Source organism: Myotis myotis, unplaced genomic scaffold, assembly GCF_014108235.1.
Source record: "Myotis myotis isolate mMyoMyo1 unplaced genomic scaffold, mMyoMyo1.p scaffold_m19_p_4, whole genome shotgun sequence".
In the NCBI taxonomy this organism is placed as follows: Eukaryota; Metazoa; Chordata; class Mammalia; order Chiroptera; family Vespertilionidae; genus Myotis; species Myotis myotis.
The window spans coordinates 41,284,164-41,572,521 of record NW_023416346.1 but is presented as its reverse complement, the minus strand read 5'-3'; the positions used below and the strand labels follow the sequence as shown (position 1 = coordinate 41,572,521).

General features: G+C 43.5%; 10 protein-coding genes, 1 long non-coding RNA gene, 4 other non-coding genes and 3 pseudogenes across 26 annotated transcripts; 8 read left to right on the top strand and 10 right to left on the bottom strand.

The window, feature by feature from the left end:
• Positions 1–22,382: 22,382 nt before the first annotated feature.
• Positions 22,383–22,878, bottom strand: LOC118654068 (mitochondrial import receptor subunit TOM5 homolog). Its single transcript, XM_036305231.1, has one exon. The coding sequence runs from the start codon at positions 22,838–22,840 to the stop codon at positions 22,688–22,690; it is 153 nt and encodes a 50-aa protein (XP_036161124.1). The 5' UTR covers positions 22,841–22,878; the 3' UTR covers positions 22,383–22,687.
• Positions 22,879–42,747: 19,869 nt separating this feature from the next.
• On the top strand, positions 42,748–44,690 carry SOWAHD (sosondowah ankyrin repeat domain family member D). Its single transcript, XM_036306060.1, has one exon. The coding sequence runs from the start codon at positions 43,147–43,149 to the stop codon at positions 44,113–44,115; it is 969 nt and encodes a 322-aa protein (XP_036161953.1). The 5' UTR covers positions 42,748–43,146; the 3' UTR covers positions 44,116–44,690.
• A 6,119-nt stretch (positions 44,691–50,809) lies between these two features.
• On the top strand, positions 50,810–51,326 carry LOC118654699 (annotated as a pseudogene).
• Positions 51,327–56,349: 5,023 nt separating this feature from the next.
• On the top strand, positions 56,350–56,457 carry LOC118654841. Its single transcript, XR_004967100.1, has one exon. It is a non-coding gene; the product is annotated as a U6 spliceosomal RNA (small nuclear RNA).
• A 16,106-nt stretch (positions 56,458–72,563) lies between these two features.
• RPL39 (ribosomal protein L39) lies at positions 72,564–76,355 on the bottom strand. The gene is made up of 3 exons (XM_036304550.1): positions 76,216–76,355; positions 74,629–74,732; positions 72,564–72,815 (listed from the first exon to the last, which is right to left on the bottom strand). Exons 1-3 carry the CDS (start codon positions 76,216–76,218, stop codon positions 72,767–72,769), a joined length of 156 nt encoding a protein of 51 aa, XP_036160443.1. The 5' UTR covers positions 76,219–76,355; the 3' UTR covers positions 72,564–72,766.
• Positions 73,310–73,441, bottom strand: LOC118654852. Its single transcript, XR_004967110.1, has one exon. It is a non-coding gene; the product is annotated as a small nucleolar RNA SNORA69 (small nucleolar RNA).
• Position 76,356: 1 nt separating the features above from the next.
• LOC118653782 lies at positions 76,357–114,419 on the top strand. The gene is made up of 3 exons (XR_004966884.1): positions 76,357–76,438; positions 112,128–112,182; positions 114,130–114,419. It is a non-coding gene; the product is annotated as an uncharacterized LOC118653782 (long non-coding RNA).
• On the bottom strand, positions 104,849–121,292 carry UPF3B (UPF3B regulator of nonsense mediated mRNA decay). 4 transcript variants are annotated; one of them, XM_036304546.1, is made up of 11 exons: positions 121,014–121,288; positions 120,019–120,125; positions 119,740–119,846; positions 113,847–113,945; positions 112,447–112,557; positions 111,539–111,582; positions 110,916–111,098; positions 110,473–110,511; positions 108,525–108,685; positions 107,634–107,928; positions 104,849–105,856 (listed from the first exon to the last, which is right to left on the bottom strand). In XM_036304546.1, the coding sequence occupies exons 1-11, from the start codon at positions 121,167–121,169 to the stop codon at positions 105,707–105,709; spliced, it is 1,452 nt and encodes a 483-aa protein (XP_036160439.1). In that variant the 5' UTR covers positions 121,170–121,288; the 3' UTR covers positions 104,849–105,706. The 4 variants fall into 4 exon arrangements, with proteins under 4 accessions (XP_036160439.1, XP_036160441.1, XP_036160440.1 ...); XM_036304548.1 differs by lacking the exon at positions 113,847–113,945 and having other exon boundaries at positions 121,014–121,292; XM_036304547.1 differs by lacking the exon at positions 110,473–110,511 and having other exon boundaries at positions 121,014–121,274.
• A 1,718-nt stretch (positions 121,293–123,010) lies between these two features.
• Positions 123,011–123,223, top strand: LOC118654940. The gene has a single exon (XR_004967162.1). It is a non-coding gene; the product is annotated as a small nucleolar RNA U3 (small nucleolar RNA).
• Positions 123,224–130,008: 6,785 nt separating this feature from the next.
• Positions 130,009–154,235, bottom strand: RNF113A (ring finger protein 113A). 7 transcript variants are annotated; one of them, XR_004966901.1, is made up of 4 exons: positions 153,104–154,235; positions 152,915–152,983; positions 135,616–135,685; positions 130,009–130,327 (listed from the first exon to the last, which is right to left on the bottom strand). XR_004966901.1 is itself a non-coding variant. In XM_036304668.1 (3 exons), the coding sequence occupies exons 1-2, from the start codon at positions 154,095–154,097 to the stop codon at positions 152,925–152,927; spliced, it is 1,053 nt and encodes a 350-aa protein (XP_036160561.1). In that variant the 5' UTR covers positions 154,098–154,235; the 3' UTR covers positions 130,009–130,327; positions 152,915–152,924. The 7 variants fall into 7 exon arrangements, 3 of the variants coding, with proteins under 3 accessions (XP_036160561.1, XP_036160562.1, XP_036160564.1); XR_004966900.1 differs by lacking the exon at positions 135,616–135,685 and adding an exon at positions 132,531–132,575; XR_004966902.1 differs by lacking the exon at positions 135,616–135,685 and adding an exon at positions 132,531–132,575 and having other exon boundaries at positions 130,009–130,300.
• On the bottom strand, positions 139,981–141,044 carry LOC118653842 (transcription elongation factor A protein-like 8). The gene has a single exon (XM_036304674.1). It carries the CDS (start codon positions 140,765–140,767, stop codon positions 140,555–140,557), a length of 213 nt encoding a protein of 70 aa, XP_036160567.1. The 5' UTR covers positions 140,768–141,044; the 3' UTR covers positions 139,981–140,554.
• On the bottom strand, positions 144,405–147,072 carry LOC118653839 (annotated as a pseudogene).
• LOC118653840 (thioredoxin reductase-like selenoprotein T) lies at positions 150,884–151,897 on the bottom strand. Its single transcript, XM_036304672.1, has one exon. The coding sequence runs from the start codon at positions 151,856–151,858 to the stop codon at positions 151,271–151,273; it is 588 nt and encodes a 195-aa protein (XP_036160565.1). The 5' UTR covers positions 151,859–151,897; the 3' UTR covers positions 150,884–151,270.
• Positions 154,236–154,250: 15 nt separating the features above from the next.
• NDUFA1 (NADH:ubiquinone oxidoreductase subunit A1) lies at positions 154,251–159,383 on the top strand. Its single transcript, XM_036304673.1, has 3 exons — positions 154,251–154,450; positions 155,585–155,674; positions 159,256–159,383. Exons 1-3 carry the CDS (start codon positions 154,349–154,351, stop codon positions 159,274–159,276), a joined length of 213 nt encoding a protein of 70 aa, XP_036160566.1. The 5' UTR covers positions 154,251–154,348; the 3' UTR covers positions 159,277–159,383.
• Positions 159,384–178,361: 18,978 nt separating this feature from the next.
• Positions 178,362–195,825, top strand: AKAP14 (A-kinase anchoring protein 14). Of its 2 annotated transcripts, XM_036305089.1 has the most exons (5): positions 178,362–179,125; positions 179,223–179,317; positions 189,487–189,666; positions 195,029–195,081; positions 195,622–195,825. In XM_036305089.1, exons 1-5 carry the CDS (start codon positions 178,378–178,380, stop codon positions 195,704–195,706), a joined length of 1,161 nt encoding a protein of 386 aa, XP_036160982.1. In that variant the 5' UTR covers positions 178,362–178,377; the 3' UTR covers positions 195,707–195,825. The 2 variants fall into 2 exon arrangements, with proteins under 2 accessions (XP_036160982.1, XP_036160981.1); XM_036305088.1 differs by lacking the exons at positions 195,029–195,081; positions 195,622–195,825 and adding an exon at positions 190,206–190,652.
• Positions 195,826–198,073: 2,248 nt separating this feature from the next.
• LOC118654006 (NFKB activating protein) lies at positions 198,074–226,605 on the bottom strand. 2 transcript variants are annotated; one of them, XM_036305085.1, is made up of 9 exons: positions 226,071–226,604; positions 222,977–223,057; positions 209,371–209,441; positions 209,046–209,186; positions 206,824–206,887; positions 205,563–205,672; positions 205,389–205,464; positions 204,317–204,466; positions 198,074–199,287 (listed from the first exon to the last, which is right to left on the bottom strand). In XM_036305085.1, the coding sequence occupies exons 1-9, from the start codon at positions 226,454–226,456 to the stop codon at positions 199,113–199,115; spliced, it is 1,254 nt and encodes a 417-aa protein (XP_036160978.1). In that variant the 5' UTR covers positions 226,457–226,604; the 3' UTR covers positions 198,074–199,112. The 2 variants fall into 2 exon arrangements, with proteins under 2 accessions (XP_036160978.1, XP_036160980.1); XM_036305087.1 differs by lacking the exon at positions 222,977–223,057 and having other exon boundaries at positions 226,071–226,605.
• LOC118654910 lies at positions 201,941–202,069 on the bottom strand. Its single transcript, XR_004967153.1, has one exon. It is a non-coding gene; the product is annotated as a small nucleolar RNA SNORA11 (small nucleolar RNA).
• A 53,333-nt stretch (positions 226,606–279,938) lies between the features above and the next one.
• LOC118653653 lies at positions 279,939–280,467 on the top strand (annotated as a pseudogene).
• Positions 280,468–288,358: the final 7,891 nt, after the last annotated feature.

The following is a 288,358-nucleotide window of genomic DNA, read 5'->3' as shown; positions in this document are numbered from 1 at the left end:
AGTTTATTTTTCATGGACATCTGTGCTTATGGCTATGATTTTGTATTGCACACACACATAATACGGACATATTTTCTGCTCGCAGAAGTGTTCTTTTGAAAAGCATTTCATTTCATGTGGTGCCATTTAATAGATCAATTATTTCATGACATCCCGATGCTATATCACCTGAACCAGTTGGAGAAAGGAACTGTCCCTTAGAGGGTGAGGAGCCACTGGAGGGTTTTGAGCAGGGGTGTGACAGGAACACATCTGCAATTTTGAAAGGTCACTCTGGCTCCAGCTTGGGGAGAAGGTTGGCACCAAGAGCGATTAAAGTAGTTAGAACTTGGGAGTCAAAGCACTGTTGTAGCAGATCAGGCTAGAAAATGATGTGACGGTGACATGGGAGTGGAGTGGCATAGAGGGAACAGAGTTAGCATTAAAAGGTGCCACTATTACCGAAACCGGTTTGGCTCAGTGGATAGAGCGTCGGCCTGCAGACTGAAAGGTCCCAGGTTCGATTCCGGTCAAGGGCATGTACCTGGGTTGCGGGCACATCCCTAGTAGGAGATGTGCAGGAGGCAGCTGATTGATGTTTCTAACTATCTCTCTCCCTTCCTCTCTGTAAAAAATCAATAAAATATATTTTAAAAAAATAAAAGGTGCCACTATTAAGGACCTTGTGTGCCATGCTAAGGATGCTGAAGATTCAACCTTTAAGGAATAAAGAGCCTTTGAAGCCCTGTTTCTTAATGGATGATACCTGAACCAACTGCAATGGACTCGCCTGTAGTACTTCTTATAGATGCAGAGGCCTACACCCCACCTCGGACCTGCTGAATCAGGTTCTTCCATATGGGAGAAGTATGGGTTTGTACAAAGCTTTCCAGGTGGTTCTGAGATACATCACAGCTGGAGAACCCCTGCATGAATGGTTTTTGAGCAGTGGCATGACGCAGCGAGATCTATGTTTATAGAAATTACTTTGAGTCATCACATGAACAACTTACTGAATGAAGGCAAACTAGAGACACAGAGACCAGTTAGGAAGCTACTGCAATAATCCTCCACTGGCTTTATACATTAGGCAAGAGCCAGAAGTCAAAAGGTGGCTGGGCTTACTGCCCACATCATGATATAATAGTCTCATCCCCCGATTCACTCACACTGATGTAGATAAATGATACAATTTTGTGTTTCCTCAAACAATTCTTGTTTGCCAAAATTAGTCTTCAGAGGTCTTCCCAGAGTCATAGAGTTCATCTAAAATGTATAATCATGTAAAATGCACTGCATACTTACTATACGTAGGGCACTGCCCTAGGCACTATGGGAGGCTTCCATTCTCAAGGTACTTACTGTTTAAGTGGGATGACTAGATATATATGCACCAAAAGTTAAGTAATTAATGCCAGATGTGTCACAAGGCAGTATCCAACATACAGTATAAATATTAATGTTCTATTTCTTTACCTGGTGGTGGTCACATGGGTGTTTGCTTTGTAAATATTGGTTCTTGCTATATCTTTATGCTTTAGGAGATCTTCTGGATGTGTTACATTTCACAAGATAAAGTAAGGTTACAGAAAACAATAAGTCCTGTGAGTTGAAGGACATTAATCAATAGGCCTTAGGCATGGTACAGAATCTAGAGAAACAAGGTCTCGATCTTGCAGTCCTCTACAGATGAACCACAAGTCCAGTGAAAAGATTGAAATAAGACACAGGTGGATAAAATATACTAGACACCTTGGTGAGATACTGGCTTCGCCATCACCACCATTAGTAGTTTCTTAAAATAAGGTCTTCTTTTGTATCCATCTCTGATCATTTTGCATCTATACATATGTGCATATGAGCATGAGGGTTTGCATGCATACACACACATAAACACACACAGCATCTTATTCCAAAACAGATTTTATGCATCAATAAACTAGGAATAGAATATCAGGATCAAAAGAGAATTCAAATATGCTATTTCTAGTGGATTAATATGATTGTCAAGATTAAGCTTTAAATATGATTCTTAGCTTCCTGGAAGCCATAACAAAAGGAGAAATACTATCTGGCGTACTTTTATATATTTCCTATACACAAGGATCACTGTGTGATTTGTTAATCCCACAAATATTAATTGAGTACCTATTGTATGCCAAGTCTTAGACTAGGTACTGAAGACCAATGGTGAGCCTTCATGGAGTTTATGCTCTAGTAGGAAAGACAAACAATAATCAAATAATCACACATAAATGCAAAAATACATCTGTGATCAGAGCAATTATGGAGATATTTATTATGCCCTGAGAACCTATAATGGCAGGGGGTGGTGGTGAAGATTTGACTCAGTCTAGCATATCAGTATAAGAGACTTCATGGTGAAAGTGATGTTCGAATTGAGATATGAAGATTAAATAGGAGTCAGCAAAGTGAAGAGAGGGTGGAATGGAAAGAGCATTTCAGACAAAAGGAGAGCATGTATAAAGGCTCTGTTTAAGAAACAGTAAGAAAGCTGATGTGCCTGGACTACAGAGGGACTGAAATGGTATAAAATGAAGTTGAAGACATGGGCATAGAGATAGTTTAGGGCCCTAGGCCATCCTTAGGTTTTTTTTCTCCCTAAGCAATGGAAATCCACAGAGGGATTTAAAACAGGAGTGTGACGTGATCAGACTCATGTTTTCAAAAGTTCCCTTGGCTTAAGTATAGAGAGTGTGTTGAAGGGGGAAAGGGAGGCAAGAAGACCAGTTAGGAGGCTATTGCAGTAGTCCAGCTGAAAGATATACAGGCTATTATACTACAGAGTTATGAAGAGAACAATGGGATGCTCTGAGACCCTAGGAGGGGATAGGTATCTAATTCAGACTCGGGTAATTAAGTAAGGCTTTCCAGAGGTGGTAATAACTAAATTGAGACCTGAATGGCAGTAGGAGTCGGATGGATGAATTAGACAAAAGAAATTATCTTACCCAGCTTGTGTGACTCAGTAGTTGAGCGTCAACCTATGAACCAGGGGGTGATAGTTCAATTCCCAGTCAGGGCACATGCTCTGGTTTCAGGCTCAATCCCCAGTAGGGGGTGTGCAAGAGGCAGCCGATCAATGATTCTCTCTCATATTGATATCACTCTCTCTCTCTCCCTTCCTCTCTCTGAAATCAATAAAAATATATTTTTTAAAAAGAAATTATCTTATCAGGATGAGACCTGAAAATAAAACCCTAGTAACAAGAAATGATTGAGAAATGCCAGATGGTCAATAAAGGCTCGGGGTTGGATTCCAATAGCGTGAGTCCATTATGTTGAACAGGGGGCATGCAAGAGGCAGCCAATCAATGATTCTCTCTCATCATTGATGTTTCTATCTCTCTCTCCCTCTCCCTTCCTCTCTGAAATCAATAAAATATATTTTAAACTGTTATATTATTTTTTAAAAAATCAACCTGACTACCCCATCATTTTACCTTAAATTCAGTTGGGCCCCCTGCACCTTACCACGACTGTTACACCAAATACCAGACAATAAACAATGTCTGGCAGGCCTGGAAGCTGGATCTGACCGTGCTGTTATAACTCTGGTCATTTTTGCATACAGATTCCTGGCTCTGCATGTTTAGCCTAAGACTCCCTCCTCCAGTCCTGGGCTCTTGGGATCCTAAACTCTCCTCTGCACCCCTCACACAACTGTAACTTATTTTCCACCAAACATAGTGCAGCATTCTTCAAAATCCATGAATGCATCGAAGTCAAGACAGCTTAGCAATGGAAAATTAGTGGTTTCCAGTCAAATCTACCCAATCTACATGTCCAGTTAGAGTCGCATTTCCTTGAACAAATCAACAGAGCTTTTGTTTGTTCCCTATAGTTTCAAGTTCAATGTGTTCAGATTTCTCATCACATCCCTAAGAAAATATAATCCTATGAATCACTGGAGGTCTAACAAATTGGATTTGGGGACATTTTTATTCCAAAAAGTCCTGATTGGAGATGGAAGCTCAGTAAATCTCCATACTTGGGATCAATCTTTTCTAAATAGCTCATAAACTGCTCATGATTAAAGACATGAGCACAGAGAAAATTCTTTATTGCTTTCTCCATCACATGTGGTGAACTTGACTTGCAAAATTCATGGCATGAGGCATGAGGCAATGACAGCTGGGCTCACCAAATTTCTCTTGGCTTGAATACATTATTTAAATCTTGTTTGCCTTTCAAAGAAGATGCTCCATATATAGCAAGTGAACTTTTCCATATGTAGATCCTTTTAAAGTCCCTACTTTGAGCTGGTCAGAAGCTCCTAATTCATGTGGGTTGGCATAAAAAAAAGTGCAGACTCTGGAGCCATACCTCTTAGGTTTAAATCTCAGTATGCCTCTTGCTAGCTATGTGATCTTAGGCCAAACACTTAACCTTTTGTGCCTCAGACTCTTCTTTACATGTAAGATTCAGATAATGATAATAAAAGTAGCTGTGTTATGGTGTTGTTATGAGGATAAAATATGTTTAAATTTATAAAATCCTTAGAACAGTACTGGCATATAGTGAATGCTGTATTAGTTGTTAGGTGAATTAGGTTATTTTTGCCAAAAATCTCAGGCAGGCACAAACAGCTCCTGCCCCTTTCCCAGGCCATGTTTGGATCTGTGGGCTTCGTGATAGACACCCTGGGTAAAGGATATACAGTTCATACCCTCTCCTAGGTACTCTGAGTTCTATTCTTCAGTCAAATTAGACCACTTAAAACCTGTATATTTGGTAGCCTTTGCAGGATCACCTTCCTTGAGTTTTACTTCAAATGCTATGCCTTAACTTTTTTCAAAGATCACTACAATAGAGTCATGTGAAATGCTTTTCTGATGACTATTTAAAAATGTTGTAAAAATTCAACATTTTTACATAGCACATATTTGCACCTCCTGGCCACAGTCCTTCTCTGAGCTCCAACCTCATGTATCCAACTGCCCATCTGATATCTCTATTTGGATATTTCAAAAGAAACAAGCTCAACAAATCTAAAAAAAGATTCATTTCCTCCTCACTCTTGACCTTCAATCTGATTTTCATCCAGTGTTCCTCTTCTCAGAGAATAGCACTACCACTTATCCTATCCATATGTCAGAATCAGAGAAGTCATCCTTGACCCACTCATAAATATATACCCAAGAGGAATGAAAACATATGTCCACCCAAAGATTTGTACATGAATGCTCATAGCAGCATTAATCATAATGGCCCCAAAGTGGAAACAACCCAAATGTTCAATAGATGAATGTATAAAATGTGGTATGTCTATATGATGAAATATTATTCTGCAATAAAAAGGAATGAAGTTCTGATACATGCTACAATATTGATGAACCTGGAAAACATGATGCTAAGTGAAAAAAGCTAGTCACAAGAGATCAGATATTGTATGATTCTAATTTTATGAAGTGCCCAGAATAGGGAAATCTACAGAGAAAGAGAGTAGATTAATATTTGCCTAGAGCTGGGATGGTTGGAACGGAATGGGGAGTGACTACCAAAGGCTACAGGGTTATTGGTTTTTGAGGTGATGAAAATGTTCCAAAATTAAATAGTGATGATGGTTGCACATATCCATGAAATACTAAAAGCTATTGAATTGTACCTTTTAAAAAAGTAAATTGGCCCTGGCTGGTTTTGCTAAGTGGTTAGAACTGTGATCTAAGCACCGAAGGGTCATGGGTTCAATTCCAAGTCAAGGCACATACCTAGGTTGCAGGTGTACAGGAAGCAACCAATGGGTGTGTCTCACATCCATTTCTCTCTCTCTCTCTCTCTCTCTCTCTCTCTCTCTCTCTCTCTCTCTCCCTCTCTCTCTCTCTCTCTCTCTCCCCTTACCTCTCTCCCTCTCTCCCTCCCTTCCTCCTCCCCTCCCTCCCTCCTTTCCACTCTCTCTAAAAATCAATGGAAAAATATCCTCTGGTAAGGATTAATTAACAAAACAAAAAAAACTAAAAAGGTAAATTGTAGGGTATTGAAATATATCTCAATAAAGCTGTTATTAAGAAAACTCTCTGTGGTAATAGGTGCAGAAAAGAAATTGGGGGTGGTGGCACTGGAGACTGCAGAAATGACTGGTACATGGTCCTGGCAGGAGAGGACGAAGCCTGAGTTGGAACAGGGTTTATGAAATAAATTCAAATGAGATACTAGATGGAGATAGGCCAAGACTTGGTGATGATTCATTTTTGTGTGATTCTTGGTTCCATAGTATCTGTTCTGATACTACCAGAGTTTGTATCTGTGCATGGCTCTCCATCTAAAAGACTATCACACTGCTTCAAGCCACCATCGCTATACTCATCTCAACTACTGCTCTCTTGGATGGTCTACCTGCATTTATTCATGTTCCCTGTCATTCTGTTCTTTGCACTGGAGCCACAGTGATCTTTTCATACTGCAAATCCGATCATGTCATCCTCCTGCTTTAAACTCCCCAATGATTTCCCTTTGTACTTAGGATAAAGACCAAAGTCCTTAACCTACTTGACCAGCATGAATCTCCAGGCCCCTTTCCATCTTGCTGACCTGTCACTCACTTTTTGTGCTCTGAGTCCACTGGATTGCTTTCAAGTGCCTCTTCACACTCCCTCCTACCACTGGGTCTCTGCACATGCTGTTCGCTCTATGAATGCTTCCTTCCCTGCTTTACCTTATGATTCCAACTCTCCCTTCAGTTACCAGCTTAATCATCACTTCTTCAGGAAAGCCTTCCCTGGAGGCCCAAGTTCCCTATTTCATGCTCTCAGAGCTCTTTGTACTTCTTCTTCATGAACTTTATCACAATTGCCCTCTTATCCTTATTTATGGTATCATTTGATTCATGTCTGTCTCTTTCATTAGATTGTAAGCTCCATAAGATCAGCAGCCATTTTTGTTCACCATTATATCTCCGACGCCTAATACAGTGTTTGCTACATAGTAGGTCTTGAATTATATTTGTTAAGTAAATGAATAAACCTCAAGAACAACTTTAAATGCTAATTAAAGCAACAATGATCTCCCCTATTGTGCACACAGGTTGGCAAAGGCTAAAAAGATTAAAAATATTCAGCGTGAGCAAGGGTTGAGAAAATGAGCACGCCCATACTCTGGGTACTGGGTGTATAGATTGCTATGTCCTTCATGGAGGGCAATTGGGCCTTCAAATGTTCACACTGTTGGACCCCACAATTCTACCCTTGAAAATTTATTCTAAGAAAATGATCACTCATGTGCATAATGGCATACACGGGAGGATGTCTATTGAAACTCTGTTTACTAGTATAATAGAAGGTTGAAAACTAGCTAAATGTTTGCCAGTAAGATATTAGTTAAATAAATCATGGTGCGTTCATCCAAATGATCATGTAAATTGTATTTATTGACATGATTAAGATGTTCATAATCGAACCTTTAGTAAAAATAAGAAGTTACTAAAAAATGTTATGGAAAGATCTTAAATTTTCTATTTTAATAGTATATAATACAGATATCTAAATTCATGGAAAAAGAGCTGCAAAGATAAATAAAAGTTATTTACTATGAGTTGCTTCTGGGGTCTTTTACCCTATTATATAGTTCTATATTGTGTTAAAATCATTTATGAAATGTGCTCATGTATTACTTGCATAACTGAAGGTTTCAAATAAAAAAATAAAAAAGATAGAACATCAAAGGTAAATATATATATATAACCATTTGTATTGTATAAAGAATCTAAATTAATAGTCATGAAAGTATTACCAGTAGTTCTGGGTTGTGGGATTATGGGTGACCTTAATGATCTCTTTTTGCTTGCTTATATTTTCCATAATTAGCATCTATTATTTTTGTAATAAGAGGACATCATAAAATACATTTATTTTAGAAAGAAACATTACAATGATAGAGGCCAAGAGAGAAGGCTATTTATGCTGGCTAGTCAGTCCATTATCTCCCAGGAGGCAGATCTATGCTGGGAGCCACATCTTCATCAGAAGGTTGCTTAGTGACCATAGAACCAGAGCAAAGGGTTTAGCTAGATGGCTTTAATGTCCAAAAACAGCAAGCGATGACAGCCTGATACATTCATCTCTACTGCAGTGATAAACTGCCTGCTCCAAATAAATTGCCTTTAGAACAGCCTGACACACCTAGTGTGCCAAGAATCCACCCTAAGATTGTCTGATCCCATTGCACTGGACCCTCCTGCTTGTGTACAACTTAGCTTCACCTGACCGTGTCTCTGACTGACAGTAAATTCTCAGCTCCGCAACCCAGCCTTGCATCCATTGAAAGCCTGGTGTCTGACCCTCTGTTTTAGCATTAGCCCTTTTAGCATTAACACTTTCCATCACACCAGACCTCCAATGGACAGAAGAGTAAAGACAGAAGGATCCTGAGAGAAGAAAAGACACTCGGGACCAAGGCATGAGGAACATCTACATTTAATGGTCAGGGAGAGAAGACTGAGACTGCAAAGGAGACAGAGAAGTGGGAGGAACCCCAAAGAAGAGTGATTTATAGGAGCCAAGGATTCCGGCAGTGTCAAAATCTGACAATTCAGAAGAGGGCTGAAAAATGACCTTTGGGCTCAGTGATATGGAGACCATTTGTGACCTTGCTGATTACTATTTCTGTGGAATGATGGTGGCAGGAGCTAGATTGGCATGGGTGGAGGCAGAAGTGAGAGGGGAAGAAATGGAGGTAGTGCCTGGCTCTACCCATCATAAATTGAAGTTATCACAGAAAAAAGAAAATAATGTTAAGTCAAAATGCATTTAATACACCTACTCTACCAAACATCATGGCTTAGCCTAGTCTACCTTAAATTTTCTCAGAACAATTATACTAGCCTACTACAGTTTGGCAAAATCATCTAACACAGATATCGCACGTAATTTATTATGTGTATTGCTTTCACACCATCGTAAATTCAAAAAATCATAGGTCAAACCATCGTAAGTCGGGGACCGTTTGTATAGACAACCTAGACAACCTAAGAAGTGCAGTTATGATGGGGAAGAGGGAAAATGGCAGTGGCTGGAAAAAGATGGAGTGGAGTCAAAGTGGGGATTGTTGTTTTTTTTTGTTTTTTTAATATATTTTATTGATTTTTTTACAGAGAGGAAGGGAGAGAGATAGAGAGTTAGAAACATCGATGAGAGAGAAACTTCGATCAGCTGCCTCCTGCACACTCCCTACTGGGGATATGCCCGCAACCCAGGTACATGCCCTTGACCGGAATCGAACCTGGGACCTTTCAGTCCGCAGGCCGACGCTCTATCCACTGAGCCAAACCGGTTTCGGCAGGATTGTTTGTTTTTTACGAGAATTTTGAGCAGACTGTGATGCAGCTAGCTTGGAAGCAGCACAGGATAGTGCAAAGAGCTTGGGCTGGACCTCAGTTTAAATCTCATCTGTACCAGATAGAATGAAAGTTAAAGCTCAGGTTCAGAAGCTAGACTGCCTCAGCTATAACCCCAGCTCCGCACTTACACTTCACTTTGGGACTTTGGGCAGGTGCTGTTGTGCCTCAGTTTCCCTTTCTGTCAAATGGGCATAATAATAGTACCCACTCAGTAAGACTGCTGTAAGAAGTGAGTTAAGGCATATAAAGCGCTTATAACAGTGAGTGCCTGGTACATAGTTAGTGCTTGCTACACGTTCGATGCTATTTTCTTTGCTAGCTATTTGGCCTTGGATATGTCATTTAACCTCTCCTCTGTCATTCAACCTTCCATTTAACTTCTCATCATTCCTCATTTTATTGCTCTAAGGCAGGGGTCCTCAAACTTTTTAAACAGGGGGCCAGTTCACTGTCCCTCAGACTGTTGGAGGGCCGGACTATAGTTAAAAAAAATAAAACAACTATGAACAAATTCCTATGCACACTGCACATATCTTATTTTGAAGTAAAAAAACAAAACGGGAACAAATACGATATTTGTATTTGCATGTGGCTCGTGGGTCATAGTTTGAGGACCCCTGCTCTAAGGGTTCAAAGTGCCTGGCACATAATAGGTATTTAGTAACAGTCTGTTTCCATGGTTGTTTTTATACTAACACTAATACTTAACATATGAACATTTACTACATACTGAACATTTTACCTATTATTTTAATTATCTCACTTATCAAGACAACCATATGAGAAATGTGTGATAATGGGAAGCAAGTATCCTTAGTTTACGGATGAGGAACTTAAGGGTCAAATACATTGCAACTGGCCCAAGGGCATATACTAGGTGGCTAAGCTGGGATTTAAACTCCTGTTTCTTTTTCAAATATTGACGCTGGAGTGGGTGGTGGCCTGTTGTTCGTGAATTCAGTAGCTGATCCTTTATTGCTATATGGTTTAAGACTGATTCTACTTACTGGATGGTGATGAAAGGCTTTCTTGCCTTCCTCTAGAAGTAGGAGCACTTTGCTGCCCCCTGGTGACCCATCAAGTTCCTACTTCCAGGTTCCACTTAATGGAGGAAAAAACTTTTCTATTACAAAAATTTCACTCTAGGAAAGGGGTTGCCTTCAGAGAGGCAAGGAAAACAGATGATTGGGGTTGACTTTTGTCATTTATTTTGCCCTTTTAATACAGAGAAGAAAACACTAGTGCTCTCAACACCAACCAAGATGATGTCCCAGGGGTATCTTTCCCCCAGGAAAAAAGCAGCACAGCAGCTGACCTTGCTGGAGGGGAGCATTCTGATGGTTAGTTCAGGTCGGATTTCTCCAGGCAGGACTCCTAGTTTCCATCCCTGTGGAAATGTCTTCTCCCTCTATCCCCATGTCTCAGCTCCCCAGAAAGCTGATACTGGTGCCCCATCTACTCCCAACCCTCACAGGAAGGATCTGGGGGATAGGTAGGAGGGCTTCCCCAGCTCCTGGTTCTGCCTACTGTTGCTTTATTTACCTATGGGAGACCCTGGCCCACCAGGCACATCTGCACTCTGAGGTCCTGCTTGTGGATGGGGGCAACATGGGAGTGCTAGGCAGAGCCAAGCTTTCTAGGGTGTCTGATGTGGATACCCAACTCTCAGCCATTAATGGAATTAAGACATTGCAAAGATGCCACTGCTATGAAATGGAAGGAACAGCATGATTTCATTCATGTATTTTACGTATGCACAGCTATATATTATATTTCATATATACATGTGAATGTATATTGATGACTGTATATGCCAGAGGAAATTATGTCAAAATATTAACAATGTTTAGCATCTCTAGGATGTAGGATTGTGGATGGGTTTTCTCTGCACTCGCCTGTACAGTAGCTTCTAACTATCCTCTAGTCAATATGTATTAGATCCGTAAGCTCTGATTCTTGGTCACATTCACCCTAACAGAAACCTGAGCAGCCACAGGCCTACATGTGATAGATTTCAAAAATTCATTCTTGTTATTTCTAAAAACACAGGATACATCTAGTCAGATCATGGTTGCTGATTTTGAAGTTTGGGAGCTAAGGTCATTGTGGCCAAGAGGGTAGCACCTGTTTCTAGAAAGTGTGGATGAAGGGGCGAGGGGTTGAGGTCAGTCTAGAGGACAGGGAGCTTCCCTAGTGAGGGGGACCCTGAGGACATCTACAGGCAAAGAGATGGTCCCTCTTTCCCTCCTTTCTACTTCCTTCCCTCATCTGTCGGTTCATTTACTCAGTCAGTCAGCAATCCTTTACCAAATACTAAGGCTGTGCAGGCACCGGACTAGACCCTATGGAAACAGGATGAGAAGATGTGGTGTCTGTCCTCAGGAAGATCACACAGTTCACTGGAGAAGACAGACAGGAAAACCATATGAGAGCCCAGCGTTAATAGAGGCAGGTACAGGACTGCAGGGTCACGGAGGGACCGTTGGCTAACTCTACCTGGCAGCAGGGGCTTCACAAAGGTGGCGACAGTCGGGTCAGGTCTTGAAGGATGAGTAAGAGTTTTCCAGGCAGGCTAGGGGGAGGAAGGGCCTTCCAAGCAGAGGGAATAGCATGGGCAAAGGCACGGAGATGTGAGGCAGCACTGTAAGATTCTTAGCTGGGAGAGCAACACGATTAAACTGATTCACTCTTTGACTCAACACATGTGTGCTATGCACTCGGCTAGGCGGTGAGGATGACGGCAGTAAAAAAACAAATCCCTTAACTCGTGGAGCTTACGTTCTAGTTGGAGAGATCCACGCACAAAGGGATAAAAATAAAGCAGGGGATGATAACAGAGAGGGAGCACAGGGTGGTGTTAGACAAGGGTGGCCAGGCAAGGCATTCTTGACCCACCAACTTTGAGCAGGACTGAATGAAGGGAGGGAGCAGGCCTTGGTAATGAATGGGAAAAGGTAACAACACCAGGCAGAGGGAACTGCAGGTGCAAAGGCCCTGGGGTGGAGAACATGTTTGGTGTGACCAAGGAACAAGCAGGTGGGACTGGGGAGTAGTGGAGCAGCATGAGGGGGGATGGTGGGGGATGAAGTTGGTAGGAGATGGGGTTGGTGAGATAGAGAAGGGCCCAATCATGTAGGGTCATGTGGGCCACAGCAAAGGATGGAGATCTCATTGTAAAGGAGATGGGAAAAGAGAGAACTTGTGGACATGGGCAACAGTGTGGTGATTGGGGAATATAGGGGGTCGGTGGTGGATGGAGGTGGAAGAGGGCATAGAAGGGATAAATGGTGATAGAAAAATAAAATAAATAAATGGGATGGGAAGTGTTTGCTAAGACTGCATGTTATGGCATGAGAGGAATGTGAGGTGTTAGGACAATGCAAGGATTTTCACCCAAGCAACTGTAAGGATGGAGATTTCATTAAGTGAGGCAAAGGACACTGGAGGGAAACTCAGAAGGACTTCAATTTGGATGTGCTATGTTTGAGAGGCTCATTGGATCTCTCAAAGTGGGGCTGTTGAGAAGGCATCTGGATGTGTCCATATAGAACCCAAAAGAGAGGTCAAGGCAGCAGGTGTCCATACTGAGGGGAGTTTAAAGACTTGAAATGAGATCCTCAAGAGAGTGAGTACACAGACAGAATTGGTCCAAGGCCCAAGCCCTGTGGTTCTCCAACATCCACACTCTAGAAGATGCAGAGAAGGAGCCAGTAGAAGGCACTGAAGACTGATTGACTAGCCAGTGAGATCAAAGGAAACCCAGTGGAGCTTAGTGTCCCAGAAGCCAAGGGAAGGAAGAGTTGCATAGAGTGATCAACTATATCAAATGCTGGTGAGAGACCCAGTAAGGTAAGGACTCAGAACTCACCACAGCAGGAAAGGAGGGCATGGATGACCTTGGCATATTGCCATTTTATGGGAATGCAACCTGTGCAGTCAAACAGGGCCCTGGTTTCAGCAGGGTCCTGTGCTAATCTAATGCTCTTCTATGACCATCTTGAAATTCTTAAATAACTTCTTGTAGTGGTTTGAATGATGACCCTTCTCCCAAATATATAGCCACTTGAAATGTGACCTTAGTTGTAAAAGGGGTATTTGAAGATGTAATTAAGGTATAGATCTTGAGATGAGTTCATATTGGATTAGGGCAGGCCCAAAATTCCAAGGTGTTATAATGAGAGAAGAGTGCAAAAAGACACAAAGAGAAGGTGATGTGAAGATGGAGGCAGAGATAGGAGTGATGTGAGGGGAGCAGAGTTTTGTGACCCCAAAATATGCTTTTTGGGGGCATTGATTATTTTCAGCTGATTATTTTTAAGGAACAAAAGACTCAGAAAAGAACCTTTGACTTTCCCCTAACTGCATAAAAGAATTTAAATAGAGAGCCTGCTCCAGGAAGAAAACTATCTTCATAAATAACTACAGTTTAATATGAACCTGTGTGTGATAGACAGGGAGGAACCTAGCAAAGCTGGTTTTATCAAAGTCCTCTCTGTCATTGTTAAAGATGGCCCAACAAACATTTATTTATCAAACATTTGCTTTTTCATCTCTACATGAATTGCCTTTCTGCTTTTTGAAGTTTTGACGTACCAAACCATCACACACACACACACACACACACACACACACACACACACACACACAATGGAGGGAAGGAGGGAGGAAGGGAGGAAGGGTGTGAGGGAGAGAGATTTGTTGCTCCACTCATCCGTGCATTCACTGGTTGTTTCCTGTATATACCCCAACTGAGGATCAAACACAACCCTGGCATATTGGAATGATGTTCCAACCAACTAACCCACCCAGCTAGGGCCAGGGTCTCATATTCTTATGGAGCCCTGTATATACATATGGAATAAATTTGGTCATTTCCCCCTGTTAATCTATCTCATGTCAATTTGATTATTAGACCAGCCAAAACTTAGAAAGGTAGAAGGAAATTTGTTTTTCCTCCCCTACAGATGCATCTACAAGGCAAGGAATGCCAAGAATTGCCTGTAGTCATCAGAAGTTAGTAGAGAGTCATGGAACAGATTCTCTTTCAAAGCCTCCAGAAGTAACCCACCCTGATGACACCATGACTTGAGACTTCTGGCCTTCAGACCTGTGAGAGAATCAATTTCTATTGTTTTTAAGCTACTCAGTTTGTGGTAATTTGTTAAGATAACTCTAGGAAACAAATACACTTTTGAACAAGGGGCCCCATATTCTCACTTTGCACTGGGCCTTGAAAATTATATAGTCAGTCCTGCCTTGGCAAGTGTGGATTCTGAGGCTTGGTAGGTTGTGAACTTTGGAATGTGTTCAAGAGATAATGAGAGGTGAGGAAGTAGACTGCCAGAAAAGACAACTTGAATTTCAGGGAGTCTTGCTATAAAGGATATCACACAGAAATGGGGTGATGGATAGTTGGGGATATATGATCAAGAAGGTTGTGGTCCCTCTGGTCGGTGTGACTCAGTTGGTTGAGCATCATCCCATGCACCCAGATGTCGTTGGTTAGATTCCCAGTCAGCACACATGCCCGGGTTTCAGGTTCGATCTCCAGTAGGGGACGTGCTGATCAATTGTTCTCTCTCTCATTGATGTTTCTCTCTCTCCCTCTCTTATCCTCTCTCCCTCTAAAAATCAATAAAAACATATTTTTTAAAAGAAAGTTATGGTCTTTTTAAAGAGAGGAAACATTACATGCTTGAATACAGATGGCAATGCTCCATTGGCAGGGAGAAGGATTAGTGATGCAGGAATAGTAGGGGAAATTGCTGCCTCCCACAACAACTTCAAAAATACAACAAAAAGACAAAACGGACATCATCCAGAACTACAGGAAGGCTGGCTGAGTGGAAATTCTACAACGAGAAGGAAAAAGAAAAGCATACGTAGACTCAGAGGAGGTGCGGAAGTAAAGTGCAGAGGTACGGAGGCTCGAGCTCACGCGGAAAGGGGCGGGCACCTGAGGACGCGGCTGTCTTTTTGAATCAGGAGGGAGTCACAAGCTCCCGACTGCTCTGAACTCCAGTTCCTGGAAGTCTCTGGGGACCCAGGACTCATACGGGGAGAAACTAGACTGTCTGGCAGCAGGCAGAACTCGGAACTTGAGGGCGGCTTTCCCTCAGAGATGCTTGCAGCAATTACCGGGACACAGACGCACAGCCCCTTAGGGCAGGGCTGAGGATCCGCCATAGCTGCTTGCTCTGCCCTTTGATTCCCTGAGTCCCTGCCCCACCCAGGCTGCGGCAGAGGATTTTGCATATGAATGCCCTGGCCCTTTGCAACCTGAAAATTACCTAACAAATTACAGCTGGGCCAGACAGACCCAGAACTTCCAAGAGAAGGCCCAAGGCCCCACAGCAGCTTGCATTGCTTCACAGCTGGGCCTCATCTGGGCACCTCCAAACTCCAAAAAAGGAAGGGGAATCTGCAGTTCTCTTCTTAGCTCCTGCTGGGTAACCTCAGGCAGAGGCTAAATTAGCACCTCCTTAGATCCAAGAGCCAGTGTACCCAGTGGTCAGAGTGGGACCATCCAGATTACAACTCCTCAGATCCATAAGGGACACACTCAGGGGGCAGACTCAGTGAGCACCAAAGCCCCACTGAAGCAAGTCTTGCCCCAGAAGGGTGTCTCCAGCACAGAAGTTCTCCCACTGCAGACACAGCTGATTCTCACTGCCAATTGGCCTGGAGGCCAATTCCTCCCAGTGATACCTACAACAATCAAGGCTTAACTACAACAAGACTGTGCACAAAGCCCACAAGGCGGTGCACCAAGAGTGTCCACCTCAGGTAACTGGGGAGGCTGAGCCACTGGGCCCTACAGGACACCTAGCACACAAAACCACTCTACCAACACAGGGAAGCATTAAAAATGCGGAGACAAAGAAACAGGTCACAAATGACAGAAATGGAGGAAAGCAAACGACTGGATATAGAGTTCAAGGCCACGTTTATAAGGTTTTTCAAGAATTTTATGGAAACCGCCGATAAATTTAGTGAGACCCTGGAGGATATGAAAAAAGACCAACTAGAAATTAAGCATACACTGACTGAAATAAAGAATAATATCCAGAGATCCAACAGCAGACAAGAGGATCCCAAGAATCAAGTCAAAGATTTGAAATACGAAGAAACAAAAAATACCCAACCGAAAAAGAAAAAAGAAAAAAGAATCCAAAAATATGAAGATAGTGTAAGGAGCCTCTGGGACAACTTCAAGCATACCAACATCAGAATTATAGGGGTACCAGAAGAAGAGAGAGGGCAAGATATTGAAAACCTATTTGAAGAAATAATGACAGAAAACTTTCCCTACCTGGTGAAAGAAATAGACTTACAAGTCCAGGAAGCACAGAGAACCCCAAACAAAAGGAATCCAAAGAGGACCACACCAAGACACATCATAATTAAAATGCCAAGAGCAAAAGATAAAGAGAGAATCTTAAAAGCAGCAAGAGAAAGACAGTCAGTTACCTACAAGGGAGTACCCATATGACTGTCAGCTGATTTCTCAACAGAAACCATGCAGGCCAGAAGAGAGTGGCAAGAAATATTCAAAGTGATGAACAGCAAGAACCTACAACCAAGATTACTTTACCCAGCAAAGCTATCATTCAGAATTGAAGGTCAGATAAAGAGCTTCACAGATAAGAAAAAGCTAAAGGAGTTCATCACCACCAAACCAGCATTATATGAAATGCTGAAAGGTATTCTTTAAGAAGAGGAAGAAGAAAAAGGAACTCTTACCATTTACCACAGCATGGATGGAACTGGAGAGCATTATGCTAAGTGAAATAAGCCAATCAGAGAAGGATAAACACCACATGATCTCACTCATTTGTGGAATATAATGAACAACATAAACTGATGAACAAGGACTGATCCAGAGACGGAGAGGCATTGATTGGACTGTCAGGCCTTGGAGGGAAGGTAGGGGAGGGTGGGGGTAAGGGGGAAAGATCAACCAAAGGACTTATATGCAAGCATATAGGCCTAACCAATGGACACGGACAACAGGGGGGTGAGGGCATGAGTGGGGGGGGTAGGGGGTAACGTGGGGATAAGGACATATATGTAATATCTTAATCAATAAAAAATATATTTAAAAAAAGAAGAAATAGAAACTCAGAGAGGTGATAATGGCCCAGGGCCATGGTAACTGGCAGACCTAAGGCTCCATTCACAATAAGGTCTTTCCTTCTCTTCTTGGCTGCCCATTTAAGCCAGTTTCAAAGTGCAAAGAGTGGAGGTAGCAAATTCATGAGGCATCTCCACTTATGAGTGTGGAAACCAGGATCTCTATAGGGGGTGCTGGCTGCTTCTCTCACAACAGTGATGCAGGCCAGCCCTTGGCAAGATTCCCTCCCCAGAGTCAGCTTCAACGTGGGCCAGCTGGCAGGCAGCCAAGCTCGTGGAACGCACCCACTTGGAGCCAAGAGCCCTGTGAAGGGCACTGCAGGGACATGGGGTCCAACAAGCTCAGGCTTCTGCCCCAGAGAAGACAAGGGGCAATGGAGGCAGATTGAAGAGCAGGCAAGGCCAATGGCTGTAGAATTGAGGCTGGAGCAGGATGGCAGTTTGAAGCGCTGGTTGAAGGAGGGAAGTGACAAGCTGGGCTGTGGCAGGAGTGGGTGGGAGGGCAGTCAGGCTCTTAAGAAAACAAACAGCACATGTGGTCTGAAGTGTTTATCTCTCAAGCAGATTCCTAAGTATATCAAATCTTTTGTTGCTAAAGTGTTCTGAGATGCGTGTTAAAACAACCTTCACCCCCTAAGATCTACTTTTTAAGTCTAACATCCCCTGTAGTTATCAACTGCATGTACAGCCTCTAGAGGTTAGTATGCTAAGCTGACCAACATGTATGCTAAGCTGACCAACATGATGGTTGTAACTATCCATAGGGTTTGTCTCCAAAGAAAAGAATTGTTTAGCATAGCAGAAATATAAGCTATCTAGGCATGTTGTAAAGCCATTTCAAAGTAACTCAAAGCAAATTTTGTGAATATTAGTGTAGTGCTCTAGTCACATTCTATTCTGCTTTAAAAGGTTATGGCAGCCCTAGCTGGTTTGGCTCAATGGATAGAGCATCAGTCTGCAGACTGAGGGGTCCCAGGTTCAATTCTGGCCAAGGGCACATGCTGGGTTGCAGGCTCAATACCCAGTAGGGGGCACGCAGGAAGCAGTCAATCAGTGATTCTCATCATTGATATTTCTATCTCTCTCTCCCTCTCCCTTCCTCTCTAAAATCAATACATTATATTTTTTTTAAAAAAAAGGTTATGGCAAATACAGACAAATTAAAAAAAACAAAAAACAGCACATGAACTCTCCTTAGTGACAGTACACTGATCAGAGAAATATCACTTGCAGGCCTGGAAATGGCCAGGGAGGCATAACAGTGATTCTTGCTGCAGCCTCTTCCTCACTCCAGAGCTGAGGCTGCAGGGCAAGGTAGGTAGACTTTTGCCATGTGACAAATAGACATAGCATTCTGTGCTTAGTCACCAAAGTCAAGACCAGGAGCTCGGAAGTCCCATTCCCAGTGGAACTGAGTGACCCAGATGCTAAAAGGACGGGCAGAGGATGGGCTGGGCCAGCAGGTGCCACGTGGGGCACTTGCCACAGCCTATCAGGCAGGTGACAAGGGGAGCAAGGAGGCTGAGTGGCTCCATTTGCAGGAGGGGAGGGCCAGATACTGCTCTCTGAATGTCCGCTAAAGAAAACAAGCTCCAGGAAGAGGACAAAGAAGCCCAAGGTCAGCCAGGGATCACAAAACAATACCAAATCCAGCTCTGATTCACTGAGGCTTGCCATTTGCCAGGCATTGTGCTATGTGATGTCTTTAGAAGCGCTACTTCAATCCTTAGGACACTACTGGGAGGCAGATGTAATTAATATGACCCCCCACTATAGAGATGAGGAAGCTGAAGCACAGAGCAGTGCAGTGCCTTACAAAGGTCACATACTTAACTCTCCAAGGTGGGATTCAAACCAGGTCTTTCTGATTCCAAAGCCCATTCTTTTTTCTTTCTTTTTTAATTGTATTGATTTCAAAGAGGAAAGGAGAGGGAGAGAGAAATAGAAACATCAATGATGAGAGAGAATCATCAGTGGGCTGCCTCCTGCACGCGCCCTACTAAGGATCGAGCCCGCAACCTGGGCATGTGTCCTGATGGGAATCGAACTGTGAAGTCCTGATTCATAGGTCAACACTCAACCACTGAGCCATGCCAGCTGGGCGAGCACCTCTATCTTGAACCCAATGGCCTCCTTAACATCACCACCTGGATGCCACATCATATTTAGCAGGCTCAACACCAAATCCCTGATGCCTTCCCCCAAAATCTGTTCCATCCACAATCTTCCTTGTATCAGAAATGGTGACTTCATGCTTTCAGTCACTCAAGCCAAAACCTTGGTGTCATCTTGCACTCCACATCCAATTCATCAGCAAATTCTGTCAGCTCTATCTTCACCATATATCCAGAACCCAGCCACTTCTCACTTCTTGGTAAAACGTAAGCAGATCATGTCACTTCTCTGCTCGAAACTGCACAACGGCTCCATCTTACTCAAAGCCAAAGTCCAAGTCTTCATCTCCAACTCTTCGCTCGCACTCACCTGCTGTGGGAATCAGATGACCGCCTTGCTATTCCTCCAATATGGCAGCCAAGCTCCTGGCCTGGATGCTATTTTCCCAGGTATCTGGTTGGCCTGTTGGCTCACCTCCTTCAGATCTTCTTGGTGAGACCTATAGGGGTTCAGAACAGGCCTCCTCAAGATATGCCACTTTGGCATTTGAATTGTTTTTGAGTGAAGGCAACCAAGACCCCATGGACTTGCCCATAATAAGAGTTATTAGCAGAGATAACTTTTTTATGACCTATCTATAGGGCAGGGCAGACTTCTCATTACTGAACATATGCTCATTCTGAACCCCTTCTGTTGTGTTGTGTATCAGTTTCATATGATTTCAATCTACTTGTTTATTGTCGTAAGTGTTTCCCTCCACGTCCTGCGTGGTTCAGGGTTTGGGTCTGGAAGAGGAGCCGCACAACAAATGAAAAAGAAAAGACACTAGATAATTTGGGAATATTGGGGGACCAGGCGGCAAGTCCAACTCAAGAGGAAGGACTTCCACTGTGCTCAGGCCTCACCAAGCTTTTTATAGTGAGCGGTAAACAAGGTAGTAGTTACCAAAGTTACACTTTTCTTGTGAGTTTCACTTGTTTACACCATGGTTATACTTCCTGCACTTCCTCAGCCCCTTAGCTTCCCAGATAAGATCTAGGGAGTGTTATAAGGTCAAGCCTAATTATGCTAAGAGGACTGTGCCCTCTAAGCTAGGACTTGTTTGTGACTTTGCTAGCAGGTCAGTCCAAGGCTTAACCCTATATCAGTTTCCCACAGTTTATGACAAAAATTGAAGTTGTTTTTAAGAGTGAAGTTGCCCTCGCCTGTTTGGCTCAGTAGAAAGAGCATCAGCCTGCGGACTGAAGGGTCTCAGGTTCGATTCTGGTCAAGGGCATTAAAAAAAGGAAAAAAAGTGAAGTTGTTTTGCTCTAAGAATGAAGTTGTCATTATAAGTTATTTAAATTTTTATTTTTCAATTACAGTTGACATACAATAGTATATTAGTTTCAGATGTACAGCATAGTGATTAGACATTTATATACCTTACGAAGGTAAAATTGTTTCACTCTGAATGAGGTAAGCTGTGTCAGGATGTCATCTCATCTGTTGTCACTAATAAGCACCCAGTAGCTCAGCTGCTGAGAGGCACCACTGGGGCTTATGGAAAAAAACATGTGAAGAAACACGGCAGGGAAACATTTAGACGATCAATACCAAGAGTTTGTCAAGACTATCTGAGAATGTTTGGTCTGGTCAAGGCTACCCTTTGCTGATCTAAATCTCCCCAAAGACTTTTGGGGCATTAGCTCCTGCCATGGTAACAGCGACTCTGTTACCAGCAGCATCAAAAGCCACACGGCTGCCCTGCAAAGGAGAACAGCTCACCCATCAACAAGGCACCATCACTCCCTAGCAATGTGCTCTGGCAACGAGAAACTTTTACTTTTGCGCTGGCAGCTGAACTTCAGCTCTCAATTAGCTAAGCCATCTCTCACAAGTACCAACTCCTATAAAGGTCCACCTCAACTAAATTTGGACTTTATTCCTTTCATCTCTGCTTAACTAAAACAATAGTGGGGTTAATCTATCATCGGTTTGGGTTATGTTATCTCTTATGTTTTTTATTTATTTTAGAGAGAGAAGAAGGGAGAGGGAGAGAGCAATAGAAACACTGACCAGAGAGAAAGAACAACTTCCATTGGCTGCCTCCTGCACGCCCCACCCCCCTCCCCCCGGCTGGGGGTCAAGCCCAAAACCCAGGCATATGCCCTGACCAGGAATCAAACCAATTACCTCTTGATGTATGGGTAGACGCTCAACCACTGAGCCACACTGGGAAGGCTGTTATTTCTTTATTGGCTTATTAAGAGACATTGTCCTGTATGCTATTGGCTTATTAAATTATTATAATTCCTAAACTAGCTGGTTTGGCTCAGTGGATAGAGCATCAGCCTGCAGACTGAAGGGTCCCAGATTTGATTCCGATCAAGGGCACATGCCTGGGTTGAACATCCAGATAAAAATGTAGTTTTGTATTACTTTTGTGGGATTTAAAATAAATAAAAATGAGTCCATTGCTCTAGCTGGTTTGGCTCAATGGGTAGAGCGTCGGCCTGCAGACTGAAGGGTCACAGGCTTGATTTTGGTCCAGGGCACATGCCCGGGTTGTAGGCTCAATTCCCAGCAGGGGGCGTGCAGGAGGCAGCCAGTCAATGATTCTCTCTCATCATTGATGTTTCTTTTTTTTTTTTTCTTAATTGGTACATTTATTAAAAATATAGATTAATGGTCCTGTGCTTAAATGTTCTTGTGGATGTGTGCTGGCTTCCATAAAACATAACTAGTCATAAGGAGCTCTTCAGTATACTCCTGACAGAAGTAAAAAGGTCACTAGAAATGACTGACAAGACAGGGCCACTGCAGACATAATTCCCTTATATAATTAATAATTGCTAGAAAATGGAGTTTGACATTATTTACAATTATACCAACATTCATGGAGGCTGAGTATCACAGGCACAAGAAACGTGTTTCCATGGTTACCAAGTAGTTTTCTGTTTTAGCTACGAAGGTCAGTTACCACAACCAAACTTGTTCTTAACAAGTAGAAATTTTATGTCCATTCAAGCAGAGTCTTTTACATCTTTCTGGGCCTATTCATTTGCAGAGTAGAAACTGTAACCAGGTTCTTCATATCATGCATTCACATGTATTGTCCAATCTTTATATGCTGTCCAATTTCTTTAAGATAAAAGGAGTGACTCGCAGCAGGGCTACATAGATGAGGAAGTTCCGTATGGAGATCACATCCTCGCGCATCTTCCGTTTCATCTCTTCGGGGTCCAGCTTCGGCGCGAGGCCCTCGATACGGAACATCGCGGCTCTGCCTCACCGGCTTCCACCAGCCGTGCTTGGCTCCTCTCAGCCGTAGCCTCCATCATTGATGTTTCTATCTCTCTCCCTCTCTCCCTTCCTCCTTGTAAAAATCAATAAAAAAATACTTTTAAAAAATGAATCCATTAAAAAATTATATGTTGCAACAGTTTCAATGAAATGAACAGAAAGTTTGAAGGACTCAGTAAAAGTGCTAAAAGCCATTCTTAGGGCAAGGTCCTGTTGTTAACCTCCAAGACTACATTCCTCCGTCCCTCCTCCCCTTTATCTCCCATCTCCAGCTCCCGACCCCGCACATCACACATAATGCTTCCATAGCACCTATCCTTAGTCTAAGAGCTGGGGATAGACCAAGGAGCCCTTTTCCCACAGAGTTGACTTTCTGGTCGGGGAGCCAGAGCCCCCCAGCTGTTCAGCCAGGACTCTGTGAATTGAAGGTCTGGATTGTGCAACTATAGAATCCAAAACACTTCATTTCTGGTCACCAAATGTGTGGAGATTGTTCCTTATATCAAACAATTCTCTGCCACACCAGCTAAGTGCCCTGCAATTTCACTCAATTCTGATGCAATCTACCGGTAAATAGCATCAGATTCCACAGGTGAAGGGCTCAGTCTCACAAGATTGCCTTCCCCAGTACAGATGCCAGTTGCAAATGCAGGTTATCACTTGTGCTTCTGACCAACTGGCTATAGATCAGAGGTTCCAATGACCCCCTCCTTGAGTTTAATTAATTTGCTAGAATAGCTCACAGAACTCAGGGAAACACTTAGGTTTACCAGTTTATTAAAGGATATGATAAAGGATAAAGATGAACAGCCAGATAAAGAGATACATAGGGCAAGGTGTGGGAGGGTCCTGAGTGCAGGAGCTTCTGTGTCCATGGAGTTGGCTGTGTCATCTTGTGTGGATGAGTTCACCAGCCTGGAAGCTCTGCAAACCCCTGCCATTAGGATTTTACAGAGGCTTCCTTACAAAGCCTTGACCAATTATTAACTCCATTTCCAGCCCTTCTCCCCTCTCTGTAGGATGAAGGGGTGAAGCTGAAAATTCAGTTTCTAATCATGGCTTGGTCACTCTGGTGACCAGCCCATATCCAGGAGCCATCCAGAAGCCCACCAAGAACAGTACTTGCCTCAATAGAACAAAAGATGTGCCTATTGCTCTTATCATTTAGGAATCTAGGAATTTAGGAAGGGTTTTAGGAGCTCTGTTCCAGGGGCCAGAGGAAGAGACCAATACATATTTTCTATTATCTCACAATTAGAGGCCTGGTACATGAAAATTCATGCACTGGATGGGGGTCCCTCAGCCTGGCCTGCCCCCTCTCACAGCCCGGGAGCCCTCAGGGGTGGGAGGCAACCCGGTGATCAGGGGAAGACGACACCCCATCACACCTCTGCTGCTGCCACTGCCAGCAGCGCAAGCCTCCACCAGCCCTGGTTACCTGTGCCTCAGGCCGGCCCTGGGCGGCTGGGCAGCCACCATCTGAGGCTTGCCTGTGCCGGGCCAGCCCTGGGCAGCTGGGGGACCGAGGGGACTGGGGGACTCGGGAGGCAGGCACATGGAGTGGCCGGGCCTGCCCCTAGGCCACATGCCTGCTGCCCCAGTGGGGCTGAGAGGACTGGGCACCACCATCTTGTGGATGTGGGCACCGCCATCTTTGAGGGCATGGCAGTCTGTTAGCATATTCCCTCCTTATTGGCTGTGGGTGCCGCCATCTTTGAGGGTGTGGCAGTCAATTAGCATACTCCCTCCTTATTGATTGTGGGCACCATCATATTTGTGATGGCATGAGGGTCACTTAGCATATTCCCTCTTTATTAGATGGAATGATTTTCAAAAGAAAAACTTTGGTGGAGTGGTGGGGGGGGGAGCCAGATCAGAGTATGTTAAGAGAAGGTTTGAGGAAAAAGATGAGGCAGCAAATGCAGATCACTCTTTTGAACAATCTTGTCTAATAAAGCAGGAATATTCAAATCAACCGTCACACTGTAATTATCAATATGGCCGCACCCACAGTGGAGGCAGGGATCCTGTAACATAAGATGGCTGCGCCCACAGTGGAGGCCGAGTTCCTGTAATGAGCCTTAACGAGCAATCAGCAGAGACCTGAAGCTGCGTGGCACTGGGCTGGGGCGGGGGACCTGAGGCTGCACTCCCCACCTGGTGAGGCTTGACAGGGGACCTCAGGCCGCTCCCCCTGCCCCAGTGCTGGGTCGGGGGACTTCAGACCGCTCCCCCTGCCCCAGGCCAGGGGACCTCAGACCGTGCCCCCACCCCAGCGCCAAGGGACCTGAGGCTGTGCTCCCCGCCCAGCAGGGCTTGACGGGGGACCTGAGGCTGCACCCCCGCCCGGTGGGGTTTGACAGGGGATCTCAAACCACGCCCTCCGCCCAGCGGGGCTTGATGGGGGACCTTAAGGCTTGCCCCACACCCGGTGGGGCTTGACGGAGGATCTCAAACCGTGCCCCCCACCCAGCAGGGCTTGACGGGGGACCTAAAGGCACTCCCCCGACCCCGGTCCAGGCCAAGGGGACCTCAGGCCATGCCCCCCACCCTGGTGCCGGGTCAGGGGACCTCAGACTGTGCCCCCTTCCTGGCAGGGCTTGACGGGGGACCTCAGGCCATGCCACCTGCCCTGGCACCAGGCCAAGGGACCTGAGGCCCCACCCCCTGCCCTGGTGCCGGGCCAGGGAACCTGAGGGTGCACTGGGGGACCTGAGGCTATGCCCCCCCCCACCCAGTGGGGCTTGACAAAGGTGGGGCCAGCTAGGTCTGGATCTCACCCAATGTGGGTGGGGCCGGCTGGGTCTGGGTCTGGGTCTCCCGTGATTTTGATGCACCTCAGGTGGGCAGGGACTTGACTCTGGGTCCCGCGGCACACCCCAGACTCTGACAAGAGGAAGATTTTCATATACATTTTACTAATTTCCTTTCATGTCTGACACTTCTATTATAGAGAAGGGGCAAATAGCAATTTAAAAATATTTCCTCTAATTAATCCCCTTTTAATGTGCACAAATTTCATGCACTGGGCCATTAGTTTAGAAATAAAGGAAAGAGAGAAAGGGGGCAATAGCTAAAGGGAACCATTTTTGTTTTTCTTCAATTGGAGAATAAACAGCATATTTGTGTGCTAATGGAAAAGGTCTGATGGAGAGAGAAAAAATGATGATATAGGAGAGGGGAAAACTGCTGCAGCAAGGTCTTGAGGTTGGTGAGAGGGGAATGGGATCAACTGCAGAAGTGGAACATAGACAGTTAATTATAGTAACAGAACTTCACAGAGACTCAGTATAGTGTCTTCAACCCTAAAGCTTGGATAAGACCTTAGAAGTGATGTATTCCAACTTTATTCTGTACACAGGAATTGCCTCAAGCAGCCTCCCAGAAAATGCTGGTCCAGCCTCTGCTTAAACATCTCCAGTGATGATGAACTGGCTACTTCCCAAAGTTGCCATTTGCATCTTACATCCCCTATAATGGTTAGGTAGCTATTCTTAATTGTACTGCACCAAAATCTGTCTATCTGTCAGTTTCACCCACTGGACACCAGGCTTTGTGCTCCAGGACCACAGATACTCACAGTAATATAAATTGCCAAGCGTTTTTCAGATTTCAAGCACTCTTTTTTGTTTTAGTTCCCAGCTGAGGACATTTTCATTGATTTTTAGAGAGAGGGAGAAAAAAAAAAAAAGATACACCAATGTGCAAGAGACACATCATCTTGGGTTGCCTCCTGTATGCGCCCCAAGCGGGGCCAGGGATTAAACCTGCAACCTAGGAATGTGCCCTGACCAGGAATCGAACCAGCAACCTTTCAGTGCACAGGATGACGCTCCAGCCAACTGAGCCACACCAGCCAGGGCTTCAAGAACTCTTTTATAGATCCCTCTCTCACTGAAGCCTCACAAAAGCACAATGAAGATGGTATTATCTTCTCCACTGCACCAATGAAGAAACTGAGACTCAGGGAGATTAAGTGACTTACCAAAGGGAGCAGGCTTAGTAAATTACAGAACTATGAATTCACCGGACGTTCCTGAGTCTATAACCCACACTTACCTCTCCTCCACTCTGCCTTGGGTTCCTCCCTCTCTCTCACAGGCCAGCCCTTCAGTTTTTAAAGGCAGCTGTTATATCCCCCATGAGTCTTCTCCTCTAGTCAAACATTCCCAATTCTTTCAACCATTTCTCAGCAGATATCCCTTCACTCCTGGTCACTCCTACAGGTGGGCTTCAAAACCTAAGCACAATAGTCCAGGTGTGGCCTGGTCTGTCCCGTTGTACAGAGCAGGCTTCTTGTGCCCTCACCCCCTTTGCTCTGTACACTGTCCTGCCATTCCTGTAGCCTGGAATCAAATTCCTGTCTTGGCAATGAAGCCTCAACAATTTGTTGTCTTACTCATTTTTCACTCATAAATATGAATAATTTGCATGTGTTTTTGGTCTGTTTTGTTCCTTTACAACGTCTTCAGTCCCCAGGAACCCTGAGGAAACAAGTGTTTTATGAACACAGAAGGAGATGCGTGAGGCAGCCCCGACACTTAATTATACTTCAAAAAGTGTGGAGAAGTGTGAAACCTACCCGGCTGGCTAGATTAGGCATGTGGACCCTACGTATCTCTGAAAGGAGTGTGTCTTCCCTCTGGATCTCGATGAATGAAACCGTGTCGACTTATTGCATCCGCATGGATTTCCTGCAGCTCAGAGCATCTGGCAGACAGGAAACAAATCAAGTGACTATTCTTCCCAGCCTGCTCTTGCCAAACTGGCTGCCAGGGGACCCTAAGAACAGAACTTCTGATGATGCCAGCTGGCCAACTGGAATGGGTGATTAAACCGGGGCAGATTTTTCCTTGTGCCTTAAGGGAGCAGCCTAACTTCCAAAAACATGGGAGCCATCCTGTGATAGTTAATACTGAGCTGTAGACTTCAGGGGCCTGGAGCACACTGAAGGCAGTTGACCCTGAACCCTTCACTGTACTGGCAGGGACAGGCAGGCTTATTTTTCTTCAAGGGGTTGATAATCTGAGCAGGATGCCAAAGATGGCACACAAATCCATTAGCTATGGCACTGGACCAGTTATAATGCTCTTTCCGTCTCTCTTCCCCTGCTGTTTGCGGGCACCACTAGCCACTACTGGAAGAGCTGACCCCTGGGTCAGCCTGTGCCCAGCTTGAGGTCCTCTTTGCCACCTCTACCAACCTGGACTAAATCTCCAGCACATCAAAGAGATCATGCTCGCTCAGTCAGTGTGGGTTAGTAGTTGAGCATCGACCCATGAACCAGGAGATCACAGTTTGATTCCTAGTCAGGGCACGTGCCCTGGTTTCAAGCTTGATCCCCAGGAGGGGGCATGCAGGAGGCAGCTGATCAATGGTTCTCATCATTGATGCTTCTCTCTCTCTCCCCCTCTCCCTTCCTCTCTGAAATCAATAAAAACATATTTTTTAAAAAGAGATCACGCTCTTAGCATAATCCAATTGTGAGTGGCTGCCCACACCTGCCCTGACAGGTGAAAGCAGCGAAAGAATGTGGTTTCTCCAAGGCCACAGATTGTACAGATGACAATGACAGACTCAGTGCCAATAAAGTCACAGGCCTTATTTATTGATCTCCAGAAACACAACAAATGACAATGAGGTGTGATACAAAATACAACCAAAAATGCTTCAAGTTGAGATCTCACCAGGTTCTGCTCATTCAAGTTGAAACAATGTTCAAGTGAACTCAACCCACACGTGGGTCACTGAAACATTGAGGTCAAGGCTTGGAGGCCTTGGATCATTTACAAAGATGCCGCAAGCACAAGCAGGAGGCTCTCTTCTCTCATTTATTTCATACAAGTGGCAGGAATGGTCGGTCTCACAGAGGAGCCACCATGAATTGTAGGGCTCAGATAGCAGAGTTGAGTGAGCCTTCAGGAAAGATCTCCAAACCAGAATTCCCTCCCCTATGATGCTCCCTATGTCTGAAATCTCCACCATTAGAGTCACTCCTTCAGGTTAACGCAGTGGTTCTCAACCTTCTGTCCCTCTAAATACAGTTCCTCATGTTGTGACCCAACCATAAAATTATTTTCGTTGCTACTTCATAACTGTAATGTTGCTACTGTTATGAATCATAATGTAAATATCTGATATGCAGGATGGTCTTAGGCGACCCCTGTGAAAGGGTCGTTCGACCGCCAAAGGGGTCGCGACCCACAGGTTGAAAACCACTGGGTTAAGGCATTCAGGCCCCTATCACAAGGCAAATACAGGGTTTGGCAAAAGTATGTTTACATTGTATGCGAAACAGAGCTTATTCTTTTATTATTTATTGATTATTGTATGATTTTTCATACGACAAACTGTAAACATACTTTTGTCCCACCCTGTATTTCAGAATATAGGCAATTGACTAAACATCTGCCCATTTGAGCCACACTGCCTGGTTTTGAATCCCGACTCCACCACATATTAGCTGTGCAATCTTGGGTGATTCATTTAAGCTCATAACTGCTCTGTGCCTCAATGTCCTCATCTATAAAATGGGGGTAATACTGGAACTCATAAAGTTAGTTTGAGGGTTCAATGAGTTAACACATGTAAACTTGAAGCAGTGGCTGGCACATAAAAAGTGCTCACCCGACGTTAACTGTTATCATTATGATGGGGTAAGATTATGAAGGGCTTTGTATTCCAGGCAAAGGAACAATGTGGGCTCAGGTCCAGCCTGGTTCCTAGCCCATGCTCCTCCCCCCTCCATGACTGGAGCCACTTTCTGAGGATCTACCAACCCTCTTGCTACAAGCTCAGCCCTGCCTCAGGCTCTAGGCCAGAGGGACATCAGCAGCTCTGGCCAAGCACTCTTGAAATTCTGTCTGGGGTCACCCTTGATGTCTCAGTTCTGGCTGCTAAATCCTTGCCTTTTCTCTTGTGTTTGCTTTGGGGATCTTTAACTTAGATGGGAAATTGGGGCCCAGTCATCTGAGAACCACTCAGGATACCATATGATAAAATGTCGGGTTGGGTGTTACAGACTACAAGGATTCTGTGAAGGAGGAAATGATTAAGTTTTGAGGAGTCAAGCAGAGCTGCCTGGAGGAAGCAGAGCCGGCAAAAGGTGGAAAGGAAAAACCAGAGTCTGGTCACCTGTCTGTACCTTTAGTTTAGCCCCCTAAAACTCACTTTATAATCTAGTTCCACTTCCCACTCCTCACTGTCTGTCCTATCCCACTGCAGTGAACTAGGGCATGTCCAGCTGTATCTGGAAAGATGGCAATGCTACTGAAACTGGGGACAGCAGTGGCATTTCTGGACAGACAAGACAGCATATCAATGCCCTCTGTTGGTTAGAGCTCCTGGAGGAAGCCCTTGAAATAAAACTGATGCTGGATCTTTAAAGCCACCATCATTATCATTTAAAGCCAACTGTATCATTCTTGAAGACCTCCCAAGAGGAAGAAGATCAGGCCTTTATTGTCTTTCACAAACCCTCAGCATCAGGTTCAACTTGGGGTGAATCAAGTCATTCCCATAATGCATCAGGTTCAACTTGGGGTGAATCAAGTCATTCCCATAATCCGTTGGAAACCAGCTCACTGCTCCTCTGGCTTGGAGTTGACCAGTCCTGCCCTCAAATGACAGATCATAGGCATGGATAATAGACAGGATTTATCTATACCAGTGCTTTTCAAACTATCTGTGGTGAATGATAGAGGTTTTTTTCACAGTGTAAAATTCTTATATTTAGAATTAAACAGCTGGAGTGAGTTTAGATGATCCCAATTTTGTTAGCAACATCCAGAGGAGCATAGTCAGGAGCCAGTCAAATACATGCCTTCTTTTCCCCATCAGGGCTCATCAGGGTGCTGACCTTGGCCATGCCAATGCCATAGAGTTTTTTCACAGCCTGTTTGATCTGGCGCTTGTTGGCCTTGACACTCACAATGAACACAAGTGTATGGTTGTCTTCTATCTTCTTCATGGTTGATTGGTCATCAGGGGAAATTTGATGAGGGCATAGTGGTCAAGCTTGTTTCTCCTGGGGATACTCTTCTGAGGATATGTGGGCAGCCTTCAAAGCCGTAGTGTCGTGGGCCATCAGAAGGTGGGTGACGTGCGGATCTTTCTTTGTGGCTGTGGGTGCCTTTCAGCACTGCTTTCTTTGCCTTCAAAGCCTTTGCTTTGGCTTCAGCTTTAGGAGGAGCAGGGGCTCCCTTCTTCACTTTTGGTGCCATCTTCATGAAAAGGAGGTTATATCTTTTTAAAATTTCTAATCTGTCATGAACATATACTTTTGTAATATTTTTAAAAATGATTCATACACTTGGATGCTGCAGCAATATCAACTTTCTATGAACATTTCTAAACATTCAATTTATTTTCTTGTTGGACTGGCAGCAGTCCACAGGCTGGCACCATTCAAGGCCTCTCTGGGCTCCATCTGCTCAGTGAGGAGATGCTGACAGCATGGATAGTGGACTCCATAAGAAAGGCTGGCTCTGCTGAGATGCTGTCCATTTCCTACCCAAAGCAATGATGGAAGAGATGCCAGGCTGGTGGAAGAACTGCCACTTGCTAGCAGCCAGGTAACCTTAAACAAGTTACTTAACCTGTCTGAGCCTCAGTGTCTGCATCTATAAAATGAGGATAATGTCTAATACAGTAGTTTCCCTCCCTTATTCACTGGGGATATGTTCCAAGACCTTCCTTGGATGCCTCAAACTCTACATAGTACCAAACCCTATATATGCTATGTTTTTCCCTGTACATACATACCTATGATAAAGTTTAATTTATAATTAAGCACAGCACCAGGCCAATGTGGCTAAGTGGTTGCACATTGACCCATGAACCAAGAGGTAACTGGTTCGATCCCCAGTCAGGTCACATACCTGGATTTTGGGCTAGACCCCCAGTAGGGTGCATGCAGGAGGCAGCCGATCAATGATATTTCTCTCTATCCCTCTCCCTTCCTCTCTCTCTAAAAATCAGTAAAAAACCATATTTATAATTAAGCACAGTAAGATAAAAAACAGTAACTAACAAAATAAAACAATTATAGCAACAGTATACTATAATAAATTTGTGTAAATGTGCCTCTCTCTGTCTCTTCCTCTCTCTGATAACTGATCTGATAACCAAGAAGGCTACTAAGTGACTAGGGGTCAGATAGTGCATACAGTATGGACACACTGAACAAGGATGATTCACCTCCTGGGTGGAACAGAGTAGGATGGCAAAATTTTCATCAAACTACTCAAAATGGTGCACAATTTTTTTTAAATGAATTGTTTATTTCTGGAATTTTCCATTTAATAATTGTGGGCCATGATTAACCATGAGAAACTGAAACCATGGAAGGTGAAGCCACGAATAAGGGGGTACTACTCTAGTAACTTTCTTGTGAGGCTATTATGAGAATTAAATGAGATATAATATATGGAAAGCAGTTGTCACAGTGCCTGGCATGTGGCTAACTCTTACTATGTGCTAACTATAACAATATTATCTATGCCGAAACCGGTTTGGCTCAGTGGATAGAGCATCGGCCTGCAGACTCAAGGGTCCCAGGTTCGATTCCGGTCAAGGGCATGTACCTGGGTTGCGGGCACATCCCCAGTGGGAGATGTGCAGGAGGCAGCAGATCGATGTTTCTCTCTCATCGATATTTCTAACTATCTCTCTCCCGTCCTCTCTGTAAAAAAAATCAATAAAATATATTTTAAAAAAATATTGTCAGCTGCTTTGCACATGGGTAATCTGATCCCAGGCTGTCTGCCACAGGAGAAGAACCAAAGATGAAAAACCACAGATTGGAGAGAACCAAGATGGCAGCATAGGTTAATGCCGGAGTTTGCTGCCTTGAACAACTACTTCAAAAGTGAAACTAAAAAACGGAACGGACATCACCCAGAACCACAGGAATGCTGGCTGAGTGGAAGTCCTACAACTAGGAGGAAAGAGAAACGCATACGGACACTCAGAGGAGGCACAGTGCTGAAGTCAAATTCTGAGGTGCGGAGTGCACGGAGTGGGCTGGCGGCGGAGGGCGCGGTTGTTGTTTTCAATCAGGAGGGAGTCGAAGACTCTGAGCTCCAGATACAGGCAAGTTTTTAGGGACCCAGACTCAAACGGGAGAAGCGGGACTGTCTGGCTTCGGTCAGAGCGAGTGCAGCTTTCTCTCCGAGCTTTGCAGCGGGTGCTGGGACTCAGAGAGGCAGAGCCCCTGGGGACAGGACTGAGAGCCACCATAACTGCTCTCTCCGGCCCACCCTGTTGATCCTGTGCGACCCGCCCTGCCCAAGCCCTGCACAGAGGCATTTGCCAGATAGCCTCAGGCAAAGGCTAGACTAGCACCTCCCTAGAGGACAGAAGTTCTCTCACTGCAGACACAGCTGATTCTCATAGCCACTTGGCCTGGAGGTCAAACCCTCCCTGGTATTAGCTACAACAATCAAGGTTTAACTATAAGACTGCACACAAAGACCACTAGGGGGTGCACCAAGGAAGCATAAGAAAATGCAGAGACAAAGAAACAGGACAAAATTGTCAATGGAAGATATAGAGTTCAGAAGCACACTTTTAAGGTCTCTCAAGAACTGTTTAGAAGCCGCCGATAAACTTAATGAGATCTACAAGAAAACTAATGAGATCCTCGATGTTATATTGGGGAACCAACTAGAAATTAAGCATACACGGACTGAAATAACGAATATTATACAGACTCCCGACAGCAGACCAGAGGAGCGCAAGAATCAAGTCAATGATTTGAAATACGAGGAAGCAAAAAACACCCAACCGGAAAAGCAAAATGAAAAAAGAATCCAAAAATGCGAGGATAGTGTAAGGAGCCTCTGGGACAGCTTCAAGCATACCAACATCAGAATTATAGGGGTGCCAGAAGATGAGAGAGAGCAAGATATTGAAAACCTATTTGAAGAAATAATGACAGAAAACTTCCCCTACCTGGTGAAAGAAATGGACTTATAGGTCCAAGAAACGCGGAGAACCCCAAACAAAAGGAATCCAAAGAGGACCACACCAAGACACATCATAATTAAAATGCCAAGAGCAAAAGATAAAGAGAGAATCTTAAAAACAGCAAGAGAAAGAAACTCAGTTACCTACAAGGAAATACCCGATACGACTGTCAGCTGATTTCTCAACAGAAACTTTGCAGGCCAGAAGGGAGTGGCAAGAAATATTCAAAGTGATGAATACCAAGAACCTACAACCAAGATTACTTTATCCAGCAAAGCTATCATTCAGAATTGAAGGTCAGATAAAGAGCTTCACAGATAAGGAAAAGCTAAAGGAGTTCATCACCACCAAACCAGGATTATATGAAATGCTGAAAGGTATCCTTTAAGAAGAGGAAGAGGAAGAAAAAGGTAAAGATACAAATTATGAACAACAAATATGCATCTATCACCAAGTGAATCTAAGAATCATGTGAATAAATAATCTGATGAACAGAATGAACTGGTGATTATAATAGAATCAGGGACATAGAAAGGGAATGGACTGACTATTCTTGGGGGGTAAAGGGGTGTGGGAGATGCGGGAAGAGACTGGACAAAAATCGTGCACCTATGGATGAGGACAGTGGGTGGGGAGTGAGGGCGGAGGGTGGGGCGGGAACTGGGAGGAGGGGAGTTATGGGGGGGAAAAAAGAGGAACAAATGTAATAATCTGAACAATAAATATTTAATTAAAAAAATAAAGTTAGAAAAAAACAAACAAACAAAAAATATTGTCTATGAAGCAGATGGGCTACAGGCAACACAATGTATTCCAGGTTTAGGAGTCATTCCATTTTTTTACTTGGAATGCCAGCATGACCACCTGCTCCATTTTGTCATCTTTGAAATGGAAGTAACACTCAGAAGCTATCTCATAAGACTGTGGGGAGGATCCAGTGCTCAGCTCTGTATATGTCTTGCACATAGTAAGTCAATGACTGGTAGTTAGAGTCCAATTATGACCACATGCTCCCTCTAATCTAACTCCTATTCTGCCATAGACCATTCAGAGAGAAACATGCCCTCAGCTGGAAGAATAAAATTTAGCAATCTTCCATAATTTTGGTGTCTGAAACCAGAAACTGTAGGTTTATGAATCAGTCAAAAGCTTTTGGTCATAATAGAAGGAGCATGGGCATTGGCGTCAAAGAGACCTATTTGAATACTGTCTCCATCACATACTTGCTGTGTATCCTTTAATAAGTTTCTTCACCTGTCATTACCTCAGTTGTCTCATTTGTAAAATGCACCCAATGCAATTAACCAGTTATCTCCAAAGTGGGAATTCCACAACACAGAAGGGTTCATAGTGGAGCCCACCCTCTCTCATTTTATTTTTAGTCTATTCCAAGTTACGCAATTTCTGTATTGGGTTGCAAATTTACAGATTATAACATCTGGTTTTAACTAAACCAATCCTCCCCAAATGGAAAAGTGGCTTGAAAAGATTTCTACAAATAAACCACAGCCTGCATGAAAATAATATGAAGGATACGAGTACAAGTGAGCAATAGGAAAATGGCAGAACTGACTAATCTCCCATTGCTAGTATGAGCTTTTCTCAGCCCCATTACAAAGTAAAAGTAACAATAAACAAATTGGTGCTAAGAAATAAGCCACACACAAAAAAAAGAAAATATCAAGAAACCTAAAGTATGATTCACATTCACTTTGTGAATAATACACACTTTATGTGTTTACTTTGTCTTATATTAGTCAATAATAATATGAAGCAATCATGATTAACAAGATCTTTAAAATCTAAGCATCCTCAAAATGGATGCTTAATGAACTATGATGGTAGTTAAGATGGTGGTTACTTTTTGTGGCAATTTTAATTTTATAATCTTTTTAAATCCTCACCTGAGGATGTTTTTTAATTATTAATATTTTTAGAGAGGGGAAGGGAAAAAGAGACAAACACTGATTGATTGGTTGCCTTCCACACACAACCTGACATCGAATCCAACCCACAACCTGGACATGTGCCTTCACCAGGAATTGAACTGGTGACCCTTTGGTGCACAGGACGATGTTCAACCAAGCAAGCCACACTGGCCAGGGCTGGTTTAATTTTTTAAATTGTCTTATCAAAAAACTGGAAATACACTATGAAGTACTGCTTTGATAGCATTTTTTTTTTCAAAAGGTGGGGATGGATTTCAAGATAATTTTACTGAGAAAGTTGGCAAGCTATTATAGCAAAGATAGCGAAGTCTGGTATATATGCAAAGTGCTATAGGGTTCATCAATATGGTATAGAAACTAGACTTTTGATATACAGTAAAACCTTGGCAATATTCTATTTTGGAAGAGGGAGTGACACTCCATTTGTCACTTGGGTACCACACACAGGTTGGATGTGTATGTGTGTTTCCCCCACGTCCCGCGTGGTTCAGGGTTCAGGATCTGGAGGAGGGGCCGCATGCAAATGAAAGAGATGAGACAAGAGATAATTTGGAAATACTGGGGGGCCAGGTGGGCTAGTTCAAGTCAAGGGGAAGGATTTCCACCGGTGCCCAGGCCTCGCCAGCCTTTTATTCAACTTTGGATACACATAAAACCCTTAGTCAGGCAGGCAATTGCGGTAGCAGATAGACTATCTTAAAGGTCAGTAAATATTAGAAAGATTTACTCTGAGACTATTTGATCAAGAAATAGCTTGAGCCTCCATTGTCAGGACTAGACAATCGGTGCATAACTCAGGCCCTTGCCATGGGTTCAAGGTTCACCAGCGTTCCCGGATCCCTGTTTGCACTTCTCTGCTGGTGAAGACAATGGGCGGCCTCCTGCAGTTGGACACTGGTTATTTTGCAGCAAAGTCCTTAAAAGAGTTTCAAACTAAAAGATACACTTTCACACCCCCAAAGAAACCTTTACCCATTAGTAGTCACTCTCCTTTAGCCCTTTCCCTCCTCCACCCCACCCCCCAGCCTAGGCAACCACTAACCTACTTTCTGTCTCTAATGGGTTTGCCTCTTCTGGACATTGGGCGACTTGGGACACAGGGTGTCTGGATGTCAGAAATGAAAGGCAGAAGGCACCAAGGGCACCATGCACTTACTGCAGGGTGTTGTCTCTGCCCACCGTATCCAAATGAGTAAGGCAGCATGACATAGAGGCATGGGCACACTCTCTGCTCTACCACTTTTGAGCTGTGTGACTCTGGTCAAGTCCCTTAACCTCTCTCAGCTTTGTGTGTGAATTCTGCATAAATATTGTCTTTTCCACTTACCTCACAGGCTTGCTACCTGGATCAAAGAGATAATTTAAAAATATAAAAAGAATTTGCCCTAGTTGGCTTGGCTCAGTAGATAGAACATAGGACTGAAACGTCCGCGGACTGAAACGTCCTGAGTTCGATGATTCTGGTCCAGGGCACGTACCTCAGTTGCAGGCTCAATCCCCAGCCCCAGTCTGAGTGCATGTGGGAGGCAACCAATCTATGTGTCTCTCTCGCATTGATGTTTCTCTCTGTGTGTCTCTCCGCCTCCCTTCCACTCTCTAAAATTCAATGGAAAAATATCCTCGAGTGAAGATTTAATTAATTAATTAGTTAGTTAGTTAATAATACACTTTGAAAACCATAAAGAATTGTTATTCCCAACCTCCAATTCCTCTTGACTAAAGTAAGGAAACACGTTTTGCTCACCATCCTCCTTCTCTCTCCAGATTGTCACGCCAAAGCCCCTGATGCTAGTTAGAACCTCCTTCCTTGCATCAACTTAAGGGCCAAGGGTGAGCATCCCAATCCTGGTTAAAAACCTGAATTCATATCAACAAAAGGTCTGCAGTGGCTTTCCTCCCACCTTGAAATCTGTGCAAACTTTCTGATCTTCTCAATCTCTAGTTGGTTAGAGCGCCCTCGTGTGTCTCCACATGGTAATACTTTAGGTCTTTTCCAGGAGGAGACATGCCTCTCATCACAGTATCAATAAAATGTGTAATGGAAAATTTTTTTCTCACCACACTTCAGGGCCAATGCTTGACACTTGGACTCCAGTTAAGCCATTGCATCCTGAGTCTTTGGCAGGTTTCCTGCTTGCGCTCAGGCTTGATGATTTCTTTCTGCTTCCTGTTCACCCCTTTCTCCTTAGTCATTTTGAGAAACCTTAGTCTCATGGTTCATAGATGTCCACTTGGTCCTGCCACTACTGTTATTCCAAGCTTATCCAGTTCCCGAAGTAAGATCATGATTTTTTTTCTTTCTAAAAAGCACATCACACTTTACTGAAGGACTAACCAAAGCCACCTTTGGTTAGGAGAAAAGGTAATTTCAAAGTATTAGGAAAGAATTTTTTTTAATGTCTGTCTTTTTTTCATATATTTTTATTGATTTTTTACAGAGAGGAAGGGGAAGGGATAGAGAGTTAAAAACATCTATCAGCTGCCTCCTGCATACCCCCCACTGGGGATGTGCTCAAAACCAAGGTACATGTCCTTGACTGGAATCGAACCTGGGACCCTTCAGTCTGCAGGCCGACGCTCTATCCACTGAGCCAAACCGGTTAGGGCAGGAAATAATTTTTTAAGTATTTACTAAATATGAAAGGTATTCAAAATGGTAAACCTTTCACAGGGGTCTTCTCATGTAAAGCCCTGGCACTTGGAAAGGAAAAAATGATAAACAGGGACAGTGCCATCTGGCAGTTTACACTCAAACGTACACTCTCGCTCAGTGGGAAAGGAGTTCTCTCATTGAGAATCAGGTCATGCTATCAGCACAGGTCTTTGGAAGAAGGAAAATTTCTATTTTATATCTGGAACCTCAAGAATGTTCCCTGTTCCCTCCATCAGCGAGCCTTATGGACGCCTGGAGGACTTTCCTTCCCATATTCCCCCCTTGCCTGTTAGCATCCCTGGATTTTTCTAGATACATAAGCCCCACTGGCAAATTCCACTGAGAGCCAAAGGCACATGTGCCTTTCGGCACACATCCCCGCCCCCCCCCCCCAGGAGCATATTCCTGAAAAGCTGCCTGTAAAATAATTTTTTGCAGGGTAATTATGATTCCCCACTGGCTTCCAATAAGATTTCTGAGCCACTCCCTCTTCAAGATTGATTTTCAATATACACCCAAGACTTCAGCTTTAAGTTCCTCTGCCCCCTGCCATCCTCTCTGACAGTTACTTAAACCTCATCTGAAAAGTGAAGAAATGATCAACGAAGCATTAAGATCTCTCCTAAGCCTTGGCCAGATAGTTCAGTTAGTTAGAGCATCATCCAGATACGCCAAGGTTATGGGTTCAATACCCGGTCAGGGCACGTACAAGAAGCAACCAATGAATGCATAAATAAGTGGAACAACAAAAAATTGATCTCTCTCTCTCTCTCTCTCTCTCTCTCTCTCTCTCTCTCTCTCTCTTAAATCAATAAATTAAGAGCTGCCTGGCCGAAGAGCTGCCTGGCCGGTGTGGCTCAGTGGTTGAGTGTTGACCTATGAACCAGGAGTTCATGGTTCCCTTGCCAGTCAGAGCATAGGCCTGGGTGGCAAGCTCAATCCCCAGTAGGGGGGGGTGCAGGAGGCAGCCAATCAATGATTCTCTCTCATCATTAATATTTCTATCTCTCTCCCTCTCCCTTCCTCTCTGAAATCAATAAAAAAAAATTGCCCTAACTGGTTTGGCTCAGTGGATAGAGCGTCGGCCTGCAGACTGAAGGGTCCCAGGTTTGATTCCAGTCAAGGACATGTACCTTGGTTGCGGGCACATCCCCAGTGGGAGGTGTGCAGGAGGCAGCTGGTCAATGTTTCTCTCTCATTGATGTTTCTAACTCTCTATCTCCCTCCCTTCCTCTCTGTAAAAAAAAATATATATATATATATATATATATATTTTTTTTTTAAAGTTTACAAAATTCTACAAAGTAATAAATTAAAAGCAAAAAATATCTCTTCTAGTTCAAATAGTCCAGAGTCTGTAATCAAACCTGTAAATACATTGAAGAGGCTGCTATTTGGAGGAGACATCAGGTACCACCATTTCAAATGCAAATACCCTACATCTAACTTTTGGGGAGGCTATTTTCCAGGGCTCCAGGGATTTTTGCCCCACTCCCTTAGCGGGGAGCAGCCACCTCAGATGACTGGCATCTTCGTTTTAGGAGGGTTGGTACTTTCCCTTCTGCTCTCTGCTCCCTCTACCCCACTCCCAGGTGTCAAATTCCAGAGACCCTCTCTACTGAAATAGAGATGGGCCCTGGGACTCTGAGGAATCCTGTATGCAATACAGCTGGTGGCCTAGGGTAGGAAGCACTCGCTAAGAAAAAATGAAATGAGTTGCTAGGGAGGCACTGTGGCTTTGGTCTCTGGCAAAAGAGTTAAGCAAGGGCACGTGCGTCATGGGTCTGTGGTACTGGTCAGACAACTGCCTTTGCAGTCTTTGAACCAGAGATATTATTAGTGCTGATAGCAAAGGGAAATGCCTGCTTAGTGGTGAGGAAAATTAAGTCCAAGCATTCTTCCATCCTGCATTCTCCATGCTGGCATTTTGATTAAAAAAAAATATTGCTGCAGCTGTTTGCATATTCTGGAAGTGTGTGTGTATGTGTGTGGTTTGGTGTTTACAGATTTGGGGTTGTGGAGGGGAGTTTCCAGAGCAACGGAAGTAACTGCTTGTCAGTCAGGGTGCATTTTGAAAATGAAACCCTGAAAGCTGGGGCCCGCTTTGGGCCTGGGCCTGGGCCTGGTCTCTGAGGAGTCAGCAAAGGCCAAGGAGGTGGCTTTGGCTAGTCAGTTCAGTGAATGAACCACTGATCATTATTACTTTTTTTAATGAATTGACCAAATCTATGAGTTGCTTTCAGTGTCCTGCAGATTCAATCCAAGGCAGGAATGTGGGAATGGGCATCAAGGTTCTGGCTGCTGATACACCCTACCAACACACACACACAATGCCCCCACCACATATACACACAATCACATTTTCCCAGATTGCCAAACTAGAAGAAGGTAACTTATTTCTCACACACCTACTAGGTGCACAAGGATAGTATGACATAGTCATCAAAGAATTTAGAAGTATTTTTCTTTTAAGATTTCTTTTTTACTATTTTTAATTTATTTTATAGAGGAGAGAGAGAAAGAGAGAGAGAGAGAGAGAGAGAGAGAGAGAGAGAGAGAGAGATTTGTTGTTCCACTTATTTATGCATTCATTGGTTGATTCTTGTATGTGCCCTGACTGGGGATCAAACCCGCAACCTTGGCGCATAGGGATGACGCTCTAACCAACTGAGCTTCCTGTCCAAGGACAAAGAGTTTAGAATTTAATTGGCATGTGAGAACAAGGGGAGAGAAATACAACATAAGGCAGTCTGTGCCAGATGCCACGGCAGTAATACAAACAGAGGATTGAGGGAGGGAGAGTGATCACTCTGGGCTGGGGTAATCAGAGGCAGCTCACTGGAGAGGTGGAAACTGAGGCCATCCTTGAAGGACAGGGAGAAGAATTTCACTATTTAGAAGCTGTGAGAGAGGACATTCTAGAGGAGGGCAAGTTCAAGATGTACTCAGGCTAGGACAAGTCCATCCGTTTGGCTGAAACTTGGGGCTTGTGGGAGTGATTTGTAGCCAATAAGCCTGGCTTGGACACCGGTAGATCTGCACTAGAACAAAGGCTATGGTGTCACACAGACCTGTTCTGCCACTTCTTGCTGGGTGACCTTGGGCAAGTGGCCTAACCTCCCTGCAAACTGAGGATAATAATGATGCTTAGCTCTTGAGGCCATTGAGAAGACTAAAAGTTTTACATCTAGCACAGTGTCTGACACATAGTAAATGTTCAAAAATGGGTTACAGTCCCAGCTAGTTTGGCTTAGTGGATAAAGCATCGGCCTGCGGACTGAAAGGTCCAGGGTTAAATTCTGGTCAAGGACATGTACCTCGGTTGCAGGCTCCTCCCCAATGTGTTTCTCTCACATCGATATTTCTCTCTGTCTTTCCCTCTCTCTTCCACTCTCTCTAAAAATCCATGGAAAAATATCCTCGGGTGAGAATTTTTTTTAAAGGGTTACAAATGCATAAGCTGTCATGAAGGAAAGCTCAAAATATTTAGGACTGATTCCCAATATTTGAGGGCCAAGGAGGAAAAGCCTCTGATACTTTCCATCACTGTCAGGCCCAGTGGTGTGAGCCTCCATCCCCTCTTGGCCTACACTATTGGACCAGCCTCCTGACTTCCTGCCTCTGCTTCTCCCATAATCATTTTCCTAAATACCACCTTAATCATAGCTGTGTTCCTCTCTGGCTCAAGAACCTTCTATGGCTCCCAATTGCTCACTGACTGAACTCCCTAATAACATGGGGTGGGGAGACAGGAGGCAAGAGCTACCATTTATTGAGGGAAGGAAAGAGCAAAGAGGAGGCCAATGTTAGGAGTTCAAAGGTAAAATATCATCCTCTTTTAAAAGCCCCTAAGCTCTGAATTCACAGAAATCAGCAGGTCCCTGAGGGAGAGAGCAGGACACATCTCTGAAGAGGGCAGGGCGTTCCCCTAGCCTCTGAGGGTGGAGCAGGGACCCGGGGTGGGTGGGACAGTGGAATACCCCTTCTCCATTCCGGGACAGTGTCTACCTGGGTCCTGGTCTTGGGTTTCTGCAGGAATCCCGCATAGTTCTGGGCGCTGCGGGAAGGGTCGGCAGCACAAAGGGCAGAGCAGGCGAATCCGGGTCACATGGGGTAGCCAGGCAGCCTCCGTGAATGCTAGGTTCGGGACAAAGGCGGCTAGGGGACAAAGTACAGGGAGACTCTTGAGGAGATAAGAAGGACGGTCCAAGGAAGGGGGCGGGGAGCGAGCACCCAGGAGCCTTGGCTGGCAGCCGAGCTCAGCCCTCCGGGGAGAGGGCGCCCTCGAACCTCTTCCTCTCAGCAGCTGCTGGGATGCGGAGAACGACTGCTGGGGCAGTTGGGCTGCTCAGGGCGACTTTGGGGGCCGCTGGCAACCCTCCCCCCCGCGGACCGGGAGGCGGGGCCTCCCAGCTCACCTGGCCATTTGGGGCGGGGCCGCCCGCAATCTGGAGGCGGAGGTGGCGGCGGTACCCATTGCACCGGGCGACCCCTCCACACTCCCACGCCCGCGCGGGGGCACTCCCTCGGCTCATTCGTTCTCGCCCTCTCTCCCTCTCTCCCCTCCCTTCATTTGCTCCCTCCCTTCTTCCCTCGGAGCCCAATTGCTCAAGCCGCTTCCTTCCCCAGCGCCAGTTCCTCTCCTAGTGGGGCCCGGGAAGGGCTGCGAACGCTAGAAACGCTGAGCGCGGCGGCGGAGCTGCAGGACCATGGCCGAGCCCGGACAAGCCGCGACGCCGGCGCCCAGAGCCTCCCCGCCATGGAGCGCGCACAGCCTGCGGAGCTCCCCGCAGCCCCGCCCCTCGAGAGTGGACGCCGTCAGCCTCGGCAGGTACCGGGGCACAGCCACCGCCTCCCGGCAGGCCTCCTTGCATGGCTCGCTGACGCACTCCGGAGCGGGCTCGGGGCGCCGGCGGGGAATGCTGCGGGAGCTGTTGGGGCTGCAGGGGTCAGCTCCCGCCGGGTGGCAGTCCGAGGGGCGCACGGAGGAGCAGTCCCCGGGCGGGTCGAACGGAGCGGGCAGCGGCAGACTGTGCCTGGAGCCCCGGGAGCACGCGTGGATACTGGCGGCCGCCGAGGGCCGCTTTGAGGCGCTGCGGGAGCTGCTGGAAGCCGAGCCGGGGCTGCTCCTACGGGGCGACCCGATCACCGGCTACACGGTGCTGCACTGGCTGGCCAAGCACGGGCGCCACGAGGAGCTCATCTTGGTGCACGAATTCGCCCAGCGCCGGGGGCTGCAGCTCGACGTGAGCGTCCCAGGGAGCGGCGGCCTCACGCCCCTTCACCTGGCGGCTCTGCAGGGCCACTACCTGGTCATCAAGGTGCTGGTGGGCGCCTTGGGAGCTGACCCCACGCGCCGTGACCACAGCGGCCACCGGGCCTGTTACTACCTGCGGCCCGACGCGCCCTGGAGCCTGCGGGAGCTGTCGGGGGCTGAGGACTGGGAGAAGGCGAGCGACAGTGAGCGGGACAACGCCAACAACAACAGCAGCGGCGGCGCCACCACCGCCACCGGGTGGACGCTGCGAAGGACTCTGAACTCACTGGGCGCGACGGCCGCGGAGACACCGATGAGAGAGGTGACGTTGCCCAGCAAGGAGAAGGACTCAGCAGGCAGCCGGATGGCGCAAATTCAAGGTTTTTTTCGCCAGTTGTTCCCCTTCTTCCAGGACCGTTGAGGGCGACGTAGAGGAGAGTGCAGAGGGACGCGCCACTGTGGCGAGGCCTCGGTCCTCCCTTGTCCCAGATTCCACTGAAGGGGGTATGCGGCCGAGTGCGCTGGCCTGCAATGAGCAGACCACATCCGGTCTGTCTCAGGTACCTGTCACAAATCTCCTGCAGTCACTGGCCAGGAGACATGGAGACCGGGCGTCCTCTCACACCCCTCCCCCCACCCCACAAAGACAGAGCAAAGACCAAGCTGTCCTGGAGCCCAGTCCCAAAAGGAGCTGGAGTTAGGGGCAGGATCGCGGTCCTGCTTGGGAGAGGGAAAGTAAAGCTTCCAGTAGCCATTTCTGATCTGGCAGAAGTTTTGGTTTATTGCTAGAAGAATGAGTTAAGACTGTAAACCACTGATGCAGAGTGAGCGCCTAACTGCAGGCTTGACTTGGCTACTAAGGGGTCACTTTGTGCTGCCAGAGTCAGCCCCTGGCTCCCTGTTCCTGAGACAACCAGACCTTACTGGTACTTTTTCAAATGTATCGCGGATGACTTCTTCAGCATATTAAAGTGGAATTGTTTTCCTTTCACATGACAAAGCTGTCCTTTGATTTTTTTTTTTTTTTTTCATTAACCACTGAGGTGGGGGAAGCTTCCTACATTTGCAGGGAAGAGGTCACCCACCCATGGTCAGGAGCTAGTGATCCAGGGCAGGCTCTGGGCCTCATTCTCAGAGCAAATGGCTGAGCTGTGCACTGAGGGAGCTGCTTTCACCTTGACTCTGAGTCTATTGGGCTCTTGAGCATCTAGGTTTGGGCTCCGGCACAGTCTCCTCCTAGAGTTGTGTGTAGGGGAAAGAAGGGTAGTAAAAGGGGAAAGCCTCCAGACGTACATTTCTGATAATTTGTGGTGAGTCATGTCATTTACCTGGACTTCTGGCCTCCAGTGAGACACACCCACTGGCACTTTTTTCTGAGATAGGACTTTAATCATCATCATTTGCTTTTTTTTTTTTTTTTTTTTTACTCCTCACCTGAAGATATGTTTCCATTGATTTTTAGGGAAAGTGGAAAAGAGGGAAAGACAGAAATATCGGTGAGAGAAACACATCAATTGGTTGCCTCCTGTACGAGCCCCAACCAGGGCTGAGGGCAGGGAAGAGCCTGCAACCAAATACGTGCCCTTGACTGGAATCAAATGTGGGACCCTTTGGCCAACGCTCTATCCACTGAGCCAAACTGGCTAGGCCCTAGCTGCTAGGGCATCATTTGCTTTTTTAAAATTACACTTAATATATAAGCTTTAGTTTGAAAAATTGTTCCCAGACAAACTGAGTAGAATACAGCACAGTTAACTCGAACTGAGAGGAGGGGAAAGCAGTTGGAGACTAGAGTTGTGTATAGGGGGAAGAAGGGTGGTAAAAGAAAAAAGCTTCTAAATATACATGCTGCCTTAGAGAATATTTTAAAAAAAATAGTGCTGCATTCCTGTAGCCCTTGCAATGGACTGGTGTGTCCGAAGCCCTCCCATCTCAGTCCTTAAACACGAGGGAGAAATTGAGTCACTACAGAATACAGAAACCACCCTGTGCCCATTCATTCAGATTTCCATCTCTGCCTGCCTAGTGGGCCTATTTGCCCTTTTTTACTACCCACTCTGTGCCCCCAGACAATCCCACCTTCCCTTAAAAAACCCATTAGATTCTTCTCATCCATGAAATGATCCAAACCCTTCCTATTGGTGTTTTCAGCCTGTCCCAGGTCTCTAGGAATGGCACCTTAAACATATTTATTCCTGGCTTCTGGCATTTGGCATCAGCAGCTGGCATAACTCCCCTGCATCTGTTGTGCCCATTTTTTTAAAGCATACTTTATTTTTTTAAAATATATTTCTTTATTTATTCAGAGAGGAAGGGAGAGAGAGAGATGGAAACATCAATGATGAGAGAGGATCATTGATTGGCTGCCTCCTGCACGCCCCCCACTGGGGATCAAGCTGGCAACCCAGGCATGTGCCCCGGGCCAGAATCGAACCTGGGACCCTTCAGTCCGCAAGCTAATGCTCTATCCACTGAGCCAAGCCGGCTAGGGCTTTTGTGCCCATTTTATAGATACAAATTGGCTAACTGATGCAAGACTTTAGTTTTTGTTCCACCACCTCCCCCTTGACAACTGCCAAGGTGGGTTGGGCTTGGTGAAGGCTGCCAGGGCAGAGCCTTCCTGCCACATGGCTGAGTCTGCCGGTTCCTGGCTTGGAGGGAAGATTAGCATGTGCCTTTGCCCAACATTCAAAGGACACTTATATCAGTAGTCTCCTCCCCATAGGCTAAGTTTGAATCTAAACGTCTTAACTATTAGCAGATTTGGGGACCTGAGATCAGCATCCGCCTTGCTCTTTCCAAAATGAAAACCAAGTCAGCTAGAAGATTTGAAAGCGGGTTTCTATAGTTTTTCCTGTCGTCAGCTATTTTTCCCCACAGACTTTTCTCATCATGTGATATTGCCTAGCCTACCTCCTCCATGTAAAATTGAGGTTTGGCTGCAGGGGATGCACTCCCATTCTGAAAACTCTCCATGCCTAACATCAAGCCATTGGCATTTCTGGTATGCTTTTCGAGGCAAGACTGGTATGCTTACCCCAAGAGAAAGAATAAATTCCCTGAGAAACTTCTTTCCTGGGAAGCAAAACTGGAGTTGAGCAGATGATGCGAATCTGCATTCTAGTGGGGCTTGCAGAGGAAAAAGGAGACGGGAAGTAGGGCTGTGAGGTGTAAACATGGGGGGAAGGGTGCTGCTCAGAGGGCAGGGCCTTGGCCCAGGCTGCAAGGTGCTGGAAAGGCTTTCAGGGAAGAAGGTAATTCCTGATCTGAGGCATGGGTGAGTGGGAGATGGTCAGTGAAGGGGGAGGGGCCTCCTGGCAGAGCCAGTGGAGTGTGTAAGGGCCGGTACACCAAGTACCAGGAAATGTAGGTCAGCCTGTTTGGCAGGAAGGTGGGAGCTAGGGAGTAATTAATGGCAAAGCTGGAGCAGTGGGTGGGGGTCCAGATCGCTGAGGGTCTCATAGGTCATACTAAACGAAGAACATTGGTTTTCACTTAAGGTACCTGGGAGCCATGGAAGGTTTCCAAGCAGAGGAGAAACATGAGGTTTTACCAGAATCACTCTGCCAGTCATGTTGAGGATGGATGTGCTAGATGATGGGGAAAATGAATCACACAAGCAGTGATTCTGGAGAAAACCTTCAAGTCATGCTTCAGCAGAGAAGTTCAAAGACCCCCATAGAGGTCAGTGGCTTTCAAATTTCTCTTTCTTCTCAATAGACTTTGATCTAATAAATCTTATTTTGAAGCCCCAGGTGTAAAACTGACAAATTGAGACTAGGTTGCTGAGCTCCCCACCCCCTGCCTCTGTCTTAGACAGTAACATAGGGGCATCCCTGGAGCAAAATTCAAAACCACTGGTGTAGGGAAAAGCTCTCAGCCTAACCTGGGTTCCATCCTGACTGCTAACTAGCGGCTTTGAGCAAATCACTTGTCTCTCTCAATTGCAATTTTCTTATCAGCAAAATGGGAACAATACAATCTCCCTTGAGGTTTGCTCTGAGGATTGGAGATAATTGCAAGGTCTAGTACCTGCAGGACACACAGAAATAGGAAACAACAGCTATTGTTTGGCAGAATTGAAAGGTGCACAGCAGGCTTTTGTGGTGAAACTATTTTACCTGCTAGCCTAGTCCAGGAAGGATCTTGTGGTTACCTGTATCCCACCTCTAAAATGTGTCCGCATTGCTTGCAAGTTATTTCCTCCCTGTGCCAGTTCAGTGGCTTTTCCTCAAAGGAGATGTTGGTTCCTCTGCTGATGTTCTTCACAACCTACATTCTTTTACTTGAGGCACAATTGTAATAAGCTGCCTCACCTTGTTCTAGGCCCATAGAAGTAACAGCAGCAACTTAATAAGTGCCCATCAAATAATAAATAGGTTAGATATTGTTTCCAGATAAAATCATAAACTGGGCCCTAGCTGGTTTGGCTCAGTGGATAGAGCATCAGCCTGTGGACTAAAGGGCCCCAGGTTTGATTCTGGCCAAAGGCACATGCCCAGGTTGCAGGCTTGATCCTTAACAGGGGACATGCAGGAGGCAGCCGATTAATGATTCTCTCTCATCAATGTGTCTCTCTCTCCCTCTCCCTTCCTCTCTGGAATCAATAAGAATGTATTTTTTTAAAAAATAATAAACTGGAGTCAGAGCTAAACCTGAAATCCTCTGAAGAGAATAAAAGTATACAAGTCCGTTATCTCCTGACCCTATAATCTGTGAAAATGCCTTCCTCCCATTCCAGCCAACATACCCTACATTCCACACTCAGCCTCCATGTCTTCTATTTCCGTTTATTTTAATGAAGGAGCATGCCTGTCTACTTTCAAGATGTAACTCATGCTGTCAACCCATCTCCTCCAAGGGCTTTATTCCCTCAATCCCTTTCCTGTATCTTCAAGCTCACCCTCAATTTAGTTCAGTGCAATAACATTTATTGAGTGACTAATATTTATTGAGGCTCTTTGGGTGATAAACAGGCTCAAGTTTCCCCCCAGCCTTCTGGCTTAATCTTATGACTCTCTTCTCTTCACAGCCAAGCCTCTCAAAGAGGTCTCCTCCCCTCTTTACTCACCTCTTTTTTTCTAATTCCTTTTTTATTGATTGATTTTAGGGAGAGAGAAACATTGACTTATTCTTCTACTTATTTATGCATTCATTGGTTGCTTCTTATAGGTGCCCTGACCAAGGATTGAACCCACAACCTTGGCCTATCGTGACAATGCTCTAACGAGCTGAGGTACCAGCTAGGGCTTTCCTCACCTCTTTTTTTAAAATATATTTTATTGATTTCTTACAGAGAGGAAGGGAGAGGGACAGGGAGTTAGAAACATCAATGCGAGAGAAACATCGACCAGCTGCCTCCTGCACACCCCCTACTGGGGATGTGCCCGCAACCAAGGTACATGCCCTTGACCAGATTTGAACCTGGGACTCTTCAGTCCACAGGCAGACGCTCTATCCACTGACCCAAACTGGTCAGGGCATCCTCACCTCTTAATCGCTTCTCAACTCTATGCATTCTGGTTTTTGCCTCCATCATCCCAGTGCAATTGCTTCCTCAAAGGTTGCCTATGATGAACTTCCATCTGCCAAATGCAAGTCCTTATCTTAGTTCACTTCTTGGCCCCACTAGTCAATGTTGGTTACTTCTTCCTCCTTGAAACCCTCTTCTCTAGTCTTCCATGGCCTCCTATAGCTCTAATTACTGGTGTTTATCAAGCTGAAGTCCAGAAACTTTTCTCTTCACTCTATATTCTCTCCCTAAGTCATTTCATCCCTTCTCTATTCACCCTTCCTCACTCTACTCCATCCACACAGTCAGTCCTTCTTGCTGTTCCTATAAAGAGCCATGTTCGTCTGAACTCTGGGATTCCTACATGCTGTTCCCTCTCCAGAAACACTCTTCCCTCTATTCCTTGCCTCCCCCACCCCCTCCCACCTGGTTCATTCCCCCTTATCCTTCAGATGTCAGTTTAAATGTCACCTCCTTAGGGAAGTCTTCCCTCCCCTCAGGCAAGGTTAGCACCACACCTGATCTGCTCTTCAGTCTTTAACACACTTGAAGTTATTCAAGCAGTTATTAGATTAATATCTCCCCTGCCCCCACTAGACTTAACTTCCATAAGGACAGGGACCAAGTCTGTCTTATTCACCACAGTATCCTTAATTCCTGGTAGATGGAAGGTGTTCAATTAATAGGTATTGATTGAAAATAGAATCATAGATTTTACCTCAAAAGCACAGAAACAAAGAGCTATGTCACTTGGCTAGGCTACAGTCCCAGTTGGGGACCACCCACACCTGTGAGGACCAGTATGCCCTTCCTGAAAGCCTGCACTATTAATTCCCAATCTGCCTAGTCTGGCCTCATCATTGCAGAAGCCAATTCCTTGCAATAAATCACTTAATATATATATTTCTGCTGGCCCTGCCTCTCTGATTGAACCCTGACTCATACAAAAAGCACCCATGTTGCTCTAACCCAGCGGTTCTCAACCTGTGGGTCGCGACCCCTTTGGGTCGCCTAAGACCATCGGAACACACATATATAATTACATATTGTTTAGTGATTAATCACTATGCTTTAATTATGTTCACTTTGTAACAATGAAAATACATTCTGCATATCAGATATTTACATTATGATTCATAACAGTAGCAAAATTACAGTTATGAAGTAGCAACGAAAATAATTTTATGGTTGGGGGTCACCACAACATGAGGAACTGTATTAAAGGGTCGTGGCATTAGGAAGGTTGAGAACCACTGCCCTAACCGGTTTGGCTCAGTGGATAGAGCATCGGCCTACGGACTGAAGGGTCCCAGGTTCGATTCCGGTCAAGGGCATGTACCTTGGTTGTGGGCACATCCCCAGTAGGAGGTGTGCAGGAGACAGCTGATCAATGTTTCTCTCTCATCGATATTTCTAACTCTCTATCCCTCTCCCTTCCTCTCTGTAAAAAATCAATAAAATATATATATTTTTTAAAAATCCATGAAAAAATAAGCAACCATATTATTCCAAGATGATAAGTTTGTGATCATATTAAAGTTTATTCAGATGGAACACACCTAATAACATTCCTCAATAAAAGGAAACAAGATTGGTGAAGGACCGGAGGTGGAGTAGGAGCTCCAACAGCTGAAAGGGACCATGGCCAACAGTGAGCGCACCTTCATTGCCATCAAGCCTGATAGGGTCCAGCGCCAGCTTGTGGGAGAGATCATCAAGCGTTTTGAGCAGAAGGGATTCCGCCTTGTTGCTATGAAATTCATGCAGGCTTCGGAAGACCTTCTCAAGGAACACTACATCGACCTGAAGGACCGCCCATTCTTTAGGGGCCTGGTGAAATACATGCACTCAGGGCCAGTGGTTGCCATGGTCTGGGAGGGGCTGAATGTTGTGAAGATAGGCCGAGTGATGCTTGGGGAGACCAACCCAGCAGACTCCAAACCTGGGACCATCTGAGGGGACTTTCGTATCCAAGTTGGAAGGAACATTATCCATGGCAGTGACCCCGTGGAAAGTGCAGAGAAGGAGATTGGCTTGTGGTTTCGGCCCGAGGAACTGGTAGATTACAAGAGCTGTGCTCAGAACTGGATCTACAAGTGACGTGAAAGCTGCCCACAGTGCTTTCCCCACTCCATTTCCTCTCCCTCCCACAGCAGGGAACCAGACTGTAGCTGATCTACTTATCTCTGAGAACTTCCTTCTAATCTGGAGGGACACTCTTGGAGCTGTGAGTGTTCCCTGTACAGTGCTATATGCTACCGTCAGATTAAAATGTTTCACCCTAAAAAAAAAAAAAAAAAAAGGAAACAAGATTCCTTGGCTCCTTGGAGAAATGGCTGGTTCTAGGGCTAGAGAAGTAATAAATTATAACAGAAAGTATAAAATAAATATCCATAAGTCCATTTTGATATAAAGGATGATAGAATAAACAAATAAATAGAGAAGCAGAGTCAAATCTCCCAAGCAGAAAAATTCCAAATAATTTATGGAGATACTCCTCTGTTAAAGTGGGGAGTGTAACTCCCCACTCCTTAAAGAGAGCTACATGACTTGGGGTGGTGAACATACAATATACAGATGATGAATTCTAGAATTGTATACTTGAAACCTATATAATTTTATTAACCAATGTCACCCAATAAATTCAATGTGTGTGTTTTTTTAAGAGAGTTACACATTGTAACTTCCCTCCAAAGAGTACAGTTGGGAAGGGAGAAGAATGAGTAACCTTACAGTGGAGAAACCTGACCAACACTACTAGAGCCAGGTGAACAGGCCAATATCAAATCATGTTAATCATATGTACCCTTGATATGATCTGATAAGAATGGCACTTTATGCCAAAACCGGTTTGGCTCAGTGGATAGAGCGTCAGTCTGCAGACTGAAAGGTCCCAGGTTCGATTCCGGTCAAGGGCATGTACCTTGGCTGCGGGCACATCCCCAGTGGGGGGTGTGCAGGAGGCAGCTGATCGATGTTTCTCTCTCTCATCGATGTTTCTCTCTGTCTCTCTCCCTTCCTCTCTGTAAAAAATCAATAAAATATATTTAAAAAAAAGAACGGCACTTTACCTCTGTGATCTTCCTCCCTAAAACTTATCTCAGTCTCATCATGAGAAAAACATCAAACAAAATCCAATAGAGGGGCACCCTACAAAATATTTAACCAGTACCCCTCAAAATTGTCAAGGTCGTCAAAAACAAGGACAGTCTGAGACACTATCACAGTCAAGAGGAGCCTAAGGAGGCCCTGGCTGGTGTGGCTCAGTTGGATGAGTGTCCTCCCATGCACCAAAAGGTCGCTGGTTTGATCCCCAGTAAATAAATACATTTATTTTTTATTAATTGATTGATTGATTGATTGATTTGAGAGAGAAGGGAGGGAAGGAAGAAGGAAGGGGAATTTGTTGTTTCACTTATTTTTGGCTGATACTTATATGTGCCCTGATTGGGGATCAAACCCACAACCTTGGCATATCGGGGATGATGCTCTCACCAACTAAGCTACTTGGCCAGGGCAATTTCCCCATTTTATAGTCCAGGAAACTGAGACTCAGGGAGTGTAAGTGACTTGCCCAAGGTCTCACAGCTGGAAGGTGATAGAATCAAATGTTCCAAGCCAGACAGTCTGATGCCAGAGTCTGAACTCTTAACTCCTTCACTCTGCTCTATAAGACAAAATCCCTGGTCTTGTTCTGACTCATCCCTTCCCAACCCTAGGGAGCTTTGATCCACTGACTATTTGAATGTGCCTGTCTTCCTACCTGTCCCTCTTTTTCTCTGTACTTCAAGTCATTATGCAAACAATCTGTTACTCCCAGATCAAAATAAAACCCCTCCCTTCACCCCACAGCTACCTCCAGTTCTCTCCTGACTTGCATATCCACAACCCAACTGTTTACTGGACATCTCCAACTGGAAGTCTCACAGCCATCTCAAACTAAATACAACTGACCCTTGAACAATGAGGAGGTTAGGGGCACCTACCCCTGCACAGCTGAAAATCCGTGTATCACTTTTGACTCTCCAAAAATTTAACTACTAAGAGCCTGCTGTTGACTGGAAGCCTTACCAATAATATAAACAATTGATTGATACGTATTTTGTACATTGTATGCATTATCCTATATAATAAAAGGCTAATATGCAAATCTACCCAACAGCAAACGACCAGTCGCTATGATGCACACTGACCACCAGGGGGCAGACGCTCAATGCCTTTGGCAGTGCTAAGGAGCAGTGAGCAGGTGGGTGGTAAGGAGTGAGGGGTCCTGGACTACGAGAGGGCACAGACCAGGCTGAGGGACACCCCCCCACCAGTGCACAAATTTTGTGCACCGGGCCTCTAGTATATTATATTCTTACAATGAAGTAAGCTAGAGAAAAGAAAGTTTTATTAAGAAAATCAAAAGGAGCCCTGGCCAGTGTGGCTCAGTTGGTTGAGCAACATCCCATGCAACAATAGGTCCATGGTTTGATATCCTGGTCAGGGCACATGCTCCAGCTGCAGGCTCAATCCCTGGTAGGAGGCGTGCAGGAAGCAACCAATCTCTCCCCCCCTTTCCTCTCTCACTAAAATGAAAAAAAAAAATTTTTTTTAAAGAAAATCATAAGAGAAAATACACCTATAGTATTTTTTAAAATATCTGCAAATAGCCGAAACCGGTTTGGCTCAGTGGATGGAGCGTTGGCCTGCGGACTGAAAGGTCCCGGGTTCGGTTCCGGTCAAGGGCATGTACCTGGGTTGCGGGCACTTCCCCAGTGGGGGATGTGCAGGAGGCGACTGATCGATGGTTCTCTTTCATCGATGTTTCTGACTCTCTATCTCTCTCCTTTCCTCTCTGTAAAAAATCAATAAAATATATATATATAAAAAAAGAAAGGTTTATTTAAAAAAAAAATCTGCAAATAAATGGACCCCCAGCTGGCCACATGCCTGGGTTTCGGGCTTGATCCCCAGTGTGGGGTGTGCAGGAGGCAGCTGATCAATGATTCTCATCATTGATGTTTCTATCTCTCTCCCCCTCTCCCTCTCTGAAATCAATAAAATAAAATTTAAAAAAACAAATGGACCCCCACAGTTCAAACCCATTTTTTTCAATAGTTATTTGCATATCCAAAACTGAAACCTTGATCCTTCCACCCTCCCACCAGAAAACTATTCTTCTCATGGTCTTTCCCTCTCAGTAGATTACACCACTGTCCACACTGTTGCTCAAGCCAGAAACTTGGGCATCATCTTTGCAAACTCCCTCTTTCTCCTCCCCTACTCAGTCAATCACAAGTCTTGTTGATTCTACTAAGTCTCTCTTATCTGTCCATTTCAGTCCATCTCCACTGCCTCTGCCTTAGTTCCAGTCACCATCATTTCTCACCTAGACTACAAACCACAGCCTCTTACTAGTCTCTACTTCTAGCATACCATGCCCCACCCCCAACCAGCCCGATCTCAGCAATCCGCTGCTAACTTCAGTAATTTCTTATACCCAAACTGGAGAGGCCACTATCCAATTCCAAAGCCTTCAATGTTTCCCTGCGTCTCAGGGTAGAATCCAAGCAAGCTCCCTCTCAAGGCTTAAAGGCTCCCTATGATCTGGCCCCAACTTGTCTCTCATCTTCTCCACCCCCCTTACTAGTTTCCTCTAGTCTAGGCAGTTTCTCCCACCACCCCGTATGTTCCCTTTCTACACTGCCAACTCACAGAGTGGCTTTCAGTTCCCTAAGTCTCCCAGCTTTCTCTTTACTGGGCTTTTTTGCAGTCCACTTCCTCTGTATAGGATATGACGTATGCCATATTCCACCCCCCCCCAGACCTAATTCCTCTTCAGCCTCAGGGCTCAGCCTGCCCCCCCCCCCGCACCCTCCCCCCCCCACCCGTTGCATGCTCAGAGCAGGTTCCCAAGGACCTATGCCATCCTTACCACAGCACTCAACACTAGGGGTGCAACTGTCTGCACGCTCGCCTGCCCACTGTAAACTGTAAGTCCCTGAAGATGAGAGCTCACTACTGTAGCCCAGCACTCCTGCACTGTGTCTGCCCTGTAATCTATAATGGGTGTTTGTGGAATAAACAAGTGCAAGTTGGAGGTAGCTGACCTTGAATTTATATCCACAGGTCAGGCTTTCTGATTAAACTAATAGTTATGGTTTTGTGGCTCATTCACCTTCTGTTCCCATGTCCTCCTCCCATTGGTGAGCCCTGTGAAACACTTTTTCTAATGAATACCATATCAGACACACATTTAGAGAATTATAAATGGGCCATTAGAGGTTCATGATTTTAGAAGCAACTTCCGCATTTCAAATGGAAGAAAACTGAAGTCCCAAAAGCTGAAGTGGTTTGTTAGTAGCAGGCTCACTGCATCTAGAAATATGTAAGTTCAGAATACTTCCCTTGGGCCCTATAAATACTTCTCTCTCATTGTGCTTATAATACTGTATGATAATGGTCTATGTGTAAAACTGGGACTCAGCCTCAGATTTCTTCATTCCAGTACTCTTTCCCCTCTTATACCATGCTGTGACACATTAAAGATGACCATGAGTTCTTTGATACTTTTCCCAATGACAGGTGGGATCTATATCCCCATCCCTTGAATACAGGTGGGTTCTGTAACTGCTTACTTAGATCAATACAATACAGCAAAAGATATATATATATATATATATTTGGCAGCCCAAGCTGAAAATGAGAGATCCCTTCTAAAAATTTATTAAGAATTTCAAGATGCCCTGACCGCTTTGGCTCAGTGGATAGAGCGTCAGCCTGCAGACTCAAGGGTCCCAGGTTCAATTCTGGTCAAGGGCATGTACCTTGGTTACGGGAACATACCCAGTAGGGAGTGTGCAGGAGGCAGCTGATTGATGTTTCTCTCTCATTGATGTTTCTAACTCTCTATCCCTCTCCCTTCCTCTCTGTGAAAAATCAATAAAATGTATTTTTTTTAAAAAAGAATTTCAAGATGGCAGTGCTCACATCGGCAGCACATGTACTAAAATTAAAACAATACAAAGCCCTGGCTCAGTTTGTTTCCCAGTCTGGGCACATGACCAGGTTGTGGTTTCAATCCCCAGTAGGGGGCAGCCGATCGATTTTTCTCTCTGACATGGATGTTTTTCTCTCTCCCTCTCCCTCTCCCTTGCTGTCTCTCTAAAATCAATGAAAAACATATTTTAAAAAAAGATACAGAGAAAATTAGTATAGCCATGGCACAAGGATGACATACAACTTCGTGAAGTATTCTACATTTTTAGGCCATGAAAATGTAGTGTACAGCACAGGGAATATATTCCATGCTATTCGAATAATTTGGAAAATGATAGATGATTATTAAACTCAGTGGTGGCTCTAACAGGTTTGGCTCAGTGGATAGAGTGTCGGCCTGCGGACTGAAAGGTCCCAGGTTCGATTCCAGTCAAGGGCATGTACCTTGGTTGTGGGCACATCCCCAGTGGGAGGTGTGCAGGAGGAAGCCGATTGATGTTTCTCTCTCATCGATGTTTCTCCCTATCCCTCTCCCTTCCTCTCTGTAAAAAATAAATTAAAAAAAAAGCTCATGGGAGGCAACCAGTCAGTGTTTCTCACATCGATGTCTCTCTCTCTCTTCCTCCCTCCCTCATTTCCTCTCTCTCTCAAATAAATAAAAACATTAAAAAAAAACCTGTGTGATGAACACATAATATATCCTATATAATAAAAGGCTAACATGCAAATCAACTGAATGGCAGAATGACCAGTGGCTATGACACACACTGACCACCAGAGGGTAGATGCTCAATGCAGGACTGCCCCCTGGTGGTCAGCGTGCTCCCACACGGGGAGCACTGCTCAACCAGAAGCCAGACTCACTGCTGGTGAGTGCAGCAGCGGTGGTAGGAGCCTCTCCCGCCTCTGTGGCAGCACTAAGGATGTCTGACTGCTGGCTTAGGCCTGCCCCCCCACAGGGACATTCCGCTAGGGCTCCCAGACTGCGAGAGGGCGCAGGCCGGGCTGAGGGCCCCCCCCCCCAGTGCACTAATTTCATACACCAGGCCTCTATAATATATATATATATATTCACTATGTTGAACACCTGAAACTAATATATATTGTATGCCAACTTATTAATAAATTGTTTTAATGTCAAGATGGCAAAATCAGTGCATCAAACTAAGTACAGGGCCCTGTGTGGCTGCACAGGTCACAGGACCATGAAGCTGGTCCTGGTGTCAGTTTCAGGCTCCAGGTTTTAAGAGACTGGCAGCTTTCAGTTCCTGTCTCTTGGGACACTCAGTCAAGCCAACTGCCATGTAAGCACTCAACTGCCCTGAGCTGAGATCACCACACCATGAGAAGCCCGAGTCACATGGAGAGGCCCTGGTGGATGATGTGCCATCTGAAGAGAGACCAAGGAGCACCAAGGTGCTCAGCAGATGAGTGAAGAAGCCATCTTAGAAGTGTGTCCTCTAACCCAGGGGTGGGCAGACTTTTTGACTCGAGGGCCACAATGGGTTCTTAAACTGGACCGGAGGGCCGGAACAAAAGCATGGATGGAGTGTTTGTGTGAACTAATATAAATTCAAAGTAAACATCATTACATAAAAGGGTACGGTCTTTTTTTTTTTTTAGTTTTATTCATTTCAAACGGGCCGGATCCGGCCCGCGGGCCGTAGTTTGCCCACGGCTGCTCTAGTCCCTGCCACCCAGCCAAGGCCTGCCCAAGTTCTTGACCCACAAAAATGTGATAGAAACAAAATGTCTGTTTTAAGCCACTACGTTTTGGGATAGTTTGTTACCCAGTAATAGATGATGAAAAAATATACTGTCTCTAGTGTTCTTCAAAATGTCAGTTACTAAGTCCTGACAATAACCAAACATTTTTATTTATTAACTAGAGGCCCAGTGCATGAAATTCGTGCACGGGTAGGGTCCCTAGCAGCTGCCACCCGCCGGCTGGGGCCTCCCTTCCCCAACTGCTGGCTGCCAGCTGGGACCTTCCTTCATTCGGTGCTGCCCCCTGGTGGTCAGCACACATCATAGCAAGTGATCAAACTCCCAGTCAGTTGAACTCCCTAGGGGACACTGCATATTAGTCTTTTACATATATAGAAGATTTATTTTTGTTAATCCTCACTCGAGGATATTTTTCCATTGATTTTTTTAGAGAGAGAGAAAGGGAGAGGGAGAGACACAGAGAAACATCAATGTGAGGGAAACACATTGATTGGTCACCTCCTGCACAAGCCCTGACCAGGGCCTGTGCTGGGGAGGAGCCTGAAAGCGAGGTATGTGCCTTTGATTGGAATTGAACCTGGAACCCTTCAGTCCACTGGCCGATCCTCTAGCCACTAAGCCAAACTGGCTAGAGCAGGGGTGGGCAAACTTTTTGACTCGAGGGCCACAATGGGTTATTAAACTGGACCGGAGGGCCGGAACAAAAGCATGGATGGAGTGTTTGTGTGAACTAATATAAATTCAAAGTAAACTTCATTACATAAAAGGATACGGTCTTTTTTTTCAATAGTTTTATTCATTTCAAACGGGCCGGATCCGGCCCACAGGCCGTAGTTTGCCCACGGATGGGCTAGAGCAAACCAAGGACTTTTAACACACTGTCTCATTTAATTGTCAAAGCCAGTCTGTAGCACAATATTACTATATTTTTTTAATATATTTTTTATTGAATTCAGAGAGGAAGGAAGAGAGAGATAGAAACATCAATGAAACCCTAGCCAGTTTGGTTCAGTGGATAGAGCATCAGCCTGTGGACTGAAGGGTCCTGGGTATGATTCTGTTCAAGGGCACATACTTAGGTTGCAGGCTCGATCCCCAGCCATGGTCAGGGCTTGTGTGGGCAATAACCAATCGATGTGTCTGTCTCACATCGATGGTTCTCTCTCACATAGATGGTTCTCTCTCTGTCTCTCCCCTTCCCTTCCACTCTCTCTAAAAACCAATGGGACCCTGGCCGGTTTGGCTCAGTGGATAGAGCATCAGCCTGTAGACTAAAGGGTCCCAGGTTTGCTTCCAGCCTAGGGCACATGCCCGGTTGCAGGCTCGATACTCCCTAGTGGTGGGCATGCAGGAGGCAGCCAATCAATGATTCTCTCTCATCATTGATGTTTCTCTCTCACTTCCTTTCTTCAATAAAATATATATTTTAAAAAAGAAGAAGCAGGAGAAGAAGAACAACAACAACAACAAAGTTGGAGGTATTATGCTACCTGATATCAAACTATACTAAAGGGCCATAGTAATCAAAACAGCCTGGTGCTTGCATGAAAACAGACATATAGATCAATGAAATAGACTAGAGAGCCCAGAAATAAACCCACGCCTTTATGGTAAATTAATCTGTGACAAGAATATATAATAGGGGCAAAGGACCTAAATAGACACCTTTCAAAAGAGGACATTCAGAAAGCCAAGAGACATATGAAAACATGCTCAAAGTCACTAATCATCCGAGAGATGCAAATCAAAACAACAATGAGGTACCATCTCACACCTGTCAGAATGGCTATCATCAACAAATCAACAAACGAAAAGTGCTGGAGAGGATGGGGAGAAAAAGGAACACTCGTGCACTGCTGGTGGGAATGCAGACTGGTGCAGCCACTATGGAAGACAGTATGGATTTTCCTCAAAAAACTGAAAATGGAACTCCCATTTGACCCTGTGATCCCACTTCTAGGAATATATCCCAAGAAACCACAAACACCAGTCAGAAAAGATATATGCATCCCTATGTTCATAGCAGCACAATTCACCATAGCTAAGATCTGGAAACAGCCTGAGTGCCCATCAGTAGATGAATGGATTAGAAAACTGTGGTACATCTACACGATGGAATACTATGCTGCTCTAAAAAGGAAGGAACTCTTACCATTTGCAACGTCATGGATGGAACTGGAGAGCATTATGCTAAGTGAAATAAGCCAGTCAATGAAGGAAAAATACCACATGATCTCACTCATTCATGGATAATAAAGACCATTATAAACTTATGGACAATAACAGATACAGAGGCAGAGCTGCCTCAAACAGATTGTCAAATTGCAGCGGGAAGGCCGGGGAGGGTTGGGGGGCAGGAGGGAGGGGGTAAGAGGTCAACCGAAGGACTTGTATGCATGCATATAAGCATAACCAATGGACATAAGACACTGTGGGGTAGGGGAGGCCAGGGGATTGTCAAGGGCGGGGGGGAAAAAGGACACATATGTAATACCCTTTGTAATACTTTAAGCAATAAAATAAAAAAAAATTTTTAAAAAAATAGATACAGAGGCAGAGCTGCCTTGAACAAACTGTCAAACTACAGTGGGAAGGCTGGGGAGGATTGGGGGGCAGGAGAGGGGGCGGTAAGAGATCAACCAAAGGACTTGTATGCATGCATATAAGCATAACCAATGGACATAAGACACTGGGGGGTAGGGGAGGCCACGGGATTGTCAAGGGTGGGGGAAAAAAAGGACACATATGTAATACTCTTTGTAATACTTTAAGCAATAAAATAAAAAAAAGAATATACAATAGGGTAAAGACAGTCTCTTAAATAAATGGTGTTAGGAAAACTGTACAGATACATGCAAAAAATGAAACTAGATCTCCTTCTTACATCATATACAAAAATAAACTCAAAATGGAATAAAGACTTAAATGTAAGATACAAAGCCATAAAACTCCTAGAAGAAAACACAGGCAATAAACTCTTTGACATTGCTCTTGGTTATATTTTTTTGGATATGTTTCCTTGGGCAAGGGAAACAAAAGAAAAAATAAATGAAACTATATCAAATTAAAAGTTTTTGCACAGTAAAGGAAACCATCAACAAAATGAAAGGACAACCTACTGAATGGGAGAACATATTCACTAATGATACGTCCGATAAGGGGTTAATATCCAAAATATATACAGAACTCATACAACTTAACACCAAAAAACAACACAAACCCAATCTGATTCAAAAATGACCAGAGGTCCCTGGCTGGGTAGCTCAGTACTCCAAAGAGGACGTAGAGATGGTCAACAGACTTATGAAAAGATACTCAAAGTCAGTAATCATCAGATAAATGCAAATTAAAACCACAATGAGAAATCACCTCAGACCCATCTGAATGGCTATCATCAATAAATCAACAAACAAGTGTTGGTGAGGATGTGGAGAAAAAGGAACCTTCATGCACTGTTTGTGGCAATGCAGACTGGTGTGTGGAAAACAGCATGGAGGTGCCTCAAAAAATTAAAAATAGAACTGTCATATAACCCAGCAGTCCCACCTCTGGGTACTTATCCAAAAGAAACAGAAACACTAATTTGAAAAGATAATATGCATCCCTATGTTCATTGCAACATCCTATATGATAAAAGCCTAATATGCAAACTTGTCTCCTTGGGCCGTCGTTTGACTGGGAGTTCGACCGCTCCCTATGACGTGTGATGACCACCGGGGGGGGAAGGGGGGGCATGGAACATGGTGGGCGTTGGTGATGTGCTGCAACCTCTCATCAGTTACCTGGGGGTGGGGGTGATGGGGACGAAGTTGTGGTGAGAATGTGGGGTGCCTGCCACGCCACTCTCACTCCCCCTGCTACCCCCCCCCCCAGGACACCAGGGCTCACGTGCAGGGGAAGCCCCCATGCTCAGGTGCCAGGCGCCCACCCCGCACCCGTGCGGCATCTCCTGGGTGAGCCAGGCTGCAGCTACCGGGACCGCAGGGGCTGGTTGGGCTCCCTGTGGGTTCATGCAGGAGCTTGTCTGCGAGGCCAGCCAGGAGAGAGCATGCTGCCTGCCCGGCTTTCGTGCGGCGCTGCTGGGTGGTCCAGAGGCCCATGCTGAGCCCCACCTCACAGTGTCCAGCCACACTCGCTGCATCTCCATGTGGGGACTCAGGCGCCGTGACTTAAGCAGAGGGGGGCGTGTGGGGACTCGGGGGCTCAGGTGCTGCCCAGAGCCCAGAGGTCAGATGGGATCTGCCCTTCCACACCAGACACTCGTGCTTCGATCACCAGCCAGGCCTAAGGACAACACCCATGCTCGAATTCCGTGCACTGGGCCTCTAGTCATCTATAATAGCCAAGATATGGGCGTCTAAGTATCCATTGATAGACAATTGGAAAAAGAAAAGGTGGCATCCTATATAATAAAAGCCTAATATGCTAAGTGTCTGACCGTTCAACAGTTTGACCAGTCACTATGATGCACACTGACCACTAGGGGGTAGACACTCCAACCAGTAGGTTAGCTTGCTGGGGTCTGGCCAATCGGGACTGGACGAGATGGGCCGGACATGCCCTGGAGCCCCCCTGGAGCCCTCCCGTGGTCCCTTTCCAGCCCCAACTGTGCACTGGTGGGGTCCCTTGGCCTGGCCTGTGCTCTCTTGCAATCCAGGATCCCTCAGGGGATGTCATAGAGCCAGTTTCAGCCTGATCCCAGCAGGCCAGGCTGAGGGACCCCACCAGTGCATGAATCTGTGCACCGGGCCTCTAGTGTGTATATATATATATATATATATATAAATAATGGAATATTATTCAGCCATAAAAACAAATGCAATCTGCCCAGTCTGAGTGGCTCAGTTGGTTGAGCATTGTCCCATGCACTGAAAAATTGCTGGTTGCAGGTTTGATCCCCAGGGGAGCATGCAGAAGGCAACTGATCAATTTTCTCTCTCACATCAATGTGTCTCTCCCACTTCCTCTCTCGAAGCATGTCCTCTGGTGAGGATTAAAAAAAAAATGAAATCTTACCATTTGCAACAACACGGATGAACTCAGAGCAGTGATGGCAAACCTATGACACACGTGTCAGAGGTGACACGCGCACTCATTTTTTTGGTTGATTTTTCTTTGTTAAATGGCATTTAAATATATAAAATAAATATCAAAAATATAAGTCTTTGTTTTACTATGGTTGCAAATATCAAAAAATTTCTATATGTGACACGGCACCAGAGTTAAGTTAGGGTTTTTCAAAATGCTGACACGCCAAGCTCAAAAGGTTCGCCTAGGGCGTACTATGCTAAGTAAAATAGGTCATACAAACACGGCCCTGGCCAGTGTGGCTCAGTTGGTTGGGCATCATTCTGTGCACTGAAAATTTGCCGGTTTGATTCCCAGTCAGGGCATATGCCTGGGTTGCAGGTTTGATCCCCAGTAGGGGGTATGCAGGAGGTAGCTGATCAATGTTTCTCTCTCCCTCTTCCTCTTCTTCTCTCTCTCTCTAAAAATCAATAAAAAATTTTTTTTAAAAGACAAGATACCATTTCACTTATATATACACAACCAAAAAATGAACAAACATGCCCTAGCCAGATTGGTTCAGTTGATAGAACGTCGCCCCGCAGACTGAAGGGTCCCGGGTTTGATTCCAGTCAAGGTCACGTACCTCAGTTGCAGGCTTGATTCCCTGGCCCTGGTCAGGGCCCCTTGTGGGCAGCAACCAATCGATGTGTCACTCTCACATCGATGTTTCTCTCTCTGTCTCTCCCCCTCCCTTCTGCTCTGTCCAAAAATCAATGGAATAATATCCTTCGGTGAGGATTAACAACAACAAAAAAGAACAAACAATGCAGAAACAAACTCATAGATACAGCGAACAAACTGATGGTTGACAGATGAAGGGGGTGGGGCTGGGTGAAAAAACGTAAAGGGATTAAAAAGTACAAATTGGTAGTTAAAAAATAGTCATGGATGCCAAAACCGGTTTGGCTCAGTGGATAGAGCGTCGGCCTGCGGACTGAAAGGTCCCAGGTTCGATTCCGGTCAAGGGCATGTACCTGGGTTGCGGGCACATCCCCAGTAGGAGATGTGCAGGAGGCAGCTGATCGATGTTTCTCTCTCATCGATGTTTCTAACTTTCTATCTCTCTCCCTTCTTCTCTGAAAAAAAAATCAATAAAATATATTAAAAAAAATAGTCATGGAGATGTAAAGTACATCATAGGGAATATAGTCAACAATATTGTAATAATGTATGGGGCCAGGTGGGTACTATAACTATATATGGTGTCAGGTGAGTATTACATTTATTGGGGGGGAATCACTTTGTAAGTTATATAAATGTGTAACCACTATGCTGTACATCTGAAACTAACATAATATTGAATGTGAACTGTAATTGAAAAATTAAAAACAAATTAAAGATTTTTTAAAATTGATTTTTAGAGAGGGAGAGAAAGAAACATCGATGTGAGAGTGTAACATCTATTGGCTGCCTCCTGCATACCCCCTACCAGGGATCAAGTGCCAGAAGCCAATTCCAGCATGTCATAATTGCAAGAGTTTCATCAAAAGGTTGATGGAACTTGGGGACTCAACAAGGGCTGAGTCACATGTGTTGTCACCTGTTGGGAATGGCTGAAGGCATTTCCCCAAATCTTAAAAGGGATGACTGCTTGCTGCCAGACAGCTCAGGGCATCTTAATCTACATGTTATTGCCTCTTACTGGCCAAACACCTGGACAGCCGCAGGCTAATTTTCCCCAGACAATGGACTCTGTATATGAAACCCTACCCCTCTGAAGTGTAGATCTCTGCCTTGCCTCAGGACAATTTGTGTTAATAAAAAGCATGGGGTCCTGAGATGTGGAGATCTTAGTTCCTTTTAGCTAAGCTCTGACCTCCAAATGCCTTTAAAAATTATGCTTCGTCTCAGGACTCTTTAAGTTACACACAGCCTTTCTCCAGATTGCTGAACCCTTCTAGATCCTGGAACAAGAACCCCGGCAATCAAGCCCACAACCCGGGTATGTGCCCTAACTGGGAATTGAACCAACAACCTTCTTGTACATGGGACAATGCCCAACCAACAGAGCCACACGGGCCAGGGCAAAAACGTTAAATATTTTTTTAAAAAGAAAATGCATATGTAATCAATTTAATCCTTGGGTGTTTGATTGGCTATTTTGGTTTTTTTTAAGTAAACATTTTGTTTTAGATTTACAGAAAGGTTGCATGAATATTACAGAGTTGCTATATACCCTGTACTGTTTCTCCTATGGTTACTTTCTTTTTTTCAATGTTTTCAATCACAACCTCTACCCTGTGTTATTTGGAACTCAATTACAAGGGCTCCCTCCAGAAGGAGCAGCTTCAGATAAGACTCAGGGGAGTTCCTGAATCTCTGGAGCATTTGATTGTAGCTTGGATGCCTGTCTTTGCAGTCCAAACCCAAGAATTTGTTTTTAGCTCAAAAGGGTATGTCTTTTTCAAATCCCACAGCTCACAGGCCTGTCTAATTTGTTTCAGGATTCTCTCTTGTTTATTTGACATGTTATCTTTCCCATGTCTTGGTATTCCTGGAAGCTTCTGAAAATACCCACAGAAAAGCAAACTTAAACAAAAACCAGCAGAATGGCCTGCAGAAAGCACTGGGTGAACACTAGTAAAAGGAAGAGATAAAGGTCCAGAGACATAAGGTATTTCTTGAGGCAACACCAGGATTAGCACACAGGTCTGGTTTCCAGCTCAGAGCTCCACTGGAGTAAATGCTCTTGGGGATGCCTGTTCAGCCCACATGCCTGGGTTGCAGGCTTGATTCCACACTGCTCTCTCTGGAGACCACCCAGCCCACCCACAGAGCAGTCATGATTATACAGGACCCTGCCCCCTCAGCCACAGGTTGACTGGGCCATTCAGGCTCACCCTCTCATGATAATGCTATTGGGATTCAATTATTCCCACCCATTCCCAGGGGCCAGCTAACCTGAGACAGAGAGGAGGCCATGTTTGGCCTTGTGCTAGAGGAGACGAGGCTGGTCTGCCAAATGGGACAAGAGTAACGCAGACATGCAGAAAGAAGCTATAAGAAAGGTCCTAAGGGGGAGAGCAGCCTGCCTGGCTTCTCAATGGCTTCAAAGCCCTAGTTTTGGCCTTTTGAAGCCTCGCTGCCCCCTTCCTTGGGTTCCACGAGACATCTATGAAGGCTTGTATTAGATTCCTCTTTTGCTTTAAAAAAAAAACACACAAAGATGCCGAAACCGGTTTGGCTCAGTGGACAGAGCGTCGGCCTGCGGACTGAAAGGTCCCAGGTTCGATTCCGGTCAAGGGCATGTACCTGGGTTGCGGGCACATCCCCGGTGGGGGATGTGCAGGAGGCGGCTGGTCGATGTTTCTCTCTCATCGATGTTTCTGACTCTCTATCTCTCTCCCTTCCTCTCTGTAAAAAATCAATAAAATATATTAAAAAAAAAACACACAAAGAAACAAAACGCAATTGGCTGGCCAGCATGGCTCAGTATCAAACTATGAACCAGGAGGTCTCTGTTCGATTACTGGTCAGGGCACATGCCTGGGTTGCAGGCTTGATTCCCAGTGTGGGGCGTTCAGGAGGCAGTCGATCAATGATTCTCATCATTGATTTTTCTATCTCTCTCTCCCTCTCTGAAATAATATATATGTATATGTATATATAGAGAGAGCGCACGCAACATATATGAATGGCTCTATTCTAACACCGAAAGTTAATTTTCCTGTTCTTTAAAAAATGTTTTTCAGATTATAAATATACTCATTGTAGAAATTTTAGCTTTCTTTTATTTTTTTTTATTTTTTATTTTTTCAAAATATATTTTATTGATTTTTTACAGAGAGGAAGGGAGAGATATAGAGAGTTAGAAACATCGATGAGAGAGAAACATCGATCAGCCGCCTCCTGCACATCCCCCACTGGGGAAGTGGCCGCAACCCAGGTACATGCCCCTGACCGGAATCGAACCCGGGACCCCTCAGTCCGCAGGCCGACGCTCTATCCGCTGAGCCAAACCGGCCTTGGCTAGCTTTCTTTTAATTACACACTCTTTAAAAAGTTTAAAGACAAGATACCATTTCACTTATATATACATAACCAATAAAAGCATTTTTGTTGTATCTATACAGCCTAAGAAATACAAAAATGAAACCTAAATCACCTGTAATGAGATGCATACATGTTTGACAAACGATATGTACAAAGATGTTCACAGCAACACTAGTGATAAAAGCCCCAAACTGGAAACTATATAAATACCTATCAACAGGAAAATAAATTGTGGTGTATGCACACACTAGAACACTATGCAGCAATGAAACCGATGCAAACTACACACAGTAACTTGGGTCAATATGTGATTATAGTGAGCAAAAGAAGACAAAAGTGCAGTTTAGTTCATTTATAGAAAATGTAAAAACAGGCAAGAGTAATCTATGCTGTTAGATGTTAGGATAGTGGTTACACTTGGGGTAATAGTGACTGGAAAGGGGACCCAAGGAGGGGCTTCTGGGATACTGATCATGGTCTGTCTCCTGATCTGGGTTGTAGCGATGCAATTGGATTCACCCTGTGAAAATGTATCACGCTATACACTTATAAGTGCACTTTTTGTATGCATGTTATAATTAAAAAAAAAAAAAACTTTAAAAAAATAGCTTATAATTCCAGTATTGATAGCAGTGAGGTTTTTCATTAAAGAATGTTAACTTTTTTAACTTTCCCTTTTTATTTGCTTCTAGAAAATGACTCTGGCCAGGCCTATGTTGCTGGTGTTTTTCTCACTTCCTTAACTACTACTTTATTGATAATGGATATTTTTCCCATTGCTTTTTAAAGAGTGTGTAAGGAGGGAGAGAAACATTGACGTGAAGAGACATCGATTGGTTGCACCCTCCCAACTAGGGCTGGGGATTGAACCTGCAACCCAGGTACACACCCTTGACCAGGAATCAAACCCAAGTCTAACTACTTAACTTACACCGGCCAGGGCCCCTCACTGCTACTATTAAATGCAACTGACTATATGAAACATCTGAATTATCAGCCCTTCTGGAATCAATTATTCAAATTGATCAAGAGAAGTTTCACTTAGGGTCAGGCTGAGAGCCGCATCCAGTCCTACTTGCTGCTCCTGCCAGTCCCCATCAACAGCCTTGGACAAGCAGCCTGTCAGTGAGCACCATTTCCGTCTAACTTCTCCCATGACGAACTGCCCCTCCCCACTATCTTTGGTCGCTGTGTCTTCCTTCTGCTTTATCCAGCATATAGCACATGTCTGCAGGGGAGGGATCCACACCAACCTTCATCCGGCTCACTCCCCATTCCTCTTCTTTTCCTAGCCAGACACTGAATCAAGTGCTTTAGTGCATTATTACATTTCATGGTCATAGGCCTCTGAGGAAGGTCCCACTGGCCTCATGCTGCAGGTGACACTGAGGCTTACAACTGGTCAATAGTGAAGATTTGACTCTGCCAACTCTTGACCACTCTGGTGCTGCCTGCTTCTCAGTAAGCCATCAAGGAATCACCACAGGGGTGACTGCATTATCTTACAAAAGCTGACATCTTATACTGCACTTCTTGTGGGTAAATATAAATCCACTTCTCCCTTCAGGAAGCACAGACCTAGTTCTCCAGATGAGGAAACTAGTACTAGCAATTGTACAACCTAGTGAGAGGCCACTGGAACCAGAACCTGTGTCCAACCCCCAGGCTCAAAAGAAACCCCTTATACACAGCCAACACTGGTGCCCAAGTTCCTTTCTCTTTCAATTCTAATCTTACCTATTCAAGGTTTGTAGAGAAAGCCAGTGTTCTGGTAGGAGTAGAGTACAGATAGGGCTGGTCCCACACCCATGTGTGGCAATTAAAGTCAGGAATATATCCGCTTTAGAGGTCCCCCTGAGGAGCAAGGGGTCCCCAGCCACACGCCAGGAGCCCAGCCCAAAGTTCCAATGCTGGGAAAAGAAGTCTCTGTAACTTCTGGTTGTGAACACCAGCGGGGATTTTGGCTGCGTGAGATAGAGGGCTGCTGGAGTCACAGGCATTCCTCTTAAATGGCCCATACACACTGACTAACTAGGGACTCACTTTCGTTGAGCTGTAGCAGAGGCCACTGTTCCTTTGCTGAACCCTCCCCCACACAACCAACAGGTTGGCACCACATCGGAGTCTCCATCAACCTGGCTAACAGGACCTAACTGATGGAAAACTTCCCTAACCTGGTGAAAGAAATAGACATACAAGTCCAGAAAGTGGAGAGTTCCAAACAAGATGAACCCAAAGAACCTTATACCAAGACATGTCATAATTTGCAAAGATTAAAGACAAAGAAAATCTTAATTTCCTAGGCAAGAAAAAGCTAGAGTTCATCACCACTAAACCAGTATTATAAGAAATGTTAAAGTCCTGGCCAGTGTGGTTCAGTTGGTTGGGTGTCATCCCGTTCACAAGGTTGCAGATTCAATTTCTGATAGGGGACATGCCTGGGTTGGGAGCATGCAGGAGACAGCCTACCAATGTTCCCACTCTCGTCCCCTCTAAAAATCAATTTAAAAAGGTTAAAGGGTCTTCTTTAAGAAAATAAAGACCAAAAGTACAAATCAAGGCCCTGGCCAAGCACCCCAATTGGTTAGAGCAGTGGTCGGCAAACTGCGGCTTGCAAGCCACATGCGGCTCTTTGGCCCCTTGAGTGCGGGTGCGCACGTACAGTGCGATTGAAACTTCGTGGCAGAAGTCAATTTTCGACCTCAGCAAACGTACCTCAATCAGATCGAGGGTGTTTTTAGCAAAGGCCAGCTTAGGAGTACCCTAATTAAGTTAATAACAATGTACCTACCTGTATAGTTTGAGTTTAAAAAATTTGGCTCTCAAAAGAAATTTCAATCGTACTGTTGATATTTGGCTCTGTTGACTAATGAGTTTGCAGACCACTGGGTTAGAGCATCATCCCAATAACGCCAAGGTTGTGGGTTCAACACCCCCAATCAGGGCACATACCAGAATCTGTCACTTCCTCTCAAAAAATCAATTGATTAAAAAAAAGCTATTATATAATATATAAATCAATTGGCAATAAATACACACCAACAATTACTTTAAATACAAATGGATTAAATGCTCCAATCAAAAGACATAGGGTGGCTAAATGGATAAGAAAACAAGACCCTTAAACATACTGTCTACAAGACACTCACTTCAGATCCAAAGACAGAGTGAAAGTAGAATGAAAAGATTATCTCATGAAAATGGAAAGAAAAAAGTTGGGATAGCAATACTTATACCAGACAAAATAGACTTTAATTAAGGCTGTAATAAGACACAAAGAATTCCACTTCTGGGTATTTACCTGAAGAAACCCACAACAGTAATTTGAAAAGATATATACAACCATATGTTCATTGTTGCCTTTATAATAGCCAAGACATGGAAGCAACCTAAGTGCTCATCAATAGACAAATGGAAAAAGTGGTGCCTACATACAGTGGAATGACTCAGTCATAAAAAAGAATGCAATCTTGCCATCTGCAACATGGATGGACCCAGAGTGTATTGTGCTGAGTGGAATAAGCCAGAGAAAGTCAAATGGCATGATTTTAAGTGTCGAATCTAAAAAACTAATGACCAAAACATACACTCAGGAAACATTTTAATGGTTGCCAGATGGGATGGGAGGTTGGGTGAAGAAATTAAGTATAAATTGGTAGATACAAAATAGTCATGGGGAGGCCCTAACCAGTTTACTCAGTGGATAGAGCATCGGCCCTTGGACTGAAGGGTCTCAGGTTTGATTCTGGTCAAGGGCATGTACCTTGGTTGCGGGATTGATTCCTAGTAGGGGGTGTGCAGGAGACAGCTGATCGATTCTCACTCATTGATGTTTCTAACTCTCTCTCTCCCTTCCTCTCTGTAAAATGTTAAAACCAAAAAGACAAAATATTCATGGGGGACCCTGGGCAGGCAGGTCAGTTGGTTAGAGCATTGTCCTAATACACCAAGGTTGTGGGTTTGTTCCCTAGTGAGGGTACATACAAAAACCAACCAATGAATGCATAAATTAAGTGGAACAAATCAATGTTTCCCTAATAAAATAAACCTTTAAAAAAGTCATGGGATTGTAAAGTGCAGCATAAGGGATGTTCTAATAACTATGTAGTGTCAGAGGGGACTAGATTAAGGTGATCACTTGGTAAATTATATAAATATGTAATCACTATGTTGTACACCTGAAACTAATATATTGTATATATCAACTGTAACTGAAAAATAAAAAAAATAACTCTTTAATAGGATAAATTTGAGTAAAGAATTGCTTCAAAATTTTGTCCTATTAAAAAATAATACATTATTTTTTTTAAAAAATCATTAAAGTTTTTAATATTAGTGCTATTTTACATTTTTGCAGATCTCTTTAATATTTGCCTTAACAGTAGACAACTAAATTCTCTTATTTAATCTTGCAGTCTGTTGTGATGTCATGTAGCCTCAAAACTGCTGAGATACATCATTATATACTGTTTAAAAGTCAAGTTCAAGCCAAAACCAGTTTGGCTCAGTGGATGGAGCAACGGCTTGCGGACTGAAAGGTCCCAGGTTCGATTCCGGTCAAGGGCATGTACCTGGGTTGCGGGCACATCCCCAGTGGGAGATGTGCAGGAGGCAGCTGATCAATGTTTCTCTCTCATTGATGTTTCTAACTCTCTATCTCTCTCCCTTCCTCTCTGTAAAAAATCAATAAAATATATTAAAAAAAAAGGTCAAGTTCAAATTAAGAGAAACCACATGCCAGTAATTTAAACAAGAAAAACAAAAAGAACTCTAAGGTGTGATGGGATAGTATCTGCTGAAATTAGCTGCTACCTCTGGACCTGAAGGAAGTGAATGAGCCCTTCTTCCAGCTGAGATTCAGACCCGAAGAACCCCCCTTTCCCTCGCTGCAGTTCCACCCTAATTCCAAAGCTATGAGGACACTTGCTACTTCCCACCTTCTCCAGACATTTGACATGGCCCACATAATGGCCTATTATTAGCCATTTGCATATTATTAGACAAATCCAACTGATTAATCCCAAGTGCTTAGAATAGTGCACAGCACATAAATATCCAATAAATTTTATTTCTTTAGTGTCAAAATATTTTTTTTCAACCATTTAAAATTGCAGAAATCTAGTTCATAAGCCATACAAAATCAGGCAGCAGACCAGTTTGTCAACCTCTGGTTCAGATGATTCCTACTTGTCTTGAGGAAGAGCATATAAAGATGCAGTTCATTTTAAAAAGGATGTGCTACCCTCAGGCACGAGGATAAAAAAATATGCTCTCCTCGTAACAGAAAGTATAAAAGCCACTAGCCACATGGAGCTATTTAATTACAATAAAAATTTAGCTGTGTACAGGCTCTCGGTTGGAGTGTCGTCCCATGCACCAAAAGGTTGCGAGTTCAATTCCCCATCAGGGCGTGTACAGGAAGCAACTGATTGATGTTTCTCCTTAAAATCAATAAAAACATATTCCTGGGTGAGGATTAATAACAAAAATTTAAAAATCCATTTCTTATTCACATAAGCCATACTGAAGTACTTAGTAGCCAGAGAACACTTGTGTCATCCAATACAAACCAGAATACAACAGCAGTTTAAAAGAGCTCACATTTATTACTGAATCAACCTTCTATTTCAGGAGGAAAAAAATCAACAGAGCAAAATCACAAGTTCATTAATCTTCCAATTAAAATGCCCCAACTGTCCAGACAGTAGCATCTTTTCAATCATTTAAGGGTGTAGGCAACCTGGATACAGCATAAATATGTGAGTCATCTCTCATGTGTGATTTCTCATAGGCCCAGTTTGGTTCTTCTCCAATGTCTCCTCTTCGAGTTGTACCTACACAGAAGGAAATTCCAAGTTACAAAAACAGTTTGACCTCAATTTAGCTGCTCTCATTCACCACAAACTTTGCCTTTTCATGTACCACAATATCCTTGAAAGGTAAAGGGTCCAGGCTTTTCTTTCCGTTCACAAGTTTGGAGCTCTTTTTGGAGAGTAAAAAATGATTTGCTAGATGTTTAAGAACTAGTCAAATCAAATTTTTACCTCTCAAAATGATTCCAGGGTATGAAGACACTGGTTCTTATGTGGTACTGAAGCAGTGGGGAAGCTCTCCCTTCCCCAAGTGTACGCTCACCCAACTTTGATTCAACTGACCTGAGGTAGACTTAGAGACATGTATATTTTGAAATACATCAAAAACAGTCATTCCTACACAATGGGTCACACACACACACACACACAGTTCCTGCATAATTTTTACAATATATCAACACTCTCTCTCACTTTAATAGTAAAAAAAGTGATTTGCAGAGCTAAAGCCATCTCTGAACTGTCCATGTAAGCCTGTCATGATTTTACCCTCATAAAGGCAAAATCAAAATGACCAACACAAGATTTTCTTTCAGCAGGATAATGGCAGTACTTCCACAAAATGAAGCACTGTAATTGCAACCTGCTTTCAATACACTAAGTCTGAAGACAGCTGAGTCGATAGAAAAATAATTCTACTGTGCCAATTCTCTGGACCAAAAGTGTGCAATGATAAATATAAAATACTTCCCCAGCTCTAGGAGTTCACAGAGCAAGACGCTAATATTGATAACCGCAGGCACCAAGCTTCACATACATTTCTTCAATCCTTACAACCCAAAAGCAGGTCCCACCACCATTAGAGAAACTGATGTTCATGTAGCTATGTCAAAAAAAGGGGGGGGGGGGTGCTTTACTATGAATGCCTGATGTTCTCAACAGAAATCCATCAAACTTGTAGAAGGGCTGAGCTGCCAAACAAACCACTTCACCAAGTGCCTCAATGCTCTTTTCTCAGTACTGTATGATGGCAACGCCATGTGCTTTAAATTCTAGTTGCACCTGTAACAATGAGATATCCCCCATACACATTAATATGCATAAATAATAAAGACTACCGTTTATTACCCAATATACCAAAAGCAGCAAAGTGGTGGCATGTAAGGCTATAGAGGGTGGCGATTTTCACATGGTGCTGTTAAACACACCGCGCTGTCATTGGCAGTGAGCCTTTGGGTAAATCTCATTGATTTTTCTTCCCCTTCCAGACCTATCTCCAAAAACAAAACAAACAAACACAACAAACAAATAAAAAAACACCTATCTCAAGGTCCACTGGGTCTCCAAAAAGCAGTGGGGTTGAAAGGCATGCAGGAGTTTTATGGCCTGTTTTGCCAGGAATTGGCCTAGATGACCTGGGATTGGAAGTACTTTGTAATAATTCTAATAATGTCTATTCTTCCAAAGCCACCAATTCAACTACTTCTGCAGTGGAGGACAATATTCCAATCTTTAAAAAAAAAAAAAAAAAAGATAAACACTTCAAAGATGGATTAGGGAAGCATCATGGTCTTCCCTGCTGGGCTGTGCAATGACATAGCCTCCAATATTATGTTCTGGTCCAGTATGAAGACAACCAGGAAATTAACAAATATTGGAGGAGTGTCTACTAAGCCCAGCTGTGGGCTGGGTCATGTCCAGAAATCCAGGGGAAGTACATTAAAAAATTTCAGAGTGGTGGCACAGAATAAATTGGATTGCATACAACTTTTAATTACTTATGACCCCAAAGCAATCTTAAATTAAAAACAAAAACATAGGAGGGTAGTGTCCTTACCTGATTTTATTACCAGTTTTCATCCGAATCCATTGGGGAATGGGCCGATTCTGCTTTTGTTTCTTGGCCAGGAACCTCTTGATCCTGAAAGTCTTGTGGGAAGACTGGGAAGGATATGCAATCAACTTAGAAATATCAGAACTTGCTCAAAATATTCAAAGTCAAGAACTTCCTCAATCCAACAAACATCTAAATGCTCAATATATACCAAAAGCAACCCCCTAAACTCCAAAACCATCATGCCCTTTGTTTCGTTTCTCGTAACTTCTCTGCAGGCAGGGACCTTAATTCCCATTGTTAAAAAGTCAGGAGGTATGTAACCTGCCCCCAAAGGAAGCATATTAATGTGCAAAGATGGGAGTCAAACCCTGATCCTTTCTGTTGAGTCTAGGGCACCCCAAGTCTTCTGGAGGAGGACCACATCAGGGACGGTGAGAGCTGAGGAACTAGGTTTTCAGGAAAGAACACAGCTTTTAGTAAACTAAATGTGTAACTTGCAAGTCTGTCTCAGTACCCTTCTTTGTAAAACAGGAGTATCCCCTCATTCAAGGCTCATTACAAGAGTAAGGAGGATTTACACAACGTTCCCCACATTCAGTAGATCTACTGTAACCCGCTGATCATTTTGATATTAATTCTAACTCTACTTAAAAATGCAACTTTTCCAAGGATGATTATCCCCACTTCCCTTTGCAGCTTTTGGCTTTCATGAAGTACTCGGGTCACCTAACCCCAACCGATGTCCCGGACCCGCCCCGTTTGCAGGACACCCTGGAGGAATAGCATGAACGCTCCTCTAAAGTCTGGCGCTTGTGGCCCAACACACCTTTGCATATTAGGGGCCATTTTAAAAAAGGCAAAGACTACACCCATCTCCCAGTTCTCAGTAGTTGTAAATTAAATTTTCCGTCAACCATTAAAACTATAAAACACCAAATACGGATCTTCTCCATACCCAGAAGCCTATGCTCAATTTAAACTTCTCAGGGAACCGTCACAGGAAAAACCCAGTGACTGTCCGCAGTGGGCATCTTACGAAGAATGCCCAAATGGCAGAGGTTCGTATCACAGCGTCCTTGCTCCAGGAGCTTCCATAGGGTAAAGCTCAAGTCCCTGGAATGACTAAAAAACTCCTGGAAGCTCAAAATGTGGTAGGCTCCTGGCCGCCAACTTAAAAAACTTTACGAAAACCAGCAGCCCCATTCTATTCTCGATGCCAGGTCCGTGTCGTAGGCAGCCAGCAGTTGGGCCACGATTGCCGCGTCCCCCCTCCCCCCACAACTTCTCTGCCCCAGAATCAGTTCGCTCGGGCGACGGGAAGCGGAACCCGCTCGAGGCGGCGGCCTGGCGCACAGGGCACCCCAGTCAGACCTCGCAGCGCCAGGCAGCCCGCCCCTCCCCAAGGGCTAGATTGCTTACTAGTTTCCCGCCAGGCCCGCCGACTGGAGCAGGGCCCAAACTCGGCCTTCCCTGCAAAAGGCCTCGAAAAGGCCCCCGCATCTCGGCGCAGCCCGCGGCGCACGCCAACTCGCGGGATCTGAGAACTCGGGGAGCCTCCCCCACGCGGATGGTAAAGGATGGACTTACCATGGTGAGGCAGAGGCGAACGCGCGCACCTCGATGGCGGAGAAAGAGAGAGAAGGAAGCGGAAGGACGTATTTAGTGGCACTGACGGGGTGGGGCTATGGGGACTGAGGCGGTGCAGTCACCACCCCCTCCGGGCGGGCCCTCCCCTCGCGCGCTCCCAGGGAGCTGTGGGAACGCGGGCTCGGCCCTGGGAAATGCAGTTCGCTTTGCGCGTCTTCTGTAGGTGGGTTCCTTGGAGTCCTTCAGTGTGCCGGGGCACCTGTTTCGTGGGTGAGGATGGCAGCGATCATAAACATCTAAGCAGAAGCGCTGGGAGGCCGAGGGAGCGGGGTGGGTGGGTCTAACTCCTAGGACTGGGGGAGGGACGGCAAGTCTGAGCGCCAAGGGTTTGCGCCTGCGCCTGGGCTGGGAACGCCTTTGCTGAATTGTTTGAAGTGCAGTAGACCCTGGGACTATACGGTTTTAAACTGTGTGCGTTCACTTACCCTCTGGATCCCGGGTTTCACATCCGCGGACTCAACCAAAACAGTATTTTCCACCCGCGGTTTGGAATCCTATGGTGCAGATGTGGAGAGCCAACCTTATGCATTGGTCTAGGACTGTATGCATTGTTCTACGCCATTTTATATAAGAGACTTTTATCTGTGGATTTTGGTATGGGGGCAGGGGTCCTGGAACCAATCCCCTGGTGGATACCAAAGGGGAACTGCCTTTTGGAGATTCAAAATTTATGCGTGGATTTTTGACTGCGTGGGGGTTGGCCTAACACCCCCCCCCCCCCGTTATTGAGGGTCAACTATAGTGGTCACCTGGCTGGGTGGTGGTGGAAAAAGCAGAACAGCTGGGCAGGGGCTGGACCAGGTGTGCCCTGTAAGCCTACAGACTGCCATAGAGCTGTCTGAGCAAGAGGTTGTCAATCAAGGTTTTAAGGTGAGAAAGTTCTGGACAGAACCATTTTCTTGGTTGCTAGGAAGCCCAGACTGGCTTTGTAGTCCACCTTTGGCAAAATGTACAGGAATGAATGGCAGCATTTTGGATGTTAATGTTCCATTTTCATCTTTTCCCATTTAAAAACAAAGGTAGCTCAGTTGGTTAGAGCATCATCCTGATATGCCAAGGTTGTGGCTTCCATCCCTAGTCAGGGCACATACAAGAATCAACCAATGAATGCAAACATAAGTGGAACAATAAATTGATGTTTCTCTTTCTCTCTAAAAATTATAAATTAAACTAAAAATTATTTTTTGTTAACATAATGCTATGTGAAGATTCAGAGACACTGGTAGGATATCTTAAGCAAATTGTAAGCCATGAGTCAATATATACCCTACATATATACCAACAAGCTCAGTAAACATCAGGCATGATTTCTTTCACTCCTTGTATTGTAACAGGGCAAATAGTGTGTGTGTGTGTGTGTGTGTGTGTGTGTGTGTATATGTATATATATATATATATATATATAGAGGCCTGATGCACAAAATTTGTGCACTCGGGGGTTCCCTCAGCCCAGCCTTCGCCCTCTCACAGTCTGGAAGCCCTCGGGGGATGTCCGACTGCTGCTGCACTCACCAGCCGTGAGCCTGGCTCAGGGCTTCTGCATTGAGCATCTGCCCCCTGGTGATCAGTGCGCATCATAGCGACCGGTTGTTCCGCCATTTGGTCGATTTGCATATTAGCCTGACTGCCTCTGCCTCAGCCCCACCACCATGGCTTTGTCCAGAAGGACGTCTGAAAGGTCTCCTGGTCTAATTAGCATATTACCCTTTTATTAGTGATATATATATATGTGTGTGTGTGTGTGTGTGTATATATATATATATATATATATATATATATGGCTAATATGCAGTGTCCCCTCGGAAGTTCGACTGGGAGACCGGGAGTTCGATTGCTCACTATGATGTGCACTGACCACTGGGGGGCAGCGTGGAATGAAGGAAGGCCCAGGCCGGCAGCCAGGGAAGAGAAGCTCTGGCCAGCAGCTGGAAGGCCCTGATTGGTCCTGATCTCCATCCAGGCCTAGGGACGCTACCCATGCACAAATTTTGTGCACCAGACCTCTAGTTTTAGTATAAAGTTAACACATTTATATGGGTCTACAAACAAAACCAGAGATGAAACATTTACAGTGGTCCAGCTGCTACCCCAGTCTCTCCCCCTTTGTTCCCTCCCCATAGGCTATTTTTCCCCATAGGTAATTTTTATTAGTCGCTGATTTCTCCTATTGTTTCTTTTTGAAAAATATCTGAATCTTTTCATTGTCATTTAATTTCAAATATTAATATCTATTTTAGAATACCCCCGCCCTTCCTAAGCAAAAGTAGCATGAGAGAGCTTGTGAGGTGGAGAGAAGGAAAACCAAAGTGGCACACAGTAGTTGGCTTAGAGCACAGGAATTGAGGAGGTTGAGCAAGCAGCCATCTGCAGAGAATAAAGGCATTTGGATAAAGAGGAAAAGATTTGGAAGATATATGTATTCACTTGAGAAAGTGAACATCCTTACTATGTGTAATATTGGGATAGATTGGGCATAGAGGATTGGGGGAAAAGGTCTTCAGAGAAGGGGCTGCTTGAGGAAAATCCTGGCCGAGAATAGGAGAAAGCAGAGAAAGGGAGCGAGGGAAGGCTTTCCAGAAAGAGAAAACTATATTTGCAACAGTGTAGAGGCTAAGAGCACGTATCTAGACCTTCCCAGGATAGGCTCAGGAGTCTGAGCTTTATCCTGGAGGTGAACAACTGGCAACATCTTTAGCAGAATAATTTTTTGCTTAAAGCCATTTAATATAGATACCCACCCTTGATTCTTTCTCTTATACCCCGATTTCAATCTTATACCCTAGCAGTGGTTCTCAACCTTCCTAATGCCGCAACCCTTTAATACAGTTCCTCATGTTGTGGTGACCCCCAACCATAAAATTGTTTTCGTTGCTACTTCATAACTGTAATTTTTCTACTGTTATGAATCATAATGTAAATATCTGATATGCAGGATGTATTTTCATTGTTCGCGATCCACAGGTTGAGAACCGCTGCCCTATAGCCACAATTTCCAGCCTTTTTCACGTCAATAATTTTACTAAAATTCTGTGGCAAACCAAAAAATGTATTTTGCAGATCTGACAAAAAAAAGTAGGTATATTTTTTATTCATTCACACTGGATGGCTATTGTTGTATTGGTTGTTTTTTGGGGTTTTTTGTGTTTAATCACTATGCTTTAATTATGTTCAATTTGTAACAATGAAAATACATCCTGCATATCAGATATTTACATTACGACTCATAACAGTAGCAAAATTACAGTTATGAAGTAGCAACGAAAATAATTTTATGGTTGGGGGTCACCACAACATGAGGAACTGTATTAAAGGGTCGCGGCATTAGGAAGGTTGAGAACCACTGCTCTAAACAATGTTTGCTCTCTTGTGCTTGTGGAGCCTTGGGGATTCTTGTTGCTCAGGGCTCGCTCTCTTGGCTCCCTGGCATTCTCCCATGTGGCCCACAGCCATATGGACCCCCCCACACAATGGACTAATGGACTGCAACTAGCCTGATGCTGGACTGGACGCTGTTCCAACATGGAACAGAAACTCTGGACACCAGCTCTGATTTTAGCTCTACTGAAACCCCAGCTACACTTCTTCTATAACTAGACTAAGGGAAAGGAGACCATTGAAACCCAGGGATATAATTCCACAGAAATAAAGTTTTCTACTATATCATATCCTCTCATGTAAGTCTCAGAAAATCTCTTTTCTCAAGATACTGCAAGGACTCCATCCCCAACAGCAACAGAGGGAGATGAGGCACATTTTCTCAGGTACATTAGGTTATAATAAGAACTAAGGGCTTACTCTTTTTGCCTCTTTATGCATTTATACATGGGTTATATATTTGATTTGTTTATTATGGATTTTCTGCCACCTTTGAGGGGGGTGAATACATTCTAAGCTAATTGGACTTATACAACAAATTATTAAAAATAGAAAATGTATATGCTTATTACTACACTAACTTAGCTATCCTTCTTATAAACTGAATTTCGGGGGAGGGGAGTTGTAGATGCCTGTTTAAACTATTACTATTATAGAGGTCCCTGAGGTTAACTAAATTTGGTATATTAGAATCATTTGTGAATATGTGTTTTTTTAAAATTTTGTTTTATTGCTTAAAGTACTACAAAGAGTATTATATATGCCTCCTTTTTTCCCCCTTCTTTTTTTTTTTAATTAAATCTTTATTGTTCAGATTATTACATTTGTTCCTCTTTTTTTTCCCCCCCATAACTCCCCTCCTCCCAGCTCCCGCCCCACCCTCCGCCCTCACTCCCCACCCACTGTCCTCATCCATAGGTGCACGATTTTTGTCCAGTCTCTTCCCGCATCTCCCACACCCCTTTCCCCCCCAAGAATAGTCAGTCCATTCCCTTTCTATGTCCCTGATTCTATTATGATCACCAGATTATTTATTCACTTGATTCTTAGATTCACTTGTTGATAGATGCATATTTGTTGTTCATAATTTGTATCTTTACCTTTTTTTTTTTCTTCTTCCTCTTCTTAAAGGATACCTTTCAGCATTTCATATAATGCTGGTTTGGTGGTGATGAACTCCTTTAGCTTTTCCTTATCTGTGAAGCTCTTTATCTGACCTTCAATTCTGAATGATAGCTTTGCTGGATAAAGTAATCTTGGTTGTAGGTTCTTGGTATTCATCACTTTGAATATTTCTTGCCACTCCCTTCTGGCCTGCAAAGTTTCTGTTGAGAAATCAGCTGACAGTCGTATGGGTATTCCCTTGTAGGTAACTGGGTTTCTTTCTCTTGCTGCTTTTAAGATTCTCTCTTGTCTTTTGCTCTTGGCATTTTAATTATGATATGTCTTGGTGTGGTCCTCTTTGGATTCCTTTTGTTTGGGGTTCTCTGCGCTTCCTGGACCTGTAAGTCTATTTCTTTCACCAGGTAGGGGAAGTTTTCTGTCATTATTTCTTTAAATAGGTTTTCAATATCTTGCTCTCTCTCATCCTCTGGCACCCCTATAATTCTGATGTTGGTGCGCTTGAAGCTGTCCCAGAGGCTCCTTACACTATCTTCATATTTTCGGATTCTTTTTTCACTTTGCTTTTCCAGTTGGGTGTTTTTTGCTTCTTCGCATTTCGAATCTTTGACTTGATTCTTGCGTTCCTCTGGTCTGCTGTTGGGTGTCTGTATAATATTCTTTATTTCAGTCAGTGTATGCTTAATTTCTAGTTGGTTCTTTATCACAACATCGAGGGTCTCATTAGATTTCTTGAGGATCTCACTACATTTATCGGCGGTCTCACCAGTCTTTTCGAGGGCCTTACTAAGTTTATCGGCAGCTTCTAGACAGTTCTTAAGAGACCTTAAAAGTGTGGTTCTGAACTCAATATCCTCCATTGACAGTTTTGTCCTGTTTCTTTGTCTCCGCATTTTTTATGCTTTCTTGGTGCACCCCCTAGTGGTCTTTGTCCGCAGTCTTGTTGCCTTTAAGCCTTGATTGATGTCGGCAATACCGGGGTGATTTGACCTCCAGGCTAACTGGCTATGAGAGTCTGCTGTGTCTGTAGTGGGAGGGCTTCTGTGCTGGATCTCTAGGGCGGTGCTAATCTAGTGTTTGCCTGAGGCTATCCGGCAAATGGTTCTGTGCAGGGCTTGGGCGGGGCGGGTCCCCGGGGATCTACAGGGCGGGCGGAACAAGCCGTTATGGCGACTCTCAGTTCCTTCCCCAGGGGCTCTGCCTCTCAGAGCCCCAGCAATGGCTGCAAACCTCGGAGAGAAAGCTGCCTTCGAGTTCCGACCGAAGCCAGACAGTCCCGTTTCTCCCGTTTGAGTCTCGGTCCCCAGAGACTCGCCCGGATCTGGAGCTCAGAGTCTGAAACTCCCTCCCGATTGAAAACAACAACCGCGCCCTCAGCCGCCAGCCCGCTCCACGCGCACACTCCGCACCTGAGTATTTCACTTCAGCACTGCGCCTCCTCTGAGTCTGGGTATGATATTCTCTTTCCTCCTAGTTGTAGAATTTCCACTCAGCCAGCCTTCCCGTGGTTCTGGGTGATGTCCGTTCTGTCCTTTAGTTATATCTCTGAAGCGGTTGTTTGAGGCAGCGATCTCCGGCGTTAACCTATGCCGCCATCTTGGTTTCTCCTCCTTTCCCCCTTCTTGACATTCCCCCGGCTTCCCCTATCCCCCAGTGTCTTATGTCCATTGGTTATGCTTATACGCATGCAAAAAAGTCCTTCGGTTGATCTCTTACCCCCCTCCCACCTGCCCCCCAACCCTCCCCAGCCTTCCCGCTGTAGTTTGATAGTCTGTTCAATGCTGCTCTGCCTCTGAATCTATTTTTGTTCATCAGTTTATAATAATAGTCTTTATTATCCATAAATGAGTGAGATCATGTGGTATTTTTCTTTCATTGACTGGCTTATTTCACTTAGCATAATGCTCTCCAGTTCCATCCATGCTGCTGCAAATGGTAAGAATTCCTTCTTTTTTACAGCAGCGTAGTATTCCATTGTGTAGATGTACCACAGCTTTATAATCCATTCATCTGCTGATGGGCACTTAGGCTGTTTCCAGATCTTCGCTATAGTAAATTGTGCTGCTATGAACATAGGGGTGCATATATCCTTTCTGATTGGTGTTTCTGGTTTCTTGGGATATATTCCTAGAAGTGGGATCACTGGGTCAAATGAAAGTTCCATTTTTAACTTTTTTAAAAAAATTGTTTTATTGCTTAAAGTATTACAAAGAGTATTACATATGTCTCCTTTTTTTCCACCCCTTGACATTCCCCCGGCCTCCCCTACCCCCCAGTGTCTTATGTCCATTGGTTATGCTTATATGCATGCATACAAGTCCTTCGGTTGATCTCTTACGCCCCCTCCCGCCCCCCAACCCTCCCCGGCCTTCCCGCTGTAGTTTGACAGTCTGTTCGAGGTTGCTCTGCCTCTGTATCTATTTTTATTCATCAGTTTATAATGGTCTTTATTATCCATAAATGAGTGAGACCATGTATTTTTCCTTCATTGACTGGCTTATTTCACTTAGCATAATGCTCTCCAGTTCCATCCATGCCACTGCAAATGGTAAGAGTTCCTTCCTTGCCGAAACCGGTTTGGCTCAGTGGATAGAGCGTCGGCCTGCGGACTGAAGGGTCCCAGGTTCGATTCTGGTCGAGGGCATGTACCTGGGTTGCGGGCATATCCCCAGTGGGAGATGTGCAGGAGGCAGGTGATCGATGATTCTCTCTCATCGATGTTTCTAACTCTCTATCTCTCTCCCTTCCTCTCTGTAAAAAATCAATAAAATATATATTAAAAAAAAAAGAGTTCCTTCCTTTTTACAGCAGCGTAATATTCCATTGGGTAGATGTACCACAGTTTTCTAATCCATTCATCTACTGATGGGCACTTAGGTTGTTTCCAAATCTTAGCTATGGTAAATTGTGCTGCTATGAACATAGGGGTGCATATATCCTTTCTGATTGGTGTTTCTGTTTTCTTGGGATATATTCCTAGAAGTGGGATCACAGGGTCAAATGGGAGTTCCATTTGTAGTTTTTTGAGGAAACTCCATACTGTCTTCCATAGTGGCTGCACCAGTCTGCATTCCCACCAGCAGTGCACAAGTGTTCCCTTTTCTCCGCATCCTCTCCAGCACTTTTCGTTTGTTGATTTGTTGATGATAGCCATTCTGACAGGTGTGAGATGGTACCTCATTGTTGTTTTGATTTGCATCTCTCGGATGATTAGTGACTTTGAGCATGTTTTCATATGTCTCTTGGCTTTCTGAATGTCCTCTTTTGAAAAGTGTCTATTTAGGTCCTTTGCCCATTTTTTTATTGGATTATTTATCTTCCTTTTGTTAAGTTGTATGAGTTCCCTGTAAATGTTGGAGATTAAACCCTTATCGGTGATAACATTGGCAAATATGTTCTCCCATGCAGTGGGTTTTCTCATTGTTTTGTTGATGGTTTCTTTTGCTGTGCAGAAGCTTTTTATTTTGATGTAGTCCCACTTGTTTATTTTCTCTTTAGTTTCCAATGCCCTAGGAACAGTATCAGTGAATAAATTGCTTTGGCATATGCCCGAGATTTTGTTGCCTTTGGATTCCTATAGTATTTTTATGGTTTCCCGTCTTACATTTAAGTCCTTTATCCATTTTGAGGTTATTTTATTTTTGTGTATGGTGTAAGTTGGTGGTCTAGTTTCATTTTCTTGCATATATCTGTCCAATTTTCCCAACACCATTTATTGAAGAGACTGTCTTGACTCCATTGTATGTTCTTGCCTCCTTTGTCAAATATTAATTGAGTATATTGGTTCGGGTCGATTTCTGGGTTCTCTGTTCTATTCCATTGATCTATATGTCTGTTCTTGTGCCAGTACCAGGCAGTTTTGAGAACAGTGGCTTTGTAATACAGCTTGATATCTGGTATTGAGATCCCACCTACTTTGTTCTTTCTCAGGATCGCTGCAGCTATTTGGGGTCTTTTTTTATTCCAGATGAATTTTTGGAGCATTCGTTCTAGGTCTGTGAAATATGCCTTTGGTATTTTAATGGGAAGTGCGTTGAATTTATAGATTGCTTTGGGTAGTATTTAATTATGTTGATTCTACCAGTCCATGAACATGGTATGTTCTTCCATCTGTTTATGTCTTCCTCTATCGCTTTTTTCAACGTTCTGTAGTTTTCTAAGTAGAGGTCTTTTGCCTCTTTAGTTATGTTTATTCCTAGGTATCTTTTTTTTTTAATATGTTTTATTGATTTTTTACAGAGAGGAAGGGAGAGGGATTGAGAGTTAGAAACATCAATGAGAGAGAAACATTGATCAGCTGCCTCCTACACACCCCTACTGGGGATGTGCCTGCAACCAAGGTACATGCCCTTGACCGGGATCGAACCTGGGACCCTTCAGTCTGCAGGCTGACGCTCTATCCACTGAGCCAAACCGGTTACGGCTATTCCTAGGTATCTTAATTTTTTTGGTGTGATGGTAAATGGGATTGCTTTTTTAGTCTCTCTTTCTGTAAGTTCACTATTGGTGTATAGAAATGCCATAGATTTCTTGACGTTAATTTTGTATCCTGCTACATTGCCGCATTCATTTATCAAGTTTAATAGTTTTTTGATGGAGTCTTTAGGGTTTTTTATGTACAATATCATGTCATCTGCGAATAAGGACAGTTTTACTTCTTTTCCAATTTGGATGCCTTTTATTTCTTCTTCTTGTCTAATTGCAATGGCTAATACTTCCAGTACTATGTCGAACAGGAGTGGTGAGAGTGGGCATCCCTGTCTTGTTCCTGTTCTTAAGGGAAATGGTTTTAGTTTTTGCCCATTGATTATGATGTTGGTTGTGGGTTTGTCATATATGGCTTTTATTATGTTGAGGTATGATCCTTCTATTCCCACCTTGCTGAGAGTTTTTATCAAAAATCAGTGTTGGCTGATACAGCTCCTAGGGCACTTGAAACTAAAGAGAAAATGAACAAATGGGACTACATCAAAATAAAAAGCTTCTGCACAGCAAAAGAAACCATCAACAAAACAATGAGAAAAACCACTGCATGGGAGAACATATTTGCCAATGTCATATCTGATAAGGGCCTACTCTCCAAAATTTATAGGGAACTCATACAACTTAACAAAAGGAAGATAAACAATCCAATCAAAAAATGGGCAAAGGACCTAAATAGACACTTTTCAAAAGAGGACATTCAGAAAGCCAAGAGACATATGAAAACATGCTCAAAGTCACTAATCATCCGAGAGATGCAAATCAAAACAACAACGAGGTACCATCTCACACCTGTCAGAATGGCTATCATCAACAAATCAACAAACGAAAAGTGCTGGAGAGGATGTGGAGAAAAGGGAACACTTGTGCACTGCTGGTGGGAATGCAGACTGGTGCAGCCACTATGGAAGACAGTATGGAGTTTCCTCAAAAAACTACAAATGGCACTCCCATTTGACCCTGTGATCCCACTTCTAGGAATATATCCCAAGAAAACAGAAACACCAGTCAGAAAGGATATATGCACCCCTATGTTCATAGCAGCACAGTTCACCATAGCTAAGATCTGGAAACAGCCTAAGTGCCCATCAGTAGATGAATGGATTAGAAAACTGTGGTACAACTACATGATGGAATACTATGCTGCTGTAAAAAGTAAGGAACTCTTACCATTTGCAGTGGCATGGATGGAACTGGAGAGCATTACGCTAAGTGAAATAAGCCAGTCAATGAAGGAAAAATACCACATGATCTCACTCATTCATGGATAATAGAGACCATTATAAACTTTTGAACAATAATAGATACAGAGGCAGAGCTGCCTCAAACAGATTGTCAAACTCCAGCGGGAAGGCCGGAGAGGGTTGGGGGGCAGGAGGGAGGGGGGTAAGAGATCAACCGAAGGACTTGTATGCATGCATATAAGCATAACCAATGGACATAAGACACTGGGGGGTAGGGGAGGCTAGGGGACTGTCAAGGGCGGGGGGGAAAAAGGACACATATGTAATACCCTTTGTAATACTTTAAGCAATAAAAAAAAAATCCGTGTTGGATTTTTGTCAAATGCTTTTTCTGCATCAATTGATAATGACTATGTAGTTTTTTTCTCTCAATTTGTTTATGTGATGTATCACGTTTATTGATTTGCGGATATTGTACCATCCTTGCATCCCTGGGATAAATCCTACTTGGTAATGGTGTATGATCTTTCTGATGTACTGCTGGATCTGATTTGCTAAGATTTTGGTGAGGATTTTGGCATCTATGTTCATGAGGGATATTGGCCTGTAATTCTCTTTCATTGTGTTGTCTTTATCTGGTTTTGGTATGAGGTTGATGCTGGCTTCATAGAATGACCTTGGAAGTGTTCCTTCCTCTTGAATTTTTTGGAAGAGTCTGAGGAGGATAGGTTTTAGTTCTTCCTTGAATGCTCGGTAAAACTCCCTTGTGAAGCCGTCCGGTCCTGGGCTTTTGTTTGCTGGAAGCTTTTTGATGACTGCTTCAATTTCTTCCATAGTTATTGGCCTATTGAGATTTTTAGATTCTTCCTGATTGAGTTTTGGAAGGTTGTATTTTTCTAGGAACATGTCCATTTCCTCCAGGTTGTCTAGTTTGTTGGAGTAGCGTTGTTCATAGTATTTTTTAACAATCCTTTGTATTTCTGTGGGGTCTGTTGTTATTTCACCTCTATCATTTCTGATTTTGTTTATTTGGGTCCTCTCTCTTTGCTTCTTGGTGAGCCTGGCTAGAGGTTCATCAATCTTATTTATCCTTTCAAAGAACCAGCTCTTGGTTTCATTGATCTTATGTATTGTTTTTTTGGTCTCTATGTCATTTATTTCTGCTCTGATCTTTATTATCTCCTTCCTTCTGCTCACTCTGGGCTTTTCTTGTTATTCTCTTTCTAATTCTTTGAGTTGTAGAGTTAGATGATTTACTACCATTTTTTCTTGCTTTTTGAGGTAGGCCTGTTGAGCTATAAACTTCCCTCTCAGGACTGCTTTCATTGTGTCCCATAGGTTTTGGATTGTTGTGTTTTCATTGTCATTAGTTTCCAGGATGTTTTTAATTTCTTCTTTGATCTCATTGGTAACCCAAGCAATATTTAATGACATGCTATTCAGCTTCCAAGTGTTTGAGTGTTTTGGATTGTTTTTATTGTAGTTTATTTCTAATATTATGCCTTTGTGGTCTGAGAAGATGGTTGGTATGATTTTAATCTTCTTGAATTTGGGGAGACTTTGCTTGTGACCCAATATGTGGTTTATTTTTGAAAATGTCCCATGTGCACTTGAGAAGAACGTATATTCTTCGGCTTTGGGGTGAAATTTTCTGAAGATGTCAATTAAGTCCATTTGATCTAATGAGTCTTTTTAGGATTGCTGTTTCTTTGCTAATTTTTTTAACATTTTAAAATATATTTTATTGATTTTTTTACAGAGAGAAAGGGAGAGGGATAGAGAGTTAGAAACATTGATGAGAGAGAAACATCAATTTAGCTGCCTTCTGCACACTCCCTACTGGGGATGTGCCCGCAACCAAGGTACATGCCCTTGACCAGAAACGAACCTGGGACCCTTGAGTCCACAGGCCAACATTCTGTCCACTGAGCCAAACCAGTTAGGGCTCTTTGCTGATTTTTTGTCTAAAGGATTTATCCAGTGATGTTAGTGGTGTATTAAAGTCCCCTACTGTGATTGTATTGTCGATCTCTCCCTTGATATCTTCCAGGAGTTTTTTTATGTATTTGGGTGCTCCTACATTGGGTGCATATGGTTGTTATTTTTTTTAATATATTTTATTGATTTTTATGGAGAGGAAGGGAGAGGAATAGAGAGTCAGAAACATCTATGAGAGAGAAACATCGATCAGCTGCCTCCTGCACACTCCCCACTAGGGATTGTGCCCGCAACCAAGGTACATGGACTCGAACCTGGGACCCTTGAGTCCGCAGGCCAATGCTCTATCCACTGAGCCAAACCAGTTAGGGTGGTTGTTATTTTTTTTTTACTTGACAATCTGAAGTAGCAGTTCTCAACTTGTGGGTCGCAAACCCTTTGGTGGTCGAATGACCCTTTCACAGGGGTCGCCTAAGACCATCCTGCATATCAGATATTTACATTACAATTCATAGCAGTAGCAACATTACAGTTATGTGAAGTAGCAACAAAAATAATTTTATGGTTGGGTCACAACATGAGGAACTGTATTTAAAGGGCCAGAAGGTTGAGAACCACTGATCTAAAGGAAGAGAGGCCAGTGCCCCTGACTAATAGTTGGATGTTACATGTTTGTTTTCTAATATATATTTTTATGGATTTCAGAGAGGAAGGGAGAGGGAGAGAGAGAGAGAGAAATATCAGTGATGAGAGAGAATCATCCATCAACTGCCTCCTGCACGCCCCCGACTGGGGATCGAGCCAGCAGCCCAGGCATGTACCTTGACTAGGAATCGAACCGTGACCACCTAGTTCATGGCTTGATGCTCAGCCACTGAGCCACACCAACCAGGTGGGTGTTGCATGTTTTTAAAATTCTTGTGTCACACAAATGTGCCTCTTGCCACATTGGTTGAAAAATCACTGTCCTATAGCAAATCCTGTTGTTCTCTCTTAAAAATAGAACTAAATCCAAATGGTCCTCATTGCCCCCACCCTGGTTCAGGACTCCAGTATCTCTCCCTTGGATTATTACAAAGCCCGCTAACTCTTCTCTCTTCTTCTGACTTTCCCCACATAATCTCTTCTAAACACGGATGCCAGAATGATCCTGTTAAAACCAGTCCAATTGCGTCACTCATCTGCTTGATCATGATCTCACTCCAAATAAAACTCCCAAGTCCCTACAATGGCCCACAAAGGGCAAATACCATCAGACCCTTCCACCCCCACCTCTCTAACCTCATCTCCAACTGCTTTCATCTTCAGCTGACTCTGCTTCGGTTACACTGGCCAGTTATTTTCCCATCTCAGAGCCTTTACATTTGTTGTTTCCTTTAGCTTCTTCCATCAGTCTTTTTAGGTCTTTAATCACATGTCACCTTCTCAGTGAGGCTTTCCCTAATCACCTCATTTATTTATTTATTTAAATATGTTTTATTGTTTTTTTACAGAGAGGAAGGGAGAGAGATAGAGAGTTAGAAACATTGATGAGAGAGAAACATCGATCAGCTGCCTCCTGCACACTCCCTACTGGGGATGTGCCCATAACCAAGGTACATGCCCTTGACCGGAATTGAACCCGGGACCCTTGAGTCTGCAGGCCGACACTCTATCCACTGAGCCAAACCGGTCAGGGCCCTAATCACCTTATTTATTTAAAATTGCAACTTCTGTCCCTGGCTGGTGTGGCTCAGTTGGTTGGGCGTCATCCCATGCACTGAAAAGTTGCCAGTTTGATTCGTGGTCAGGGCACATGCCCGAGTTGCCTGCAGAAGGCAGCTGATCAATGATTCTCATCATTGATATTTCTATCTCTCCCTCTCCCTTCCTTTCTCTGAAATCAATAAAAAATTTGCGCTGAACCGGTTTGGCTCAGTGAATAGAGCGTCGGCCTGCGGACTCAGGGGTCCCGGGTTCGATTTTGGTCAGGGGCATGTGCCCTGGTTGCGGGCACGTCCCCAGTGGGGGGCGTGCAGGAGGCAGCTGATCGATGCTTCTCTCTCATCGATGTTTCTAACTCTCTATCCCTCTCCCTTCTTCTCTGTAAAAAGTCAATAAAATATATTTTAGAAACAATTTGCAACTGCTCTGACCAGTTTGGCTCAGTAGCTAGAGCGTCAGCCTGTGGACCTAAGGGTCCCAGGTTCGATTCCGGTCAAGGGCATGTACCTTGGTTGCGGGCACATCCCCAGTTGGGGGTGTGCAGGAGGCAGCTGATCGATGCTTCTCTCTCATCGATGTTTCTAACTTTCTATCCCTCTGTTATGGGTTGGCTCAACGAGATAGACCACCGACTCAGAATTTAAATTTAAGAGCCTTTATTAAGCTGGCCAGCTGACCACAGCGCCTATCTCCCCCTCTGGGAGATTCGGAGCATGTGGCAGAGATCAAGGGTGCAGTATGATCCTTTATAGCAAAACAGTGTTAGAAAAAAAATACAAAGCATTCCATTAGCTGTTCCTTAGAAGTTCACAGAAAGTTCATAAGCACAAAGGGGGGGTAAACAGAGTCACACCTGGCTGGAGCATATCATAACACATTGTTTTTCTAAGACAACCTAGCAATTTTTCTTCTATGGTTCCTAACCCTGACACAATCCTCCATACGTCAGTCCCCCCTCCCAGCACATTCAATTTCTCATGTCCCATTTCCACCCCTCAGCACATTCTGTAACATTCTGTAACCCTTCCATGCCGCAGTCCCTCACCCTAGCACATTCCCTACTGGTCTTGTGCCCGAATCAAATCTTTGATTCAGTGCCCTCCTCTATGATATGAAATTGAGGAGGCATTTGGCAATGTAGGGTCGAGCCACCGGGGAAGAGTCCGGCATTTGATGGTGAAGAATTGGCTCAGCCGCTGACATAGAGTCTTAGTTCCCATGTCTTTCTCCTTCCCATTGGTCAGTTCACCAGGCGAGAGGCATGAGGAGGACGGGGTTACAATTTCCAGTGCCTCTTTCCTGCGACTTTGATGGCGGTTGGAATGCTCAGCACCACCTGGTAGGGTCCATCCCATCTAGGTTCCAGGCTGCTAGGGTCATGGCGCTTCACCCAGACGAGATCACCCAGAGAGAAGGCAGGCTGTGTTGGACTGGATCTCAGCACGTCCTCCTCCCGTATGGCTTTCATCACCCGTTGTGCTGACGTGGCGCTGCTCTGCAAAGCCTGTAAGGACTCAAGCAAATTTCGGGTAGACAGCCGGGCAATTTCTTCCTCCCTTAGGTGGGGAAGAAGAGGTGGCGGCCTGCCAAACATAATTTCAAAAGGGGTGAGTCCTTTTATATACGGAGTACACCTAGCTCTGAGGAGGGCAAAAGGAAGGAGACTTACCCAGTTTTCGCCAGTCTCTAATTTTAACTTAGTTAATGTTTTCTTTAAGATCCGATTTATTTTCTCTATTTGTCTAGAACTCTGTGGCCTATAAACACAATGCAATTTCCAGGTAACCCTCAGGGCCTTAACTATGGATTGTAACTTTGGCGATAAACGCCGGGCCATCGTTGGACCCCATATATAGTGGTAGGCTAAACCGGGGGACAATTTCAGTGAGGAGTTTTCTAACTACTACCTGTGCTGTCTCTGCCTTGGTTGGGTATGCCTCAGGCCAGCCAGAGAAGGTATTAATGAAAACCAGCAATTATTTATACCCTCCTTGTCCTCCTGGCATCTCGGTGAAGTCCACTTCCCAGTGTTCTCCGGGGTTCTGACCTCGGAATCGCTGTCCCGGTGTGGCGACAACAGGGGGCCCTTGATTCACCTGGGCACACATTTGGCACCTTCTAGCCAAGTCTTGGGATATTTTCTGGAGCCCTGGGATGTAAAATTCTCTTCCTAGTAGTTCTGATAGCTTCGTTCCCCCCAGGTGGGTACTCTAGTGGGCCTGGGAAGCAATGGTCCGCCCCAGGGCTTCTGGCACTATAGGCCTCCCGTCTGGCAGAATTAGCCATCCAGCCTCTCCTTCCCGGGCCCTTAGTTTCTCAGCTAGCCTCTGCTCCTCTGGCAGATGAGTAGGCTTCTCTGGGAGCCTTCGTGCTGGCAGGGCTACGAGAACTTCTAGGGGCCCTCCTGGTCTTTTAGCCACTTCCTTGGCCTCCTGTAAGGGCCGTGTGAGGAGATATATCCTTGCAGTCCCTGGGTAGGTCTGGCAGGACGAGTGCCGGGGCACTCACCAGGACTTCTTAGATCTCCCTTGCCTCCTCCTCATGTCACTACTGCCGCCCCGCATACCGCATACCGGGTACCTTCCTCTACGAAGCTGCTCCCGTCCGTGTAGAGGGTCTCATCCGGATTCTGCAGGGGCTGGTCCACAAGGTTCTCACGGAGGGAAGTGAGGGTAGTCAGTGTCTCCTCGCAGTCATGCAAAGGGGCCTCTGCCTCCATGTCAGGGAGGAGTGTGGCCGGGTTCAAGGCAGCTGTTTTCAGGAAGCTGAAATGTTTGCTCTTTTTCCCTTTCCCCACCAGAGGGCCTGAGTGAGTGCTATGAGTTCCACAAGGAAGTCCACCTTTGGCCCCCCACTGTCAGGGTCATTCTGGGCTCCTGGGGGCTAGCTGAGCCCCAACAACCCCAATCCACCTCCTCCACCAGCATGGGAGGGAGTCGGTTCCCCCGCATGTTCAGGGCACTCCCTTTTTCAATGTCCTTCCTTTCTGCAAAATGCACATTGATTTTCCCCAAGCCTGGGTTGGACTCTTTTTCTTCCGCGAGGCTTTTTTTTTGCCTTTGTTGTCTTTCCGGCCCCTTGGGCCTCCCTCCTCGCTCAGGGCCAGGAGGACCTTGGCCATCCGGGTGTTTAAACCTGCCATCGGGTCCTCCCGATTGTCAAAAACCTTCTGGGCCACCTCAACCAACTTAGAGATTGATTTCCCCTCAAAGCCTTCTAACTTCTGTCATTTTTTTCTAATATTTGGGGCCGACTGGGAAACAAATGCAACATTGACAGCCCTCCGACTTTCCGGGGCATCAGGGTTAGGCCCCTGGACTGTCTCTGTCACCTTAGAGAGGTTTGTGGGTCTCCAAGCAGCAGCTCGGATGCCCCCTAATAGAGTCTGGCGATACCGATCGAGAGCCTCCTTTCCCCTGTCACTATAGGGGTTCCAGTTGGGTTGCCTGGAGGGAAACACAGCCCTTAATCTGTACTAAAGGAGCTTTATTTCCTTACAGGGTCTTACATGTCACAGGACCTCACAGGGTCTGTAATTCCTGTAACAGAGGGCTAGTATTCATCACTTTATTAACCCCCTCTGTTCTAGACAGGCCTTCCCCAGTTTCCTACAGTTGAGGTTTTGTGCCACCCCTGGCATGGGCATGGTCACACAGGCCTGTCAGACAGCATACAGGTTGCTAACTGTCAACTCTTTCTCAATAGAGACCAAAATTTAATGGGTATTCTTCTTTGCCCACCTGGGCAACTGCCCTCTCGGCAGCTAGACACCCTTTACTTTTTGGGTTCACCCCACATAGCCTTCTTCCAGGACAGTTTACACATAGGCCAGTTCTTCTTTCTAGCCACAAATACAGTTTGTCCAATTTCCTTAAAATGTATTCTGGCACAGGAGAAAGTTGTTTTGCTGTACAAAGGTAGCTTAACCCCTATACAACTGGGCTCGGACCTCTGCCTAGCAAATTGCAGTCTATAAGTTCAATATGCAGCCTCCGGTCCTCCTAACCTAATGAGGTTTCGGCTAGTCTCTGAGTCAGACTTCTCCTCTCTCGGAGAATTTCAAAGTCCTGATGGCTCCCAGGTCTAGGGAGAGTGCTCTTTTCTTAACTCTGTTTATTAGTTACAGGGCCCTGCTTTCCTTGTCTTCCCACCAGTCCCCTTTATGGCAGAGCAGCGACCAGGCCTCTTTGAAGGGAGTGTACTGGAAGGGGATATCAGCCCCCCCCTCTTCCAGCAGCAACAGGTACTAAACCCTTTCAGTACATTTGCAAGCAGGGAGCTTTTACTAGCTCTATCTGCAGTTTTCATAGATCTCAGGCTTGCTACTCTATTTCTGGGGCTGTAGGAAGGCTAGTACCAATCACTGGCTTATGGCTTAACTGCTGTAGCCTGCAAGCCAAAGGCCTAAGTACTTTCTCGCTGCTGCTGCTGCTTCTTTTTTTAGGGCCACTGCAGGCAGCTCAGGCATCTAGCCCCCCTTCTTTGATCATTCACTCCCCAATCTGGTCTGGAGCTGGGGAATAGCGCCTCCATCTGCCTTGCATCCCCAGAGGGCTGCCTGTCTAGCCCCAGATCTAGAGGGCCGGCCTGCCGTAGTGGCAACATAGGAACTGCAGGACTGGCGGATGTCGCAAGGTCCTGCAGGTTCTCCCCTCTCTCTCTCTCTGTCAAGAGCTGGTGGCGTGGCCTGGGCCTGAGGCCAGGGCTCACCCAGATCCGGCGCCTGGGGACCATAGGGGGCGGCCGGCTAATGGGTTCTTCCTGCTCTCCCTGAAGGACCGGGGGAGCCTTTCCCTTCTGGGGCCCGGCCAAAAGAATTGTCTGTCTCTGTCCCAATTTTCCCCTCGGGAGGCATGCCCTCATCTACCGGGGTTTCTTGGACAATATGTCAACCCAAACCTGAATATAAGGAATTTGGTCAGGATGCCCTGGGCGGCTGTATATGACATAATGGACCCAGTAGGCAGCGGTCAGATCAAAAGACCCTGCATCCGGCCACTCCTCCTGGAAAGTGGGCCACTCCCATTCACAGAATCGCTGTAAATCAAAAGCATTAACATTATAACTTTTAAATCTACCCCAGAACTTCAGTTTAATACAGTAAATTACAACCCAGGTAAGAGCAACTGATAGAAAGTTTTATTAACTAAGTAGGCTGATTCCCCTTTAACAGTGAGCAAAAGACTCTGAGAAAAAATAATTCTCGCAGCTGCAAGAGGCTTTGAAGACTATTAAAGGGGCCAGCCCAAGTGTATCAACAGAAAGCAGAATAAATCAAAGTAGCTTTTACTTTACACAGACCAGTAATGATTTACACTTTCTTAGTAGACCAGCCCAGGCTGGAGCTGTATCTAGTCCTCCTTGTCTGTAGTAATTTGGCTAGTCCCAAACAAACTTTTTCCCGACCCCATGATGATCAGTGGTGAGAGACAGACAAGGGAGGGGGTGACCTGTTTTCACAGATCCTCACGCAGATGCCCGCCTGGCCGTGTCCCTTGGGAGCTTAGATTCGTCGTAGCTAAGGTGCACCCATATAAACCCCGGGCCTGGTCACCTCCATATGGGGGTGAGTCACTGTTATGCCATATGACAAATTGCGGAACCGCAGGTTGGGGCCCACTCGGACTCCGTAACTGAAGTCGTGGAGCCACACAAAGGAGAGGAGAGGGCAGGCCCCCTCCCTCCACACTCACACACTTTCACCAGACATTCACTCAGAGTTTAAACAATCCACCCAATTCCTAACAATTTCCCAATTCCTGAGGGAGCTCTATAGCTTCCCGGGAGGTGATCAAGCTCCCCTTCCCCTCACCCGGAGTGGGCCTGACTGACAGGGGGTCGACGAAGATGACTGACCCTATCCCATTTGACAAAGACAAAGACAACAAAGAACAAAGACAAAATAAATCAGCCAAATGCAACCTAAGGTTGCCCGGAACCTGCAGCTTGCTCCCTGAAGTCCTGAAAATTTTCAAAAAACATTGCAGCAGGGTGTACACAGAAGCAGACAACTTTTTGACAATAAACACCAAGACAAACAAATACCAGACAGACAAACCCAGTGCAGCCTACAGCCGCACGAACCAGGGACCCCGGCCACCGTCGTGGCCGCAGGTCAGGACCAGGAGTACCGCTGCGTCCAGCCCTCCGTATAGGTCCTTCCGTGGGACGTCCCAATTCCAGTTTAACGACCGGTCCTTACCTCTCTCGAGAGTCCAGGTGGCTCGGTTTCCGAATTGAAAGTTTTTGGGTGGACTGGAGGCCTCCTTGGTAGTCGTTCCCCACAGGTGTCGGATATCTCGCTGCGTGCCCGGCGACAAGTGGGGGAGAGCCTCCTGCCTTGAATAGGGGGTCCCTCTCCTCCCTGCCAGGGGAGAGCCTCCAGCCCTAAACAAGGGGTCCCTCTCCTCCCTGCCGGGTATCTCGCTGCGGGCCTCCAAATGTTATGGGTTGGCTCAACGAGATAGACCGACTCAGAATTTAAATTTAAGAGCCTTTATTAAGCTGGCCAGCAGACCACAGCACCTATCTCCCCCTCTGGGAGATTCGGAGCATGTGGCAGAGATCAAGGGTGCAGTATGATCCTTTATAGCAAAACAGTGTTAGAAAAAAAATACAAAGCATTCCATTAGCTGTTCCTTAGAAGTTCACAGAAAGTTCATAAGCACAAAGGGGGGGGTGTAAACAGAGTCACACCTGGCTGGAGCATATCATAACACATTGTTTTTCTAAGACAACCTAGCAATTTTTCTTCTATGGTTCCTAACCCTGACACAATCCTCCATACGTCAGTCCCCCCTCCCAGCACATTCAATTTCTCATGTCCCATTTCCTCCCCTTAGCACATTCTGTAACATTCTGTAACCCTTCCATGCCGCAGTCCCTCACCCTAGCACACCTCTCCCTTCCTCTCTGTAAAAAATCAACAAAATATATATTTTTAAAAAATTGCAACTTCTGCTTTCCACTCAGCATTTCCTAACCACAATCATGCTTTATTTTTCTCCATAGAACTTTCTGATATAGTTTTTTTCTTTTTTGTCTGTTCCCATCCCTACAACATAAACTCCATGGGGGCCTAGATTGTGTGTTTTGTTCACTGTTGCATTCCTTAAGCCTGGAATAGTGCCTCACACATAGTAGGTGCTCATTACATATTTTTTTTTTAAGATTAAACAATTTCTGCCTGGCCAGTGTGGCTCATTGGTTGAGCTTTGACCATGAACCAGGAGGTCATGATTCGATTCCTGGTCAGGACACATGCCCAGGTTGCGGGCTTGATCCCTAGTAGGGGGCGTACAGGAGGCAGCCGATCAATGATTCTCTCTTCCTCTCCCTTCCTTTCTTTGAAATCAGTAAAAATATATTTCAAAAAAATACAGACACCATCCTGTTTGATAGCTGGCTGTACACAAATAGGAAGTGGGTAGGTATGCCCCAATTTTCAAACCTCTCTTCTCTCCTCACACTTGCAGTCTTTCCTCTTCCATTCTCACTCTGTGTTGGTGGTCTTGCTTCCTAGTCATTGAGAAAATTTGAGCCATCACAGAATTTCCATAACTCACCTATCACATCCCAGCTAACCAGCACCTGGCACTCAAATCCTCTGCCTTCCTCCTGTTCCTACAGATGAAGTGCATGTGCCAAGGCCAGCCTTTTTGCTTGCATGTGCCCTCGATCCTAACCTCTGTCACCTATTCAGGAACCGTGTTCTGGCAAGCCTTTCTTTTCTGTCCTGCTAGTCACTGGATTGTTCCTATCAATGAATAAATAGTTGAGCCCTAGCCAGTTTGGCTCAGTGGATAGAGCGTCGGCCTGCGGACTGAAGGGTCCTGGGTTTGATTCTGGTCAAGGGCACATGCTCGGGTTGCAGGCTCCATCCCCAGTGGGGGGCGTGCAGGAGGCAGCCGATCAATGATTCTCTCTCATCATTCATGTTTCTATCTCTCCCTCTCCCTTCCTCTCTGAAATCAATAAAAATATACTTCCAAAATAAATAGTTGATCATCTCTCCCATCTTAAAAACCTGCTCTTTACTCCAGCTCCCTTTCCAACTACTGCTCCTTTCCTTCCTTCCCTTTACAACAAAACTCTGAAAGATCTGTTTATATTTACTGTTTCCAATTTCTCTCCCCCCATTATTTTTTGACATATAATACACATACCATAAAAGCCATCATTTTAAAGTTACAATTCAGTGGTTTTTGTCTTTATTTTTAAAATATATTTTTATTGATTTTAGAGAGAAAGGGAGAGAGAGAAACATCAGTGATGAGAGAGAATCACCTTTGACTGCCTCCTCCACACCCCTCACTGGGGATCGAGCCTGCAACCGGAGCATGTGCCCTGACCAGGAATGGAACCGGGACCTTCTGATTTCATAGGTCGATGACACTCAACAGCTGAGCCATGCTGGCCAGACCAATTCAGTAGCTTTTAGAATGTGAGCATACTGCTAATTTGAGAACACTTATTATATCCACTAGAAGCCCAGTGCACAAAATTCATGCATGGAAGGAGGGGTGCTCTCAGCCTGGCCTGCACCCTCTCGCCATCCAGGACCCTTTGGGGATGTCCAATTGCTGGTCAGTCAGACATCCCTCTCAAAATCCGGGACCACTGGCTCCTAACCGCTTGCCTGCCTGCCTGCCTACCTGCCTAATTGCCCCTAAACCCTCTCCCTGCCTGCCTGATCACCCCTAACTACTCTCCTGACTGCCTGATCATCTCTAACCACTTGCCTGCCTGCCTGATCAACCTTAACCACTTACCTGCCTGCCTGATCACCCCTAACTGCTTGCCTGCCTGCCTGATCGCCCCTAAACGCCTCTGCCTCAGCCCCCTTCGCCGTGGCTTCATCCCAAAGGACGTCCAGAATGACGTCCAGAAGGTCGTTCGGCTGCCCAGTCTAATTAGCATATTATGCTTTTATTATTATAGACTAGAGGCCCAGTGCACAAAAATTTGTGCACTCGGGGGGGGAGGGGGGGTCCCTCAGCCTGGCCTGTGCCCTCTCGCAGTCTGGGACCCCTCAGGAGATAACGCCCTGCTGGCTTAGGCCTGCTCCCGGGTGGCAGAGGGCAGGCCCAATCCCTAGGTGCAGCCCCTGGTTGGGCTCAGAGCTGGGCCGATTGGGGAGTTGGGGCGCCGCCCCGTCATGCACAGAGCAGGGCGGATTGGGAGGTTGCAATGCCACCCTCAGTCACGCTCAGGGTAGGGCCGATTGGGGGGTTGGGGCACCGCCCCCTGTCACACTCAAGGCAGGGTCGATGGGGAGGTTGCGGCGCCACCCGCTCTCACGCACAGAGCAGGGCCAATCAGGGGGTTGGGGCACTGCCCCCTGTCACGCACAGAGCAGGGCCCATCAGGGGGGTTGGGGCTCCTTACCCTGTCACGCACAGAGCAGGATCAATCAGGGGGTTGGGGAGCTCCCCCCTGTCACTCACAGAGTAGGGCTGATAGGGGAGTTGGGGCACCGCCCCCTGTCACACACAGAGCAGGGCGGATCAGGGGGTTGGGGCGCCGCCCTCTATCACCCACAGAGCAGGGCCGATCAGGGGGTTGGGGCACCGCCACTGTCACACTCAGGGCAGGGCCGATGGGGAGGTTATGGCTCTACCCCATCACACACAGAGCAGGGCCCGTGGGGGCGGGGAGGTTGGGGCGCCGCACCCTATCACACACAGAGCAGGGCCGATCAGGGGGTTGGGGCGCCGCACCCTGTCACACACAGAGCCGCAGGGCGATTAGGGGGTTGGGGAGCTCCCCCGTATCAGGCACAGAGCAGGGCTGATCAGGAGGTTGGGGCGCCTTCCCCTGTCACGAACAGAGCAGGGCGGATAGGTTGTGGCCCCGCCCCCTGTCACACACAGAGCCGCAGGGCGATCAGGGGGTTTGGGCGCTGCCCCCTGTCACGCTGATCCCAGTGCTGGGAGGCCTCTCGGCTCCGCTGATCCCGGTGCTGGGAGGCATATTACCCTTTTACTATATAGGATAGAGGCCTGGTGCATGGGTGGGGCTGGCTGGTTTGCCCTGAAGGGTGTCCTGGACCAGGGTAGGGGTCCCCACTGGGGTGCCTGGCCAGCCTGGGTGAGGGGATGATGGCTGTTTGCAGCTGGTCACACACCCTTCAGGGTGGGGGTCCCCACTGGGGTGCCTGGCCAGTCTGGGTGAGGGGCTGAGGGCTGTTTTCAGGCTCGTGCGTGACTGAAGCTCCCAACTGCTCCTTTTTTTCTTTTCTTTTTTTAATTCTGGGCCAGCTTTAGCTCTGAGGCTCCAGCTCTGAGGCCTCTGCTGCTGAAAACAGGTATCTGGTTTGTTTCGGTTCTATAACCGAAACTCTGTATCAACTCTAGCTCTGAGATTCCAGGCTCGCTGAAAGCAGGTTTCTGGGGTTTTGTTTAGCTTCTATATTTGTAACTATGTTTCTTAAACTGCAAGCTCAGAGGCTGGCAAGGCAGGCGGGCAACGTTGGAGTCCTCCGTCACTGAAGCAAGCAAGCCTCATGTTAGTTTCAAGCTGCCTGGCTGCCGGCCGCCATCTTGGCTGGCAGTTAATTTGCATATCGCCCTGATTAGCCAATGGGAAGGGTAGCGGTCGTACACCAATTACCATGTTTCTCTTTTATTAGATAGGAGATTAGCAGTGACTTTCCATCCTCCTTCTCCCCCAGCCTTAGGCAACCAATATTTCTGTTTCTATGAGTTTGCATATTCTGCACATTTCATATAAATGGAATCATACTTTATGTCATCATTTGTTTTTGGCTTTTTCACATAGCATAGTCTTTTCAGGGTTTCTTCATGTTGTAGCATGTGCCAGTACTTAATTCCTTTTCATGGCTGAATAATATTCCACTGTGTGGACATATTTTGTTTATCCATTATCAGTTGGATTCTAGGGTTGCTTCCACTTTTTGGAAGTAGTGAATACTATAAACATGGTGTGCTTAATTTCTTGCAGTCCTTTCCTGCTTTGGTGTTTTCAATACAGCAGCCAGAGGGATCCTTTTGTTGTAAAATATTGGCAGATTATATCACACCTCTTCTCAAAACTTTGCAGTGGTTCCTATATCATTCTATCTAATAATATACAAACATGGTAATAGACCGTACCTTCGCTATGCCTCCCATCGCCTAATCAGTGCGATATGCAAATTAACCGCCAGCAAAGATGGTGGCTAATTTGCATACTGCAGGCAGGGTGGGACAGCACCATCCCGCCTGCCCTGCTGCCATCCGGGCCTGCTATCTGCGACCCGGGGCGGCGGGCATCCCGTGTGCGACCCGACCCGGGACGGCCGAGCAGGGCAGCAGCGATCGGCCGGCCCGCCCGGGCGTCCCGTGTGCGACCCGACCTGGGGCAGCGCCCCAATCCCCTGATCGGCCCTGCTGTGTGCGTGACCCGGGGAGGGATCAGGCCTGCCATCTGCCACCCGGGGATTGGGCCTAAGCCAGCAGGTGGTTATCTCCCGAGGGGTCCCAGACTGTGAGAGGGCACAAGTGGGGCTGAGGGACACCCCCCCTCCCCCACCAGTGCACAAATTTTTGTGCACCGGGCCTCTAGTCTCTATATATAAAAGGTTAATATGCTAAGTGTCCCTCCGCCCGTCTAACCAGTCACTATGATGCACATTGACCACCACCAGGAGGTAGATGCTCAATGCAGAAGCTGCCAAGCTGCAGCGACTTGGCAGCAGCGGTTCTTGGGTGACACTCTAAAACCAGAGAAGAGGGAGCCCGATTCCTTGAAGGGCCACACGATTCCACCTTCTGCTATGGGTTATGTTGTTTCTGGGGCACTGTTGGCCCCGAATCTGGTTTACTGCACACTTGCATTTGCATTCCACACCCTGTACGACAGCAACTTTGCAGAGTGCCCTCTCGCACTTTGGGACCCCTTGGGAGATGTCAGAGAGCCAGTTTTGGTCTGATCCCCATAGGCCAGGCCAAGGGACCCCACCTGCTGGAGGGACCCCGCTTACTCCACAGGTGCCAGGGAGGGACCGTGGGAGGTTGGCTCCAGGGCATGTTCCCCCCTGCCCCCTGTCTCACTGGCCACCTTCTAATTAATTTCCTTTCAATGTGCACAAATCCATGCACCGGGTCACTAGTTCGGAATAAAAGCCCAAGTCTTAACTATGACTTGCTGGATCTTGCCCATTAGCTCTTGTGACTTTATTCCATCCCTTTAGTCGACTCTCCCCCTTGCTCACTCTACTCCAGCCATAATGGCTTCTGCCATTTCTGAACAGGCCAGGCACACTCCTAATCCCAGGGCCTTTTCACATATTTTTCCCTTTGTAGTAGGAGCTTAATATTTGTGAATGCATAAATGAACTCTAGATATTTCTAAGGATGGTTAATCCTATGTATGTAGCTGTCAATATATATTTTCCAAGAATTCACCAAGTATGAGCCTATCTTTGCTATCATGCCTTCTTTAAAGACATAAATGATCATAATAAATTTTTGTGGTGTATAGGACAGCCCAAGGGACAGTAAAGAAAATTCTGGGCAGCCCCTACAGAGCTTCTATATACCAAACAAAGGCTATAAAATTTCTCTAACTTTTCTCCTATGGAAATAGTTTAAAGATAACATCTGTGACTACCATAGAAAATTAGATCTTAGTTTGCCTCTTGAATTTTTCCTGCCTACATCACTTAGCATCACTTCTTTCACCAGAACAGCAAACTCCTCGTGGCTGTAAGAATCATGGGGGCAGGGACTGTGTTCACTACCATAGTCTCAGTGACAACACTAGGAGGCGCTCAATAAATGTTTAGATATCCAGGTCTGAACTGTCTCCATTCTGTCTTTATTTCCAGAGAAATCATAGTCTGTGTCTGAAGAAAAGTGAGCAAAAAACTAAATGAATGTAACTTTTCTGTTATTTACAGCATAGTTTTATTTTTAAAATATATTTTATTGATTTTTTACAGAGAGGAAGTGAGAGAGATAGAGAGTTAGAAACATTGATGAGAGAGAAACATCGATCAGCTGCCTCCTGCACATCCCTACTGGGAATGTGCCCGCAGCCCAGGTACATGCCCTTGACCGGAATCGAACCTGGGACCTTTCAGTCCGCAAGCCGACGCTCTATCCACTGAGCCAAACTGGTTTCGGCTGCATAGTTTTTTAAAAATATATTTTATTGATTTCAGAGAGGAAGGGAGAGGGAGAGAGAAATACAAACATCAATGATGAGAGAGAATCACCAATCGGCTGCCTCCTGCATGCCCCCTACTGGGGATCGAGACCGCAACCCAGGCATGTGCCCTTGGCAGGAATTGAACCTGGGACCCTTCACTAACACTCTATCCATTGAGCCAAACCAGCTAGGTCTACAGCATAGTTTTTTTATTAAGAAAATGAAACTATGAGTTATGAGGAAGTGGTCTTCACCCCTCCCCCCTGACACAAGAAAGAGAACAAGGAAGTAAACAAGAGGAAGGTGGCAATGTAGAAAAGGCAGGCAAGATGGACTTTAAAAACTATTTAGCAGGAGGGAGGGCCTTCCTGTAGTCTCTCCAGTTGTTCTGGTTTAGGGATTTTCTCTAGCAACACGTGGCAGTTTAGGGGCAGGAGACTCCCACACCACTGCCTTTCTCACATGGTGCACTGTGCTCTGGTTATTTCTAGCTGTCTCTTGCCACCACTGGGCCATGGTTCAAGGATAAGGACTTGTTTGAGTCCTTGACCGCCCCCCCCCCCCGCCCCCCGCCAGGGTCTGGCACTGTCAGTGATTAGTAAATGTTTGCTAAATGAGTAAATAAATGAGAAAAAATTTACGGGGGTGGGGAGTGTGGTTTACTGAGTTGAACTGGCAAGGCAAGTAGAACAAAAGAGGGAGGTGCTGACATGAAAACAGCCTTAAGAGGGCTGGCAACAGGCCCTAGGCTGGGTAAGCAGACAAGTGATGCCAACTTACAAATGATGGGTTTCAGAGCATCGCTTCTCCTAGGACCAGCTCCTCTAACTTCTGCCACCAAGAGGGTCTGCATTTCACTAATGACCTCAATACTTCCAAATGCAATGGACACCAGATTTCTTATTTTCCTTAGCCTGTGGCATCAGACATTGCCTGCCGTTCTTAAAATTTTCCCTTCCCTTCTTTTAGTACTCTCTCCCCAAGATGAGGACCATTCTCTTTGTCATCTTTGATGGGTCTTCTTTTCCTTTTTATTAATCTTCACTTGAGGATATTTTCCCATTGATTTTTAGAGAAAGTGGAAGGGAGAGGTTAGAGACAGAGAGAGAGAAACATGGATGTGAGAGAGACACAATGATTGGTTGCCTCCCATACCCACCCGGTCCAGGCCCACAACCAAGGTTGTGCCCTTGACCAGAATCAAACCTGGGACCCTTCAGTCTGCAGGCTGATGCTCTATCCACTGAGCCAAACCGGCTAGGGGTTGATGGCTCTTCTTTACCTGCCTCTTGGGATACTGGTTTCTAAAAGCTGAGGAAAACACAAAGCAGTGACTTATTAAGTAAATATAAACTGACACCATGTTAGGAGGAACTAGCAGGATGAAAATTAAGCAACAGTTCAAGGATGTTATCTAAACATTTTGGTTCTTATGGAATAAGAGGGAACCATGATTTGATTTTCTTGGTGGTTAAAGTAAAGGCAGAGGTTAGTGAAGGTAGAAACGAATATCATTCCTCCCCTTTCAGAATTTGCAAGAGGTTAATTCAGTATCAAATTTAATTTTTGAAAACGAATAGCTATTTAGTAAAAGTTAATAAACACACTTAGCTTCATACTTGAGTGATGTTGATATTTATTGACACTAATGAAAAACAAGCTAAGACTGAAAGTTGTTATTTAAACAGGAACAAATATGGGTGCAGTTTCCTTCCTGGATAGGTCATGCACTTAGATCATGAGACCTAAGATAAAATAAAGGCTGGATTGTCAAGAACCAAACAAGGGTTAAATTTTACTTCTTAATATAAAAATTGCTAGAGGCCAAAGGAGATGTTTAATAATATTCTTTCCACTAACATCACATAAGCACACAAAAATCTAAAACTAATCCTAAAATTTTAGGACACAGGATATAGACATGACATGACTATTTAAATTTTGCATACGCAAACACTTGTTATAAACTTCACTGTACTTGTACTACAATTACATGCTTGTTGCTTCTACACTACACAAAGTCAACAGTTATCACCAACAATGAATGTAACTAGATCTAAACAAGACTTTAAACAAGACTTCAAAAAGACTCTGCTCCACTAAATTAAGAAAATTCCATTCAGGAGTAACAAAATCTTTTGATTTTAAAGCCGGCTCCCTTCTTCTCATGTCATACCTAATTAAGTCCTCACTTGACATTTCCCACCTGCAAATGCAATGCATGTCCACTCTCTGATCTTTATCTGACACTTTAATTTGTAGGAATTGCAAAAAAATGAAATCGTACTTCCAGTCTGTACCCGCAATCAGGTTCCTGCTTTGACGCAAAATACACTCCTCTGCAGTGTACCCCACCAGCTCAGCGACCCCCTTTCTCTCTCTATTCCTTTGCCCGGAGGCACTTCTGGATTGCTTAATACATGCTCTTTGACTGCCTACACAGTCAGGAGAACATGTATGGCCATTTGGACTTATCACTCCTCTCCGTCTTCTTTTCTATGGCTAATACCACTTTCCTGCTTTTTTTCTATTGCTGAATCTCCAGACTTGGTGCCGTCATCAGGGGGACAGAGTCGATTTCGGCTTCGAGCACCTGGTTGGTAAAGCTGCATTGCTGGGCGATCCTAAAGTAAAATGAAATGTTAAAACATTGCTACTTAGTGTTTACAGGGGATTTTCAGTCATAGGTTATGTATTGATATATACCAGAACCAACTCATACAAGGCCAAAAATGTGAGGGCACTATACATGACAGCAAGTATTGGTGGTTAATTTGCTTCTAACAGCCTGCTTCCTTTCCCCGATCTCCAAAGAAAAGCAACCATTTTATAAGTATTATTTTATATGCCTAGGGTAAATTTTCAGTAAAGCTATTGTCTAATTTTCTTAACGATTTCAAGAGTAACTGAATTAGCTAGATTTTTTTTTTTTTTTTTTTTTTAGAAAAACCACAACCATTGCCTACCTCTCTTCCCTATCGGTAAATTGACTTTTATTTTTTTAAATATTTTTTATTAATTTCAGAGAGAGAGGGAGATAGAAACATTAATGATGAAAGAGAATCATTGATTGGCTGCCTCTTGCACACCCCACACTGGGGATCAAACCCACAACCCGGGCATGTGCCCTGACTGGGAATCAAACCTCCTGGTTCATAGGTCGATGCTCAACCACTGAGCCTTACACTATTGATTAGTTGTTTTTCCAACTGTTTATCTTGAAAAAATTTAAATCTATAGAAATGTTGTAAAACTTAAACAATGAATACTAATACCTTTCTTCTAGATTTACAATTTTAACACTTTGTCACACGTGCTTTTTCTGTCTCTAGTATGTAAACACACCTATATACACATTGAACAAGGATATCCTTTTACACAACAATACAACTGCTATTGATCAATCATAGCATCACACTAAAAGGACACGCAGATATTATATGCTTCCTGATATGATGCATAGGAAGTACACAACATTATCTATTAAGTGTTCTTGCCAAAAATTGCAGCCTCATATATTCAGGCCTCTAGGTGAGGGCATGCCTGTTTTTGTGAATAAAATGTGATTGGCACATAGCCACGCTCATTCTTTTACATATGTCTATGTTTACAGAGCTTAGTGGTTGTGACAGAGACCATATGGCCCACAAAGCTGAAAATATTTACAATCTGGCCCTTTATAGAAAACATTTGCTGACCCCTGCCCTAGATATGACCATCAGTTTTCAAGGAAACAAACATTAAGGAACATGTTAAATGATACCACAGGAATGTAATTAGCCAATCTGGACCATTAGAAGCTCTACAGAACAAACTGGTTTCTGCAACAAATAAATGGAAAACAAAAGGAGGGGGATTGTGTAGATTAGAAGAGATTTAAGGGGAGATATCAAGCAAATACAATTTGTGGACCTTGTTTGGAGCCTATAAAAAAGATATGAATGAGACAATTGGGAAAATCTGAACACTGAGCAGGTAGGATGTTAAGGAATTATTATTAGGTTTTTTAATGTAAAAATGCTATTTGGGTTATATTTATTAAGAAAAAGACTTGATTTCTAATATTGATGAATGTAAAGAAGAAATTATATGTCTTGGATTTGCTTGAAAACAATCCAGTAGAATGGGTAGGGATGGATTAGAGTCGAAAGGAGGTTGGCCCCCAATTGATAACTATTGAAGCTGAGTGATGGGTACATTGTATTATTCTGTTGTACTTTTGTGGATGTTTGAAATTTCTACAGTAAGTTAATAGAAGGACCAAACAATACTGAAAAAAGCTGCAGAGTTAAAGTCCCTATAATAAAAATGTCTATAATAGAATTTCCTTTCAAAGTTCTATAATAAACAATGAGCTAGCCCTTTTAGGAAAAGAAAAAATAAGTGTAACAAAAGGAGCACCTTGTTTCTAATGCGATCTCTCTTAACCACTTCCTCTTTCTTTTCCGTTTTTTCTAAGCTGGCTAGTGATTCTGTACTTTCAGTCTTCTTTCCTTTATCCCGAAGTGCTTCTTTCTCTTTTTTAATTTCTTCTTCCTTTCTTTTAAAAGCCTTTTCTTTCTCATAGCGCTCCCTCTGCCTCCGGCGTTCTTCTTCTTGACGCTTTAGTCTCTCTCTTTCCCGAAGAATGCGCTCTTGATCACGTTCATAATCCCGTTCCCTCTCCCTGTAGTCTCTGCCACTCTCATCTTCGGGTCTGCATGAAAAAACAAATCTGAGAATGTACCCACAAAGATCTTCCAATCACAAATGAAGGAACACTCTGATTCTAACTTGGCCACTGCAATGAGGCTGCACTTTTGGAGCAGAGTAAAAAATAAATACGAGCATTTTGAAAAACAGTTAACAGCCCTAACCAGTTTGACTCAGTGGATAGAGCATTGATCCATGGACTGAAGGGGCCGAGGTTTCATTCTGGTCAAGGGCATGTAGCTATGTTGCAGGCTCCATCTCAGGGTGTTGTTGGGGCACATGCACATGCAGGAGGCAACCAATCAATGAATGTATTTCTCTCACATTGATGTTTCCCTCTCCCTCCCTTCCACTCTTTCTAAAAACCAATGGAAAAACATCCTTGGGTGAGGATTAACAAAAAAAGAAAAACAGTAACAAAGAAACAAAAGTCATCCACCCAGATCAAGATATTAGAATATTTAAAACCTTTCCTCCTCATCCCTGTGCCCCTGTTAAAACAGCTTATTTAATTCAGGTATAAGTCAAGGACATAGCAGTAAAACTAGCGTCAAGAAATACGTTGAAAACAAATGTACTAAAGAGCCCTCGCCTACTGACCTCTTAGGCTTTTCATCTTTAAATTCGCCTTCACAACGTTTGGGCAATGTACAACTTTGCCCACTGGCTCTTTCATCACTCAGATTCTCTTTGTCCAATTTCTTGGCCTTTTCTCTTTTGTCCATTTCTTTTTCATCCCCCTTTTCTGGCTTCTTGAGCAGCTTTAAAGAGAACAAATTTATTTTGAAGGGTGGGACACTGTCTTTTACGCCTATCAAAGAAAACAATATACTAAATATTTTAAATTTTGACTAGAAAAGGCCCCTTTTTTCTGCAGATACTTAAACTTTCAGGTGAACAATAGTGCACAAGAGCAGTAATTTACTAAGAGGTTGTTATTAATATGAAAGTGTTATCCACTCAAATGACGTGGTTTAATCACTTGTGGCAATAAGATCAAGACTCCTTTGGCTTTAAATGGGTCAGCCTTTAAGTGAACCAATGCATACGTCCAAGTATGCCTTTTATAGCAAAGCAGCATGTCAATACAACTTGATGGGAAAATATGCCACAAATTCAAAATGCTAGGTAGATCATTACTATGGGAGTATTTTTATGTATTACTTGGAATGACAAATATCTTGGTCACCAAAGGAGCGATCTATTGTGAGAATAATTTTGCCTTGAGCCTGAGAGTAACTTACTTATATAATGGTACAATCATATTATCATTAGAGATTAATAGTAAGAATTATTTGGCATTGGATTTAAAAATCCAAATACCTCATACAACAGCACAGTGAAGTTCCATCTCTACTAAGTAGGAACTCTGTACAATGTCATGATGTGTATGAAAGGATGTAATTCTAAAATAAAAGCATTTCATATAGACCAAATTTCTAACATTTTTTTTCATACCACTGCTACAAATCTCTAGAATACCCCCAAGTGTTGGATATTCAGAGAGACTCTTAGGCAAAATGGAAGAATTTCAAGTCTCAGGGTGAAGGCATCATACAGGTTACCAAGCAAAAGGCCAAGCACCAAAAGATTTAAGCATGAAGTATTTCAGCACAGTCAGCCACTGCAAATGGTGAGTCCAAACTGGACACTAAGAAGGCATTACTGTAACGTGAGGATACCATGTACAGGTTTCATTGGAGGTGTTCTTATTTCTCTAATGAACATCTTTGTTGGGAAGCCAAGATGTTCATTACTCTAATAAGAACATTAATGGGTGTCTCTAGCATGGATGGCTCTACCTTCTGCCTTGCTGGTAGTTAGTAATAGCAAGTCAAGTCACTTGTGGTATGGCAGACATTGCTACAAAGAATTAAGATGGGAACTTTCCCACACTGTGGCCAAGCCCCTTATCAACAATAATGAGCCCTGGAGAGACTCAGGGAACCACATAAACTGCTGAATTTTGAGGAGGTAAAAGGAGACCCTACCATCTCCACAGACTCTGAGATTTTTTCTAACTTTCTCTGAAGTACTTAGTACTTCCCCAAGAAGTTCACTGGAACAAGGGCTGTCCAAGCCATGCCCTGAGAAGGGAAGCTGCAAGGCCGGGATCTTTCTATAGGTTTTCCTCTTCCTGTATGCATTGTGTTAATCAGAATCAGCTGCTCATAGATTCCCAGGGAGATGCAAGAAGGTAACATGGGAATCATGTGAGAGAGGAAAGCACGTAATGCAGGATATTATCTGTAGTACTTGCACAAGACAGTTATGAGAGGCAGCTAAAAAAGAGAAAGAGCTATTTAGGCATGGTTGTCCTCTGGCTGTATATTGTTGAAGCTTCTGGGGACAGAGCAGAGCATCAGGAAGTCATATGGGCTTCCTTTTAAAGTAGGAATTTAAAATAGCTTGCTTTTAAGAAGACTCATCAGTCTGAAGGGGTTTTCTACAGGTATCACTACCACCACCACCAAAAGGATTTATTAACTAAGACCTGTGTGTGTGTGACATGATACTAGGTGTTCTGTATCATGTACTTGGTCCTTACATTTTTCTGATTCACAGCTTGTAACAGAAACCTGTGTACCTGAAGACAGTGGAAAACAAACAGATGAGGCAACTTAATGTATCAAATATGAAGGAAAAGCTGAATAAAAACCATAATTCATGCCAGCCAGCCCTATTTTATGAAGAATTGACAGAATAATCATCTAAAAATTGAACATTTTAAATGATAAAAATAACACAGATCTGCCCTGAAGAAATAGCATGTAAACTACTTAGTCCTTTTAAATTATCTTAAAATTAAAAAATCATACTATTAGTATTATATAAAGATTTTAATTGGTTCACTTGCCCCCCCCCAACCAAAAAGGACAAAAACAAAACTGAATACCTATATTTATACCACACAAGATGCATGCATATTTATAAAGAAGTAGATACATGCAATTTTCAGTAACATGCAGTCAGTTTAAGTTATTTTCATACCTTAATCTTTGGTTCTTCCTTTAATTTGTCCCTTTCTGGAACTCTTTCTATCTTCTTTAGCTTTTCTATATCTTTCCTTTTTCGTTTCTCTTCTTCTTTCCATTTCCTCCTCTCTTCTTCTCTTTGTCTTTTTCTTTCTATTTCTCGCCGCCTTCTTTCTTCTCTTTTCTCTTCTCTCATTCTCTAGAAAGAAAGATCGACACACACCTTCAAACAAGATAATCATCACCAAAACTTAAATCAATCCCAAAGGCATGGCGGGCACCCACTAAACTGGATCATCTTTCCTTCCTACTTTCTACCTCAACCCCCTCCCCACCCCATTCAGTATATGAGAATGAAGTCCAGGACTTGCTAGTATCAGTTTCCCACTGCTGCCTTGCTGTATTTCAGAAAAATCAAGAGTGTCTCCTGAACAAGCTAAGGGTTCTCTGGGTTTGCAGAATGATTCTTTGATCCAGCAACCAAAGAGAAGGAGGGGGCCACTAAGCCAAATCTCTAAAGAATAATGTTAAGAAAAAGCAGCTGTTTCTCCTAGGGGATCCCAATGCTCTTAAAATGTTTAACAGAATGTGAACCAATGAAAAAAAAGTATTGAGAAAACTATAAAAACAGAGGTTTACCTGCTTGTTTTTCAGGAAGCTCAATAGTGGGGTTGTCTTTTTAGCTACATAAATGTAAACAGATTATTAATAATACTTATCCACCCCTAGAAAGGATTCCATTTTCTGACATTCCCTGCCAACCACCCAAGGTGGGAAAAACTATACCCCTTAAACAGACAGTTCACAACTATATTATCAGAAATTTTTTTTACAGTATTCCAATTCTGCAAATTTAAAATACCTTTTAAAAATTAAAGAAGTACAAAATAAAACAATAAACTGTTCTATAGATGGGAGTAAAAATTTGTCCAACTGGGAATATATACGTGTCCATTAATAAAAACCAACTTTTAGAAGAATATTTAATTCATTTTTTAGTATTTTGAGCAATGCTATCTAATCTTGTAGCTAGCTTTTGAAAACATACTTCCTTTGGATAAATTCTTTGGAGTGGGCATCCGGGGTCAGAGGCTATGCTTATGTTTAGAGTTGATACAGTAGTGACAGCTTACTGCTAGAACCAACATCCAAGCTAGAATTTCTCAAGAGGTTTTCAGTTTTGTAGTAACTAAATCCATTTTTTTATATTTCTTTTTATCAATATTAGCTTCTTATTACTAGAAAACATCAGCTGATCTTCAAATGCTTACCAACATCTAAAGGTAAGCATGAGTCTTCAAACATTTTATACTTATGTTACATTTGTGTGGCACTAAATAGGTCACAGAGTTTTCCCCATCTAATCAGAGCAATCGCATAATCCTGTGACACAGGTATTATCCTCTGCTTATTGCAGTAAAAGAAACAGAGTCTCAGAGAAGTTAGTGCTTTCCCCATGACCATACAGCTATCAAGTGACAGAAGTGGAAGTCAGACAGGTCTTCTGATGAAAAAGCTATTGACCTTAATTCCTTTTGTCCACTTACCTATTAGTTCTCTATTTTTAGCTTCTATTTCCTCTAGCAGCGTCTCTGGAGTAGATGTCATTTTCTCATTATCAGCAGCATAACTTTCCAAAAATTTTCTATATTCTGGATCTAAATAATTGTTTAAGGAAACAGAAAATATAGTAGAGTTTAAACAAACAGGAAATTATTATCTAGGATTTTATCAAAGAAGATTAATTTTCTACATCATGGAAGATTGAAAATAAACCTATACCCACAAGATAAACTATTTACAGCTTTCTTGGTTACTCTCAGAACTCCTATTAGAGATACCCACAAAGGGAGTATGGTGTAACGTGGGGTCAGGGAAAATGAGATAGCAGAGATTATAATAGAAACTTCAGGGATGATAAATAGTTTGCTTTTGAAAGTCACTGCTCCTACTAATCCAGAGTCACACTTGTGAAAGAAATGCTATGTGTATATAGTTACAGTATATATTTGTTATGCATACAGAATGTAAGCAATTCCTGTATGGGTAATCTTCACTTTAAGTAAACTCAACATATGAAAATCAGATGTTCCAAAAAGACACAAAAGGGGGATGTCATGGATGGCACTGGAGGTGATGGTAATTCTTGGAGTTCCTTCCTAGATGCCTCTGACATCAGACAGGGTAACACATCTGAGTTACTATACTTCTTGTATTTGGAGTTTCGATGCAGTGTGGACCATATCACTTGATCTAGTCTTCCAGGTCTGAATCTATCATATAATCAATAAGCAGCTGCATCTTGAGTCTTTTCTGTGTTCTTTACAAAATGGTTATTATAGTAGTAAATAATGGAAATCAAACTAGATGGTTCTAAAATATCAATCTGATAGAAAATATTGCAGCTAAGCCATTATCCAATATAAGTTACAGAGATCTCAAAATCTGGGTCCAGTTTACCATATGTGGCAATTATTCCAGTTTTTTAGTTCCTCTCTTTTGGCTCAGTATAACTACTGTGTGTGTAGTTAACTTCATATTCAAAGCCAAGAAAATAGGACTCACCACTTTGGTTACTTCATATTAAGTTACTTGAATACATTAAGTTTTCCAGTAGAGCTCTCAATAATAAATCTTCCTCTTTATACAAATGGAAACCCAAAAGTTTGATAATCATAATAGTGGTAAAAGCCTCAAGTAGTTGTTGTACTACTCAATGGTGGAGGAATGAAATGCCACTAGCCAAAGAGAGTGAAAACTCTATAGGAAGGAAACCTACCTCCATTTTAACAGTTAAGCAAAGCTTTCATCAATGAATTATATTTCATATTAACTTTATCCCATACGTTCTATTATTTAAAAGCTTGGAGTCCAATTAATTCTCACAAAGGTAATACTTTTTAAAAGCCTATGGCATTAGCATTACAAAACTAGAGCTATACTGTACCATCATCGATAGTCCCAACTTTAGTATCTCTTTTCTTAGTCTTCTTTTTTGCAGCTTTTTGAAAAGGAGCAAACTCTACTATTGCAGGATATTCCTGACCTGTTTAGAAAAAAAAAATCACACTTGTTATATAACAAAGAAAATATCAAGTGGATAAAAGAGAGCCCACTGCTCTCTAGGCTTTTCTTCTTTTTTGGAGGGAGGGGCTTTGTCTATATTTTTTATTAAAAATTTTTAATGTTGACATTATTATAGGTTTCCCTCCTATTTCCCCTTTGCCTAGGCTTCCTTTGATGGCAGTCATCTGAGACGTGTCTCCAAATGGGCATCAATCACACTGGCCCAACTACAGTCAACATGCCAAAGGGCTTTGTCTGTATTTTTATTAAAAACTCTTAATGTTGACATTATTGTAGTTTTCCCCCCTATTTTCCCTTTCCTAGCTTCCTTTGATGGCAGTCATCTGAGAAGTGTCTCCAAATGGGCATTCACACTGGCCCAACTAAAGTCAACTCTACCAAACGAGCCCCTAATGGAAAAAATGAAATGAATAAAACATTCATTTAAATTCTACTTATAAAGTGTAATATTTTGATATGTGGGGGGAAATAAGCTGATTTTCTTTTAAAAGCACATCATAAATCTCTAGAATAAGCAAATCTATAGAGAAAAATAAGATTAGTGGTTGCCGAGAGCAGGGGAGAGTGGTGGGGAGAACAGGGAGTATCAGCTATTGGGTATGGGGTTTCTCTTTAGAGTGATGAGCACGTTCCAAAATTAGATTATGGTGATAGCTTCACAACTTTGTGAATACACTAAAAACATTTTAAAAAATAAATTTTAGTTTTTTTTATTGATTTGAGAAACATCGATTTGTTGTTCCACTTATTTGTGCATTCATTGGTTGATCCTTTTTTAAAAAATATGTTTTTATTGATTTCAGAGAGAGGGAGAGGGAGAGATAGAAACATCAATGATGACAGAATCATTGATCAGCTGCCTCCTGCACGCCCCTCTACTGGGGATCGAGCCCGCAACCTGGACATGTGCCCTGACAGGGAATCCAACGGGGACCTCCTGGTTCATAGGTCAATGCTCAACCACTGAACCACACCAGCCAAGCATTGGTTGATTCTTATATATGCCCTCACCAGGGCTAAAACCCAGTACCTTGGCATATTGGGATAATGCTCTAACCAACTGAGCTACCTGGCACTAAAAAACATTGTTTTAAAAAATATATATTTTTATTGATTTCAGAGAGGAAGGGAAAGGAAGAGAGATAGAAACACAAATGATGAGAGAGAATCATTGATTGGCTGCCTCCTGCATGCCCCACACAGGGGATTAAGCCAGTAACCAAGGCATGTGCTGTGACCAGAAATCGAACCGTGACCTCCTGGTTCATAGGTGGACACTCAACCACTGAACCACACTGGCCAGGCTAAAAAACATTTTAAAGGGTGAATTTTGTGGTATGTTATTTAAAAAATACACCAGGGCATCAAAAGCAAGGCAACAAAAGAAAAAAATTGATAAAACTGGATATCAAAATTAAAAACTGCATTTAAGAACACAGTCAACATAGTAGAAAAGCAACCTATAAAACAGAAAATATTTGCAAATCATACGTCTGATAAGGAGTCAATATACAGAACATACAAAGAACTCATACAACTCAACAACAAAAAACCTACAATCCGCCCTAGCCGGTTTGGCTCAGTGGATAGAGCATCAGCCTGGGGTTGCGGGCTCGATCCCCAGTAGGGGGCGTACAGGAGACAGCAAATCAATGATTCTCATCATTGATATTTCTATCTCTCTCCCTTCCTCTCTGAAATCAATAAAAATATATTTAAAAAACAAAAAAACCCACAATCCAATTTTTAAAAGTTCAAAGGACTTGAATAGACATTTGTCCAAAGATGATATACAAAAGGCCAAAAAACATATGAAAAGATGCTCAGATGCTCAAGAATATGAAAATGCTTAACTATTAACTCATTAATTATTAGGGAAACACAAATCAAAACCACAATAAGCTATCACCTCACATCCATTAGAATGGTTACTATTAAAGGAAAAACACCCCACAGAAAATAGTAAGTGTTGGTGAAAATGTGGAGACAGAATGCTTGTGCTTTACTGGTGGGAATGTAAAATGGTGTAGCTTCTATGGAAAACAATATGATGATTCCTAAAAAAAATTTAAAATAGAATTACCATATGACCTAACAGTTCCACTTTTGGGTATACAGTGGGGCCTTGACTTATGAGTGTCCCGACTAACGAGTTTTTCGAGATACGAGCCGTCTCTCGGCCGATTTTTTGCTTTGAGTTGCGAGCTAAAATTTGGGTTACGCCAGCTTCAGATACCCCACCGCTAGTTGGCGCAGCAAACGTCACAGTGAACGCCACAACATCAGCCCAGCATCACGTGTCTCACTTGTTCACTTTTTGATTTGACATACGAGTAATTTGAGTTACGAGCTCCATCACGGAACGAATTAAACTCTTAAGTCAAGGCCCCACTGTATATTCAAAAGAAGTGAAAGCAGAGACTTGAATAGATTATCTGTACACCCACATTCACAGAAGCATTATTCACAATAGCCAAGAGTTCAGGGAAGCATCCATGTTATATATTTTAAAGCCTGAATAATACTCCATTGTATGTATATACTACATTTTGTTTATCCATTCATCATCTTTCAAGGGATATTTGATGAATGGATAAACAAAATGTAATATATATATATATATACACACACACATACACACACACACACACACACACACACACACAATGGAATATTATTTGGCCTTAAAAAGAAAATTCCGACATATGCTATAACATGGATAAATCACAAGAAGTCAAATACTATATGATTCCACTTGTATGTGGTACCTAGAATGGTCAACTTCATAGAGATAGAATGGTATTTGCCAGGGATTGGGGAGCGGGGAACATGGGGAGTAGTTTTTTAATCAGTATAGAGTTTCAGTCTTGAAAAATGAAGTTCTAAAGATTGGGTGCACAACAATGTGAATGTCAACACAACTGAACTGTACACTTAAAAAATGGTTAAGACTGCAAGTTTTTAAAATATCATTTATTTTTTAAAATATATTTTTATTGATTTCAGAGAGGAAGGGAGAGGGAAAGAGAGATAAAAGCATCAGTGATGAGAATCATTGATCGGCTGCCTCCTACATGCCCCCTACTGGGGATTGAGCCCGTAACCCAGGCCTGTGTCCTTAACCAGAATCGAACCTGGGACCCTTTGGTATGCAGGCCGACACTCTCACTGAGCAAAACCAGCTAGGGCTGCAAATTTTAGTATTGTGTATTTTACCACAATTTTTAAGAATGCAAACAAAAATAAAGGAATGAGCTAATGATACATGCTATAACAAGGATGAACCTTGAAAACATGCTAAGAAGCCGCCAGTCACAAATCCTGGTGAATGCAGAATCAGATTAGCTTAATAACTGATATATGTGAAATGCCTAAAATAGGGTAAACCATAGGTAGAATAGTGATTGCCAGGGGTGGGAGGGGAAAACGGGAGATGAATGCTAATGGGTATAGGATACTTATTGGAGTGATAAAAACATTCTGTATTTACATAGAGGTGATGGTTGCACAACTTTGTGAATATACTAAAACACTGAATTTTATGGTATGTGAGTTATAACTCAATTAAAAAAAAACACAAATGTTGCCCTAGCCGGTTTGGCTCAGTGGATAGAGCGTCAGCCTGTGGACTAAAGGTTCCAGGTTCGATTCCAGTCAAGGGCACATGTCCAGGTTGTGTGCTTGATCCTTAGTAGGGGGTGTGCAGGAGGCAGCTGATCAATGATTCTCTCTCATCATTGATGTTCCTATCTCTCTCTCCCTTTTCCTTCCTTCCTCTCTGAAATAAATAAAATATATTTAAAAAAAACAAGTGCCCTGGCAGGTATGGTTTAGTTGGTTGAGTGTGGTCCTATGCACCAAAAGATCACTGGTCAGGGTGCATGCAGGAGGCAACTGATTGATGTTTCTCTCTCTCCCTCTACCTTCCTCTGTGTAAAAAAAAAACCAAAAAAAAACAAAAAACAAAAGAATAAAACATTTTTTCTAAAAAAACAAGTAACTACTGGAAAAAAAGATACCAGGTCCCTGCTATAGAATAATATCACACAAACTATAAAGATCATTGACATGTAGACATAAGCCAGAATAAAATAACTAGAATTGACCAGAAGGTATCACAAAGCACTCATGGAGGAAACATGACTGGAAATCCTGGTAAATGCAGAATCAGATTAGCTTAATAACTGATATATATGAAAAGGAATAGATAAACCAGACTGAAAAAAACAAAACAGAAGTGATTCCAGACTATGGAGGGCCTTAACTACAAGGCTAAAGAGTTAACTTTTTCACAGTTGTTCTTAAATCACTATTTTCAAAAAGATTAATTTCATGGCAATATAACAGACTGAATTATACAGAAATGGAAAACCCTACAAGTTTAGACAGTGGTTGTCTAAACATTAGGTGACAAGGACATAAAGTATGAAAGTATTAGTAAGAATAGATGGACATGATGTTAAAAAAATAAATTTAGCTGAAACCGGTTTGGCTCAGTGGATAGAGCGTCGGCCTGCGGACTGAAAGGTCCCAGGTTCGATTCCGGTCAAGGGCATGTACCTGGGTTGCGGGCATATCCCCAGTGGGGGGTGTGCAGGAGGCAGCTGATCGATGATTCTCTCTCATCATTGATGTTTCTATCTCTCTCTATCTCTCCCTTCCTCTCTGTAAAAAATCAATAAAATATATTTAAAAAAAAATAAATTTAAAAGATTCCTCTCTCTCTAAAATCAATCAATAAATAAAAATTAGCCCTGGCTGGTTTGGCTCAGTGGATAGAGCGTCAGCCTGCAGACTGAAGGGTCCCAGGTTCGATTCCAGTCAAGGGCACATGCTTGGGTTACAGGCTCGATCCCCAGTAGGGGATGTGCAGGAGGCAGCTGATCGATGATTCTCTCTCATCATTGATGTTTCTATCTCTCTCTATCTCTCCCTTCCTCTCTGAAATCAATAAAAATATATATTTAAAAATAAATAAATAAAAATTACAAAAGATTCATCACTTGTTTATATGTAAGGTATAAAAAAAGAGAGGAAAAGATTAAATACAACTCAGATTTCCAGGCCAAGTCACTAGGAAATCACTGCTATCTACTGGAATAAAGTTGGAGTAGAGAAGTAGCTAGTTTGTAGGGATTAATAAAGTTGGACAGTGGCATTATTCCAACAAGTAATTATTGGCAGGAGAAGATTTGACTTTGGGTAGTGGGCACACAGTACAATATACCACACCTGATCTTGTACCACCTCAAACCTATATGATCATATTAACCAATGTCACCCCAATAAATTTAGTAAAAAAGGAAAACAAACAAAAACCCACAAGTAACTATTGGCTTAAACGACTTGAATAAATAAATGCTGGTCCTTGAAGCAAGATGAGAAGTAAATGTTTAAAACTTGTCATACAGTGTAAAGAGTCACTTATCCATATTACTGTTGAAACTAGTAAATAGTCAAAATAACAGATATTCTAATTTTAGGGCAAAAAAATTGTCAGAGGAAGAGAAAACAGGCAATTTCATTCAGTTGATCAAAGTATGAAATAACAGGTTAATAAAAACACCCTAGGGGTGAGAAAAGTCACATATTTATAAGATTGTAATAGGCTTATCAAATGTGTGAAACTCTTTAACTATTGCACATTTTATCACTCGGGATTTTAGAAAAACTATCAAAGCATTGAGAAAATACTGTGATACACACATTGTCTTAGACAAATGACAAAGAAACCTCTTGTTACTAGGACTCACCTTTATTGTCAAGGAATACATAACCATCAAAGCGATCCCTGAACAAAATAATGTCCTCTTGGTTTTTAAAGTTGATGTATGCTCTGGCATACATATGAGGATACAGACTGCAGAGAGGAAAGCAATTATGTAAATGTGCTTGCAGGTGTCTGGCTGAATTATAAAAATGGGTATATTAAAGAGACAGGCTCAAAAATCATATAGACATTAGTACGATAAAATGGAATGGAAGAAACCTTTTTCATTTACCCCTCCTCCCCCCTCTTTGATTTATTTTACCTAGTATCATTAGAAAAAAACTCAAAATAATCATGCTCGGGCATAGGCTGAAGATGTTCCTGAAGCTGCTCCTTGGTCAAAGTGGGAGGTAATCTCCGAATTACCACCTTCAGAAATGAATAAGTAAAATAAAATTAGTACAAATCAATTTTCTGTCATACCTGAAAGAACCAATATCCCTGAAGAAAGCTGGGCTTTAAAAGAGATCACTTATAAAAACCCAGGAGAAAATAGTCCTCTAATGCTAGGAATCAATCAAACATAGTAGTAACTCGGTTTTAAAATTTTTCTTAGAAATGAGAACTGTCTGGATCAAGAAAAATATCAGGTTCTGTTAATCCGAAGCCCCGCAGTTTACTAGGTTTTCGTATTATTTTCCATCACGCATTTTTCAATAGATGTGGTGGTAAGAAATGAGTAGGCCAACCCTGGTCTTTTATGGGTGCCACAAGCTCTTGATTTACTAACATTTCCCTAACACATCCTAAAACAAAACCCTTTCTCATTCAGCATAAAGAATTCAAAGCTGCGGAATACCGAAAATTCCCTCATCCCAAACAGGATGAACCCGATGTGGCCCCCAGACCATTAGTCCCAATACTCCCTCAACTCGCCTCCATTAATATTTCCATCACAAACTATGCCCACCTTTGATAACCCCTTCGCTATTTAATACCCCCCATTAACGTTTTAATTCCTCATTCTCTTTATTATCACCCCATCCCATTATCATTTCACAGCTCTGATCTACACCCTTCTCGTCTAGGAATTCCCCTCCCCCCCGCCCCCGTTTCCTTCACTCCCACCCCCGGGCTTGGCCGAGAGCCGCCTCCCGCCCCATTTCGGTCCAGTGGATGAGACAGGGTGATGCGATTTTCACTCAGGTGAAGAAACAGAAAGGGAGACTGGGAGAAGAAGGCAGCCCCATTCCCAACCATCCTCCATGGGTGGCGGACGCGTCCCGCCCTCTCACGGGCCAACCGCCAGCTAGGCACCTTGCTCAGCGCCTCTTTCTTCTCCTTGTTCCGATCCTGCTTATCTTCCCCTTTGGTGCTGTCCCCCGAAGCCCCACTACCACTGCCTGTGGCCCCCGGGGGAGTCAAGAGGGTTACTCGCTTCTCCTTAGGCCTATAATCCTTCTCTTCCTTCATGGTTACGGCTTGGCTCCTCACGGTCGAAGCTCGGCCCGAATGCCCCTACCGGGCACCTACGGCTCCCTACCCACTGCCGTCAGAGCTCTGCCCAGTCTCGTCACAGCTCCGCCCCCAACAAGCTGCCCTAGCGATAAGACAGCCCCGCATTCCATTGGGCCTCTTCAGGATCTCGCGAGACTTTCAAGGCGTTCTGCTTCCTCCGGTGAATAGATTTTAACACCTAGTCTTACGTTCCCGCCAGCCGATTCCCCGCGTCACCCAATACCCTCTAGGCTAGGTCCAGACTCCCCTAGGGCCTCTCTCTACAGTACACCTTTTAGCAAATTCGCCATCTTGACTACAACGACTCTTCTGCGGACTACAAATCCCAGCGTGCAAAGCAGTTAGATGCTTCTGGCTGGGAGTTATATTCCTATTTTTAAAAGTAATCCTCTCCTGAAGGGTCCCAGGTTCGATTCCGGTCAAGGGCATGTACCTGGGTTGCGGGCACATCCCCAGTGGGAGATGTGCAGGAGGCAGCTGATCGATGTTTCTAGCTCTCTATCTCTCTCCCTTCCTCTCTGTAAAAAATCAATAAAATATATTTAAAAAAAATAAAATAAAAGTAATCCTCTCGTTTTTTTTTTTTTTTAATATATTTTTACTGATTTCAGAGAGGAAGGAAGAGAGAGATAGAAACATCAGTGATCAGAATCACTGATCAACTGCTTCCTGCACACCCCACGCTGGGTATGGAGCCCCCAACCCGTGCTTGTGCCCTGACCAGGAATCTAGCCGTGAGCTACTGGTTCATAGGTCGGAGCTCAACCATTGAGGTACACCGGCTGGGCGATACTCTAATTTTGAAAGTTTACTGTTTTGCAGATCAAAACATAGGTTCTGTGGGCTGTACTTGACTACCTGTTCCTCAGATAAACCTGATGTTATCCAAAGTTTACCTTACTAGGTAACTTGTGTTTTCTATCAATTCTGAGGGGAAATAGAGGTTGCCACCCAAAATGTGTCTTTTGGATATTATTTTAAGCTGGTTATTATTAAGAAAAGAGGAAGAAGACATTCAAGACAAACTTTGGCTCAGTGGATAGAGCGTAGGCCTGCAGACTGAAGAAGGGTCCTGTGCTTGATTCCAGTCAAGGGCACATGCCCGGGTGGCCGGCTCGATGCCCAGTAGGGGGCGTGCAGCAGGCAGTCGATCAATGATTCTATTTCATTACTGATGTTTCTCTCTCCCTCTCCCTTACTCTCTGAAATCAATAAAATATAGTTTTTTAAAAGAAAAGAGGAAGAACCTTTCACCATACCCCTAATTTCCTAACAGAATTTAGAAAGCGGACTTGTTCCAAGAAGAGAGCTATCATCATAGTTAGTATGAACTAGTGTGAGACAGGGAGGGACCTAGCAAATTCCTCTCTGTGTTCCATTGTTAAAGATGGCCAAGCAGCCGAAACCGGTTTGGCTCAGTGGATAGAGCGTCGGCCTGCGGACTGGAAGGTCCCAGGTTCGATTCCAGTCAAGGGCATGTACCTGGGTTGCGGGCATATCCCCAGTGGGAGATGTGCGGGAGGCAGCTGGTTGATGTTTCTCTCTCATTGATATTTCTGACTCTCTATCTCTCTTCCTTCCTCTCTGTAAAAAATCAATAAAATATATTTAAAAAAAAAAAAAAGATGGCCAAGCAAACAGTTATTTAGCAAACATTTGCTTTTTCATCTGTATGTGAATTGCCTTCCTGACCTTTGAAATGTTGTTTGTTTTCTATTACAAAAATATGAACAGATTTCTTGTCAAATATTAAACAAGTATAGTAACACATTTTATAGATAATAGAAGTAAAGGAAAAGACTATACTTTCAGGGATCATTTCTATAGTTCGTTACTAGAGAAGTTTCTCTGATCGTGTAGAGCACCCGAAACCACGAGGAGGAGGCGCAGGTTCTCTCCTGAGCATGAAGCTGGCTCTTGATGTTGCATATGCAACTGCCTCTTGCCATTGATGATCGTTCTTGTCTTCCTTTGGGAGGGCAAGAGGGAGAGGACACAGTCTGAGTGGTTTCTTTTCTTTTTTTTTTTTTAATATATTTTATTGAATTTTTACAGAGAGGAAGGGAGAGGGATAGAGAGCCAGAAACATCAATGAGAGAGAAACATTGATCAGCTGCCTCCTGCACGCCCCCCACTGGGGATGTGCCCGCAACCAAGTCACATGCCCTTGACCGGGATCAAACCCGGGACCCTTGAGTCCGCAGGCCAACGCTCTATCCACTGAGCCAAACCGGTTCTGGCCTGAGTGGTTTCTTTAAGGTACAAATAAAGCTTTAAAAAAAAAAGAAGTAAAGGAAGACAATTATAAAGAGGAATAATGAACTTACAGAAATTCAGATTTGAGGGTTTGGAACTATAAAACCCTAAATAAAAAAAATCACAGAAGAATATATAAGAATAAAAGTTAAGATTAGAAATATTTCTTTTTTTTAAAAAAATCCCCACCCAAGGATATGCTTTTTATTGATTTTTTTTTTTGAGAGAGAGAGAGAGAGAGAGATAAACATTGATCAGTTCCCTCCAGGGATCAAACCTGCAACCTGCGTATGTGCCCTGACCAAAATAGAACCCATGACCTTTCAGTGCAGGGGAGGATGCTCAATCAACTGAGTCACACCGGCCAGGGCACGATAATTTACTCTTGTGCAAACTTCCTCATGCATCCTGGGCTTCTGTTTTCCTCTTCAATCTAACCTCTTCTGCTGTTTTCCCAACTCAGTTATTTAGGATCAAGTTTAACCATGTTTTAAACAAGATTATAGTTTATTTCTTTCTGGTATAAATAAAGTCTGAAGGGCTCTTCTGTCATTCTTAACATGAGGCAACCTCCTAGTCCAAAGTAGTTGCTTGAGCTCCAGCCATTTGATCAGCATTCCAGCCAATAGGAAGGAGGAAGTCACAAAGAGCATGCCCCCTCTTTTAAAGGATACACTTCCACTTACATCAATTGGCTAGCACTTAGTCTGAAGGGAGGCTGGGAAATTTTTTTTTCTAGATAGCCATCCGAGCTTCTTTTATTCAAGACAAAGGAGAAAGGGGGTAATAGGGGATAATTAACAGTTTTTATCTCATCAACTAATTTGTAAATCATTCTAGAGTGAGGATCTTGCTTTATACCTCTATAAAGTTCAGTGCTGACAAGGACCTCAGTAAAAATCTCTTAGTGCCCTAGCTGGTTTGGCTCAGTGGATAGAGTGTTGGCCTGCAGACTGAAGGGTCCCAGGTTTGATTCCTGCCAAGGGCACATGCCTGGGTTTCGGGCTCAATCCCCAGTAGGGGACCTGCTGGAGGCAGCCAATCAATGATTCTCATCATTGATGTTTCTCTCTCTCTCCCCTTCTCCCTTTCTCTCTGAAATCAATGAATATATATTTTTTAAAAAGATTATCACAGAAAGATGTGTGGAAGCCTCTAAAAAAATCTCTTAGTAATTATGGTTAATCTTTTCAGCAAACATTTAGTTAGCACCTATTTTATGCCAAGGATTGTGTTTGGAGGCTGGGGGCTATAAAAATGAAATGAACACAGGAAACAAAGACTTCAACCAAAAAGTGTTGATCTAAGCAGGTATTTGAACCATTACAAAACTTGTCAGGAAGAGGAGGGGAAAGACATTCTAGGCCAGTGGTTCTCAACCTTCCTAATGCTGCGACCCTTTAATACAGTTCCTCATGTTGTGGTGACCCCTAACCATAAAATTATTTTCGTTGCTACTTCATAACTGTAATTTTGTTACTGTTATGAATCATAATGTAAATACCTGATATGCAGGATGTATTTTCATTGTTACAAATTGAACATAATTAAAGCATAGTGATTAATCACAAAAACAATATGTAATTATATATGTGTTTTCCAATGGTCTTAGGCGACCCCTGTGAAAGGGTCGTTCAACCCCCAAAGGGTTAACGACCCACAGGTTGAGAACCGCTGTTCCAGGCAAAGGGAATAGTTAATAAAAATGATCAGAGGTATTAAACAGCATGTCATGTTAGGAACTGTGGACCATCTGGTATACTTAGACCATTTGTCTCAAGCAGGGGCAATTTTGCCCCCTAGAGAACATTTGACAAAGTCAGAATTTTTTTGGTTTTCACAACCAGATGAGTGCTACTGCCAACTAGTGGATAGAAGATAGATACTGCTAAAAATCTCCTCTCCCAAGGAATTACTGGGACAAAAACCACAATAGTATTGAGGCTAAGAAATCCTGCAGTATAGAGTGCAAAAGGGGTAGGAGTGGGAGGGCTTAAGATATGAAGCCCCGAGAAATCAGCTTGATCCTAAAGAATCTTGTTTTCCTGCTAAAAAAAAAAAAAGTGTACTTTATCCTGGCGATTGCGATGGAGAAATAATTAAAGAAAAATTTTAAAATAATTCTTTATTGTTGGAAGTATTACATATGTCCCCCCTTTTCCCCCATTGACCCTCTCCAGCCCGCCCCCCTACCCCAGACCCTCACTGTCCCACTGTCTGTGTCCATGGGCCATGCATATATGCATATAAGGTCCTTGGTTGATTACCTCCCATCCACCCACCCTCCACAACCTTCCTTCTGAAATTCCACAATAATTGAAGAAATTTTTTTTAAAAAAACATTTTAACACATTAAGTGCCATGTCAGTCACCGATGACTGACACCATACTTTCCGTCCAGAAGACAAAACAGGCTGGGCGCTTATTATGGAAATGTTCAAGTATGCCTAAAAGTAGAGAGAATACTATAATGAATTCCCATCAAACAGGGACTCAATTTCAATAATTATCAATATTTTTTATGTAATCTTGAAAAGTGTGTTTATTTAAAACAGCACAACTCACCCGGACAGTGTGGCTTAGTGGTTGAGCGTTAACCTATGAACTAGAAGGTCATGTTTGGATTCCTCTTCAGGGCACAGGCCTGGGTTGAGGGCTCAATCCCAGTAGGGAATGTGCAGGAGTCAGTCAGTCAATGATTATCATTGACAGGAGTTTTTAGGAGTGAGATAGGAGTGTTTAGGGGTGAGATAGGCAGGTTTAGAAAATTTTAGGAATTAAGGGGTCCATGGAAAAAGCACAGGGCTACAGAGCTGCAGGAGGTACATTTCCATCGAGTAAGGGAGCTGGGAGCTGCAGAAGGTGTACATTTACAGAATAAAGGGAGGGAAGCCCCTCATTCAGAGAAGGAAGAGGAAAGCCCAAAGGGAATAGAACAATAAGAGAGGAGAGGAGAGCCTCACCTGAGGTTTGAGCTCTGAAGTTGCTATAGTGACCAAATCAGAGGGGATAGTGACCAATCAGAGGGGATGTCAGGGCACAAAGAACTGCAGCCTTTATAAACCCTAGAATAAAGGGACTCAGTGGGACTCTTTCCCCCTCCCCACATGGAAGTCTGTGCTTGTTTCTCACCTTTTGCTATACCATCTTTTCATCCATGGTTTCATTCTTCGATTCCACTGGACAAGAATCTGGGAACCATCCTGCCCAGAGGAACACCACTCATTAAGGTCCAACTTTCCTGTATCCTCATCATTGATATTTCTATCTCGCCCTCTCCCTTCTTCTCTCTCTAAAATCAATTAAAAATTTAAAAAAGCAAGACTTTTGGGATTGGAGTTTATTGATAAGGTTAGGTTATTGGACCAAAGTATTTCATTTTAGGAAACTAGTGCTTGAATGATTGTTAGCATTTAAGGAAAAGCAACTTTATTCTCTGGCAGAGGAAATTACATGTTATCCGGAAGCTGCATTCTCTTGTTAGCATTCACATCTTTAAATTTTTCTTCTTTTGACTGACAGATCCTGCCTCAAGTTTATTTGTGCAAATAGCACAGGAGGACACTAACTCCATGCAGACAGCAGCCCAAGGGTCACACCAGTCCTTCCAGCCTCACATTGGTAGACAGAGGCCTCTACTGTGGAGATTTCCTGGGGGCACCTTTGGGAGCCTGAGCCTGAGTGTCAGCCTGTGGCTTGTTTTGAGTCTTGGCCTTGGACTTCGGCCCGCAGAGCTTGAAATCTCATGTCAGGTCTTTAAATGCCGCTCAGCATGGACACCTGCTGCCCTGACCTCTGCTCAGGTTCCATACTGACACATCCAGATGCCTCTTTGACAGCTCCTCTTAGAGAGCTAATGGGCCTCTCAAACATAGCATCTTCAAACTGAAGTCCTCCTGAGCTTCCTTCCAGTGTCCTTTGCGCCTCCATCCTTCCAGTTTGGGTGAAAATCTTTGCATTATCCTATCACCTCACTTTCCTCTCATACCATAACATGCAGTCTTTACAATGAGTTCTCCCCGCCCCCTTGCTGTGGCCCACATGGCCCTACATGATTGGGTCCTTCTCTATCTCACCAACCCCATCTCCTACCAACTTCATCCCCTACCATCCCCCCTCACGCTGCTCCACTACTCCCCAGTCCCACCTGCTTGTTCCTTGGTCACACCAAACACATTCTCCACCCCAGGGCCTTTGCACCTGCAGTTCCCTCTGCCTGGTGTTGTTACCTTTCCCCATTCATTACCAAGGCCTGCTCCCTCCCTTCATTCAGTCCTGCTCAAAGTTGGTGGGTCAAGAATGCCTTGCCTGGCCACCCTTGTCTAACATCACCCTGTGCTCCCTCTCTGTTATCATCCCCTGCTTTATTTTTATCCCTTTGTGCGTGGATCTCTCCAACTAGAATGTATGCTCCATGAGTTAAGGGATTTGTTTTTTTACTGCCGTCATCCTCACCGCCTAGCCGAGTGCATTGCACACATGTGTTGAGTCAAAGAGTGAATCAGTTTAATCATGTTGCTCTCCCAGCTAAGAATCTTACAGTGCTGCCTCACATCTCCGTGCCTTTGCCCATGCTATTCCCTCTGCTTGGAAGGCCATTCCTCCCCCTAGCCTGCCTGGAAAACTCTTACTCATCCTTCAAGACCTGACCCAACTGTCGCCACCTTTGTGAAGCCCCTGCTGCCAGGTAGAGTTAGCCAACGGTCCCTCCGTGACCCTGCAGTCCTGTACCTGCCTCCATTAACGCTGGGCTCTCATGTGGTTTTCCCGTCTGTCTTCTCCAGTGAACTGTGTGATCTTCCTGAGGACAGACACCACGTCTTCTCATCCTGTTTCCCTAGGGTCTAGTCCGGTGCCTGCACAGCCTTAGTATTTGGTAAAGGATTGCTGACTGACTGAGTAAATGAACCGACAGATGAGGGAAGGAAGTAGAAAGGAGGGAAAGAGGGACCATCTCTTTGCCTGTAGATGTCCTCAGGGTCCCCCTCACTAGGGAAGCTCCCTGTCCTCTAGACTGACCTCAACCCCTCGCCCCTTCATCCACACTTTCTAGAAACAGGTGCTACCCTCTTGGCCACAATGACCTTAGCTCCCAAACTTCAAAATCAGCAACCATGATCTGACTAGATGTATCCTGTGTTTTTAGAAATAACAAGAATGAATTTTTGAAATCTATCACATGTAGGCCTGTGGCTGCTCAGGTTTCTGTTAGGGTGAATGTGACCAAGAATCAGAGCTTACGGATCTAATACATATTGACTAGAGGATAGTTAGAAGCTACTGTACAGGCGAGTGCAGAGAAAACCCATCCACAATCCTACATCCTAGAGATGCTAAACATTAATTTTTTTTAAAAAAAGTATTTCATTTATTTTAGAGAAAGGGAGAGAGAAAAGAGAGGGAAGAGAGAAAAGTGACAGCGAGGGAAAGAGAAACATTGATCAGTTGCCTCCAGTAGGCGCCTTGACTGGGGATTGAACCCACAATGTTTTGGTGTACTGGGTAACGCTCCAACTAACTGAGCCGCCTGACCAGAGAAGACTTTTATATTTTTAACAGAAATCTCCATCTGTAAGGGTGTTTCCCTCACTGGACCAGGCCTTCCTTCACTCTCAGTGGAAAAGGCATGGACTTAAATCTTCATAACAATCTTACTCTTGTTTATTGTGCTTTTTCTGGAAACCTTCGATAACTATCTCCACCCCTAAAGTCTTCTTTTGTCTTTGGGTGAAGGTGGTATTTATGGTGATGGCTTTGTCATTTTGGTGAGAATTACTCAGTTTTCTTGGGGTCTCTCCCATGTATGCATGTACTAAACTTTTTTCTCTTGCTAATGTCTCATGCCAATCTATTTAGACCAGCCAGAAAAACCTTGAAAGGCAGAGTAAAATTTTTCTTTCCCAACAGTTTAGGCAAGTAAGCCAGGAGAACTCACTGGCTGGGACATGCTGGTTCAGTGGATAGAGCATTGGCCTGCGGACTGAAGGGGTCCAGGTTTGATTCCAGTCAAGGGCACATGCCCGGGTTGTGGGCTTGATCCCCAGTAGGGGGCGTGCAGTAGGCAGATCAATGATTCTCTGTCATGGATGTTTCTATTTCTCTCTCCCTCTCCCTTCCTCTCTGAAATCAATAAAAATATTAAAAAAAAGAAAAGTCTCAAAGAAAGTTCATATCAGTAGCCTATGGGAGCTGGTAATGATCATTGAAAAATATTAAAAATAAAGATTGATGGAAGGGTCTGGATACCAAAACCATTGGTGAATCCCTGACTCAGACTATAATTAGATTGAGAGATCATAAAAATGTATGGTTAATAAGATTATGAAAGTTGGGTTGTTTTAAGCAGGTATTATGTAAAGAAGTTATGCCAACTTTATCTGAATGTTTAAATAGGAATGGATATTATGTCTGGCTGTGGAACATTTCCCCTACCCAGCACTGTAAAACCAAAACTTGTTGATTAAATCTTAATGGAAGCTATAGATAAGATAGTTCATTCACCCAGCACACAGCAGAGTCAGACACTGAATACCAAGAATTGTAGTGGAGGAATTAGGGTAGCTTTATTGCAGGGCACCACACAAGAAGAACTGGAAGCTATCACTTAAAAACCCAGATCACTGATGGCTTACAATTGGGGGTTTTAAAGGCAAAATATCATGATTAAGCACGAGTAAGAAGTTCAGGGTTGTGGGCTGCGTTGTTCATTGGTCAGTTCTTGTGCAAGCTTCAGCAATTTTCTTAATCTCATTTTAGTTCGTGGTGGCATCCTGTCCAGGGTCTTCTTAACGCCAGGTGGTCCTTTCTGCTTAATGATTTCTGCAAGACATCTTGGGAGTGTGAGTCAGTGATGTTATCTTAAGAGCAGAAAAAAACAACATTAGAGCTATACATCCTATGCTTAACAGTTACTTTCTTCTAGTATCTTAAGCAAAGTATACTTTCTTTTTTTTACCAATATTTATTTACCTTTTATGTAAGGCCTAATATAATTAATTTTTAATTACAGTCCTTCAGATGTTTGAAGAAAAAATCTCTTTATTTAGTTCTAGAATAGCTTTACAGGCCACACTTACAGAATTTCAACTAAAAAGAATCTTTGTCTTTCTTTTTACACCAAGCAACCTACATGGTTGCTTCCTCAAGCAAAGTATACTTTCATATTCTTTCTTAAACTTACTTTACATGCAGGCCTCCAGGCCCCAGGATATGACTAAATTCCAGTGCAACTAAGACTCTTAAAAGAACTAATTTAATAATTTCAACTAAGTGCTAAATTTTAGTACACCTATCCTATATAACCCTATATAATAAAAGGGTAATATGCAAATCAACTGAACAATGGAATGACCGGTTGCTATGATGCGCACTGACCACCACGGGGCAGACACTCAACACAGGAGCTGCCCCCTGGTGGTCAGTGCGCTCCCACAGGGGGAGCTTCGCTCAGCCACAAGCCAGGCTGATGGCTGGTGAGTGCAGTGGCAGCAGCCTCTCCCGCCTCCATGGCAGCACTGCGGCCACCAGTTGGACATCCCCCAAGGGCTCCTGGACTGCTAAAGGATGCAGGCCGGGCTGAGGGGATCCCCCCCTCCCAGTGCATGAATGTCGTGCACTGACCCTCTAGTTATGTTATGATTTGCTATGTTTCAACAGTTCACAGTCACGTAGTTTTCTTTAGAAATTGAGGTTTTTAGCAGTTAAAAAGCCAAATATATATAATTGAAACTACTAGGAAAAATAAGTGAATCAACTTAGAATGCAAGGAAGTAGGATATATGTTTTCAGTAATGGAAGGTATTAGGTATAGGAATACATTTTTTGAGGGAAATTATAAGAAAATAAGTTTGCCCTAAAATAAGTTAATTATGTCTGAATGAGGAAAGTTATATAAGGTTCGTGAAAAGGATTCTCAAGAAAGGAAATTTTCTGTGTGGTCAAGTAAGATTGGAATGAATTTAAGTAAGCAAATTTAGGTACTAAAAGTAAACTGGCCCTAACCGGTTTGGCTCAGTGGATGGAGCGTCGGCCTTCGAACTCAGGGGTCCCAGGTTCGATTCCGGTCAAGGGCATGTACCTTGGTTGCGGGCGCATCCCCAGTGGGGAGTGTGCAGGAGGCAGCTGATCGATGTTTCTCTCTTATCGATGTTTCTGACTCTCTATCCCTCTCCCTTCCTCTCTGTAAAAAATCAATTAAATATATTTTTTTTAAAAAGTAAACTGATGCAAAATTAATTTGGTTTTTCTCTCTGTTTAAAGGATAAAGTTTTTATGGATTATTGGTCTGCTCTTCCTAAGATACAGTACTGAGAAAAGTTTTTTGCCAAGAAAAGATTCTATTTTATATCAACATCATATTCTGTATCCTATGATGCCTTAATTACTCAAGAAAACTGAATCATCTCAATAATAAGAACAAAGTTTTGCCTGGCTGGAATGGCTCAGTGGTTGAGCATTGACCTATGAACCAGGAGGTCATGGTTCGATTCTCAGTCAGGGCACATATCCGGGATGCAGGCTCCATCCCTGGTGGAAGGCGTGTAGGAGGCAACTGATCAATGATTCTCTCATCATTGATGTTTCTATCTCTCTCTCCCTCTTCTTCCTCTCTGAAATCAATATATATATATATATTACTTTACATGCAGGCCTCCAGGTCCCAGGACATGACTATTATATATATTAGAGGCCTGGTGCATGGATTCGTGCACCAGTGGGGTCCCTCGGCCTGGCCTGCACCCTCTTGCAATCTGGAACCCCTTGGGGGATGTTGGACTGCTGTTTTGAACCAATCCCCACAGGCCAGGCCGAGGGACCCCACAGGTGCATCAATCTGTGCACCAGGCCTCTAATATGCATATAAGATCTTTGAGATTCATCAGTCTGTTCCATGTTTCCATGCTTGTACGTTGAGTGTCTGCCCCCTGGTGGTCAGTGCGCATCATAGCTACTGGTCAAACGGTTGCTTAGGCTTTTATATACAGTAGGTCCTTGGGTTACGTCAGAGATCCATTCCTACAGCGCGACGTAATGCGATTTTCGCTGTAAGTCAGAACCCACCTACATAAGCACCTGGAGCACGTACACAGCAGTAATGAAGTGAAACTGTAAAAAAATTTAAAAGAAAGATAAAATTTAAAAGAAATATTCCTGACCTTTACTTGTGGTAAATAAATAATAAAAAACATAAAGCACATATGTACATATGTTGAAATGATGGAACTGTTTTTAAAAAATATATATTTGTATTGATCTCAGAGAGGGAGAGAGATAGAAACATCAATGATGAGAGAGAATCATTGGTTGGCTGCCTCCTGCACTCCCCCCACTGGGGATTGAGCCCTCAACCCGGACATGTGTCCTTGACTGGTTTCGAACCTGGGAACCTTCAGTCCGCAGGCTGACGCTCTATCCACTGAGCCAAACCGGCTAGGGCCTATTTTTTTTTTTTTTAATAAATAAATGGGAGATGGCGATGTAACCTGAGGACTGTCTGTATACAGATATAAAAGAACAGTCCTGACCGGTTTGGCTCAGTGGATAGAGCATCGGCCTGCAGACTAAAAGGTCCCAGGTTAGATTCTGGTCAAGGGCATGTACCTTAGTTGCAGGCACATCCCTGGTATGAGGTGTGCAGGAGGCAGCTGATCGATGTTTCTCTCTCATCGATGTTTCTAATTCTCTATCCCTCTCCCGTCCTCTCTGTAAAAAATCAATAAAATGTATTTAAAAAAAAGAACAAAGTTTTGCTAACAGTTATGTAACCTTTTGTATGTTTTTGAAATCTTTTATTGTCATTTTGGTTAATTGAATAAGTATCCTATATAATAAAAGCCTAATATGCAAATTGTCGCCTCTGGTGGTTGCCCTGCAGATGGCGACCAGCAGTGGTGGTAGGGGGAGGAGCTGTCGCCCGGCTCCCAGGCACTGAGGGAGCTGGGTGGGCGGGGGGGCCTGGTCCCAATCACGCCGCAGGCAGGATGGTGAAGCAGGTAAGGGGGCAGCGCCAGACCAAGGTGGGGTGCCAGGCAGGGCTGCGAGGCTGGGGGCGCAAAGCTGGGGGTGTGAGCTGGGGCCCGATCTCTGTAGCGCAGGCCACCCCAAGGGACCCCACCCATGCATGAATTCGTGCATCGGGCCTCTAGTTGTTTCATAATGACCTATAATCCTATTAAATATTTTAGAACAGCTTGATAATTTGACAAACTTCCCCAAATTCCAATTTTAAATATAAACAGAACCTTTTTCTTGACCTGGAATTAACTTTGAGGTGTTCCAGAGGGCCCCTGGAACATCTCAAAATATTTTTGTTCTTTCTATAAAATAGGTATTAAACTGATTAGGCTTATTTGGTATGTTAAATTACATGGGAAGCATTGTGAAATAAGTGATGATAAACTCCTAGGATATATTATATGGGTAAATAATGGCTGTAAATTAAACAAATAGTTGGGATTCTGGGAAACCCAAAACAGCTTCTTGGTTCTGTCAGTTTCCTTGGTAAATTCCTTTTATATATATTCTTTATCCATTATAGTACATTGAAACTAGATTTCATTCAACTGCCACTAATTAAGGGTTATTGATATGTTCTTATTGTTGTATATATATTTTCCAGATGGTTTGAAGCCTTTCTCTGCTGCAAGAACGATCCTTTACAGTGGCAAAGAAATTGTTAGAAAATGTGTTTTGCATTTGGTGAATACCTTCCATGGTCTCTAGTGATTTTGAGGCACCCACTTCACTGGGTAAAAATCATATGAACCTTGATGAAGGCCTTGAAAACTTCTTAGAAGTATCACTGTCTCTATCACCCTCAATCATCAGGCAAGCTTGAGAGAACTAGTGGAAAAACCAGATTTAAGCAAAACAAGACTTAATTACATAGGACTGAATGATGGGGATGATTACTGTTTTGTTTTTTTAAATATATTTTATTGATTTTTTGAAGAGAGAAAGGGAGAGGGGTAGAGAGTTAGAGACATCGATGAGAGAGAAACATTGATCAGCTGCCTCCTACACACCCCCTACTGGGGATGTGCCCGCAACCAAGGTACATGCCCTTGACCGGAATCGAACCTGGGACCCTTCAGTCCACAGGCTGACACTCTATCCACTGAGCCAAACCAGTTAGGGTGATGATTACTGTTTTTATGACTTTTTGTTTCATATATATCTGGTTCTTTAATTTTTGTTTCTTCCCCAGATATAAGGAAATCTTTCCTCTTAAGCTAAGTATGACTTAGAACAATTTGATAAATTATACCCTTTGTAAGCAGAACTGAAACAATTCTCCTTTCTCCCTGATTGATCCCTCCAGAATTCAGAAACTCTCAGTGAGTATTCTTATTTTCATGGTCATATTGTTATTTGTATAAGTTCAATAAGAATCTGTTCTTCTTGCATAGGACACAATTGGAAACTGATTACATTACCAAGGCTTTGACTAGGAAGTCAAATTAGAGAAACATGCACAGACTCAGATATGACCAGACAGGTTTAAGGAATTAAAATTGACTTATGGAAGCCAATAAAACCCTTTGAAATACTGGCTTGACAACCTGCTTACAAGGTTCCTAGTGATCTTACCAGGTGAGTAAGGAAGGGCATTTCCTGGCTGGTACAGAGACTTAAGGTGTTATGGTGATCTCAAGAAGAGAGGAATTCACCCAAAAATCTATACATATTGCAAGCAGTCTGATGGTAAGTCCTTGCCTTGGTTTTTCTGGCCTTGAGAAGTCTTTTAAAGTTCAATCTGAAGATTCTTTATGAAAAATTCCAGTAAAGAAATTGAAAAGAGTATCTATAGTTAATTGCTATTCTTGCTGCTCCTATGTAAATAACAGGATAACTTTATTGAATCTAGACTTATTTTGCAAACAAATTAGTCTTAATTTGACTGTCTTTGGTAAAAATGGGGGGTGATTTTTAACTTTACTTATTTGGGTGACCTGGTTAACAAAGTATTACAAGTTTCAGGTGATTTTAGAGAGAAAAATTATGTTTCAGTAAAACTATAATATACACTTGAGGATATCAGATTCTAGTTAATTGTCTTTGAGGTTTTATTTTCCCCCTATAAACTGGACTGGGTCCTGAATTCTTCTAGTTTCCCCAAATATTTGGCGTAGCTCTCCAAACTCACGTTTCTAATTTTCTCCCTCTCTTCTGACTTGGAATCATTGAGAAGTGAAACTGCCCTTTTCCCTGAAGCCCTGCAAACAAACTGACATTAGATGACTTGTAAACTCCCAGAGGAATCTCCACAATAATTAATACATGGACAATCTTTGTGCCTATTGCAGAAGGATCGCCAGAGATATTCAAACTGAAAAATCTATCAGACTGCCACTGCCTGCCTTCACTCCATCAAAAGATGTTTCAATCTTGACATCTAGAAATCTTGACTGGCTGCACCCTTGGCTCAGAAACTTTTATAATTTGCTGCAATCATTAACCACTGTTTTCTGTTTGTTTCCATGGATACGCCTCTTATTAATTACCTGATTGCTTGCATAATACAGGCCTACCTTTGGGGGCCTAACTGCAAGACAGCCTCCTGAAATGAGGCACAACTTTGAACTGAACTGACCTAGTCTCAAGACTGAGACTGGTTTAATGCAGCATGGAACTTAGCTTCTGAAATGTGAAACTCTTATTTGAAGTTTCACATGTGGGAGTGTGGGAGAGCAAAATTTGTCACCCCAAAATATGTCTCTTTGGCATAAGGATTACTTTAGGCTAGTTCTTGTGGCTAATCTAATAATAAAATTAAAATGAGGCAGATTAACAGGAGAAAAACAAATTAAAGTTTAATAACATTCATACCTCCTGTATACAGGAAAACTGAGTAAATTGCCCAAATGGTGGAAGCCACCACCTTAAATACCACCTTCAGCTGAAAAAGACCTTGGGAATGGAGAGCCAGTTATGGGAGGTTACCAGGAAAAGCAAACTAAACAAGTGTAAGATTGTTATGCAGATTTCAGCCCAGGCCAATAAATCTATTGTTAACAGTTTCTTCTACAGATTTGGATATCTTCTTCCTGGCACAGTAAGGGAAAGACCCTTACATCTATAAGATTTTCCTTATAAGGTAAACGTCCTTTTACAAAGGGTAGCTTCTACAGTGGAACCTCCTTTCTAATTCATTCTGGAAGGCAGTTTGAAAACCGAACCATTTTTTTCTTTTTTTCCCATTAGAAAACATGTAAATTGAATTAATCCATTCCAGACTCCCAAATGATTCCCTGTTTTAACCTTTCTTATATATAGTACATGTCTAATGTACTGTTTAATCTATAAACAATGTAAATGAAAATCTAGCAAAAAGGAAGTGAAATGTACAGTTAAAAATGAAAATTTAATAATAAGCAGCAACAACAGCAAAAAAAAAACCCCCCGAAAATATTCACAGTATTTTATGAAAATCCAATACTCTTTCATGATAAAAACACGTAAAGTCAGTATAGAAGGGAACTTCTTCAACATAAAAAAAAGCATCTAACACTGAGCTAAACTCACAGCTAACAACACACCTAGGCAGTGAGAGATTGATGCTTTCCTCCTAACATCAGGAACAAAGCAAGGATTACTTCTATTCAACATAGTACTAGAGAGTCCTGCTGTAGCCGTTGGTCAAGACAATGAAATAAAAGGCATCCAGACTAGAAAAAAAAACGTAAAACTATTTCTCTTTCCAGATGACATGACAAAGTAGATAGAAAATCTGGAGGAGTTCAACGTGATTACAGAACAAGATTAAAAAATCAATTCTATTTCTATATACTTGCAATGAACAATATGAAAATGAAATTTATATAGACACACAATTTTATTTACAATAGCATCAAAATTAAAATATTAGGAATGACACTAATAAGAGTTCAATATTTATAATCTGAAAATTAAAAAGTATTGTTGAAAGAAATGAAAATTTAAAATACATAGAAAAGTATGTGCTTATCAATTGGAAGATTAACATAAACATTAATTAGTATTGTTAAGATGGCACTGCTACCTAAATTGATCTACAGATACAATGCAATCTCTACCAGAATCTCAGCTGGAAAAAAAGGATCCCAGGTGATTTATTTGTAGAAATTGATAAGCTGATTCAAAAATTCATAAGGAATGCCCAGTCAGTTTGGCTCAGTGGTTGAGCACCAAACTAAGAACCAGGAGATCATGGTTCAATTCCTAGTGAGGGCACATGCCCAGATTGCGGGCTCAATCACCAGTAAGGGGGGGGCATGCAGGAGGCAGCCAATCAATGATTCTCTCTCATCGTTGATGCTTTTATCTTTCTCTCCCTCTCCCTTCCTCTCTGAAATCAACAAAAATCTATTTTTTAAAAAAATGCATAAAGAATTGGAAGAGATCCAGGATATCTAAAACAGTAGGAGGACTCACACTTCCTGACTTTAAAACTTACTATAAAACAACAGTAATCAAGATCTCGTGGTACTGGTATAAGGATACACATAGATAAATGGAATAGGATTGAGAGTCCAGAAATCAACCCATGATCAAATGTTTTTTTTTAATTTTTAAAAATATATATATATATATATATTTTTTTTTAAAAAATGTATTTTATTGTTTTTTTACAGAGGGGAAGGGAGAGGGATAGAGAGTCAGAAACATGGATGAGAGAGAAACATCGATCAGCTGCCTCCTGCACACTCCCCACTGGGGATGTGCCCGCAACCAAGGCACATGCCGTTGACCGGAATCAAACCTGGGACCCTTCAGTCCACAGGCCGACACTCTATCCACTGAGCCAAACCGGTCAAGGCTAAAATATATTTTTATTGATTTCAGAGAGGAAGGAAGAGGAAGAGAGACATAGAAGCATCAGTGATGAGAAGGAATCACGGATTGGCTGCCTCCTACATGCTCCCCACTGGGGACTGAGCCCACAACCTAGGCATGTGCCCTTGACCAGAATCGAACCCAGGACCCTTCAGTCCCCAGGCTGATACTCTATCCACTGAGCCAAACTAGTTAGGGCTGTGATTTTTTTTAATACTACTCTAAAAAGCAAAATAGGATCTAGGTTTGATATGTAGCTTTTGCTACTTACCTCAATACTATGTGGGGGTTTTTTTTTTGTCTTTAATAGTTGATAGTCAATATTATATTAGTTTCCCGTACCTAGCATAGTGGTTAGACATTTATTAAACTTACAAAGTGATCACCCGATAAATCTAGTACCCACTCCCACACCATAGTTATTACGCTATTATTGACTATATTCCCTATGCTGTACTTTACATCCCCGTGACTATTTTATAAGTGAATTTGTACTTCTTAATTCCTTCATCTTTTTCACCCAGTCCCTTAAAGCCCCTCTCATCTGGCAAACATCAAAATATTCTCTGCTCATCATTGATGTTTCTCTCTCTCTCTCTCTTTCTCCCTTCCTCTCTCTGAAATCAATAAAAATATATATAAAAAATATATTCTCTGTATCTATGAGTTTGTTTGTTTTGATTGTTCATTGTTTTTCAGATCCACATATAAGTGAAATTCTATGGTATTTGTCTTTCTCTGAATTATTTCACTTAGCATAATACATTTTAGGTCTATTTATCTTACTGCAAATTGTAAGATTTCATTCTTTTTTATGGCTCAGTAATATTCCATTGCATATTTGACCATCTATCAATGGACACTTAGGTTGCTTTCATATTTTTGTCTCTTGTTATAGACTTTGTTTTATAGTCTATTTTGTCTGATATATGTATTGTTTCCCCAACTTTTTTTTCTGTAATCATTGCCAGTTTTATTTCTCTGGCTAAGAGATCCAGAGGTGATTTGAGGCTTACATTTAAAAAAAAATTTTTTTATTGATTTAAGAGTGGAAGGGAGAGGGAGGGAGAAACATCAGTGATGAGAGAGAATCATTGATTGGCTACCTCCTGCATACCCGCGACTGGGGATCGAGCCCACAACCCAGACATGTGCCCTTGACCTGAACCGAACCTGGAACCCTTCAGTCCGCAGGCTGATGCTCTATCCACTGAGCAAAACCAGCCAGGGTTATATTTTAATAGTTATTTCACCAAGAGTTCAGGGGCCTCCATTGCCCTTATAAGCTGGTTGCAAATTATTTGATTCTTTTTTTAAAAATATGTATTTTATTGATTTTTTTTACAGAGAGGAAGGGAGAGAGATAGTTAGAAACACCGATGAGAGAGAAACATCGATCAGCTGCCTCCTGCACACCCCCTACTGGGGATATGCCCGAAACCAAGGTACATGCCCTTGACCGGAATCGAACCTGGGACCTTTCAGTCCGCAGGCGATGCTCTATCCACTGAGCCAAACCAGTTACGGCTATTTGATTCTTACTTATTAAAGAACTTTAATTCTGTCTGTGACACAAGTTCATTAAAAATACATATAAGTGCCCTGACCAGTTTGGCTCAGTGGATAGAGTATTGGGCCATGGGCTGAAAGGTCCCGGGTTCAATTCTGGTCGAGGGCATGTGCCTTGGTTGTGGGCTTGATCCCCAGTGGGGGGCGTGCAACAGGCAGCTGATCCATGTTTCTCTCTCATCCATTTTTCTAACTCTCTATCGCTCTCCCTTCCTCTCTCTAAAAAATCAATAAGAATACATTAAAACATACATATTAGCAAAAAGAAAACTCACACCACACAGAAATGAGCACAGTTAAGTTTCTGATGTATATATGTATATATATATGTATACACACATGCATGCAAACACACCACTTGGGATTTTTATCGTACATATGTGAGCTGATACTAAATATGCTTTGTAACTTATGTTACTTTACAATATGGAATGAACATATTTTCATGCCTTTGTGTAAAACTTCCTAGTTGAAAAATAGACCTGGAGAATGGGTCAAAATACAAAATCCAGTAAGATGCTGGTTAACAAGTAAACTATCTAAAACAAAATTCTACCAGATGAAAAGTAAAATGAAGATAAAAGATACATCAGAATATGCTAACAGAAAGCAGGGGCCAGATTTTACTATCAGGTAAAAAAAAAAAGAATTCAAGGCCTAAAGCACACAGGATAAGGTTGTCCGCGAGAATGTCTTTGCTTTTAATGCATCATCACAAACTTGTTTCTTACTCTTATTTCTTCTCTAAGCCTTTCCAATTCATATATTCCTCTTAGCATTTCTTCAGGGTTCAAATGCCTAATGGGAGTGTCTTCTTTGAATGCCTGCACAGGTTGAGTCAACCCGCTTCTAAGGTTTCCTTCTGCCTCCTGTGGAACATCTTCTGAAGGGTGGTCTTCCTCAGCCTTTGGCATGTTCTATGGCTTTCCTTCATTTTCTTCACAAGACTTTTGCATGTTGAGTATTTTTCTATTATTTCCTTTTTGAATAAATTAATCCTGCAGGGATCCAGCGGATTTTTCTCCTTCTTCCCTCACTCAATTTGTGTTGTGCCCAAAAGACCAAATGTCCTAAAAGGATCCAGGGCACTTTCCAAACTTTTTTTTTTCATTTCCACTTGCCTGAAATATCTTTTTCTATTCCTTTATTTTCAATCTGCCGGGGTCCAGCCCCAGCGGGTCCAGGGGTCCCCAAAGGTGTAGACGGAGTCGGCGAAGAAGGAATGACATGGAGACAGCGTTCAGTTGATCAGCAGCCTAGCCAGGATCTCCAGCCAAGTTCTGGTCTGGATCTCCAGAGAGGTTCTGCTCTGGATCTCCAGCAAAGTTCTGGTTAGGATCTCCAGCCAGGTTCTGTGTCCATGTTCTCTTGCTAGGTTCTCCAGCCAGGTTCTCCAGCCAAGTTCTGTAGCCAAGTTCCCTCGCTAGGTTCTCCAGCCAGGTTCTGTCCAGGTTCTCCAGCCAGGTTCAGTCACCAGGTTCTAGTCAGGTTCTCTTGCCAATTTCTGTAGTCAGGTTCAGTCCAGGATCTTTTGCCATGTTCTCTCGCTAGGTTCTGTCTCTAGGTTCTGAGGCCAGTTTCTGTCCAGGATCTTTTGCCATGTTCTCTCCAGCGAAGTTCTTCTGTCTCTAGAGAACTTTCTGTGTAGGTTCTGTGCCTAGGTTCTGTCTCTCTTTGTTCTGTCTTCTTACATCTGTATTTATACCAGTTGATTCCAATCCTATCAATCTCTATTTCAAAGGTTAGGGCGTTTCTTATCTCCATTCCAGGGAGTAAAGATTATGTAGCTTAAGCATGATTGTTTGTAGTTAAAGTGATTAATTACCCACCTGGCACTTAGTTAAGAGGTTTTATTCCCTCCCTAACTTCAGGGGAAAATCCCTACCTGGGGAAACAACCTATCTCAGAGACCTTGGTTAAAACACATAGTGCCAAGAAGGTGAGCAAACATATTAAGAACAGTATGCCATATATGCCAGGTCCCTTGAAACAGCAAGCATGGACCGGCTCCCGGCATCAATCTGTGTATCTTTTGATCTGAAGTGGTTCTCCTGTAGGCAGCATATGGATGGGTCTTATTTTCTTCTCCATTCAGCCACCCTGTCTTTGGATTAGAGCATTTAATCCATTTACATTTAAAGTAACTATTGATAGATAGGTATGTAGTTATTGCCATTTTATTATTCAAATTTTTATCCCCTTTTTCTTCTTAAAGAAGTCCCTTTAACATTTCTTGTGATGATGAATTCCTTTAGTTTTTTTTTCTTATCTGGGACAGTTCTGTATTTCTTGATCTGGGTGGTGGTTATTCAGGTGTGCCTATATAATTACTAATATTGAAAAATTATGGCCGAAACCAGTTTGGCTCAGTGGATGGAGCGTCGGCCTGCGGACTGGAGGGTCCCGGGTTCGATTCCGGTCGGGGGCATGTGCCTGGGTTGCGGGCACATCCCCGGTGGGGGATGTGCGGGAGGCGGCTGGTCGATGTTTCTCTCTCATCGATGTTTCTGACTCTGTCTCTCTCCCTTCCTCTCTGTAAAAAATCAATAAAAATATATTAAAAAAAAAAAAAAGAAAAATTATGCTTTATGCACTTTCCTAGATGTGTATCTTCCCATCTCAGTAAGTGGCACCATCTTCCATCTGGTTACTCAGGTCAAAAATTTTGAAGTCAGTACGCAAAGACCACAAGGGGGTGCAGCAAGAAAGCATAAAAAATGCGGAGACAAAGAAACAGGACACAAATGACAGAAATGGAGGAAAGAAAACTGCTGGATATAGAGTTCAAAACCACACTTTTAAGGTGTTTCAAGAACTGTCTAGAAGCCGCCGATAAATTTAGTAAGGCCCTCGAAAAGACTGGTGAGACAGCCAATAAATGTTATGAGATCCTCAAGAAATCTAGTGAGACCCTCAATGTTGTGATAAAGGACCAACTAGAAATTAAGCATGCACTGACTGAAATAAAGAATATTATACAGACACCCAACAGCAGACCAGAGGAGCGCAAGAATCAAGTCAAAGATTTGAAATACGAAGTAGCAAAAAACATCCAACCGGAGGGGCGGAATGAAAAAAGAATCCAAAAATGTGAGGATAGTGTAAGGAGCCTCTGGGACAGCTTCAAGTGTACCAACATCCGAATTATAGGGGTGCCAGAAGATGAGAGAGAGCAAGATATTGAAAACCTATTTGAAGAAATAATGACAGAAAACTTCCCCTACCTGGTGAAAGAAATAGACTTACAAGTCCAGAAAGCGCAGAGAACCCCAAACAAAAGGAATCCAAAGAGGACCACACCAAGACACATCATAATTAAAATGCCAAGAGCAAAAGACAAAGAGAGACTCTTAAAAGCAGCAAGAGAAAGAAAGTCCGTTACCTACAAGGGAGTACCCATACGACTGTCAGCTGATTTCTCAACAGAAACTTTGCAGGCCAGAAGGGAGTGGCAAGAAATATTCAAAGTGATGAATGCCAAGAACCTACAAACAAGATTACTTTACCCAGCAAAGCTGTCATTCAGAACTGAAGGCCAGATAAAGAGCTTCACAGATAAGGAAAAGCTAAAGGAATTCATCACCACCAAACCAGTATTATATGAAATGCTGAAAGGTATCCTTTAAGAAGAGGAAGAAGAAGAAAAAGGTAAAGATACAAATTATGAACAACAAATACACATCTATCAACAAGTGAATCTAAAAATCAAGTGAATAAATAATCTGACTAACAGAATGAACTGGTGATTATAATAGAATCAGGGGCATAGAAAGGGAATGGACTGACTATTCTTGGGGGGGGGAGGGGTGTGGGAGATGCAGGAAGAGACTGGACAAAAATCGCGCACCTATGAATGAGGACAGTGGGTGGGGAGTAAGGGTGGAGGGTGGGGTGGGAACTGGGTGGAGGGGAGTTGTGGGGGGAAAAAAGAGGAACAAATGTAATAATCTGAACAATAAAGATTTAATTAAAAAAAAAATTTTGAAGTCACCTTGACTTTTCTCTTTATCTTATACCCCATATCTAAATAACCAGAAAACCTTGTCAGTTTACTTTCACCCCTTCTCACCACCTGGTTTGATCCACTATCATCTCTCACCTGGACAAAGGCTGTAAGTAGCCTTCTAACTAATCTGTCCCCTTCATCCTTTGACCCTCCAGGTTTGGTTTATTTTCTCCCTAGAAACCAGTTGTTGTTTTTTTCTCCTTTGACATGAAGATATTTCTTAATGAGATAAATGTAGACCCATGTGTAACAGATACTCCAATTAAGATATAAAACATTTCCTCTGTCCCCTCAAAGTTCCAAAAGGATCCCTTTTTGGGAGTCAATCCTCACCCGAGGATATTTTTTCCCTGTTGATTTTTAGAGAGAGTAGAAGGGGGAGCGAGAGAGAGAAAAAAACATCAATGTGAGTGCCTCCCATACTCGCGCCACAAATGACCAGGGCTGGGATGGAGCCTGCAACAGAGGTACATGCTCTTTGTGTTCTTTACTGGAATTGAACCCATGACTCTTCAGTTGGAGCCAAACCGGCTAGAGCCAGAAGGATTCCCTTTATTTATTTATTTATTTATTTATTTATTTATTTATTTATTTATTTATGAAATTTTAAGGCCAGTTTATTAAGTTCATTAATTGTTTTTTCTTAAAAGAAAGAAAAAAGGAAAATCAACACCCTCTCAGCATAGGCACAGATGCTGTGGCAGTCTAAGCCTCTGCGGATGAGGATGGTCCGTCAATTGATCAAGTCACTCCCTGGGTCAGCAGTGTTGTCGTCTGGGTCATCCTCATCATCCTCCAGCTCCAAGTCATCTATTTCCTGGGACGACGATGCATCTACCTCCACATTGTTTCCAGCATCCTCCAAGAACTGGGTATCAGATGTGTCAAGATTGTGATCTGTTTCAAACAGCTGTTTCCTACTTATTTATTCCTGCTTGTTTTTTTTCCCCTTCATTCCTTTTAATTTTCACGAATTCTGCACCAAACTTGGCTTTCCAACTTAAGAAATTCTCAACAGGAGTGCAATGAAATAATTGCTTTTGGGCTTCTTCTGCTGCTTTTTCTCTTTGTTTCTTTTCTTCTCCTAGTTTTTACTTGATCCACTATTTAATTTTTCTTGTACAGCTGTCACTAAAGTAAAGATCATCACCATACCAAGGTTTTCTTCTGCCTGTAATACTAATAATTTTAAGATGCTTAAGACAACATTATCTCCTAGATTTTCCTGGGAGAATATTTCATAAAGGAGGACTTCATTTGGATATTTCTCACCATATGTAAACTTGAGTGTAGTCTGGACAGTTTCATCATTTTCTCCAGCCTCAGATGTCACAGTAATGGTGAAGCTAGGAGAAGTTTCTGATAATACTGTAAAGGAGTCGGGGTACATGGACTCCAGAGCCTCCAGCTCCTTGCGCTGCTCCTCACCTCTCGCCATACTTTGTCATCATTGCACTTATTGCCGCTCATGGATCGCCCAGACACCCAGGCGGTGAGCCATAGCTGGGACCACAGCTGCACTGGGAGAGCGGGCAGTGGCCAGGCTGGCTCAGGAGCAGAGTCCCTGGCTGGGAGGCCCGGGCCCCCAGAAGGACCCTTTTAAAGCCAGTATCAGGTCATGTCATTCCTCTGCACAAAAGCTCCCGGTTGGCTCTCCATCTTATTGAGATAAGGCTGTAAACAGTCTGCGCCGCCCCTCCCCCATTATTTGTTATCTAATCTTGGAGTTCTTTCCTCTTCCTTGAGTCCACTCCAATTATATTGCTTCCTCACTATTCCTAGAACATATGTCTGGTACTTTCCTGCCTCAGGGCCTTTGCACATGATTTTATGGCTCTTTTCTGAAATGCTCTTCTGCTGTATACCTGCTTTGTTTAGGTCTCTGCTCAAATGTCACCTATCAGAAGAGGCCCTCCCTTACCATTCTAAATAAAATAACCTTCTCCACACCATTGCATTGCTTTATTATTTTTCATAGTACTTATGTCAATCTGATATTATGTATCTGTATGCATAAATCTGTTACTGTCTCTCATGTAAGTTCTATGAGAGGAGGAACTTCAGGGCTTTTGTTATAGCTCTATCTCCAGTGCTTAAATCAATCAATACCTGACCATATAGTGGGTGCTCAAAACTATTAAATTAATATCCACAGATTCCAGTTTGTTTACCATCATGTCACCTGGACTAGTGCACCAACCTAACCCATCTCCCTGTTTCATGTCTGGTTCTTTCAATTCATTTCCCACACCATAAAATTATCTTTATAAAATTCAAATCTGATCATTTCACTTTCTTTCTTAAAACCCTTTGAAGGCACTCTTTCGCCCTTCAAAGTCCCTAACATGACTTGCAAGGTGTCTGTTTTTTGGCCCTGACTACCTGGCCACCTTGCCTTTTTCCTCCAACCACCCTGGACTGTTCTGAGTTCTGAGCTGAAACCAGTCTCTTACTTCAGGTCATTGGAATATACTTAACTCTCTGCCTGGGATATTCTCTTTCCCACCAGGGTCATTTCCTACGGGAGACCCCTCTGACTTCACACTAGGTTAGCTCTTTCAGAGTCCAGCTGCAATCTCATCCCTGCTGGCACTATTTTTGTAGCATGAAAAATATCTTGAAAAAAAAAAAAAAGAAAAATATCTTGAGTACGCCACTGATTTATGTACTTTTGTAGTGTTATTATCCCTTTAAGGATCTGCTGCCTGGCCAGTGTGGCTCAGTGGTTCAGTGTCAACCTATGAACCAGCCCGCAACCCCAGCATGTGCCCTCGGCTGGAATCAAACCCGGGACCCTTTATTCCACAGACCGATCCTCTATCTGCGGAGCCAAACCAGCTAGGGCTAAAAAAATATTTTTAAAAAAACTATACTAAAAAAAAAATCTGCTGAATGCTATGGTTTCTAAGAATAATGTTCATTTGCATATATTTTGGATATTCTATTAAGATTCAGATAGGTATTAAAAAAACATGTGGAGTAGTAGACAAATGTTTTCTTTTCCTCTTCTCTTAGCTCTTTTAACTTCTTGTGTGCTCTTGCTCTGGGGAGCAGGACCTGGCCTTTGGGTTCCCCTCTTCTTACCTCCAGGCAATTAGTTTACCTTTGCCTTTCCCTCTCCTAAGCACCAAGGGCGTTTGTTTTTATTATTATTATTATTTAAATATTTTTATTGATTTCCTAGGGGAAAGGAGAGGGAGATAGAGATAGAAACATCAATGATGAGAGGGAATCACTGATTGGCTGCTTCCTTCACACTCCCCACTGGGGATTGGGCCTGCAACCCAGGCATGTGCCCTGACCTGGGAATCAAACTACGACCTCCTGGTTCATAGTTTGATGCTCAACCACTGACCCATACCAGTTGGGCCCTTCTTTTTATTTTTTAATTTATCTTTATTGTTGACAGTATTACCGATGTTCCCCTTTTGCTCCCATTGACCACCTCCAGGCCCTCTCCTTGCCCCACTCAGGCCTTTACCACACTATTGTCTGTGTCCCTGGGCTATGCATGTATGCATATAAGTTCCCTGGTTAAGCTCTCCCCACCCACCCTCTATCCCTACCTTCCCTCTGAGATTCATCAGTCTGTTCTATGCTTATGTCTCTAGATCTATTTTGTTCATTAGTTTACTTTGGTTCATTAGATTCCACATGTGAGTGAGATCATGTGATATTTATTTCTCTGACTGGCTTATTTTGCTTAGCATAATACTCTCCAGGTCCCTCCATGCTGTCTCAAAGGATGCAACCACTATGGAAAAACAGTATGGAGTTTCCTCAAAAAATTAAAAATGGAACTGCTGTTTGACCCAGTGATCCCACTTCTAAGAATATATCCTAAGAAACCTGAAACACCAATCAGAAAGAATGTATGCACCCCTATGTTAATAGCAGCACAATTTACAATAGCTAAGATCTGGAAACAGCCCAAATGCCCACCAGTAGATGATGGGATTAAAAAGCTGTGGCACATTTACACCATGGAATATTATGCAGCTATAAAAAAGAAGGATCTCTTACCCTTTGAGAGAGTATGGAGAGACCTAGAGATAATTATTCAAGGGCCCTTCTTTTGTTTCTATGGTTTCCTGAGTCTACACAGCCCAGTAGGCCCACTTCTATTATCTTTGTAACTTTCTACATAAATGTCCTCTTATAATCTGAAAAAAAAAGACCAACTTTTGATATGTACTTTTAATTCCATCCCTTGTCAGTTCTAGCGACCTCCTAGAACTTAGTCATCAGCAGCATTCTTTCCCTTTCTTCTTGTTTTCTCCTGGACTCTCTCTCTGACTATATAACATATAACAATTCAATGTATATCTTTTTATTTTTCCTGCCAGAAACATAATTTTACTATTTAAACATAGTGAAAAATCTAAAAAAATTTCAAGCAAGATAGAAAAGTCCAAAGTTAAGAGTAACCAATTCCCTAGACCAGTGATGGCGAACCTATGACACGCGTGTCAGAGGTGACACGCGAACTCATTTTTTGGTTGATTTTTCTTTGTTAAATGGCATTTAAATATATAAAATAAATATCAAAAATATAAATCTTTGTTTTACTATGGTTGCAAACATCAAAAAATTTCTATATGTGACACGGCACCAGAGTTAAGTTAGGGTTTTTCAAAATGCTGACATGCTGTGCTCAAAAGGTTCGCCATCACTGCCCTAGACTCTCACCATCAAAATTAAGCAATGTTCCCATTTGATGACTATTACTTTATACATTTTTTAATCACTGTATATCTTTTCCTATAAAGCTTTATTCTACTCTTTTTTTAATATTTTATTGATTTTTTACAGAGAGGAAGGGAGAGAGATAGTTAGAAACATCGATCAGCTGCCTCCTGCACATCTCCTATTGGGGATGTGCCCGCAACCCAGGTACATGCCGTTGACTGGAATCGAACCTGGGACCTTTCAGTCCACAGGCCAATGCTCTATCCACTGAGCCAAACCAGTCAGGGATATTCTATTCTTGAATAACTTTTTAGCATAAATTCTCAGGAATATTTATTTAAAATTAACCATTTTAATGATTATTTTGTTAGTCATTGCCATATTTCTTGCCATACCTTTTTTAAATAGAATTTATTGGGGTGACATTGGTTAATAAAATTATATAGGTTTTGGGTATACAATTCTACAATACATTTGTATATTGTATTGTGTGTTACCACCCCAAGTCAAGTCTCCTTCCATCACCATTTATCCCCCTTTTACCCTCTTCTACCTCTCCCACCCCTCTATGATACTTTTGTTAATCCTTACCCGAGGATATTTTTCCATTGATTTTTAGAGAGAAACAACATGTGAGAGAGACACATCGATTGGTTGTCTCTTGTACGCCCACTGACCAGGGCCAGGGATGGAGTCTGCAACCGAGGTATGTGCCCTTGACCAGAATCTAACCTGGGATCCTTCAATCCACAGGCCAATGCTGTATCCACTAAGCCAAACTAGCCAAGGCCTTTTAAAAACACTCTCTTCCTTTGCTCCTGTTTCTCCATCTGCCTCTACAAGGTCTTTCCTGTTTCCTATTTGGCTCAGTCTCTTTCTCTCATCCCTTAAATGCTATTTCTGTGTGATGCTTTCTTTATTAAAAAAAAAATACATATTATTGATTTCAGAGAGGAAGGAAGGAAGAGAGAGAGAGAGAGAGAGAGAGAGAGAGAGAGAGAGAGAGAGAGAGAGAAAGAGAGAGAGAAACATCAATGATGAGAATCATTGATCAGTTGCCTCCTGCATGCCCCCTAATGGGGATCGAGCCTGCAACCCAGGCATGTGCCCTGGATCAGAATCAAACCAGGACCCTTCAGTCCGCAGGCTGACGTTCTATCCACTGAGCCAAACCAGCTAGGGCCTCTGTGATGCTTTCTTAAGCCCTTTTCCCAGTAGGCTTCTCAAGTATCTAAGGTATCTCCACTATACTTTATATACTGTTATAGAATGTTTCACATTAATACACTGAGAAGAGTACAGCATCTCTCCTATGGTTTTTCTTCTAAAAATGAATAAGCTAAATTTAATAATAAGGAAACATCAGACAAACCAAAATTTGGAGGTAGCTACAAAATAACTGGCCGGTACTCTTTAAATATGTCAAGGAAATGAATAACAAAAGAAAGACTGAGAGTTCTTCCAGAATAAGAGATGAAGGAGACATCACAACTAACTGCAATGTATGACCCTGAATGGCACTATGGTCCAGAAAGAGGACATTAGTAGAGCAATTGATGAAATTTGAATAAGGTCTGTAAATTACTTAACAGCATTGTACCAATGTTAATATTGCAATTTTACTAACAGAATGCAGTTATGTGTGTATAAGAGATCTGTTTACTCCAACTTTTTATTTCAATGCAATCCCAATCCAGCATGTTTTTGTAGTTGACATGATGAATCTAAATTTTTTATGGGAATGCAAATAAACAACAACAAAAAAAGTTTCACATTGTGAGTTTGTGTTTCTGAACTCCTCCAAAGCTGGGATTGGGTTTATCCTGAGAGATCAATCCAGTGCACTTTTTTTTTGTACTCATCACACCTGTCACTGATGTCTAGATCCATGAGTACAGGGGCTGTATCCATTGTTTGCTAATATCCCTTATGCCTGACATAGAATAGCTGCTCAAAGAATATCTTTTTTTTTAACTTATATCTGCTTATTTTTTATTGAGTTAAGTATAAAGGCCCAGTTAATCAATTCATTAGATTGGTCAAGGCAAGACACTTGAACTATAAAAGAATTTTAAAAGCGGTTGGTCTTTTAGTCATTTCTCTGGTATTCACACACGTGTGCACACATACACACACACACAAACTGTTAGAGGATTTTGCATATAGGATCTCCCCCCCATAATTTTGTATAACTTGCTGTTCAAAATCTGCAGTATTTTGAAACCTATATAAGTAGGACATAACCAAATTAGAAATGTCTGATAAACTCTTATAAAGGGAGAACTTCAGCTTATTCCCAAAAAGATCAATTCTAAACAATAAAAAAGGAAAATTCATATAAAAATCACAACAGATTTAACAGACATCCTTGAAAACAAAATCAAATTCTAACTCATTTTGCAATTTTTTCAAATATGACTAAGGAAAAATGGTACAAGTAGTAATGTTTACATTTTTAGAAAACTATTAATTCAGTGGATTGGGAGGAGAAAAATTACTATACAGTATCATTGCACCCCACGAATGTGCAGAATTCCAAAATGTGCCAGCACTAAAAACTGTCTTGCATTGAGGTTTTCCAAGAGGTACAACGAGCCTGCTAAGAAACATCTGGTCTGTACTAACAGCTTGCTGTCTTCAGTACAGGCCTTCATAATGTCAGTCACGCTGCTCTTGCAAAAATCCCGTAATGTAAAAGAGTTTTCAGTGCTGATAGGTGGGGCTATGATCGATGATGTGGGATTGAATCCATATGGACATTGAGCTTCATTTCATTGTCAAGAATTTGAACAAGCTGTTGCATGGATGGAAGATGACCAGATTCCAGCTTAGACCACACAGGTACATCATTCAAAGTTATTTCAAATGCACCTGTTGACATACACTGGTTCTCAATCATGTTGCTCAAGAAGAAAACCATCATACATGCATAGACCTTATTTTCTTGGCCCCATTGCCAGATGCTAGGAGCTTGCATGCCAAAGAAAGCAAAAGGATCCTTGCCAACAATTATTAAGCCTATTAAAACTAGTTTGAAGATTGACAGGAAAGATGCTATGTGTCTATATATTGGTTGAGGGAGGTGATTCTCTCCTTCAATGTGGATGTCTGGGTACCGCTGGCTAATAACCCGCATGTACTCCTCAAACACCCGCCTATAACCTCAGGAAACACAAATCTGGAACTTGAGCAGCGGGCCAGTGGCGTACTGCATCTTTAATCTCTTGCTAGGCACGCCGCCCAGGTTGGCCAAAAAGCTGCTCCTGACCAGCGGGGATGCCGCCACCAGGAGTAATAGCAAAAGCTTCATCTTCCTCGAGCCAGCCACTTCAGCCGCACTCAGACTAAGACTGCAGCCAGTCAGGGCCCAGCGGAAGCCGGGAGCCGCTCTCAAAGAATATCTTTAAATGAATTAATGATGTGAATTAAAAAAATCCTAACCCACAATTTATTCTTGCATTTCTTTCCTGGGATCAGCCCAAATTCTAGCCAGATCAATAAAAATTTACTAATCATTTGGCCTCACTGGCCTCCCTACCTCTTATCATCCCTCTCCCTGCAATCTAATAGTCTACAACAGAAAATGTTTTATAAGTCTGATTTTGTTCCCTTTCCCAAAACTCTGCTATCTCCCCATTACCGAAAGAATATGTAGTCAAGCTTCTCAACTTGGGTTCAAGGATTTGGCCCCAGTCTCCCTCTTGAAAACTCTCTGGGTTTATTTATTAAGGACTTATTATATGTCAAGCACTGGGCTAGTTACAGGAGTTCACAAATTAGTTGGGAAGACAGGTATCTAGATTAACTTTAATAGGGGGTGATATTACAGGGTCTGTGACTGCAGTTGCAGACAACGCATTCTAAAATACTAGGTTTTTGCCCTCTGCAATGTCCAATATGGTGGCTACCAGCCACATTTCAAGTGCTCAACAGCCACATGAAGCCAGCAGCTATCATATTGGACAGAACAGCATAGATCATTTCAATTATCCATGGAAGGGGTGGTTAGTGTAGGTGCTTCAAAGAGAGCAAGGGCCACTTCCCATACAGGCATTCTGCGGTGTTAGCCACCAGTCAGTCCCCCAACCCAATTCTCCCACTCACCTTCCCCATACCTTGGCTGGGGTGTATTATGGCACAGGCTCCCAATAGAGATAATGCATGAAAGTACTTTTGCAAAACATTAAGTGATACAGAAATGTGATATAATAGATTCAGTTCTTCCTTTCACCACAGTTTTGGTTATTTCAAGCAAATTCTAGCTCTTTTCTCAAATTTCTCCCATCCTTGTAATTTATGCCAAAGAGTTCTGAAAAGTTACACACAGGCAGCATTTATACCAAGTAAAAATATAGATTATACTTACCTTGATGCTTTCACAAGCCATCTATCAAGGAACCTACTTCATCACCTGCCTTTTCCTCTGTCAAGTTCCCTAGAAAGGAAGGACACAAATTAAGATTTCCAAAATATTTATTTTGAAATTGGAAAATAAGGGAAAACTAAGTAATGGGAATTGGACCCGAATCGGGGTTTTCTGGAAAATCATAAGTACCATCCTCTTCTGCTTCCTGATGCTTATCCAGTTTAGCAATCAATTCTTTCGCTGGATTGAAGACGCCATTGGTCTGCTGGTCACAGACGTAGCAGCGCGGGGTCGTGCGGAAATGCTGCAGTGCACAGCTCTCGCAGAAATAATGCCTGCACTTGGTGACGACTGGGTTTTGGAAGGACTGGCGACAGATGAAACACTTGAATGGTATTTCCTCACTATCGCTTCCCACTTCATAATTTTCATCTTCATAGACACCATAGCGACCCTCATCAAGCTCACGTTCGATCTGCCACCCATGCTTGTAATCTGATCGGTCATGGAGGAATTTGCAGCTGTCTCCGAAGCCACAAAAGCCAGTCTCCTTATAGTCCTTACAAATGTCGGGCTGGTAATCCCAGCGCACGGTGGCACGTAGATGCTCGGGAGCTCGGATGGGGCCCTTCCGCACCATTCCGGAGGAAGCATTGCCCATAGATGTATCCTTGGGTTTCATGTATTTCTGATAGTTATTGATTCCCCGATAGATCTTGTCATCTTCCTTGCCTCTCAGCTCTTCCTGGATCTTCTGGCTGCGCTCAAAGATGGCTTGTGCGTCACGCTCCTTTTCTGTGTCTAGCTCGTAGACAGCAGTCGCCCCCATATCCTCTGGCCCCACGGGTTTCGCCGAGCGGGTGGACTTGTAGACCACACGGAGAGTCTCAGCCTCATTCCCCTTCCCATCCCCCTCCTCCTCCTCGCTACTCAATTCACAGTAAACCACCTTCTGTTTACCACTGCCACGGGTCTTCTGTATCATCGGATTGTGGGTCGCCCGCTTCTTTTCGCGACGAACCACAGTGCTGCCTTCGTCGCTGCTGCTGCTGCTGCTGTCTCCGGGCTCTGGGTCGCAGATCGGGCGCTTCCTGCGGCCTGCAGGCCCCTTTCGCCCAGGCTTTTTGAACAGGAAGGTGCACACCTGATCCGTCACCTTTCCAGGGGAAAGTTGCTCTGCCATTGTGCAGTCCCGTGCTCCGAAACAGAGGCTTCGCGTTACTGCACGCTCCGCCGAGAAGCCCGAGCCAAGTGCGCCGTGGGAAACTGGAGCACTCGGGTGCGCGAGTGCGCCGCTCTAGAACCCTGCGGGCCACCGTCGTTTCCGCCGCTGTACGTGACCCCGCCCAGCCGCGGGGCTCAGTGGGAAAGGATCGAAGTCGGTCACTTTTCGGGAGCTGGAGGTATTTTTCTGGCCTTGGGAACCTTGCCGCGATGTGGTTCGAGATTCTCCCCGGGCTTGCTGTCATGGGCGTGTGCTTGCTCATCCCCGGCATTGCCACCGCGCACATTCACAAGTTCAGCAACGGGGGCAAGGTGAGGCGGCTGCCGCGGCGGCTCCGCGGCCCGGCGTTACGTAAGGGGCCGTGGCTTGGGGAGGTCATTAGCATCCGGAACCTCCGTGGGAGAAGGGGGATACCGAGGTCGCCCCCCCCTCCCTTTTCCGTATTGTCTAAAAGCGGAGGTTTGTGGAACGAAGCCCGACGGAAACAACATTCTACTAGCAAAACCCGGCTAGTTGTTGGGTGGAGAAGAGTGGGCCGGAGGGACGAGTAGACTGGGGCTTGGAGAAGTAGAGGAGCAGAGGTTAGGTCCAGACTCCTCCTTAGAGGAGGGAGGTGTCACTTCCGCTTGCCCCCACTCCTAGTCTTTCATGCTCGATTTTGATTTTAACTCCTCGTATTCACATTTTAGTAACTTCTCATTCTTCTTCCCCAACCTTAATTAGGTTTTTACTTTGAACATTTTTTTTATCCCCCATTTTCTCTTGCAAGCCTTTAAGAATGTACCTCAAGATCCTGGTTTTTTTTTTTTCCATGTTGTAATTACTCCCTCTTCCTAGTCCTTTATATCATCTCTAGAGTACAGAGTATAAATGTGTTTGCTTTTGGGTTTTGTGGTTGTCCTTCACAAAATCGCTGTTTTCTTTCCATTAGGTCCCAAAAAGAAACAAGTAGTTATGTCGTTAAGAGGGCGTGGGGGCGGGGAGGAAAGAAAAAATACCCAGGTTAAAATAGAAAGTGTAAATTACCATGTTAATTCTAAAGTTTGGTGGTCCAATTTTTTTTTTTAATGGAGGGGGGAGGGAGGAGGAGGAGGGAGAGAGAGAGAGAAACATCAATTCAACAGACACATCCATTGGTTGCTTTCCACTTGCACCCAGATTGGGTGGGGGATGGAACCTGCAACCCAGGTACATGACCTTGACTGTGCCCTTGACAGGAAATTGAACGTGGGACCCTTTGGAGCTCTGGCTCACACTCAAACCACTTACCTACACCGGCCAGGACAGTGGTCCGATTTTACTTAAGATTCTAGTCTTATATTGTTAATTTGGTTTTTGTTTCAGTAATGATTCCATTATTCTATAATGTCATTTACTAAAGTTCTAATATTCCTCTATTGGATCACTCATCTTAAAATGGCAATAATTATTTTTTTTAATTGTAGGAGAAAAGGGTAGCCTATTATTCATATCACTGGTCTTTGATGGAAAGAGATAAGCGAGTCTCTGGAGTTAATCGTTACTATGTGTCAAAGGTAAGATAGCTCTGATGCTACTAGGCATCTGCCAGGGTGGCGGTGGGTTCTAGTAATGTTTTGCCAAAGGTCTTACAGTGCTAATTGAATTTGCATTTTCTTGCCTGCTAGTAAGGTTGAGCAGCCTTTTTCACATTTACTGATTGTATTTCTTGTTCTGTGGATTATTTGCTTATACACTTTACTTGCTCTGTTCTCTTTTTTATTTATAGGATTTCTCTATCTGTTTTGGATGTTAAGCTTGTCTTTTTTACATGTACAAATATTTTTTCCAGTTTCCTGCTTGTCTTTATAATAATAGTTTTTTGTTGTTGTTCATCCTCACCCAAGGATATTTTTTTAAAGTGTGTGTGTGTGTGTGTGTGTGTGTGTGTGTGTGTGTGTATATATATATATATATATATTTATTTATTTTTTTACAGAGAGGAAGGGAGAGAGATAGAGAGTTAGAAACATCGATGGGAGAGAAACATCGATCAGCTGCCTCCTGCACACCCCCCACTGGGGATGTGCCCGCAACCCAGGTACATGCCCTTGACCGGAATCGAACCTGGGACCTTTCAGTCCGCAGGCCGACGCTGTATCCAATGAGCCAAACCAGTTTCAGCAAAAATATATATTTATTTATTTAAAAATATTTTTTATTTCAGAGGGAGAGAGATAGAAACATCAATGATGAGAGAGAATCATTGATCAGCTGCCTCCTGCACACTCCACACTGGTGATCTAGCCTGCAATCCGGGCATGTGCTCTGACTGGGAATTGAACTGTGACCCCCTACTTCATAGGTCAATGCTCAGCCACTGAGCCACGCTGGCTGGGTATACCCTAGGACTGTGGTCAGCAAACTGCGGCTCACGAGCCACATGCGGCTCGCAAGCCAAATGCGGCTCTTTGGCCCCTTGAGTGTGGCTCTTCCACAAAATATCACGTACAGTGCGATGGAAACTTTGTGGCCCATGCGCAGAAGTCGGTATTTTGTGGAAGAGCCACACTCAGGGGGCCAAAGAGCTGCATGTGGCTCGTGAACCGCAGTTTGCCGACCACTGCCCTAGGATATTTTTTCATTGATTTTGAGAGATAGCGGAAGGGAAGGAGACAGAGAGAGAGAGAGGGAAAAAAAAAACACATCGATTGGTTGTCTCTTGCATGCTCACTGACCTGGGCTGGGGATGGAGCCTGCAGCCAAGGTATGTGCTTGGGACCCTTCAGTCTGAGGGCCGACGCTCTATCTATTGAGCCAAACTGGCTGAGGCTGATAGTAGTTTTTTAAGTTCGATCTTCAGTTTGTATTTTATTATTCTTTTTGTTTTGTTTTGTTTTGTTATTTTGTATTTTATTATTCTTAATGTTGGGTTTTATGTCTTGTTTACAAATGGGCTTCCTATTTAAGATTATAAAAATATATTCTTCCAATTTCTCCAAATACTGTTACAGTTTCTGTTTTCTTTCTTTTTGTTTTTGTTTACATTTAAAGCTTTGACCCCATCTACAGGTCATTTTGGGATATAATGTGGAGGCAGAATTTAACTTTCTTTTTTCCAAGAGATAGGCAGTTATCACAATAATCTATTTATAGATCAATTCATTTTTTATTTGAAATACCACTCTGGTAAACTAAATTTCCATATACACTTGGGCCTGTTTCACAAATGTGCTGTTCTATACAGCATTGGTTTGCAAATTCCTGCACTAATATAATACAAATGTAAAGATTCGCTATTATTTCCCATTTGAATGAATAATATGAAATTGCTGTTTTTGTGGTTCAAAAATGACCAAGTAGAAGCATAGGGGAGATAGTCAATAATATTGTAATAACTATGGTGCAAAGTAGGTACTGGAAATATGAGGGTGGAACACTTTGTAAAGTACATAATTGTGAAACTAGTACAAAATAATATTGAATGTAAACTGTAATTGAAAAAAAATTTTAATTAAGAAGTGAAGTGGAAATCCAAAATATGACCAATTAGTGGCATCTTCATATGGTTCAACCTAATAGTATGTTCTAATATATTGTAGGAGTTCATCTTCATTACTCTTTTTAAAAATTTTACATTTTTATATTTTCCCTTTGCTCATTTATTCCTCACAACAAATTTAGTTAAATATTAATCCCATTTCATAGATGAGAGAACACAGGGTCACTGGTTAAATCACTATGAGGACTCAAATTAGGTGATCTATCTCAGTGTAGTGTTATTTGAGACTCTAGTCTAAAGAACACGGTGATAGCTATCTACTCATGTAGAACAGTATTTCTCAGTGTGGTCCACGAATAACCATCATAATCTGGCATACAAGATATAATGCAGACTCCTAGGCCTCTGGCCCGACCAGACAAATTAGGATTTCTATAAAGTGGCTCCTAGGACTATGTAAGTTTAATTTACCTTAAGGTGATTCTTCCTGCAGTAGTAATCAAGATACCTGGACTGTGTTATTTTAATACCTGAAAGAAATGTCATCACTAATCTTTTTTTTTCTTTATTGATTAAGGTATTACATATGTGTCCTTAACCCCCCATTGCCCCCCCCCGCCCCCCCCCATTCATGCCCTCACCCCCCTGGTGTCTGTGTCCATTGGTTAGGCCTATATGCATGCATATAAGTCCTTTGGTTGATCTCTCCTCCTTACCCCTCCCCTCCCCTACCTTCCCTCTGAGGTTTGACTGTCTGATCCATGCTTCTCTGTCTCTGGATCTGTTTTTGTTCATCAGTTTATGTTGTTCATTATAATCCACAAATGCTAATCACTAATCTTTTACTCTATAATTTCTGAAGTATTTGGTTGTGAACTGATTTAGATAGAGTGGGTCTTCTGAATAACTAGTGTCATGTTATGCGTACATAGGGCAAGAGTTCTGGAGTTGGGGAGCCTTGAACTTGAATTCTGGCTCTGCTACTTCCTTACTAACTTAAACGACTTTTAACCTCGGCATTCCTCCTTTTTCAACCTGTAAAAATAAGTGAAATGAGGCTAATAGTATTTTCCTAATGTTGACTATTATTTTATACAACAGTTTTACCTTACTGTTCTCTGACTCTCTCAGAGTGCTTTAGAGAAGGATCCAGATAGTAAATACTTGGCTTGCTTTAGTTCTGATTTCAGGGGGAAGGTCTTTTCATATAAAGTGGTATGTTTGCTGCTGTCAGAAAATGAAAACTAGCCCAGCTTGTGTGGCTCAGTGGCTGCGTGGACCTATGCACCAGGAGATCTCGGGTTTGATTCCTGGTCAGGGCACATGCCTGGGTTTCAGGCTTAATCCCCAGTAGGGGGTGTGCAGGAGGCAGCCAATAGATGTTGATGTTTCTCTCTCCCTCTCCTTTCCTCTCTCTAAAAATCAATAAAAACATTTTTTAAAAAAGAAAATGAAAACTAGAAGTCATTATAAGTTATTCTTTCGTACTTTAGTGATTATAAAATTCAGTCTAAGTTATTGTTGCAGTGAAAGAAACGTGGAATGTAAAAGTACTTTACTAACAGAATGCCATTTGGTGACACTAGAAATAAGAGTACATGTAGATCTTTGACGGGAACAGAATTCTTACATTTTTCTTTTTAATTTGTTTTTCAGGGTTTGGAGAATATTGATTAAGGAAGCACTTCCTGATTAATTAAAAATAACTCAGCTTTGCTCATCTACTCCTGCTAGAAGGTTATGCAGTATATTATGTAATGCATAATAAAAGTTAAAAAGTAAAATTAAAGGTCTTTTTTATTTTTTAAAATATGACTCCACAAGATCAAGCAATCTACCCAAGGTAGCTTTAGCACTTAAAAAAAAATCCCAAGAAGGTAGCTGAGCCGTGTAAAATCATAGACATAATGTATACCAAGCACCTATTACTATGCCAGTGCCTAATGTGTCATAAATGGTAGTTGCTGCTATTGTAATAGATATTTAAAGACATTTTTTTCTAGTTCCTTTTCTGGGTGAATCAAATACTATTTAAAATTCCAGTTAGGATGCTTTTAAAACTGAGACTGCACTTCCTTTCAGTTTTCATGCATTCTCTATCTAACACATAATATTTGCTTAAGTGTTGATTTTTGTTTTAGTGGTAGAGCAGCAACAATCATTATGTTTATTAAAATAAATATACTGAGCCCTAACAGGTTTGGCTTAGTGGATAGAGCAGGGGTGGGCAAACTTTTTGACTCGAGGGCCACAATGGGTTCTTAAACTGGACCGGAGGGCCGGAACAAAAGCATGGGTGGAGTGTTTGTGTGAACTAATATAAATTCAAAGTAAACATCATTACATAAAAGGGTACAGTCTTTTTTTTTTTTTTTTTTTTAGTTTTATTTATTTCAAGCGGGCCGTAGTTTGCCCACGGCTGGCATAGAGCGTCGGCCTACGGACTGAAAGGTCCCGGGTTCGATTCCAATGAAGGGCATGTGCCTGGGTTGCGGCTCATCCCCATGTGGGGTGTGCAGGAGGCAGCTGATCAATGATTCTCATCGATGTTTCTATCTCCCTCCCTCCCTCTCTGAAATCAATAAAAAATATTTTAAAAAAATGAGTATACTGACCACTTGAAATAAAGCATTGCATGTTCACTGCTAAAAGTAACCACATAAAGATCTGAAAAGGTGAAACTCAGCCTGTTATAGATCAATACCTCAGGTGACCATAGGACCTCTAGGTGAGAAGATAAAATTACTTTTTATCTGCATCCTTTGTCCACTTTGACATTTGTTCTGCTTATGACAAACACCTGCACTGTGTGATTTTCATCAACCTCATCTTACTGGGCAAGGTTTACAGAATAAGGAGGTGGTATTCACACTTACCCTGTATAATAAAAGCGTAATATGTAAATTGTCCCCTCAACCAATGGGAGGTCACCTGCTCGCTATGACATGCGCTGACCACCAGGGGGCGGCACAGAACATGACGGGTGTTGGTGATGCGTGACCTCTCACTGGCTACCTGGGGGCTGGAGCCAGATGCCCTGAGAGGAGCCGCCCCACACCCACCAGGCTCTTCTGGGTGAGCCAGGCCGCAACCAGTAGGACCACAGGGGCCCATCGGGCTCCTGGTGGGTACAGGAGCTGGTCTGCGAGACCGGCCTGGAGAGAGTGTGCTGCCCGCCTGGCTTCCATGCGGGCCCAGAGGCTCAGGCTGTGCCCTGGCCCAAGGCGTCTGGCAGCACTCACTGAAATTCCGCGTGGGGACTTGGGCGCCGTGACTCAGGTGGAGGGGGTCACGCAGGTCTCCAGGGACCCAGGTGCTGCCCAGGGCCCAGAGGTCAGCTGAGACCTGCCCTTCCACCCAGAGGCTTGTGCTTCGATTGCAGGCCAGGCCTAGGGACCGCACCCGTGCATGAATTTCATGTACCAGGCCACTAGTACTCTATATTGTGCTATCTTGTGATGATGAAACTCTTCAATGAAAGCCATGGTCATGATTGCAAAAGTTAATATAACCTCTGATCTACATGTAGTGCTGCACAGGCCTCATTTAATTGATAGTTATGAGAACTACCTGGAAAGGAAGAAAGGGCAGGTAGTACAGATAGGGATACAGAAGACTTATTGACAACATTACTAAATCTGTCACTAAATCTACTGAGTTTTAGGCCTGTTATCTCTCCACTGTGCCTCTGGGCAGGGATCATCCACTAAGTTTATCTCCTTAGGTGAATGTCAGGAATGTATAGTGAGGGGCTACAAGATGACAGGTAGAAATCAGTTGGTCAACATTAGGGTCTGAAATCTTCCCCTCTTTTTGTGTGTGGCATATGCTATGAAATTTAGGTTTATTTTTATGCTCTTCTGCCTGGGAGTGAACCTGATTAAGGCACTTGGAAGGTAAATTACAGTGGTGCTTTGTAGCCTTCATTGCTCTTGATTGTTTGCAAGTGCACTTAGCCAGAAGGGTTTTCATACAGCAATTACAGGATGGGGTGATCTGTCCACTGGCCTTGGGTCCATAACTCACCTGCTCTTAAGGATTTGAAATGGGAAACAATGCCATTCATCTGGTTGTATTTACTATCTTTGATTTTAAATAGATACCATATTCACATAATTCAGAAGTCTAACTAACAATATAAGGTAGTGAAAAAACTTGCTTTAATCCTCTGTCCAGCACTTGCTCAATTATCACACCACCACATATTCTTCAGTCTTCCATAATGAAGAATCGTCCTGTTTGAAATTACATTTACTAGGCTTCCATAATTATTTCTAGGGTCAAGTGAAATAGTCAATAGGAAAAGACTTTGAAAAAGGTTAGAGAAGGTTAGAAGAAGGTATGAACGCACATTCAGGAAGGGGGTGGGTATGGCCCTGCCCATTGGGAAACATCTATGAAAAAAAGGGAACATTATACTATCAGCAATTCCAACTCTTAAAGACATTTCTGATTCCTCCGATGAGGAAACAAAAGTTCAGAGATGGGAAGTGATCACCTTAGATTGTGGCAGAAGTGAGACTAGAATCCTGGTGTTTTGACACAACCTAGAGTGCTTTCAACTGTTCTTTGCAGTTCACTTCAACAAACTGCTAAATAAATGCTACATGCCAGGCTGCCGGAGACCAATTCCAGTATGTTCAGCAGGGCTGCATCTGGGAATGGCTGCAGGCATTTCCCCAAACCTGAATAGGATACATTAAATTGATTTCTTGGCTGCCAGACAGCTAAAAGGCATCTTAAATCTACATGTTATTGCCTCCTACTGGCCAAACACCTGAACAGCCATAGGCTAATTCCCCCATTCTGACAATGGACTCTGTACCAAACCCTGACCCTTTGAAGTGTATCTCTCTGCCTTGCCTCAGGACAAGTTGTGTTAATAAAAAGCATGGGTCCTGGGGACGGGGAGAACCTAAGACCTTAGAACTTAGCTCCTTTAGCTAAGTTCCTCTGACCCCCAATGCCTTTCAAAATTATATTTAGTCTCCAGACTCTTTATTAGTCCCTGGACTCTTCTTATTTAACATCTACACACAGCCTTCTCCAGATTCCTGAATCCTTCTTGATGCTGGGACAAGAACCTCAGCACCTGGCACTGTGCCTCAAATTTGAATATAATACAGCCTTGCCCTCCGGGAGCTCACAGAGTGAAAGACAATGACAGGATGAGGTGATGAGTACTATGATAGAGGTTTGTAGGAGGTGCTGTTGGGAGCACAGAGGCGGCGCTTGACCCAGTCTTCTGGTTGGAGGAGGGAAAGGGCTTAGGATAGATATCCACGTGATGCCCACAGCTGGCCAAATCTTGAAGGTTGGGTAGAATTTACGAGATAAACAACTGAGAGGAGGACACCATGCAGAAAAAAATATCATGAGTGTGGGGACAAAAACTAGCATGACTGTGGGAACAATCTATAAGCAAGTTGTGCAGAGCTAGAGCAACGATCTCGAAGCAAGAAGTAGAGGGAAAGGGACTGGAAACATTGGCAGCCTCTGCAAGGCAGGAAGCAGGAGAGTGAGATGGTGGTGACTTGCATACATCTATCTGGCTGCTCTGAAGAGGATGGACTGAAGCAGTGGTTTTCAGCCTGGGCGAGTTTGCCCTTTAAGCACCTTTGTCAAGTTTGGAGACTTTTTTCCATTGTTACAACATGGGGAGTTGGGTGAGTTGTTACTGCCATCTAGTGGTTAGAGGCCAGCAATGCTAAATGTCTTACAATGCAGGGGACAGCCCCTCCCCAGGACAGTTTTAGGTAGCCCAAAGTGTCAATAGTACTGAGACAGAAACCCTGAAAACAGTAGCGGGACCTCCATCAAGGAAGATACCAGGAAGTGTTTGTTTTTTTAATTCCTACTTTTCAGGAGTATATGGAAGCAATCCCCTTTCTTTCTCCCACTCCTAGTTATTTTTTCATTAAATTGAAGATCCCAGGTTCTCTCTTGGCTCCTCTGTAAACCCAAACTTTATTGCTTCCCTGGAGGCATTTGTTTCTCAAGAATGTATCCCAGCCCTCGCCAGTTTGGCTCAGTGGATAGAGCATTGGCCTGTGGACCAAAGGTTCCCGGGTTTGATTCAGGTCAAGGGCACATACCTTGGTTGCAGGCTTCTCCCCGACCGGGACCCTGGTCAGGGCATGTGCAGGAGGCAACCAATTGATGTGTTTCTCTCACATTGATGTTTCTCTCTCTTTCCCTCTCTCTTCCACTCTTCCTAAAAATCAATTGAAGAATATCCTCATGTGAGGATTAACAAAAAATAATAATAAATAAATAAACAGCCGAAACCGGTTTGGCTCAGTGGATAGAGCGTTGGCCTGCGGACTGAAGGGTCCCGGGTTCGGTTCCGGTCAAGGGCATGTACCTTGGTTGCGGGCACATCCCCAGTGGGGAGTGTGCAGGAGGCAGCCGGTCGATGTTTCTCTCTCATCGATGTTTCTGACTCTCTATCTCTCTCCTTTCCTCTCTGTAAGGACTCAATAAAATATATTTAAAATAAATAAATAAATAAAGGTTTTTTTTGTTTGTTTTTTTTTTAAAAAAGAATGTATCCCAACTCACTGCAGTGTTGTGCCTCAGGCTGAGAAAGCAAAGAAAAAACCCTTCCCTTTTTTATTTTAAATATATTTTATTGATTTTTTACAGAGAGGAAGAGAGAGGGCTAGAGAGTTAGAAACATCGACCAGCTGCCTCCTGCACACTCCCCACTGCGGATGTGCCTGCAACCAAGGTGCATGGCCTTGACCGGAATCGAACCTGGGACCCTTGAGTCCGCAGGCCGACACTTTATCCGCTGAGCCAAACCGGTCAGGGCAACCCTTCCCTTTTTGAGGAGTTGATATGCAATGTTGGGAGGGTTGGGAAGCCGGTCACATCAGGAGGCTCCACCACCTTTCAGCTGTGTGACCTTAGGCAAGTCACTTCACTGCTCTCAGCCTCAGGTCTCCTTTCTCTCAAGTGAAGATAGTACATCCTCTGCATGTGTCCCTGGGTATCTGAGACTGTCATGAAGTCATGTATATGAAATAGTTTGTAACGGTACAGCCCTGTGCATGTGGAAGGGATCATTGCTGGTGTTATAAGCACCCCTTGAACAGCTATCCAGGCCACCCCCAGGTCCCTCAAAGGCACTTATCCAAATGTGATGTCAGGAGGACTCTTGGTCCCAGTGCATAACTAAGTGTAGGTGGTGGCAGTACTCTTGGATTCCCACCTAGAATAAGTGATCACAACCAAAGTGCTGTGTTCCCAGAGCACTGCAAACAAAGACAACAGACAACACTGACCTCAATTGCTCTGAAGGTATTTTCTGGAAACAGAGGAAAATCCAGCTAAATGCCACTGTGAGAACCGAGTTCCTGGTTACCCCTCTTAGCAGTTACCACTTGTTTTAAGAGAAGGTGGTGACTAGATGGGAATGAAGCTGGCCACCATACTCAACAGGAAGCTTCTGGATAAGAGGGGGGAGTGGGGTGAAAGTTAAACATCACTTGGTTTTTAAGATTTCATATCACCTTGATACTTCTGTGACCTGAGAACTCAAATTCTCCTACTCTTGTGAGACACAAAACACATGGAAAAATTAGAGTTTTTTCTTTACCGAGTATGGTGATGCAGATTTTAGGCAACTAAAGAGACTGGCACTCAGCTTCTTGGTTTGGGTCTGTGTGCTTGTATAATGCTCCCCTTCTCCCTCCACTTCCCCCATATCCCTAACCAAATATTTCACCTCTGAGGTCTGTATACTCTAGAGCAGTGATGGCGAACCTTTTGAGCTCGCGTGTCAGCATTTTGAAAAACCCTAACTTAACTCTGGTGCCGTGTCACATATAGAAATTTTTTGATATTTGCAACCAGTCTTTGTAAAACAAAGGCTTATATTTTTATATTTATTTTATATCTTTAAATGCCATTTAACAAAGAAAAATCAACCAAAAAAATGAGCTTGCATGTCACCTCTGACACGCGTGTCATAGGTTCGCCATCACTGCTCTAGGGCAACCCTGGAGTTTTCATCCAGTGCCTGTAGTTATGACTGTGGCTCAGAACAACAAGGCATCACTATCAAAAGTCCAGGCAGCCCTGGCTGGTTTGGCTGAGTGGATACAGTGGAATGAAGGGTCCCGGGTTTGATTCCAGTCAAGGGCACATGCCCGGGTTGTGGGCTCAATCCCCAATAAAGGGCGTGCAGGAGGCAGCTGATCAGATTCTCTGTCATCATTGGTGTTTCTATCTCTCCCTCTTTCCCTCTCCCTTCCTCTCTGAAACCAATAAAAACATATTTTAAAAAAAGTCCAGGCAACCAGGAACAGCTCTGCTATAGTATTCATATTCTAACCAAGGCACTGTTCAATGATGCACTTGTCCTGTGGCAGCCCTGCATGCTCAAGGATGGCTGGAAAGTTCTGAGAGGTCTTTGTGACATCATGACTCTCAGGGGTCTGCCCATCTGGGACTGCCCAGTACTGTATTTTAGGTCTGTGGATTTTACTATTGGCGGATGGGCCTCAGCTTAGGAAAGGTCCTGGGCTCCTACCACTTCCTTCCCCTTTTTGGTATAGTCTGGTAGCCCTTTAGAATTGAAGCACATCACTCAGCCGCATTTACTCAGAAACTGCCTAAATCCAAGATGCCTTGCTACGTTTGACTTGCTAGTTACCTTTTCATGTGAGCACACCTTATCTTCCTAACTAGATTACAAGTGCACCGAGGGTAGGAACCTTGTCTTACTTGGCTTTACTTCCCCACACCTGCCATTCCTGTGCTTTGCAGGTACTTAAAAGACATGTGCTGGCAGACTGGGTTCACTTGACAAGGAAATGTTAGCATTTAGCCAGGGCTTCATCCCCAAAAGCTGACATCCTTGCTAGGCATAGGTAGGGAGAAGGAAGAGGAGGGAGAGGGAAAAAGAATAAGAAGGTGAATAGCGGGGGGTGGGGGGGGCGGCGGCGAGGATAAATAAGGGAAGGGAGTGTTAGGGTGAGCTCGAGCGTATAAAGGTAGAGAAGGAAGAAACTGAGAGGGAATGAACATGACTGAGGGGATACAGGTGGGAAAGAATGTAATTCAAGGTCCAGGGTGTGAAGTCCTAAAGAGAGGATCCCCTCTCTTCCTGTGCTCTGAAGTTAGCCACCCCTACATCCATCCTACAAAACTCTCTCACCCACAGGCACAGGCGGGGCCAGTGAGGCCCTGCCTCTTTCCCCAGGGTCTGTCCAGCCAGGCAGCCTTAGGGTCCAGGTGGGCAGGGCCCAGATGGGCAGGCCTGGCCCTCTGTCTCCCAGGGCCAGACACAACATACACTTGACACACACTCACCCAGGATGGCCTGCTGCCTAGAAGGAGACTCTCTAAACATTATCTGGGCATTCAGCAGTGGTTCTTTGTGCACAGGCTCCACAATAGGTGATTGATGGGTGCAACAGTCACCCATTGTGGGTGCATCGGGGAGGCAGGGCTCCCAAATGATAGGGGAGCCTCAGGGCACCAAGGTGGGGACTGGGGCTTGAGACTTCGAAGCCTGCAGAGTCTACTTCCGTCCTGAGGAGTAAGAGGCTGAGCCTCTGGCCAGCTCCTCCTCCCGGCCCCACTTGCTCCTTGCATCTTTCCACTCCCTCTTGGCAGTCTTCCAAGCCACTTCTCCACACTTCCCTGCATGGGGAGAGCAGTGCCAGGTTTGGAAGAGCCTGTCCTCGATGCTGCCTGACAGTTCAAAAGGCCTCTAGTTTGGAGCACCCTGGAGGCAGAATTTGTCGCTTCAGTGAGGGCCTTGGCTGGGAGGTAAAGTTCTGGTTTACAGGAGTTTAAGCTCCTACTTCAAAGAGGAGCCTTTCTAATCTACTGGGGCATCTCTTCTGGCTCTCCCCATGAAAGCATTTTGCCCACAAGGCAAGGAGTTTCTGGTCCCTTGCCTGCATCTCACTCTCCCCTGGACAATTAAGAACCCAGCTGCCAGCCATCCCAGGCCAGGTCCTCTTACTAGTGGCCTCAGGGCTTCTTAGGAGAGATCTTACTGCCCTTGCCCACAAAAGCTTGACACAAAGGAAGCTGGAGCTCTGCCTTTTTGTAATGCAGTTATTCTTGGGCCTAGTGTTTCCAGCTTCTCCCCCACACCCCCGTCCACCTCAGGGAACCCAGGGGAAGGGCAGGGCCCTGGATGGGGACCTGCTGTGGCACTAGAAAGTTCCTAGCAGTTGGTCTGATGGGCTGTGTGGGAGTCAGACTAGCGAACAGAACTCAGGCCATCATCAATAGCATTTGTAGATCTGGAGCTTGCATGCTAACTAATGACAGTGTCACACAAGTCCTCCTCCTGGCTTGCCTGCTGGGCATTAGGCCTAAACAAGTGAGAGCTCAAGACACACCTACCTTTGTTGTCCCAGGCAAATTCTCCTCACTTTGGGGAAGTGGCAGCCTCTTTATGACTTCTCTACTTTTTTTTTTTTTAATTTCAGTTTACTTTCAATATTATTTTGTACTAGAGGCCCAGTGCACGAAATCGTGCACAGGTAGGGCCCCTCAAGGTGGCCTGTAGGGATTGGGCCCCAGCTCACACCCCCAGGCTCACAGCCCCAGCTTGCGCCCCAAGCCTTGCAGCCCCACAGTCCCACCTGGCACCCTGCTGTGGCCTGACACTGCCCCCTCACCTGCTCCACCATCCTGCCTGCAGGGTGATAGATCAGGGCTGCCCCCCCCCCCACCAGCTCCCTCAGCTCCTGGGAGCCGGGCAGTGGCCCCACCCCCTGCCACCTCCGATGGTAGCCATCTGTGGGGTGAGTGGCGGGGCGATTGGCGGGGCGATTGGGACCCCGCTTGCATCCGCCTTGGCCTGGCGCCACCTGCTCACCTACTCCACCATCCCACTGTGGTCCTGCTCTTGTCAGGTCCCATCAGGGTCAGCAGCACCTCCACTGCTGCCTGCTGCCAGCGCCACGTCACCGACACCCTCCATGTTCTACGCTGCACCCTGGTGGTCAGCACACATCATAGTGAGCAGTCGAACTCCCTGTAGAACAATTTGCATATTAGGCTTTTATTATATAGGATTGGTTTCAGGTTCTGTCTGTTGTGGTCTATTCATCATCATGATTATGATAACTAATGTTTATTGAGCGCTTAGAGTATACCTGTTTTGAGTGCTCTATATGAACCATTACATTTCATCTTCTTATCAACCTTATAAAGTGACTCCTTTTAAGATCCCATTGTACCCATTAAGAAGCTCAGCGAGGTGAAACAATCTGCCTAAAGTCACAAAGCCAGTTTGTGCTGGAGCTGGGATTTGAAATGGTTGGGATGAGGCAATTTTCTCCTCCCCTCAGTTCTTCTGGCTGGTCAAATAATTCAAATGACATACAACAGATCAACAGGAGAAAATCAAGTTTTGCCATGTGCATATGCAGAATTGGCGTAAGCATAAAAATTCCAAAGATACTGAGGCAAAATGAGGTATGTATGGCATTCTGAAGTAAGGAAAGGGAGGCAGGGGTTGGGGACTTCAAATGGAAAAAAAGGCAATTCACAGGTAGAAGAAAAAGAGCGAAGATGCAGTAAACCAATTCTTGCTGAGCCATCCAGGAACAATGGGACACAGAGGAGAATCTAGGAGACTTTGCAGGTTCCTCCCTGCCTGCCACAGTTCATTTATGTTAAGATGGATATGCTAGGGTTCCCTTACTGAAGCAAGTTTTCTTTATGAATTCCCTCAGGCAGGTTAGGAGGAGGTAGGAAAAGCAAATTCTTCTTTTTGTTGAGCTTTACTTTCAGCTCAAAATAATCTGCATGCCAGAGTATTCTGGGAGACATTTTCTGGACTCCTACAAAACCCTCTGGGATCAGACATCAAGTTCCTCCAACTAAGTCACACTGCCTTCTACCCATCTCCTCTCCCAATCCCATTCCCTGACCTCACCATGATATTGGACGACTTGGGGGTTCCTTTTCCCCACTGGGCACTGCTGGGAGTGAACTTCTTTTTTTGTTTTTTTTTTATATTTTTATTGATTTCAGAGAGGAAGGAAGAGAGCGAGAGAGATAGAAACATCCATGATGAGAGAGAATCATGGATTGGCTGCCTCCTGCAAGTTTTCACTGGGGATCGAGCCCACAACCTGGGCATGTGCCCTTGACCGGAATCGAACCTGGGACCTTTCAGTTCCCAGGCTGACGCTCTATCCACTGAGCCAAACCGGCTAGGGCGGGAGTGAACTTCTTATGATATTCTGAGAAAAATAATTTTCTGAGATTCACACAGGAGAGTGATTTTTATTTGCATGGAATTAAATCCCTGTGTTTCTCAAGTCCCATTTTCCTTAGTCCACTCATAGAAGAAATGTATCTGGGGTTTTAGTAAAACTAGAAGGAAAGCCAGTGTCCAGAATTTCCTTTCCATGTTGGAGACAGATCCAGTACAGCATCAGGCTAGTTGCAGTCCATTAGTCCACTGTGTGTGAAGGTACTCATGGCTATGGGCCACTCGGAAAAGTGCCAGGGGATTATATATACCCCAAATTTCCATGTGCTTGCAGTGGCCATGCCCATTCTGACCAATGACCTCTGTTCTGAGGTGTGTCTGACAGGCAGCACCTTCGCTGTCACCCCAATTTTACTGGGCATGTGTCTATCTTCCCTTTGTCCAGTCCCTTACCCCAGTGTTTCACAGGGAATAGGCTGGTGGTTCCCTGGAGAGTGCAAGGTTGCAGCTTCTTGGTGAAGCTGCCCAAATGACATGCCTATAAAGTCTGGCTTCCCCTTTGCTCCTTTTCTATTATTAACTAGAGGCCCAGTGCATGAAATTTGTGCATGGGTAGGGTTCCTAGCAGCTGTTGGCTGCAGGCTGACAGCAGGGGCCTCCCTTCATTCTGTGCCGCCCCCTGGTGGTCAGCACACATCATAGCGAGTGATCAAACTCCCAGTTGGTCGAACTCCTGAGGGGACACTTTGCATATTAGGCTTTTATATATATGGATAATTAGCTAATTACAACGGTATCAACTACACAATCTCAGCAGCAGGCTCCTTATGTGTGGGACCTTGATATATGTAGTGTCTTTAGGCAGCAAACTCAGCATTTCTTCCTGTATAAAGAGGACACTTAGCAAAGCACTTCCCTTTCTTTGTTGGGCTTGGGACCAATTGTTTGTGGGTGAGAAGCCAATAATTCCATATATAGAGCACAGTGGTTAAGGGCAGGGGCTCCCAGTCCTGGAAATTTCATGGATTAATAAAATTAATAAAATAAAACTGGGCCCTATCTCAGGGCCTACAAATTTATTTTAATTAGTTAATTAATTAATTTTGTTAATCCTCACTTGAGGATATTTTTCCATTGATTTTTAGGGAGAGTGGAAGAGAGAGGGAAAGACAGAGAGAAACATCAATGTGAGAGAAATACATCAATTGGTTGCCTCCTGCACCAGCCCTGACCAGGGCCCGGGCCAGGGAGCAGCCTGCAACCAAGGTACATGCCCTTGTGCCAGGGTTCTTGTCCCAGCATCAAGAAGGGTTCAGGAATCTGGAAAAGGCTGTGTTTAGATGACGTAGGAATCCAGAGACTAATAAAGAGTCCAGAGACGAGATATAATTTTTTTTATATTTTATTGATTATTTACAGAGAGAAAGGGAGAGGGATAGTTAGAAACATTGATGAGAGAGAAACATTGATCAGCTGCCCCCTGCACACTCCCCATTGGGGATGTGCTCACAACCAAGGCACATGCCCTTGACTGGAATCGAACCCGGGACCCTTCAGTCCGCAGGCCGACGCTCTATCCACTGAGCCAACCCAGTCAGGGCATGACAAGATATAATTTTGAAAGTCATTGGGGGTCAGAGGACCTTCAGCTAAAGGAACTGAAGACTTCCTCCTTGTTTTGGACCCTTGCTTTTATTAACACAATTTGTCCTAAGGCAAGGTGGAGATAATATACTTAAAAGGGTAAGGTTTCAAAGGGTACAGAAGCATTGTCAGAATGGGGGAATTAGCCTATGGCTGTTCAGGTGTTTGGCCAGTAGGAGGCAATAACATGTAGATTAAGATGCCTTTTAGCTGTCTGGCAGCCACAATCAGTTTCCTGTTCAGGTTTGGGGAGATGCCTTTAGCCATTCCCAACAGGTGACTATATGTGTGACTCAACCCTGTTGAGTTCCCAAGCTTCATCAACCTTTTGATGAAACTCTTGAAATTATGACATGCTGGAATTGGTTCCCGGCACCCTTGACCAGAATCAAACTCAGAACCCTTTGGTCTGCAAGCCAACACTCTATCTACTGAGCCAAACTGGCTACGGTGGGCCTACAACTTTTGATTTCACCATTCAAAATAACACTTTATAGTACTACAGCTATTAACGAAAATACTGGAAATAATATCTAACCATTATAGAGAGACTTTATGAAGTATCAGGCACTATTCTCAGTCTTTACATGCATTATCTAATCCTCTTAAAAAACACTTTTGGAGGTACAATTATTCCCATTTTATAGACAAAGAAACTTAGAAATGTTAAATAACTTATTCCTGGGACTATGATGATAACTATCTACACTAATAAAAGACAAAGATGCTAATGGACCATACCTTCGCTATGCCCACCAGCCAATCAGACGATATGCAAATTAACCCAACAAAGATGGCCATTAAATTTGCATACTGCAGGTGGAGCGGGCAGTGCCAGATGACGCCCGCGGGGTCCAGGCTGCAGATCAGGGACCGGGGAGGCGGGGTGGGCAGTGCCAGCCACCCGGGGAGGTGAAGCCGGCAATCGCCCCGGCCAGAAGCCTGAGGCTTGGGCAGGGGCAAAGCTGGCGATTGCACAGGGCTGGGGGTCCCCTGCCAAGGCCTAACGCCAGCCAGAGGTCTGAGGCCTGGGCAGGGGCAGAGCTGGCCATCGGAGCAGGCTGGGGGTCCCTTGCCCAGGCCTACTGCCCAGCCAGAGGCCTGAGGCCTGAGAAGGGGCAGAGCCGGCAATCGCCTGGGGCTGGGGGTCCCCTGCCCAGGCCTAAGGCCCCAGCCAGAGGTCTTAGGCCTGGGCAGGTGATCGGAGCAGACTGGGGGTCCCCTGCCCAGGCCTAACGCCTGGCCTAAGGCCTTAGGCCTGGGCAGGGGCCGAGCCGGGGATCGGTGTGAACTACAGAGGAAACACCTTTTCTGACCGCTCATTGGCTAAGCTCCCTGTATGCCACTGGTAATATTCTTAGTAACTTGGGTAATACGAATCCAAGAAGGTGATGTAGGGTTTTTCCACCTCACTCCTGGAGAAAAAAACAAAGGTCTGCTGCTGGAGGGGCTAAGAAATATCATTTCCTGCCCTAGCTGGTTTGGCTCAGTGGCTAATGCCTCGGCCTGCCCACCACAGGGTCTGGGCTCAATTCTGACCAAGGGCATGTACCTAGGTTGCAGGCTCCTCGCTGGCTGGGGCCCAGGTCAGCACTCATGCAGGAGGCAACCAATCAAAGTGTTCCTCTCACTTTTATGTTTCTCTCTGTCTTTCCCTTTCTCTTCCACATTCTCTAAAAATTAATGGAAACATATCCTCAGGTGAGGATAAAAAAATAATAAAGAAATGTCATATCCTATGAAAGACACATCTTGAAAATGCCTAAAGAAAGTTGTCATTTTTTCATGGTGAAGGGACTGGAGTCCGTGTTGATGAAAACACCTTGCTGGCTGCGGTGACTGGCAGTGGCCGCAGCAGCGGGGTGATGGGGCTGGTGCCTTCCCCCTATCAGCCCGGTCACCTCCCACAAAGGGAGGCCAGACTGTGGTTTAGACCCGCTCCCCAAGGGGTGCAGGGAGCGGGCCAAAGCCATCAGTAGGACATCCCCTGAGGGCTCCCAGTATGTGAGAGGGGGCAGGCTGGGCTGAGGGACACCCCCCCGCCAGTGTACGAATTTCATGCACCGGGCCCCTAGTCTATAATAATAAAAGGGCAATATCCTAATTAGACTGGACATCTTCTGGACATGACCAAGCCGGGGCCCGAGGGAAGCCAGCCAGGGTCCCGGTGCCTGAGGGTAGCCCGAGGGAAGATAGCTGGGTCCCAGGTGCCGGGGGAAGGAAGGCCTACTCTTGCATGAATTTTCATGCATCCGGTCTCTAGTTATAGTATAAGCTCATCCTAGATTCATAAAAGGCATCTTTGAAAACACTCAGTAAATGAGTGGGGTGCACCAAATATGATGTATGTTCCTTCAAAAATCTAAATACCATATTTCAACTAATCTAAAGGTGCATCTTCATTTATATTCCACTGTGAAGAATTTTTAAAAACACTATCAATTAAACCATAATATTGTTACAGGAAAGGGAACCTGGCCCTGAGCAGGTCTGCCTAGGGCCAGCCTATAGTGTGTGGGTTCTTGACTTCATGTAGGAAAAGTTTCACAACAGTCCAGGTGAATTTTAGAGGACGTTTATGAAAGCTGGGGACAGTAAAACAAGGAAGGGCTGGGGAAATGAGCCTAGGCTAGTCTGCTCTGGCTCACTAAGAAGTCAGAGAAAGGGGGGCCTTGGAGACAGGTTCAGGGGGTTTATCTGGGATGAACTGCTACTGCCCATTGCTACCCTGGTTGTAAGCCCTATGGGGTCCCTTAGAGTTTAGGAGATGCATGCCTGTGGGGGAAGAAGAGGAGGGGAAGGTACTGGTGTGCTCCTTCAGGGTCATGGTCCTCACTGATTGGTCAGCGTCAGGGCAGGGGATCATTAGTCATCTCAGCTGGTCCTGGTGTCACCACCTGGTTTTGCTGCTTTCTGGGTCGGGAGCTGAAATACGACTGAGGCCTAGATGTTGTTTTTAGGGAGGTGACCTTCTGCATCTGCTGTAAATTGCTCTGTCAGTTTGTTCAGCTATCTGTCTCAATTTCCCTATTATACTTGTCCTGGCTTACTGGCTTGCTTCAATATATTATTGATTATATGATGAATCCCCATTTCAGAGATGTTAAAATGTTGGGGGTGGGGGGCACTGTGAATGTACTGTCACTGAATTCTTCACTTTAAAATGGTTAATTTTATGAAGGGTCCTGGGTTCAATTTGAGTCAAGGGCACATGCCCTGGTTGCGGGCTTGATCCCCAATAGGGGGTGTACAGGAGGCAGCCGATCAATGATGCTCTCTCATCATTGATGTTTCTATCTCTCTCCCTCTTCCTTCCTCTCTGAAATCAATAAAAACATATTAAAAAATAAAAATAGAGATTCTATATTGAAAAAGGAAGTCAGACAGATCTGGGTTTGAGTTTTGGAAACTTCTTTTAACACTGTGCCTCAGTTTGTTCAATTGTAATGAAAATATTAATACCTAGCTCCGGGGGCTGCTGTGAGGAGCAAGTGACTTAACACATATTAAGCCCTTCACATAGTGACTGGCACACAATGAGGGCACCAATACATAGCAACCGAGAGGCTCATTGTTGCTATCTTGCCTGGCACAGCCCTGCAAGCTCATCTCCTGCTGGGGAGAAGCTGGGTATGGACACTACAGCTTGATCCTGCTTTGGAAGTCAGACTGTTGTGACAAACAAGCCCCCTCCTTTACTAACAAAAGTAGTCAGAGTTCTCATTTGGACTTTGTTTCCCATTGGTTGAAAGTGGGGTTGCCCTGGTAGCACATGTAAACATTCCTTCTTGGAATCCTGGAGAAAAGCCGCTGAGAGACTTTCTGAGGCGTCCCTGACTACTACTTCTCCATACAAGACTCTGTTCACTCAGGTATTGGGGGTTGTTAAGTGTGGGAGGGCTCCACAAAAAAGACTTGCAGTGGTTCTCCCAATTCATCACCCAGACCCCAAACTTGATCACATCCCTGACCCTTCACACCCATTTTGCCCACCTCTTAGGGAGAAAGTGGGAGAAAAAGAACTAGGAAAGGCCAGTCACAGGGACGCTTAAGAATTGTTTGTGCCCACATATATATGAGGATAAGAAGTGAACTGCTTCCCGAGCCCTGCTCCCCCTTTTCCTTTTCCTGTTGTAGCACAGGGCTCCCAGGGGAAGTTCTTAAGGAGGTGCTTCTATGAATAAAGCCCCCACCTCATTTGCTTTGTGTTGGGAGTCACACATTTAGCTTCCAGTCAATTCATCAAGAGACAATTTGCTGAAGCTAGGTCACTGAATGACCAAGTCACCAAATGGGCTATTTTCTGAAGAACTGAGTTACTATATGGACTCACCAAAGCCTACTGAATTTACCAGTTTATCAAAAACATTCTATTGTCTTTAATTACGGAGTTTACAGCAAATTGCTTTGGTCAAATTGGGCTGGGGAGAGCCATTTCTCCAAGGTTAAGGGCCTTTAGACTCCCTCACTCTTCACCCTTCATTTGGGTCTTCATAGGAGCATTTTAAGCTCAGTTTGCCTCTGCCTCGGTTCCCTATTGCTACAGCTGGCGGGTGAACAGGTCCCCACAACTCTCTGTGAATCTTGGAGGGAGGAGAGCAGTGTAGTTATGAGCAGGGGCTGTGGAGTTGGACAGCCTGGGTGTGAGCGTGGCTTCCTTGTTTCACATGGTAAGAAAAATAGGCATACTTAAAGTAGGATAGGTAGGGAAGGGTTAAGGGAATCATTGGGGTTGACAGTGGGGAAACAAGGCCAAGCACAGCCACCCAGGGCTAGAAATGGTGGGGCTATAGGGCTGAGGGGAATGGCTATCCTTACCAGACTGGGAAGTTGTGAGAGAGCTGCCCTGGAGAAGCTGCCTTCTCCATATACCAGCTACTGGTGACCCTGTAGGGAGACAGCTCCCTGGGGAATATATACCTCAACCTTACTCTCCTCTGTTCAGCCTGATCTCCCCATTGTGTGGAACCTCCTGGAAGATAGAGGTAATGGGAGAGCCTATTGATGTAGTCCAGCCAGGTCGGCCTTCCAGGGGAGAGAGGGAGAGTGGATCTGGAAGGGCCAGTGAAAGGTACACGATCTCACAGGGCTGTGGTGAGAGTTGAGACCCATTAAACATTCCAAATTGGGAGTTGCTATTTATAGAAAAATAAATAGCTCCTTTTGGAGAGAGATACCCATTTTCCTGCAGCACTCCCAATGCAAGGACTGCCTGCAAGGGATTTATAACTGTGGAAAATATTAGCTATCATTTATGACGAACATTTTACTAAAACAGGAGCAGACAAATATTTTTTTAACAAGAAAAAATTTAATTACATGTATATATATGGGAACCCTTCACACGAGAGTCAGAAATCCAAAATACATGAGAGGTTCTGACAAATATTTTCTGTTAAAAAATATATGTTTATTGATTTAAGAGAGGAAGGGAGAGGGAAAGAAAGAAACATTAATGATGAAAGAGAATCATTGATTAGCTGTTTCCTGCACACCTCCCATTTGGGATTGAGCCTGCAACCAGGGCATATGTCCTGACCAGGTATTGAACTGTGACCTTCTGGTTCACAGGTCAATGCCCAAACACTGAGCCACGCTGGCTGGGCAACAAATATTTTCTTATTTTTAATTTAAAAATATATCTTTATTGATTTCAGAGAGAAGGGAGAGGGAAAGAGAGATAGAAACATCAATAATGAGAGGGAATCATTGATCAGCTGCCTCCTGCACGTCCCCTAATGGAGATCAAGCCCGCAACCCAGGCATGTGCCCTTGACCGGAATCGAACCTGGGACCTTTCAGTCCGCAGGTTGACGCTCTATCCACTGAGGCAAACCAGCCAGGGCAACAAATATTTTCTTGATGTGATAAATCTCACACTTACTGGTGTAAGGTCAGAAGCATGCCTGTTAAAGTCAGACACAAAGGAAGGATTTTTAAAAATATTTATTTTTTATTGTTTTCAGAGAGGAAGGGAGAGGGAAAGACAGAAATATCAATGATGAGAGAGAATCACTGATTGGCTGCCTTCTCCACGCCCCCTCCCCACCCTCACGGGGGATCAAGCCCACAACCCAGACTTGTGCCCTGACCCGGAATCGACCCATGACCTCTTGGTTCATAGGTTGATGCTCAACAACTGAGCCACGCCAGTTGGGCTGGAAGGATTTTTTAAAAAAATTCTTTATTTAAAGTATTACATGAGTCTCCTTTTTCCCCCCTTTGACCTCTCCCCTGTCACCCCGTCCCCCAAGCACAAGCCCTCAGCCCCCTACTATCTCTGTCCATTGGTTTTGCTCATATGCATGCATACAAGTCCTTTGGTTGATCTCTTACCCCCTCACCCCCCACCTTCCCTGATAGGTTGTACAGTCTGTTTGATGCTTCTATGGAAGGATTTTTTTTATCTCCACTTTCATTTCACATTTTTCTGGAAGTATTTACCAAAGGTAATACTTATATATTTCAGGAAAAAATGAGTTTCTGGCAGATGACATTGTATACCTTGAAAATCCAAGAGAAAAACCTGAAAACCCAACCCCTCCTATACTGTATTCCCCTAATCATTTACATTCACTTTATCTTTAAGTAGTCGTGGGCTCTCAGTTACCTAAAGCAGGGTTTGTGGTTCTATTAAAGACTCAACTAGAAATCAGTATTGTTAGAACTCCAAAGAAGTTAAGAATCATTCTACTACATCTTAAGTCTTCATAGTTATGTGAATCTGAAAATCCTTGGTTTTTAGAAAAAGTAGACCTCCGTGGCCAGGCACAAAGAATAAACTAAGGCCTTACTCCTTCCTCACCCCCTAATCCCTTCCCTAGAGGAAATAGCCGTTTCCTGTCTCTTGTGATTCTTCGAGATAGTCTGTACTTATACGAGAGTGTACGCATGGGCGCAAAAAGGTAACTTCTTGAGTTTCTTTTTCTAGACAAAAGAAAATGAAGAAGGCTAGAAGTATCAGATTTAATAATATGGTAGATGTGTATAAAGAATTTCCAATGCCATTGGTTGATAAAGAAGACAGTGATGTGATTGAACCAGTAACGGATACAGAAGACAACAATGTGACTGAACCAGCAATGGATGAAGAAGAGGAAGACAGCAATGTGACTGAACCAGAAATGGATGAAGAAGAGGAAGACAGCAATGTGAGTGAACCAGAAATGGATGAAGAAGAGAGCGTTGTGAGTGAATCAGCAATGGATGAAGAAGAGAGCGATGTGACTGAACCAGAAACAGAAATAGAGAGCAATGTGACTGAACCAGCAATGGAGACAGAGAGCAATGTAACTGAACCAGCAATTTATACAGACATCAATGTGACTGAATCAACAATTTACACAGACTTTAGTGTGACTGAATCAGCAATTTATACAGACTTCAATGTGACTGAATCAGCAATTTATACAGACTTCAATGTGACTGAATCAGCAATTTATACAGACAGCAGTATGACTGAATCAGCAATATATACAGCAGATAGCTATGTGAGTGAACCAGCAATGGATACATATAGCTATGTGACTAAACCAGCAGCAACAGTTAGAGAGAGAAATGAATCAACAATAGTAGTTATAGACAGCAGAGCGACTGACCCAGTAAAAAAAACAGAAGATGACAATCTGAATGACATGGCGCTAGATATAACTGAGACTGTCATCGCTGAAGCTATTAATACTGTGGAAGGTAGTGATCTCGTTTGGGTGCCTAAAGGACTGTCTTGTTATATAATGTTACACTACCAGACAACTAACAAATTCACATCTTTTTTTTTTTTTTGCAGAAGATGATGAATACACCATCAAAAACATCAAGTGGCTCACACATGGTGAATTCACACCAGAAAAGTGCCGTAAACAAATCCAAGACTTCGTTATGGTAAGTTAGTTGACCACTCCAGCTTGGTGTACAAGGGTGAAGAACAACCCTGACCGGTTTGGCTCAGTGGAGCCGGCCTGCGGACTCAAGGGTCCAGGTTCGATTCCGGTCAAGGGCATGTACCTTGGTTGCGGGCACATCCCCAGTAGGGGGTGTGCAAGAGGCAGCTGATTGATGTTTCTGACTCTCTATCCTTCTCCCTTCCTCTCTGTAAAAAATCAATAAAATATATTTTTTTAAAAAAAGGTGAAGAACAATAAAAAGGCTCTTCCTTTTTAAAAAAATATTTTTATTGATTTTTTTTTTTAGAGAGAGAGAGAGAGTGAGATAGAAGCATTGATGAGAGAGAAACATCTATTGATAGGCTGCCTCCTGCATGCCTCCCGCTGGGGGACAAGCCAGCAACCTGGGCATGTGTTCTGATCGGGAATCAAAACTGAAAAAAGGCTCTTCTTTGATGAAAAGTTCAAAGTCCAGAATCCCTAGGACATGATATAAAAGGTAACTAAATGTCCTCATCTGGATCCCAAAATCAACATGCGATAGTCTTTGAAGGTGAACCCTAATCTTAAATTTTCCTAGTAAAATCTGATATTCCCAATTAAGCAATTTTCCCATCTGGTACTCTAAATGGGGGCCTACTGGCCTAAGGAGGGAGTTGCTTCTCTCAAACAAGAGTTCTGCAACACCAACTTTATATTTATTTATTTATTTATTTGTTAATCCTCAACTGAGGATATTTTTTCCGTTGGTTTTTAGAGAGAGTGGAAGGGGGAGGGGGGGGAGAGAGAGAGAGAGAGAGAGAGAGAGAGAGAGAGAGAGAGAGAGAGAAACATTAATGTGAGAGAGACACATCAATTGGTTGCCTCTCTCACATGCCCCGATTCTGCCTGGGGGTTGGGAGAGGGTTAAACCTGCAACCCAGGTATGTGCCCTTGACCACACTTGATTGGGAATTCAAACCTGCAACCCTTTGGTACATGGGCCAACACTCTAACCATTGAGAAACACTGGCCAGGGCTCCAACACCACCTTTAGAATGCTTATATTAATAGAGGGGATGTACATGGATCAAAAGTCTTTTTACTGTACCTTTGGAACATATTGCCTGCACACTCAGATGCACAGGCCCGTGGATTCCTTTTTCTTTTTCTCTTGTGCCTGGCTCTGACCCATTCATGTGGCTTAACCTGGCAGCTCTAGTGAAAAGGCCCTGGGTTGCTTTGCATAACGGGCGGGTGGATAAAGAAGAATGACCTGAAATCCTTACTCACTGTAATTCCTCGGGAAAGAGACCAATTGAAATTGGTTGAGGCAAAACTCCCAGTCCTGGGAGAAGTTTCTTGCTGTCTCTCTCTTCCTTTCTTCCTAAGCCCTAGACAGCCCTGGTCAGGTGAGAATGAAAAAAAGGTCAGGGATTTCTGGCTCCACACCTTTTGTTTATATGCTAGTTGGCACAAATCAGTATTCCCATTAGAAGGGGTATCTAGAGCATAGTGAAGATGAATGATGCAAAATGCTAGTTACCCTTGGGCCTTCTTGCTCTGAAGCATATCTCTATTTGGGGTTGGTCAAAGGTCTCTGCCTGCTATACCTAAGGTTTGTGAATCAGACTGGAATGGGAAACAAAACAAGCAAGAAAAATTTCCCCTACAAATCTCACTGGTTATTCTGAATAAAAGGCAAGAGTAAGTCCTGACAATGGCCTACAGGGCCTAACATGATCTGACTTCTTTCCTCCCTCCCAACTTATTGCTTAGACTCCATCACCTACTACCTTCTCCCTTTTTACCTTCCTTACTCCAGCCACACTTGCTTCCATGCTGTTCAACTGCCAGGCATGTCCCCACCTCAGAGCCTCTGCACTTGCTGTTCTTCTGTCTGGAATAGTCTCCCCTGAGAGCTATTCTCAGGTATTATGCCTTACCTCTCTTCAGATCTTTGTTAAGATTCCATTTGCTCATTGAGGCCTTTCCTAGACACCTCATCTAAAATTATACCTACTCTCCTTCTCTGATTTATTTTTTCTTTAGTACTTAGCTCTATTTAAGATATTAGATTTTACTTATTTACCCTTTGCTTTTCTTCCACCACCAGATCATATGGTCCATGAGGGCAGCGACTTCTGTTAATGTTCCCAGCCCCTAGAAATGTCAGGCACATATAGTTGCTCTAGAAATAAGTGTTAATTACACGAACAAGTTTATTCTTTCTTTCTTTTAAATATATTTTATTGATTTTTTACAGAGAGGAAGGGAGAGAGATAGTTAGAAACATCGATGAGAGAGAAACGTCGATCAGCCGCCTCCTGCACATCTCCTACTGGGGATGTGCCCGCAACCCAAGTACATGCCCTTGACCAGAATCGAACCTGGGACCTTTCAGTCCGCAGGCCGATGCTCTATCCATTGAGCCAAACTGGTTTCCGCAAGTTTATTCTTTCTATACCATCATTTTTTCACAGATGAAGAGCTTATCTACTTTGTAGGGCTGTTGTGCAGATAGAGACAATTAGAAAGTAGAAAGTGACTGAAAAGCTAAAAGCTCTATATAACTCATGACATCAACTCACCCTGCTCCCAGCCCCACTAATGCAGCAAGCCCTAGAAGTGAAGTCTATTATCTAAGTGCCAGGCACTTGTGATGGAGAGCTTTCTCAAGCTTAGTTCAGATTTCTCAGAGTCCACCATACACCAGGGGATGGCAAATAAGGAATTACCATTTCCTGAGCATTGCTATGTGCCAAGTTCTGCTAAGCACTTCATGTGCATTATCTCATTTAATCCTCACAACAAACCTGAATGCAAGTACATCAATGTACCCATCTACACTAATAAAAGAGAAAAATGGTAATTGGCGTACGGCGCTACCCTTTTCATTGGCCAATCAGGGCTATATGCAAATTAACTGCCAACTCAGATTGGCAGTTAACTGCCAACAAGATGGCGGCTAATTTGCATATGTAGGCACAATGCAGGGAGGCGAAAGGGAAAGCAGGAAGAAGCCCCCTGCCACTCACAGTGATCGGAAACCCAGGGGGGAGCTAAGAGCTGGGGGGCAGGGCAAAGGCGGCCCCAGGGCCGCCTTTGCCCTGCCCCCCAGCCATGATCGGAGAATCAGGCGCCTTTGCCGCCCTGGCCAGTGATAGCAGGAAGTAGGGGTGGAGCCAGCGATGGGAGCTGGGCATGGTGGAAGCTGGCAGTCCCAGGAGCTAGGGGTCCCTTGCCTGGGCCTAAAGCGGAGCCCACGATCGCGGCACCCCCCGCTGCCACTGCAGGTCCCCACTGCCCGGGCCGGTCGCCTAGGCCAGAGGTGTTAGGCCTGGGCAGGGGCGGAGCCTGCAACTGCGGGGAGCTGGGGGTCCCCTGCCCAGGCCTGACACCTCTTCCGGAGGCCTCAGGCCTGGTCAAGGGGCCGATCCGGTGATTGGTGATCGGAGGGTGATGAGGGTCAACTCCTCTGGCTGAGGCATCAGGCCTGGGCGGGGGGCGGAGCCGGGGATTGGGGGGATATGATGGTCCCCTTGCCCAGGCCTGAAGCCTGGGTCAGAGGCGTCAGGCTTGGGCGGGGGGTGGAGCAAGCGATCAGAGGGAGATGGGGGTCCCCTGCCCAGGCCTGATTCCTGGGCCAGAGGCCTCAGGCCTGGGCGGGGGCCAGAGCCAGTGATCGGGGGGAGATGGGGGTCCCCTGTCCAAGCCTGACGCCTCTGGGCAAGGGGCCGATCCTGCAATTGGAGGGTGATGGGGGTCAACGCCTCTGGCCGAGGCATCAGGCCTGGGCAAGGGGCAGAGCCAGCAATCGGAAGGGTCTGGGGGTCCCCTGCCCAGGCCTGATGCCTGGGCCAGAGGCATCAGGCCTGGGCTGGGGGCAGAACCAGTGATGGGGGGAAATGAGGGTCCCCTGCCCAGGCCTGACGCCTCTGGGCAAGGGGCCGATCCTGCGATTGGAGGGTGATGGGGGTCAACGCCTGAGGGCTCCCAGTATGTGAGAGGGGGCAGGCTGGGCTGAGGGACACTCCCCCCCACACACACACACACCCAGTGCACGAATTTCGTGCACCGGGCTCCTAGTCTATATATATATAATACCCTCACAGTAACAACCAGCTGGAGCAGGTGGGCGTGGCTGCGTGCCCCGCGAGGCCGGGGGACGTGAGGCTGCGTGCAATAAAATAAAATGCGTTCACATGCCCTAAAGCACACACTTCCCAGCAGATAACTCAGTGCAGGTTATTGTGTAATCACAGTGATTACACAATATTGATTACACACACTTATTGTCACGGAAAAAAACAACGCCTTCACCTGGAGATGCCCCGTCAGGCTGCGGAGGCTTCATCTGGCCCTTGGGACCCCAGGACAACAGGGTCAGGAAGGAAGGGCTCCAGTTTCGTTTTCTCAGCTCCCAGCTAGAGGCCTCCCTGGGCGGCTCGGGCGGCTCTCCCCTCCGAGCCCCGCGCAGGACCGGCGCTCTCCCGCCCAGGAGCCCCGAGGGGAGGCGGAGCGAAGTGCTTCCCTCCAGACCCTGCTCCCCCTGGGAGTCCGGCCCGGGCGGGGGGACGCTCCCCCTGGGAGTCCGGAGGTGGGGGGCGGGGGGGGGGGAGGGGGAAAGGGGGGGCGCTCTCCCTGGGAGCCCGGAATCCGCCTCCCGGGCGACTGCGCAGCAGCAGGGCCCGGCGAGCCCCGGGAGGGCGACCTGCCCCTGCGGGAGGCGCTGGCGGAGGCCACGCCGCTGCCACGGTGGGAGTCGTCCTCCATGGAGGGCGGGGTAGCGGGGATCGGAGTCGGCCATGTCGGCACCGGAACCCCAGCTCCCGCCAAAGGACTAGAGCACACGGACCTCAACGGTCCGGGTCACCATCAAACCCGGAACCTAAGTAGGCGCCCTGGCGGAATGGAACCCAAACCTCGGCTGCGGCAGAGGAGCTCCGGCCGCAGCAGGAGTCATGGCAGCCAGAGGGGCCCTGACATAGGCGCCCTGGCGGAATGGAACCCAAACCTCGGCTGCGGCAGAGGAGCTCCGGCCGTAACAGGGGCCAGGGCGCCCAGAGGGGTTTTGTTGAGGGGCCCTGACAGGCAGCCCCCAGCGCAGTGGGTTAGAACCGCCTCCCGAACAGCCAGGTTGCGGGTGGGATCCCTGGTCAGGGCACCGACAAGAAGCAACCAAAGAGAGCATGGTAAGCGGAACAACACACTGGTGTCTCTCGCTCCCTTCCTCTCTCTAAAATAATCAATCAATAAAAATGAAAATAAAAAGTAAACCCTCTGGCTTGCAGAGTTGCTAAAACGGTTAGAAAGCAGAGTCCCATCCCTTCCGGCTCATTCAACAAATACTTCACATGCTCCATCAATAATCACACTGCGGATGGGTGTTTGTTTGTTTGTTTGTGTTAATCCTCACCTGAGGACATTTTTGCATTGATTTTTTTTTTTCAGAGAGAGTGGAAGGGAGGGAGAAAGACATAAAACGAATGGGAGAGACTTCAATTGGTTGCCTCCTGCTGAATCCCTGACCGGGGCCCGGGATTGAGCCTGCAACCCAGGTACGTGCCCTTGATCGGAATCCAGCCGGTACCCTTCAGTCCGCCTGCAGAAGCACTAGCCACTGAACCAAACCAGCATTTTTTTTTTCTTTTTAAGTCTTCCTCTAAGGATATGTTCTTTTCATTGATTGTAGAGAGAGAGGAAGGGAGAAGGAAAGAGAAAGAGAAACATTGATCAGTTGCCCAAGCTATCCGACAGGGATGGAACCCACAATCTGTGCATGTGCCCTCACCTGGAATCAAACCCATGGCCCTTTGGTGCGTGGGAGGACACTCTAACTACTGATTCACACTGACCAGGGCCTGGAGATACAGTAAAAAATTTTTTTCAGATCTGCCCCGGCCAGGTGGCTCAATTGGTTGGAGTCTCAACCTGTACACCAAAGGATTTCCTGTTGGATTCTAGGTTAGGGCACATACTTAGGTTTAGGTTAGATCCCGGTGGGTCAGCAGGTGCAGAGGCAGCCTACTGGTATTTCTCTGTCACATGGATGTTTCTCTCTCTAAAAATCAATTTTAAAAACATCCTCAGGTGAGAATTAAAAATACATATATATTAAAATTTTTTCAGCTCTAAAATTTTATTTGGTTCTTTTTTAAATTTTATTTTTCATTTACAGTTAACATTCAATATCCTATCCTATATAATAAAACCCTAATATGCAAATTGACCAAATGGTGGAATGCTGGTCGCTATGAACTGACCACCAGGGGACAGACACTGAACATAGGAGCTGCCTCCTGGTGGTCAGTGTGCTCCCATAGGGGGAGCGCCGCTTAGCCAGAAGCTGGGCTCAAGGCTGGCAAGTGCAGCAGCGGTGGCAGGAGCCTTTGCAGTGGCACTAAGGAGCAGTGAGTTGAGCGGTAGAGAGCAGCAAGCAGGCACGAGGGCCCTGGACCAGCTGAAGGTTCCCCCACCCCCAGTGCACGAATTTTGTGCACTGGGCCTCTAGTTTTACAGATGAGGAATCTTGAGGCTCAGAGAAGTTGGGCAATATGTCCAAAGTCTTTTTGTTTAAGCAGCAAAATGAAGTTTTGATCATAGGTCTATCTGATGTACTTTTTTCACCATAGTAGGAAATGAACTTTTGATGACAAAAAGACATTGCAGAGTTTTACTATCAATGAAAAATGCATATCCAAAAGATTTTAAGGTTGCAAGGTGAATAAGAATGATTAAAGCTGATGTCAGAAGGCTTGTGTGTTTGTAGGGAGGGAATAGTATGCTTCTACATTGATAGTGGGCACAATAATTGGGTTATTCCCTTCAGGAATGTAATCTGGCAACATGAATAGACACGTAAGTTCTTTATAGAAGAAAAACTGGAAAATCTCCAATGCCTAACACACAGTTAAAATTATTATTATTTTAATACATTTTTTATTGATTTTAAAGAAAGGGAAGGAGAGGGAAAGAGAGATGGAAACATCAATGATGAGAGAATCATCTATCGGCTGTCCTACTGGGGATTGAGCCTGCAACCTGGGCATGTGCCCTGACAAGGAATAGAACCATGACCTCCTGGTTCATAGGTCAACACTCAACCACTGAGCAAAACTGGTTGGGATAAAATTATTTTTATAAGAAAAATAAAGCATCATTATAAAAATCCCCAGTGAGCAAAAAGGCACAAAGTAGAAAATGAAACTTACCTCTCTACCCCCCTCCAATACCCAGTCCTACTCGTTCAAAGGTCACTTAGCATTGATAACAACTTGGTGCATTTACTTCAAGTGCCTGTTGATTTTGAGTGTCTAATAATGTGTAATGGGCTAAGCCATCATGGTAGAGTAGCACAATGAGAAACTGTTTCCTGGTAGTGAGTTTATGAAGCAAGGTTCTGTAAACATTACAAAACACAAGGATAACACACACTCATTGGAGTTACATAAAAGTCAGCTGCCTGCACAGTGATAAAAATGGGAAGAGATTGGCTTGATGGTGATAGTTGTATTTAATGTGCTCAAGGCTGCCTTAGTTCACAAAAGGGGGAAAAACACTAACACACCAAGTTGAGAGGGAGACAATCTTAGACCTGAGGCATCTAATGGGGTAGAGAGAAAACTGAGCTGGGTGTTGGGGAGCCCTGAGTCCCCATCCCAGCTGTTGTGTTGGGCTGTCCTTCCCCATTTCTAGGCCCCAATATCCTTATCTGTAAAGTAAGGGACTTCATTAGATGATCTCTAGGGACCAGTCCAATGCTACAAAATCTGTGCTTATGTGACAGATTAAACATTAGGGCTAAAAAAATATATCAAATACTATAGAAAGATTGAAAAAAAGGGCATTCTTCTATGGGCTTCACGGGATTGACTGTTGAACTTCATTACAAGGAATGATCTCTGTAGGAAGACACAGTCCTTCATCTCAAGAAATCTAGAGTCTGGTGCTCCTTTATGGCTGACTGAAACAGCCAATTGGATAGAGACTTGAAATAAAGTAAGCTGAAGCAGAAGGCCAGACTACTGCTTTTTTTTTTTTTTTTTTTTTTTTTTTATAAGAGAGCTGGAAATCATTTTACCATTTCCTCCCGCAGTCCCTCTGCACATCACTGATATTGTTAGACAATCCCACTTCCTTCCTTCTATGGACCTTCATCTTAATTCAGGATCTTTTTTTTGTTGCTATTTTTTATTAAAATTGTTTTTCTTTTTTTTAAATATACATTTTATTGATTTTTTACAGAGAGGAAGGGAGAGAGATAGAGAGTTAGAAACATTGATGAGAGAGAAACATCGATCAGCTGCCTCCTGCACACCTCCCACTGGGGATGTGCCCACAACCCAGGTACATGCCCTTGACCGGAATCGAGCCTGGGACCCTCCAGTCCGCAAGCCGACGCTCTATCCACTGAGCCAAACCGGTTTCGGCTGTTTTTCTTTATTAATTAAGGTATTACATATGTGTCCTATTCCCCCATTGCTCCCCCACCCACCACTCATGCCCTCACCCCCCTGTTGTCTGTGTCCATTGGTTAGGCTTATATGCATGCATACAAGTCCTTTGGTTGATCTCTCTCCCTTACCCCCACCCTCCCCTACTTTCCCTCTGAGGTTTGACAGTCTGATCGATGCTTTTCTGTCTCTGGATCAGTTTTTGTTCATCCGTTTATGTTGTTCATTATATTCCACAAATGAGTGAGATCATGTGATATTTATCTTTCTCTGACTGGCTTATTTCACTTAGCATAATGCTCTCCAGGTCCACCCATGCTGTTGCAAATGGTAAGAATTTCTTCTTCTTCTTTTTTTTTTTTACTGCAACATACTATTCCATTGTGTAGATGTACCACCATTTTTTAATCCACTCATCTGCTGATGGGCACTTAGGCTGTTTCCAAGTCTTAGCTATTACAAATTGTGCTGCTATAAACATAGGGGTGCTTATATCCTTTCTGATTGGTGTCTCTAGTTTCTTGGGATATATTCCTAGAAGTGGGATCACTGGGTCAAATGGGAGTTCCATTTTTAGTTTTTTGAGGAAACTCCAAACTGTTCTCCACAGTGGCTGCACCAGTCTGCATTCCCACCAGCAGTGTACGAGGGTTCCTTTTTCTCTGCAATTCAGGATCTCTTTTGGTTTGGAAGTTTCCTGTGCCCTGAGAGCCAGCCCAAAGGGTTAGGTTGAATTGAACTTGTTAAATACCTATAGCATTCAAGGCCCTGTGCTAAGAATCAGGGCTGCATTATGACTTCTGTGGACCCTAGCTGCTGGCAAGCTTTGTGATTTGGAGGGGAAGCTTCTTCAAGGGTGTAGGGATCTGAGGGATTTGGAAGATCCAATTGCCTGACTCATTCCTTTTTTGACTTTATTTTACACTAGAGGCCTGGTGCATGAAAATTCGTGCACTGGTGTGGGGAGGCCCTCAGCCTGGCCTGCGCCCTCTCGCAGTCTGGGAGCCCTTGGGGGATGTCTGACATCTTAGGCCTGCTCCCCGCAGACATCCCTATGGGAGTGCACTGACCACCAGGGGGCAGCTCTGGCCCTCCCCTCCCCATCCCCTGCCACCAGTTGCCACCCCTCCCCGAATGCCGCCCCCTCCCTCTTCCTGCTGGCACCTGCCTTGGCTGTCCTGGTGCCGTCCGCTTGCAGGCCATGCCCACCGGTCATTCTGCCAATTAGTCGATTTGCATATTAGGCTTTTATTATATAGGATACGACCTATGGCTGCAATGAAGTGAGTCTGACTTTCAAAAACAATTTGCGAAATCAGCCTCATTACTTTCTAGTCACACTTTTAGGTCTCCCTGAGTAAAGTGAGCAGATCACATGTTCTAGTCACTTTCTTATTATTTTCCAATGAACCAAACTTGCCTCCCAAGTAAGGGTCTGGAAGAAAGTGAGTGTGTACGTATAGGCAGTGTGTATGTACACATCAACATCTGAGCATGTGAATCTACAGTCCAAAGGCCGGTCTCAAGTGATCTTTGCATTAGTAACTCATTTCATTTCAGCTCCACCTTTTTTCTCCTCCACTTGTGGAGGTAATGGGAAGTTGACTAGTTTGAATCCCAATCAAAAGTGTTAGAAATGGACTCCAGAAGCAGGGCTGTAACCCCTACTGTTGTGCGCTGCCTTTATCTAGAGGCCTTTCTCTGTGTGCTCTTTCTTTTTTCTGTGAAACAGAGTTGGGAGTATGAAGACCGTTGGGTTCACTACACGAAGTTGGTAGAGAGGAGAGACCTGATTCACAGCTTCCACTACATCTACTCTGTACGCTGGAGTGTCCCAACTTCTCAGACACCCACAGCATACAGCTCTGCCTTTGCCTTCTTCACCGTCAAGTTCAACAAAAACAAACCTCCGGTAAGCTCTTCCCTTTATGCCCTGCTCCCTTTAGTGAGACTTCAATGAAAATGGAGACTTCTCTTGTCAAGGTCATTGATGACCCCTTCTTTGTAAAACTTAATAGTCATATTTCTGTTCTCATCCTGCTTGGCCCATCTACAGCACTTGCCATAGCTGATCACTCCCTCCTTCATGAAACAAACATTCCATTTGGCTTCTAGACCAACATACTCTTCTGGTTTTGAGGCATTTGGTCACTGAAATGAGTGACTAATGACTAATGCCTCACTGACCATTCCTTTTCAGTCTCTACCAGTTTCTCCTCTCACCAATCTTCATATTAGAACGTCCCAAAACTTAGGCCTTGGACTTCTTCCCTATACTCACTGCCTCGATGATCTTATCAGTCTCCTGGCTGTAAATGGGTCACCTCTAGCTTATGATTCCCAAATTTATGTCTCCAGCCCAGGCTTCTGCCACTTGTATGTTTAAGAAACATCTTACTTATTGTAACCAGAATTGAACTTACAATTTTTCCTTCCAAACCTTATCTGCAGTTTTCCTCATCTCAGTTGATGCCAAAATCCTTGGCATCATCCTTAACTATCTCAGACACCTTATCCAATCCATTAGGAAATTGTTGGCCCTACCTTCAAAAACAGGTATTTTTTTGTTGTTCTTTAAACTTCCCCAACATTTAATTATAACAACAGCTACAAAGTCGACCAGGCTGCCAACAATGTACTGTCTCTTTTAAGGGGATTCCTGGGGCCAGTTCAGTTTATACAAAGAAATTCCTGAATCTAGGGAGCAACAGTGATTGGGAAACAGCGTGCATAGGAAGGGAAGCACTTGCACCTGGAGGGACAGGTCATGGGCTCCTGGGTGGAGCTGTCCCAGTGGTCACTGCACTGACTCAGTACCAATGTCTAGTGCACATGGGCCCTGCTGGGCCTGCATCCCGCTCAGCTAACCCCCGGTCGCCGGAGGGCCCGCCGGCGGGGGCGGCGCGGCGCGCACGGGCGGGGGGGCTGGCGCGGGGGAAGGGGGCGGCACGGGCGGGGGGGGGGGGACTCGGCACGGAGGGAGGGGGGCAGCGCGGGCGGGGGGGGGGCGCGGCCCGGGGGCTGGGGGGGGCGGCCCGGGGGAAGGGGGTGGCGCGCGCGCGGGGGGGGGCGGCGCGCGCGGGGGTGGGCCGGGGTGTCGCAGCGCTGGCCGTGCTGGTCACCTGAGTACACAGGCCCAGCGCAGCGTGGGACTCTAGAGCCCCGCCTCTTCCTCGAAGTCCTGAGCTGCCCCACAGCGACTGCGCAGCCCAGCAAACCGGTGAGTGGGCGCCAACAGTGGGGTCGGGTGGGCAGGGCACTGAGCACTCTGAGGGGCAGCGCGCAAAGAGTGAGCCAGGGCTTCGGGGCCCTTCGGGGCCAGGGGCTACGCTGGGACTCGGGTCCCTGGGCCCCGCCCTGCATTGTCCCCTCGGGTGGGGGCACTGTGCCCGAGGGACCGCTGTTTCCGCGCAAGGCACTGTCCAGGGGTGGGGGGCGCTGTCCCCGCGCAGGGCACTGTGAGGGGTGGGGGCTGAGCCGCTGAGCTGGGAGGGCAGCCAGTGCGGGCAGCCCTGGGCAGGGTCAGTAACCTGCAGAGGCACCTGAGAGCGGCTGCCCACGGCGAGGTAGACTGGCAGCGCCCCGAGTCACCGTGAGTCACCACATGTTCCGGGGACTGACCAGGTCCTCCGGGTCACCGTGGTCATAGCTCTCGTCCTTTCATGATTACATTTTTAGTGAGTTCTGAGCCACATCTGGAGATAAAGCCTGTGGCTAACTGTCTTGGCTCCTTGAGAATAGGTCACCCCTGGGCTCGGGCAGGCTCCTCGGGCTCAGCACCATTCTTCTCTGACTAGAAGCCCAGCAGGGCGGTCCTGTCACAGCCCCGCTGCCCCTTACTGAGTGTGAACCTCACTGGGGTGCAGTATGTTTGTGCAGACCTCAGGGTGTCCCCCCCACTGGGGACCACTCATTTCAGATCCCCATGCCACCTTTTCTGTTGCTTCAACTTTGTTCTTCAGATTCCACATATAAGTGAGGTCATATGGTATTTGTCTTTCTCTGACTGACATGTTACTGAGCATAATGCCCTCTAGATCAGCGGTTCTCAACCTGTGGGTCGTGACCCTTTCACAGGGGTCACCTAAGACCATCGGAAAACACATATTTTCGATGGTCTTAGGAACCGAGACACCGCTCCTCTATCCGTCTCCAGGCGGGTCCGCCCACATGCAGATACGCTCACAGATGAATATCCGGCATGTTAAAGGGTCGCGGCATTAGGAAGGTTGAGAACCACTACTCTAGGTCCATCCATGTGGTGGCAAACGGTGACATTTCATTCTTTTTTGTGGCCAAGTGATATTCCATTATATATGGAGCAGAATGGATGTTCAGTGGCTGGGACACGGCTTTTTATCTGCTCGCTGCTCCATTCCACCTTTAAACAACCCGTTCCCTATCTTAACAGTGCAGCCGGGCCTTCTCCCCGCTATCTCCTGCATCTGGCCTAGACCAGTGTTCACTCACAGGGGGCAAGAAGCTTGCTCTACAGCCTCTACAGTGTTTCAGTCAGAAGGAACAGCAAGTGCAAAGGCCCTGAGGCAGGAGTACATTACCATGTTCCCAGGCTGCTCATGCACCTAGGTGCCCAGACTGTGTGCCTCACTGGGCCCAGGCGGGCAACCAACAGTGAAGAGGCACTACTATTAATACGCTCTCCACTGCCGCTCTCCAATCAGGGCCTCAGGTAGCTTCCTGGTGACAAGGCCTCGGAAGATAACCGGCTTTTAAAAACCATGGTTCTATTCTGTGAGTGCTGACTGCCCAGGCAGGAAGCCGGAGCCATGACACCCATGCTCAGGGCCACACACTGCTGAGGGCGGTGGGCTAGGGCCTCACCACTGGTGTCCCACCTCCCTAGTGAGTGAAAAACAGGTCTTGAATCCAACAATTTCTTACCACTCCACTTCTACCATCCTGGTCCAAGATACCATCATCTCTCATCAAGATTATTTCAATAGCCTTCTAATTGGTCCTTCTGCTTCCACCCTTGCCCTCATCATGTCTCTGTTCTATAAATATAGCAGCCAGCCAGAGTGACCCTTATTAAATGAATTGATGTCACTCCTCTGTTTAAACATATTGCAATGTGTTTCTCAAACTTCAAAGTGCATGCACATTATTTGGAAGATTCTGATTCAGGAGGTCTGAGGTGGGGCTTGAGATTCGGCATTACTAAGAAGTTCCCAGGCAAGGCTGATGCTACAGGTCTATAAGCTATGCTTTGAGTAGTAAGGGCCTACAAGGCCTTGAGTGATCTGGTCTCTGTTATTTCCGCTTTCCCAATATTCCGTCTCCCTCACTTACTCTCTCCAGCCACTCTGATCTTGCTACTCTTTAATAATATACTCCTGCCTCAGGGCCTTTGCACTTGCTGTTCCTTCTGACTGAAACACTCTCCCCTAGGTATGTGCATGGCCTGCTCTCTCACCGCCTATGCTGCACTTTCTACCACTACTCCCCCACCCACCAATGCTTTTTCTTTTTCTTCTTAACACTTTATCACCTTCTGATATGCTATATAATTTATCTTATCATCTGTCCTCCCTACCAGAATGTAAGTGCCATGAAAGCAGAGATTTTTGTTTTGCTGTAAAACAAGGTCTGGCAAAGAGAAGGCACTCAATAAATACTTGAATGACTGCTTATAGCCATTAGGTAGACCATGAATCTGAAATATGTTGATAGCTGGTGTGAAAAGAGTCAAAATAACATGAATCCAGGCATAGCGTTCTCAGAGGAGCAGGGTTGATTTCAAGCATAATGCCTGGAATACAGCAGACATAAAAATGTTATATCCCCTTTTGCTTTCCATCCGTTCACAAAGTTATTTGAAGTTTTGTCTCACTCTAAGGCTATGTGACCACATAGTGAGCTAATTATGTCCAATATTCACTCTATCCTAGTACAAACTTATCTAGTCAGAGATTTTGAAACCTGAAGTAATTTAAAAAGGTAAAATATGCAGAGCTCTTGCTTTTCCTGGTCATATATCCTACCATCAGCTATCTTGATAAATGACAAGTTTAGAGATCAGAAAGTAAGGCTGGTGGAGGTAAGCAAGACCATAAACCATGACCACAGAGAGAGGGGGCTTGGGAGAAGGGCTTTTGCTCAGAATTCTGAGTATAACTTTGTAGGGGAGAACTGGTGGGGACCACTGAAACAATATTACAACCTACATTTTTATGCTGCTTTAAACATGTTTTTCAAAATTTGTTAATCTATATTATTTTATTCTTATGCCATTACTCAGAGGTACAGTAGCTACTATCAGTTGAGTAAACTGGAACATGTAAAGACAGTAAATGACTTATTCAAGCTCTTAATGAGCATACGCCTCTCCTGACTTGTTTCCAATGTTGTGGTGATGCTTAAAGTATTTGTTGACCAAAAGATCTTTTGGAGAACAGAGGTTTGATGTGACAAATAACTACAACCTACAGACTCCCAATTTATAAGGGAGATGAAGTCTAGAAATTTAAGAGTATATATATATATGGAAAAGTACAGAGATGGAAGGAATCATGAGTTGGTATGATTGGTCTAGGCCAGTGATGGCGAACCTATGACACGCGTGTCAGAGGTGACACGCGAACTCATTTTTTTTGGTTGATTTTTCTTTGTTAAATGGCATTTAAATATATAAAATAAATATCAAAAATATAGGTCTTTGTTTTTTTTGAAATATATTTTATTGATTTTTTACAGAGAGGAAGGGAGAGAGATAGAGAGTTAGAAACATCGATGAGAGAGAAACATCGATCAGCCGCCTCCTGCACATCTCCCACTGGGGATATGCCCGCAACCCAGGTACATGCCCTGACCGGAATCGAACCTGGGACCCTTCAGTCCGCAGGCCGACGCTCCATCCACTGAGCCAAACCGGTTTTGGCTATAGGTCTTTGTTTCACTATGGTTGCAAATATCAAAAAATTTCTATATGTGACACGGCACCAGAGTTAAGTTAGGGTTTTTCAAAATGCTGACACGCTGAGCTCAAAAGGTTCGCCATCACTGGTCTAGGCCAGTGGTCGGCAAACATTAGTCAACAGAGCCAAATATCAATAGTACAACGACTGAAATTTCTTTTGAGAGCCAAATTTTTTAAACTTAAACTATATAGGTAGGTACATTGTTATTAACTTAATTAGGGTACTCCTAAGGCTTAGGAAGAGCTACACTCAAGGGGCCAAAGAGCCGCATGTGGCTCGCGAGCCGCAGTTTGCCGACCATGGGTCTAGGCTGACAACTGTCTTTTTCTCTCTTAGGATGCACCCATTGACATCTCTTATATGTTTGAAGGCCAGTCACTAGTTCACAGGTAATGAACATTTGGAGACTTATTTGAAATGGGTGGTAGATAAAGGTCACTATACCCCAGGAATCCAGGAGGCCCACAGCAACAGATAATTCACGTAATGGTCACCTTTCTCGTTTGGACCACCTACCGCATTAGGATGGACTGAAAGTAGGACACTGTTACTGTTCTAGAAAATTGTTTTTGTTTGCTTTTTAGTATCTTGTTTTTCAGTGATTATAAACTTGAGGATTAGTTGGAGTAGGGTGGTGGCAAAGTGGGTCATGTCTATTGTTTTTATCGGAAAATTCACAATTACATTGAATTAACTCATATATAATAACCTCTTTTATTTGTATAGCAGCTCTTTTAAAGAATATATATAAGCTCATTAATTCTTGTATTGACTGGGCCTAAGGAATAGATACAGTCTTAGACCCCCCCCCCCCAAAAGGCTTTTTGCTCACCAGGAATGAAACAGAGTAAACAGGGAATCAATCTTTGGCTCAATGGTTCCTTTTATTTTAAAAAGCTTTTGGTATGTTTGTTTTTCTTCCTCCGCAGACCAGGAACGACTCGCTTTCGAGAAAATTGGGTGAAGGAAATGGTTGTGGCCAAACATAATATAATGAAGTCATTTCCCTTCTAATTCAATTGTGTCTGACTCTTACAGAATGTTTTATGATTGGATTTCTAATCAGAATGTATTAAAAAACACCATATGGCACATCAAACCACAACATATTTATTGAATAATAAACCGGTGACACACAATCCAACTGTATTTTTTTTGCATTCATTCATTTTCCATTTGGCAACTTCCATCATGCTAACAGAATAACCAGTAAGTTGTTTTCTATTTTCTAAAAGGTTTTTCCCATCACTATCTGCATCACTCAGAGTCTTACAAGTATAGAAGTTGAGTTTAGAGAGTTGCTAAAATTCACCTGTCAGACCAACTGAAATTAGTACTTGCCTGCCTATTCTCCCATTTGAGCTAAGTGTCCAGCCCAGACACAACTTTTTTTTGTTTTTGTTAATCCAAACCCAAGGATATTTTTCCCATTGATTTTTTAGAGAGAGTGGAGGGAGAGAAAGAAGAGAGAGAGAGAGAGAGAGAGAGAGAGAGAGAGAGAGAGAGAGAGAGAGAGAGAGAGAACAAACGAACCCAGGCACGTGCCCTTGACTAGGAATCAAACCTGCACCCTTTGGTGCGCAGGCCGATGCTCTAACCTCTGGATCCACACTAGCCAGGGCCAGATACATCTCTTTATGGGCACGACTGGAGAACAGAAAAATGGCAACAGTTCTACGTCTCATACTATAACCAGTCTGAAGGGTTTCTCTACTCACAGACCCCTTCATTTACAGTGAGTGAAGCATCATTGTTAAACACATTCTGAAATTCTAAAACTGGGCATGCTGCCTGCCACAACACAGCATTGAAATGATGGCAGCAGGAATTGGGGCAATGAAACATGGAAGGCTCAGTCTCCACCCTCACTTATTTTTTGTCTTCTTCCCATCCTCACACCAGATTATCACTTGTTCCTACCAACCCTATGAGGCTGTCTTTCCTGGCTACAACATTTTAAAACACCAAAGACAAATTACATTACAAGTGATTACTTATAGGTACACCAGAATACATATTTACATAGACAAGCACTGGAAGTAAACACAGAACCCTAAAGACAATTGACGTGGTAAGACTGTGGGTAATTTTTCTTTTTTTAACTGTTACATTTGTGCAATAAATAAAAAAGGAGGGAAAAATCTTAGAGCAACAGGGGAGGAGGTGGGAAACTAGAAAAGTCTTCCTTGGAGAACAAAAAGTAAAGTATTTTTGAAAAAAGCCTGCCTATTAGACTTATGGCTCAGGTGACTACACATAGTTTGAAGCAGTAACTCTCATGAGCTAAAAAGAAAATACTTTTAGATTTTTATTCTTCCCTCCCCTTTCCCAGAAAATATGCTACCGAAACTATTCTTGGCACATCTTTCCTGAAGAAACCCTGATGAAAGAAATGGTAAAGTTTTGAAATAAATTAACATATTTTTTTTCTATTTACTCAACAAACATTTGTTGGAGGAGGCAGAAGAATAAAATGAAAATGCACAGTATATCACAAAATTGTTGCATTTGAACTATCTTGCGTACTGAAAATAAGAGAACAAACTCATTCAGTCTCTAGGAACCAGTAATAAAAAATAATGTTCTCAGAGAACAAAAATTTTAAATGGGGATTATAAGTTTAGGTTTTATTATACAGGGAAGTAGATAGATTAGGACTCCCAAATTTGGGATCTAGTTTCCTTTTAACTTTTGGAAAATAGATTTCTTAGACTAGGCAGCAATGATGATAAATATAAATAACTTCAAATTCAGGGGTCATAAATGTTGCTACATGCCAAGTGGCTGTTCAGTTCACTAGTTATGGGTTAAAGATATACATTTTCCTAAAACATGCTAAAATAGTAAAGCTTCTGAGCTATGCTTTGAAATCTAACTGCCTTAAGGAAAAAAAAAAAGAAATCTGACTGCCTTATTTGAAAACTTTGAAAAAAACCCCCCACTTTATTCTAAAGAGAGAGGAGAGGGCATTTTATAACAGCAGAATCAGAATTTCCTTACCATCCAGGTAATTTAAATTTATCCTAGGCACATAATAATGCAGCTCAAAACAATCTTAACAAAAACAACCTGAGCTTCCACTGTCCCCTCCCGCTTCACTCTTGTGACCTAGTGACTAAAATTGAACAAAATAGGGAAGGAAAAAGATTGTAATCTCACAGTCCCAGAATTTTCCATTTCTTCAAAACATACTAGTAAAAGTCAATAGTAGTGCCGAGACCGGTTTGGCTCAGTGGATAGAGCGTCGGCTTGCGGACTGGAGGGTCCCAGGTTCGATTCCGGTCAAGGGCATGTGCCTGGGTTGCGGGCACATCCCCAGTGGGGAGTGTGCGGGAGGCAGCTGATTGATGTTTCTCTCTCATCGATGTTTCTAGCTCTCTGTCTCTCTCCTTTCCTCTCTGTAAAAAAATCAATAAAATATATTAAAAAAAAAAGTCAATAGTAGCCATAAAAAAGTGATAAATTGAGGGGGTTCTATATAAAATTAAAGATTAAACTGCATGACTGATGTAAAAAATAAACTGAAAGGTTTATGTAAAGGATAGACAAAAATTACATAAAGGACAGGCAAAAAATGTTGAATAAAATTTTAGCTTCATCCTTATAAAACAACCAAGTTAAAGTAATGACATATTTTTTCCGTATTAAATGCCTGACCACAGTTGACTCCCATTCATTTCTAGTATTCAAATTATGATCCAAGTACAGCTTAGATGAAAATAATGTACTTACATTGGCACAACAGTAGATGTCCCAATATTTTATATTTGGAAAAAACACTTTTAATAACCTGTTAAGAATTTTAAAACTAATGTTCACATTTTCAATTTAGTAAGTCTGTGGGTTAATTTGCATTTTGGTTTGTTTGTGGGTTTTAGGGTGAGGGTAGGGACTAAAATCAAAATACATTGTGTTCAAGGCAGATTATATATTGTACAATAAAGTCAATCTTCAAATCCCAGATTTGCTTTTTTTCAGCAATGCCTTAATTTTGTTAGCAAAACTGGCCTCCTGTGTGGTTCTATCAATCCATTTATAACACATTCAACATAGAGGAATAATTTCCCACAAGTTCACTTGGGGCGGGGGTGAGCGTCATGGAGAGCTAAGAGTAGCACTGTCCCATGGTATGAGACAGTGCAACTTATTTTTCATCTCACTGACATCTTCTCTCAATGTCACCTCCCCAAATATAGTAGGATTTCATTCACAATTTGGATTTTTCAACCAGAAAGTTTTATGGGCAATCCAAAATATACCAAAGTTATATCAATAAGCAGCTTTTTATTGAAGGACTGAAAGAATTAAATAGAAGGCACAGTAGCACTGTAAAGATTTCCAGATCATAATAACCTTTTTGTATGTATATATGGAACCCAGACTTTTTGTTGAAAATGTCTGCTGAACAATCTGAAAATCCTTATTTGTCATCTTTCCCTTTAGTTTTTCTGTATACCATCTCTCGAAAACTGGCCAGAATCTTGTTTTCTCTCTTTCGTCTTTCTTCTTGGTTAAAGGATGCAAGAGCTCTCTTCTCATCAGCACTATAGATCTGGTTCTCTTTCCGTAGCCGCACAGCCTCCATTCGGCGGTGCCTGGAGATAATTTCATTTTTGGTTTAATTTCTCGGTAATTATTCTCATAGTTATTCTCATCATTTCTCATTAATCCTTTCTTTTTTAAAATATATTTTTATTGATTTCAGAGAGGAAAGGAGAGGGAGATAGAAACATCAATTCTGAGAGAATCATTTTTCGGTTGCCTCCTGCACACCCCCCTACTAGGGGCCAAGCCTGCAACTCCACATGTGCCCTTACCACAATCAAACTGTGACCTCCTGGTTCATAGGTCGATGCTCAACCACTGAACAACACTGGCCAGGCACTAATCCTTTCTTAATACAGAGTGATTTACTTAAAAATCTGACAAATAGAAACTATTTTTGTAATGGGTTATATTTTCAAAAGATCATTTTATCTGCCATGTCCTTTGATTTATTTCTAGTATTCAATTAATGATCTCTGATGTCCTGTCAACATTGTGAATGTCATTAATTTCAAATACTAAGAGCATAAGTCTAGTTATGCTGTTTCCAGTAAAACAACCAGTGCTGGGACTGACCAGCAGACCCTGAGCGATGGATGAACAGATTGCTTTGACACACGTTTCTGTGAAAGAGAGGCCAAGGAATTAGTTTGCTTTAGGAGCAAATAGCCCTGTTCACCTGCCTCCTTTGGCTTTTATTGTAACAACAGCTTGAACTAAAATTAACTATTAGATACTATCAGTAGGGTAAGCATCCTTGAGGAAACACATGCGTCCTTTAAGCAAGGACATGTCTAAGTAAACACCTGGGGGCTCAGACTTGTTTGGAAAAGTCAAGGCAGGGGCTGCCGCCTTCTTCAAGGTCCCCCAGAGACCTCCAACCTTTCAGAGATTCCTCCTTCCAGACCTTCCAACCAAGTCCCATGCTTCCCCACAAACCAGAAACAGGCAAATTGTATTAAACTTCCTAGGTGATATGTGGAATTTGCTTTTTGGAATTAATAATAGGATAGATGAAAGATGTAAGCTGTCATCAATTAGGTGGAACTTCTTCAAGGTTCAAATTTACCATACAACCAAAAGAACCAAGTCTAAATCTACAATTGAATTTAACTCCTTTAGCAGCTCAAAGAAAATAAAGAAGGGATATAGCACAAGATCCAAATCAGGAAAGTATAGGGGCAGGGGCAGAGGGAAACTATTACATATTCAAAAGGTTGTTTATTTAGAAGGAAAACTTCATGAAACCCTGCCTCTTTTATGTATATGTACCCAATCCTATACAGTCAGTTCAAGATGAAGCTTGAGCTATCTAGAAAAATAGAGAAAACTGAGATTTCAGGTTAGTGTGAAAGTAGGGTGCCAGAAGCCAATTCCAGCATGTCATAATTGCAAGAGTTTCATCAAAAGGTTGATGGAACTTGGGGACTCAACAAGGGCTGAGTCACATGTGTTGTCACCTGTTGGGAATGGCTGATGGTATTTCTCCAAACCTGAAAAGGGTTGATTCCTTCTACCAGACAGCTCAGGACATCTTAACCTACATGTTATTGCCTCCTATTGGCCAAACACCTGAACAGCCGTAGGCTAATTCTCCCCATTCTAACAATGGACTCTGTATATGAAACCCTACCCTTTGAAGTATATATTTCTGCCTCGCCTCAGGAAAATTTGTGTTAATAAAAAGCATGGGGTCCTGAGATGAGGAAATCTTAGTTTCTTAAGCTAGGCTCCTCTGACCCCCAAATACCTTTCAAAATTACATTTTGTCTCTGGACTCTTTATTAAGTTAGACACAGCCTTTCTCCAGATTGCTGAACCCTTTTTAATGCTGGAACAAGAACCCTGGCAGTGGGGGAGTGGCAAGATGGAGAGTCAAGGAGATGACAATGTATTTAGGTTGCTCCGGGTACAGTGAGTAGTTTAACTGGAACAGGAAGTACTATGTGAATGATGCTGTGATAAACATCTATGTAAATGTCTCCTAGTACATGGGAAAGAGTGTTCTCTTGGGTATCTAGGTATGGAGTTGCTGGGTCATAAAAGTATATGAATGCTTAACTTTCCAATATAATGTCAGACTTTTTTCCAAGGTGGTTATACCCATTTACACCACCACTGGTAATATTTAAGAGATCCTGTAGATCCACATTCTCTCAAATGCTTGGTATTGTTAGAACTGTGAACTTCTGTTTATCAAATGCAAGCAAAATGGTATTTCAGTGTGTTCTTAATTTCCATTTCCAATGATAATGAACATCTTTTATACACACACACACACACACACACACACACACACTAGTGGCCTGATGCACAAAATTTGTGCGGGGGGGGGGGGTTGTCCCTCAGCCCAGCCTGCGCCCTCTCCAATCTGGGACCCCTTGGGGGATGTCCAACTGCCGGTTTAGGCCCTCTCGCAATCTGGGACCACTGGCTCTTAACCGCTCACCTGCCTGCCTGCCTGATCGCCCCTAACCACTCTGCCTGCCAGCCTGCTCGCCCACAACTGCCCCCCCCCCCCCGCTGGCCTGCTCGCCCCCAACTGCCCTCCCCCCCCACCAGCCTGATCAACCCCAACTGCCCTCCCCTCCTGGCCTGATTGCCCCTAACTGCCTCTGCCTTGGCCCCACCACCAAGGCTTTGTCCAGAAGGTCGTCCGGAAGGTCTCCTGGTCTAATTAGCACATTACCCTTTTATTAGTATATATATAGGGCGTAATGTCACAGGAAGGTCATGGTATCCTGCCACCTGTGAGGAGTAAGCCCAAGTTGCTGTTGGATGTGTTATACACAGAGGAGCCATTATTCAGGCACTCTGCTCTCTCCACATCCACCATCTTTAAAACATATATATATATATATATAATTTTAAATTGATTTCAGAGAGGAAGGGAGCGGGAGAGAGAAGTAGAAACATCAACCCGGGCATGTGCCCTGACTGGGAATCGAACCCATGACCTCCTGATTCATAGGTGGACACTCACTCAACCACTGAGCCACGCAGGTCAGGCATGATCATCTTTTTATGTATTTATAGCTCATATATATTTCTTCTTCTGACAAATGCCTCTTCATATCATTTTCCCACTTTCTTTTTTTTAAAAAAAATATATTTTTATTGCTTCTTTCTTACCTCAGCTTGGAACTTGTCTTTTTACTTATTTTAAGATGCCTTTTGATGAACAAAAGTTGGTATTTTTAACCTAGGCAAATTTATCAATATTTTATCTTATGGTTATTTTGTATTTTTGTCCTTTAAAAAACACTTCCGCCACCCCAAGTTCTAATAGATATCTGCTCATATTTTATACTGAGTGTTAAAGTTGTTTTTGACATTTAAGTTCTTAACCTAGCTGTACTGATTTTTAAATATGGTAATATAGGGTTCTACTTTCATCTTTTCCCATACACATAACCATTTTTTTCCTGAACCATTTACTGAATAGTTCCTTCTTTCCCCAGTGATCCTATAGGCTATCTCTTTCATATACCTAAGTTCCATACATGCATGACTCTGTCCCTGGACTCTGTATTTTATTCCATTGAACAATTGATTTGTTCCCCAACACTTTTGAAAGTGCTGTAAGCTTCATAATAAGTCCTCATATCTGGTAAAGCAAGTCTCATCTTCCCCCTCTTCTTCAGAAGTGACCAGGCTATTCTTGGCCCTCTAGTCTAACAAATACATTTTAAAACCAACTTATGAAGTTTCACGGAAAACTCTGTTGTGATTTTGATGAGAACTTTACTGAATCTACAGATCAATTTGGGAAGAACTGATAACTTTACAATATTGCCTTTCTGTCCATGAACATGGTATTTCTTCATTTATTTTGAAATGTCTCTTAATAGTGTTTTATAGTTTTCCCTGTAGAGGTCCTAGACATTTTTTATTAAGATTTATTCCTGCTGGGCCAGTGTAATTCAGTGGTTGAATATCGACCCATGAGGTCCTTGGTTCCATTCCCAGTCAGGGCACAAGCTCATGTTGCGGGCTTGAACCCCAGTAGGGGCATGCAGGCAGCCAATAGATGTCTCTTTCTCATCGATGTTTTTATCTATCCCTCTCCCTCTAAAATCAATAAAAACATATTTAAAAAATATTTATTCCTAAATCCTTCATATTCTCTGATACTATTACAAATGTTGTTTACTTTTTATTTAATTACATTTTCTAGTTGTTTGTTGATGGTGCATAGAAATGCAATTGATTTTTGTGTATTAATCTTATATACAACTATTCGTTAAACCCTCTTATTATTTATAATTTATCTCTAGGTTCTTTAGGATTTCTATATAAACAATCCATATCATTCACAAAAAGTGACTGTGTTATATCTTCATTTCCAGTCCTTATGCCTCCAATTTCTTTTTATCTTATTGTGCTGAAACTCAGATATAATATTCTTAAATGTTGGGTCTCAGAATTATAAGATTCTGGAAGTGCTTCAGGGGTACTGCAAATGTTTGCCTTCAATTTTATTTTAAAATACGTATCTACCTTTAGAAGTTTATAAAGTTTTTGAAAATCCAAACTTCAGTTTGATCTTGGTAGAGATGCTCTTTTCATTCTCCTTGTTCTTCCTGGTACTTTGCTTTCTCTTCCCTAATTTTATATTCATTCCCTCATGCTGAACCTGATGTCTGTTATAATCCTTTTCTGCTCTTCATTCTCAGAGGCCACAGAGAACTAGAGAGTCCATGTTTTCTGAGTCCACAGAAGCAAACTTAGAAACCAGGAAACATTGTTTTATGAAAATGCTTTCCTCATGAGGCAGTGATAAATAGCTGAATTTAACTAACTATATCCTGCAGAGGATAAACTATCTATACCAAAATATGAAATAAGAAAGGATACTAGAAAAACTGATTCTTTGACACAGATGAGTTTGAAGCTCAGGTGCATACATACTTAGAATTTTAGACAACTATATTTATATTAATAAATCCAGTATTAAAACAATACTTTACTTTTCATTAGGAATGATCACTTAATGAAAATCAATCACCAAATATAAACCTGGTAGTGAGAAAGGAAATGATTTCATCATAAAAATTGACTCCAATGCCAAGAACGTACCTGCTACCACTCATTACATAACCCGAGCATTCAAATGATGCAATTTCTTCACTTGTCAAACCAATTTCACCTCTTCGTGGGATACGTTTTCCAGCTTTTACATATTCAGCCATAGCTGCACCTTCACCAGGTAACAGAGCATGGCCATAGCTACAAAGTAATTCAGAATTCAGAAAAGGTTCATTATAAAAATCTCATCATCTAAAGAGAACACAAAAATTCATTTACTCTCAGCAAACATTAGGAATAACAATTGCTGAGTGGAAGCATGCTAGGAAGCCCAATATTAATTAATTTAATTAGTAACCTATGTAACTAACCCAGAAGTGCAGAGATATTTTGGAAGAACAAAAGAACTGGTGTTAGTATGTATATATTCATATTTTACAATTATGGATAAATTTATCCCTACAGGTACTGCTTTTACTGCTTCTTTTAGCAAATTTCTTTTCCTTAAGCAAAAGTAAAGAAATAATATAACTCAAATTTAACATACTGTTTAGCCTTCTAACCAATAACACAGTAACAATTATCTATTACCTTTCATTCAAGGGGACTTTAAAACCTATCATCCCTTCATTCAATTCATTGAACACTTCTTAAATACCAATTAACCAAAAATAATCTCTGATCTTGTAGAATTTACGTATTAATAAGAATATAACTGAAATACAATGTAGAATATATAATACATATCACAAAAGAAATAGAAAATTCTCTGAGGATTAAAGGAAGAAAGAGGGGTAGGAACCACACCTACTTGTAGAGGTACTGGGAATCAGCACATGCCCCTCCTATTCAAATGGGCTTTGAAGGATGGTAAGGATTTTAACAGGAAGACATTTAAGGTATTGAGGAAAACAGGGCTGAAGAAAATAGGGAAAGCATGTTGGAGGAAGAAATAAGGGAAACAAGACACAATGTGGGAAAGTGCACAGTAAACACAGGAAAATTTAGTTCGGCTCAGTTGGAACCTGGGGTATAAATGAGGGAGCAGAGGGAGGTAAGCTTGGAAAGGTAAGTTAGGGCCCTACTTTTGGGAAGCTACTTTGTAAATGCACTGTCAACTTACTTCAGAGGTTTATCATCTTGAGAGGCAAGTGTTTTTGGAGCCTCTGGGCCAATTAAATCTGAGGGTTCTTCAGGCTCTGCATGAAAGATGTTCAGAAAAATAATTCACATTTTGACAAATTGGTTAATTTAATGTTTTATCTGTTCTGAGTCAAAGTCTATCAGAAGAACCTACTTGATCTATCCTTCCAGGGATTCTCCAGAAACTCTTCTTGGGAATCTTTAGAGCTTGAGTCACTGGAATCTTTTCTGCTCTTCTTAGACTTCTTTTTCTTGTATTTTTTCCTGTAATTATTATAATTTGATACAAATTGACTTAATATTCCCATGTTAAAGGGTATATTATTTTTTCAAGGCAATGAAAAGACTGATTAAAATGGTTTGAATTCTCAGCTTATTCAAACTTTTTAGAGAATTTTAATTTAAAAATCTTCTAACTTATTTAACCAAATTATGTTTCACTATAAAAAAAAGATCCCTAAAGGGAAAAATGAAATAAAATTCTCATGATATAGAAAGATAACAAAAATAAAGCAGTTTAAAAAACAGCTTTTACCAATTTGAGCAGCAATAATTTCAAGTGTATTAAAGAACATTAAACATATATCAATACTTGGGTTCATAATGATATTAAAATAACCCAGCTCATTATTTTAAAAACTCATAAAACAAAAAAGGTAAGCAACTGGGGGGTAAGAATCAACCAAAGGACTTAATATGCATGCATATAAACTTAACCAATGGACACAGACAGTAGGGGTGTGAGGGCCTCGTGCTGGGGGCAGGAGTGGACTGGGAGAGGTCAGGAGAGGTCAATGGGGGAAAAAGGAGACAGGTAATACTTTCAACAATAAAGAATTTTTAAAAAGTAAGCAATTATCCTGTCCTTTCTATATAAACTGTACTTCAGGGTTACCAAATAGTTGATGAGGGTAGGTTTCTCTTATAAATACAGAGGACAGAACATGTTAAAAGGACATGATAATACAATCAGCAAAATCCATACTGCAGGAAATTCTACAGGACGAACAATTTGGTTTCTTCAACAATTTGCAAGAACAAAACAGGAGAGGATAGAGATGTAAGAGACATATAAATCAATGGCAATTTATGACATTACTTGGAGCCTGATTTAAATATACTGTACAAAAAACTACCAAGAATTGAGATTATTGTTAAATATTTTTAGTACTGTAGTTATGAGGGTTTTTTTTTTTTTTAAAAAAGAATGCCTATCTTTTAGAGAAACATGGTTTATGGATGGAATGATATCTGGGATTGGTATCGAAATAATGGAGGGGGGCAGTGGAGACTGCCCATGAGTTGGTAATTGTGCAAGCTGGGCAAGAGTTACATGGGGGATCATTTTACTGTTTTATGTAATTTTATATATATTTGAACTTTTCCATAATAAAAATTAAAGAAAAAAAACTGACGATCTGCGTTTCTTCTTCTTTTCCTTTTTCTTGGCTTTCTTTGATCTCCTTTTTGTGTCTTCATCTGTGAATTAAAGCACATTAGAAATTTTTTAAAAATTTAACTCTATACCCCCTGATACTTTTGAGTAGATAAATATCCCATTGCTGTTCTATTTGTTGTTACACAGAATTAATTAATTAATTTATTGCTACTTGTCAGGAAGTATGCTAGGCACTGGGGACATAGAAGTTAAAGTCACACTAAGTACTTGGTGATATGAGATATTATTATTTTTATTACATGAAATAACAATATTGTGATTAAATAGGAAAATGTCACAAAAGAGATGTATATAGAAATCCTTGGGGTAACAGTGTGATATTTGTAATTTACATAGACTATCTCAGAAAAACATATTTGAAGCAAATATTTCAAAATACTAACAATTGTTAAAATCTCGGTGATATGTATATGGTTTTATACTATTCTCTTTACCTTTCTGAATGTTTAGGTATCTTCATGATGGAAAGAGAGAAAACACAAAACATGGTACTTGTGTTTGGGGGGGTGGGGGATGTTTTCCAGGAGCTCAGTGTAATGGAGGAGGCAGAGGTGAAGAGATAAATAGAATCTGGAGTGATAGGGGGAAGCCTGGGGCACTCTGGGCCTACAGGAGTCTCAAAATCAGACTGATATGGAGAGGGTGGTTGAGGAATTGTTGGCCAGGCAAAGGTGATTCTTAAGCTACTTCTTTTTAAGATCAGTTTTTAAAGAAAAAAAAAATACAATAAAATCATGCCGAAACCGGTTTGGCTCAGTGGATAGAGCGTCGGCCTGCGGACTGAAAGGTCCCAGGTTCGATTCCGGTCAAGGGCATGTACCTGGGTTGCGGGCATATCCCCAGTGGGAGATGTGCAGGAGGCAGCTGATCGATGTTTCTCTCTCATCGATGTTTCTAACTATCTCTCTCCCTTCCTCTCTGTAAAAAAACAACAACAAACAAACAAACAAACAAAAAAACCCAATAAAATCAGTTTTATTACAAAAGTAATGCATGCCAATTGCTGAAATGAGTAAGCCAAGCCACATGCGGGGAGAGACTGGCATTGCAGGCAGACAGACTATCTGTATCAAGTAACAAAATCAAGAGAAAGAACATGGGATATTGAGGAGACAGAAAGTAGTTATCAAGCTACAGAGGATGCTCTGAGATAAAGTGAGAGAGTATATGTGATTAGAGTGGATTAATCAAGGTCTGAACTTTACCCTGAAGGCCATGAAGAGCAACTAAATGAAGCATTTTAAGTAGGGGACTGAGATGTTCAGATTTGTGCTTTAAGAAAGTCCAGTTTCCGCCCTGACCGGTTTGGCTCAGTGGATAGAGTGTCGGCCTGCGGACTGAAGGGCCCCAGGTTCGATTCCGGTCAAGGGCATGTACCTTGGTTGCGGGCACATCCCCAGTAGGGGACGTGCAGGAGGCAGCTGATCGATGTTTCTCTCTCATCGATGTTTCTAACTCTCTCTCTCTCTCCCTTCCTCTCTGTAAGAAGTCAAAAAAAAAAAAAAAAAGTCCAGTTTCCCAGCAACGAGGAACAAAAGTGACAATGGAGGCCAGGAAACCCAGGTAACATGAGAGGAAGGGGCACCTTTGTGTAATGTCTCCTTAGAGGAGGCACCCTCTGTCAATCATCAGCCAGCACTGGGCACAAAAAAAAGGTGGCTTTTTGATGTGTCACCCCACAGGGGGTATCTTCCTTCCTTAAATCAGCTCCCAGCCTGATGGAGGACCTTTATATGTAACCTTTTGAAAATTGCACAAAGGTTCCCACTGAGTGTGAGAATTACACAAAAGAGCTGCTCCACTGGGCTGATGCAGCCCTGTATGGCTTGGTTTGGCATCACACGCCTTGCAGCCCAACCCCAACTTGGTTCAGTGCCACAGGCCTTGTATAACTACACACAAACAATCACACTGCTTAGGTCTGAATCCAAAATGTGTGACCTTGAGGGCGGTACTTTAAGCTGCTCTGTGCCTCCCTTTCCCCATCTCTAAGATGTACCCTACAGTTACTGTGTGGATTAATTAGCAAGCATTTAGTAGGGTGCTGGGCACAAAGTCACTAAGTGTTAAAAAACTCTTGACTATTATTATTGTTTTAAGAACCTACTTCTGAAATAAACTTTAAGAAGTAAAAGTAGTTTTGAAGTGAGGCTTGCAGAATGATGTTGACTTTCTTACCACTGGAGTCTGTTTCAGAATCAGAGTCACTGTCGCTATCGTCAGAATACTTCTTGTGCTTTCTTTTGGATGATTTTTTCTTTCTCCTTTTCTTGGACCTTTCTTTTGAATGACTAGACTTCTTCTTCTTCTTCTTTTCTTCTACATAAAATACAAATAAAAACTAACTTCTAAAGAAGTATTACTGAATATGAATTTTACTGTATTTGAAATACTGAAAAGGAATGTAATAGACAATTTGAATAAAAGTAAAGCCTAATGTTCAACTATTTATAAACTTATTTTTAAACTTCTAAATAAAAAAGCTCTACATTTAAAATAATACCTTCTGAAGTAGAAGCTGAAGTGGTGCTTTTCTTTGGCTCTTCATCCTCTACTGGTGTATGTTCATCAGAGCTGAATTTAAAGAAGATAGTTATAAGAATCAGAAAACTGGTGGGCCAGTCAAGATGATGGGATAGGTAAACATGGTACTTGGAACTTCCTACAACCACATCAAAATTACAACTAAACTACAGAACAACCATCATTCAGAACCACCTGAAATCTAGCTGAACAGAAGTCCTACAACTAAAAGTACACAGAAGAAGCCACATCGAGACTGGTAGGAGAGGCAGAGACACTGAATGGGCTAGTCCAGTGGTCGGCAAACTCAGCAGAACCAAATATCAACAGTACAACGACTGAAATTTCTTTTGAGAGCAAAATTTTTTAAACTGAAACTATATAGGTAGGTACATTGTTATTAACTTAATTAGGGTACTCCTAAGGCTTAGGAAGAGCCACACTCAAGGGGCCAAAGAGCCGCGTGTGGCTCGAGAGCCGCAGTTTGCCGACCACGGGGCTAGTCCCACACCCACGTGTGGCAGTTAAAAATTGGGAGGGATACCTTGGCTGCAGAGTTCCCCGCTGAGGAGCGAGGAGTCCAGTCCCACACCAAACCCCCAAACCCAGGGTTCCAGTGCCAGGAAGAAAACGTACCATAACTCCTGGCTGTCAAAGCAAGCAGAGGTTGTGGCTGAGTGAGAGAAAGGATGCTGAAGACCCAGGGGTTCCTCTTAAAGGGCCTACAAATGGACTTACTCAGACTCACTCACTCAGAGGTTCAGCACTGGGACAGCAGCTCAAAAGGCATCGGGGACATATGGGGAGAAAATAAATTCTCTGGCATCAGGACAAGGGCTGAAACTTCCTACAACCACAGCTTTCTCCCAGACAGAAGTGGTGGCAGAGGCCATTGTTCCCTTGCTGAAATCTCGCCACACAGAGCCAGCAAGTGGGTGCCATATCTGAGTCTCCATCAAGCTAACAATGTTTGCTCTGTCCTGGTGATTTCTTGAGACCCCACCCTTCCCAACTTTCAGGCCCACCAAAGCCTTTTCCAGTGGCTTTGCTTTCTTGCCTCATGCTTTGGACTTTCCTAAAATATCTCAAACAAGCAGCACCTAGCCTCTTTGTATCCTGCATCTCTTGCTAAGTGGTCCCAGGCCCAGCATTAACGACAGCCAGACTTGGTTTGCAGCTTGGCCTCTCTCAGGTACATCCAAACCCAGCACAAGTAGCAGCCATCTGCAGTAGCTCATGTCAGTGGACCCAGGTAGGGCACAGGTTGTGGCTGACCATGCACCTTCCAGGAGGCCCCAGAGACAGCATACCTGGTGGACAGCTTCATACCATGCTGGATTATTACCCAACTACCTTCACAAGCGACACACTCAAAGGGTGGGTTCAGCAGGCACCAAAGCCCCATTGAAGTGAGTCCTGTTCTGTGGGGTTGGCCACTGCACAGCAGCTCCTCTGCTGTACTTATAGCTGGTTCTCGCAGCCGAGTAGCCTGGGGGCGGCGGTGTGTGTGTGTGTGTGTGTGTGTGTGTGTGTGTGTGTGTGTGAATCCCTCCCAGTGCCCTGCCAACAGCAATCAAAGCTCAATTACAACAGAATAGTGCACACAGCCCACACAAGGGGTGCACCTGGAATGTCCAGGTTAGGTGAACAGGAACACTGTGCCATTGGGCCCTACTAGATACCTACTACATAAGCCCACTCTACCAAGACTGGGAGACATAGCAGCTCTATCTGATACATAGAAGCAAACACAGGGAGGCTACCAAAATGAGGAGACAAAGAAACAGGTCCCAAATAAAGAACAGAACAAAACTCCAGGAAAAAAACTAAACAAAATGGAGACAAGCAATCTACAAGATGCAGAGTCCAAAACACTGGTTATAAGGATGTTCAAGGAACTTAGAATTTCAACAGCATAAAAAAAGGACATGGAGCCCTGGCTGGTTGATCAGTGTTTAGAGTGTCATCCTGTAGACTGAATGGTTGCAGGTTTGATTCCCAGTCAAGGGCATATGCAGGAGGCAACCAATCAATGTGTCTCTCTTACGTTGATGTCTCTCTCTCTTTCTCCCTTCCACTCTCTCTAAAAAATCAATGGAGAGAATATCCTCAGGTGAGGATTAATAAAAAAGGACATGGCCAGTATGGCTTGGTTGGTTGCAGCACTGACCCGTACAGGGGTTCTATTCCTGGTCAGGGCATCCACATAACATCTGGCTGTGAAAAGCAGCAAGGTTGCTGCCTGTCAGGAACTGATGGCTAGAAATTAAGGCACCCTCTTAAAGGGCCAACACACAAAACTCCCTGAGGAGCCACTCACCTTGTGCTCTGGCAGAGGGAGGGCAGAATGGACTGGTAGTGTGAGCAGAAGCTAGGATCAGGACTCGGGGGTTAGAGTTCAGGAGGCAGACACTCCAGTTTTCTGTGCTGAGTTATTCCCTCACACTGCAGAGGACATTTTTCTCATGTAGACATTAGCTATACAGGCAGCTTTGCCTGGGGGGGAAGACAATTAACCCACCCTATTGGAAAATAACTTGCCCCGCGGTGTGAAGTTTCTGAGGCCCAATAGGAGACTGAGAATAACAATTAGCTTCCAGGCAGAAGCAACTACCCCATCCTGTTGAAAAAAAACTCGCCACACCAGTGGACAACTGCCTGAGGGCAATTCAAGATGAAATCCTAACAGTCTGTAAGCATAGGTGGTCTCTGGAGGCTTTGAGTCTTTGCCTGATTTAATTAGACAGAAACAGTATTTGACACTGTCCTACACTAGAGACTGAGGGGTGTAGCAGAGCTACCTAATACATAGTCACAAACCCAAACAGGCAGCCAAAATGAGGAGACAAAGAAACAACCCCCAAATGAAATGAGAATTCTCCAGAAGAAGAGATAAATGGAGATAAGAAATTTATCTGATACAGAGTTCAGAATGATGATGGAAAAGATGCTCAACAGCATGAGAAAAGATATAGTAACAATGAAAAAAGAAGTAAAGAATGATATAGCACAAATAAAGAACACATTGGAAGAAACACAGCAGGTTAGGGGAAGCTGAGGATCGAATCAGTGAATTAGAAGACAGGGTTGAAAAAAATCACTCAATTGGAGAACCAAAAAGAAAAAAAAAACAATAAAAAAAAACACAGGAGGACAGCTTAAGAGAGCTGTGGGACAACGTGAAACATAACAATATTTGAATAGCAGGTGTGCCAGAAGAGGCAGAAAGGGAGAAGGGGATAGAGAACGTGTTTGAAGAAATAATAGCAGAAAAATTCCCTAATTAGTAAAGGAAAGTCACACAAGTTCAGGAGGCACAGAGAAGCTCAAGCAAGAAGAACACAAACAGACCCATGCCCAGACACATCAAAATTAAAATGCCAAAAATTAAAGACAAAGAAAGAATCTTAAAGGCAGCAAGAGAAAAGCAAACAATTAACTATAAAGGAACTCCATAAGGCTGACACCTAATTACTCATCAGAAACTCTACAGTCCAGAAGGGAATGCATGAAGTACTCAAGGTAATGGAAAGCAAGGATCTGAAACCAAGATTACTATATCCAGCAAGGTGGTTCTCAACCTGTGGGTCGCGACCCCTTTGGCGGTTGAATGACCCTTTCACAGGGGTCGCCTAAGATCATCCTGCATATCAGATATTTACATTATGATTCATAACAGTAGCAACATTACAGTTATGAAGTAGCAACAAAAATAATTTTATGGTTGGGTCACAACATGAGGAACTGTATTTAAAGGGCCAGTAGGTTGAGAACCACTGAAATAGATGGTCAAATAAAGAACTTCCTGAAAAACACACACAAAAAAACAAAAAAAGGCTAAAGGAGTATATCACCACCATGCCAGCATTACAAGAAATGCTAAAGGGACTGCTGTAATGAGAAGAAGAAATAGAGAGAGAAAAACTAGGCATACAGAATTAAAATGGCAATAAATAAGTACCTATCAATAATAACTTTAAACGTAAATGGATTAAATGCTCCTAGCAAAAGGCATAGAGTAGCTGAATGAATACAAAAACATGACCCAACTATATGCTATCTATAGGAGACCCACTTCAGAACAAAAGATACACACAGGATGAGAGTGAAGGAATGGAAAAAATTTTTCCATGCAAATGGCAAAGAAAAGAGATGGAGTAGCAATACTCATATCCAACAAAACAGACTTCAAAATAACGACCATCACAAGAGATAAAAAAGGTCACTACATAATACTAAAGGGATCGATCCAAAAGAGGATGTAACCCTGGTAAACATATATGCACCCAATATAAGAGCACATAAATAGATAACAAAAACTTATAGAGAACTTTAAAGGACAGATTGACAACAATACAGTTGTTTTTTTTAAAATATATTTTATTGACTTTTTACAGAGAGAGGAAGGGAGAGAGATAGAGAGTTAGAAACATCGATGAGAGAGAAACATCGATCAGCTGCCTCCTGCACATCTCCCACTGTGGATGTGCCCGCAACCCAGGTACATGCCCTTGACCGGAATCGAACCCAGGACCCTTGAGTCCGCAGGCCGACGCTCTATCCACTGAGCCAAACCGGTTTCGGCAACAATACAGTTATAGTAGGGGAATTTAACACCCCGATGACTTCACTGGATAGATCTTCCAGACAAAAAATTAACAAGGAAACAGTGTCTCTAAAGGACACACTAGATCATATGGATTTAATAGACATTTATAGAACATTTCACGCCAAAGATGAAAATATACATTCTCTTCAAGTGTATATGGATCATTCACAAAGACAGACCACATGTTAGGACACAAAATAAGTCTCTACAAGTTCAAGAAGATTAAAATCATATCAAGCATCTTCTCAGATCACAGTGGAATGAAATTAGAATTCAACTACAGTAAAAACAGCCAAAAATATTCAAACACATTAAGGCTAAATAGCATGCCACTAAACAATGGATGGGTTACCAAGAAGATCAAGAAAGAAATAAAAAAACTTCCTGGAAACAAGTGAAAATGAACACACAACAACCCAAAATCTCTGAGTCACAGCAAAAGCAGTCCTGAGAGGGAAATTCATAGCACTACTCAAAAGGCAAGAAAAATCAACAACAAACCATTTAACTCTACAACTTAAAGAACTAGAAAGAGAACAAGAAAAGCCCAGAGTAAGTAGAAGGAAGGAAATAATAAACATTAGAGCAGAAATAAATGGCATAGAAACTAAAACAAACAAACGAACAAAAAACAAACCAAAACAAACAAACAAAAAACCACACATAAAAATCAATGAAACCAAGTGCTGGTTCTCTGAGAGGATAAACAAGATTCATGAATCATTAGCCAAACTCATCAAGAAACAAAGAGAGAGGACCCCAAATGAATAAAATCTAATGAAAGCAGAGAAGTAACCACTGACACCACAGAAATAAAAAGGATTGTAAGAAAATACTATGAACAATAATATGCCAAGAAGCTGGACAATGAGGATGAAATGGACAAATTCTTAGAAAAAAACAATCTCCTAAAACAGAATCCGGAAGAAGCAGAAAACTTGCATAGGCCAATAACAACTGATGAAATATGAGCATTAATAAAAAAAGCTCTCAGCAAACAAAAGCCCTGGTACTGATGGCTTCACAGGGGTATTTCACCAAACATTCAAAGAACTACTACCTATACTCCTCAAACTATTCCTAAAAGTCCAAGAGGAAGGAACACTTCCAAGCTCTTTTTATGAGGCCAGAATTATCCTAATTCCAAAACCAGATAAAGACACTACAAAGAAAGAAAATTACAGGCCAATATTCCTGATGAACATAGATGTTAAAATCCTCAAGAAAATATTAGCAAATTGGTTCCAGCAATATATGTAAAAGCTCATACACCATGATCAAGTGGGATTTCTGCCGGGATGCAAGGCTGGTGCAATATTCACAAATCAATAAACGTGATACATGATATAAAGAAAATGAGAGACAAAAATCACACGATTACATCAATAGACACAGAAAAAGCTTTGACAAAATCCAACACCCATTTTTAATAAAAACTCTTAGCAAAGTGGGAATAGAGAGAGCATATCTCAACATGATAAAGGCCATATAGACAAACCTACCACGAACATCATACTCAACTAGATGCCCGGTGCACGAAATTCGTGCATGGGGTATGTGTGTGTCCCTCAGCCCAGCCTGCACCCTCTCCAGTCTGGGACCCCTCGAGGGATATCCGACTGCCCATTTAGGCCCAATCCCACCGAGATTGGGCCTAAACGGGCAGTTGGACATCCCTCTCATAATCCAGGACTGCTGGCTCCCAACCGCTCGCCTGCCTGCCTGATTGCCCCTAAGCACTCCCCTGCCAGCCTGATTGATGCCTAACTACTCCCCTGCTGGCACGATTGCCCCCAACTGCCCTCCCCTGCTGGCCTGGTCACCCCTAACTGCCCTCCCTTGCCAGCCTGGTCACCCCTAACTGCCCTCCTCTGTCGGCCCAGTCACCCACAACTACCCTCCCCTGCTGGCCTGGTCAACCCTAACTTCCCTCCCTTGCCAGCCTGGTCACCCCTAACTGCCCTCCCTGCCGGCCCGATTGCCCCTAACTGCCCTCCCCTGCCGGCCTGGTCACCCTTAACTGCCCTCCCCCTGCCAGCCTGGTTGCCTCTAACTGTCCTCCACTGCAGGCCTGATCGCCTCCAACTGCCCACCCCCTGCAGGCCCGGTTGCCCTCAACTGCCCTCCCCTGCAGGCCTAGTCCCCCCAAACTGCCCTCCCCTGCTAGCCTGGTTGCCCCTAACTGTCCTCCGCTGCAGGCCTGATGGCCCCCAACTGTGCCCCCCTGCAGGCCTGGTTGCCCCCAACTGCCCTCCCCTGCAGGCCTGGTCCCCCCAAACTGTCCTCCCCTGCTAGCCTGGTTGCCCCTAACTGTCCTCCGCTGCAGGCCTGATGGCCCCCAACTGTGCCCCCCTGCAGGCCTGGTTGCCCCCAACTGCCCTCCCCTGCAGGCCTGGTCCCCCCAAACTGCCCTCCCCTACAGGCCTAGTTCCCCCCAACTGCCCTCCTCTGCCAGCCTGGTCACCCCTAACTGCCCTCCTCTGCAGGCCTGATCGCCCACAACTGCCCTCCCCTGACGGTCATCTTTGATCACATGGGGGCAGCCATCTTGTGTTGGAGTGATGGTCAATTTGCATATTACCGCTTTATTAGATAGGATGGGCAAAAACTAAAAGTATTTCCCCTAAGAACAGGAACAAGACAGAGATGTCCGCTTTCACCACTGTTATTCAACATAGTACTGGAAGTTCTAACCTCAGTGATCAGACAAGAAGAAGAAATAAAAGGCATCCAAACTGGAAAGGAGGAAATAAAACTCTCATTATTTGCAGATGACATGATATTATACATAGAAAACCCTAAAGCCCTGACCGGTTTAACTCAGTGGATAGAGCATCAGGCTGCAGACTGAAAGGTCCTGGGTTCGATTCCAGTGGAGGGCATGTACCTTGGTTGTGGGCTCAATCCCCAGTAGGGGGCATGCATGAGGCAGCTCATTGATGTTTCTCTCTCATTGATGTTTCTATCACTCTCCCTTCCTCTCTGTAAAATATCAATAAAAATATTTTTTAAAAATCTTATGTTTTTTTAAAAAAAGAAAAAGAAAACCCTAAAGACTGCATCAAAAAACTACTATTTTAATAAATGAATTTGGCAATGTAGCAGGATACAAAATCAACACCCAAAAGTTGAAGGCTTTTTAATACACCAATAATGAATTCTCAGAGAAACTAAACACAACTTACAATATACACAAGAATAAACTCAAAATGGATAAAAGACTTAAATGTAAGTCATGAAACCATAAAAATCCTAGAAGAAACCATAGGCAGCAAAATCTCAGACATCCCTCATAGCAATATGTTTACGGATACATTTCCTAGAGCAAAGGAAACTAAGGAGAAAATAAATGGGACTACATCAAAATAAAAATCTTCTTCACAGCAAAAGAAACCATTAACAAAATGAAAAGGGAGCCCACTGTATGAGAGAACGTACTTGGCAATGATACATCTGATAAAGGGTTTAAATATCCAATATATATATAAGGAATTCATGCAACTTAACAAAAGGAAGACAAATTATCCAATAAAAAAGATGAACAAAGGACCCAAATAGACACTTCTCCAAAGAGGACATACAGATGGCCAAGAGACATGAAAAATGCTCAAAGTCACTGATCATCAGAGAGATGCAAATTGAAATGAAAAGAAGTATCACCTCACATCTGTCAGAATGGCTACCATCAACACATCAACATGCTAGCCAGTTTGGCTCAGTGGATAGAGCGTCTGCCTGTGGACTGAAAAGTTCCAGGTTCGATTCTGGCCAAGGGCACATGCCTGGGTTGCAGGCTCGATCCCCAATAGGGGGTGTGCAGGAGGCAGCCGATTAATGATTCTCTCTCATCATTGATGTTTCTATCTCTCCCTCTTCCTTCGTCTCTGAAATCAATATATTAAAAACAACAACAACAAACAAATGACAAGTGCTGGTGAGGATGTGGAGAAAACGGAACCCTAGTACACTGCTAGTGGGAATGCAGACTGGTGCAGCCATTATGGAAAATAGTATGGAGTTTCCTCAGAATATTATGTATGGAACCATTTCACCCAGTGATACCACTTCTAGGAATATATCCTAAGAAACCTGAAACACCAATCAGAAAGAATGTATGCACCCCTATGTTCATAGCAGCACAATTTACAATAGCTAAGATATGGAAACAGCCCAAGTGCCCATCAGTAGATGAGTAGACAAAAAAGTTGTGGTACATTTATACCATGGAATACTATGCAGCAGTAAAAAAGAAAGATCTCTTACCCTTTGAGACAGCATTGAAAGACCTGGAGCTTATCATGTAAGTGAAATAAGTCAGTCAGAGAAAGACAGGAATCACATGATTTCACTCATATGTGGAACCATCAGAAAAGGGAATAAACGAGATAGAGGCAAGCAATTTGTCAGAACCAATTCAGAGCAATGTTTATAAGGATGCTGAAAAGGCTGGATGACAAATTCACCAACACATGTAACAATCAAGAAGAAATGGCCAAAACCGGTTTGGCTCAGTGGATAGAGCGTCGGCCTGCGGACTGAAGGGTCCCGGGTTCGATTCCGGTCAAGGGCATGTACCTGGGTTGCGGGCACATCCCCAGTAGGAGATGTGCAGGAGGCAGCTGATCGATGTTTCTCTCTCATCGATGTTTCTAACTCTCTATCTCTCTCCCTTCCTCTCTGTAAAAAATCAATAAAATATATTTAAAAAAAAAAAAAAAAAAAGAAATGAAGAATGGCATAGCTGCATTAAAGAACACAATGGAAGGTTTCTACAGGAGACTAGAAGAAGCTGAGGACCCCATTGTCGAGTTAGAAGACAAGGTAGAAAAACACCCAAGCAAAGAAGCAACTGGAAAAAACACAAAAAGCAGGAGGAGAGCCTTAGGGAGTTTTGGGACAACATGAAATAAAACAAACTTCTGCATAATAGGGGTGCCAGAAGGAAAGGAAGCTGAGCAAGGACTAGAAAACCTGTTTGAAGAAATAATGACAGAAAATTTCCCTGACTTTGGGAAGAAAAAAGTCACATAAGTCCAAGAAGCACACAGAGTCGCAAACAAGATGAACCCAGAAGGACTGACACCAAGACACATGGTAATTAAATTGGCAAACATCAACAACAAAGTAATAATAATCTTTTTAAAAAATATATATTTTTATTGATTTTAGAGAGGAAGGGATAGGGAGAGATAGAAACATCAACAATGAGAGATAGACTGCCTCCTGCATGCCCCCAACTGGGGGTCAAGCCTGCAACCTAGGCATGTGCCCTTGACTGGAATCAAACCTGGGACCCTTCAGTCCACAGGCAGACGCTTTATCCACTGAGCCAAACCAACTAGGGCCAAAGAAAGAATCCTAAAGGCTGCCAGAGAGAGTCAGAAAGTTACCTACAAGGGATCTCCAATTAGACTATCAACTGATTTCTCAACAGAAACACATCAGGCCAGAAGGGAATGGAATGGAGTATACAAAGTCATGCAAAGCAAGGGACTGAATCCAAGAATATTAAACCCAGCAAGGCTATCATTCAAAATTGAAGGTGAAATCAGGAGCTTCACAGACCTAAAAAGGCTAAGGAGGTTATTATCACCAAGGCAGCAATGCAAGAAATGCTAGACACTGCTGTAAAAAGAAGAACTAGAGAGGTAAGAAGGAACACAGGCATAAAGAATCAAAATGGCAACAAACAAGTACCTATCACTAATAACCTTAAACATAAATGGAATAAATGCTCCAATAAAAAGACATAGGGTAGCTGAATGGATAAGAAAACATGACCCATATATCTGTTGTCTACAAGAGACCCACCTCAGAACAAAGGACTCACACAGACTCATAGTGAAGGGATGGAAAAAAATTTTTTTCAGGTGAATTAAAATAAAAAAAAATACCTGGAATTGCAATACTCATATCTGACAAAATAGACCTCAAAGTGAAGGTCATAACAAGAGATAAGGAAGGCCACTTCATAATACTAAAGGGAGCAATTCAACAAGAGGATATAACTTTGGTAAACATATATGCATATGATACAGGAGCACTAACATACATAAAAAAAACTTCTGGAAGATATAAAGGGAGAGATTGACAGCAATACAGTCATAGTAGGGGACTTTAATACCCCTGGATTGACACCACTGGATAAATCCTCTAAACAAAAAACTCAGCACAGGAGCAGAAATCCTAAATTACTCACTAGATCAGATGGAATTAATTGACATCTTCAGAACATTTCACCCCAAAGCTACAGAATATACATTCTTCTCAAGTGCACACGGGACATTTTCAAAGATAGACCACATATTGGGAGACAGGCAAAATGTCTTCAAATTCAAGAAGATAGAAATCCTATCAAGCATCTTCTCAGATCACAATGGCATAAAATTAGAAATCAACTACAATAAAAACAATGAAAAAAAATCAAACACTTGGAGGCTAAATAGCATTCTATTGAAAAATGAACGGGTTACCAAAGAGATCAAAGAAGACATAAAAAGCATCTTGGTAACAAACGACAATGAAAACACAACAATCCAAAATCTATGGGACACAGTGAAAGCAGTCCTGAGAGGGAAGTTCATAGCTCTAAAAACAAGAAAAAATGGTAATAAATTACCTAACCCTACAACTCAAAGAGTTAGAAACAGAGCAAAAAGAAAAGCCCAGAGTAAGCAGAAGGAAGGAAATAGTAAAGATCATAGCAGAAATAAATGACATAGAGACCAAGAAAGAAAAAAACAACAACAACAACAAAAACAATACAAAAGATCAATAAAACCATGAGCTGGTTCTTTGAAAGGATAAACAAGATTGATGAACCTCTATCCAGGATCACCAAGAAATAAAGAGAGAGGCCCCAAATAAACAAAATCAGAAATGAAAGGTGAAGTAACAATAGAACCAAAAGAAATAAAAGGGATTGTAAAAAAACACTACGAACAACTCTACTTCAACACACTGGACAATCTAGACAAAATGGACATATTCTTAGAAAAATACAAGCTCCCAAAACTCAATCAGGAAGAATAAAAAAACCTGAATAGGTCAATAACTACCGATGAAATTGAAGCAGTAATCGAAAAACTTCCAGCAAACAAAATCCCTGGTCCAGATGGCTTTTCAGGGGAGTTCTACCAAACATTCAAAGAAGAACTAAAACCTATTCTCCTCAGACTATTCCAAAAAATTCAGGAGGAAGGCACACTTCCAAGCTCTTTCTATGAAGCCAGCATTATCTTAATTCCAAAACCAGATAAAGACACCACAAAGAAAGAGAACTCAGACCAATATCCCTGATGTACATACTAGTACATGCTAAAATCCTCAACAAAATTCTGGCAAATCTGATCCAGCATTACATTAGAAGGATCATAAACCATGACCAAGTGGGATTTATACCGGGGATGCAAGGATGGTACAATATTATTATGTGCAGGTGACATGTTGTACATAGAAAACCTGAAAGGCTCCATCAAAAAACTACTAGACTTAATAAGTGCATTTGGCAATGTAGCGGGATACAAAATTAACGCCCAGAAATCTATGGCATTTTTATGTACATCAATAATGAACTCACAGAAAGAGAGACTAAAAAAACAACAATCCCATTTACCATTCCACCAAAAAATTAAGAGACCTAGGAATAAACTTAACTAAGGATGTAAAAGACCTGTACTCAGAAAACTATAGGATATTGAAAAAAGAGAGGAAGACATAACCAAATGGAAGAACATACCGTGTTCATGGATTGGTAGAATCAACATCATTAAAATGTCCATATTACCCAAAGCAATTTATAGATTCAATGCAATCACCATTAAAATACCAAGGACATACTTCAAAGACCTAGAACGAACTCTCCAAAAATTCACCTGGAATAAAAAAAGACCTCAAATAGTTACAGCAATCTGGAAAAAGAACAACAAAGTTGGAGGGATCACAATACCAGATATCAAGCCATATTACAAAACCACTCTTCTCAAAACTGCCTGGTGCTGGCACAGACATATAGACCAATGGAACAGAATAGAGAACTCAGAAATCAACCCAAGTCATTGTGCTCAATTAATATTTGACAAAGGAGGCAAGAACATACAATAGAGTCAAGACAGTCTCTTCAATAAATGATGTTGGGAAAATTGAACAGATACATGTGAAAAAATGAAACTAGGGTGGGAGTAAGAGGAAGAGATCAACCAAAGGACTTGTATGCATGCATATAAGCCTAACCAATGGGCACAGACACCAGGGGGGTGAGGGCATGAGTGGGGGGTGGGGTGGGGGGGCAACTGGGGGATAAGGACATGTATGTAATACCTTAATCAATAAAGAAAAAAAATAAAACTGTGCTACATCTATGCAATGTAATACTATGCTGTTGAAAGAAAAAAAAAAAAAAAAGAACTCTTACCATTTGCAACAGCATGGATGGACCAGGAGAGCATTTATGCTAAGCGAAATAACCCAGTTGGAGAAAGATAAATATCACATGATCTCACTCATTTGTGGATTATAATGAACAACATAAACTGATGAACTAAAATAGATCCAGAGACAGAGAAGCATCGGACAGACTGTCGAGCCTCGGAGGGAAAGGCAGGGGAGGGTGGGAGGGGTGGTAGGTACGAGATCAACCAAAGCTCTTGTATGTAGTACTTTCAACAATAAAAATTTTAAATTAAAAAAGAAATAATATAAATGTATTTGTTTTAACACTGAACCCTTCTATGATTAGGAAATTAGCAACCCGTGGATAACAATTTAAAAAAACTTATCGGCATGCCAATGCACTCTCAACGTATTTTAATCTTTAGGTATGTTCAATGTTTTAAAACTTAAGGGGTAGAAGAGCATAAATCACATGAAAGGAGAAAAATGTGAGCTGTACTTCAAGTTCTTCACTTAACAAAAAATTTGACAACAGACTGGATTTAAACAAATGATAAATTAAAAAAAAGATTTTTAAATCACTTACTCTGGTTCTGGATTCTTTGGAGAAAGTCCCCATACTTCAGGAGCTCCCAATTCTCCAATCCTCTCTCTTTCACTTAATCTCCTAGAAGATACAGGCATGTAAATTACAACTCCATAAATAAATTATGTTTCCCGCCTAAGTGCCCATCAGTAGATGAATGGATTAGAAAACTGTGGTACATCTACACGATGGAATACTATGCTGCTGTAAAAAGAAGGAACTCTTACCATTTGCAACAGCATGGATGGAACTGGAGAGCATTATGCTAAGTGAAATAAGCCAGTCAATGAAGGAAAAATACCACATGATCTCACTCATTCATGGATACTAGAGACCATTATAAACTTATGAACAATAATAGATACAGAGGCAGAGCTGCCTCAAACAGATTGTCAAACTGCAGCGGGAAGGCCGGGGAGGGTTGGGGGGCAGGAGGTAGGGGGGTAAGAGATCAACCGAAGGACTTGTATGCATGCATATAAGCATAACCAATGGACATAAGACACTGGGGGGTAGGGGAGGCTAGGGGACTGTCTAGGGCGGGGGGGGGGGGAATGGACACATATGTAATACCCTTTGTATTACTTTAAGAAAATAAAAAGAAAAAAAAATAATAAATTATGTTTCCTAAATATATAATCAAATTCCAAGGAGTCCAGTTGAGTCCTATTTTCCCTTTTCATTTTAAACTTTAAATTAACAAAAATTTGGTTTAAATATAAACTCAACAATTATGATCTGATGTTTTGATAGTACTTTCAAATGGTACAGACCACAAACAGCCTGAGAGGCTGGGCCAGAAATGCAGCCTGGGAGCCTATCAAGTGCATCCTTTCTGCTGCATACATGACATAGCTCCCAACTGCTCATTTTATCTTCTGCAATACTAGTATATGACAGAAACAGTTTTACATTTGGAAATACTTCATTTGTTTACACACATTTATGAAAATAAAGAGCTTTTATTTTTGTTTGGTCAAACCTTCCATTTGCTGAAAGTCAAGAATTAATGAAGAAAATAAAAATGAAGCATTAGAAGTAGAAAATAAAGGAAGCTCTGAAAACAAAAGTTTTAGTGGAGAAAAACTGTACTCAATGAGATACAGGGTTTGTTTTCTTTCTGGTTTCCTTTTAGTTCTTTTTTTTTTTTTTTGAAAAGAAGTACATATCTATCTACTCTTGGAGGTCACAAATTTTTTTTGTTTTATGTTTGTGATTTCTTCTCTTAATTTTTGTTATTACTCATAAACAAGCAAACAAAATACAAAAAAACTAAGGCTCTCCCAGTTGGCGTGGTTCAGTGGTTGAGCGTCGACCTATGAACCAGGAGGTCATGATTCCATTTCTGGTCAGGGTACATGCCTGGGTTGCAGGCCTGATCCCAGTAGGGAGTGTGCAGGAGGCAGCCAATCAATGATTCTATCTCATCACTGATGTTTGTTTCCCTCTCTCTCTCTCTCTCTCTCTTCCTTTCTGAAATCAATAAAAATATATTTAAAAATAAAACAAAAAAAATAAGGCTCAGTTCCTCAAAGTTTAGCTGCTTGTGACTCCATTAAAAAAAACACCACCTTACAATATAAATATAATTCATTTGATTGTTTAAATAAACTATTTTTTACTTCTTTATTCAAGGAAAGAGACATTATAATCATGCAGTCAGAGTCAGGTTTCCTACCTGACAGACAGTCTAAAAAGGAACATACTTATAACTGAACTTGGGATATAATGCAATGGGGGGTGGGGGAAGAATGCCTGATAGGCTGTAAAGAGCAAGCAGTTAAATTCTCACCCCTGCTGCCATCTGTTCTCTTAAGATAAATTATTTGTCTTCTAAATGCACAAAGGCAAATTTCATACAAGGAGTTCCAAAATCTTTTTGGGAGGATTGTCTAGTAAGAAGCTGGTTGCTTTTTGATTGATGCAACCTTAGGATCACTTTTTGAAAAACTTAATTTGGAGAGGAGGTCTCCAACCTAACTCAGGACCATTTTTACTCTTTCTGTTCCCATGCAGGAAAACCTAATATCTAACACTTAAGAACTACTATTATGTTCTGAGCACTAAATTATGACAACTCTAAAAGCAACTGTGCTAATTTTATCCCTTTTAAATAGTGAAGAAATGAAGCTCATAGAGGTTAACTAACTTGCCCAAGGTCACACAACTATTAAGTAGCAAAGAAGTGCTTCAAATTCAGGCAGTCTGATCCTGGAGCCTGTGCTTTATGGACTTCCCACTCCTGGAAGAAAACAATTCATGGGGACATCTCCCAGCTGTTATAACCTTAGCCTCAATGACTTTAATACTTTAAAAGTGCCTGACACGTAGTTTAACACTCAGTAAGCATTTGATATTAAGGCTTAGTAATAATTATAACCCCTTTTCTTTCTACTTTTTAAACTACCATTTTTCCCACTCTAATACTCACTCTCATTAGAGACCTGATCTCACCCTGACCTTACTTTTCATGGTCAAGATTGAGAACACTTAACAAGACCTTTCTCAACATAGCCTAATCTACAGTTTAGCAGGTCACTTTTTCTACATTCATTTAATTATCTTGTCTCAGAAGTTTTTCTCTTCAATTTAAACCCTTAATCTCAATCCTTTCCAACTCGCTATAAAACATTTCCACTTACATATCCCGTTATCATCTTAAACCTGTCTGATCATTCAACAAGCAATGGTTGCGTTTCTACAAAGTACTGCAAATTTTGTAATCAATAAAATAGGGCTTCTCCTTCCCAAGAGGTCAGCCTACTGGGAAATAAAAACATGCTCATGAATGATAACCGCGCAACCAAGTAAATGCTATATAATTCCAGTAGTTCTGAGGCTCCTGGCCATGTCGCTACATGTCAGGAGGCAGAAGGGAGTGGCGGGAGACCAGGGCACTGTATAAAGGGCCCTGAGGATGAGTGAAAACCTAAGGGAAGAAAAGAGCGAATAAGGTGTTGTCGTGGGAGGACTGAAGGGATGAAAATGGGCGCAAGGCAGGCAGAAAGAGCGAAATGCAAATAGTCAGTAGAGATGAACTATAAATCAACTAGGAAGGGAGGTGGGGGCAAGAGGGTGTGTCCGTCTCACTCACTTCTGCCGCAGGCTTTCCTCCCTCTCCTTGTCCAGGAGGCTAGGCCAAGGCTTGTCGCTCCCGTAGGGGCGTGAGTAGCCGCCATAATAGGCAGACGAGGTGGCAGAAGCGAAGGGGGTGCCCCGCGTCACAGAAGGCCGCTCTCGAGAGCGTGACCGCGAGCGGGAGCGGTAGGGCTGGTTTCGGGAGCCTTGGCTGAGGCCACTTGTCTGATGGCTGAGGCCATTCCGATCCCCAGACCGAGAGCAAGAGTGCGAGCGAGAGCGGCGGCCCCGCGGGGAGCGGGTAGATTTGCTGGGTTTAGGGCTCCTCGACGAACTGCGGCGTTTCACCCTGGAGCCCGAGGCTTCCCTCTCCGGGCTGCGCGAGCGAGACACCGGAGACATCACTGCCGCTGGGTCCCCGAGGCCGGGGGGGAGGGGGTTATCTCGCTAACCTGGGAAGATAACGGCTGTCTTGGGTCCCAGAACCTATCACCACGCCACAACCAGAACCTGAGAAAACCTTGGAAACAGTTCCGGGTACATCAGCAAATACCTTCCCCAGACTTAGCTAGCGCTGCCTACGGGAGGAGGTGTGTGTATCGGTATAAAGAAGCCGGTGGGGAAACCGGGTCCGTGCATCCTTCCGGTTCCGAGCGAGGTTGCTCGATTCTAAACTGGACTGGAGACCTTGTCTTTTCTTTCTTTCTTTTTTTTTTTTTTTTTTTTTTAATATTTTATTGATTTTTTACAGAGAGGAAGGGAGAGAGATAGAGAGTTAGAAACATCAATGAGAGAGAAACATCGATCAGCTGCCTCCTGCACATCTCCCACTGGGAATGTGCCGGCAACCAAGGTACATGCCCCTGACCGCAATCAAACCTGGGACCCTTCAGTCCGCAGGCCGACGCTCTATCCACTGAGCCAAACCAGTTTCGGCACCTTGTCTTTTCTTCATCCTCAAATTGAAATACCTGAAGAGAAGGACGAGACGACAGGCCACAGCACACTTTTCACTCAGCGGCCGTATGAACAACAAACCCATGTAATTTTACATGTTTGTGTATATGTGTATGTATGTAGGCGCCTGCGCTTGCGCCTGCGTGCTCGCGCTTGCGCGCGCACACGCACGAACACACACACACACACACACACACACACACACACACACACAATTTTCTGTTTCCAATCACAAGCAAAATAGGTAAGGTTTATCTTAATTGGTGGTTAGCTATGATTCCTAAGCCCCATATTGCCCAATTAGCTTAGAGGGCACACAGTCTATAACATAGACTATGTTAATGACTCGATCCTAATACACTCCAGTTAAATTTGCAGCCTAGAGAAAAATTGCATATTTCCCCCCCAGACATCCACCTCCACCAATTTACTCCAGCAAAAGGAATTTGTAACCCCGCCTCCTTGTCCGGCCCCTTAAACTAGTCCCATCATATACTAGGTAGGCAATACATGGTCAATTATCATTATTTCTATTCATTTTACACTGTTTTTAAATTGGAACACTAATCCTACAGACTTTAATTTTTGAAGACACTGTGAGTTTGTTGTGGAAATTCTGGATCCATTCTACTAGTAGCTAGATGGCCTCTGGGCCTTTGCTCCTAAGACATAACTTATCAGACTGTGAAAGCTAATGCCATTAATTATTGGGAACCTCCTTTTTTTTGGAATTTAAAGATAAGATGTAGGACATAATGTTAAATGGAAAAAGTGGACCACACTGTTGGATATCTTCCCCTTCCCCCATTGGTGAAGAGAGGTAGAATCTTATTTGGAGATAAAACACACCATGAATTATTCACATTTGTACTTCCACTCAGGACTACAGAGATTTTATTTAACCTTAATAATCTTATATTTGTATTTCCTTGTTTTCCTCACAAATATTCCAGCTCTCAATGTTCCCAGTACAATTACTCATTTGTTTTATCCCACAATGCACATATAGCAGCGTCAGTGTAAAAATACCAACATTACCACTAATGAAATACAGCAATTACTAAAAAGAGTTGAAGATTTTTTTATCCTTAGGGCATACCCCCACTAGGGATGCATGATGAAATTACTGTATCTCAAACTGACATAAAAGTGTTTCTCTCTGTGTGACTATGCCATTAATTTAATACACAGATTCATTTGTTTAGTTTTACTTTCAATATTTATGGATTAATTTTTGTTGTATAACTATGTTGGATATCTTCTGTCTAAAAACAATTGGCCATGGGTGAGGACCAAGAAATGAAGTAAGAGAGCGGCCGGTCTACTTGTTTCCTAGGAAAAGTTCGTTTTTTGGAGTTCACCAAAGCAACTGTCCCGGTCCAGGCACTGTCCATGCAGCTCTTCCCGGAGCTCATCGACTCTCAGACATCCGTAACCGGGGTCTTCAAGGCTGCTCACCGGGGAAGGCTCCACGTCTTGAGCGCCGACTCTGTACGCCAGCCTGTGGCGATCCCTGGCTCGGGTCCTCTTTCTGGCTCCTGGTCCAAGCAGTGCTGCCGCTGGTGGGACCTGCTGGGATGCAAACGCAACCAGGGCGTGGCCGTAACAGGAATGGGTGCTTGCCAGAAGGGTGTGAGTAGGAGTGTGCATGTGAGGGCTCTACCTTGCAGTTTAGCTGACTACTTAGATTTGGGTTTGGGCACTGTCCTGAGGAAGGAACTTTGGTGAATAGTGCAAGCCGACCTGGGGCGGGGCGAGAGGCTGAGCGTACGGAACCACACAGGCACCCGAGAAGCCTCTCCGTCTGGCCCTCCTGCCCGCCAGTGGGCGCTGGGCTTGTTGCCCTTAGGTCAGAGTCAGGGCTGAAGAAAGCGCTGAGCCCCTGGAGCTATGGCAGTCTACCTTGTCCCGTGGGCCCTAAGCACCACTCTCCCCTCCCGGAAGTCGGTTAACTAATGGATGGGACTCTCTGGTTCTGGTCGGTTCTCCCCCAAAATTCATGAATCGGGCTAGTAATTCAGATGAAATGATAAATTAGGAGACTACTTGGAGTCCCACTGCGGGCGCCTGCAACCCAGCTTTGCTTTGCTTTTGCTAGCTGGCTAATCTGGTGAATTGCTTTACCTTCCTGTGTCTCAGTTTCCTCATCTGTGAACTTGCCGTCATAATAGTATCTACCTCATGGGGTTGTGAAAATGAATTGAGATAACAACAGTAACCCACACTTAGCCGGTTCTTACTGTGTTCCAGGCAATAGTCTAAGTCATGGGTGGGCAACCCCTGGCACGCGTGCCAAACATGGCACACCAGTAACTTTTGCTGGCACGCGAAACCCTCTCTTATAATATTCCATTTACAATTTTGTCTTGATATCGACTTTTTTATTTTTCAGATAAATTCAGTGTACGTGCATCTTAGATAAATAAATAGTTTTACATAACAAGTTATCTTAAAGACCGTAGACATGGATTGATGAGAGAGGGGAAGAGCAATTTCTATGCCTCTGCCTTAACTCTCCCTGCCTTCCTAGATCCGACCAGTGTTTTGGTTTCATCCACATACGCTTGTGAATCTTTGTTCTCAGTGATGAATTTTGTTAAGTTTTGTAACAGGAGTAGCCTGACGGATGAAAGTAGTAGCTCGTGCATATCTCTGAAGGTCACGAAATATAAACCTGATGTAAAATCTCTGTCATCAGTGATGCAGCAGCAAAAGTCCCACTGATAATATCAAACGGAGTCATAAAGTTTTCTGTCGGACTATCAGTGTACATGTATACATTAAAAAATAGATGTATTTTTCATCATCATATACTGTGTTTTTGTCGCTCGAATGAATTTTATTATTTCTTCAAGGTTCTTCACATACGTACACCTTAAGAGATATCAAGTAGGCGTAACATGTTCTCAAAAAATTAGGGTTGGCACGCAGAAGAATTTTGAGTCAGAGATTTTGCTGGTTTTGGCACGCACTCACAAAAAGGTTGCCCACCCCTGGTCTAAGTGATTTGTTTATATTAACACAGTTAGTCCTTTTAACAATCCTATGTTGTAAATAACTAGAGTATATAGAGATAACTAGATATCTGAATGAGTAGGAGAAGGCAGGAAGCTGAAAAATACATTTTTTCTCAATCCAACATCTTATTTATCATGAAAATAACGTGCTAGTAATATAATTTGTGGTACCTAAGCAACAGGAGGATAACAGAGAAAAATGGGGTGGGAGGAACCTAGAAACTAACTGAAGTCAGGATGTTGAAAACACATTCTTCTCAATAAGTGCAACTTATTACAGGCTTACCTTGGAGATATTGAGTATTTGGTTCCAGACCACAACAATAAAGTGAATTATCATAATTTTTGCTGGTGGAGGGCCAAGCCTTCAATATATAAAAAACATCTGTGAAGCTCAATAAAGCAAAGCACAATAAAGTGAGGTATCCCTGTACTTCTTCTTGAAATGAGATAACCCATGGTAAATATTTCACTAGACATAATCAGGAAAGTACTTAACCCCTAAAGAGGAAAACACATACTTCTCATTACTAGAATCATTTATTTTCATGGAAGAATGATGCAAATATTTATTGCAAAAATATCATAAAATATTACAATAAATAATAGATGTTAACTAAATATAAAGGTAAATATGGATAACTAGAGATAAGTAGAATAAGTAAAGTTTGAAACTAGAAAAAAAACAATCCTTGCTAATTGTAAATTTCTTTTTCTTGTTGGAATAATGAGTTACTGCTATAGATTTTCAATTGTACTTTTGTAACTACTTGAGTAGAGAAAACAAGACCACCTAGTTGAAGGAAGGAAGCTGAAAATCTGTTTCTTTTTAACTCTAATTGTTGGACTAAAGAATTAGTGCCATAGGTATCCAGTGGTACATAGGTCATTAATAGCCAATAAATTAATAGTCATATCCAGAGTAATGAGTTGAAAGCAGGACATTGAAGAAAAGTGCTTGAATGTTGGAAGTTGAATAACCATTTAGTGTTGCATTCTTATCTACTATTGGAATAATGAGGTAGTACTACAGCTTCACAATTTACAATAGCTAAGATTTGGAAATAGCCTAAGTGCCCATCAACAGATGAGTGGATTTAAAAACTGTGGTACATCTATACAATGGAAAACTATGCTGCTGGAAAAAAAGAACTCTTACCATTTGCAATAGCATGGATGGAACTGGAGAGCATTATGCTAAGCAAAATAAGCCAGTCAGAGAAAGATAAATATCACATGTGGGATATAATGAACAACATATACCGATGAACAAAAATAGATCCAGAGACAAAGAAAAACTGAATCGACCATCCAACCTCAGAGAGAAGGCGAGGGGGAGGAGGGTAAGAGATCAACCAAAGGACTTGTATGCATGCATATTAGCATGACCAATGGACACAGACACTGGGGTGGTGGGGGCTTGTCCTGGGGGGCAGGAGTGGTGGTGGGGAGTCAATTAGGGGAAAAGGAGACATATGTAATACTTTAAACAATAAAACAATAAAAAATTGCCTCCTGCCCTGGTTGGTTTGGCTCAGTGGATGGAGCGTTGGCCTGTGGACTGAAGGGTCCCGGGTTTGATTCCAGTTAGGGGCAGATACTTTGGTTGCAGGCTCCTCGGGCCCTGGCCCTGGTCAGAGGCAACCAATTAATGTGTTTTGCTCACATTGATGTTTCCCTTTGTCTTTCCCTCTCTCTTCCACTCTCCCTAAAAATCAATAAATCAATGGGAAAATATCTTTGGGAAAAATATGTTAGGCAATATATAAAATTGCCTCCTAAAACTAATATTTTCAGCTTTTTAATCTGAAACAAATTTTGGAATTTATTGGATGGCTTCTCAATAGTTATTAGAGTATTTCACTACTTAAGTGCTCACTGTTATAATTACTGGACTGTGTATTTACTTTTTAATTTGTTTAATTAATTAGTGAAATAATTTTTAGTATTTTAATGAAATTTTATTTTGACAAGTATTCTTGTGTAATATCAGCCTTGATTTCCTAGACTAATCCACTCTCAGTTATAGTGAATTATTCTCTCATGGTACCAAAATGTTGTCCAGGATTATATTTATTATTTTTTATAAATAAATTGGTCCTAAACTTTGTGTATGTGCTGTACTTTTCAGATTTGAGGTGTGAAAACAATACCTGCATCATTAAATGAATTAAAGACCACATGATCACTTTCTGTATGTTGTACAGATGCTATATATCCAATGAGGTCTTAAAAAGTGTTCAGGCTCCGGAGAAACCAAGATGACAGCATAGGTAAACACCTGAAATTGCTGACTCGCACAACCACTTCAAAATACAACTAAAAGACAAAATGGACATCACCCAGAACAACAGGAAGGCTGGCTGAGTGGAAATTCTACAACTAGAAGGAAAGAGAAAAGCACACTGAGACTCAGAGGAGGTGCAGAAGTAAAGTGCAGAGATACAGAGGTGCACGCGGAAAGGGTTGGCAACTGAGGACACAGTTGTCTTTTTCAATCTGGAAGGAGACACAAGCTCCTGACTGCTCTGAACTCCAGTTCCGGGTGAGTCTCTGGGGACCCAGACTCATACAGGGAGAAACTGAACTGTCTGGCAGCAGGTGGAACTCGAGAGCAGCTTTCTCTCAGAGGTGCTTGCAGCGATTACCAGGACACTGAGACCCGGAGCCTCTTAGGGCAGGGCTGAGAATCAGCCATAGCTGTTTGCTCCACCCTGTTGATTCCCTGAGACCCCGCCCCACCCAAGCTGTGCACAGGGGCTTTTGCATATGAATGGCCTGGTCCTTTGCAATCTAAAATTACCTAAAAAATGGTTAGGCTCAATAGTCTTTTTTATGTAACTTTTCCATTTCTTTCTCTGTTTTTGGTCTGTTTGCCTCTATATTATGGGCCATTTAAAATATTTTACATTTCACATAAGGTTTCTTATAAATTTGACATACTGATCAATATATCTCTATTTATTAGCAATATATACATTTATTATAAGATATATTTCATGCTGATTATTATATGTCTTTTCCATTTTATTATTGTGTATTCTGTTTTTATAGAATTCAACAGATTTATCACTTTCTTCTAATTTAAAATCTATTTTATTATTATATTACTAGTAGCCCAGTGCACGAAATTCATACACTTTAAAAGGGAATTAATCAGCAGAAATATTTTAATATTGCTGTTTGCCCTTACTCTATAATAAAAGTGTGAGAGATGAAGGAAAATAGTAAAATGTAAATGAAAACAATATATAAATTTATTAATAAATAAACAGTAACAAAAGGATATAACAACAACAGAGGCATGATATAAAAAACGACAAAAACATGATATGAAAACAACAAAAACATTATATATAAACAACAGTGATGCAAACAATGACTGATAAAGTGATTAAACTTATTGTAATATCTCCCTGCACACCACATTAAGAGTGAAAACACTTTCAGAGTGCTTGACTAATTTCCCTTGTGCTGAAGTATTTAGAACTTTAACTTTAATGTCACATGCTCTTCGAACTCAAGAGAAAGCAACATATAACTGATCATGTGCGAAAACGGGTTCAGGTAGGAATATGCCTACTCTGTCTAGAGTTTGTCCTTGTGACTTATTAATAGTCATCACAAATGCTGGCATCACGGGAAACTGTCATTGAATCAATTTAAATGGGAGGCCAGTGTCAGATGGGGACAAATCAATTCTTAGAATCAGAACAACCTCTCCCTCTGCAGATCCTGTTAATACTTCAGCTTCGATAATGTTAGGTCGTAATCTTTTGATAATAAATCTGGTACCATTACAAAGACCCCATTTACTATTAAGATTTCTCAATAGCATGATGATTGCACCCACTTTCAATTTTAATTTATGACATGGCATTCCCAAAGGAGTAATACTATTAAGAAATTTGATGGGAAAATTTTTCCTTTTCAGCATCATCTGTGGAATCAATGGAATCATCACTCAAATATGTGTGAAAATCTCCATCAAGGATATCCAAAATTTCTTCATTTAATTTTTGAACATGCTCATTTTTTGAACAAAGAATTGGACATTTAGATATATTTTTAATATTATCTATAGATATAGTATTTCCAAAGGTAGCTTCAATAATAGATCCATTACAAATCATTTCACAGGGGATTTCAATAATATCCATTCCTAAATGAAAACTGCTATCAAGTTTGCCATCTCCAAGTTTTACTAACCATTCACTATAAGCAGAATCCTCTGATCTCATATTTGTTGTAAGAGACAACTTTCTGAAACATCCCCAAGCATTGCAGTACTTTAAACTCATTTGTACTATGGCTGATCGCATAGCATGCGGTACAATGCTGAGACATTGTCGAAAATTCCCTCCAAGAAGGAGAACTTTCCCACCAAATACAACATTCAAATTTCTCTTAGTAATCTGTCTATGGAGTTTATAGCATGACTGGATGCCATGGTGCATTCATCAATAATGAGAAGTTGGGCTTTTTAAATAATTTTAGCAACTTCACTGTTTATATCAAGTCCAGAAATTGAAGTTTCATTTAGTGGAATGGGTAATTTATATTGGGGATGAAAGGTGCTTCCACTGAGAAGTAAATTTGCAGCAATTCCTGTAGATGCTATGGATAAAACAGTACTACCACGACCTCTAATATAATGTATTAAAACTTTATAAAGATATGCCTCCATGCTCCAAGGGCCGGTTCCTGCCTCAAACCTCGGCCTTGTGAGAAACAGCTTGGAAAGGGCGCAGCCCTTGGCAACGTGATCCAGGACTCAGTGCGGCCATGCTCTGAAAGCTGATTCCTGCCTCAAACCTCGCCCTCACTGGAAACAGCTCGGGGAGGGCACAACTGTAGCTAAGAGGACCCAAGACTCAGTGCGGCCATGCTCCGAGGGCAGGTTCCTGCCTGAAACCTCACCACCCTCGTGGGAAACAGCTGGAGGAGGGCGCAGTCATTTCCAAGACGACCCCTGCAGGACTGACTTCCTTCCGGTTGGTTGAGCCTCGGTCGTGACGTTACACCCAGGGTTTTTATTATATAGGATTTCCCCAAAAAGTTTATTTCTAATCTAAGACTTATTAATCTCTTCTGACTTTAAAAATAATATATTTTTATTGATTTCAGAGAGGAGGGGAGAGGGAGAGAGATAGAAACATCAATGATGGGAGAGAACCATTGATTGGCTGCCTCTTGCACACCCCCTACTGGGATGGGGCCCATAGCCTGGGCATGTGCCCTTGACTGGAGTAGAGTCTGGGACCCTTCGGTCCGCAGGCTGGCGCTGTATCCACTGAGCCAAACCAGCTAGGTCCTGACTTTTTAAAAATTATATTTTCATTTATTTCAGAGAGGAAGGGAGAGAGAGGGGAGAGAGAGAGAGAAAGATTGGTGACAAGAGAGATTTATTGATTGGCTGCCTCCTGCACACTGTCTACTTTGGATGGAGCCTGCAATTCTGGCATGTGCCCTTGACTGGAATTGAGCCCAGGACTTTTCGGTTCCCAGGCCGACACTCTATCCACTGAGCTAAACCAGCTAGGGCATCTTCTGACTTTTTTTATTATTTGTTATGACATATATTTCACCTGACACCATCTTTGTAATTCCTGTTTTTAGGTATTGAAATACCGTAAATAGAATAGATTTTAATGCAATCTTAACTTTTAATCTGTTTTTGTCTCATGGAGATAAAGTGTACAGTATATGATTGACCTTTTAATAAATTAGTAACCCTTCATAATCTTACAGATAATTTAATCTATTTCTATTTTGTATTTCAAACTATTTTTGGCATGTGCTTGGATATAATAAATAAAATCATAGGTTTTTTAAATAAAAAATCAATGGGAAAATACTATAGGGTGAGGTTTTAAAAAATAAAAATAAAATAATAAATAAAAACAATAAAAAGATAATGGCCAGATACTAAGATAGTTGCAAAACACATAGCTGATAAAGGACTTATATCTAAAATATACAAAGATCTTTTAAAACTCAACAACAACAAAAAATAAACAACCCAATTCAGGAACAGGTGAAAAAAAGCCTTCACCAGAGAAGATACACAGATGGCAAGTAGCATATGAAAAGATACTTGACATCATTTTCCATGATGGAATTGAAAATTTAAACAACCATGAGATACCACTACAGATACATTCAAATAATTAAAATTAAGAAAGATGATGAGGATGTGGAGCAGCAGTAACCCTCATTCATTGCTGATAGGATGCAAAATGGTAGAGATACTTTGGAAGACTATTTGGAAGTTTCTTACAAAGTTAAACATACTCTTACCATACGTTCCAGCAACAACACTCCTAAATATTTATCCAAATAAGTTAAAAACTTATGTCTACACACAAACTTGTATGTGAATGTTTATAGCAACACTATTCACAATAACCAAAGAGTTGAAATATCAGGGGTGGGGAAAGTAAAGATAAATAGGTAAAGGACAGGGGATTTTTTTTAGGACAATGAAACTATTCTATATATACTCTAATGCATGATATTTTGCATTCGCCAAAACTCACAGAACTGTACAATGCAGAGTGATATTTCATGCAAATTGTGGGCTTCAGTTAATAATGTATTGATATAGGTTCATTAATTGTAACAAATGCATCACAAATGCAAACTATTAACAGGACAAACTGTGTGTGTTGGAGGAGGGTATATAGAATTCTCTGTTCTATCTGCTCAGTTTTCTGTAATTCTAAACTTCTAAAAATTAAGTCTACTAATTTAAAAATATGAAAAAAGATAATGGCTGAGGTTTTTGGAAGCTGAGAAGGCATAAAACCAAAGATACAAGAAGTTCAGAGAAAAAAAAAAAAAAGAAGTTCAGAGAACCCAAAGCAGGATAAACATAAAAGTGAAATAAAATAAACCTAATGCATTTGGGCATGTCATAGTTAAACTGATTAAAAACAAAATTTTAAAAGAAGTCAGGGGGAAAGGATGCATTACAAATAGAGAAACAATATTCAGAATGAAAGACTCCTCATGAAAAGCAAGTGAATCCAGAAGACAATGCACCAGCATCTTTAAAATACTTAAAGAAAACAATGATCAACTCAGTATCTTATATTTACTGAAATAATTCATCACAAAAATGGTAGCCTAAAGACATGTATTAATTCTCTCTCTACCTCTGACACACATGCTCATATAAGAGAGGTGAGATAATTCATTTTTAGCAAACTCTAAGGTTAAAGGGAAATGATACCAAACATAACACAGAACTGTAAGAAGTAATAAAGACAAACAGAAAAAATATGTCAAATATATGTTAATGAAGGAAACTAGACTTCTGTGAACACACAATAGAGTATACAGATATTGAATTATGGTGTACACCTGAAATTTTATAATGTTAGTAACCAATGTTGCCTCAACCAGTTTAATAAAAAAAATAATAAATTATAAAAAAGTATATATCAAGTCAGTAACTTTGGCAGATGTGACATTTTACTCCTAGCCAAAGCTGGAGTATACCTCAGTTATGGTGGCCATGTCTCACAGAAAATTACTTTATTGGTATTGTGCTATATTTAACCTGGGAGTTCAGTTCAGATCCTGATGTTACCCATCCCTGACTTTGACATTGATCTTCTCTTTGAAAAAGGACTTGCAAGCACTATTTCTCTCTCTTTTTACAGGGATGGATCTTAACCTACTGAAGCAACTTTTGAATTCCAGGAACCTGTGTGATTTGAGTACTGCTTTTTCTTAATGGAGGAAAGAGGGGGAAAGAAACAGGACATGAATGGCTATAGAACACTTCATGCCAAGCAGGGTGCTAGGTTCTTTGTGTGTACTATTGTGTTGAAGAGTCAAGACAACCTGAGGAGATGGGTACAGTCCTGAAAGATACAGTGTAAACTGGTTGAGAACTATAAGCCCTGGAGTCAGACTACCCATGTTCCAGACCCCTGACCCTGAACAAGTGGCTAAAACTTTCTGTACTGTTTCCTTCACTGTAAAATACAAATAATAGTACCTACTTTATTTATGAGGATCCAATGTGTTAATATCTGTAAAGTGGTTAATACAGAACCTGGCACTTAGCAAGTGCTATTTAAGTGTTAGCTATTCCGCCCCCCCCCCAAAAAAATGTTTTATTTATTTATTATTGTTTTTTCTTTATTAAGGTATTACATGTGTTCTTACCCCCCATGGCCCCCCACCCCCTCCCTGCTCATGCCCTCACCCCCCTAGTGTCTGTATCCATTGGTTATGCTTATATGCATGCATACAAGTCCTTTGGTTGATCTCTCTCCCTTACCCCCATCCTCCCCTACCTTCCCTCTGAGGTTTGACAGTCTGATCGATGCTTCCTTGTCTCTGGATCTGTTTTTGTTCATCAGTTTATGATGTTCATTATATTCCACAAATGAGTGAGATCATGTGATATTTATCTTTCTCTGACTGACTTTTTTCTCCTAACATAATGTTCTCCAGTTCCATCCATGCTGTTGAAAATGGTAAGAATTCCTTCTTTTTTACAGCAGCATAGTATGCAATTGTGTAGATGTACCACTGTTTTTGAATCCACTCATCTGCTGATGGACACTTAGGCTGTTTCCAGATTTTAGCTATTTGTAAATTGTGCTGCTCTGAACATAGAAGTGTTAGCTATTTTAAAGCCTATTTATTTATTCTCAAAGAGATAAAGCAAAGATACCTTTGTCAACATCTCAAACACCTTACAGTTGGGGATCCAGCACACAGTTTAAGGCCCTATTAATGCCAGGGTTTTAATGTGTACTTTTGGTAATGGAGCCCCTAAGGCCCCCTGGGAGGGGAAGGAAGATGCCTATTAAGAGCAGGACTAACAACAACCCTGGCCTTCTTTCTAGAAGCTGAGAGGATGTATCCATTGCACAGAGCCCAGGGCTCCCAACACTCCCGCAGTTGTAAAATAGGCAGGGCCACTTAAACTCACCTGTTAAAAACAATCAAACACAATGTTCAATCAATGGACAAATACTATTGATATTTATATTATGACTGGGTAAGGAAGAGAGGTGGAGGAAAGGAAAAAAGAAAGAACAGAAGGCAGAGAGGCAGGAGGGAGTGAAAACTCCCCCTGAGGGTAAATACCTGACAAGCTAGCAAACTGTTTACCTTGAGATAAGTAAACTGCACATCTTTGACTTAGGACAAAAAGGGAAGATATCACGGACTTCTTCAATACGAATGAGCTCTTAACTATTTGGAACACAGCATTCTGTACACGAACATAGTGTGCATCATTTTGTTCTCCACTTTGATGTTTATCTTGGAACTTGCATTAATAGCAACATTCTGAACATTTTCTGGGAGGAGGGAACAACCCCCTACACTTCCATTTCTCTAATTCCAGTGAAAACTAGTTTTGGGACTTATATTTTGCCCAGTCAGATCTAACAATAGGATGAATCCTGGGAATAAAAACTTTCAGGAATAAAAGAATTAAAATTAGAATGAGGTATATAATTCTTTTGTATTTTTTTCATTCTGGAAAAAATGGTTTTGGCTTGTGTGACGTGTGACATTTTGCCCCTGTGGAAAACATATTTTTGCATCTAATATCCATATTTCAAGATATTAAACACACCAACCAGAGTTTATAATCATAGTCTATGTTTGGACTCAAGTTTTTATACTGAAAGAAATTTAGATAATGCAAGTGAGACTTTAAAATTCAGGGGTGGGGAAAGTCCAGCCTGAGGGCTATATAAGACCCATGAAATCATTTGGTCTGGCCCTGCCCACGCACTAGGGGTGAGTTAATTAAATGCTTGACCAAATATAACAGGCTACATTTTTTAATATATTTTTATTGATTTCAGAGAGGAAGGGAGAGGGAGAGAGAGATAGAAACATCAACGATGAGAGAGAATCATTGATCAGCTGCCTCCTACATGTCCCACACTGGGGATCAAGCCTGCAACCCGGACATGTGCCCTTACGGGGAATCAAACCATAACTTCACTGAGCCATGCCGGCAGCTGGCTGGGTTATAGCTGGCTAATCTTTAAGTTGATAATTTTGCTTTCATTAATTTATTTTTAAATTTCTTTATTGATTAAGTTATTACTTATGTGTCCTTATCCCTATTAAGTTGATAATTTTGTATGACTTGCTAATGATGTTATAAATATCCAACGGGCCCTTGGCAGAAAAACGGTTCCCCACCCCTGACCTAGAGGTTGACCTTCTCTGGAAAGAAACCTGCATGCTCTCTCTTGCAGGCCAACGCACTGCCTTGGGCTTGTGTTCCTCATCTGTAATGTGAAGTGGGTAGACGGGATACTGGCAAAAGTCCCCACAGTGCAGACAGACTATTGTGGTTTCTTCCTTTAACCTGGGCATCACCCAGAAGAAAAAGAGGTACTTTGCTTGAAAGAGCCCCACAAGATGATTGCACTACAGCTCCACCATTTCCACCCTTTTACTACCGGGTCTCTCACCATTTGTCTCATGTGCCAAATGAAGGTGATCTTGTGTGAGAGTTCCACAAAAGAAAACAAGTATGTGTCTGCTAGGAGGAGGTGGCTGAGGCAAGGATTCCTCCTCATGGGAACACCCTGCTACATTGGCTTAATGGGAGGAGGGGGCATAAGGCAAGCCTTCAGTGAAAAATAAAACTAGGGCATTCAGCGTTCTTAGGATGAAGGTTATGTTATCACAGCAACTGACCCCAGGGGTGTCCACTCAAGGTTTGGAGAACCCCAGTCCAGGCCCCGGGCTACGGGAAGTCAAATGAGACCCAGATGAACTTCTCAATAAGCAAATCCAGGGAAAGGCTCTATGTTATCTCCATTATTTCACTCCCAGAACCACAGCATTTCCTAGAGGTGTCCCATGAGCACCGAATGACTGCATGGTAACACGGTAGTTCCATGTGTGCTCAGAGCAAGCCCCGTGGTCATTGCAACAGCCCGTGATGAGAATTCAGGCAAATGTATATCTGTTTCTGTTTGAAACAACCGAGGACTTCACTCTCCTGTTGTGTATACATTCATAGTAACCCTTCTCTTCATTTAAAAAGTCCCTTTTCACTTCTATTTGGAGGGACCACACTCCTGTACCGCCCCATAAAGAATTGTATCTGGGCCCTTTCTTTCCCCTGCCCTTTGTTCTATGTACTTGTAGATAAAATGGTGGCTTGGAATTTTGCCTGTCAGGCACTTCCAAGGCAGAGCTCCAAGGTTCTGATTATATTACATTTGTCTGAATTTAGATCCAGCTTATGCAAATGTAGTTTTTAAAACAAGTTAGCTCACACCTTCTTCCTACTTAATATGACTTCCCACCTTAATATTTGGAAAGTTCACTGACAGGTGTTCTTTATTGTGAAACACTTTGGAAAGCAAGACTACATCCAGAGCTATTACACAACTATTCCATGCTGAACCTACTGAACTCCTTACAAGATCGTGCTTATAACTCCTCAGCCACAATCAACATGTACAAGAACAACCTGGCTGGGGTCAACGTACTTTTAGGAAGCCAGATTCTAAAGATGTTTTATGAGTCAAACTTATTTCCTCATATTAGCATAGTGAATTTCTAATCTACGCTTTTGCCATATTTGAAGTTTACTTTGAGATAAATTACTGTATCTTTGGGGCATTCGTTAATTTGGGGGATTAATTTGAGAAGACATTTCTCTTTGCAAACCTCAGTGAGGGTAAATTATTATATGTAGCAATGCTTTGTGTATTGTTTACGTCTCATGCTGCCATATCGCCTTAATACGTCTGGCACGGGAAAGAAGTAGAGTCAAATTAAAAAAGTAGTGTATGTGACAGACACCATCCACTTACAGGAAATAGATCCACGTTTTCTTTTCTTTCGGGCAGCCTGAGCATGACCGAAGAATGTTCTTTGTGAGTGTGCGCCAGAGTGGGTGTGAGGGCTCATGGAGGGATTTGTGCTGACTATCCCCCTCTTTCAGTCTCAGGTTGGGGTCCTTTCAGCTGTGGCCAGAGAGAGGAGAAATCAGGACTGGGTCTGACGGTGTCCAAGGGCTTGTATTTGTATAGGCCCTGCAGTGGGTACTTAAAGCATTGAGAAACCTCAAGTTTAGAAGAGAAGGAAAGTTGGTCAGCACTAGGAAGTTAAAAATTTTGACTTCAAAATCATCGAATGGACATGGAAATGAGAATACGTGGGACCTTCTCAAATTTCCCCCACTCGCAACCAAGGCCTGGGGTCTCTGGCTAGTAATATCATTCTCTCTGCGAAGCCTGTAATCACACATAAACACAACCACTTTGGGGACATTGGACATCCACAAGTGAAAAAAGGAGAAAAAAGGTCAGAAGAAAGAATAAAAATTAGCACCATGGCAAAGAGTGATGCCTTCCCAAGAAAGTGGAGCCGCCCTTCACACTGGGAATGCAGAAGCACCGAGACACTGACCTTTGGTTAACTCCCAGCAGAGAGGAAAGTTTGATGACATCACCATTCCTTCTCTTCAATGATTGCAGTCACGCCCTAGGACAACTGTGGTGTCCACAATTAGTCACCTTTTAACATAAAACCCCACTAAATGAGCCTCACATTGCTAAAGATTCCTGCAAAACAAAGGTTCAATGAGGTTTATGGTTTTTAAAAAGTGGGCCTTGCCTCTTCACTCTCCTAACCTCATTTGCCCCTACCTTGGCAGTTCCACTGAAGGAGGCCAGCAGGGGCAAAGCAAAGGTACAACTGCTTCCTTCCAATGAGTGAGTCTTCTGCAACACGGCTCAGGAGACCCTCTCCTTACACTGGATTCGAGCAGCATCAAACCCAAAGTTCCCCATTAGTGTTCTGCAGCACAATCGGAATTCCCTCCAGGTTGTGCAAGGGGACAAGGAATGATAAAATGCTTTCCTGGGCTGGTGCGCGAGGGGATGAAAGGGAGAGGAGCCTGTTTGTGGCCTTGATGGAATCTCCTCTCATATTTCTTTTGAACCAGCAAAACCAGTGGGACAGAATATTTCCCCAATCTCCTCCACAAAAGGGAAGGGGGGTGAACGGGTGTGGAGCACACTGGATGGAGGTTTGATGGTCACCTAACCATATGCCCTGTGAGTAGCCTTTTGGCTGATTCCCTTTGAGTCCAGTGTTCAGCCTGAACTGGTCAGCTTGAATGGAGCTCACCCTGTCTGGAAACACACTGCTCCCTCACTGGGGACACACTCTGTCCAATCTTGCACATATTTGTGGTCCCAGAGGGGCAGGGTAGTGATGAGGATGGGAAGGAATTGTTGGTCAGCACTAGGAAATAAGAAATTTTTACTTCAAAATCATCTGGTGAGAATGGAAATGAGCCTATGGTGGGAATAGAAGAGAAGGTATGGGTCAGTGCAAACTCACCCTGGGCACTTGGGACATTTCTGTGATGTGCAGGGCCTATTGACAGTGACTCTGGCAGGTCATCTCATGAAAGGAGGGCTCCTTGTCATTGAGTTAAAATGACACTTCCTTCACAATTTCCATACATACCCTACTAGTCCCATATGGCACACAAACAAGCACATGCTGAGAATTTACCTCTTTATTAATAACACAACTGCAAAAAAAAATAACACAACTGCAGAGGATGTGAGGGTGGCATACGTGGCATGGGTGCCATAAGGGTCAGTGTCACCAGACAAACTGATCTCCACTCAGGATCCTGAACAGGATGGCATTCTAGGATTCTCCAACACTGTAAATATAGGTCGTTCAGGGTAGCAGGTGATGCATTCCTCAGCACCGATATGTCTCATTCCTCCAATCCTTGGCCCTCTTATTCTTAAACCAATCCTGCAATGGCAAAGGAAAAATAATTGGTTTAGCATATAGGAAAATTAGTGTCATTGTAGAAAAAAATCACAACATGCAACATTATATGCCATTTACTTATTGCTAAAGTATCTCAGCAAAGTTAACACCACCTTAGCCCTTTGTCTCAACCTTGGTGTGCAATGGTTATGCTCCAAGGACTGCAATAGGCTTATTGCTCCCCTCTTAGGATTAGTGGTCTTTGTGCTGCATGAATATATAGTTTAAAGAAGCTTTGGGGGAATCCAGATATAGTAGTAGTCACATCTCTATTAACATAAACAAAGCCCATAGTAGCTGTGGCATGGGCTCATAGTGGGTCTGTATGCCCAGTACTTGTTTCACAAAGCTGTTCTATTAGCAAAGGAAAGGAGGAAACCCCTGCAGTAAACGTCCTGTGGAAATTCATGCTGTAGGGTTTGGAAATGGATGAGAACACTGTTTCCCCCGATTTGTTTCTTGAGGCTCCTATTCCCTTCTCAGTGCCATTGAGAGAGCAGGGTGGAAGCCCAGGGAAGGGGTAAAGCAGGTCACAGAGCCTCAAGTTCTTTCTTTCCTTCTGCATATGCCTTGCCAGCCTGAGAAAGTGCTCCCAGCCTCCTCCCGAACTTTCCAACCTGAGCCAGGCCTGTGAGCCCAGTCTGTGGTGTCAGGGTGCCAGATCTCAGTGGTCTGCTTGGTTGGGCTGCAGCCCATCTCCATCACTGCACTCACACATACATGTGTAGTGAAGCTCAGGAACCCATCCTGATTGTCTTCACTTTCCTTTGTGCAAACATCACTTTGATACAACTTTTGATCCCAGGACCTACCAGTTAGTCATCTCAGCCTGCAAGACTGAAAAAAGTATTTGAAATTAACACAGCTATGGATCTATCTGAAATGGGGGTACATTCTGCCACCAAACATATTCCACAAAACTGGAGTCTTAAAAACAGTAACATCAAAATGGAACAAAAAAAATCCTTAAATGATAGAAATTCCTCATGAGAATATTCACTTATGAATTGCATAGATTCATAACATTGAATTTGTGTAGGATCTGAAAGGCCTATTTTAACTGTATGTAACTCTTATCAAACCTTTTCACCCTTCTTAGCTCAATTCATATCACTTTTAGCTCATTTGTTTCATTCTGTAGGACTTCCAAAGCTAGTAAAATTCCCTCATTCTCACCATGAGATTATCTTAGTTATGTTTTCAGGTTGATACAGCAAAGGGTTTCTGAAAAGTGAGATTTGGGGCTGCTACTCTTTACAGAGCCTTACCAAATACTTAAAAACAAAGGGAGGAGAACCAGGTGATGGAACACTTAAGTTATCTTCCTCTATCGGTCTCAGCTTAATTAAACATAGTGGTTCATACAGAGCTGCGATTTTCCAGTTTTTTTCATCTCATGGCACATAAACTAATTACTAACACTCTGTGGCACACCAAAAAATATATATTGTATGTTTTGCCCATCTGAAAAAAAGGTATAATTTTGATTCATTTACACTGGATGGCTATTGTTGTGCTGACTGTTGTCAGTTTTGTATATGATAATGTAAGTGAAAAGAGGTCACTGTCCCTGACTAAACAGTCAGGTATTGCATGTTTTAAAAATTCCTGCAGCACTCCAATGTGCCTGCCACAGCACACAGGTTGAACATTGCCGATATTGAGTGTTCTCTGGATAAGTTACTGCATCACCCTAATACTTATAAATGCATTGATTTAGCTAAGAACTTAAGCTTGGATTTAAATAATTTAGTGACATTTGACCCTCCTATAAACTGCTCCTTTGTACATTAATCTGAATTCTTCTAAAGTCAGACTGAGCCGCAACATGACTCCACACAGAAGTGCACCTTAAAGAATACCTGTGCTAGGAGTTGCACTTTATTGAATGTACTGATGGGGCTCCAGGTAGGCCGCCCCCAAATCTGTAGATGTGGCATACTGGTTGTTTTTACTGAAAGTTACTGAGAAAGAGCTGGTGCAAGAAGAACACTCTGACTCCTTTTTCTGTCCCCCTAAAAGCAGGGAATAAATCTCCTCTATGAAAGGTACCATCCCTGCACCGGGAGCTAAAGAGACATCCTCATTGCCAGTGATAGGGAATTCAGGACCCAGTGGCCTATAAAAACAAGTCTCATTAATTCTTTAATAATTTACTCCCTAAACCAAACTGCTTAGATTCTTCACTGATTAAGCACTCGAGGCTGTCTCTTTGTCTTGTCCATTCCTCACAAATATATAGTTTCTTTCTCTAAGTGGTATAAATGCTGCCTGCTTGGGACATTCCCTTATGTCCCATTTTTGTGAGATCACTGTTTTATAAACTAAACTAGAGGCCCTGTGCACTAAATTCGTGTACTCGGGGGTGGTGGGGGGGTGGGGAGTCCCTCAGCCAGGATTGTGAGTGGGTGCAGGCCAGGCTGAGGGACCTCACTGTTGCATGATCAGGGCCAGGGAAGGACACGGGAGGTTGGCCAGCGGGGAGGGCTCACAGGAGGGCTCTAGGGCGTGTCCAGCTTGTCTCTTTGAGTCCTGATTGGCTGGACCCCAGCAGCAAGCTAACCTACTGGTTGGAGCATCTGTCCCCTGGTGGTCAGTGCACATCATAGCGAGCAGTTGAGCAGCCTTAGCATATCATTAGCATATTACACTTTGATTGGTTGAACAGATGACTGGAGATTTAGCATATTAGGCTTTTATTATAGAGTATTCGTAATTTTCTACTGTTAATCTGTCTTGCTCACTGCATTTATTAGGCCAACCAGAAGAACTAAGACAGAAGGGGGGAAATGTCCCTTCTCCCCAATGATACTCATATGCATATACATATATTAATAGACATAAATATTTATATGTTTGTAAACAATATATGTTTAATTTTTTAACCAGACTGGGCAAAAACAGTTCAATTTTTATTTTCCTTTAAGAAATCATATTCTGTCTGGTAATGGGAAAGAACTATAAGTTGGAGTTTACATATCCCATTTCCCTCCACAAAGATTCCCGAGTGCTAAACTTATTTGCCAACATAAAATAGACAAAACACACCACGTGAGATTATCTGCCACAAAGGTGTCCAGGTCCTGAAACAGGTTTTAGGATGGCTCCCCCGCAAAGGCTTTTTTCAGGTTTACTGACCTGCAGTTCAGCTTCGGTCACACCAATGCGTCTCGAAATGACCCTTCTGAGGGAGAAAAACACAGATGTTTAGTATTGGAGTTGTGACTAAAATGAAATATATGGATATACATTTTATGCTTGTTTTAAGTTTGCATTATTTCCTCAGGAACCTTCAAAGGTAAACTTTTCTGTCATTCCCAGCACCAGGTTTCCTTTATAGATGGTTGCCCCTCAAAATTTAAGGTGGCATCAACAACTTTGTATTCAGGCTAAAACTTTAGTGACCTTTAGGAAAATATAAAAATTAATGAAATATCTATGATGAACCAATTATAAACATTTGAAATAAAAGAAGAATTTGGCATTGCAGTTGAGAGAACCTTATTCTCCTTACCCTGATTTCAAAAATCCTATTGACAAAAACAGGCTACCAGCATCCTATATAATACAGAGGTAATATGCAAATTAACCTACACGCTATCACTCCATCACAAGATAGCTGCACCCACAGCAAAGGTGGGGTTCCTGTAATGAGCAGTAATAAGCAATCAGCAGGGATCTGAGGCTGTGCCCCCCCTGCCCGGTGGGGTTTGATGGGGGACCTCAGGCTGTGCCTCCACCCGACGGGGCTTGTGGGGGACCTCAGGCTGCACCTCCTGCCTGGTGGGGCTTGACAGGGGACCTCAGGCCATGCCACCACCCGGCGGTGCTTGATGGAGGACCTCAGGCTGCGTCATCCTACCGGAGGGGTTTGATGGGGCTGGGGCCGGCCAGTTCAGGGTCTCACGTGATTTTGAGGTGCACGTGGGTGGGTGGGGACTTGACTCTGGGTCCTGCAGGGCACCCCAGACTCTAACAGGAGTAAGATTTCCATATACATTTTACTAATTTTCTTTCATCTCTGACACTTCTATTATAGAGAAAGGGCAAATAGCAATATTAAAATATTTCCTCTAATTAATTTCCTTTTAATGTGCATGGATTTCGTGCACCAGGCCACTAATAGGAAATAAAAGAAAAAAATAGCTAAAATGGACCACATCAAAATTAAAAACTTCTGTGCATAGAAAGGACACAGCCAGTGGAGTGAAAAGGCAATGCATGGGCTGGGAGAAAATATTTGCAAGTGATGTGAAAGATAAGGAGTTTATATGCAGAATATGTCAAACACCCTACAACTCAACATTGAGAAAACACCCGGATGAAAAAATGGACAATAGACTTGAATACAGATTTCTCCAAAAGTGATATACCAATGGGTACTACACATATGAAAACATGCTCAACATCACTAATTAATCATAAAAATAAATACAAATCAAAACCACACTGCTAACATCTCATCCCATTAGGCTGATTGTTGTGAAAAACAACAACACAAAAAACCCAGAAAATGACAAGTATTGGGGAGGACAAGGCGAAATTGGGCCTTTGTGCACTGCTACTGGGAATGTAAAGTGGTACTGCCTGATTCCACTTGAATGAGGTTCTCCTATGGGTTTAACATAATATAGTTACAGTTTTGCAGGTAGAAGAGCCATGCATATGGATGGTGGTGATGGTTGCATAGTAAGAATACTTAATATCACTGGTTAAGATAGTAAATTTTACATTACCTGTACTTTGCCATAATAAAATTAGGAACAATAAATTACTCCTATAAAAATTAAAATGGGAAAAACACTTGAGAATACACATTAAAAGATGCTGAACATCCTGTATCAATAGAGAAAAGCAAATCAAAACTATAAGATGCCACCTCACATCCACTGAGATGGCTAATATCAAGAGGCAGAAAATAACAAGTGTGGGGGATATTGTGGAGAAATTGCCATCCTTGTAACTGCTAGGGGAAACGTAAAATGGTGCAGCTACTGTGGAAACCAGTAGAGCAGTTGCTCAAAAAATTGAAAACTGGACTAACATATAATCCAGCAAATTCCTCTTCTGGGTGTACTCAAAATATTTGAAAACAGTGACTCCCTAGGGATTTTGCACACCCATGTTCATGGCAGCATTAGTCACAATCACCAAAAGATAGAAGCAAACTAAATGCCCATTAATAAATGATTAGATAAACAAAATATGGTATTTCCACACAATGGAATATTATTCAGCCATGAAAAAGGAAGGAAATCCTATCACATGCTACAGCATGGAAGAAACTTGAGAGGATTATAGTAAGTGAAATATTCCAATCACAAAAATAAAGCTACTGTGTGATGCCACTCCCAGGAGGCACCTGGAGTAATCGAATTCACAGGAACGGAAAGTAGAAAGGTGGGTTCCAGGCTGTGGGAACTGGGGGTTGTTTGCTGTGCACAGTTTTAGTTTAACAAGATGAAAAGTGCTCCGGGGATTGATTGCACAGCAGGAATGTACTTGACACGACTGAACTGTACACCGAGAAACGGTTCAGTACACATGGACACAGACAATAGGGTGGTGAAGGCTGGGGGCCTCGGGGGGATGGGGTGGGCTGGAGGGGGTCATTGACGGAAAAGGGGGGACATATGTAATACTTCCAACAATAAAGAATTCTAATATATGTATGGCGCTCAGGCGGCATTCCCCTCCAACCCTGGAGCACAGGTGGCTTTTGGCTTAGAGAGGGGGGAGAAGGCGCAGGGCAGGGACAAGCGCCGGGAGTGAGCCGAGCGCGGGAGACCGGGGCAGCTCTCGGAGCAGCCACTTACCCCGTGAACCAGTCCGGGTCCTGAGTGTGTTCGTACATGCTTTCCAGCTGCCGCAGTTGGACCGGCGTGAGCTCACTGCTTTCGGTTCGTGGCTGGGCGTGGTGGTGCTGCGACGCAGAGGCGGCTGCCACGAGGGCCTTCTTGGCCAGCTGCTGCCCGGCCTCCTGGTCGCCACCGCCGCCCTCGTGGCTCTCGTCGCCCTCGTGGCTCCCGTGGGCTTCGTGGTCCATGCCATCCATGAGGCCCGGCTCTCCTTCGTCAGCGTGGCCTTTCTCGTCGCCTTCTGGCCCCGCACCCCGCACGGACTCGGGCCTTCTGTCCACTTCCTCCACAATTCCGCCTTGGCTGCCCAAGCCCACGTCACAATAGCTGACCGTGCGCGGAGGCTCCATGGCTGGAATGCAGCCGAGGTCCAGCGCCCCCTGGAACTGTGCAGGGGGTGAGGGGCGACACCCAGCTGCCTGCAGAAGCTGAGAGTGTTGCTCATTTTGGGGCCTGGTAACAGCAGGTCTGGGCAAGTTCAATGCCTAAGGGCTCGCCTAGGATGATTGCTATTGGCTGAGTCCCTCCTGATCCTCCATCTTCTGAGGCACAGCCCCCGCCCTACTGGCCCAACTGCAGTCTCGGTGGGTGGGACTTGCTTAGGCGGGAAAGCCTCAGGGGCGTGGCCAAAACAGGGCATGATGGGAAAGAAGAGAAGGGCGCTGTAGTGGCCATGGGTGTGTGGAACCGGGTTCTACTTTACAGTCCCCCTGACTTCTCCCGACTTTAGCACAGTGTCTGCCCCAGGAAGGGGCTGTGCTCCATTAAGGAAGCTGATGGGGGTGCAGGGCGTCTAGGGAGGGAGAGTCTGACGTGTGTTACCTCACAGAACCACAGGAGCCCGCGAGGAAAAGATGGGGGACTGTCTCAGGAACCAACATTGGGCCCTGCAGGCCACGGGCTAGGAATTAAGCTGAAATGATAAACCAGGGGCTTATTGCCCTGGGTTTCTGTGAGGAACCTGCTCTGCTCCCCGGAAGCCAGGAGGCGGATCTTGGGGCCGGCTGTGCACAGTGTCCTGGGCCTGACGCCCTCTGCAGGAAACCCAATGCACCCTTGAGAAAGGCCAAGGACTCCAGAGCTGTAGACACCAGTCCCTGCCGAGTGCAAGCCTAGCCCAGCCCATTGCTTAGTGCGTCCTAGAGCGCTGGCATCGCAGGGTCTCTGGACTCGGCAGTGGCGTCTGTGTCCTCTTCCTGCCAGTCCAAAGTCCCTGGTTGCAGGTCCTCCGAGCAAGTTCAGGGCTCCCTGTGCTGGGTCCTGGCTGTGAAGCCAGGTGCGTTTCCCCCTGTTCCCCCTGCTGCCTCGTTCTTACTGCTTTCCTCACTTTTTCTAGAAATATATCATGACTGCTTGCGGAGGAAAAGGATAAATTGTGTGTATTGTAAAGAAAAGTAGATCCAGGCCAGACTGAGGGCTCTATGGTTCTCCCTTCAAGATGTACTGTGTAGCCGAACCGATTTGGCTCCATGGATAGTGCGACGGCCTGCGGACTGAAGGGTCCCAGGTTTGATTCCGGTCAACGGCATGTACCTTGGTTGCGGGCACATCCCCACTGGGGGGCGTGCAGGAGGCAGCTGATTGATGTTTCTCTCTCATCGATGTTTCTGGTTCTCTATCCCTCTCCCTTCTTCTCTGTAAAAAATCAATAAAATATTTAAAAAAAGATGTACTGTGTATATGCTCCATGAGGTGCTAACATCTCAGATATGGAAAATAGCTTTTAATAATGGGCCCTAGGCTTGTTATCCTACATGATTTACTCTCTTGTTACCATCACCAACACCACTGTCCTCAGCATCATTTTATGAAAGGAATTAAAACATTTTGTGCCTCCTCATAGGTATAGGGCATCGGAACTTCACAGACTGTACCAAGGGAATAAGTGTCCCCTGCCTGGATTGTAGAGGATGGCTAGCAAAGCAGCTAGGAGATGGTGATTGACACATCCACAGTGTGTGTGTGTGTGTGTGTGTGTGTGTGTGTGTGTGTGAAAGAGAGAGGGAACAGGCAATAATGCAGAGGCTAGCTCCTGATTTGATGGAGAACTGTAATGCTCTGCTGCCCACCAGGCCCTTAGGATGTTGGCTGACTATGCTAGTGACTATTTTTAAAAATTTTTTCTTTATTTATTAAGGTATTACATATGTGTCCTTATCCCCACATTACCCCCATCCCCCCACTCATGCTCTCACCCCCCTGGTGTCTGTGTCCATTAGTTATGCTTATAGCTTGCATACAGTCCTTTGGTTGATCTCTCTCCCTTACCCCCACCCTCCCCTACCTTCCCTCTGAGGTTTGATGGTCTGATCGATGCTTCTCTGTCTCTGGATCTGTTTTTGTTCATCCGTTTATGTTGTTCATTATATTCTACAAATGAGTGAGATCATGTGTTATTTATCTTTCTCTGACTGGCTTATTTCATTTAGCATAATGCTCTCCAGTTCCATCCATGCTGTTGCAAATGGTAAGAATTCCTCTTTTTTTTTTTTACAGCAGCATAGTATTCCATTGTGTAGATGTACCACCGTTTTCTAATCCACTCATCTGCTGATGGGCACTTAGGCTGTTTCCAGATGTTCGCTATGGTAAATTGTGCTGCTATCAACATAGGGGTGCATATATCCTTTCTGATTGGTGTTTCTGGTTTCTTAGGATATATTCCTAGAAGTGGGATCACTGGGTCAAATGGAAGTTCCATTTTTAGGTTTTTGAGGAAACTCCATACTGTTCTCCACAGTGGCTGCACCAGTCTGCATTCCCACCAGCAGTGCACGACGGTGCTAGAGACTATTGTTGAGTCCTGTGACCCTCATCCTCAGAATGTGAGAGTGACTGACAATGAGGAAAATTTGGCCAACAAACCAGATCCAAAAGCATAGCCAATGGCTCCTGGTGTCACAGATTCCAAAAACAATTGAACAACTATCAGTTCTCATCTAAAGGGAAAAAAGGAGTGGATTACAGAGCTAAGGAAGATATAACCCTCTGGCTTTGCATTGCTTAACTCCAATTCACTGGCCATCTATTTTTGCAGCATTTAGGTTCCAAGTGATATTCAAAGACAAATGTATCACTCATTTACTATTTCTTTCAAGGTAAAGTAGACATTTTAAATGTGAAATGCTAGCATTTGAGGCACTTGGGCCTTCTTTAGTCTTTAATTTTTTCTTAAATAGGAAATAACTGGACAGTCTCTGAAGGCAGGTCTGTGAAATTGCAAGAAGCACTCCACAAAGTACCTTCCTAGAAAAATACATTCTACATAAGGAAACCATACCAATACACTGAAAAAACAACAGATTAACAGTCTGAAAACTTTGGATGCAACTCACAGAAATTATGACCATATTAATGCTGTGCACTTGTCTTGCTATTTAAAGTGTAATACTTCCATATTCTGACACTATTGTGTCTAAAAACTGCTTATCATTCATCCAGGGAAAAGATCACTTTCTCTTTGAGAAAGGATAGCATAATCTATAGTTAACTTGTTTTTTTTTCTTATTCCAGTGCATGTGTCTGCCATGTTGTATATGGCTTCAAATTCTATGACAGAATAAAGAGATGTAGGATAGAATCAAATAGAAAAGGACACAATGCGGAGGAAAAGGCATCCGCTTAAATGGTGCAGGTAGAAGAAAACATGAAACATCCTTCATCAATATCCTATAGTTTAAGCTGTTTGATTGTATCCCAAAATATTTCATATGGCTAAAGTGAATCCTTATTTACACAGAATGTGCAAAGAACTCATTTAGCATCCTACAATATTTTTGTCTGTTGGAGTTGTGGTTTTGGCGTGACTGGGTGGTCTAAGGAACTCATGTGACATCCTTGCAAATTACTTTTGGTTAGAATGGTGAAATAGAACATGGATATTACTTGGGGGGTTGGGACTGAGGAATGGGCCAGAAACAATCTCATTTTGAGAGTCACTCCTTGTCTTAACTTTTGCTCCTTTCTTGTGAGTATTTCAATCCTGGTGAAAACACTTACAGTGAGCATTTCAGGTAATAGGAGGGCAGGCTAGAGAGAAAAACGACAGCTGTGTTGCTTGACCTCCTAATGGGATCTGTGGAAGATGTGAATATGAACTTGAGATTTTCCTTTCTCTATATCTTGTTTTATAAATCCCACCACTCAGTGGCTACTTCCCAATCCAGGTTAGCACCCATATGCTTACATCTGCCACCCCCCACCCTCAACAAAATCTCTGTGCACAGCCATTGAATTGGATTTCATTCTGCCCCTAGGTCTCCACAGCTTCGTTCCCACTTCGGATTTCAAATCATCCTTTGCTTAACTCCTTTTTTTCAGTGTTCATAGGGAATGGGACAAGGACTCTTCCTTGATTTCTACTTGCCTCCACCGGACCACTACAAAACAAGATTCTTGGGCCAGAAACAGAAAATCATGTTCCAACCCTGCAATTCTTATGCAGGCGCGTTTAGTGTGTGGGGGCCTGAACTTTGGACAGAGCCAGGTGTACCAACAGGCTACCCGGGGTTGAATACCAACACTTAAATCACTTGTGTCCCCTTTCCTGTGAAACACAAAGGAAGGAGCTTCCAGACAGTCCTTTGCATTCCTATTGGCATAATGAAGGTTTCCAAGCCATTAGCCAGCTTCCCTAGAAAAGTTATCCCATCACATGTGCAGAGCAGGGGGCTGTTCCTTAGCTGTGCTGCCATGTGGCAGGCTAGCTTTGCAGGGAGATGGGAGGAAATGATGGCTGTGGTAGTGGAGTCACAGGCAGCCTTTTGTGGGAAGAGTAAACTGCATCACTCTCCCAAGGCTCTGAGGCTGCTGAGCAAGAGGGAACACCAGGACGCTGAGTGCCCAGTGGACAGGGGCATGGACACTTATTGCTGAGGCTGAGGGAGAAAACTTTTCTTAATACAGTGGGGCCTTGACTTACGAGTTTAATTCGTCCTGAGACCGAGCTCGTTAAGGAGCTCATTAACTCAAATTACTCTATCAACTCAATGCAAAAAATCCCCCGAGAGATAGCTGTTATCTCAAAAACCTCATTAGTCGGGACACTCGTAAGTCAAGGTCCCACTGTAGTCCCTTTGAAAAAAGAAGCTCTATGCAGGACAGAGCTGGTAAATGTGGAAGGACTTAACCTGGGTGTGCATACGTAGATGACTCTGGGCGAGGGCAGGGAATGGCCACATGGAAGCTAGTCTTCTCTGGAAAGAAACCTGCATGCTCTCTCTTGCAGGCCAACGCACTGCCTTGGGCTTGTGTTCCTCATCTGTAATGTGAAGTGGGTAGACGGGATACTGGCAAAAGTCCCCACAGTGCAGACAGACTATTGTGGTTTCTTCCTTTAACCTGAGCATCACCCAGAAGAAAAAGAGGTACTTTGCTTGAAAGAGCCCCACAAGATGATTGCACTACAGCTCCACCATTTCCACCCTTTTACTACCGGGTCTCTCACCATTTGTCTCATGTGCCAAATGAAGGTGATCTTGTGTGAGAGTTCCACAAAAGAAAACAAGTATGTGTCTGCTAGGAGGAGGTGGCTGAGGCAAGGATTCCTCCTCATGGGAACACCCTGCTACATTGGCTTAATGGGAGGAGGGGGCATAAGGCAAGCCTTCAGTGAAAAATAAAACTAGGGCATTCAGCGTTCTTAGGATGAAGGTTATGTTATCACAGCAACTGACCCCAGGGGTGTCCACTCAAGGTTTGGAGAACCCCAGTCCAGGCCCCGGGCTACGGGAAGTCAAATGAGACCCAGATGAACTTCTCAATAAGCAAATCCAGGGAAAGGCTCTATGTTATCTCCATTATTTCACTCCCAGAACCACAGCATTTCCTAGAGGTGTCCCATGAGCACCGAATGACTGCATGGTAACACGGTAGTTCCATGTGTGCTCAGAGCAAGCCCCGTGGTCATTGCAACAGCCCGTGATGAGAATTCAGGCAAATGTATATCTGTTTCTGTTTGAAACAACCGAGGACTTCACTCTCCTGTTGTGTATACATTCATAGTAACCCTTCTCTTCATTTAAAAAGTCCCTTTTCACTTCTATTTGGAGGGACCACACTCCTGTACCGCCCCATAAAGAATTGTATCTGGGCCCTTTCTTTCCCCTGCCCTTTGTTCTATGTACTTGTAGATAAAATGGTGGCTTGGAATTTTGCCTGTCAGGCACTTCCAAGGCAGAGCTCCAAGGTTCTGATTATATTTGTGTGATTTAAGAACCAGCTTACATAAATGTAGTTTTTAAAAAATATATTTTTATTGAATTTGGCGAGGAAGGGAGAGGGAAGAGAGATAGAAACACAAATGTGTAGAGAGAACCATTGATTGGATGCCTCTTGCATGTCCCCCACTGTAGATTGAGCCAGACACTCAGGCATGTGTCCTGATCCAGGAACCAAACTGTAACCTCCAGGTTCATAGGTCGACGCTCAACCACTTGGCATAAATGTAATTTTTAAACAAAGTTCCTCCAATTACTCACACCTGCTTCCTACTTAATTCGACCTCCCACCTTAATATTTGGAAAGTTCACTGACAGGTGTTCTTTATTGTGAAACACTTTGGAAAGCAAGACTACATCCAGAGCTATTACACAACTATTCCATGCTGAACCTACTGAACTCCTTACAAGATCGTGCTTATAACTCCTCAGCCACAATCAAGGACAACCTGGCTGGGGTCAACGTACTTTTAGGAAGCCAGATTCTAAAGATGTTTTATGAGTCAAACTTATTTCCTCATATTAGCATAGTGAATTTCTAATCTACGCTTTTGCCATATTTGAAGTTTACTTTGAGATAAATTACTGTATCTTTGGGGCATTCGTTAATTTGGGGGATTAATTTGAGAAGACATTTCTCTTTGCAAACCTCAGTGAGGGTAAATTATTATATGTAGCAATGCTTTGCGTATTGTTTACGTCTCATGCTGCCATATCACCTTAATACATCTGGCACAGGAAAGAAGTAGAGTCAAATTAAAAAAGTAGTGTATGTGACAGACACCATCCACTTACAGGAAATAGATCCACGTTTTCTTTTCTTTCGGGCAGCCTGAGCATGACCGAAGAATGTTCTTTGTGAGTGTGCGCCAGAGTGGGTGTGAGGGCTCATGGAGGGATTTGTGCTGACTATCCCCCTCTTTCAGTCTCAGGTTGGGGTCCTTTCAGCTGTGGCCAGAGAGAGGAGAAATCAGGACTGGGTCTGACGGTGTCCAAGGGCTTGTATTTGTACAGGCCCTGCAGTTCGGTGGGTACTTAAAGCATCGAGAAACCTCATGTTTAGAAGAGAAGGAAAGTTGGTCAACACTAGGAAGTTAGAAATTTTTTTAAAATTTAAATTATTCAGTGTTTAAAGTATCACATATGTCTCCTTTCTCCCCCATTGACTTCTCTCTGGCCATTCCCCCCCCCCCCCCCAAGCACATGCTCTCGCCCCCCTACTGCCTGTGTCATTGGGGAAAATAAGAAATTTTCACTTCAAAATCATCTGGTGAGAATGGTAATGAGTACACCTGGGACCTTCTCACATTTCCTGCACTCCCATAAGGCGTGGGGTTTCTGGCTAGTAATATCATTATTCTTCTGCGAAAACCCATAAACACACACACACACACACACACACACACACACACACACACACCACTTGGAGCATATTGGACACCCACAATCGAGAAGGTTGGAAGAAGAAAGAATAAAAATTAGTGAGCACTATGGCAAAGAGTGATGCCTTCCCAAGAAAGTGGAGCCGCCCTTCACACTGGGAATGCAGAAGCACCGAGACACTGACCTTTGGTTAACTTCCAGCAGAGAGGAAAGTTTGATGACATCACCATTCCTTCTCTTCAATGATTGCAGTCACGCCCTAGGACAACTGTGGTGTCCACAATCAGTCACCTTTTAACATAAAACCCCACTAAATGAGCCTCACATTGCTAAAGATTCCTGCAAAACAAAGGTTCAATGAGGTTTATGGTTTTTAAAAAGTGGGCCTTGCCTCTTCACTCTCCTAACCTCATTTGCCCCTACCTTGGCAGTTCCACTGAAGGAGGCCAGCGGGAGCAAAGCAAAGGTACAACTGCTTCCTTCCAATGAGTGAGTCTTCTGCAACACGGCTCAGGAGACCCTCTCCTTACACTGGATTTGAGCAGCATCAAACCCAGTGTTCCCCTTTAGTGTTCTGCAGCACAATCGGAATTCCCTCCAGGTTGTGCAAGGGGACAAGGAATGATAAAATGCTTACCTGGGCTGGTGCGGGAGGGGATGAAAGGGAGAGGAGCCCGTTTGTGGCCTTGATGGAATCTCCTCTCATATTTCTTTTGAACCAGCAAAACCAGTGGGACAGAATATTTCCCCAATCTCCTCCACAAAAGGGAAGGGGGGCAGGGGTGGTGAACGGGTGTGGAGCACTCTGGATGGAGGTTTGATGGTCACCTAACCATATGCCCTGTGAGTAGCCTTTTGTCTGATTCCCTTTGAGTCCAGTGTTCAGCCTGAACTGGTCAGCTTGAATGGAGCTCAGCCTAACTGGAAACACACTGCTCCCTCACTGGGGACACACCCCGTCCCAAATTTGCACATATTTGTGGTCCCAGAGGGGCAGGGTAGTGATGAGGATGGGAAGATGGTGGGGATAGAGGAGAAGGTATGGGTCAGTACAAACTCACCCTGGGCACTTGGGACATTTCTGTGATGTGCAGGGCCTATTGACAGTGACTCTGGCAGGTCATCTCATGAAAGGAGGGCTCCTTGTCATTGAGTTAAAATGACACTTCCTTCACAATTTCCATACATACCCTACCAGTCCCATATGGCACACAAACAAGCACATGCTGAGAAGTTACCTCTTTATTAATAACACAACTGCAAAAAAAATAACACAACTGCAGAGGAGGTGAGGGAGGTATGGGTACCATAAGGGTCAGTGGCACCAGACAAACTGATCTCCACTCAGGATCCTGAACATGATGACATTCTAGGGCTTCTGCAAAAGTATAAAGTAGAACTGGTTCAGTGTAGCAGGTGGTGCGTTCCTCAGCATCGCCAATCTTTGACTCCTCGAAAACTTGGCCCTCCTATTCTGAAACCAAGCCTACAATGAGAGGGAAAAAGGGATGGTTTAGTACAGTGGTCGGCAAACTCATTAGTCAACAGAGACAAATATCAACAGTACAATGATTGAAATTTCTTTTGAGAGCCAAATTTTTTAAACTTAAACTATATGTAGATACATTGTTATTACTTAATTAGGGTACTCCTAAGGCTTAGGAAGAGCCACACTCAAGGGGCCAAAGAGCCGCATGTGGCTTGTGAGCTGCAGTTTGCAGACCACAGGTATTGAACAGTCAGTGTCATCATACAAAAAAATCACCACATGCAACATTATATGCCACTGAGGCTTCAAATGCATCAGAAGCTATTTACATATTCCTTAAAATACCTCAGCAAAGGTAACACCACCACCACCTCCCTTCAGCTGACCCTCGGTGCACACCCCTTACTACAATAGGCTTATTATTCCCAGTTTTAATTTTCTAATGGCTTTTGCCAGGGGTTGGATGCAGGTCTAGCCTGAGTTGCACCTTTGCTTGGAAACAGCATAAAGAAAGGTGTGTATCCTGGTAGCTGTCAGTGGTTCATCAGGCTTCTGCCCCCTCCCCACTGGGGATAGTAGTGTCACTTTGTGCGGGTGAGAATTTGGTCATGGTAAACTGTGGGCCCTATTTTAAATCATAGTGAGTTTAAAGGCTCCCTATTTGAAATTCCTATCTTCCGTGTGAAGTAAATAATTGGAAGGAATCTATGGGATCTTTAGATGGAAGGTTTCCTTCAGGGATGTCTAAGGGGTCATTAGTCCTCTGAAACCTGTTGAGAGTTAGAAAGGTGCTCCAGCAAGGAAGGCCAGTCATGGAGCCTCTGGTTTGTCTACTGGGCCATGGGAGTTGCTGAAACCCCCAGACACAGCCTTGACATTTTAGCCTGTAGTGATCAGCACTGTTGAGTCCAACTCAACCAGATGCCAGTTGACTGAAACTCTCAAAACCATCTTTGGCCAATGAAAAGTTTAGAGGTAAGAGGCATATCATTGTAACCATTGTCATTTCTTCCTTTTTTTCTTAAATCCCCACCCGAGGACACATTTCTATTGATTTTGAGAGAGAGAGAGAGAGAGATGATGAAACCCACAACCTAGGTATGTGTTCTGAGGGTGAGTCAAACCCACAACCATTTTGGTGCAGGGGATGACCCTCCAACCAACTGAGCCACTGGCCAGGGAAAAGCATTCTTAATTCTTTTTAAAAATATATCTTTATTGATTTCAGAAAGGAAGGGAGAGGAAGAGATAGATAGAAACATCAATGATGAGAGAGAATCATTGATTGGCTGCTTCCTGCATGCCCCCTACTGGGGATCAAGCCTGCAACATGGGCATGTGTCCTTGACCAGAATAGAACCTGGGACCCTTCAGTCTGCAGGCTGATGCTCTATCCACTGAGCCAAACCAGCCAGGGCCATTCTTAATCCTTTACACCCCACCCTGCCCCATCCTGCAAACCCTCCTGGGGTCAGGACCAGGTCAGCTCTCTGCTCTGGCTACAGTTCCAGGACCCTCCAGCAGAGCTGCTGCCTGCCACTATGGAAGATTATCCTAGGCCAGTGATGGCGAACCTATGACACGCATGACAGAGGTGACATGCGAACTCGTTTTTTGGTTGATTTTTCTTTGTTAAATGGCATTTAAATATATAAAATAAATATCAAAAATACAAATCTTTGTTTTACTATGGTGGCAAATATCAAAAAATTTCTATATGTGACAAGGCACCAGAGTTAAGTTAGGGTTTTTCAAAATGCTGACACGCCGAGCTCAAAAGGTTCGCCATCACTGTCCTAGGTGCTGCTACTCAACCAGGAGTCCCAATCCCATCCCTTATTCATAAGGCAGGAGGTGGAACAGGCATTTCATAAAGATAATCAATTACAGAGTAAGGATCATAAATATTTTCCTCCCTGAATATCTGGCAACTTTTTTAGAAAACAAACAATATTGTCAGACTAGATTATCTTCTCAGTGTTCTAGTTAATGGGGTTTATGTTTTATTTAAATCCTTTCAAGTTTCTAAACTGCACATGTTAAGTGACATGAAGGGGCATTTCTCCTGTCTGAGATCTCATTTGTTACTTCCCCTCTTAGGATTAGTGGTCTTTGTGCTGCATGAATATATAGTTTAAAGAAGCTTTGGGGGAATCCAGATATAGTAGTAGTCACATCTCCATTAATGTAAACAAAGCCCACAGAAGCTGTGGCATGGGCTCATAGTGGGTCTGTATGCCCAGTACTTGTTTCACAAAGCTGTTCTGGTAGCAAAGTAAAGGAGGAAACCCCTGCAGTAAACTTCCTGTGGAAATTCATGCTGTAGGGTTTGGAAATGGATGAGAACACTGTTTCCCCCGATTTGTTTCTTGAGGCTCCTATTCCCTCCTCAGTGCCATTGAGAGAGCAGGATGGAAGCCCAGGGAAGGGGTAAAGCAGGTCACAGAGCCTCAAGTTCTTTCTTTCCTTCTGCATATGCCTTGCCAGCCTGAGAAAGTGCTCCCAGCCTCCTCCCGAACTTTCCAACCTGAGCCAGGCCTGTGAGCCCAGTCTGTGGTGTCAGGGTGCCAGATCTCAGTGGTCTGCCTGGTTGGGCTGCAGCCCATCTCCATCACTGCACTCACACATGCCTGTGTAGCGAAACTCAGGAACCCATCCTGATTGTCTTCACTTTCCTTTGTGCAAACATCACTTTGATACAACTTTTGATCCCAGGACCTACCAGTTAGTCATCTCAGCCTGCAAGACTGAAAAAAAGTATTTGAAATTAACACAGCTATGGCTCTATCTTAAATGAGGCCAACCCACCTCACTCCTCACCACCAAACAACTTCCACAAAACTTGCCTCTTCAAAACAGTAACACCAAAATGGAATAAAAATCCTTAAATGTTAGAAATTCTTCATGAGAATATTCACTTATGCATTACATAGATTTATAAAGTTGAATTTGTGTAGGATCTGAAAGGCCTATTTTGACTGTATGTAACTCTTATCTAACCTTTTCACCCTTCTTAGCTCAATTCATATTACTTTTAGCTAATTTGTTTCATTCTGCACACAGCATTCCAAACCTAGTACATTTTCCCCATTCTCACCCTCATTATTATAGCAATGTTTTGAGGTTGATATATCAATGGGTTTCAGAAATTTGAAATATAGGATTATGACTTTTAAAAAATATATATTTTATTCATTTTTTTTACAGAGAGAAAGGGAAAGGGATAGTTAGAAACATCGATGAGAGAGAAACATTGATCAGCTACCTCCTGCACACTCCCTACTGGGTATGTGCCCGCAACCAAGGCACATGACCTTGACCAGAATCAAACCTGGGACCCTTGAGTCCGCAGGCCGACACTCTATCCACTGAGCCAAATCGGTTAGGGCTAGGATTGTGACTTTTTACAGAGTCTAACCAACACTTAAAAACACAAGGAGGAGAACCAGGTGATGGAACATGTAAGCTATCTTACCCTACCAGTTTAATTAAACATAAGTTGTTGGTATTGAGCAGTGATTTTCAACCTTTTTGATCTCATGGCACACATAAACTAATTACTAAAATCCTGTGGCACACCAAAACATTTTTATATTTTGCTGATCTGTCAAAGAAAAATAGGTATAATTTTGATTCATTCACACCAGACGCCTACTGTTGTGCTGGCTGTTGTCAGTTTTGTGTATGACAATATAAGGAAAAGAGGTCAGAGACCCTGACTAATGGATTAGAAAACTGTGGTACATCTACACAATGGAATACTATGCTGCTGTAAAAAAGGAATTCCTACCATTTGCAACAGCATGGATGGAACTGGAGAGCATTATGCTACGTGAAATAAGCCAGTCAATGAAAGAAAAATACCACATGATCTCACTCATTTATGGATAATAAAGACCTTTATAAATTGATGAACAAAAATAGATACAGAGGCAGAGCAGCATCAAACAGACTGTCAAACTACAGCGGGAAGGCTGGGGAGGGCTGTGGGGCGGGAGAGGGGGTGGTAAGAGATCAACCGAAGGACTTGTATGCATGCATATAAGCATAACCAATGGACATAAGACACTGGGGGGTAGGGGAGGCCGGGGGAATATCGGGGGGGGGGGGAAGGAGACATATATAATGCTCTTTGTAATACTTTAAGCAATAAAACAAAATTAAAAAAAATTGAGGTACTGCATGTTTTAAAAATTATTGCCCTAACCGGTTTGGCTCAGTGGATGGAGCGTCGACCTGCCGACTGAAGGGTCCCAGGTTTGATTCCGGTCAAGGGCATGTACCTTGGTTGCGGGCACAATTCCAGTAGGAGGTGTGCAGGAGGCAGCTGATTGATGTTTCTCTCTCATCGATGTTTCTAACTCTCTATCCCTCTCCCTTCTTCTCTGTAAAAAATTAATAAAATTTATTAAAAAAATTATTGTGGTGCACAGGTTGAACATCACTGATATTGAGTGTCCTCTGGATAAGTTACTCCATCACTGCAATATTTAGCTAAGAGCTTAAGCTTAGCTCTAAATAATTTAGTACAATTTGACATTCTTATAAGCTGCTCCTCTGAGCATTAATCTGACTATTTCTAAAGTCAGGCTGAGCCCCAACATGACTCCACCCACAAAGAAGTGCTCCTTCAAGGATACCAGTGATAAGAATTGAAGTTTATTGAATGTACTGACAGGGATCAAGGCAGGTCGCCCCAAAATATGTGGATATGGCATCCCAATTATTTTTTATGAAAGTTACTTGAAAAAGAGATGATTCAAGAACAACATTCTGACTCTCCTCTCTCTATCCTGGTAAAAGCAGGAAATAAATCTCCCCTATGAAAGGTACCCTCCCAGCATCAGGTGTTAAAGAGACATCCTCATTGCCAGTGATAGGGAATTCCGGACCCAGAGGCCAATACAAACAAGTCTCATTAATTCTTTACTAATTTACTCCCCTAAGCCAAACTCTGCTTAGAATCATCACTGATTAAGCACCCAAGGCTAAGTCCCTTTGTCTTGTCCATTCCTCACAAATGTATTGTTTCTTTCTCTACGCGATACAGAAGCTGTCTGCTTGGGACATTTCCTTATGTCCCCTTTTAGTGAGATCACCCTATGCACATACTAACTTCTTTTTTTTCCCTCCTGTTAATCTGTCTTGCGTCACTGCATTTGTTAGACCAACCAGAGGTACTAAGATGGGAAGGGGGAAAATTTCCCCCTTCCCCAACGATACACTTATACATGTAAATGTATATATATGTGTATAGACATAAATATCCATATGTTTATAAACAATATGCTTAATTCTGTACCCAGACTTGGAGAAAAGTTTTTTTCTCTTTTAAGAAATTGTGTTCTATTCCATAAATGAGTGAGATCATGTGATATTTATCTTTCTCTGACTGGCATATTTCACTTAGCATAATGCTATCCAGTTCCATCCATGCTGTTGCAAATGGTAAGAACTCCCTTTTTAACGCAGCATAAACTGATGAACAAAAACAGATCCAGAGACAGAGAAACATCGATCAGACCATCAAACATCAGAGGGAAGGTAGGAGAGGGTGGGGATAAGAGGGAGAGATCAGCCAAAGGACTTGTATGCATGCATATAAGCATAACCAATGGACACAGACACCAGGGCAGTGAGGGCATGAGTGAGGGTGATGGGGGGGGTAATGTGGGGATAAGGACACATATGTAATGACTTAATCAATAAACAAATTAAAAAAAGAAATTGTGTTCTAAACAACAAAGGGGACATGTATAATTATTTCAACAATAAAGATAATCTATACTAATAAAAGGGTAATATGCTGATTAAACTGGGAGACCTGCTGGGGAGGGCAGTTGGGGGCCATGAGGCCGGCAGGGGAGGACAGTTGGGAGCCATTAGGCCACCTGGGGAGGGCAGTTGGGGACCATGAGGCCGGCAGGACAGGGCAGTTGAGGGCCATGAGGATGGCCGGGGAGGGCAGTTGGGGGCCATGTGGCTGGCAGTGGAGGGTAGTTACTTGTGATCAGACAGGCAGGTGGAGAGGTTAGGGGCAATCAGGCAGACAGGCAAGTGAGCAGTTAGGAGCCAGCCTTCCCAGATTTCGGACAGCTATTGGACCTAAACCGGCAATCTGACATCCCCCAAGGGGTCCCATATTGGAGAGGGTGCTGGCTGGGCTGAGGGAACCCCCACCCCCCCGTGCACAAATTTCGTGCACCGGGTCACTAGTATTCATTAAAAGAGATTGTTCCGCCATCTTGTAATGGGAAATAACCACAAGTTGGAGTTTACATTTCCCATTTCCCTCCATAAAGATTTCTAAGGGCAAAATTTATTTTTCAACAGAAAAACACACCAACGTGCTAATATCTAGAAAAAAGTGTCTAAGTTCTGAAACTGGTTTTAGGATTGCTCCTCTGCTAAAGAGCTTTTTTCAGGTTTACTGACCTTCACTCTGCCTTCAGTCTCACCAATGCGATTTGCAAGGTCACGTCTGAGGGAAGAAAACCACAAATGTTCAGTATTTAGAATTGTGAATAAAATGAAATACATGGATATACATTTTATGCTAGTTTAAGTTTTGCAGTCTCCTCTCAAGAATTCCACAAGTAGCCCTAGCTGGTTTGGCTCAGTGGATAGAGCGTCAGCCTGCAGATAGAAGGGTCTCGGGTTTGATTCGGTCAAGGGCACATGCCTGGGTTGTGGGCTCAATCCCCAGTAGAGGGCATGCAAGAGGCAGCCAATCAATGATTCTCTCTCGTCACTGATGTTTCTATCTCTCCCTCCCACTCGCTCCCTCTCTGAAATCATACAAATTATATATTAAAAAAAAGAACTCCACAAGTAAATTTTTCTGCCATTCCCAGCACCAGGCTTGCTTTATAGATGGTTGCCCCTCAAAACTTAAGGTGGCATCAACAACTCAGTAGTCATAATAAATAATTTTAATGGGATATTTAAAAATATAAACATTTATTTTAATTTAGGCAAAAATCTATGATGACCTAATTATAAAAATTTGAAATAAAAGAAAAATCCAGCATTGCAGTTGTTTGAGAGAACCTCGTTCTCCTTACCTTGATTCCAAAAATCGTATTTACAAAACCAGCCAGGCAATAAAAGAAAAAAATACATAAATTAAACCACATCAAAATTAAAAACTTCTGTGCACCCAAAGGGCACAACCAGTGGAGTGAAAAAGCAAAGCATGGAATGGGAGAAAATATTTCCAAGTCATATATCTGATAAGGAGTTATATGCAGAATATGTCAATACCCCTACAACACAACTCTAAGAAAACACCCAGGTGAAAAAATGGGCAGGGACTTAAATATACATTTCTCCACAAATTATATACAAACTAGAGGCCCGGTGCACGAAATTCATGCAGGGAGCAGGGAGGGGTCCTGCAGCCTGGCCTGCACCCTCTCCAATCCAGGACCCCTCGGGGGATGTCTGACTGCTTCTTGCAATCTGGGACTGCTGGCTCCTGACCGCTCGCCTGCCTGCCTGCCTGATCACCCCTAACCCCTCTGCCTGCCTGCCTGATTACCTCTAACCACCTCTGCCTGCCTGATTGCCCCCAACCACCTTTGTCTGCCTGCCTGATAGCCTCTAACTACTCCCCTACTGGCCTGATTGCCCCTAACTGCCTCTGCCTCGCTCCACACCCGGGACCCAGGATTCCCTCCTCTGGCTGGTTGCAGGCACCTGCGACCCAGGCTTCCCTCCCCCTGGGCAGCCACAGGCACCCTGGACCCAAGCTGGCTTCACCCGGGCTTGCTGCAACCACAGGAGACCGTGGGCATGTGGCTTCGCCTGGGCTGCAGCCACAGGCACCCAGGACCTTAGGATGGGTGGCTTGTCCCTCTCCCAGGTCAGAGCAGCAGGCGCTGGCGCCCGGGACCATGGGGGGGGGGGCAGCTTGTCCCTCTCTTGGCTGCAGTCACAGACCCTGGTGCCCGGGACCATGGGGCGGGTGGGTTTTCCCTCTCCCAGGCTGCAGCCCCTGCTGCAGGTGCCTGGGACTATGGGGAAGGCAGCTTGTCCCTCTCCTGGTCCGCAGCCCCCCAGGATAGGCAGCTTGGCCCTCTCCCAAGTTGTAGCCCTAGCTGCTGGTGCCCAGGACTGCGGGGTGTGAAGCTTGTCCCTCTCCTGGGCCAGGCTGTAGGCACAGGTGCAGCTGCTGGTGCCCAGGACCACAGGGTGGGTGGCTTGTCCCTCTCCCGGGCCACAGCCCTAGCCAATGTGCCCAGGAACACGGGGCGGGTGGCTTGTTCCTCTCCCGGGCCGCAGCCTGGTTGGTCTCCATTCCTCTCTCCCCAGTGTTGAATATCTGAGCAATTACGGTGTGATGGTGTGAGGGCATGACAATGTGAGACCATGATGACCATTTGCATATTAGCTCTTTATTATATAAGACTAGAGGCCCGGTGCACAAAATTCATGCATGTTGGGGGGGGTGTCCCTCAGCCCAGTCTGCACCCTCTCCAATATGGGATCCCTCTCACAATCTGGGACTGCTGGCTCCCAACTGCTCGCCTGCCTGCCTGCCTGATTGCCCCTAACACTTCTGCCTGCCAGCCTGATCACCCCCTAACCACTCCCCTGTCAGCCTGGTCACCACTAACTGCTCTCCCCTGCAGACCCAGTTCTCCCTAACTGCCCTCCACTGCAGGCCTGGTCACCCCTAACTGCCCTCCACTGCTGGCCTGGTCCTCCCCAATTTCTCTCCCCTGCTGGCCTGGTTGCCCCTAACTGCCCTCCTCTGCAGGCCTGGGCCTCCCCCAACTGCCCTTTCTTGCAGGTCTGGTCCCTCCAAACTGCCCTCCCCTGCCAGCCTGGTCATCCCCAACTGCCCTCCTCTCCCAGCCCAATTGTCCCTAACTGCCCTCCCCTGCTGGCCTGATCGCCCCCAACTGCCCTCTCCTGCAGGCCTGGTTCCCCCAACTGCCCTCCCCTGCAGGCCTGGTCCCCTCCAACTGCCCTCCCCTGCCGGCCTGGTCCCCCCCAACTGCCCTACCCTGCAGGCCTGGTCTCCTCCAACTGCCCTCCCCTGCCGGCCATCTTGTGGTGGCCATCTTTGACCACATGGGGGCAGCCATCTTGTGTGTTGGAGTGATGGTCAATTTGCATATTACCTCTTAATTAGATAAGACTAATGGCCCAGTTCACAAAATTCGTGCACATTAAAAGGGAATTAATTAGAGGAAATATTTTAATATTGTTATTTGTCCTTTCTCTATAATAGAAGTGTCAAAGATGAAAGAAAATTGGTAAAATGTATATGAAAATCTCCCTCCTATCAGAGTCTGGAGCATGTCGTGGGACCCAGAGTCAAGTCCCCGCCCACCACACACGCCTTGAAATTGCATGAGATTCAGAACCAGCCAACCCTACCCCCGTCAAACCCCACAGGGTGGGGGGGCACAGACTCAGGTTCCCTAGCCCGGTGCCAGTTGTGGGGCACAGCCTCAAGTCCCCCATCAAGCCCTACAGGTGGGGATCACCGCCTCAGGTCCCCTGGACTGGTGCTGGGCAGGGGTGTGGCCTCAAGGTCCCCCACCCAGGCCTCAGGTCCTTCAGCCCCGGCACCAGGGCAGGGGGTGCAGCCTCAGGTCCACCAGCCCCGGCTCAAGGGCACAAGGGCTTAAGGGCACGAGGGTGTGACAACCATTTGCATATTAGCTCTTTATTATATAGGATGGTTACTAAGCACATGAAAAGGTGCTCCACATCACTAACTAATCATAAAAATAAATGCAAATCAAAACCACACAGATACCACCTCATCACATTAACATAGCTGCTATAAAAAAAATTAAATCTGAAAATAGCAAATGTTGTGGAGGACATGGCAATATTTGACTTTTGTACACTGCTGAGAATGCAAAGTGGTACTGCCTGATTCCACTTGCATGAGGTACTTGTATGGGTATAACACAATAGAGTTTCAGTTTTGCAGAATGAAGAGCCATGCAGATGGATGGTGGTGATGGTTGCACAGTAAGAATAATGTACTTAATAACACTGAACTGTACACTTAAAAATGGTTAAGATGGCACATTTTACATTATCTGTCTTTTACCGTAATAAGAATTATGAAATATCACTTATTCTTATAAAAAATTAAAATGGGCAAAGGACTTAAGAAAGCACATTAAAAGATGCTAAACACCACATATCAATAGGGAAATTAAAATGAAACCATAAGATGCCACTTCACACCCACTGAGATGGCTAATATCAAAAGGCAGAAAATAACAAGTGTTGGGAATAATGTGGAGAAATTGCCATCCTTGTGACTGCTAGAAGAAACGTAAAATGGTGCAGCTACTATGGAAACCAGTAGAGCAGTTGCTCAAAAAAAATTAAAACAGGATTACCATACGATACAGCCATTCCACTTCTAGGTCTACACAAAATACTTGAAAACAGTGACTCCCTAGTGATTTTGCACACCCATGTTCATAGCATTATTCACCAAAAGATAGGAGCAACCCAAGTGCCCATAAATACATAAATAGATAAACAAACTACGTATTTCCACATAATGGAATATTATTCAGCCTTAAAAAGGAAGGAAATCCTACCACATGCGACAACTTGGAAGCAACTTGAGGGCATTATATAAGTGAAATAGTCCAGTCACAAAAAGAAAACCACTGTATGATGCCACTTCTAGGAGGCACCTGGGTAGCAGAGCTGTTTAATGTGCACAGTTTTAGTTTAACAAAATGAAAAGTGTTCTGGGGGTTGACGGCACAGCACGAATGTACTGAACACGACTGAACTGTACACTGAGAAATGGTCAAGATAGCAAAATTTATCATTATGTATACATTACCACATTTAAGAAATGACCACTGACCAGAAACCAGACTTATTCGCGTGATGACCTCTGAAAATATGTCCCTGATGCGCCGAAGGCATTCCCCGCCCCCAACCCTGGAGCACAGGTGGCTTTTTGAGCTTAGAAAGGAAAGAAGGCGCAGGGCAGAGAAAAATGTGCTGAGAAATAAGCCCAAACCTTAGAGAACTGGGCACCGCGTGGAGAATGCCACTTACCTTGTGATCGTGTCTGGGTATGGGTTGTGCCTGTACATGTTTTCCAGCTCCTCCACTTGGGCCTGCGTGAACTTACGGGGTGGCATTCGTGGTTTCGGGTTCTCGTGCTGAGGACCGGCAGCAGGCGGCAGGTCGGCCATGGCAGCCAGCTGCTGCCCGGGCTCCTGGTCGCCTCCTCCGCCTTCGTGGTTGCCGTGAGCTTCGTGGCCGATGTCACCTTCGTGGCCGATATCACCTTCGTGGCCGATATCACCTTCGTGGCCGATGTCGCCGTCGTGGCCGATGTTGCCTTCCTGGCCGTTGTCACCTTCCTGGTCGGCCTCGTAGTTGATGTTGCCTTCTTGGTGGACGTTATTCAAGAGGCACAGCTCTCCTTCAGCATGGGCTTCTTCAGCTTCTGGCTCCACACCCTGCACAGAATCAGGGTAAGTTTCGCATAGGGTCCACAAACCGAGGTCACAGTAGTCCCAGGGCAGAGCCTCCTCCATAGCTACAACGCAGCCAAGGTAGAGCGCCCCCTGGAACTGTGGTGTTCTGGGGTGCGCTGTTTCCCTTTTTGGCTCCTAGACCGGTTATAACTGGTTTGTAGCAAGTTCAATGCCTATGCTATTGGATTTGTTCCATTTCTATTGGCCCCACCCCCAATGCCTTCCTGGAGAATCTCCCTAGGTGGGACTTGTTTACGCGGGAAAGCCTCAGGGGCGTGGCCAAAACAGGGCATGATGGGAAAGAAGAGAAGGGCGCTGTAGTGGCCATGGGTGTGTGGAACCAGGTTCTACTTTACAGTCCCCCTGACTTCTCCCGACTTTAGCACAGTGTCTGCCCCAGGAAGGGGCTGTGCTCCATTAAGGAAGCTGATGGGGGTGCAGGGCGTCTGGGGAGGGAGAGTCTGACGTGTGTTACCTCACAGAACCACAGGAGCCCGCGAGGAAAAGATTGGGGACTGTCTCAGGAACCAACATTGGGCCCTGCAGGCCACGGGCTAGGAATTAAGCTGAAATGATAAACCAGGGGCTTATTGCCCTGGGTTTCTGTGAGGACCCTGAAGGCAGAGCAGGCTCTGCTCCCAGGACGCCAGGAGGCGGATCTTGGGGCGGGGTGTGCACAGTGTCCTGGGCCTGACGCCCTCTGCAGGAAACCCAATGCACCCTTGAGAAAGGCCAAGGACTCCAGAGCTGTAGACACCAGTCCCTGCCGAGTGCAAGCCTAGCCCAGCCCATTGCTTAGTGCGTCCTAGAGCGCTGGCATCGCAGGGTCTCTGGACTCGGCAGTGGCGTCTGTGTCCTCTTCCTGCCAGTCCAAAGTCCCTGGTAGCAGGTCCTCCGAGCAAGTTCAGGGCTCCCTGTGCTGGGTCCTGGCTGTGAAGCCAGGTGCGTTTCCCCCTGTTCCCCCTGCTGCCTCGTTCTTACTGCTTTCCTCACTTTTTCTAGAAATATATCATGACCAATTGCTGAGGAAAAGGATAAATTGTATTTATTGTAAGAAAAGTAGATCCAGGCCAGACTTAGGGATCAATGGTTCTCCCTTCAAGATGTACTGTGTATATGCTCCATAGGGTGCTAACATCTCAGATATGGAAAATAGCTTCCAATAATGGGCCCTAGGCTTGGTATTCTACATGATTTACCCTCTTGTTACCATCACCAACATCATTGTCCTTAGGATCATTTATGTGAAAACTGGAGGCCTGATGCATGAAATTCATGCAAGGGGCTCGGCACAGCCTGCTGCAGCGGCTGCCTCGGCCACCGCAGCCACCGGCCACCTCTGCCTCGGACCCCACATACCACAGCTTCATCCAGAAGGTCGTCGGGAAAGATGTCTGGTCTAATTAGCATGTTATACTTTTATTATTATAGATTAAACCATTTTGTGAATAGTCAAAGGTATAGGGCGTAGGAACGTCACAGACTGTTCCAAGGGGATAAGTGTCCCCTGATTGGATTGTAGAGGATGGCTAGGAAAGCAGCTAGGAGATGGTGATTGACATATCCACAGTGTGTGTGGGTGTGAGTGAAAGAGAGAGGGAACAGGCAATAATGCAGAGGCTAGCTCATGACTTAGATGGAGACCTGGGATGCTTTCTTTGGTCTTTACTTTTTCTTTAAATAGGAAATAACTGGACTCCCTCTGAAGGCAGGTCTGTGAAATTGCACGAAACACTCCATAAAGTCCCTTTATACAAAAACACATGTAATGTAAACAAACCATACCAATACTCTGAAAAACCAAAAGATGGGCAGATTTAAAACTTTGGATTGAAACCCACAGACATTCTGACCATATTAGTGCTGTGCCCTTCTCTTGCCAGATTTTGACACCATTGCATTTAAAGACTGCTTACCACTCACCCAGGGAGAACATCACCTTCTCTTTGGAAAAGGGGCAGCTTAATCCACAGTTAACTTATTATTTCTTATTGCAGTGTATGTACCTGCCATGTTATATATAGCCTCAAATTCTAAGACAGAATAAATGCACGCATGAATGAATCAAATAGAAAAGGACACAATGCGGAGGAAAGGGAATTCTTTAAATGCTGCAGGTAGATGAAAGCACAAAACCTCCCTCATCAGTACTCAAGACTTTATCCTTTTCTACTTTATCTCAAAATATTGCATTTGGCTAAAGTGAATCCTTATTTAAACAGAATGTGCAAGAACTCTTTTAGCATCCTACAATACCTCTGTCTGAATACTTGTTGGAGTTGAGGTTTTGGTGTGACTGGGTGGGTTTATGGAATTCATGTGACATCCTTGCAAATTTCTCCTGGTTGGAATGACTAAATAGAACCTGGATATTAACTGGGGTATGGGAATTGGGGAAAGGGCCAGAAACGATCTCATTTTGAGACATACTCCCAGTCATAACTTTTGTTCCATCTTTCTGAGTATTTCAATCCTGGTGAAAACCCTTAAAAGTGAGCTTTTGAGGTAAGAGGAGGGCAGGCCAGAGAGAAAAGGACAGCTCTGTTGCTTGACCTCATAATGGGATCTGTGGAAGATGTGAAGGACTCACCTATATATATAAAAGACTAATATGCTACCTGTCAGACCTATTGGTTGACCATTTGGTTGACTGCTCGACCAGTAGCTATTATGCGCACTGACCACCAGGGGAAGATGCTCCAACAGGTAGGTTAGCTTGCTGCTCGGGTCCAGCCAATCAGGACTGGGCGAGATGGGCCGGACATGCCCTGGATCTCTCCCGTGGTCCTTCCCTGGTCAGACAAACACCTGCAGTCCCTCCTTGGCCCACCAGCCCCCATCGGGCCCAGTCGGGACTGGGCGAGACGGCTCCCATCTAGGGCAGGCCAAGAGACCACACCCGTGCACAAATTCATGTACCAGGCCTCTAGTTTGAATAAAAACCTGATAATTTCCTTTCCCTGTCCCCAGTAAACACCCATATCCCTGCACAATCCCCCCCGCCTTAACCCCCCGCCAAAGCTCTGTGAACAGTAATTGACATGGATTTTTTTCCGCCCCTAGGTCTCCACAGCTTCTTTCCCACTTCAGGTTTCAAAATATCCTTTCCCATCTATCTTTTAGTACAATGTTCAAAGGGAATGGAAAAGGAACTCTTCCTTGGTCTCTACTTACCTACATGCCACCCACCCCGAACCCAGATTCTTGGGCCTGAAACAGAAAATCATGTTCCAACCCTGCAATTGTCATGCAGGCCCGTTTAGTGTGGGGGCCTGAACTTTGGACAGAGCCAGGTGTACCAACAGGCTACCCGGGGTTGAATACCAACATTTAAATCACTTGTGTCCCCTTTCCTGTGAAACACAAAGGAAGGTGCTTCCAGACAGTCCTTTGCATTCCTATTGGCATAATGATGGTTTCCAAGCCATCAGCCTGCTTCCCTAGAAAAGTTATCCCATCACATGTGCAGAGCAGGGGGCTGTTCCTTAGCTGTGCTGCCAGGCGGCAGGCCTAGCTTTGCAGGGAGATGGGAGGAAACGATGGCTGTGGTAGTGGAGTCACAGGCAGCCTTTTGTGGGAAGAGTAAACTGCATCACTCTCCCAAGGCTCTGAGGTTGCTGTGCAAGAGGGAACACCAGGACACTGAGTGCCTTGGGGCAGGGCGGGGGCAGCGGCTTAGTGCTGAGCCTAAGAGAGAAAACTAGAGTTAACAGCCCTTTGAAAGAACAAGCTCTGTGCAGGATGGAGGTTATAAGTGTTGAAGGACTGAACCGGGGTGTGCACTGCACATAGCTAGATGACTCTGGCCCAGGGGAGGGCATGGCCACCAGAGGCTAGCCTTGTCTGGAAGGAAGTCTGCATGCTCTCTCTTGCAGGCCATCCCACTCTGCCCTGGGCATGAGTTCCTCATCTGTAATGTGAACGGATACCGGCAAAAGTCCCTGCACTATAGACAGACTATTGTGGTCTCTTCTTTTAGACCTGGCGGCCCCCAGAAGAAAAAAAGGTACTTTGCTTGGAGAGCAGCATAAAATGATGACACTGGTTCTCCATCATTTTCACCCTTTTACTGCCAGACCCCTCAACCAGTGAATTCTTGTAGAGGACAACGTTCAGTCAACTAAGCCACACTGGCCAACCACAATTAAAGGAGCTTCATTTGCTAACTGTTACTCCAAATTAAAAGTTCACCTGATAAGAACTCAATGCTTTTTAAAAAGTAGGCCTTGCCTCTTGACTCTCCTAACCTCATTTGCCCCTACCTTGGCAGTTCCAATGAAGGAGGCCATCAGGAGAAAAGCAAAGGTAGAACTGCTTCCTTCCAATGAGTGAGTCTTCTGCAACACGGCTCAGGAGACCCTCTCCTTACACTGGATTCGAGCAGCATCAAACCCAGTGTTCCCCGTTAGTGTTCTGCAGCAGAATTGGAATTCTTTCCAGGTTGTGCAAGGGGACAAGGAATGATAATAGACTTTCCAGGGCTGCTGGGGGTGGGGATGAAAGGGAGAGGAGCCTCTTTATGGCCTTGATGGAATCTCTTCTCATATTTCTTTCAGCCAGAAAAACCTGTGGGACAGAATATTTCCCCAATCTCCTCCACAAACGGGAAGGGAGGTGAACGGGTGTGGAGCATATTGGACGGAGTTTTGATGTTCACCTTCCCATATGCCCTGTGAGTAGCCTTTTGGCTGATTTCCTTTGAGTCCAATGTTCAGACTGAACTGGTCAGCTTGAGTGGAGCTCTCCCTGTCTGGAAACACACTGCTCTCTCACTGGGAACACACCCCGTCCAATCTTGCTCATATTTGTGGTCTCAAAGGGGCAGCGTAGTGATGAGTATGGGAACATGGTGGGAATAGAGGAGAAGGTATGGGTCAGTGCAAACTCACCCTGGGCACTTGGGACATTTCTGTGATGTGCAGGGCCTATTGACAGTGACTCTGGCAGGTCATCTCATGAAAGGAGGGCTCCTTGTCATTGAGGTAAAATGACACTTCCTTCACAATTTCCATACATATCCTACTAGTCCCATATGGCACACAAACAAGCACATGCTGAGAAGTTACCTCTTTATTAATAACACAACTGCAGAGGAGGTGAGGGCGGCATACGTGGCATGGGAGTCGGTGGCACCAGAAAAACTGACGTCCACTCAGGCTTCTGAACAAGGACGGCATTCTAGGATTCTCCAACACTGAAAATATAGGTGGTTCAGGGTAGCAGGTGGTGCATTCCTCAGCACTGATATCTCAAATTCCTCCCATGCTTGGCCCTCCAATTCTTAAACTAAACCTACTATGGCAAAGGAAAAGGGATTGGTTTAGCATATGGAAAAATTAGTGTCATCTTAGAAAAAAATCACAACATGCAACATTATATGCTATTGAGACAACTGCATCAGAAGCTATTTACTTATTGCTAAAATACCTCAGCAAAGTTAACACCACCTTAGCCTTCGTCTCAACTTTGGTGTGCAACGGTTATGTTCCAAGGACTGCAACAGGCTTATTGCTCCCCAATTTTAATATTGTAATGGCTTTTGCCAGGTGTTGCATGCAGGTCTAACCTGAATTGCACCATTGCTTGGTAAGAAGATAATGAAAGATCTGCATCCTGACAGCCGTCAGTCCTTCAGGTGACTTCTGCCCTCTGCTCACTAGGGATAGTGTCACATTATGTGCGGGGAGGGATACGTTCATGGTGAATAATGGGCTTTACTTTCTGTCATATTGAGGTTAAAGGCTCCCTATTTGTAATCATATCTTCTGTGTGCAGGAAATAATTAATGGGACGGAACATATTGGCTTTTTAGATGGATTCCTTCAGGAATGTCTAGGGGTCATTAGTCCCCTGAAATCTCTTGAGAGTTAGAAAGTGCTCCAGCAAGGAAGGCTAGTCATGGGGTCCCATGGGGTGTGTGGCTTGTCTACTCGGGCATGAGAGTCACTGAAAACCCCAAACACGGCCTTGGCTTTTTATCCCATGGTGTTAAACACTGTTGAGCCCAACTCAACCAACCTCCAATTGGCTAAAACTCTCAAAAGTATACCTGGTCGACCAAAGTTTATTGGAAAGAGGCATACCATTTTAACTGCTGTCAATTCCTTTTTTAAAAAATCTTTCCCTGAGAATATATTTCTACTGGTATTGATAGAGAGAAAGAGAGAGAGAGAGAGAGAGAGAGAGAGAGAGAGAGAGAGAGAGAGAGAGATCTCTAAAGAGAAGCATTAATGGGAGAGAGAAACATCGATCCATTGCCTGCTGTACAAATCACATCTTGGATCAAACCCGCTAGGTAGCTATATGCCCTGAGTAGAAATCAAACCCTCACTCCTTTTGCTGCATGCCATGATATTCCAACAACCTGAGCAACTTGGCCAGGGCAAAACTATTAGTAATGATTCACACTCCACCCTTGTAACTGCAGAAAACCTTTGGTCTCAGGACCAGGTCAGCTCACTCTGCTCTCCCTACCATTCCAGGGCCCTGGACCAGAGCTCCTGCTGTCCACTATAGCAGATTATCCTAGGCGCTGCTACTCAACCAGGAGTCCCAATCCCATCTCTTATTCATAAGACAGGAGATGGAACAGGAAATCCGGATTATAACTACCAGGTCGTGAGATCACAAATATTTTCCTCCCTGAATATCTATAAACTCTTCCGACAAACAAACAAAACTGTCAGACTATCTTCTCATTGTTCTAGTTAATGGGGTTTATATTGCATTCAAATACTTTAAGTTTTCTAAGAAGACATGTTAAGTGACATAAAGGCCATCTCTCCTGCTTGAGACCTTGTCTTCTCCCACCCCTATTAGGATTAGTGGTCTTTGTGCTGGGTGGATATATAGTCTAAATAAGCTTTGGGGGAATCCAAATATACCAGTGGTCACATCTCTATTAACATAAACAAAGCCCATAGTAGCTGTGGCATGGGCTCATAGTGGGTCTGTATGCCCAGTACTTGTTTCACAAAGCTATTCTATTAGCAAAGGAAAGGAGGAAACCCCTGCAGTAAACTTCCTGTGGAAATTCATGCTGTAGGGTTTGGTAATGGATGAGAACAGTTTCCCCCGATTTGTTTCTTGAGGCTCCTATTCCCTTCTCAGTGCCATTGAGAGAGCAGGATGGAAGCCCAGGGAAGGGGTAAAGCAGGTCACAGAGCCTCAAGTTCTTTCTTTCCTTCTGCATATGCCTTGCCAGCCTGAGAAAGTGCTCCCAGCCTCCTCCCGAACTTTCCAAATGAGCCAGGCCTGTGAGCCCAGTCTGTGGTGTCAGGCTGCCAAATCTCAGTGGTCTGCCTGGTTGGGCTGCAGCCCATCTCCATCACTGCACTCACACATGCATGTGTAGCGAAACTCAGGAACCCATCCTGATTGTCTTCACTTTCTTTTGGATGGTTATCACTTTGAAGCAAATTTTTTTTAATCTTTCTAACTTTAAAATATATATATATTTTATTGATTTTCACAGAGAGGAAGGGAAAGGGATAGAGAGTTAGAAACATTAATGAGAGAGAAACATGGATCAGCTGCCTCCTGCACACCCCTTACTGGGGATGTGCCTGCAACCAAGGTACATTCGTTTGACCAGAATCAAACCTGTGACCCTTCAGTCTGCAGGCCAACACTCTTTCCACTGAGCCAAACAAGTTAGGGCTTCATGCAACTTTCAATCCCATGACTTACCAATAAGTCATCACATCCTGCAAGAGTAGTAAACAGTATTTGAAATTAACACAGTACAAATCTATCTGAAAGGGGGACCACTAAACAAATTCCACAAAACTGAAGAGTTAAAAACAATAACATAAAATGAAAAAAAATTCTTAGATGTTAACAATTCCTCATGAGAATGTTCACTTATGCATTACATAAATTAATAATATTGAGTTTGTCTGGGATCTGAAAGGTCTATTTTGCTTTATGTAACTCTTTTCTAACCTGCTCACCCTTCCTAGCTCAATTCATATTACTTTCAGCTCATTTGTTTCATTCTGCACACAGCATTCCAAAGCTAGTAAACATCCCCCACCATTCTCAGCATGTGATTATTCTTAGTAAAGTTTTCAGATTGATACGTCAACATTTTCAATATGGGTTTGCACTCTTTACAGAGCCTTACCAAACACTTAAAAAACAAAATGAGGAGACTCGGGAAAAAACAAAATCAGGAGACTCGGGAAAGCTATCTTCCCCTACCAGTCTCAGCTTAATTAAACATAAGTGGTTCATACAAAGTTGTGATTTTCAAACATTTTATCTCATGGTGCACAAATTAAACACTAAAGTTCTGTGGAACGCCACAAAATATATTGTATGTTTTGCCAATCGGACAAAAATAGGTTTAATTTTTATTCATTCACACTGTACAGCTATTGTATTGGCCATTAAATACAATATTTAATACATTCATCACAGGGGCTCAACTAGACACTTAATTTAAAAAACAGACACAAAACAAATGTGACACCACCGCTGAAGATAGAGTCCTATACAGAAATCAAGGCAAGGACAGACGATCCAAGGAAAAAGGAAAAAGGCAGCACAAGGAGACAGGCTGGGCAGCCCAGCTCAGGGCTCTTGGCTGGAGACCTGCTCTGCGTAGTTTTCCTGTAGGTACTTCTTGAAGGCTGTGGGGTTTTGCCAGAGCTCTGCAGCACATGTGTCAGTTTTGTACATGACAATGTAAGTGAAAACAGGTCAGTGTCCTGGACTAAACAGTCAGATACTGCAGGTTTTAAAATTTGTTGTGGCACACAGGTTGAACATCGCCGATATAGAATGTTCTCTGGATAAGTTACTCCATCATCCCAATGATATAAATGTCTTGATTTAGCTAAGAGCTTAACTTGGCTTTAAATAATTTAGTGCCATTTGACCCTCTTATAAGCTGCTCCTCTGTGTCATAATCTGAATTCTTCCAAATTCAGGCTGAACCCCCACATGACTCCTCATTGAAGTGCTCCTTAAAGGATACCTGTGCTAGGAGTTGCACTGTATTGAAAGTACTGATGGGGCTCCAGGCAGGCTGCCCCAAAATATGCCCATGTGGCATACTGGTTGTTTTTAATAAAAGTTACTTGAGAAAAAGCTTGAGAAGAACCCTCTGAGTTTCTTCTCTCTGCACCGGGAGTTACACATCCTCATCGCCAACGATAGGGAATTCAGGACCCAGAGGCCTATACAAATAAGTCTCATTAATTCTTTACTAATTTATTCCCTAAACCAAACTCTGCTTAGATTCTTCACTGATTAAGCACCAACACCTTAGTCTCTTGGTTTTATCCATTCCTCACAAATATATTGTTTCTTTGTCTACAAAGTATATAAGCCACCTGCTTGGGACATTTCCTTAAGTCCCTTTTCTGTGAGAACACCATAAATACGTATTAAATTCTTTTTCTCTTCTTAATGTGTCTTGCCTCACTGCACTTCTTAGACTAACCAGAAGAACTAAGAAGGGAAGGGAATAATTTCCTCTCTCCACAGTAACCATATATGTACATGGTTATAGACATAATGAACTATATGTTTGTAAACAATATATATTTAATCTTTTACCCAGACTGGGCAAGACAGTTCATTCTCTAGTTTTCCTTTAAGAAACTGTGTTCTCGGCGGTTACAGTCGTGTTCTCTGAGTTCACGTCTCTGCCAGCACTGCCCCGATGGCCTCCCAAAACCGCAACCCAGCTGCCCCAGCGTCACTGCAGCTGGTAAAGGAGCCGAATCCAGAGGGGGCGCCACCTGGACCAAGTGGGCAAGCGGTTACAGCAGGAGCTGATGACCCTCATGACATCTGGCGACAAAGGAATTTCTGCCTTCCCTGAATCAACCTTTTCAAATGGGTGGGGACCATCCATGGAGCAGCTGGCACTATATGAAGACTTGAGGTATAAACTCTCCCTAGAGTTCCCCAGTGGCTACCCGAACAACACACCCACGGTGAAATTCCTCTCGCCCTGTACCACCCCAACGTAGACACCCAGGGTAACATCTGCCTGGACATCCTCAAGGACAAGTGGTCTGCCCTGTATGACGCCAGGACCATCCTGCTCTCCACCCAGAGCCTGCTAGAGAACCCAACTTCGATAGTGCATTGAACACACTTGCTGCAGAGCTCTGGCAAAACCCACAGCCTTCAAGAAGTACCTACAGGAAAACTACGCAGAGCAGGTCTCCAGCCAAGAGCCCTGAGCTGGGCTGCCCAGCCTGTCTCCTCGTGCTGCCTTTTTCCTTTTTCCTTGGATGGTCTCTCCTTGCCTTGATTTCTGTATAGGACTCTATCTGCAGCTGTGGTGTCACATTTGTTTTGTGTCTGTTTTTTTAAATTAAGTCTCTGGTTGAGCCCCTGTGATGAATATATTAGATAAATACATTTTGAATTAAAAGAAAAGAAATTGTTTTCTCACTCGTAATGGGAAATAACCGTAAGCTGCAGTTTACATATCCCATTTCCCTCCACAAAGATTCCCGATTGCTAAACTCATTTGCCACCATAAAACACAACAAAACAGACCACGTGAGATTATCTGCCACAAAGGTGTCCAGGTCCTGAAACAGGTTTTAGGATGGCTCCCCCCCAAAGGCTTTTCTCAGGTTTATTGACCTGCAGTCCAGCTTCAGTCACACCAATGCGTCTCCAAATGACCCTTCTGAGGGAGAAAAGCACAGATGTTTAGTATTGGAGTTGTGACTAAAATGAAATATATGGATATACATTTTATGCTTGTTTTAAGTTTGTATTTTCCTCTCAAGAATCTCCACAAGTAAACTTTCCTGTCATTCTCCCCACCAGGTTTCCTGTATAGATGGTTGCCCCTCAAAATTTAAGGTGGCATCTATAACTCTGTATTCAGGCTACAAATTTTAGTGATCTTTAAGAGAAAGAAATTGCTATAGGTCAAGACATGTAAGACAATCAATTCGATGTTACACCTGGACCTTCTTTGGGTCCCAATTCAAAGCAAGCAATGGAAAGAAACCACACATTTATGAACTAGTTGAAGAAACTGAATACCAAATGGATGTTAGGTAACATTTTGGAATTTACTACTGTCTATCTTTCTTGGGTGTGAAAATGATATTGTGAATACAGAGAAAAAGTCTTCATCTCTTAGATATGCACATTGAAGAATTTATGAATGAAATATGATGTCTAGGGTTTGCTTTAAAGTAATCCAAGGTAGGGAGGGTGTGTATGGGGGTATATAGGAAATAAAATTGACCATATGTTGATAACTCTTGAAGTTAGGTTAAGTATAAGGTATTTATGATACTATCTTTGTACTCTTTTTTTAAATATATATTTTTATTGATTTTCTTACAGAGAGAAAGTGAGAGGGATAGAGAGTCATAAACATCAATGAGAGAGAAACATCAATCAGCTGGCTCCTGCACACTCCCTATTGGGTATGTGTCAGCAACCAAGGTACATGCCCTTGACTGGAATTGAACCTGGGACCCTTCAGTCCACAGGCTGAGGCTCTATCCACTGAGCCAAACCGGTTAGGGCATCCTTTGTACTCTTGTACATGTTTAGAATTTTCCATGAATAAGAAGCTATATAAAAAGAAAATAAGGGAACCTGGATTAAAACTCCAGGGTTTATTACATGTAGAATCTGGGAAATCTCTGGAATACTCTGATCTTCAATTTTTTTTCTTCTGAAAATGAGAATGATAATTCCTACCTCATGGAATTGTTTTGAGGGGTAAATGAGATCATGGATTGATATCTTTTGGAAATCCACCTCTTATAAACTGCAATACTCCTACAAATGTTAGCAAAACAGTTAGTTCTCTCTCTCTTAGACACTCTGGATACAGAAGGATTGTAGGTTTGTGAGAGTAGAAATGGTAACAAGCAGAATCCATTCCGACTCTTAAAAATATTTGTTTTGCAGTAACTCATTAATATGACACTGTTTACTTTATATTGGCCATTTTCTCCCAAAAGGAGAGTGTCAAAGATATTTCAATAAATTGAAGTTCTCTAAAAAAATTCGTGTATGGCAGAAAAATACAAAAAGTAATGCAAAAGGTTATGATGAACCAATAATAAAAACTTGAAATAAAAGGATCCAGTATTGCAGTTGCTTAACAGAACCTTATTCTCCTTGCCCTCATTCCAAAATCCAATTTACAGAAACAGGCCACTAGCAAGGCAATGCAAGAAAAAATACATAAATTGGATCACATTAAAATTAAAAACTTCTGTGCATCCAAAGGACACAGCCAGTGGAGTGAAAAGGCAATGCACGGGATGGGAGAAAATATTTGCAAGTCATATGTGTGATAAGGAGTTTATATGCAGAATATGTCAAGAACCCTACAACTCAACATTGAGAAAACACCCAGATGAAAAAATGGGCAATAGACTTGCATACACATTGCTCCAAAAGTGATATACCAATGGATACTAAGCACACGAAAAGGTGCTCCACATCACTAATTAATCATAAAAATACATGCAAATTGCAATCACACTGGAAGCACCACACCCAGTAGTAAATAAATCAGAACATGAGTATTGGGAAGGACATGGTGAAATTGGACCTTTGTGCACTGCCACCGGGAATGTGGAATGGTGCTGCCTGATTCCAGTTGTATGAGGTACTCCTGTGCGCATAACACAATATAATTACAGTTTCGCAGAAGGAAGAGCCATGTAGATGGATAGTGGTGATGGTTGCACAGCAAGCAGAATACTTAATACCACTGGTTAAGCCAGTAAATTTTATGTTTTCTGGATTTTACCATAATAAAAATTAGGAACAATAAATTGTTCTTATAAAAATTTTAAATGAACAAAAGACTTGAGAAAGGACAACAAAAGATGCTCAACATCACATATCAATAGGGAAATGCTAATCAAAACGATAAGATGTCACTTCACATCCATTTACAGAGCTAATATCAAAAGGCAGAAAATAACAAGTGTTGGGAAGAATGTGGAGAAATTGCCATCCTTGTGACTGCTAAGGGAATGTAAAATGGTGCAGCTACTGTGGAAAACTGTAGAGCAGTTGCTCAAAAAAATTAAAACAAGATTACCATATGATACAGCAATTCTACACAAAATACTTCGAAATAGTGACTCCCTAGTGCTTTTGCACACCCATGTTCATGGCAGTATTATTCACAATCACCCAAAGACAGAAGCAACCCAAGTGCCCATCAATAAATGAGTAGATAAACAAAATGTGGTATTTCCAAATAATGGAATATTATTCAGCCATGAAAAAGGAAGGAAATCCTATCACATGCTACAGCATGGAAGAAACTTGAGGACATGATACTAAGTGAAATATTCCAATCACAAAAATAAAACTACTATATGATTCCAGTTCTTGGAAGCACCTGGAGTAATCAAGTGGAAACCGAAAATAGAAAGGTGGTTGCCAGGCCTGGGAAATACAAAGTTGTTTACTCTGCACAATCTTAGTTTAACAAGATGAAAAGTGTTCTGGGGGTTGATCGCACAGCATGAATGTACTTAACACGACTGAACTGTACACTGAGAAATGGTTAATAGAGCAAACTTCACTTTTAAGTACACGTTGCCACTATTTTTTTTAAAAAAACACTGACCAGTAGAGACTTGTTTCATGTGCCGACTGTATGAAAATATTTTGCTGGTGCTCAGACTGCATTCCCCTCCAACCCTGGAGCACAGGTGGCTTTTGGCTTAGAGAGGGGGGAGAAGGCGCAGGGCAGGGACAAGCGCCGGGAGTGAGCCGAGCGCGGGAGACCGGGGCAGCTCTCGGAGCAGCCACTTACCCCGTGAACCAGTCCGGGTCCTGAGTGTGTTCGTACATGCTTTCCAGCTGCCGCAGTTGGACCGGCGTGAGCTCACTGCTTTCGGTTCGTGGCTGGGCGTGGTGGTGCTGCGACGCAGAGGCGGCTGCCACGAGGGCCTTCTTGGCCAGCTGCTGCCCGGCCTCCTGGTCGCCACCGCCGCCCTCGTGGCTCTCGTCGCCCTCGTGGCTCCCGTGGGTTTCGTGGTCCATGCCATCCATGAGGCCCGGCTCTCCTTCGTCAGCGTGGCCTTTCTCGTCGCCTTCTGGCCCCGCACCCCGCACGGATTCAGGCCTCCTGTCCACTTCCTCCACAATTCCGCCTTGGCTGCCCAAGCCCACGTCACAATAGCTGACCGTGCGCGGAGGCTCCATGGCTGGAATGCAGCCGAGGTCCAGCGCCCCCTAGCACAGTGCTGCTGCTGCTGCTGCTGCTGGTGCTGGTGGTGGTGGGAGATGGGGGAGTCGGGGGTCCCAGGCTGCTTGCAGAGGCTGAGTCTGGTTCTCTTTTAGGTGCCTGGTACAGGTTATACCTAGTCTGGGGCAAGTTCAGTGCCTATGTGCTTCCCTTTCAGTGGTTCTGAACCTTCCTAATGCCACGGCCCTTTAATACAGTTCCTCATGTTGTGGTGACCCCCGATTTCATTGTTACAAAGTGAACATAATTAAAGCATAGTGATTAATCACAAAAACAATATGTAATTATATATGTGTTTTCCGATGGTCTTAGGCAACCCCTGTGAAAGGGTCGTTCGATCCCCAAAGGGGTCGCGACCCACAGGTTGAGAATCGCTCGTTTAGATGATTGCTACTGGGTTTGTTACCTTACTCTCAGCTTCTGCCCCAACACCCCCTGCCCTTCCGCCGTCTCAGTGGGTGGGACTTGCTTACACCTGAAAGAGGCCGGGGCTTGGCCAAAAATAGGTACTTTCGTGGGTGTTGGTGTGTGGAATTGGGGTTCTAATTTGCGTCTCCAATTATCCCAACTTTAGCACAGTGTCTGCCCTAGGAAGGGGCTGTGCTCCATTAGGAAAGCCGATCGGGGCGCGGGGCATCTGGGGAGGGAGAGTCTGACGTGTGTTACCTTACAGAACCACAGGACCCCGTGAGAAAAAGATGGGGAACTGTCTCAGGAACCAACATTGGACCCCTGCAGCCCACAGGATAGGAATTAAGCTGAAATGATAAACCAGGGGCTTATTGCCCTGGGTTTCTACTAGGACCCTGAAGGCAGAGCAGGATCTGCTCCCCGGAAGCCAGGAGGCGGATCTTGGGGCGGGGTGTGCACAGTGTCCTGGGCCTGACGCCCTCTGCAGGAAACCCAATGCACCCTTGAGAAAGGTCAAGGACTCAAGAGTTGTAGTCACCATTCCCTGCCCGAGTGCAAGCCTAGACCCCAGCCTAGTGCTTAGTGGGTCTGAGAGCGCTGTCACTTCAGGGGCTCTGGCTTACCATGTATATTATATATACGTGTGTGTGTGCATGTGTGTTCTATCCTGGCATGTCCATGTGAAAAGGGTAACATGAGCAAAGCCAAGGTCTGCCTGTTTGTTTTAAATGCAGTGATTATTCTGAATCATTGCTCAGGGACCCGCTCCTCCTTTCTTCAGTCAGCACTAAATCAAGAGGTTCCTTATAGTGTTCACTTAGCTTGAAGTGGGGTTCTCTCAAGGATGTTAAAGGTGACAAAATGCAATTGAAGGCATGGTTGTCAGCTCTGAGCTGGGGAAGGATCAATAACAGTCCAGGTCTGGTGGTAGGGAAGAGGAAGGGAGCAGGGCCCCGTGCTGGCCTAGACAGAATCTCTTCTTGTGTTACCTTCGAAGGGGAAGGATCCTCCCTCTAGAATGGTTTCTATCCCCCTGTCTCCTCCACAAAAGGGAAGAAGTGAAGGGAACGTTGAAAGGACCGGATGAATTCCTGGCTCCCACTTCTCCATAAAGCCCTGTGAGTGGTCTCTTAGGAGGTTTCCCTTAGAGTCCTGTGTTGTGCCTGAGCTGTTACCCTGAAAAGGGCTCAGGCCTGCTTTGAAACTTACTGTTCTCTCCTTAGAGACTTTCCCCACCGTGTTTTGTATATCTATATGTTCCCAGTGGACAGGGTGTTGGGGTAAGAGTCGGGGGAGAGGGCTGGAGGTACTAAGGTGTTGGGGGACAGGGTAGATCTGGTCCCTTGGAATGGCAGTTTTTCAGCGATTTCCATCACATTCACCAACCCCATGTGACACACAAAACAAATATATAGAGAATTCACAACTTTATTCAAACTACAAAGAATGTGCCCTGAAACAGTAGGCCAGTAACTTTGCACTTTTATTTACTACATAAAGCAGATATTTGGGGAACTGTTATTGATGGTGAGGTATGCAGAATTTGAATTTGGCTTAAATATTCCTTAGGAACCATTCCTTAGGAAATGGGAGCTATTGAAGCACCATTCACAGATAAAACAGGCAAAAGACTTGAATAAGCATTTCTCTATTCTTAGAAAATAGGAGCCATTAAAGCACCATTCATGGATAAAACACAGAAAAAAACCACAGGCAAATGACTTGAATAAGTATTTCTCCATTCTTTAGAAAATGGGAGCTTTAAAGCACAGTTCACAGATAAAACACAGAAAAAAACCAGGCCCAGACACGTTGGTGAGGCAAAGGTGGATAAAACCAGGGCTGAGGAGCAGGCATGAACACAGTAGGAAAGGATACCATGGATGGCATCAGCAGCCCTAGCGGCAGTGGATGATACCTTATCCAAGCTGGCTGTGGATACCACATCCAAACGTGTGGCAGATACATCAAAGCAGGCTGTGGATTAAAGATGATATTGTGGGGCACACCCACATTCATGCCGATGGGGTTGCCCAGGGCCACGGGGCGCATGTTTCTCAACATATATGCCCTCTGTCGTCTCCGTCTATTCTTAAACCAAATCTTCAAACAGAGAGAAAAAGGGATTAGTTTAGTACATTGAGCATTTAATGTCATATCTGAAAAAAACCCCACCCACAACACACTGTAAGCAATGATATATGCCCTTAAGATTTTAAACTGTATCAGAGGAAGCTATTTCCTTCTTGCTCAAGCATCTTAGTAGAGTGCCCACCAAGGGAATTTTTAGCTCGCCCACAGTGAGCAGTAGCTATGTGCTGGGATATGGTGTGGCCTATTGTTTTTTCTCTCCTCCCACATTTAATTTTATTGTCCCTACTCTTTTTTAAAAAATGTTTTATTGATTTTTTACAGAGAGGAAGGGAGAGTGATAGTCAGAAACATCGATGAGAGAGAAACATCGATCAGCTGCCTCCTGCACACCCCCTACTGGGGATGTGCCCACATCCAAGGTACATGCCCTTGGCCAGAATCAAACCTGGGACCCTTGAGTCCACAGGCTGATGCTCTATCCACTGAGCCAAACTGGTTAGGGCTGTCCCCACTCTTACATGCAGATGGAACTGAGGAATTGCTCTTTGTGCCTACTGTTATTGCTATGCCTTGTATGTCTGTTTTCTGTGGGGAAGTAGACCACAGTAAAAAGTGGGTGCCTTTTACAATCCTGCTGAGGGGAACAGTCCCTGTTTTGAAAAGGCCTATCTATCTTCTTTGCACAAAAGAGTCTATAGGGGCACACTGGCTTTTTAGACAAAAGCTTTCCTTCGAGGATGCCTAAAGGGTCATTCATCATCTGAAACCTCTTAATAGTTAAAAAGATGGTATTGTGAGGGAGGCTGGGTTATGGGGGCCCCAGGGAATTTGTGGCTTGTCTTGCTGGGATTCGAGAAAAGCTGAAACCCTGGAAGCTGCCTTAATATTTTAGAATGTTGAGGTAATAAATATCTAGACAGACTCAGCTAAATTTCTTAAAACTCTAAAAATCTTTGCCCAGCCAAGATTCTGGAGGGAAGGAGCCAAACCACTGTCATAGTTGTCAATTCTGCTCACTCCACCCTGCCCCACCCTACAAACCCTCCTGGGCTCAGGACCAGGTCAGTGCACTCTGCTCTGGCTACAGTTCCAGGACTCTGCACCAGAGCTGCTGCTGTACCGCATGGTGGGGCCCTCAAGCCCTGCTACTCAACAAGGGGATTCCCTTATCCTTGAGGCAAGAAGGTGGAATAGGTATTTTAGAAAAGTAGACAAAACCATTTGGGTGAGGGGGTCACAAAATTACTCCTCCCTAAATATTTTCCAACTACTCTTGTAGACAAACAAATATGTCAGTTAGACTCTACTATATTCTCAGTGTCCTAGTTATTGGGGTTTACATCGTTTTTAAGTTCTTTTGGAAGTTT

What these genes read in the sequence shown, in the direction of transcription:
- LOC118654068 (XM_036305231.1), bottom strand. Translation starts at nt 22,840, where the DNA reads ATGTTCCGTATCGAGGGCCTCGCGCCGAAGCTGGACCCCGAAGAGATG.
- SOWAHD (XM_036306060.1), top strand. Translation starts at nt 43,147, where the DNA reads ATGGCCGAGCCCGGACAAGCCGCGACGCCGGCGCCCAGAGCCTCCCCG.
- RPL39 (XM_036304550.1), bottom strand. An exon ending in AAAACTGGTAATAAAATCAG is followed by an intron (nt 72,816 to 74,628) that starts GTAAGGACACTA and finishes CCTTCTGTGTAG; the next exon opens with GTACAACTCGAAGAGGAGAC.
- UPF3B (XM_036304546.1), bottom strand. Translation starts at nt 121,169, where the DNA reads ATGAAGGAAGAGAAGGATTATAGGCCTAAGGAGAAGCGAGTAACCCTC. An exon ending in TAAAAATAGAGAACTAATAG is followed by an intron (nt 111,583 to 112,446) that starts GTAAGTGGACAA and finishes ACATTTATGTAG; the next exon opens with CTAAAAAGACAACCCCACTA. An exon ending in AGGAAGAACCAAAGATTAAG is followed by an intron (nt 110,512 to 110,915) that starts GTATGAAAATAA and finishes CACTGTCTTCAG; the next exon opens with GTACACAGGTTTCTGTTACA.
- LOC118653842 (XM_036304674.1), bottom strand. Translation starts at nt 140,767, where the DNA reads ATGCCAAAGGCTGAGGAAGACCACCCTTCAGAAGATGTTCCACAGGAG.
- RNF113A (XM_036304668.1), bottom strand. Translation starts at nt 154,097, where the DNA reads ATGGCAGAGCAACTTTCCCCTGGAAAGGTGACGGATCAGGTGTGCACC. An exon ending in TCAGGAAGCAGAAGAGGATG is followed by an intron (nt 152,984 to 153,103) that starts GTACTTATGATT and finishes CTTCCTTTCTAG; the next exon opens with GGAACTTGACAGAGGAAAAG.
- NDUFA1 (XM_036304673.1), top strand. Translation starts at nt 154,349, where the DNA reads ATGTGGTTCGAGATTCTCCCCGGGCTTGCTGTCATGGGCGTGTGCTTG. An exon ending in AGTTCAGCAACGGGGGCAAG is followed by an intron (nt 154,451 to 155,584) that starts GTGAGGCGGCTG and finishes TTTTAATTGTAG; the next exon opens with GAGAAAAGGGTAGCCTATTA. An exon ending in ATCGTTACTATGTGTCAAAG is followed by an intron (nt 155,675 to 159,255) that starts GTAAGATAGCTC and finishes TTTGTTTTTCAG; the next exon opens with GGTTTGGAGAATATTGATTA.
- AKAP14 (XM_036305088.1), top strand. Translation starts at nt 178,378, where the DNA reads ATGAAGAAGGCTAGAAGTATCAGATTTAATAATATGGTAGATGTGTAT. An exon ending in AGCTATTAATACTGTGGAAG is followed by an intron (nt 179,126 to 179,222) that starts GTAGTGATCTCG and finishes TTTTTTTTGCAG; the next exon opens with AAGATGATGAATACACCATC. An exon ending in AAATCCAAGACTTCGTTATG is followed by an intron (nt 179,318 to 189,486) that starts GTAAGTTAGTTG and finishes TCTGTGAAACAG; the next exon opens with AGTTGGGAGTATGAAGACCG.
- LOC118654006 (XM_036305085.1), bottom strand. Translation starts at nt 226,456, where the DNA reads ATGTCTCCGGTGTCTCGCTCGCGCAGCCCGGAGAGGGAAGCCTCGGGC. An exon ending in TTCTGAAACAGACTCCAGTG is followed by an intron (nt 206,888 to 209,045) that starts GTAAGAAAGTCA and finishes TTTAATTCACAG; the next exon opens with ATGAAGACACAAAAAGGAGA. An exon ending in TCCCTGGAAGGATAGATCAA is followed by an intron (nt 205,465 to 205,562) that starts GTAGGTTCTTCT and finishes TCTTTCATGCAG; the next exon opens with AGCCTGAAGAACCCTCAGAT.